Raw genomic sequence first — 288,358 nt, forward strand, 5'->3', positions numbered from 1 at the left:
GAACCTCTGTGAAATCCTAATCCCCAGAGCAGGGTGAAGCACAGGCCCAGCTTGCCTGACCTCTCTGGTTGCCATGGATACAGCGCACTATAAATAAAACAGAGGGGGCTTTTTTTCAAGCAGTTTGGCAGGGCTGTGTGGCCTGCTCACTGGTGGGGCTTATTTTCTCTCTGCCTCCCTCGTTCTGTCTCTCTTCACTCTCATTCTACTCCCCCTTCACTTATTCTCTCAATCATTGAGAGTCCGTCCTCTTCCCTGTGTTGTACTTCCTCCCTCTCCTCGTCTTCATTCAACACTTTCATTCACTTCTACAAACTAGGACACCTGTATTACAGTAGTGCCATACCTGCCTTTTGGGTAGATTCACTTAATTCTTCCAAACTCCGTCAGTTTAACAGCCATTAAAGGTGTAAACACTCAGTGAGGCAACTTGTTCAGCTGGTAGCAATTTACATCCATCCAGTAAACACACAAATCTCAACAGAGGCCAACTTGGTAAAAATGAAGACCTATTTTCCTGGTGGTGGCAGAGAGGCATCAGGAGATGAGGGAGGCTATGTGTGCTCGCGCCCTGAATCAGGGCTGCGCTGCAGATTTTTGTCTGGCGAGGCAAATCTCAGGAGGCTGGAAAATAATTTGGTCATGGCTGTGGGAGGTTGTTGGGAGTAGGAGGAGGAGGGTGGGTGATGTAGGGGAGAAGGTTTGAGGGGTGACTAGTTGGTGGGAGGAGGAGGGGGTAGGGTTTTGACCGTCTCGCTGTGGTGAAAACATGCTTGACACTTCATTCCTTTCCAGTTAATGTGGAGAGGACTGCAGGATATTAACCCTCTGCCTGCCTTTTGATGCTTGGTCTCCACCGTTGCTCAATACCCATTGCTCACATCACTTCCTGCTGTACGGCAGTTCTGGGCTAAAGCATTCCAGGACAGTGTATGGAAGAGATCTGTCCTGCCTGACGTGGGAGGGATGGATACAGTATACATTATTTTCCGATATCTTGTCTGCATTTGATGAGTGTAATACTCTGAGACAATATGACAGGCCTGCTGTGCAATCCTGAGAAGCTGTCACGGTGATTTGAAAATTTGACCATCACATGCCAGATACTCTTTGTCTGGGAGAATTCTGAAGAGTAAGCCACATTTCCTGGACCATCTGCCTCATATGAATTACACAAAAAAGAAGAAGACCGGCACCAACAAACATCCACAATGTTGCCTGGGAGACAGAGGTCACATGAGAGGATGAGTCACAGGAACCCAGAACTACCTAGAAACCAGCACTATTGAACGGTCCGACATCATGGTGCTCTTTACAGTTTGGCGACATGCAGAAAGATTAGTGTCGTGTCACTGCATAAATGACAGTGAGACGTGCTGTTGGCAAAAGATGAGTGTGTAGTTTGACTAAATGGAAACCGAACAGGAATCTGCTTCAGTGCCACTTACTGTTTTTTACCAGTGGTGGGAAAGTTACTTTTGAGAAGTAATGGATCACAGAAAAAGTACTCTAAATATTTTGATTTATTTAACTTATTACATTGGAATACTTATATTTTACACTTATTTGAATTCTTTTTTTTACCTTTCTCCATTTGCTATGGTGGAGTTTGTGTAGTGATGGAACATTAACACGGTCAGTTTCTAAGCTAACAGTAGCTAATGGCACACAGTCAGTAGTCGCTTTTCCATTGGACATCTGCGCAAAACTTTACCAATATTTACTAAATGTCAAAAAACACAAGTGTGTAATGTCGGTTTTTCTATTAAATCACAAATGCGATAATTTGTTTATTTATTATCGTGAGATGACATGAGAAGTCATTCCATAAAAATGGCAACGAATGTAAACATGGCGTTGATTTACGGATATATTCATTATTATTATATATTACCCCTCTATCTCGTACTACATTTAAAAAAAATGATTGGGTTTCCTGGTGTGTCCACACATACCACGAAATGTTTCTTCTTCTTCGCTTGTTGTAATGTACGTCAACATCGTTTTTTTTTTTTTTTCTTTATTCACCTGACTCTAGTTGCCAAAAAAGGTCTTTCCATTGGAGTTTTGTGTGATATACCATTTGCGCTATGCCTGAAAAACCACCTCTTGCCAGCGCAAAAACTTTTAATCGAAAAATTAGACTTTTGGTGAAATTGTCGTTTTTCCATTAGGTAAATTTTGATGCGCAAGTTATATTTGTGTAATTTGAGGGTCAATGGAAAAGCGACTAGTGTTCCTGTTTTGGACGAGAAGGGACGGAAACAGAGCAAGTACAAAGATCTACTGGGAAAAACCAACTGGGTCCCCTACAAATCAGAACATTATCATGGATATAAGGAAGTGAGAGCTAACTAATATCAACAACTGTTTTGTGGTACAAAACAGACTATCAAACACACAAATCTTATAAATAAAGTAAATATACATTTAAATGAACAGTACAGTAATGTCAGAGCTCTAATCCCATTTTATAAATAAAATATCAAGGAATTCATATATTAAAAGGCCTTCTTGTATTACCTCTTGTTATATACTACATGTAGGGCCTTAGCCTTTTGCTGAAAAGAATGTACTTATATGTAACCCCCTTATAATCAACATTTCCATTAGTATCAGGAATGTATCTATATAAACTGTAAATGATCACAGTTACACTTTTTTGTTGGAATTGCATCAGGTAGTGCTGTTACATCCCAACACTGTGCTTTCTGAGCTACACACAGCAGCAACTAGTACGTAGTGTATTTGAACCTGCATCTGACCGTGTGTCTACTGCCGGTGTGTGTTTGTGTGTTTCTGCAGACCTGGAGAGTAGGGAGTTAATGCAGGCAGGACTGTGGCAGTCCTCCTGCCCCTCAGCCAGATTAATCATGCAGGAGAGACACAGCAGGCCCCCGTTCATTCTGCCTGGGGGTGAAGCTGTGCCCGCATGCTCTCTGTATCACATGGCCCTGGCCCCCCTCTCTTCTCCTCTCGCTCGCTCTTTCTCTCTCTACTGGGGGTGCTGTGGATGGGGCTGGTGGTGGAGGAGGATGAGGAAGGGGTGGGGTGGGGGGCTTATCGGTGGTGTGGTGGAACGCCACAGACCGCAGTATAGTTTTCTTTCTTTCTTTCTGTCTTTCCTCCACACTGTTTTTGTCTCTTCCCCTTCTGTGAATGTGAAGCAAGTGAGGCAGGAAAAAAAAAGAGAGAGAGAGAAACAGGCGTCCATCTCTCCTGCAAAGAGACAACAACAGTCTCTTTTTTATCTCCAGTCGGAGGGCCCTGACGACAGCAGTGGCCAGCCTCGGTGGATGAAGAGGAGAAGTGTGTAGGGCGAAGGGGGTGGGAAGTGGGGGGGGCATACCAAGGGACTCGCCACAGATATCTCCTGGAAACTGCTCGATGATGTCTCTGCGCATCAGAGAACAGCTACAGCCATTGTTAGACTCATTGGGAGGCAGGGATTCACAGTTGCGTGCTTCAGCATTTTTGAACATGTTGCTCGAGCACCTACAGTGTGTGTACAGTACAAGCCTATATACTTCTTGATGTGTTACTTTCCAAGTCTCCAAGATGATTAGCTTAGTGTAAATCTGATTGTAAACACTATGTCTACAGGCTCTGTTGGACACAATGCACTTCACATCAGTCTAGTAGTGACACTGGTGTCTACAATTCCATGTAGCCCCACACAGATAAAACCAGATCCATGTGTATATAAACAGCAGTGAAGTGTTGCCCCACATGTTTTACCTCCTTATTCTTATCACTTTGGCCGTGAAATGACACAGAGATAAAGCCACGTTAGACTTTGCTGAAGTTTTTAGGTCTTTCAAGAGTCTTTTGACATAACCTAGTTTAAGAAATTGTTTAAAAACACAGGGGCTACTATTACTCTTTCGTCTGAGCTGTAAATGGGAGCCATAGAAAATTTTCTTTTTGCCATCTGATCTAAGCATAGCATGGATACTAAAATGTTTTCAAATGCATAACACAACTTCATTTGGGTTGGTCAAAACAATAAGCGTAATGATAAGTACGCTTGTGTTTGTGAATGAAGCCTATTGGGGTAAGAAAGAGTCTTGATGAATCACGGCCATGCTGCACTTCTCAGAAACAGCTGACACATCTGACTGTTGCAACAGCATCCTGACAACACACAATAGTCTCCCCTGTGGAGAATACAGTGACTGTCAATTCTGTAATGTATTAGTGGATTACATTACAGGTTTACTGTTTCTGTTGTAGTGCAATGAAACACCAGAATATTCCCTGCCTATGTCTCTATTTCATATGTTCGTGTGTGCGTGTTTGTGTGTTTTTAAATGTGTGTGAAATTATCATGTTTTCATTCCTCGAACATTCTATTTCCATTGACACAGGTGTCAAGGTGATTGTTTTAGAGACCACAGTCAAACTTCAGGGGAAGAACAGCTTTTATACTGTTAAATTAAAGAGAAAAAAACACAAATTGTCATTGTTACTGCAATTGAAGATACTGTATGGCAGCAGAGGATGATTCTCAATCCATTATTAATTTCTAACATTTCTGTGCATTAACATAAACAATGTTAAAGTGTTGCTTCTGTTCACTCTCAGATGTCTCATTTGTTACAGCGATGATGTTCTTTAAACTGGTTGGTCAGCTGTGTATGATTAGTCAAAGTACCACAATCTGTAATGGAAATCAGAGGTGTAGTATGAAAACACGCCACGTAATTTCCACATTGGAAGACTTTTAAATTTCATCTTGAGGCATGGGGAGTATTTTTAGTGGAAATTAGGCAAGAAATTTATGAGCGCTGTTATAAGAAGCACAGGGGTGGATGCACAACCCTGCTGAAACTAAAATTAAAATTTTACTCTGGCCCTGGTTAGCATGCAGGTCTGTTTACTGAGACTGCCCATTAAAAATTACTATACTCTCAATGAACTAGTGAACTAACTGCTAACTGTGCCACATGTTAGTGTTGCTTTTTTATATCCTCACAATCTAAGCGTTATATTTTATGCATGTGCATTCATGATTGCAGCAATTAAATGAGTAATGATATTCATGTTAACTGAAAAATATTTGTTTTAATGGCCAGGTTATAGTGGTGACTATTAAAGGATTTTAGTTAAGGGTACATACAAACAAACCCCAAAAGAAAATTTAACAAAAAAGTCACAAATGGTATTTCAGACACCATGAGGTGGTTTAATTTTATTGTTTCTTTGATTGCACCACACAAGCTTGTCATCAAATACAAAAGTGCCATTGATGAGGCATTGCAATAGTGTTAAATATCCCATTACAAAACATCTTTCTCCCTATAGAAAATGTAAAAAAAACAAAAACAAACTCAACCACACATCAGCAAAACAGCACTGAGAAAATGAAGAAGAGTAACACAGATCTTAGCTGGATTATTTGGCAGCGACTGTCTAACTTGCCAGGATTTGATCCACTGGGAGTGACAGATGAGGCATTTGGCACTGTCATTGGTCCACAACAGGTCGCAGTGAGGCCGCTGCCAGGTGGCAGAGCGAAGCATACATTGCATTGTGACAAATAAACAACCCTACACTATTCCCAGGGAAGAGACAGCAGGATGAACCCGACTGTACCTTATTTCACCCTGTTCTGCCTGTCCATGTCCGTTCATTTGTTCAAAATGAGAGAAATAAGAATAAAAAAATTGAATCACAATAGTGTTTTCAGATGAGCTAATGCAAACTATCTCAGAGGGGCAAAAAACTATTGTACTGGTAGGTAAACAATATTGGTCTTACAGGCTTATTGGGTGTAAAACATTATATTTGACTATATTTTTCTACACTGTGCAAAGTGGAAAGCATCAACAAATGAATACATGTGATAGTCAACAATTCCCTGGCAAAGTGTAAGTTATACAAAAAGAAAATTCAGTTGAATCAGTTGCTTTGGAATTTCGTTCCCACTAAGCCTGTTTACAGTACTAAAGAATCCACAAATAAAAGAAAACCACTACATTCAAGCATCATTTGAACATTTTGAGAGTGAAAACAACAGCGTGAGTGTTACCATTTCTGAAAAGCCACCTGTGGGAAACTCAATCCCATCATCCCACATCAGCCCAGGCTCTACATCAGGTGTGTAATAATGTCCAGTGAGGCTTCGAGTGAATCATGGGGACTGGTGATGCTGAGTGTGCATCTTTGCATCTTTGTGCACGGATTACCTAACGGAAGGTGTGGTTGTAAGACGCAAGTGGCTAGGCTTGGTGGGGATAGGAGGCTTGATACCTCGGGACGGGGTCTGTGCGGGGGAGTTTTCGACACTGAAGGTTTTCATCAGCTGTGCCACCCTGCCACGCCCTGCGCAGGGTGTCATGTTCCCTGATGATCCAGCATCCTCTAAGGTGGCCTTCTGATACACTTTAGATGACCCGATATCTGAAAAAAGACAATGTGAGATTTACTTTAGAGCTCTGAAAACCACATGACATGCAATTGTTTGTCTAAAACTATAAAATTAAAATAAGGTGTCCTGAATATGTATTATTCATGTGAATAAAGGTGGAACTATACAAAAATTCAGGTGAAAGTGTGTGTATGTGTTTTAAATGTAAATATCATACAGAATAATTTAAGTATTTATACAGTCATATGCCATCACTGTAGCATAAGCATAAATGGAACCAGGTTGTTGTTACTTTGCAGTACAAGGCTGAAGTTGTGCAAGTATTATTACACAGAGAGAAGGTAAAGCAAATACAAAAAGGAGTGACTTATACACTACATTTATTGAGACATAATAAAACCCTTTCCTATTGAATCATTTCCTTTTTCTTTAGTCTTGTTTAAAAGGATCATCATGTGTGGACAGTGCATTTGTAAGATCTGTCAATATTATTCTTTACATTTGATTATCAGATGATTTTCCTGCACCCATCACAGGGTGCCTTGTTTACAGTAAAACTGCATCTGCTGGTGTCTCTACAACATGGAAAACAACACCTTTTGCCTGGGGACATAAAATGAAAATTTCTGAAAACTGAGGCATTGGTTTATTTAAATATTATTTTATGGTGAAACATCTTTAAAGAAAACACACAATTAGCTTTACAAATATTAGGCATGTTGGCTGTTTTTGAGAAAACACGAGTCCAGTCTTCTTACCAACACCATCTGATTATTTTCTCTTTACAAATTCAGTGCCTATTTCTTCTTTTCTCACTCTTTTCCACCTTTTCTTTTTCTTTTCATTCGTCTCCCTTTATCCCACTCTGGCTGAGCAGAGGTCATCCTCAGTGGAAGTGTAGTGGGGACACAGCTGGGTGTAGTTGGTGTGCGTGTGTCCGTGTGTGTCCGTGTGTGTGTGCTTGCGGAGGTACTGTGTTTGGAAGAGGGTGTAATTGAGGGAGGAATGGAGGGAACAGGAGTAACGGAGGGGAGGGAGGGCCACAGGGACGGCAATGGAGAGCAGACAGACGCTGCTCAGACACCAGAAGGCTTGAGGAGCCACATATTTTTAGCGTCATCCCCGGGGGACAGAGATATGTGAGAGCGCCCGCGTGCACGGCTGCAGATGCACACAGGCTTGCACACACAAAAGTGAAAACATGTGCGAGCGTACACACACTTTCTAACAGTTGAATTTCAAGAGACCCGCGCACGTTCTCACGTTACATTCAGGTCTGTGCGTGCACTCACTCACACACAAACAGACAAACATACACCCTTGTGGAGCCCTCCTGCTCATGGATTCAGTCACGCATGCAGCCATCTCTGCACACACACACACACATACACACCTACACACACACACACACACACACACACACACACACACACACACACATACAGAGAGGTGGGGTGCAGCCAAAACCACACAGGCACTCCTGGGGCCAGGAAACCTTTAACGCTCTTGATGTCTTGCAGGCCTGAAAGGGAGAAACCTAAAGTAGCCTTTAAGGTTGTCTCATTGTTTATTGTTGTTTACTCTCCTTTCTCTCCTCAGCGTCACTCTCTCGCTCACCCCCTCCCTGTGGCTTTAACACCTCACTCCACCTTCCTCTTCATCTTCCTCTCCCCCTGTCTTGCCTGCCTTCCTCTGCCCCCTGACCCGCAGTTCCTGTGTTAATGTCCTCTCGCCGCGCTGCGTGGGCTTGCCTCTGATTGTCTCGTTGTGTTGTGTGGTCACCACGGAAACCTTGGATAGGCTCCAGCAATTGAGGCTGACACACATTCAGGCACGCACCAAGTGCACACGCAGGCACACACACACACTCAGATACGTACAAACATGAACGCAGGCACATACACACTCGTGGTCAGAGAGTTTTTTGAGCTTAGAGCCTTGGTGCAGGTCTGAGTGGAATGCTTAATAGAGAGAAGGAGAGATAGAAAGAGAAGGAGGGAGAGCAATGGTGTTATTGTCCAACAAAGACACAAATGGACAAGAATCGTTCTACAGCTATAACAGACATGTTACATTATAGTATGAAACTCCCCATACCCTCCAACAGGTAACATAACCAACCTGTCCTAACACATTGTGAAAATGCTCAAACCCAGGCTTTCAGACTTACTGTCTGAAACTCAACAGCTGCACCTTTAGCTCCGTCAGCAGCAGCTTTAAAAGTCATTAAAGCTACCTGTGAAAACACCTATTTAAATGAAAAAGAATATGCATTAAATCACTCTACAAAGATTGATGAATCTCCCATTTGAGCTTTCGTGACGCCTCTCTTCACATCTCAGTTCAGCTCGTAAATGTAGAGGGAGGACAAAGAGGAGGGGGTGGGAAGCGGTGTCACTGACCAGGCTAGCACAAAAATTAAAGACCAATCTATCTCTTTAAAGACCTCCTCGTCTCTGGTAGAAAGAGAGGAGGGGGCGCGGGTGAGGAGGTGGGGGGCAGAAGTGGGGCAGAGGGCAGAATTCCCGAGCAGCACGGCTGTGGACTGAAGGGCAGGGAGGAGAGGAGGTGTGTGTGACTGTGTGTGTGTGGAACCAGAGGGGGGGGGGGCCCTCCTGCGAGGGGGGCTGGGGCCCCTGTCACTTATCAGCTCTGGCTGAGCGTCGCCCTGGGCTAGAGTCGGGAAACAGCGCTGGAATGTGTGTCCTTCCCTCTGAAGGTGAAGAGAGAGGAGAGGAAAGCCGACCGACAGACAGAGAGAGGTTTATAAACATGAACACACACACACACACACATCCATTGAACACACCGCCAGCTGCTGGAGATTGATACGTTTTCCTTCTTACACTCATATGGTCAAATCTAACACTTGCTACCATGTTCTCATACAACCTCCTAAATGTCTTCTGTTTATCACCAGATCCTCTTTAAACTGAATCTACAGATCTTTTCCATATTATCTGATCCACTGTCTTTAGGATTTCACTTTAATTTTTATGCAGATGACACTGATGTTTACCACAAGATCAGAGCAAGGACATACGTTATTGATTCCATCCACTGACCATCAAGCATCAACTTTAAACCAACTTTTACTCAAATATTTCTTCCCCAAGCACCTAAAACTTGTTTTTTCCTATTATAAGCAGACACTGATTGTTTCTGTGATCATATCAGCTCAGGAAAAAACTTTCAGTACAAGAAAGGAAAAGAAGGAAAGAGGGAATAAGGGAGACTCTTGAGTATACAGTTTTTGCACTGAGCAAACAATAACCACTTTCATTGCAATGATTGTAATTTGGATGATAGGTTTAAATGTGCTGAATTTCCTTTAGGTCTTTTGTTTTTTTTTTTTTGTAAGAATCCAAAAAAAAAAAAAAAAAAAAAAAAATCAATCAATCAATCAATCAATCAATCAATTTCCGCATTTAAAAACAAGCTGCCACAAAAAAATTCCGACAGCCAATATATGACAGACTGCTTTATCCTCCTTAGTACAGATACTATTAAATATTTCATTTTTTTCCTGACCTGAACTTTTTAGGTCACTGTCATGCTCACTATCGTACCTCCATCTTAACCATAACTTTTACTTTGACCACACTGTGATAACGTCTTTATGAACTTATGCATAGGCTAAAGCAGGTCCAACCTATCATCACTAACTGTAAAAATGTGCTCTTTATCTTTTGTCGCTGCATTGAGCATTTACTCCATTTTCTTAAAGTGTTGCGTGGGCCACAGTCCCTGCTCACAGGATGCAGGAATCCTTGTCATTACCCACATTCAAAAGAAAACAGCTGAGGCATGAGCCTTATCCCAGTCAGCCTCCTCCTCCCATTGGAACAAGCTTCCTGCCATTGTCAAGAACAGACACTCTGTCAGTATTTTTTGTCCAGAGTCAAGACACATTTATTCAGCACTGCGTTCAACCCACTGTAACTCCCACCACACCAGCTGTTCCTTTCCCTTTCCTTTCCTTTCTTTTCCTTTCCTTTCCATTCCTGTTGCCATCTTTTGTCTGGTATTCGCTGCCCTGCCAATGGCTGATGATTTTCTATCCAGCTAGAAATGTGTGTGCACACCTACAGCCACACATACTGTACATTAGCACATCTTCTTGGAACCATGTCTTTGTTACTGTATCTCCTTTGAAAAAAAATAAAAAAATTCAGCTCAGATGTCAGTCATATCTGTTTCATGGTACAGACTCTATGCTGCTCAGACTACACCTCATATAAAGTAACTTAAAACAATGTTTTACTTGTTACAGTTAAAGTTGAACTTGACTGTAACTGCATATTTCGTACATGACTAACTTCAGTAATTATCTGTGACCGTGTTATCACAAATATTTCCAAAATGTGCAGACAAACTCTAATAAGCTTAGTCAATAAGGTCACTGTTTCTGCATTTCTTTTTATTTTGAGCCAGATTTCATCAAATTCTAATAAAAAATGTATGTTCTCTGCATTGAAATTCCTGAAATTTCCTGGAAAATGTATGATGATTTTTCCATATTTTTTGTTTCCTCTTCATACTTAAATTTAAAATTATGCAAGAATGAGGGGTAGTTACAACAAGACTCTTCTACATGTTTTCAACATGTGGATCAACCTGTTTCCTAACATAGATGTAGGATGAGTATTTTTCCAGCAGAGGGACCTTATGGATATGAGGTTTTTCCCTTGTACTGGTCATTTTCAACAGTTTCATTGTTTTCCACTTGATGGTGCTAACAACACCCACTACACAACCCATTTTTTCTGCAGATCTGGGTCACTTTGTGGTCAATTAGTATGAGGTGAAGTCAAGCAAATGCAGGAGAACAGACAGCCCAGGTTATCATATAAGCAACTCCAACACTGTTCATTCAGGAGATAAGTCCAGGTGACAGTAATATTAATGCTGTGAAACACACATAAAAAGCCTGCACTACCTGCCCATTCAACGTCTGTATGGTCACAGGCAGAGAGATGTGAGTAGCACAGACCAGAAGCAGCCACATGGAGAAAATCAAAAAAGACAAATATAACATCCCACTAGCTTGGAAAACGAACTGAAATGTGAAAAACAGTTTAAATAAAAATGCTTGTAAGGGGTACAGTTAATTGGCTAGGCAAACCAACACGCTCCTGTCATGCCGTTTTGAGTTCATGCCAGGCAGGAAAAATACAAAGGTACATGAAAGTAGATGCATCATCTGAAAACACCGTGTTTCTCTCTCAGTGTACAATGAATCAAAAATAGGATATTTAATTTTTTGATGTAGATACATTAGTAAGCAGTGGTAAAATATCAAATACTTCGAAAAATAGCGAATGTCCTTTAAAACTTAACATACTGAGTACATGTTAAATAAATGAAATTGCAATAAAAATATAAATGTGTATTAACAGTGCTCACCTATTACCTAGTACATATTGCAAAATTAGGAACTAAAATATAAGTGTCTTAATGTAATTACCAGTCTCAGATGGACTTTAACCAACCAAACTGTACTCAAACCTTAAAGTGACAGGTTCTATTCAATATCACGTTAACACACGCCTTTGAAAAGTAAGCAGGTGAGCAAAGCCGATGTGGTATAGAGACACAAATTCCAGTCATACAAGCATTTTTCCCCTCAAGGCTGGCCTCATTTTACTTTGCCAGTCCATAAAGATTCCAGCGGGCTGAGGCACTGTTTGGCGAGCACATTAGGTTGGAGGAAATAAATCCTCCTCTTTCGCTGCGGTGCTGAAAAACCTATCTAGTATGAACTTTGTTCAGACTGGATTTGGTCAACTCTTGTCAGCCATTGAAACTGTGGTGTGTTGCTTAGTGGCCTGTGGTTAATGTCAAGGAAGCTGTTTGAATTATTGCACGTTCAACATCCACCAGACAGTTGTGATGAACTTACTATCCTATTAGGGATAAATATCAATGCAGAATTTTTTTGTGTGTAAATAATTGATTTTAGATTTTATATTCATTGTTTAGTGTTTATTCTTTATCTCTTTACTTTAGTATTTTTTTGTAATTTGCCTTGAATCTGCACTTTATTCTTCCCTGTACTATCCTCTGGTTATTACTCATTCATAACCACTCATTCATATCCACTTTTCTCAAGCATGATCTTAAAAAAAAAAAAAAAAAAAAAAAAAAAGATTGAGATCTTAGATTTTAGATGAGATTTTTTTTCTATTGTTTGCTATGAGTGCCCTTCATTTTGCTCTGTAGTGTCCTGCTGTTGCAAAATATCAATTTCCCCATTATGGGACAATAAACACAAGAGCTTATCTTATCTGTCATATCTTTTAATAATAATTTTGATTTTAATGGTGTTTTTTTGTTTTGTTTTGTTGTTATTTACCTTCCCTTTTGCGGATAGGCCAATTGCAGTCAAGGTCGATATCATTGCTTGGCCCATATTATGGTGCGTCCTTAATTAAAATAAAGCATCATGACCAGGGTTGAAACAGTAGAAGAGTTCAGCAGTGCCATTATCAGCTCAGGAAATATCAGTTTCATGGCAATGACACAATAATTAGTATTATGAATTGCAATAACCCACACAAAATAATGAAAACAGAAGGGGCTTTGGTTAAACAAATCTTTGTTAAAACTTAAACCATTTTTAATGAAAATCAGTGTGAATAGTCTCATTGTGCGTCACCTGTTTGAGCAAAACAAATGAGAAGGTGTGTGATGCAAGTTGTCAAGTCTGAAAGGAAGTCGAGGACCTAAGGAGAATACGCAGGTGAGATTCTCAATCTGCTTGTATTATTGTTGTAGCAGAGCATGATAATCATCAAGTGCCATATCACACAACACTTTGAAATGGTTTCCCACTGACTAGTAACAAGACTTTAACCCTATAACGCCAAACGTATCATTTTTGATACATGAGTTTTGAAGCCCTCTACATGATCAGTGGGATATTTTTCTTCTTGAGAAACCTGGTGTATACAATTAGATACATGCAATACACAGGTAATCCACCAGGGGGGAGGAATTTGTTCACCAGAGGCATTTCCAGTGACATTACAAGATTGTCATTAATGAGGAAGGAGGCAGAACTTTGGCAATTTTGAACAGAAATTACCAATTTGTTAGACATGGTTGTGTTATATTATGTTTTTGTTTGTTCAAAAATAATAATATTTCAGCATTGAGACCCAATGTATCAAATATGATACAAAATTGAAACTCATACATGGAAATTGATATTTGAAAGAAAAATTTGGGGGCTGTTCAGAAGGACCAATAAAGGCTCCAGTTTCAAAGAACTGGAATTTTCTGTCAATATGGTTCAGGATTTACAGGGTTAAGTTCCTACTTTAAAGGCTACAGATAAACTGCTTTTCTGATTAATGCTCACCCCTGATATAAATACTTGTGTGTGTCTCTTCGAAAATTTCAAAAACTGGCAGCTTGTAAAAACTTAGGACCATATTTAATCCACATTTAAGCAGCTACAGTGCATTTTTTTATCTGTGCAGGACAAGTACTAGCATTTTTTGTGACATATGAGTTAAACTGAGCTGCAGCTAATGTGTGAATAGAGTTAAAAACAAAGGCTCACAGACATTAGACCCTCACCCTCAGATACTGGACCCTTACCCATGACTCTGTGTTCACTCACCTTTGCCATGTTGTGATTCCTGGGACTTCTCAGGTTCCTGTGAGTTCAGGACAGCTTTGGCGGGAACCACTTTTCCAGAGTCTGTTTTGACAGTGCTGCTGGGGGAAGGGGACGGCGCTGTGGTGGCCAGCCTCAAATTCGCAACACCGGGTCTCGTGTTGACAGAGCCTGGTGCCGCATTTGCAGAAGCTGGTCTCACGTTGACAGGGCTAGCTCTCATGGGAGGCCTGGAGCAGATGGAGGACTGGGGAACTGACTTCTCCTCAGTCGCATTGGCTGACTTCAACTCGGGCTGCAGAGGGAAGAGTGACAAAAGGGGACAGAAGAGTGCGATCAGTGTTGACAGCTAATTCACATACAGTGGAATTACTGTCATGTTTGATTAAATCATTGGATAAATGATTCACCAAATCACAGTTCTCCAATGAATACCCTACACCCAGGATGAAACACATAGAACTATGACCACTGATTAAGAGTTTAAGAAAGTGTGGAGAGAAAATTATAAGGTGACTAGAAAATCAAGCCGCCTCGCTAATCTCCTTTCCTGATCTTACGCCTTTTTAATCAACAATCTTGCTCTCTCCTTCTCCCTCTGGCTGACTCCTTCCCTCTCTAAATCAACTGGAGAAAACCTGCGGCAGCGCGACTGCTACATCTGCTGCACCAAACCTGCCCATTCCTGTTTCCAGGAACAAATCATTCTATCTGCAGACCACACATTCAACAAAATAATGAATGTAAAAGGAGGCTTAGGCGGGGAAATCTTGGCTGTCAGAGCGGCCAAACCTCCTCAGGTGTGTGGATGTCTATTGCCACAGTAGCAAGGGTTGGCCAGAGATGTGTTGGGCCTGTAATATGGAGAGTCTGGTAAAGGTATGAGGAGTAGGAGAGAGACATTTTCTTCTGTGGCTAAGAGGAGGAGAAAGCAGAGAACAGAGGAGAGCTCACGCGCCCAAACCTCAGGAGACTGTCCCACAATCCCATCCATCTGCGACTGACGCATTCTCTATCTCTGGCGTTTTAATTCCCTGATCAAGTTCATCAACCATCTGTTCTAGGGCAGTCCAGAAATCCTGCCTTGCCTCTGTGATTCAGCTGTTCTCACAGTACATGTCACCTGCGCACACACACACATTTGCGTGCTCATAAACACAGCAAGACGTTAGAGGGAAGCGAGGCAGATAGAGAGCGTACACTCCCCAGACAACTCAAGGCTGGAGCGATGATGGAGCCAGTGGGAGGACAGTTCAGTTCAGCTGTTCCCCGGAGAGAACTATGAGGGGTGCGGCAGCTCAAACGAGCTGGAGCACAGAGACGGGAGAATGCTGGGAGAAAGATGATCTGCAGAGAGGCTGGGAGTGAGGGGACAGCTGGCCTAACCACCATTTCCTGTTACTCACAGAGGGTGGGACTGCCATGAAAGGACACGTAGGCACGCTAACCACATTTTAAATGAGCAAAACCCAGGATCACAGCATCATTACAACCCATCTTTACTGTGATCTGTGAGGAAATATTAAAATCTAGACACTGAAGTCAGTTCAGAAAACCCTTAAAATAAATTTCAAATAAATTTTGAAACACATTTAGAAAATAAACATTTTAACAAATAAAATTAGGCTATAACATCTATAGAGAAAATATCTGTACACTTCAGTTGATAAATACCTTCTCTACTGCTGGAGGTGATGAGTGCTCACTCACTGACACCTGTGGGTTTAACAAAGACATTACACAAGTATTATAGGTAGGCCATGATGCAACCCAAGAGCACTGTGGCTCAATTATAGCATGCAGTTTCTCCAACTCACCGGCAGAGGGTGTAAAGTGCTCGCTTCCCCACATTTTGCCTGTGAGGGGATACAATGACTTATTAAATGATATAAAGGTGACACATTCCCCACTTTAACTTTTTGTCAGTTTAGTTTTGGCCACTAGAGGGAAAAAAGCAAGAGATGAAATCCCAGTCAAGATAAAAGAGAATAACTGTATCTTACAAAGTCTGCACTCATCTCAAAATTTTTTTCAAAAATATAAATTTAAGGAATATTTCTGAAGTAGATTTGTTAATGTGAGTGCTAGTAAATAACTTATCAGTAGCTGTGTTTTTTTTTTTTTTTTTTTTTTTTTATTTATGTGTGTGTTTCCACTTAGTGAGCAGCGTGCAGCTCCAACTCAGAGAATCATCGTGGTCAGGCCAGATGAGACCTCAACTCGCTCTGGCTCAGTGTGTGCAGGGTTGTCATGACAACGCAGCAAATCTCTTTTAAAGATAGCGTGAAAAAGGAGGCATCCCCCCACCTCCAAAATCAACAGCTCGCACACCACCAACTGCACACACAAACACATACACCCAAACTATCATCACCCTGAAAATTATTCTCACTTATGTGTTCTTATTTTGACACAAAATAGTCTCAGAATTAATGAGGCTATATTTTAATTGGATAGATTTATACTGGCAGTGCATAAAAACCTGTGAAAGCTTGTTCAACTGTGCTACAGCAATGAAAATCAAAATGAAGCATGGGAAGCATTAGGTTTTAACTAGAAGTGCAACAGTGACAGACAGTAGATCAGTTAAAAGAAAGACTGAAGGAAACATGTGTAACGGTGATGTAAGACATGTCAGATTTGTGGATGCAGTTCAAAACCACAAAACAAACATTCAAAATTTGTTTTGTCTCCTGTCATAAATCATTTAACATCACAATGACAAACAACACTGTTTGATTTTCAGACAAACAGCTACACACCTTTATATTTAGTTGGATACCAGATGATATAGGATTTAGGTTCTCTCGCTCAGTCTTGACAGCTTCTGTGGTTTTTCTGTTCTTCAAGATAGTTTGATGACTGTAAAACAACAACAAACCATGTCATTTCACTTTCACTTTCAAGTATACTTACACTACATCGTTTTCTCTATTGTTATTATGAATTTAACAGACAAACTGGTGGAAAATGACTATATTTACATTTTTTCAAGTACTGTACTTTACTTGAGTAGGTCATATTACATGACGGGGACAAACATTGTATCTTTTACTGCACTACATTTATTTGATAGTATTAGTAATTTGTCAAATACAGATTTTAAGCAATAGATAACATGACAAACCTTTAAATAATATTGTTAATGAATAATTGGTTTCCAACCTCTTTGGTTTCTGACAGCTTACAAAAAGTAAAGAGTAATTTGACTCATATTTCAAGTTTTTGTAAGTTACTAACAGCTCCACCAAAAATATTTTGATCCCTCTTACATATTTCCAAGTCATTCAATATGTCACTAAATATGAAAGATTAGAGGAAAAGTCACAAACTGAAGACACATTTTTATATTCGAAGTTTGTTAATCCCTCTTTCCTTTACTCATTAGTCTTCAATGAAGCCGCAGATTTATCTGATGTTTTTGTCTCTAAAACTGGATATAAAGTAGCTCAAACTAGCTCCAGCAGCTAAAACAGTAACATGTTGAGACAAAACTAATGCTGCATTGTAAATAATCTTATGTCATATTTCTACCATAATATTTATGTTATATTACCTATATTTTGCTGTTATTTCTCATGCATTTCAATTTTCAATTTAAATAGGATTTATTACCATGATGCCCTTCCACTCTGCTACATGTCGTTTGCTGTAACTGACTTTTTTTCCTACTGTTTATTACTTTGCATTGTTTTGGAGATTCGATGTCTTCTTTTCTCCAAGTCCTGAGCAGATGAATTTGGAGGTCAGTTCATCCACCTCTCCGATCACAAGGACCGCCACATCTCCATCCCGACCAAGCAACCAGCTCACACTCTTACTGTTGGCTGTAAGAAACACAAATGAACACACTATGAATGACATTATCCTTCCATAAAGAAGGCTCAAATGATAAGAAATTAAACCACAAAACTATTATAATTTCGCAGAAAAACATCACACTATAGGAGGATAGAATTTTTAGACACTGGCTGCTGTTTTATTATTGCAACATATTCCAAAACAGTTGCATAAAATGTAAATTAAAAGAGAATGCAATGATTTGCAGGTTTAATAAACCAATATTTTATTCATAATAGAATACTAAAAACATATCAAATATTTAAAACTGAACCATTTTGTCAGAAAAATTTGAACATTTTTATGGCAGCAACACAGCTCTAAACATTTGGTACAGGGACAACATCTCAATTATTTTGGAAACGGGTGTTGAAATTTTGCAATAAAAAAATGACAGCATCCTGAAGTCTGAGTAATAATTTTTTGCGCAAGATTATTGGGAAATATCTAGTATATTGTCCACAGTTTCAAAACGGTGTTCTCACTCTGGCCGGAAATAAAACTGTCAACTCAATCAGCAGTGGATGAGTTGAAGCCGTTCTCTCGGTTTATAGACAGATAGAAACAACAGCTGGAGACACACAAGAAGCGTGTCACAGATGTATGAGACAGGGCTTTCTAATGTGTGATGTAAACAGAGTTGACATGGGAAAAACCCTGTCATGCTGGTCTAGCCCCTCACACACACACACACACACACACACACACACACACACACACACGTATAAATATACTTGTAAGGTACATGAACTGACTGAACTGGCTCAGATATTTAACTATGTTATTATTATTATTATTATTATTATTATTATTATTATTATTATTAATCTAATTCAATCCCATCCAAATTCTAACCATAAAATACTTATTTATCCTGTCTGTATAAGAACGCTGAGGCCTTACAAAAGCACATGGGCAGACACACATACTTGCACATGTTTTTGCCTTGTGACTATGTTTGACAGAGTTATTTTATAGAGATAAACCTGCTAACAAGGACTCAGAGGGCTATGGCTTGTTTGGCTGAAAGCAGGATAACATACTTTCATAGTGAACTGGTTTTGCCAGCCTGCCCTGCAGATTGGATTCCAGCGGGGCATACCAGGATGACTACGAAAACACAGCAGTAAGAACACTGGTAAACAAGCCATCACTCGCAACTGACAACCACAACCGCAACACCATTGTCAGGGCATGTGAGCTGGATCCTGTTAGCTGGCACTGGGACATTCATACTGTATGTTGGCATGTGTCCTCACCTAAATCTGAGTTGGAATAATCTCCTGCATTTCTTTGTCAAAAACAATAACGATAATGTTTGTAAAGTGAAGATATCTGTAATATCAGGAGAAGACACCAAGGTTACATTAGTCTCCTCTCTGAGTCAGTCTACAACAAAAACATGCAGACAAATTTATAAAACTAACTTGAGGTCAGCTTAACCACCACAAATGTCTCATGATCAGCAACCGCTTAACCCTTGTATGGTGTTTGGGTCTGTGGGACCCGTTTACATTTTTTATAAAAAGAAAAATGATGAGTTTTTTTTTTTTTTAATGAATTTTTTCCTCATATCTTGATTATATTACATTTTATTCAAAAAACAAACAAAAAAAATTCATAAATGTGATCTAGCAAAGGCAAATATTAAACATATATACTTTTATGTTGCTTGTAATTGGAATGAAGTAAACATCTGTTGAGTATTTTAACATAAAATTGTTTGATTATGTTGAATTAAAAACTCACAAATTCAGCAGGTCCACCAGACCCATGAACACTGGCTGAATAACAAAAATCTGAACATCACACAAGGGTTAAAGCAAGGACAGTGTTTACTTCATGCATGAAAGCAAACTCTGCACTGAGTTCTCCTGCAGGGCCATGCAGATAAAATCATTCTCACTCTTTGTTTTTCACACACATACATTTCCTGCACGTTTCCTGTTTCGCCCCCTGTTAATTGTTTAAAAGTTTGGGTCCCGACTCACTTCCTATTTTACACAGTAACACTAACCATCCACAATTTCCTCCGCTCTGGACAAGCAGCCTATGTAGGGAAGAGTTGTGACCATGTGACCTGGGTTTGCGGTCTCCATCCAGCCCCCTAAAGACAGCTGCCGTGGTCATTAAGAGATAGAAAGAGCACTGTTCTCTCACTCTGCACCACAGTTAATAGTAAGTGCTTTGTTATTAGCTAAGAAAAGACGGATCACATTGCTCTGTCAGTCAGACTTAATGCACCAACTGCAGTGTAGCCTACTGCTGGCTTAAATTAATTGGCTTTGAATCATACTCAAGATGGCATTGAAGCAATATTCTGCCGTCCTCTTTACAAACCTGTGGCTTTGTCTGCAAAAATACATCATTTTCTCCGTGTCAGAGCTATTACGCCGCTTATTTCTCAGACTGGGATTGCTACCACTACAGAAAAATGTAGAAAGGCAAGATTCTGTAGCATGTGTCAAACCAGTTTCACAAGCAACTCGAAGTCTCTTGAGTTTCTGGTTGTTTTGTTTTCTTTGATTGCTGGATGTATACTGTCGACTCCAGCTGTCGCCTTTGAGCAGAAGCCAGTTCCTGATGAACCCATTTACCATTTACTTTCTCAGTACTTCTTGCAGAAACATTCTTTCCCTTGTCATCTCTCTGTCATACTGTTTTTATCTGCCATCAAACATTCCTGACATGAGTGGCATCTTTGACCCAGTGAATTTTCTTCCTGCTCGTTTCTATGTCTCAGGCTCATGGTGTGTGACTGGGAACAAAATGATCCAAGAGCCTAAAAGCAAAGTATGTATGTTACAATACACTTATTGCAACATAAAAACTCCTTCATGCCTCAACATGAAAGCTCTCCTTAACTGTTGTGTCTTTTATAACACAGTTAAGTCAGTGTGAATGTTCTAAAAGATGATAATATTGACACCTACATTACTTTGCTTGTGTAAATATTAGCATTATCTCTGAGCGTGATGTTAAAATGAATTCCTCACCATCATCAGTCAGAGATAATTGTTTGAAATATAAGCAAAATTTTATGTTTTCTCCACTTGTTTCTGTCTCCGCTTCATGTCAACATCATCCATTCCCAAGGATCAGTCTTATTAGAGTTAAATCATTGCAGAACAGCTGGCGTTTGTTAACTCAAGTTTGCATTTTAAGGAAACTCTAAACTTGCGAAATGGTCTTCAGGTAAACGCTGCGGCTGTGATAGCAAACAGCTGTTGAGATGACAGGGGGAAAGCAAAGAGGAGAAGCAACATCCAGCAGCAAAGGATGCCTGTCACAACCAATGCACACATGCTTTTTGAAGTTTTGTCACTCTCTATCAGCCAGTCCACACTGAAATATGCAAACTTTGTCACTGAAAGGACAGAGAATGGTAACAGTAACACATGGCCAGATGGTTTTCTGTCAAAAACTGTTTGAAAATGTGGCCGTCAATATACTTAAAAGATATGAAGCTGTCACACCAGATAAGCAGCAAGAAGAAAGGTGAGGCGGTCATGATGGGTTGGTGTGTTTTACCTTTTTTTGGCTTTGTTCGCTTCAGCTCAGCATCTCCTCCCTCTCTCTCTAGTTTCTCTTCTCGCTCTTGCCAGCGTCGCACCTGCTCCTGGCGCATTTTCAAGAACAAGGTCTTTTTCTGGTCTTCATTCAGAGCATTCAGTACATCAGGGTCAATGTACATGTCCTTGAGGATTTGCTGCAGCATGTTGGCAGCTGAATGGTGGGAAAAGTGGGCACCACAGGGCTGAGCAGGCGGAGGGAGGAGGCGCTAACCTTCAGCTAGCAGCTTTTTGTGGTTGTTGGTTTATAGTCTCATGTCAGCAGAAGAAGTATACAACTTTTGTGTTCTAAAACTACTCTTATTCATCCACACAGAATCTTCTTCAAAGATCAAAGTGCTTGCTCATCCTTAGATACACACTCTTGTACATACTGTACAATCATGTGCTCCCTCTCTCTCTCTCTCTCTCTCACACACACACACAAACACACACACAGACACACACACAAACACACACATTCACACAAGTTTCCTTTGAGTGCTGTGCTGACAGTCTCTCCACCCTCCTCAGACGTCAGTTTCCTTTGACTTTGGAGGAAATCATTGGGACAATCTAGAAAAAAACAACAGAGAACAAACATTTGAGAGACTGACTGAAGTCATGTCCTAAACATCTTAAAAAAGAAACATTCTCTATTTTCCCAGATCCCACCTTTTTTCTAACGCACAGCAACTTTCTTTCTTCAAACCATTCCTTTACAAAGTTAGTTCCAGTCGGTTGTCTCGTCCCTCCCTTCATGAATACGGAAGAGCCCAAACCCTGTTTCTAGACTGTCAGAAAGACTCCAGCCCTGAATGGGAGGAGATTCCAGAGGAATGGGACTGTTTCTATCATCAGTGGCTCTCCTCCCTCCTCCTCCCTCCTCAGCACACATCCCTTCCCAAAAACCCGTGTTCCTTTCTCCCCACCAAAACTCCCATGAGATAGCGGCTCCATTTTAACATTGTCATTTACTGGTTGTAGGAGAAAATAAAACAGGGTCAGAGTCCAGGACAGTATGAGCCAGTTTCTCCAACAAGGGGATTGAAATGGACTCCTCTAATCACAGAGGGGAGTTAAACAATGGCTACCACAGCACTTGGAGGGAAAGAAAGCTTGTCTCACACTGGATGAATACAGTGGTGTCCACTAAACACGTTGCAGGGTGCAAAGACAGGAAACACAGGAAAGAGGGAGGGGTGGGGGTGAAGAGAGGAGCTAATTCTATATAAAATAAAAGGGAGATAAGGGTACAATTTGTTGAAGTACTCACAGTGGGATGTAGACAGCCGCTCCACAGCAGTGTATGCTAACTAAGCTGGAGAGTCGGAGCGCCTGTGGGTCCTCCTTGTCTTTGTGTGTGTGTGTGTGTGTGTGTGTGTGTGACTAGGCTGATGACATCACAGCATTCCATAATCCCTCTCCCTTTCTCTGTCTCTGTCTCTCTCTCTCGCTCTCTCTCTCTCTCCACACACACCAATGTAAGAAAAGGGGAAGAAAGCAGCTCTGGAAACTGACCTCATGCATTTAAAAAGTAAAAAAAAAAAAAAAAAAAAAAAAAAAAGAACGAAAAAAACATCTCTGAAAATGTATCTGGAAACACAAAAGCTACTAAAACTCTAAAACTGCGAGTTTATTATTTATTAACACATTGCATATTTAGTCATGTATTTTTATGTTATAGTACTTCTTATGAATATAATGTAGTGAGGACATCATGTATTCTGTATTGCATTTACTGTAATGTTGTAGCATTGTACAAAGTTACAATCTTTTTATAGGCATGTTTCTTAAGGTGGTAAAAGGAATGTTGTAGAACTATAGCAGATTATGGTCTTGTGCTTCACTAACTCATCCTAATTTAATCAACATCTATGTTTGTTTATTGTTTGCTAGTCCATGACATATTTTAATTGTGTATTTTATGCTATAGTGGCTCACTGAAAAAAAAAAAAAGTCTAATTAAATCACTATCTGTTAAACTAATGTGAATTATTGACTTTTTTTTTTTTTTGCATTTTTGTACTTATATTGTGTGCATTCATACTGTTAAGCACCTATTCTGGTTTTGAAAGATGCTGAATAAACTTTATTATTATTAATATTGGTATTAGAATTAATTCAGGTTGACAGGTATTGAGGACATCATTCTGCATTGCATCAACTGTATGAGGAATGTTAAAGCATTATAGTAGATTATAGGCTTGTGCTTCATTAACTAATCTTTACTAAATATACACGTGTTTGTTTGTTTGTTTGTTAATCCATAGCATATTTCACTTGTGTTTTTATGTTGTAGCAGCTCATTGAAAAACACACCTGCACAGACTACAATATACATAAAAATCACGTCTAATTAAATGTTTTTATTCTCTTTAATCAGTTTGTTTTATCTGATCAATCAATGCGAATTGTTGACACATTTTTGCATTTTTATTGTGTGTTTTTATACTAGTAAGTACATACTCTGGTTTGGAAAGCTGGTAAATAAACTGTATTATTATTTTTATCATTAATCTTGGTGAATAGGTGACTTTCAAAATATAATTGAATATAATGTGGTGATTAGTCATCATGCATTCTGTGTTGCATCTACTGTCACGTTATAGCATTGTACAAGGTTACAATCTTTTTCGAGGCACGAATTCCATGCGTCCAAGCCCGAAATCTACACCAATTTTTAAATTTTATTTATGTTAATCATTTACTTGACTGTACACATAAGACTGTGGTGACTGTGAAGAGGAGCAAAGACACTGACATCATCCCACCATGGCCTTTTGGTTGAGTTGCACCGATAAAAAATTGTGATTTTCCCTCACTGTTCTGCTACGCTTTCACAAATTTACATCAAAAAGTTTTATTGAGTGATAAACAGTGCATGAATGAGCTAAATAAAACCCAATACCAAGTCTGTGAAAATCAGTTTAGTTGCAAGGACTGCTGTCAGGCTTTCAGTTTGTTCTGAAAAGTCAAAACAATAACAACTCTAATAGTGAAAATCCAAAAATGCAAAGAAATGTTCAACATGACAGATCCTATGAATGTAGGATCTCAGGAATCTCAGTAAAACAGACCATGTGCTGGATTTTTAGGTAAAGAGCATCCTCTAGTGGATTCTAGAGGACCAGAAAACCTTGCTATGCCTTACGTCACCACTAAGTCCTCACTTGGCCGCTTCAGAGTATACAACAAAACTGCACGGCTGAAATAAAAATGGGAGCAACATTACAGCAAATAAAAGCATTCCTGAACATCTGCTGCCACCTCATGGCTCTATAACGCTCAGCAGCTGAAAACCACGACACACTGGTTCAGACAAAAATGGAAAAACAGGCAGAGTATGGGACATGTTAGGGCTCTGAGATAATAAAGTACTGATGGGACAATTACGGCCATGGTGTAGCAGCATAAAAGTATAGAACTGATCTGGTAGTGCTCACATAAGAGCACATGATCAGTTGTTTAACTCCATCTTTACAGCTGTCTTCAAGCTTGCAGTTACTATCTTTGGGTCACTTAGTACCATAACGAGCCATCATGCTAGAAAACAATATAATTTATTCATATATATTTTAGTCATAAAAAAAACACATTATATGCAGACATAAACTCATCTGTGCATACACATGTGTGAAACAAGGAGTAAAGTCAGTGTCTGGGTTAGCATCTGGACTGAAGTCGCCTACATCAAGCACATGTTTATCTGCTTTTTTCCACCCATCATCTATCCAAGCAGGATGGCTAAGACATCTTCACAACTTACACAAAAGCCCAAACATTCCAATTCCCTCAGCTTTCTCCTTGAGCATGTACAGACCCTGACCTTTGACCTCCCCAGAGACTGTGTGAATGAGATGGAAGATATTGACGTCATCCTACTCTGGTCCCCATCTTTTTTTGTTTTTTTAACTACAGATTGTTTGGATCAGCGGTCAAACAGAAGACACAAGGCTGTTAACAGTATAAGTCTTAAGTTTAAAGTAAGAAGTATTATGGCTTGATGGCTTTTTATTTGGCAGCTGGCAGAAACAATACTGCTGATGATCTTACAGTTGACATTTCATTGCCAGTGTTGGATATATACGTCAATTAGTCCAATTATTCCATACCATTATCATGAAACTATGTCAAATAAATATTATAACCTATGAGTTACTGAGAAACTGCTATCCCCTCTTAGCATTGCAAAAACTGTAATTCAACCAGAAAGTTAATCGTAAAAATATTTACCATTACAGTAAAAAAGTACATTTCATTTTCAAGGAAGCATTTCGAATTACCATCATTGCAAGTGTAAAATCAAACAGAACAGACAACATGACATCAAAACTTAATATACTTTATCAGTCAATTATTGACATTTTGGGAAGTTTTCTTTTTCCAACAAGAAATCAAACATAAAAAAACACATACATTATACTGTAGATTTTCCCTCATGGGTAAATTAAATTTATTTTTAAAATTTGTAAATGTACATAAATTATATTTAATGCATCAAAACCAAATGAGCAAATCAAATACCCTCTTTGAAAAAGAGGCAACAAAAGAGAGAATGACATTCTTTGTTGAGATCATTTTAAACAAGTATTGGTCAGGCATTTTATTAACCTGGGAAAGCAAAGTGCTACACACAACAACCACTGAAGACAGTTCACCATACACCTTAATGAGGATTGGACTGAAGCACCTTTTCTTAGCTTAAAGCTAAAATGAAGATTTCATGGTTTGTCAGCAGAGTTTCTATTTCATAAAAACTCCACTATGGTTCTTTTTTGTCTTCTTTCAACAACTCTTAAGCCGAGCTTTCCTTACAAAGAGACATACTTGCAGTGACATTGTTCTATTTCAAGTTAAAGTTATTAATGTGAACTGCTTGACCCAACAGGCTGCTAAGACCTTGGTTTACTATATACTTATTTTTCTCCAAAAATGGAGCTTTAAGTGCAAATAAAGGCATACAACTCCTTCATGAGAAATAAACATGGAATTCAGCCACATGCTTTCAAATAGTAATCATATATTTAATTGATATACATATATTGCCACCATTGGCACATACGATATTGCACACAGTGATGAAATGTTGCACAGAAAAAATAGATATATTTTTTGTGGGCGAAAACATTCCAAAATTACAAATAATGTGGAATAACGCTGAAAAGGTAAAACTACGTAAAACATAAACAAAACAAGACATGCTTGCTACTCCCCATTAATTGAGCGACTTACAACTTACACATAACTACCCAAGCCAAAGAACGGGCATTTTAAGGGGGGCTCGCCAACAATCATTTATACCATTTCAAGCCATGACCGATGTTCCCAGTCAGCCCCTGCTCTCCCTGCTAATGCACTTGGCTAGTGAAGAGCCAACTCTTCTGCATCATCTTGCATCTAGGTGACCACCCCCTTCCATGTTTACATGTAGGCCGATACCTGGATGGCTGTGGAATGGGGATGGCAATGAGGTTAGGGAAGGAAGGAAGGAAGGTAGGAAGGTAAGAAGGAAGGAAGCAGAAAAAAGTTAAGAATTCTGCTCTTGTTTTTTCTTAAGAGTTTGTAACAAACCCTTTTAGCACCACGAGTTGTGCGCTAGCACACAAGGGGGCTGAGACACAAAAGTGGAAAAAAGAAAGAGAAAGCAATAATGAAAAAAAGCCAAACTGCAATCCAAAGCACCAGGCCAGCGTGTAAGCATGCGGAGTGTGTAAGGCACCAGGTTGTTTATATGCTGAAGAGGATGCTCCCAAACAGGTGTCATTTAGGCTAATACCAGAGGCTCCAAAAATAGGTGGTCAAGGACAGTCTAGTTTGCTGGTTTCCAGTCAATCTAAACATGGGAGCAATTATTTAATTCAATGCTGAGGTAAATCTGACATTATCTGATTGTTGCCAGTTTCTCTGGAGTTAACTGACAGAGTTTATAAAACTGCTATCACACATCTATGAGATGCGACTGAACTGGATCAGAACCAGTTGTTTTCCGTGTGGCAGCCCAAATATTTACAATTAGACCAAAACTGAATCTCATCACCCCCTGCTTGATATCTGGGCTTACAAATCTAAGATAGAGCTATGAGTATATATCCAAAGCAGACCCTCTAAACTTCACACCATTTGATCTTCAAATAAAACACATGGGCACATCCACAGACACACATCTGGAGTTTTACCACCAAGCCACCTGAACCCTCTCCTCCTCGACTTCTCCAAGTGTGCTCCTGGGCAGCCCTCCCCACACTGCCATGGCATTATGCTTGAAATTTAGCAAAGATGCTTCCTCTACAATCACTGACTTCCACTATAACTACACCAAGCCTTTGGATGGAGCTCACTCACTACTCAAACTTGAGATTCATACAATATCGGCAGATAAAGATACATATAGAAGGGTCCTTGAGCCAATATTTTGGGAGACCAACGAAATCTATCTTAGTGCAGATTAACATGCAGCAACAGCACTCCTTGGCACCATTTAGACTTTTATGACTCAACAAGTTTACAAAATTATTCTGTTTAAGAAGTACTAACCACCAATGCTCTGCCTCTTTTTCTAGACCATAAAGCCCATCAACACAGTATGTGTAGGGTGTTTGTCTTGTTAAGTTATCTGCAATTCAGGCCATTTGCTACATGTTGTCACTGCATTTCTCTATCAAATACACATTGAGTACCTTTAAAATGAACACATTGCATTAACAACGAGACACAAAGGTAGTCTATAATATATCCATCTGCATGGCAACAATTTCAACTGAAACAAAAATTACAATATTAATATTTCTTTGAATGCCTCTGGAAAATGTCATCACGTCAAGATCCATTCAAGAGTTCAATATATTTGATTTTTATGCAGTGCATATTGCACAACAAATAGAGCACTTATTTCATTTTATGAAAATGCCTATATGTTCCTTTTTATACTGCATGACATCTAACCAGTTTCCAAAGCAGGCCTAGCCCTCATATGATTCATGTGTAAACACATCTCTACTCACAGGTAAAGGTAAATAGAATGGCAAGTACATGTGACAACCTTTTACAAAGTTTTGAGAATTTTGGTTTAAAAATTAAAATATCTGATTTGTGCTGAAGTCATTAGCTCACATGAAAAGGAAACTTTTTTTTCCTCAGAACTCGGCAATAATTCCATTTGAACATTGCAAACACTTTTTTTTTTTTTTTTTTTTACAATAGCTTTAACTGGTACAAAAGTTTTCTGTTAATAAGGGAAATAAACACTCAGTTCAATGTTGTTTGTCAAGTAGGAAACAATGTTCAAATATAATGTTATTACTTTGTTTAGCAGCCTGTTACTGTATTAATGGTGGATAAGTGGGATAACATCCAGCGATGAGTGACAACATGTCATAACTGTCAGGTTGTGGAGGTTTCTTATATTGTGGGTGATGCTCCCTTGGAGTTAAACCGTTACAGTTAAATCTTTAGATTTCTTTCGTTATACAGTAGAGTTTTTAATTATATTTCTCTTGTTATTTTCATTACTCTTGAATGTTTATGCTGTCTATATCAATCCTCGTCCCCATCGTCCGCCTGCATCTCCTCTTGTTGCTGCAGCTCACATGCCCTTTTCTCCCGCTGTTTCTCCTGGATCTTCTTCATCTCCTCGGCATATTTACTGAAAGTATTCCCAAATTTGGACCACACTTTGAAGGGCACCGTAATTGAGTTGCGGTACGTTGGCTTCACCTCGCTTACCCTCATGAACACTCCATACTTATTGGACCCGACGTCGAAGAAAAACCGTTTGTTGTCCACAGTCAATGATGACCCTTCGGGCAACTCCGCAGGTTCGTCCTCTACACCGTAATCGTCAATAAGTTTAGCCAAAGCGTCACGAAACTCAATAAGTCCCTGGGCAGGCAAGGCAATCGTCTGGCCTTGCGTAGATCCCAAACCGGGCCCCCGGTTAACGGTCTGTCGGATCCTCAGAAACCGTCCCCTCTGGTTCTCTTTCAGATCCATGTAGTATTTCCGATTTTCTCGGACCAGGAACTCGCTTTTGAGTGCTCGCCGGGGCTCGTCTTGTACCATCCCCGGGTTGCTAGGACCCAGTTGGGCATAATGTTCGATGAAGTCCCCCAAGTAGTCTCGGAACTCGACCGCCACGGACATGGACAGAGTAAGGCGGCTCTTGTTTCCACCGGCCCCGACTTCTGCTATCTTTAAGAAGCGGCCTTTCGCGTTCTGCTTAACGTCCAAATAGAAGCGTTTGTTTTGGATGTCAACCCGCTTCGACGCCAGTTCTTGAGTCTCGTGCTGGAGCCCGGAAGCGGAGCCCGCCCCTCCTGTCGCTAGGTGCATGGAACCGAAGCCTGGGCCCGTGGCTGCTCCTCCCTGCTCACTTCCACTGTCTCTGTCCGCCATGATGCTGCCTGCCTGCCTTCTCCCTCTGTCTGCTGCAAAGCCACGGCCAGCCTCAGCCAACGCGGGAGCTCTCGCGAGAACTGCACAGAGGCATAAGAAGCAAAGGGGAGCGTTAATGCAGAGCGAGAATGGCGTGTTTTCCTCCATACGGCACCATCAAGAGTTATGCCCTGTCATTTCTAAGGAAACGAAACTAACCCTTGCAAGGATAGAAAACGAATCTTTATTTTTTACGTGATTACATTTTGTTTTGTCGCCTCAGGTTCTTAAAGTGAAGGTGGTTTGCAGCCTGGGAAGACCCCTCCTTACCCTCTCCTGTAAAGTAAGAAAATCATGTCCTTTTCAAAAGAATTTCAATTATCTGTGTGAACATAAACATACCTATATTAAACAGTATATTTTTTATTTGTATACATTGTCATTAACTTTTCGCATACTTCTAATTTTGACCCAAAACTGACATGAGAATAGAAGTAGAGGGCCAAAGTTGTTTTGCAGCAAAACCAAGATAAATCATATAAACTATCATGGAATTATGCCCCAAACCTTAGTCAGAATCCAGCAGTTAACCACTTTTCGTTAAAATAAATATTTTAACACAATTTTACTGCTTTGAAAAGGTGATTAGAAACAAATAAAACTATTAAAAAACTAGTTTGGCCTAACCCATACAATTATTAAGCAAGTTAGCCCTGCAGCCTCCAAATGGCACACGATCCATATAAACCTACAGAACATCCGAATTTTTATTTATTTATTTTTTTTTTTTTTAAGTAACTTAAGTTATGAAGTCACATACAAAACGTAGTTGACGCTTTTTATAATTAAGAATTATTTTTTTCAATGCTTTTACATACCTTCGCGTGCAAATTTGCATTGCGTTTTACAGTTGTATTTAAAATAAAGGAATAAAACACATATCCGAGGTCAGTTTACTGAGTTGGAAATATTCAAGTAGGCAATGACATTCTTAAAAATATGTCGGGAAAGAGGCAGTTATTTCACCTGAGTGTTTAAGGAGCAGTATTAATATATGTTGGGTGAAGAGAACGCATCGATGTTATGTTACAGGATAAGTTCATTGAACATCTTCTCACTCCTGGACCATTTGACTGGTGAAAGCAGGGCTTCTTCACTTAGGTCTGAGTCAGATTGCATAAATAAATAGTGATAAATGAGCCCGATGAAATTATTAGACCAGAACTTCGGGGTCAGTCATTATGCTTAGTACGATTAAAAAAAATAATAATAATAAATTAAAAACAAAAATAAAATACATAGGTGCATTAACGCTGTAACACGCAGAACGCAATTGGAAGACAAGCAGGGAGTAAAAGTGTGTTTGTTCTTCATATTTGACATAGTGCACGTGTCATTTGAAGTCAGACTGAATCACTGATTTTATTTTATCAAACAAATAAAGACAAATTACACAGAGGACAACAAACAGGATATATGTATTCCTCACGTGGTCAGATACACGTGTTGAGACTGATTTGACATTATGTGACATGTCTGCATCTCTGTGGATCTAGTGACTATTTTTACCGTGTTTGAACGCTCCTCAGCCGGGTGTCCAGTCTCAGGCCCAGTCTCACAGGCTTTTCCCACAGTATTATTTGTCAAGCGTCGACCAGGAGCTGGTGGAGGCCTGATGGTACAGCCTCGTTTCACCTTTTGACGGGTAAGTTGTTCAGTGTCGTTTCCAAAGGCCTGGACTTATCTGCTTCTCTTTCACCAACACAATAAGTAATCAGTCAGTCTGATGAAGCCACTTCCACAGCTGACAGTTTACCCATGATGCTCTTGTTTGACGTGGGTTATACAAGGCCTGTTTGCGGAAGTTCAATGTAGGGATGTCCATGTTTCAACATGTTAAATTATGATGGTTCAACAATTTAACTGTGGTTCATTTGGTGATTTGGTGTTCATTTTTGATGTTACTGGATGCCGCTGCTGTCACTTATATTTAATTATTCTATATTATGTAATTTTGTATTTATTATATATTATTGGTTCCCTCATGTGACATTCATTTAGTTTATATATATATATATATATATATATATATATATATATATATATATATATATATATATATATATATATGTATTTGGAGAGAGAGAGAGAATAATAAAAATAAAATTGATTAATTTTCTAATGACATAAATAATTGAAAGAGGTATGATATAAATAATTCAATTGATTTATTTGGATGTAAGTAAAAAAATGTCCATAAAAAGCAGATGTTAGTTGACTTTTTTTCACCAGGCCTTTATGCATCACATCAGATATTTATTAAAATAATATACATATATGTAGGCCCTATATTATTATTATTATTTTATTATTATTATTTTCAAACGGTAAACGGTAAATGTAACGTGTTTTGCCTTTTTTGAGACATCTGCGACGTTTAAGGCCATACCTCAGCTGAATTAAATTTTTAATCTTTTCCTTACAAAGTAAATCAATTTATGTTGAAATGGAGAATATTTGTGAATTTAAAGGAGCACTCAGTGACGTTTTGTCCTGAATTCTTTATTTCCAATAAAAAATAAAAATAAAAAAAAGTTTAGTTCAGCAGCTTCTACTTGTTTTGATGAAACGCTCACACACAACTCTATGCGTAGATCTGAAAAAAATAATAAACCTTGAAGATAATTTACTGTAAAATTAATTTCAGGTTGTGATTGTGTTTTTTTTTTTAACATGTAGGTAATTTTATTTGACTGTTTAGAAAAAGAAAATGAAACAAATGAAAATGTAGGAGGATCAAACAGACAATCTTGTCAAAAATAAGGAGCATTAGGTTAAAATATTCTTGAACCTAAACTTATATCTTATAGCCTATATCAGTCTTGTGTTTGTAGATGGAGGCCTACAGGTAAGTCTAAAGGAGGTAACTCTCTCTCTCTCTCTCTCTCTCTCCCTCCCTATATATATATATATATATATATATATATATATATATATATATATATATATATATATATATATATATATATATATATATATATATACTGTTATGACATGGGGATTAAGAATGGCAAGTTGGCAAGTAAGGGTAAAGCATAAAATAGTGATTTACATTTTATTAAAAGTAAGAAAAAAAAGTTAACGTTTTCAATATTATTTCACACCACTGTAGTAAAACTCTCGTTTAATTTTTGTGTCGTTGCGTTCACTGACTGAATGTTTGAGCCCTTAATTACCCTACAACCTGCACTGTAAACTTTACTCAGAGTCGGAATTAATTTCGGTATGTTGGTGGAAGAGAGCATGACTGCCTCACAGCCTGGCAAATGTTCTCTTTTTTAATTTATTTAACTTTGGTTCCTAACAAAATCATTACATAAACGCACATTGCAATGTCAGGGTTGAACAGGCTCCTGAGATGCACTTTACAAAACGAACGTTTTGAGAAAACTAGAAGTAGGTCAAAATTATGACTGGTCATAATAAGACAAACAAACTTTTTGTGCGGAGGAAAAACTAAATAAGAACGAATGGTTAAGTTTGAAAAAAAAAAAGAAAGAAAGAAAAAAAAGAAAATGAGTTCTTATATGACTTGAGTGTATTAATTTTATTAAAAGTATAATAATAGACCTGCTGAACATAATTCCTCCAACATTTCTTTTTCTCAACTCATAATGCTGAATATTGTGCGCAATATTTTACCTTAAACCGTTTCAGTGTCAGTCTGGACTAAATTTATTTGTACAGTCTACTCTAAAATCACGCCTTTTTTGTGCATATTTTCTTGACCTAATGTCACTAAGTTTCAAGTCATCTTTCAAAACCCCATCATGATATAGCCTTGTTAGTATATAGGCCTGCAGTATATATCTGAATATCAGCTCCAAACGCGTTTCTACTCGAATAAAAATGCTAAATATATATCACTTATTTTCAAATAATTTACTATACTGAAATAAAATTAGGCCTTGCTGTTTTTAGTATCGGAAAACAACATGAGATATGTATATATATACTGCAAAGCATGGTTCACACGGTGCTTAGGCTATGTATTTGTTTCAGCTGATCATAACAAAAACGAAATATGCTATTAGAATATACATCTGGTTTCTAATCACAAACCTCTGCGTGGGATGCAATAGAATTCTGCCCAAATTACTTACCTAAAAAAAGGGTGTAGCCCACCCTACCTCTGTAGGCCGTTAATCAGTTGATCCACGGACGGATGAAATATTACAATTTTAGTTTGTCCATCAATCAGCGCTTTGTTTGTGTATTTTTTGAAAGTGAATATGAAGGAGTGAGACCTCATGGATTCCGGTGCCGAGGCCACGTCCAACGCAGGAATCAGGTGGGTATGTCGCAGTTTGTAAAAAAGCAGCCGCTCACCTTCCAAAGTTTTGCCCTACATCCCAACACAGGAATGCTGTGGCGCCTCTCCAAACGCAGCAGTATTATTTTAGATCCGACCGGTAGGGCTTATGTGTTGTGCTTCTGCAAACTCTGCGAAGCAATGTTTCGCTCGGCTGCTTATTGAGACATTTAAATGCTGCAGGACAGTAACAAGCAGACTGATATGTAAATAGAACGTCATTCCTCTCACCAGGCGACATCCCAGAACCTACCTTCCCCTGCTCCGTCCGCAGGCGCAGTGCCTTACAGCCTCGACGGCGGACCGCAGAAGACGAGACACGGCAAAAGACACATGAGAATACGCTCGAGGGCCTTTGTGACAGCGCGGCAGATTGCCTCTGGTTGCTTCACAAGATGGACAAGGAGCAGCGAGTCGTGGCACGGAGAGAGAGACACACGCACAAGTTCAACGGCGCACGCTTCACCTCTGATGTCAACACGCACTGAGGAAACTCAGTGCACTTGCGCCTCCCTTTGGTGAAGTTGGGAAATTACAACTTTGGCTTCTTGTAACAGGTAGGGCAAAATTTTGGGCAACTGTAATGGAAGTCAGTGGTTAAAACAGTAAGGGAACATTGCTACAGTCTCGTGCGTCATAGGAGACAGAATGTGGGGCCTTGTCTCATTTTGATCAGTTGAAGTTGTTAAAGTGAGAACCTCTTATTCATGCACACACTTTGTATTCATTTAGGGTTGATATAATGTGTTTGCAGAAAGAGCACTCAGATAACTCATGTGATGGAAAGTACTAGTTTTTTACCTCCTTCTTGTTATTATATTTCAGTACATTTAACTTCAGCCCCTTAGGACTAATTATAACATTTCAGCACCACGGAGAGCAGCCGGCCCGTTTTGGATCAAGTCTCCACAGAGGTTACGCACGAGTATAAACAAGGCTGGGGTTATTTGTAGAAAGAAGATATCCCTCTATGTGTCAACTTAAAGAGTGCGTTTGTAGAGATTAATGTTACCTTTTGGGGCTTTTTCCTAACGTTGCTACATATGCATTACTTAGGTGAGTTGCAGTGAAACCATTTCAGTCTATTTTCTGCATATTTTGCTGGTTAGAAATGTTTTAACATATTTTGACGTCATTATTTTCTACATTAAACCACTGCTGTTAGTTACACAGCACAATTCCAGCACCTATGTGTCAACTTGTCCAGAATACATTGTGGTCAGCAGATGTCGCTCTTTGTAAATGCTCTCAGCATTACCTGCATCCGCATTCTATTTGACATTAAGACTAAACCCAACCACTGTCAATAAAATCATAACTTACTGCCACTGATCATAATAATCTTCCATTACACTATATTTGTAACGAATGGTTTCCACATGCATGTGTTGTCATAAGCAAAACTCACATGAAGACAAAACATTATTAAAATACAAGAGTCAGTATAATAACAACCAGAGGATTCACTCCATCTCAACTTCAGCTAAATATATTTGAGTTATCTTGAATCCTAATATTGCAGCTGTTTTAGCTGTATGGATTTAATGCGGTGCCTCAACATCAGTTTTTTTTAGAGGCAGAGGAGCGAATGTGACCTGAATGCAGGGCATGACTTAATGGGATGAGGACGCAAAACTCATTTCAAAAACAGTTCTCTTGAAGAATCTGAAACGCTTTCGCAGCCCTTAGTCATCGCAGCCATATGATTTCTCCAGGCGCACTGGACTGTATGCGGCTGCATTTTCAGTGTGAACATTTTTTTATTTTTTTTTTTTTCTTTTTTCTTTTTTTTTTCTTCTTTGGAGTAATGCCTTGGCTACAGTAAGATGCGATTTTGAGGAGGGAGAGTCATGGATTTTTAGGGTTTCGTTTATTTCGTTTTAACGTGAGATCGCCGCTGATAAAACACCATGGAGTGAGTGACATACAGTAATTGGGTTTAGGAGTGAGGAGATCGACCCTTTGGTCTATCGGTTGCCTGTATCTCAGTGCTCCTATCCTGCGTTTTTGTTGACGGAGCCCCTTGGCAATCGGCATTATTTTCTCTCCGTCTGTGGCTAGTGGGGGAGGCGGAGAGAGAGCCGCGGTGGAAGGCGGCGTATTAGCGTTATAGCTGCCGACCAGATATATTGTTTTGTTTTTTGGAATGAAACGTGGCTTATGTTTGCGACCGGACTACCAAACTTGTGGTTCACTGCAGCATTTTGCGTCTTTCCCTCCGCTGCAGATGATACAGAAAACCATCATAGCGGTACCCCACCACTGCAATTTTTGGGCAAAGATAAGAGTGGCGTCGTCTTGCAGTTAAGGCTACTATGGCAGCATAGGGGGCATCTTCTGGAGGGGAGAATCCGCCAATTCCTTGCTCAGCCTATCTACGATGCCTTATTATTAGCGGAACGCAGTGACTGGAATCGAAACCCAACGTTATCCCGCGGTTTCCCCGTTTCAAAGCTGCTGTTTACCCATTGAAAATTACTCGAAAAGCAGCGGATCCCGATGGCATGGACACTTATGCAAGGTCTGCCGCGCTGCCGTGCTACTGGAGCCTACTTGCTGTCTCTTCTTTTAACCCAGCTCCATCGCCATCGCCCCGCAGCCGAGAGAGCCCTGCCGCAACGCGACCAGCGACCACCGAGCCAAAGCAGGCGGCATGAGGCTTGATTCAGTGCATTTATCCATGCTGGTCATCGGGGTCTCATTCGCCTGCTACTCCCCGAGTTTGAATTCCCTGCAGGACCAGGCTTACAAATCCGCCGTGGTGATCGAGGGCAAGGTGCAGTCTACGCCTGTGAACGTCTCCGCGGAGCCGTACCGTGTGAATGTCAAAGTGCTGGATGTTTGGCCCCTCAACAGCGGGGGTCTGGAGCGAGAACAGCTCGTCACCGTGGGGGAATTTGGATCTGAGGCTCCGTGCACCAAAGTAAAGAAAAATCACAAGTACATTTTTTTCATGGACCCCACTGACGAACCCTTGGTTTTCAAGGCATCATACGCGCCCCTGGACACCAATGGAAAGAACTTAAAAAAGGATGTAGGGAAGATCTTGTGTGAGGACTGCGGTAAGTTAATGTTTTGTGGATTACCGGTGAAGTCCAACCCGGAAGAATGAACGGTGTGTTAATAGCCCCTGGCATACGGGCTTTGGGTTATATGCACTCGGGTGAATTATGCTTCTTATGGCCACAGCATGGTTTGGAGTCAGTGGGTACCAGATAGGTGCCTAAGGGGCGTCTATGCAGCAATTTTCGACAACTCTCGCAGGCTCTCATAGCCCACATGATCAATCAAACTCTCTTTCTCTCTCCTCTTCCCTTTCCCGTGAACTGCATCAGACATGCGCCTCGCACTGTTGCTTGGGAGGAATTGCAGTTTGTGTGTATCGAACTATCTGCATCCTGCAAACCCGCATTAGAGTTTAAACGTCTCAGGCTTTGCGTCCAGTGCCTGCTAGACTGTACATGCACATTTGTACTGTTGTAAATACCTGCTTTTATATGTAGGAACATCAAGCGTATGCGCTTCACGGACGCGGTACAGTTTCAGCACCAGGGACAGCGGCCTGTTTCACCGGTATCACGTGTGGAAAATCACGCTGCCCTAAGCAAATTGGTTCCTCGGCTATATTTAGGCTTATGGCCTGCTTAAATGCTTTAATACGTTTAATAAGTTCCGTACACGCACATGCATGTACAGTGCAGCCAAAGGGCTCTCAGCGAAGGCTAACAGTATGTGCTGGGCTCCTAACCTGGAACCTTATGGTGCTGAAAATATCATATTGAAAAGTTCACCACCCGCTTTGGGATTTTATCTTTTCTAATCTCTTTGACAGTAGATGTCGCCCGAAGGGAGTCATACTAAAATGACTTAATGCACATTTTATTAAGCATTATGCATTTCTTTACTTCCATGTTTATATCAGTGGGCCATGAAATTGCTCACTCACCCCTCTCACACTAATCGCTTATTGTCAGCTTTAGCATTTTCTTTAGGCTACTGAACCTATACTCATCAAGTACAATGCAGCATATTGTTGCACTGATGTTGGTGCAGTGGCCTGCACATAAGTAGGCTAACTCCATTCATGTGCATGTGTGCATGGATGCACAGACACACATACATGTTTTTTACAGTAGTGCACATTGAGGTCTTTAGGACAGGCTGCTTTTACAGTAGTGCACATTGGGGTCTCTAAGGCATTTTACCAATTTAGTGACATACACTTCACTGAAACTGTATGTCACTGAATTGTCAAAATTCATTCTCTAACAACTGAAATGCCAGTGTGTTTGTTGCTCCTCACCAGGGTAACGTTATTCCTTTGTACTTTAATTATCAAGTGGTGTCAGTGTCTGTAACTGGATCTATACTTCACAGAGATAGTTCTTTTGTGTCTGTCCCAAGCTCGTTACTTATATGTACACCTGCAAAAACATCTCCCCTACTGTTAGATTTGTAAAATATTGAGCCTATTAGCACAGATAAATATAGCATATGATAAATACAGCAGTAATTGTCAGTATACCTCCCTTCAAATGGCACACATGCTTTTATTTCTCCTAAAATATTGTGGCCTAGAACAGGGCATGTGTCCTGGTCTGCCTCCTTCTTAAATCCTCTTAGTCTTTACTCCAGAGACACAAATGCTCTCTACTCTTCCTGATTTTGTCACAGTCACTCCGCCTCTTAAACTTATCATCCCATTGGGAGAGGTAACATAAGATGGACCGTATCACCTCTTAAATACCTCAAGCCACATTCTTTCTTTCATTTGTCAAAGCTCGTCAGTGACTTGGTCCAAGTTCTAACTGCATTACCTGAGAGTTGCCACGCCCGCTTTCTCTGTGTCTCTGTGTGTCTTTTATAGAGTTATATGAGCCCAGGAACATAACTGATGTTCTGGATCAGTGTCATTGATCTCTTCATTGGCTCTTTCCTAACCCCTTCAATCAGGTCAGTTGTGAGATAGCCTTTCATATAAACAGATAAACAGCCAGTCTCTTGACATCCTGTTTTCCCTTTGAGCTTCCTCAGTCATTCATCCGGGACATTAGATCAGCAATTATCAAAATTTAATTCACATCAAGTTCCTTAAAATTGTGCCAGTGCATATTGCAGGTCAGCATCTTGGCCTTGCTTGACCTTTGCTCTACTGCACATATGACTAGGTTTGGCTAAAAACAGGTGCCTAGACTCACTGAGCACACATGTTAAATCTAGCCTTGAGTCCCTTTTGTGCAGAGGTACCAAAGCTCCCTGGTGTGAAAACCATGGGACTGAACGCACACAGAGCTCTCAAAGCAATGCAGCTCTCCTCCTTGTCTTTATTTTGTGAGGGCTGCCTGAATTGCAGGCTACTTACAGTGCCTTTTCCCATCCTCAGGACTGAGCCTGTTGGGAGAAAAATCAAAAACAAGAAGGAATACAGTTCTGACAATGATTAGAACAACCATATGCAGATGTATAAGCTCACCATGCCAACTAAATATACTCATCACACTGGCTGACAACATGACAGCCAGTGGCATCCTGTCTGTGAGGTTGACTCAAAATAAGTGTTGCTTTATAATGAGTCATTAGTGACAACAAAACAGAAATAAATAGGACATTATATTCCCTCATATGTCAATTTTTACTTAAAGACATAACAGTGAGAATCCCACAATATTGTCCCATTTGTTTTATACATTAAAGACATTCACAAAGGCACCTGAAGTCACAGAATTATGCTTTTTTTTCATTTCTGTAAAAAACAGTTCATTTTTCCATTTCTCATTGACTTTGTGGACACACTGAGTAGATACTATTATTATGGAACAAGCCCTTTCAGTTTATTTGGACTCTGAATAGACATCTTTACATACAAATACAAATGAGTTTTAATTTTTCATGTGAGTAATGCATCATTTTACAGGAGGTAGCAGCAAGATGTTCTTGTAAGTTAGCATTTTAAGGCAGTCTTAAGGTTAATTTGCTGAAATGCTGTATTATCGTCTCTGTGGTACATTTTTTTTCTCAATTGAGGATATGAACGAGAGACAACTGAGATGACGGTTGAGATAATGACATCTACCTTAATAATAGAGGACATGTTTTAATTAGGAATAGAGCGTGACATTGCTATACTTCACACGGTAATTTAAGGGGTTTCACATCTGCCTTGAGCTCTTATTCTTTTGTCAGACAATAGGGTTTTTGTCCCACATGGCACAGCAGCTATTATGGTTGTGCAGCTCATTTGGCTTTTTGACTGTAGACCCCATGGAGGAGACGTACATTTTGTGTGCAGTGCACTGTATCAGGAGGAGAAAACGCAGACAAAACCATAGGAACAAAGAGGTCATCTGAGTTCAGGGGAAGCACATTACAATGGGGTCATACTTAACTCATTCAATATACAAAAATATCAGGGCACATTGAGATATTATCCTGATAAAAATGTTCATGTCAATTGCCGTCAGTGATTATCACGGTGAGTCAAATGGATATTTCTTTTAAGTTTAACGGCTGATTTTACTTCTCGAGTGAGAGTTGAAGAGGCCACATCATTGCTTGTGGTTTAAAATGATCATTCATAGTTAGAACATGACAAATATTTCAGAAATCTAGAGATAGAACATTTATAATAATTATAATAACAAACAAAACAGCGCTGAGGAAAAAAAAAAAAGAAAAGAAACTCAAGCATTTTCTAAATGTTGGTGACATTGTGGCAAAAAATAACCATAAAGACAAAATAAAACCATTGCTTGCAGTGATATTTATCTCAATATAAATTATATTGTGATATTTGTAGCCCAGCCCCCTGTCACTGACATACCTGAACTCAGTGTGTCCCAATACATTTGCCCATGTAGATAGATAAATAGATATAATAAAAATACACTAAGAGTGAAAAATAAATCAGTAATAAATAGTAAAGGAATAAGAATATATATACAAGAATACACAGTTGTAAGCTAAAAAGCACAATATGTGCAAAAATCAAGATGTATAAAACTATGACAATTTAAAGAAGATATATAAGTGCAGTAACAGTAAAATTGCACTTCCATTACATTGCCCATAGTGGAATAAGACATTCAAGTTGTTATGGGTAATCTTGTCATGTATGCAATTCATTAGAAAAGTAACCTCATTTTAGGGCATAATTTCAAACATTGTCTAAATATGTCCAGTTTAACTAGTAACAAGCTAAAAAAAAATGTTTTGAATAATACCCCAGCAGAGGAACATATTCTTTTCCTGATTTTGAAGATTGGAGAGGACGTTGCACACAATTTATCAAACCATCTCATGTTTTCACTGTTTCACAACTTGCTTAAATTCTGGCATTGTTTAGTTTCTTTAAGCAGCTGCACTTTATTCTTGCATTAAGAGTTAAGCAAAAAAAAAAAAAAAAAAACTTTTGTAAGGAATTTGTCCCTTCTTTTCAATATGGCTGTTTTTGCAGTGTAGGAGTATTTATTTACTACCCACAAAACCAATTTGTTTTGTATGAAGTAAAATAACATAACAATATTGTCAGTGCACACTCTGTCACTTACCTGTCACTGTGAGGTCCCATTGCATGCTGGTCGCAGCTGCTGCATTGAGGTGGTAGACAGGCAGAAGTTTGCTCCGGGCTATGTATCTCACTGTGAATTTAGAGAGCTCCTTAGAAGAGCTAGACATAGAACATGAATGACAGCTGCTGGTGGCGGCTGTGTTCTGCTCTTACCCCGCATGTTTGTCAAACAACAGTAACAATTAGCAGGCATCTACAGGTTAGTAAACTGTAGGGCAGTTCAGCGGTTGTTGAATGTGACATAGGTGCTTGTGATTATATACAGGATGTTTTTTTATTCAGATAGAAATGACTGAAGTGTCTCAGAAACAACAGACCCACCAAGGGTGAGGATTAGTTTTGACTGAGATTTGACTGATTGTTTTCCATGGTCACTGGGTCATTCGTTGAATTTCTCTGCCCTGTTGAATCTCCGCTCTGCTACGCTACTCTGACAACATGGCTTGATGTATATTTATAAGACATATGGCAAGGAAAAGAGGGCATGACCATTTTCAGTAATTGGCTGCTCATTTTCTTGTCCTATTAGGCACTTTCTCACAATCACTCAGACTTGAACTCCACATCTGAAAAGACAGAATCGCAGAAGCTTTTGTTATGATGGAAGAGGAATCTTTGGTCTGTGTCTTGTCTCGTTACAAAACCAAAAATTGTCTCAGGGCATGTGTGGCAGTAGTGTTATGTAGTTTTCTTGCAGACTTTATGACTGTGTATTTTAGTATCCCTCAAAATAACATCAGGGCATCAGGGAGATTTCTAAAGGTACTATTTGTTTGCTGCTGAACAGTTTGTACTAAATAGTGGTTACATGTCTATTTAAGGAGAGAGACCTTTTAATTTACTCTAGCATTAATGCACAGGTTAGATAAAAAATAAAAACCTTGCTCTTTGCTTGAAGTGTGAGTAAAGACTGATCAGAGCTTCAAAAATGCACTGTATCCCACGTGGTATTATTATTCTGACAATCCATTAATGCAAGGCAAGTTTATTTTTTATAGAGAATGAATATAGAAATACTGAAACTATAATAAAAGTACATTAAAAAGAGAATTGGAACGTTAAAGCATTATTAAGATGACATAAATTAAGTATAGTGATTCTAATAAATACTAACCAGCCGGCACCATGCCAAGGAACATGGTACACATAAATAAAATGCAGCCATCTTTAAGGATATTTGTTACATTAAATGTGGTGACAAACATTTAGTGTTTGATTCACAGTTTGCACTTGCAGACCTTTGTCAGATCTGTCCAGAACCTCATATCCTCCTATATAAGTTCACGGGGGTCATCTGAGGTAACACTGCTGCTCACAAATGCTCAGAGTATAGCTTATTTTTGCTATGTATTGCATCAGAGTTCACATTAAGGTAAAGGAATTACAAGAACAGGAACCACCGGATATAGTTTTGAGGATTACACGCACTCAAATTTATAAGACTCCCAACCTTACAATATAAAAAAAAAGATGCTTGTTTTGAAAGCGTAATAACATTGGATTATACTGTACATAGTTTTATCACAACGAATGATCCCCTGCTGGTGAACGATGACGCTGCCTTTGAACGAGCAGCAGCTCTGATGCAGGACGAAGCTCTGGACATGACAAAAGCTGTTAGCGCTCCTTAATTCTGCATAATGTTTCCTACCATAGAACTTAAGTACCACCAGTTTAGTTCTACACGAGTTGTTTAACCACTCAACTGTGTTTGATATTTCCACAGTTTTCAGTGCCTGTTTAACATGCCCCTTTGGATTTCACAACGCACCAAAGCAATGCTTTGGATGATTATAAATTTTCCATGCTATATACAGAATTATGTCTGGGCTCATGGAGAATAATAGGCTTACTCTGGGTTCAGCTGGATAAGAACCACGAGAACAAGTCTGCCTTGCTGTACAGTTAAGGTTTGAATTTTATCTCAAATTAATCAAATGCTCCATATAACTGCAAACCTGCCAGTGAGTCACCTTTCAAAGATCAGGATGGGATTTATTTGGTGGTTAAAGGGGTGTGGTCAGGGAAATGACATCCAATCCAGATAAACTGCATCTTGAGAGCACAGGGGGTAAAAGAGAAGTTTTTTTTTTTGTGTCTGTTTTTTAGATTACAGTTAAAATTCTTAAGAGGAAATCTGCACATTGGTGGCAAGATGGTCCTGACTGCTTAGTGCTTGAGAGAGTGGTGGGGGTGTTGTCACCTATCCCAGGTACCAGTGGGTACACGGGGCTGACATATACAGACCAACAACCATTCACTCTCAGATTCACACTCACAGATGATTTAGACAAGGGGTGTCCAATACTGGTCCCGAGGGCCGGTATCCTGCATGTTTTAGATGTATCCCTCTTCCAGCACACCTGATTCAAATGATAGGCTTATCATCAAGCTCTGCAGAAGCCTGATAATGACAGTCAGATGCACTGGAAGAGGGAAACATCTAAAACAACCAGGATACAAGCCCTCGAGGACCAGGATTGGACACTCCTTATTTAGGCTAATTACACCCATCATTTCTTTGGATTGTGGGAGGAAGTCAGAGTACCTGGAGAGAACCCACAAAATCCACACGAAAGGCCTCAGCCGGTTGGATCGAACCCAGAACCATCTTCCTGTTTGGTGACAGCACTACCACTTCACCACCACACCACCATCACATCAGTGGCAAAATATCTATGTTATACTGAAAGCACTGTACCTCCTCACAGCAGGAGTATTTTACTAATAACAGTAGTGAAGCCTTTTAAAATGACTATAACATGCATTTAATATATATTTACTTCCAATAACTCATACTTCATTTGTCAGTAGTGCCTTATTTCCACAATAGGACTTTTTTCTGTGTAGAACCAGTACAACATTGCAGCTGCAAACAGCTGGCTGAAATCAGCTTTCAGAGGAGCGGTACTTAGGTTGGCTGCTGCTTGTGAGAATGCAGATTAGTTTTTCACTTTCTACTAAATGTCACAAGCAGTAATCTCCATTAATCTATGCTCAGAATTCCTAAACTAAGATGACAGCTGCTTTTCCATCAGAAAACTTATTTAGAATATTACCATTTCCAGTGTGACATGGTAATATAATTTTAGATATGAAATGTACAAGTCAGGTGTGATTAGAATTTAGCAGATTCTGAGTTTAATGATGTGTGCGATCTTACATCTGATGTTAAAGCAGAAAACAGGATAATATGAGGAATATGGCATAGTCAGTGACATAAACTGGTGACCTTGATGTGTTTAAAAAAGCCCCGATAAGGACATAAACTTTTTATGCTGCCTTCTTACTATTAATGTGTTTGGCTGAGCTGTTTATTATTTGAGGCCTATGAACACAACCCTTACCCTCACAGATGTCACAATTTTCACAATTTCCTAAAGAAATTAATAAAAAGAGATAGATAATTTGAGGTGTAAACTGGATTTATAGTTTAATAAACTTGAGTCTCTCAAGCATTTTTATAAGAAAAACAATCACAACTTCACATTTCAAACAGAAGAGATGAAATAACTTTTGTCATATTTACTGGAAGACTTCTTATCATGTCCATAGTCTGTTTCCTATCATCACACCATTTGTTTACACAGTTACAACCATAGCAGACTTATAATGAAGTCCAGCTGAACATGACCGCAGTGTCACATAAACATTAGTGTTAGGGCGTTTTATCTGTACTCACATTCTGTCCCTGCCTGCCTGTCTGTGCTTTTCTAAGAGTCAAGTCTCTGATTTTTTTTCAGCCCACTGAAGAATGTTGCCTTCACCACAATGAGGCAGTATATGATCAGGATCAGGACCGAAAAGTTGAAAGGGATGAGTCCGTTGGGAATGTCACAGCAGTTGTTGGACTCCCTGCCCCTGAGGCTGGAGCTGTGTCAAAAACACTCAAAAGCCCACAGTCCCTGCACAGTCCTGGAGGTTATGTACAGGATAACAACTTGTGAAAGTCACTGCCGTATGGATTTTACCTTTGTTTACAAAGGGAGACAGTCTTTCTGGTGGTAACCTTATGCAGTCAGCTTTAAGCGGATGTGTTATGTTTGACCGAACCAACCTTAATGATTGCCTTGGGGAGAAGCATTCATGTACACTATTGGACCAGGGTCAAAAAGATGCCCACTAGTGATTTTCAGCAGACAGCTGTGTGGAGGAAAACATTCAATGCAGCCACAATGAGGGGATTTTCTCCTAAATACAATGGACAAGCCACATTAAATATAATAGCTGTAGATAGCAACATAGATCTCACACATATGATGTACTGCATGCACTGGAGCTTTGAGCCAAGTAAAGCAAAAGCTAATAATAAAATCAACTTAGACTATTAAAGAGAACGTAACTATATCCTAGATTACTTCAACTTGAGACATAAAACACGTACTAAATTTTTACATGTTCATATTGTGCGGCTGTTTTCCTCCTGCTTCGTGAGGGCAGTTTAAGTTTACCCTGCCTTTTGAATCATTCAGTAATTTGCAGCTATCTTGGGCTGCAATACTGGTCCTTCACAGGCTGTAGCCAGTGCATGTAATTAAATATTTAAAGGATCTTTTTTTTTTTTTTTCTGTGCAAAGCATGAATGGTTGTCAACAAAATTACAAGTAACCCACAAATAATACCAGCTCTCTTAAAGTAAGACACAGGCCATCTGTGTGTGAATGAAGATCTGCAGGAAAAACATGTCACCTCACTGGAAAATAGTAGTAAAATTGTAGATTAGTAGTAATAGTAATAGAAAAATAGTAGATTCTAGAAAATTCACCCACTCTGATTTTTTATTAATTTACACAACAACCTACAAAAGTGTATAGCTCTAAGATATTTGTCATTAATGTGGTCTAGATATAGTGTATTTACAGTATGGGGCTAACCAAATTAGTAATTAATGGGTGGAAAAAAAGGTCAATAATTAGTTTCAAGGCTATTAGCTCCATTTCATATGTAATTGACTTTTTTTAGATGTATTGACAACTCCACTATTAACCCTGTTTAGTCCACTAATCCAGATTGGGATCACTGCAAGTAAATGGCATAACTATTAACAACCCAGGTAAGCTCATTCTTCAGAGATCTGAAACCTAATTAAGCTGCTTGGCTTTCTGAAGTATTTAACTTAGTACCGTGGCATGTAAAAACCTTATTTCATCAATTTCTAGAGCTTGTTATCTCAAGATACTCTACCGACACAGGGTTAGCATCATATTTGATGGATACTTTTTATGAACAGTATAATTGCCTGTAACACAGGCTTGTTGTCAGTGAGTGTCAAGATCACACAAATTACTGTTGGGATCAACATTGTCTTGTCATGTTGTAGAAGCATCCTATGATTGCTCAGTCCAAGGAGGGAGGGTGAAGCTGGCGGGCACAAATTTTGACGTTGTTTTGCTTGTAGATCTGTCTAGCTTTGGGCATAATGCCACAGAAGACACATTCCATAATATTCCACAAACTGGTTTATAGATGACAACGAGGATTTTCAATTGCAGGGTACCAAAGGTTTGTATAAACAGCTTAAGGCCTTCAATGTCAACTCCAGCTTTAGGTTATTTATAGTGCAACCTCACCCATAGAATAAAAAAAATATATGAACATTGTGAATCACATTATTATTGGTATCAGTATGCCCTTATGGTAACATGAGCAAAAGGTTCACCATTTTTCCTAGAAAAAAATGTAAAGGTATCATATGTGTGCATTAAGTTTGTACAGCGATATGGATGACAGCATCTGTCAAAACAACAAAAATGATAGTCCGATTCACTAAATCACCTTTCTTGGAAACTTCACTATGCTGTCAGAAAGCACACAAAAATTTTACTGGAATGTACTTGTGTGGATTCCTGTAAATATTAAATGACAACAAATGGAGCCAAAATGCAGAATTAGTGCGGCTTGTTCCTGATACTATTGTTAGCCATAAGAAAGGTTGTGCTGAGAAGCATTGTACAATGCTCAGTTGATACTTTTGTAAAATAGTCTACAAGTGAAATGGTATGTGTATATTTTTTTAATGCAGTCGGAGATGCATAGAATACGCAGGTGAAGAATCAATTTATCAGCGCAGGTTCTGTGTGAAACCTGCTCATTAGCCATTTACTTAAAGCTCTGGATGCTTTCTCATTGCAGCGTCTCCTCACTAAGGTGTCAGGTACATTCACGGGAAACAGCATGACACTGAAGGACAGTGCAGGAGATAACCTTTCACTGCAGACTCACTTGCTGGCATTCATTTACTTTAGGCTCCAGGCTACTGCTTCGCTCTCATTATGCTCCAGTTTTTAGTTGTGTTCTTGCATTAGTCAGTATGGAGATTTGATATTGTACCTTTCCCAAAACATGATGATTTAAATGATATTTGGTTTGATTTAATTAATGTTTAATTTTTGGAGTAAGGGGGTAAAAATGCAATGATACTGATGACTGTTAGCATAACTGATATATTGCAATAACTTTTTTTTTTTTGAAAGTGTAACAATAAATATGACATGACCATCTACCACAATATGCATGAACCTTTTGGCACTATAACAACATTCTATTGTTTCCAACTTTGGTATCGACAGACACGAGCCATAACTCTTAGTGCTGTCAGAGGTCTTTGTTATTTAAATGTAAATATATGTTGCTGTGAATTTGCCGAGATGACTGATGCCCCAGGTTTTCTTTAAATACCGGAGCTGAACATTAACAGAGTAGTGCGCTGCTTATATTTGGGCACAAAACCACTTTATTTCGTATGTTCTTAAAGCAATACCTTTATAGTTTTCTAAACATACTATTCAGCTCCATTCTCATCTGTTTTGTTTGCTTGCATCTGGTTGTCTATGTTTTTGGTTTTTTTTAATGTATTTTCTCTAAATTTCTTCCCAGGGCTGGGTGGATGCTTCAGTGCATGGGTGTGTTGTTCTTTGGGTAATTGTCTGAATTTTTGTGTGCTTTTACTATAATTCTGTGTTGGCAAGCATATGCATGTTAGCTGCGTCAGTTTGCAACTTTTAGATGCTTGTCTACATTTGTGCAATGATTTGAACATGATTAGTGCCATCCTAGCTTTAAAAAATGCATACGTAGAAGTGTAATAAAACTGTAAGTTCGAAATGTCCATAGAAAGCTGGCAGTGTCCATGACAGGAACTTCAACGAAATGATAGGGAACAAAAGGACCATGGGAAGGGCAACTGTGTTTGTGTGCAGCAGAAGTGTTGAAAAGAGGGGCTGCCGGCACTCCTGCTGGGCGCCTCCCGGTGTGTTTTACGGGACGTGTCCGGCCATGTTCACCCCACACACACAGTACATATCCTGAGAGAAGGTTTGTTTCCTCAGGTATGTTGTAGGTGTGGATTGATGTGTGTCTTAACATGAAAAGACTTTAAACAGAATGGAATGGCTTGTTGGTAGTGTTTGGAAGTGGACCAAGAGAAAATCATGTTTCCCTTAAGAGTAAAGGGGTCTCCTACTTTGAGTTAGAAAAAACACGCATTCATAGCTGAGAAGAGATGAATTGCCCAATTCTGTGGTCCATGATTGAGTATTACCGGCCTGAATGTAACACAGGAGGAGCTGATAAAAGATTATGACACTGCTGACTCACAGAAGAGTAAACAACTTGAAGAACACATTCCTGAATATTTGCAGTATGTACAGTAGATTAATCACCCTCCTATAAGATTACTGGATGCTTGGTACTTGGATACTATACCCACCAGTGACCTGTTCGTGCTGTCTGTAGTTTACAAAACTGTGACGTCAATTCCTAAATCCATTGTGAATGATGTTTGAAAGACAGGAAAAGGCGCTAAATACCTTCGAGGAGTTCATTCATATTCTCAGCGTCCACGTAAACCTCCCCGCTAACATGCCTCAATACTTATACTGACTGGTATTTCTCCAAATGAAAATATTAGGCTCAACATACTAACTCACTTAGACAATCACTGAGTAATAAGTCCTGATAATTAAAGATAAAAGGAAGTGTGTCTGTCTGCGATTGCTCTGGTGTGTATGTGAGTGGGGGTGTGTGTTTTGGAAGTGGCCTGTTACTCTATCCTTTACCCTTGCTTTCTTCTGTCTTTCCACCAGTGCTCCTGCTCATTATTGTGTTGCTCTAATCTGGAGGGGACAGGACTGGGTGCAGAAGTGTATTTATCTTCCTGCACAAATAGGACCTCTTTCCGTCTGGTCCCTGCTCAGCTTGTTGTTGAAAGATAGTGAGCAGCATAGAGCAAGCTTCAGTGTGTGCGTGTGTGTGCGTGCACGGGTGAACTGAGATGTGTCCCAGCTGGCCCACAGACCAGCACACTAACCATCACCTCACTGCAGCAAATGCAGACAAAAGAGGAATATATCTCCCTTGTGATATTGATACCCCTTAACTCCGGGGGTGTTTTACCCTAAATGAGAAACCAACATTCCTCACAGAGGTCTGTTGTACTTGTAAAAGCCAGTAAGATCAGTGTTACAGAAAGTCCCTGTAGTGTGAGCCCTGTAGCCCAGTTTCCGCTTTTTCTCCATCACATCTGTTGGGATGTGTACTTTTGCAATGCATTGTCTAGGCATGTTTCTTTTCATTCCCTGTTGTCTCCATGACATTAGGCTTGTAGCAGGCAGTTATATACTGCAAATGGCCACAAGCCAGGAAACCACTGTAGGCAAGCCAGCATTACAAAACAACACAAAACGAACCATGAAACTAATTCGGGGATTGCTTCTCTTTCTATTCTGTCAAAACCCGTAACTACCACCATGTCTTTCAGTTAAGACTTTGGTAAAAAACCACTTACTACTGGTTTTGTTCTGTGGTCAGTGACCGGGATTGACCTGGGATTGCTCCCCCGTCCATCCACACAAATATGATTTAGTGTCGTACTATTACTACATGGTATTTGGGCAACAATAATACTCTGTGGCTACAACTCAACTATTAGATTTTAGGCTAAAGCTTTGGTACTGCTCCTCCATGGCTAAGCTGCTCATTACTGGCGGTGGGTTGCCTATTAGACCCATTACAGGTTTAGCTAGCTTTGACCCCTTTCTTAGTCAGTCACTGGTGCATTTTCCGAGGATTTAAAGGCTGGTAGTGGTGGAGAGGGTTTTGTGGGCCTGTGCAGTCATCTTGTCAGTCAGAGATGACCCCACCACAGTCCTGGCTTCCTGTCACCCACGTCTAGTGTGCCAAAGCACAGTGTGAGTCCATCCTGGCACCGTCAAAAGGGGCCACACTCTTGCCCACTTATCAAGCTCACTCAATTTGAGGCCGCCTTGATCTTGGCTTACACCCACCAAGGCATGATCTAAGCTTACACATGCGTAGTGGCGTGTTTTCCAGGAAAAGCCTACATTTGTGAAAACAAACAAAGAGATAAGACAGACTTTTGATAAGCCTGAGCTCAGCCCTGAGACGGCCAAAGCAAGAAATGCAAATGATTGACCAAGAAGCTGGTTTCACCTGTGTGAAACTCCTCCACACTGTCCTCATTGTGACATGTTTGTGCTGCTCTAAAAGCACATTCTGGAGATAAAGGACAAGTGCAGAGCACAGAAGGAATTTGATTTGATGTGAAGAATGCAAAGCAGAGAGCGGATGCATGTATGTTTTTGAAGGGGGGTGGTTGCTGATAAGACCACAGTCTTCCCGTTTTTTCCCGCATGTAAACTTATTTTTATCCAGTTTTATAACTTAAGATCTGTGAAAACAAAGAGTTAGATTCACACTGTACGGTGGTTACTGTTGTTTTATTTCAATCCAACATCGAAAGGTTTCTTTATATCTGTATTCACAGGGCTTACCTGGGTAGAGGAATAATCTTGTATCTCTGGTGAGATAGTGTTAAAATATGGCGTCATCGTGTCCAAGTGTGCAAGTACAGACAACAAAAATGCCAACGGTTTTAGCTATTTGTGATAATGCTTCTTTGTGAGGGTGAAAAGGGAATTTTTTTCCTATTTGTCATCCATTTAAGTCATATTAAGGTTTAGTCAGTTGTTTTCAGATTAATAAATGTGCGTAATGGGAAAAACAGACAACACTAATGTTATGCTATGATTCAGATGTGATGTCTTAAAAGTCTGTTTTGTAAATGACGTGTGCCTTTATATGGGGGGGTTGGTTTGTATTAAGTGTGGAAAACAGGTCCATTTTGAGCACATCAATGACCCATGTGCTTCATCTATTTACATGTGGATGCACCTGTGTGTTTGTATGCGTATGCGTATGTGCGTGTTTGAGGGGTTATGTTTGTATTTGAGTGTGACAGTGTATACTTTGTCGGCCTGAGGACACTTAGATTGAGTGTGTGTTGTTCTCTCTGGTGAGAGCACACATATGTGTTTGCGTGAAGACCTGGTTCTATGTGGGTGTGTGTTTGATAAACTGTGAGAGCATGTGGGAGACTGTTTGTCTATTCATCTGGGTGAGAGCAGGAGAGAAAGAGCAGAATGAGGAGGTGGAAGAGATCTGCTTCCATCCTCTATCTTCAAGTCAATCTGCTCACAGTCACACAAACCTCTTTATCTCTCCCTTAGACAGAACAGAGGGAGACAGGCAGAGAGACAGACAGACAGAGAGCCAGAGACCCATGGAAAAATAAATACGTTTAAAAAGAGGAAGGAATACAGAGAGAGATTCAATCAGGCAGCCTTAAGAAGATAGAGCGGATTTTTGTGTTTAAGAGGATCATCAAAGTCATGCTCAGACAGCATCTGTCATTAAAAATATTTGTGCTATTTCAGTATCACAGCAATAAGCTATTATTGTCCATTTGAGAGGCTCTTTGTTGAAAGTGAAGAGAGATATAACAAAGTATGTATTATGTCAACTTTGACACAAGTTTTTATCACTGCAAGCACAAATTTGTTTTACAGTCTTCAGCCACAGTTGAAATTGAGTGCCAGTTGACATCCTCTACACTTGTGCACACACATAAACTTGTCTTTCTCACACACGTAACCAAATGTTTGACTGATGCCAAGGCGAGGTATCAGTGTTCAGTCATGAAACAGGAAATAGTGCACAATTGTATCATTGAGCGGGTGTGCCTGTCTGCCTGAGGAACAAGTATAAAGAGTAAAAAAGATAAATCAACTTCACTTTAATTGTAGGTCTGACACAAATGTATAGCTGTCCTTTATAGTGTTGTTCTGGCAGACGTCCAGATAAGGAAGACACAGAGATCATTACATTGCTGTCTGTGAGTGAGACTGCTGTAGCGCTGGCCTGTTATTGCAGTATCATGCCCCATTGGCTGATGAGTTGCTATGCTCATCTCTTGTTCCTCTCAGCCCCAATCAAACCTGTCACAATGTGAGTCAGCACGGCCATAAGTGGGGAACATGCCTCTTACCATTAGATCAATCAGTTATGAGACACATCAGTCAGATTGTATCCAGTGTAGAGCTACGTCTGAGGCAGCGAGAGGCACTGCTGGTGTGATGTGCGCATGAAAGCCGCATAGTGACAGATGGAGGCTGGAATAGAGCTCGAGAACTGAACAAACTGAGAGGCTAAAGAGCTGAAATCTCATTTTCTCAGTGGCCTTGAGAGTGGAGCATGCTCAGTGCTGATGTTTGTCATCTTCCCTCTCTGAGATGCTACTGCAGTGCTTCCCAGCAGGCTTGGCACAGGCTTACTCATGGACATCTCTCTTATGGAGCGATACAGTAGCCAGGCTGCAGCTGCTGCGTGGATACCTCTCTCTCTGTGTGTGTCTTTGTTTCGCTGTCTGTTTCTCAGTTTTACTCTTCATTCCTCTCCTCTCCTACCTATCGTTTTTTTTTTACCGCCTCTCTCCTTCCTTCTCCCATTGTATTTCATACACATTATCTCCCGCTTTCCTACTTGATGCCTTTCTTGTCTCTCTCTCCTTGTCTCTCATCCTCACTCCGCCCTTCCACATCTCTCTCTCACATACTCTAGTTGCTACCCTTAAGACTGTGGTTGCCATAGTGACAGCTATGTGCTGCGGAAACGTCAAAGAGCTGAATCCACCCAGGATCACTTCCTTGTTTAACACTTAAATCCTTCCTTGCCTGTCTTGTCTTTGACTTTTAGGAGCTGTGTATAAATACCAAGTAGCCATGTGTGATTTCCAGTCACCCCTGTATTTGCTGTGTAGTAAATGAGCCAGTGAATGTAATTTCTGGTCTCTTTCAGTGATCCTGAGCCCAGCTGTTGCTGAGCAGAGTTATTAGTAACACTCTGATTTGGAGTCTCAGTTGACCTTGGCACAGCTGACCTTGAGAAAATAGCCCCTTCCTCAGGCCTCCAGATGTCACTGGCATTGATTTGTGTCGTGTCTCTGCTTAAGGGGGCTTCACCAGCCTGCCCAGTGACATGAGACATACTAACATTTCCTTTTGTCTTTCATACAGACAATACATGCACACACTGTAATCGCCTTCTGCTACTGCATACATTTAATGGCAGATTGGCAGCCACATTTTGTTTTTGCTCAAACCTGTGTTTTATGCAATTTTGCTTTCCTGGACTTGCAGCATACCCTACAGAAGGATGAACAGGTTGTTATTTTTGAAGTCAGACAGCCTCTATGGTGTTTCTATAACACACCTCAGTACATGGTCAGCTGAGGAAGCAGATGCATTGTTGGTGAATAAGGTGAATATCAGCAGGTGGGGCTGTTTTCTGTCATCTCATGAGGAGGACATTATTTTCTCTCCTAAATCTCTCTCTTTTTTTGCACTTTTCACCTTTTGTCCTCGCCTCTTCTGCCTCCTTTCTTCTCCTCTCTCCTATTCTTTCCACTTATCCTCTTTCATTCCTGTTTCTCTTAGAGTTTTGTCCCCCGTCTCTTTCCCCCTGCCCTTGCCTCACCTCCCAGTGTAAAAACAACAGACATACGTTAAAAGCAGGCACTAGACTTTGAGACCCCCCCCCCCCATGCACTTTTCTGGCAAAAAGGCAGATAGATCTAAACAACATAACCTAATGGCTGTTTAAAGCCATTATGTCTAAAAAGATAAACTCTCATGCCTGTAAAAGGGCAGGAGTGCTGTTGAGCAGTATCAATGTGATGATGTGCAGGTATGCTGTTGTGAGGAGGGAGCTGCTCAGCTCCATCATACAGGGAAGCTGTCTTCCCTATTCTGGGGGCAGCAAGGAGGGATTAGGAGGCTGGCGGAGATGGGGCCTGTGTAGCATTTATGAGGAGGGTATACAAAGGATCCATGTCAGAACTTTTAGGGTTTGGCTCCTTTTTTTTGTAGTTGCTGTTCAAGTCATGCTCCTCCTACACTGGCCCACCGTGCCCCTCCACCTCCATACTATGATCCAAGGACAGCCCACGGCTGTTGAAAAACAGCAGATGCTTTCGAGTAGACTGGAAAAAAACAGAAAGAGGTTTAGATGCACATATCCGTGACCATATTTGTATCTTGGTGTGAAAAATGGAGCTCATTTCAAAGTCCTGTTTTAGTTTTAAAACATCTATTCACAGACTCAATGTGGTTTAAAATTCATAATTTCATTCACACCAAAGTAAAGTGAAATTCCCATTTTCACACATTCTATTAAACTTTCGAAATATTTCATAGTTCAGCTACCGTTCAGCAAGTTCACAAAAACTTTGAAACATAGGGCCACATCTTGCAGTCCACATCATCTTCAAGGTTAATGTTCTCCCACTGCTCTGAGTCCGACTGTACACCTATGTCAAGTACACCCTCATAACTCATGTGAGCTAATGATAGTTTTTGTTAACTTGCACCTTGCATCTATTTAAAGATGATACTAGGATCACAAAAAAAGAGGCTGAGAAAAGTCGTGAGTTGTACAAAGACAATCAAGTCATCCTGAAACTCACATTTCTTTTGTCATGACGTAACAACTAGTGACTTTTCTGACACATCCATAAACCACATGCCCACCCACCAACACACACACGGGCTGGGGAACAAGTCTCATCTTGTTGCATAGTGGAGGAGGAAGTGAGTGTTGAGATTGGGGGGAGATAGGGCCGCAGGGGCAGCTCTCTGACACACTGTAGCCCCTGCCAGTCCTCAGTTATCTCTGCTGACAGATTAGCTCATCGAGAACAACCACTGGGAAGAGAGGAGAGCAGAAGAGGGAGACGAGAGAGCAATTATAGTGTTTGAAGTAGAGATAGCAACACACTGGACCTGATTGGCGTTTCAAACCTTGGCCTTTGTTTGACCTCTTTGGTTTTCTTGCTTACAGAGGAGGCTTATTTTATTGAGCATGCTGACCTGTTAAGACATGACCCTTCTGCTGCCCCTTCCAATCCCTGCTGCCGCCGCCTCCTCCCAGGCAGCGTCAAGTATTCTCTGAGGGCTGGATTCAGACAAACCCCGGGAGGGCCTGGCAGATGAGTCATCAATTTTTTTTTTTTTTTTTTTTCAACAAACGAGTTTCATTGAGAGTCACCCCGCTGTTGTTTCAACATATTTTTTCTTTCTTGCCACTTAGCAGGACAGTGTAGAGTCAGTGGGTATCAAATGAGAAAACCAAAGTGGCTTCAAATAATGCTGCGTTCCTAACGTACTCACATTTCATCAAATGTCAAATGAATAAAAACAAGTTTGTAGGATTTTTGTTGTTGTTTTACAGGGTTAAAGCTTCAGCAGGCACCTGGGCAAAAAAAAAAACATAATTCCTGGACCGTTTTGTAAAACGGGGGCTACGGCACCTACGGGGGCTACGGCACCTACGAGGGCCATTCAATAAGTTCATGGCCTCACCCAGAACAGAACAACACAGACTGATAATTTATATTTTATTTTTCAACATAATCTCCATTTACAGCAATGCACTTGGTCCATCGATGTTCAAGCATCACTATCCCATCACGAAAGAATGTAACATCCTGTATTATAACAACCAGTATTTCTGGGTGAGGCCATGAACTTATTGAACAGCCCTCGTACTCTCGGCCCAGTTTTCAGGCTTTAGAAAATGTAGTCTGTGATGTCATGAGTACTTTCAAAAGAATGTGAATATTATGCAGCAAAAAAAGAAACCTTTTATTTATTTATTTTGGCATCAGCTATCATCATCATTGGCATTTGGTAGCAACAGTAATGATAGACCTAAATCTGCTTATTTGAGGCCACACTTTTTTTTTTTTAATTAAACACACAAATGATAAAGATAATGAAGTGAAAGACAGAACTAAACCATCAGAATAATTAGGAGTTTGTGTTCAATTAATGTCATATGAATAAAATAGTTTACCATTTTAGTTTGCGTCTTTTTATCTGGACACTGTACTGTTAACTGTTCCAATTATCAACTCATGCAACTGTCAGTAACCTGCATTGCTGCTGGTTGAGAATAGTTTTGATAGGTCTTATTCATGGGCAAGCATTTTACACTTCTTTGTTGTTTATTCATTACAGCCTCAGTGTGTAAAAGTCTTAACAGCTGTAATGACCAATCACTGTCAGACATGTCACTGCTGTGAAATTTATCTTTATGTTCAGACTAACATTAAGACAGGGAGATGGAAGATGTGTATTATCAAACATCAATACAATTTTATTTAAATTTTCTATTTTTTTAAATACTGATTTCTTCCTAGAGGAGCTTTAAAGATTCATTGTGTAAAACTAGGAGGGGCTAACTTCAGAGATATGTATTAATTATTGTTTAGTCACTTGAAAATCAGAATTGTTGTCTTGTTGTTACCTTAAAATGGTTGTTTATATCTACAAATGGAGCAGGTCACCTCCATAAAGTCCTTCATCTTATGCCGCCATGTTTTCACAGCAGCTCAGAACAGACTTCTGATTTTTTTTATTTTTTTTTTCACTTTTTCATTCACCATTATGGTGCATTACTGTCACCTATTGTGTTTCATTGTGGAACAGAGTCAATATCCTTCTAACCATTAAGCCCAGAATGGGTAAATCAGATTTGATAAGGAGCTGTTGTGTTTTTTGTGATATCATAAAGGGGGGTGATGACAGGGTTTTTGAGTCAGGTGTGATCTGCACAAATGATGCCACTATATATTACTCACTCAACCTGTTCACAGGTTTTAAGTATTTTTTCACATAAATTAAGACAAAAGATAATATTTTCTAGCACTATAGTCACCTATGTTTCTACTGCTATTGCTCTTGCTGTTGAACTGAACCAAAAGCTAAATCCCACCAGCCTCAGTCATGACGTCATTAGAACTGATCTTGGTTCAGATTTATTCTGCCCTACCCTACTCTGTCCTGTCTAACTTTATTTTCTTCTAGTTTCCTCTTTGCTTTCAGTCTTTCCAAATGCACCAAAAATTATAAAAGTAAGTGAGCTGGCCCTCTTCTTGAGAGTGAAAAAAAAAAAAAAAAAAAAAGAAAATAAACAGATTTGACTTAATAGCAGACGGCCCGGATCTAATGTCATGTGCATATGCAGAGTTTCCTACAGATAAAATCTAAATGCATACAGTATTGCTGCGCTGACATTAGTGACACCTGGCTAACAGTGACAGGGAAAGAAGGAGATGCAACTACAAACATGTTGGGACATGCGTACCATGCGCAGGAGGGTCTGACAGACAAGAGGGGTGAGGAAGGGGAGCAGCGAGAAAAGCCAGAGATGATTTGTATGTAATTTTTAGGGAGCTAACTGTCAAAGATACAGATCTGACAGTCAGCGCCTCACACACCGCTTTCTTACACATATCTGCAGAATCTGTGCTCAGCAAATCGGAACCAGATGTGAAGTGTTTTGAGACCCCGACATCAACCTGGCAAAGGGCAGGTCTCCGCCTGCATTATCTGGGTGGGGTCAGCAGTGCAGAGGGGACAGCTTAACTGGTCTCACTCCACTTTTGTATGGGTCATTACAAGGCAGAAGATGCTCCAGGGTAGTGGAAGCAGACCTGGTCAAATGCGTGGCGATGGAGCTTAAATTGGCCATTGTCAGATTTTTGTGTGGATTTTTTTGTAGCTGGTCTTTCTCAGTCCTCAGTTGTGGCTGCAGGGCCTGGAAGAGCCACTGCTTATCTGATAGATCCAGTAAGGGAACAGTTGATTGCCTTAAAGCAATGGGAAAAGCCTCCCTCCCTCCTTCTCTCTTCTCTGTCTCTGTATTCTCTCACTTTTCCCCTTTTAGTTTCCTGAACAGAGCCTCTCTACCTTTCTCTCCTTATTTTTACTCCTAGCTCCCTCTCCCTCCCTCCCTCCCTCCCTCTCTCTCTCTCTCTCTCTCTGCCCTGCTGTGAGTAGGTGGTTCCTTGCTGTACTTGATTGGTGTGAGTGAGTCTATATAGGAGGAGAGACGCTCTAACAGGCTCAGAGTCTGGTTGGGCCCACTTGCCACACGTTCCCAATAGGACTACCTATTTTTTTTTAATTGCGTCTTTTCCTGAGAGGATTTACTTTGTTCTGACAGCATGACGGAGAGCAAGAGGAAAGATAGGAAAGGGAGAAAGAAGGGGGGAAAGAAAGGACAGAAGGAGAAAGAGGGTGATCCCACTAAAGGTAAAAGTAAATTAAGGTGGTTTCTGTGCAGACATTTGTGTAAATACTGTCAATATATTTATAAGTGTGTGTGTGTGAGACAAACCAAGATGAACTTGGACAGAAACAGTGAGATAAAGTTTGTATTAGAGTGTTACGGAAGTGTGGGACTAAGTATCCCCTTGGCTTGTCAAAGCTTGCTGCCAGGTTGTCACATGGATTGGTCTCCTGATGTGGACAGCATGTAGAGGCACATCTGGTTTTGACAATACATCGGAGTTGTAAGGAAGTCAATTATTATGACTTGTGTACAACACTTCAGACTGTGGACCTAACTGAGCCTCAGTTCTGTTGTAGTAGGTGCTGTAGGAAAACTAATGAGTGGCTGTTTTAAAGGTTATGTTTGTGCTTCTCATGACTGTGTTTTCATAAATGCTCTGCCACATATCATAGTTTAAAATGTAACTGCTTTCTTAAGACTTTGTCCATAAAAATAGTTGACAGTGTGATGTTTGTACAGAGGGATACAATATTTTATTACTCACTTTTGTCAGGGTTAATAATTTAATAGTTGCTACAGTGCTTTTATTGCTTATCTTAATTCAGAGTCTGTGGTGAGTCATCCAACATGAAAAGTCTGTCTGTGTTTTTGCTGGAAGCTACTTCGACTTTGGGATAGCATGGCAGCTTGTCTTACGGAGTCACAAACGTAGCAATGTGCTTGCTCAGTGTTGGTTCCTACAAGTTGCAGCATGTCACTGTAGTTTGACCTCAGGTCATGGGGAAGCCCAGCCCCCACTTCAGTGACACTTTAAGGACAATACCAGGATTATCACTGTGTGGGTACACAGTATGTCATTGTTGTCTTTCATCAGATACAGTATCGTAGCATCTTTTAATCTTGGTAGCCATTTTGTACCTGCTACTGTCACTCCTGTCAGCGTCCAAACTCTTTTCAGATTAAGTCTGCTACTGTAGTTGTTTGACCATTTCTTTTTTTTTTTTTTTTTTGGTTTTATGAGGAATGAAAACTTTAATACATAAATAATTACTAGTCCTCATTCCAATTTGATGGTAATCTATAAACATGTAATATAAACAGCTCCCCAAAGGACACTGGACACAGAGTGCTTGCTGAACATTTTTTGGCATTACTGTAAATCAGTGAGCACAGCTGCCGTACATACTGAGAGGAACTCTGTGTGTAATGTGCATGTTCTGGTTTATTTCCTTTACTTGTCAAAAGGTGACACAAATGAAAATAAACTGAAATAAATGTCTTTATTATCTTACCAAGATCTGTTTGACTTTGTAACTGACCGTGCGTTTGCTATTATAGTTCTGTGACACATGTGCCAATCAACATGTCCTGTGACTTTGAAATGCTTAGAATAGATCATAATCTGATTCTGAATGATTGTTTTATTTGTGAAAATGAAATTCATCATTGATCTTTCACAAAATGGGGAAATGGGTAACCTGTGTGAACCTCTGGCTTGCCCATGCTAAAATGGAACTCATAAAGTAGGTCAAAATGAAAACGTGTTCATGGGTGATGCTTGTTGTGTCTACACTAATGGCACCTCACACACCTCTTCAGGTGTGCTGTGAGCAAAGTGGGTCATTCAAGATAAAAGACAGGAACCATCAAGGCTTTTAGTGATGGATCTCCTGCTAACTGCTTAAGTCAGTCTGGTTTGGTCATAAATGCTACCAACAGCTACATATCCACTACACACATTTGTAGAGGTTGTAATGTATCAGTAATTCACATTCAGAAGTCTCTACCGTCATAAATGCAACAACGGATTGCCTATGTGCAAACTAAACACACGTTTACTTCAAAAACATACAGTCAGAATATGATTGTTTCCGGCTTGGTTGTGCGTGCTTACTTTGTAATATAATCACTAGACCTTTTAGCTGGTTCACTATCTTTCTAGATATGAGACATGGGTCACAGAACTATGTAACAACTGAAACAGTAGCTGTATAAAAGAGTGTGTGATATTGTGTTCACTATTGTGGTCGGTAATGGTGAAATTTGGATAAACAGGTTTCCCTGAGTGTTAAATTTTGACACATGAATGTCAAAGTAAAATGAACAAGGCTTACCACAATGGGCACACGTATGAAATGAGAAATTATTTGGTTGGGGGGGGGGGGTTGGATTGGGTGCCACACACCCACTGTAAGATAGTTTCCTTAAGAGGAAACACTGAAAAGGCAAAAGAAAAGAAACTTTATCCATAGTGACCAAAATGTCCCAGCATCAGTCTATGATGTACTGAGGATTCCAGGCGGTCTGAGGCTGAAGCTTTCAGAGACATGACTCAGACGGTCCCTCACTGCTAATTTTTGATTGCAGCTGGTCAAGTTGTACAGGGACTCATTTGTCATACTTCTCTGTTTTAAAAGAGTTTTGGCCACTTTATGCGAATGACTGTCAAAGTAAATTGGCCAGTGTTTTTAATGGCTTGAATCATTCAGTCTTATTCTGGAAAAATGCATTTTGTCTTATGTTCAGCTGTGTATTTGTATTGATGTCGCAGTATTTAATGAACTCTTTGTGTGCGTATGGGTACTTGGAGCCTATTTGTGGTCTTAGGTGTGTCAACATATAATTGTATGTAATCTAGCCCATGAGCGTTTTACCAGGGAAGACAGACAGTATATCAGTCAACCATCACTGTCAACACAGAAACTAGACAGTATGTAGTATTGTGTTGTGCTCTCATCTTCCCTGAGAACATAGCTTTCCCCATTTATTTAAGGAGATTACTTCACAGCAGGTATTTCTCAGCGATAATTGCCCTTTCACTGGCTATGACGTCTTTTGAATATGGACCAGAAAGGATTTCAAAATGTTGATTTAGGGCATAGTGTTGCTGCAGTGTTATATGATGATTTCCTTTCAGGTTTCTTTTTCGAAAGCTTTGTGCATTGTGGCTGAAAGTTGACACTCTTTAAAGAATGTTGCATGACTTTTCTAATGAAACTGGCCCTGGGTTAGAAAGACAGCGAACTTTTGCAAACTCTAATAAAAGCATTTGTGCCAAAATGCTCCTTACTGGAAAGAAAAGGCACCCAGGGGACGGAAAACTGTATGACTTTTGCTCATTGTTCATAATAAAGAAAATAGAGGGAAAGCAAAATGCTAGAGGCACTTTATCAAATCTGTCATCAATGCAACACAACATGGATGCATGTCTTGCTTTTAACAAGTAGTTAGACTTCCCTGCACAGCCTGCCTGACCTAAATAAACATTCTCTCAGTGGTGTTGACATTATAATTCATAAAATTTTACCATCTAGCTTACTTGTGTCAAGACAAAACACAACAAGTTCATTTCTGTATGAGTGGAGGTGCGTGCATAGTGAGGGTGGTAATAATTAGTTACGGAAGTAAATAGTTGGCTCCTTCATTTGGTGCCAGATGCTCTTCATCGTGTTCAAACATCTACCACACCTTTGTAATTGAAATATCTTTTCTCAAATTATTCGTCAAAAAAATGTTTTATAGAGACCAACAGTCAAAGGAGGTGATGGTACATGTATAGACAAATCTTCCTTATCCTCTATCGTACTCCATCAGTTATGGTTTTAAAACAGCACAAATCAAAACCAAACAGAAGACATCTGAAGATACAAAGAGATGAATACATATGTGCAGATAATGAACCACTGTGTGTTTAAGAGTGGAGTTAAGCGGATGGCATGCACATCCATTTGTTGTGCTGTTATAATATAACTATTCTTGCTATTTGCAGTGGAAGTGCCCACCTTGCTTTTTTCGTTTGACTTCACTTTTATAGCAGAAAATAAATGGACATTTTTCCCATTTACAAACTTAAAATACATTCATTTTGTTGCTAATTTGCCTGATTTTGCAAACCACTTATGTTTTCCTTTTTATACTGTATTTTCAGTTTACAAATGTATTACAGTATCAGTCAAACATTAGACATGGGTTCAAGATCCATCACTGTGCCCATCTGTATTACACACCAGTCTGTACAAACACAAGATAGGATTCACTGTACATTGGTTTGGGAAACATGTGGGTTCTCTTTGGCTTGATAAGTGCTCCAGTTTTATCACTAGGGTTTGTTAAATATCATCTTGCCACCATGTTGGCCAAGTGTACCTGCAGTGTGTACGTGTGTGTTAGAGAACTGTGAGTGTTCTCTATCAGTCTTAAACAAGAAAGCTGATGAGAGCCAAAGGGGCCAACCATGCTAAATAGCAAACCAAAAGAAAGAGGAGGCTGTATATACACACCGGGGTGTTGATTGTCAGGACAATCAGCGGTAGCAGCAGCCTTTTCCCATTAAAAGGAGTCCCTTTATTCTTGATTGAACATAAATGTTATCTGTTTTATCTAACCTGTCAACTGGAATTCCTGTAATGATGATTTTTATGATCATACAGATGATGAATGTCAAGGAAACTGTCATTCTTGTCTTTTATTTGCATGCAGCTTTTTATGGCACAGTGTCAACAGTAACAGCAGTATTCATAAAAACTTCCTTGAACATTACTAAGCGGTAAAACACACAGGGACATTGGTAACAAACCTGTCTTTTTTCCAAATGAATATAGTGAAAAATTACTACATTCTGGTTATATAACAACAATGTGTAACTATTGCAGGAATAACATTTTGGCTAGACGCGATTGTGAGGTGGTCTTGTTTGTGTGTATTTTACTTTTAGACAAGTAGTATTGATTTTTCTGAACATACTGAAGCGGACTTCATTAGAGAAGTTGTGAGAAAATGAGTCACTTCTCAGTCTGCGATTCAGTTTAGTTTTCCATGTTGTTGGACCACCTACATTGTGCGATCTAAGTATACAAGCAGGATGTGAGTGAACATGTTCACAAGTGTGTAATTGATCACTTATTTTATACAAGTATCCTTTTCACACACAGTGTACATTCGAATTTGACACTAATACACAATTTTCAACTATTAGTTTGAGCTGATTTTTCCTAATGCAGGATATTTTGTAGATTTGTGCAATAAACTGCTGCCTGCATCCAGGGACGCTGGCCCAGCTGGAGAATGTAGAGGCTTATGTAAAAAGACTGAAACCCCCCAAATTTCCATATGTATTTTAATGCAGGCAACACAATCTTTCATAGGAATGCTTGTTCATTGAGAAAAAATATAGAATGGCTGGCCTCTCTCGGTTCTTGTTTTTGGCTCTTACTGTTATGACTGCTTCATGAGTGGGGGGGCTACAACGAGTTAGTTCTTTATGGAGAGAAATGCTTCACGTTCCACCTTCACTTCAGTGTCCTTTAAAGTTTTGACAACAAATTTCAACAGTTCTTTTTTGGCAAACATACATTTTTAACTGTTGAAACAATGACAGAGATCTGGTATTCCTATAATTCAGCAAAGAAATTTACACACCCCTCCAAGAGTTAGATAACACTTGTGATTTTATGTTGACATTCTAATTTTATGCCTACTGCATTTGAGTATTAGTTGGAAATTCTGGAGTCAAAAGTGCATGGACATTAATAAAAAAAAAAAACAGGAATTTTTACATTAAATTTACTCCATAATGAACCATTAGCGTGACTAATAGGTAATTTTCTTCTTTTGGATATAATTAATGAGGCTGATTCTTCAATATATTTAGAGCTTATATATTATTATTATATTATATTAGTAGCATGTTTGACATAGTTAACGTGAGAGAAATAAGGGGTTTTGAGTCATATATAAACAAGGTACCAAATGATAATTATTTAGTGAAAGTATGTTGGTTGTGGGAGGCTGTTGAAATGATCTCTTTGAACAGATGTTGTGGTACAGTGACTGGTGTGCAGTGTCTGAAGACCATTCCCACATGCAAAACCCATTTCTCTCGCTGTCTCACCATGTAATTTGTCTTCTGACAACGTGCAGTGAAGTGACATAACACCAGAGTAATCAGGGATACTTTGTCTAGGAGGGAAACACAAAGGCATGCCTCAGATTCCTTTTCTAAGCTGCTGGAAGTAAAACAGAAAGGTTAACTCAATAATATGAGCAATGCATTGTTAATTCATCAAACGGCTTTGTTTTTGAACTCCTTTCTGGGTTGAGTTTTCCAACTGTTACCGAAAGCTTGAGCTGTTGACACGCCAGATAGGCTTCTATTCTCAAATTTGGTTTTTATAGTCCATATCTGCAGCTGCCCCTTCGCTTCAAAAAGAGTGAATCAGGCTGTTGTTGAGGCAGGGGTTTATCACTGCTGTCTGACACGTTTTCCGCTGCTGTAATGGAAAATAAGACAACCATTTGTCTCCAAGAAATGATTTTATCTCCAGCGATAGTAGCCTCTTTAGTTTTTACTTTCTGCCTAAAAATATTCATCATAATTAGTAAATTTGACATGTTTGCATAGTATTGTAAATTGTCCTTATCTTATGTTGATAATGTGCCGACCACACTGTTCGGCTTTGTTTTCAACGTCTACATTTACGCGTTTTTTGAACATCTTCCATTTATTTTGTGTCACAGATAAGAGTTAAAGAAGATAGACAGTCTATAACTGAATATGTAGAGCTTAATCTCTGTATGATATTGTTGCACATCTGGATCTCCAAGCGTGTGATGCACTCCTGTGTCTTCATTATAACTGTATCCTGAAGGTAGAGCAGACCCTCTTACACATCTGGCTTAGTGGGCTAATGAGAAGTGCAGTCCTGTGTTTCTGTAACTTTTCCAGGCAAGGACAAAGAATATTTAATTTGCTTGGCAAGGACAGACCTGTGTCCAGGCAAAGTACTAAACATTTTTCTTTATGGTGCAACTTCATTCCTGCTGTTCTCCGAGTATGACCGACAAGGTTTTCCTCAGGCAGTGTGCTGGGGTGAGTCTGGCAGAGCTGAGTGTGTATGGAAATCAAATGCAGTAGTTCAATTATACAGATTTTGGACCAGGGACATTGAGTATATGAGTGGTGTATGAACTCAAGTTCACTTTGTCTGTCTAAACTCTGATTAAATCGTGGCACCCAGATATTAATTCAGTTCTCATGCAAGTTTTAAAAAGTTCTGCGCTCTCCCGTAAGTTTTGGAACTCATTAGAGACAGCAAGAGACAGAACCAATTTTCTAATTAGAACATTTTAATTCGATATTATTTGGATCAGTACATTTTTTCAGATGTTGCCATATAAATGTCAGCTTCCTATCAAACATCTGCATATTTCTTAATGTTTGTGAAAGTACTTTGTTATAAAAACATTTGTCATGTGCAGCAAATTAGCTCAATGTGCATTACTTTCCCTCGTGTCTGGTAAACTTCCAGTAGCAAGCATAATGTGAAAATCAGGCAGATCAGTAAACCTTAGGGCATTGTCAGTCAGTTTTGACATCATTCCATCATCCCATACATTAGAGAGCTATACCCTTATTAAATTATAGGAAATGTTTTAGAAAAAGCACCACATCTCGTGTTCTTGATATAGGTTCCACCTGCAGGCAATCGATAAACCTGCACCACTTACAGACTTGATTTAAAATGGAGATATACAGTATATATTCAGCCTGTATAATGTTATGGCTTTCAGCAAAACCACATTTATGCCTTACTGCATAAATATGGTCCAAAACCCTTTTGGGATAGTAAAATCTTGAACCAACTGCTCGAGCAGTTGCAGCACGAGGATCCATCTTGAGAATAAGCTCATTAAGGTTACTAAGTACCGAGGTACAAAGGCACATCTGCGTTCCTTCAGATTCTTTGTCTTTATTTTCCAAATGCCATAAATGTCATCGCTCACATTTTCCAACAGGAAGCCGTTCACAGATAAAAGTCTTCTGTCTAACCAGCGACAGAGTAACTTTAGTAACAAATAGCTTCTGTTGAACTAAAAATACTTGCGTTTCCATTGATCTGTGTTGTTTGTGAACTATTTTAAATTTGACATTTCACTATCTGTGCTTCCACTGGAAATCAGAACAAAGTGTATTTCAGATAGCTTCCTTAAATATATGTGGTTTGCAGTATCTTGGAAAAATCCCGTCTGTTTATAATGGAAATAGTCCTTGTTCTCCAAAACCAAAGTTCAGTGGAACTAAATTGGGAAAAATCCTGTCATTTGAGACCCAGTTTAATGCAAAAAAGTTATTTGTTACTTAAATAGTCAGAAATACTGAAATTATATCATTCAGTCATATAAATCACTAATATCACAATACAAATTAAATCAGTTATATATTAAAATAACATGTATGAGTTTTTTTTCTCCCAATATAAATTGACAATTTATCTACAACATGACGCATTTAAACTTTTGAGTGGCACATAAAGTAAGTAAACACATAATATTTTTCCTATAGCACTGGTTGAAAAATCCATTTCAACCTTGGCACCAAACAGATTCATGGCTGGGACTGAGAGATGTGACCTCTGGCTCCTTTCAGGAGAATTAGTGCCAAGTGTCCAGGGTTGGCAGAACAGAGTTTTGGTGTCAAGGTGCAGAGGATACACTGTCAGAGACACAGGACAGAGCAGACTAACCTTCTCTGTCACACAGTACTGGGTTGTTCGACAGAGACGTCTCTTTTGTGTCCCGAACTTCAAAGCTCACAAGGCTTCACACAAGGCTGCTGTTTACCTGTGAATACTTGTATATGAGGCTGAGTCAGTGAAGTGAGGCAGCATCAGTAATATCCATCCAACTGATAAGCCACGCAGCTCTTATTACAGCATTTGTTGCTTAATTTACAGATTTTATTATAAATAGTCATACTATTTTAGATGCAAACCTGACAGTAGCCCAAATCTGTCATGGCTGTGCAACAAAATTCACGAAGAAATAAGAAAAATGCAGCATCACTTAGGTTTCTTTTTTTTTTTTTTGCCTGTGCAGAAATGTCGTCTTTACCAGGTCACTGAAGTAGGACAGTCTCTCAAAAAAGAGGACGATGGGGGATAAATCTGGTGCACCTCTATTTCACTGTTTAATTGAAGTCATTTCTTATGTATACTTCATTTTGCTTGTCATGGTTTGTTTGTCTTCACTCGGCAGCTATCACTTTGACGCACAGCAAACAACTTTAATTTGTGGGACTACTTACACATGAAATCGTAAATGTTACACAAGAGCGAGAGTGTGTTTGTGTGTAACCGAGCGAGAGAGGGGGCATCTTGGCTAGCCCCCTGTTTGACCCTTGTTCACCCCATCTCTCTCGCTCCTCCCTGGATGAGTCTTCTCCTAAACATGTGTGCAGCTGTCAGCTGGCAAGCATTTATGTGAGTGTGTGTTGCGTGTGCATGGATGTGTGTGTTTATACACATATCATTCTCTATAAACTCATAGGGTTTTTTATTGAATAGGAAAGTCTGTAGAATCCATGCTACTATTCTTTTTATAACATATAAGCCATAATGACACATTTAGCAAACACTCGATTATCTCTATGGTCCAGACTTTACATGTGGTGAAATATTAGCTGTGTTGTTCACATTGCAGCAGATATGTTATCATAGTGTCATTATGTTATGTCTTTTCTTATTATTCACCTTCTACTGAACTCATGTGTTACATGCATACACACATTTGTGCTGCAGTAGATTTTCCAGATCAGCTGGTGGATGTTTGCTAAATACCGCTTCAGGTGTTTTTGTAGCGTTGAAGCCAGAGTCATATTCAGCCTGTTTATTAGTCTGATGCAAAGCTGATAATGTCTCTGGTGACAACATCTGGTGGTCACATGAGAGAGTTGTTGGCTCAGTCCATAGAGATGATGATTGGCTTTCTTTCTTTGTCTCTGTTTCTCCCAAAACACATGTGATTATGCATGAACTGTGCAAAGCAAACTATAATCAAGTTTGTGTCTCTACTTGTTAATAACGTCAGGTGTTTCTGCTTCTGTCTTTTAGCTGCTGCTCCCAAATTAAAACGGATGAAGAATCCATTAATAGTGGGCGAGGGGAGCAAGCTCACAGTAAAGTGTGAGGCCACGGGGAACCCTCTCCCTACCTACAGATGGTTCAAAGATGGCAACGAGCTGAAGAAAAACAAAAATATCAGAATAAGGAACAGCCAGTAAGTACAAATCAGCCATGGTGTGTAAACCTGTACATGTGCAGAGGTTTTGCTGCTCAGAATCACAGTAATGTGGCCTGAGCTTCCTGCTGTTATGACTGCTGGGCTAACAGCAGTGGCTAACGCTAACAAATGTCACAGTGTGACGCCTCCTGCTTCTTCCTTCTTTCCTCTACATGGTCTGTATCCTCTAGCCCCACCTCCAAAACCTATACTGTAAATCAGCTTCCATGACATGATAATATCTTGGAAAAATATATTCTCTCCATCTTTGGAAATGCAGATATGAGTTGCCTTGTTTGAGTTCATTTATTAATTCATTGTGTTAATTGTACATTGTATATAATTATTACCGTATATTAGTATAACTATTGTTTTAGTGGTACATTTCTATAATATCTCAGTTAGCATTTGTTATGATTATTAGTTAGCTCATTCAAGAGATCTATGCCTTATGCTTCTACATAGACAGAAAAAAGAAGAGAAGAAACTGATCCAAACATTAAAACAATAGAATGGATATTCTGTGGGTCAGTGCAAACAGACTGACCCTTTAGGTTGATTACTTCCTGAAAATTTAAAGTATTCATCTGTCCTTCCTAAAATTATATACTAATTTTCCTAAATTCTTCTCAACTGGTTGCCTTTTCAATTTACAGATGACAGTTTCACCAGTAACACATAGCATTCACAGCAGTTTAATCACAAAATGTAAATGTGTACGTGTGTTACACTCCTGTTGTTCAGAGTAACAAGTTAGCTCATGTTGTTTCACATGTGAATGTGTCAGTGCCGACTTTCGTCTTGACGTTGATCCATTTAATGTCTGCCAATGCAACCTCAGATTGCATCTTGACACAATCTTGTGACGTCTCCCATGAAAACAAAAACAGTCACACACTGTCCTCACTGAAAACTCCTGGAGGCGGGTTTTTTATGCTTTGTTGTGTCTAATTGGCTCAATACAAATAGCCACAGTTATGAATGAAACACTGTGGTCTGATTTTGACAGGCTTACCATTACTTAATCCTTTATCGTTCACTTGGTGCAGTTGTAGATTGCGGAAGGTAGCTTCTTTAGCCATGTTAGTACTTATACAATAAGTCCATTCAAGCACCAATAGGCTACACACCTTTGTGTATTTATTGCTTGACTGTGCGATGTTACCCATCACCAATATGTTACTGCTCCCCTGTAAACAAGTCTTTGAAAAAAGAAAACTGTATAACACCCAACAATATGTACACACCCATAGTCCACCTACACAGGCGTTTATGCTGTCTGATTAGACGTGCCCTGCATGAGTGCATTTAAATGAGGTTTAACTGGCCTGCTTACGCTGTTGTTCCATTCTATGTTTTTAGGGCTAGACATCTCACTGTTTAGTGAGTCCATTGGTCCATTGACTTTTATGATATTACATAATCCAAAGTGTTGTTCCATCAACCTTCAGAACGAGTCTGATCAACCAGAAATTAAAAACACTTGAGTGGGTGTGCAGAGATCTTAAAAACAAAACAAAACTGGAGACATGTTGGGTAATTCAACATTTTATGTTGTAGTAACTTCTTTCCACCACAGGTGTCGCTGTTGTGTTGAGTTTGCTTTACATTTGCGTTATTAGGACATAATGCCAAACAGTAACAACGCACTCAGAGGATAATATAGTTGTAAAATGCACATGAAACTGTACATGCACTGTTAGTTTTTCAGGGTTATACTAGGCCTGCAGGTGGGATTCTGTATCCCATTGAAAGCAGTTGTTGCCATGCTGCTGTCTGCCCTGTTGTCTGCCTCTTTGTCCCCCATGTTCCCACTTGTTGCGTTTCCATGCTATTTCCTCCCTGTCCTGATTCCCCTGACTCAGCTGTGCAAGTGTTGTCTCCCACAGGAAAAACTCCAGAGTCCAGATCAGCAGAGCAAAACTGGAGGATTCTGGGAATTACACATGTGTGGTGGAGAACCCGCTGGGAAAGGACAACTCCACTGGCACTGTTAACGTCCAAAGCAGTGAGTACTCCGAGTTCTAAGAAACAAGTGAGGTGGCACAGATGTACTGGCATTGTTGTTGTTGTTATGACTGTTCTTCTGCCAATTGAGAGATCCAAAGGAGCCATCGCAAACAGGCATGTAACATTGGTAACACGCATGGAGAACAACTGTCCACACATATGCTTTGGCCATTTATCAGTGGAACAGTACAATGCACTTGGAGGTGAATGGAATTTAAATGCAATGTATAGTGTGATCTCTCACTTTTTTTCTTTCACTACATCCTGCTGGCAATGTGAAATCCCCCAAAAGTGCACCAACACTAGTGCATAACAAAAGCAACAGACTATAGCGCATTGAACACACACAAAACAGAAGTGGAAAGTTGAGAGAAAAAAAAAGTCTAAATGTTCAGAGACTGTGATAGAATTTAACAGGCTTGTTCGGTAGTAGTGTATGTGCATCGCTGAGTTTTGCAAAGTACTGTAGCAGATGAAAGAGTTTTGATAACAGCTGCTTCCATTTGGTGGGGTGGTGAGTTTGTGTTTGTTCCAAGCGGTGCGGGTAGGGATTGTGCGGCTGCTGTGGGTAGCTTGTTGTCTTGTAAGTGGATAGAGCCCTTATAAAAAAAAATATAAGGACCTAACTGAACCGATACAATTCGTGCCTTTTTTTTTTCAAGGTGAACTTGATGTTATCTGGTGTTGGACTGTCAAAGAACTATACAGCAGGTTGTCTGGCACGCATGAGTCAGAAACTGCTTGATGTTCTTGAGGAACTGCAACTTCCTGCTGGCACATTGAGTTCACCTGCCTGCTCTGTCTGAAGCCTTCTGTATAATGTCTCAGCTGACTTTGATACTGTGCAGATACTGTGATGTTGAAGGGAAAGAGGCAGTGTGGGGAGTTTTCTTTTTTTAATTAAACATCACATATGCAACATCACATGATTTTACTTTGTGCAATTGCAAATGAGAACACTGACCTTATTTAGAAACGTCCCTGACAAAGTGATTTTCTCATCACTATACTATATGCACTTTTGGAGAGTCACTGAATTAAGGAGTCTTTGAAGGTTCCTTACACAGCATGATGAGATACTTTACTTCCCGTGGCTGACCTTGACTATGGGGTGATTTTTGTGGACATCCCACACTGTTATGCAAGGTGTAGCTGACGAAGGAGAGGGAAGAACTGGAGTTTAGCCATCACTCAATGTCCTTGCATTCACATTCAAGCATTAATTTCACTCCCCTTCTCTCTTTACATTTGTTAAGACTACCTTTTAGTACTGTTGTTTACAGTTTGCAGACTTAAGCTGAGCAGCATTATTACAGAAAGGGCTCTTTGTGTTTGGAAAACAGAGATCCTCAGTGGTTCCAACATGCGGGTTTGATATCCTGCAAACAATTGTGCAAAAAGAAGTCATCCATCTTGCATTTAAATGGGGCAGCATATTGCCTCCTTTTATTTTATGACAGTTGAAAAGCTCCATTTGAGTTTTATAGCCATATCTTGTGACTTAAAACCATGTGCTTGTGTTGACACTTGGCCTTACTCCAGCACCGTGATATATTTCTTTTCACCCCTGAGCATGCAATATTTAAAGGATCTGTGACCCCGGGATTCCAAGCTCTGTACATACAGTGCTCGCATTTATGAAAAATTAATTTGATAAATAGTTATCACTGAGAAACAGTCATGTTAATAGCAATTATAGGAAATAGGTCAGTGTGTGCTTTATATTCTGCAAAGGTCAGGGAATCCCTGGTGGTTGCACCTGTTTGTCTGATGTTTAATGAAGGCTTATGAACGTGTGACTGGTGGAACATGAAACTCTATATGATGATCTTAGCAGGCTAAAATACTGGTTTAATACAGCAATATCAAAGAAAATCTAATATTACAAAGCAGTGAACAAGTTGGCTGAAAGTACAGTAGCTGAAATGGATAAAACATGGCTGAACGATGATATGATACACCAGAGTGTTTGGACTTAAAATATGATATGACTACATCTGGTATAATACACTGTACAGCGATACAGCTAGCATTTAAGCAGATTTGTGCCTGGTGGTTGCCCCTTGCAGTGCCTTGACTCACACTCATCTGTCCATTTAGGTGTGTGTATATATGCTGTATATGTTCTTTGTTCGTCTGTGTGTCTGTCAGCGCTGACATTTCCTGAAATCACTCCTGGATATTCACACAATAGCATCTCTGTAAGTCCTATCAAGTAGCATGATCACTAGATGTCTGTCTCTGTGTGTTTTTGTTTGTGTATGTGCGAATGTGTTCACTGTTCAATAAAAAAAAAAAAAAAAAAACAAAAAAAAAAAACCTCCCATTGTGTTACAACAGCACGCCTAGTTCCGTCATGCTTCAGGGGAATAGGCAAGACGGGGCGAATCAAGGGTGGTATGTCCATAGGCTGGGGGAGGGCTTCACTCAAACTACATACGTCAATACAAGGAAATGGCACCGAGCAGTGTGTATTGCTGTGATAATCATAGACTGATGAAATGCTAAAATGTTGGGTCATCAAGACACATCACATTTGCAGGGAGTCTTTGTGGCAGTAATGGACTTTTTCTTACTTTTTCTGTCAGCGGAGGTTGCATTTAAAAACAAGTGTTTAAAACAAATATGAAATCTCCTTCATTTTTATGCAGAGAACATATCATTCATTTAGAGCATAGCGAGAGCAAAAGAAGAGAGCATGGATAAATGGGAGAGAAAATACTAAATGAGGGAAAGCATGACAGAAAGCAGACAAAGACATTAGGGTACAGAGCGAGAAGGGGAAATATCTAGAAGAAAAAGAGACAAGCAGTGAGGGAGAGAGTGAGAAAAGTATGAAGTGGAGGAAGACGAGAGCCTGCTGTGTTGCAGAGGAGACTTTCACACCCATTTTAGATGCAGCTAGTGCTTACGACGAGCTTTGTCTACGGCACCGTACTACTGTATCCGATGCCTATCAACAGTCAGGTGCTGGACGGTCTTTTTCTGTCTTATGTCAGTGTCAGTTTATCAGGTATGTGTACATGATAGCACAATGGAGACATGAGGAAGCAGAGGTCTATAATAAAATCCACTGCCCTCATGGCGTGTGATAAACAGAAAGCTAATGATTGGTAATAGAGTCAAACAGCAGCTCTGCACAGGAGCATCTTTCTAACCTGTACAGTGTAGCACATGGCTGTGCCTGCTTGCTGTCTATTCTGGTGGAATCAGGCTTTGGGAAACCATCACTCAGCTCCACCACATGGCGAATACAGGCCACCACAGCCAAGCTCAGCAGCTCCTTTTCTGCACCAGTCATTGATTTCACTGATAATTGTGCTTGTGTCAGATCTGGGCAAGCTGGCTATAGATTTATTTTACTATAATAAATTGCATTTTATTTGTGACTGGTGGGAGCAGAGGAGGCTGTGGTTTTTCTGCACTGCTTTTCATCGTAAATAATGCAAACGCTGCATTAGTTTCAAATTTGCATTTGCTCTGTTGTGTTGCACTGTGTTGCGAGGATACAGTGATACTCTTTTCCCGCAAATGATATTTTAGGCAGACCAAAATCAACAAAGCATTTTATCTACGAGTTTGAACATAGGTTCAGATGATATGCATAGTATCAATTAGACATAGCATGCCAGAGAAACCTGACACATGGCCTTGAGGTGTGATTAGATATTGTTGGAGATGTCTAAACACTCCTTAAATGAAAAGAACACACTGTTTTTGTGAAGAATGTGCCTCATAAGGGAGTATGCACAAAGGACGTAAATTGTAATAAAAACTAAAATGGATAAAAGTTTATTGATACTATATGTAACAGCTGCTAATTGTGCAGTCCAGTTGTGTAGCAAGGCAAGTGACATGTTTGCAGTTCACAATGTGCAGCACAGTGTGCAAATTTCCTTTAGTAGAAAAAAAAACAAACAAAAAACAGCCTGCGTGTTCAGGGCAAAATCTAAAGTCAAAGGGAATTGCTCATGCATTTTAAAACACACAGTACACGGTGGCTTCATGCCAACCATGCAGGTTGCCAATAACATTGAATGATTGGATTTGTGGGGGGATTTTACTCATGTCACTTTGTTTGACCAGTTGAAAAGAAATGCACACTGTCAGCTGATTAAGTGCCAGTTACTGTATAATTATTCAGCACAGATGGTTGGATATTCTGCTGAGTTGAATGTTTAAGTTGCTTGTTATCACTGTTTCTTGCCTCAAGACTTATTTAATACTCTCTTCTGCTCAGATTTTGGCTGCTTTGGGGGATTGAAGTTTTGAAACATGGGATCAATTTTACATTCTTCTCTTAATTCGCTAGGCCGTCTTCCATGTTTTATTGTTTGCTTTTTGCCAATCCTGGCATCATGACAGAATGCACAACAGTACACAACATGTGTGTGAGGGAGTGTGTCCTGGTGGTCTGGAATATCATATGTCCTTGTAACAGTTTCTGTAACAATTGCCGCCTTTTCCAGAGCGGTGTTTTCAGCCCCATGCCCAACCCCCAGTGTGGAGGACCAGGGACCATTTGTTGTCCATGCAGTCTGACCTCTACCCTGTAATCAGTCTGGCATGGTAAGACCTGCTGGCCTTCTGCAGAATGGTGTAGTATATCATCGACTGTTTTCTATAAGACCAGTGTGATGGAGCAACACTAGTCAAAGTTTGCTTGGCTCCACGTGGCTTCAGATTAAGGCCTCCCATTATCCTACAGGCTGCTGTGTTGTGATAAGCGCTTGTGAGGCAGCCATGTGTCTACAGGCTGCAGGTCACATCCTTGGGGGGTGCTGTGCACAGCTCCACTGAGAGAGTGTGTGAGCGTCCAGGAATGTGTTGATGGAAATCACAGCTGAACATATGATTGCTCCAACCTCAGCAGTCATGCTGGGGCCCACCAGCAACAATTTCGCGCATGCACGCACGCAGGCCCACACATACACACACGCACATACCTTTACATGTTTTCACTCACCATCCCGAAGCCAAACACAGTCACCCTTGTCAGAGAACTAATGCTTAACCAACTAAAAATGACCTAATAACTCTTAAAAGCCAGTGTAAAAAAAACAACATCTTAGCACCCTAGGCTAACCTTAGCACGCTCAGTTTGTTGAGATAAAGGCTTTACAAGGTGTCCCTTAGGCATACTAGTCATTGTTGAAGCCCCGTTCCATCATAACCCATATGTGCTCAACCAGACTTCAAACCGCTGCAGACACTGAACTCAATATCATATGGACTGATTTTCTACCCAGTACTGCACAATATTTAGCTAACTATTAAACTACAGAAAACAAACTTTAAAGCATAAAAGGATGCAACTGATTAGCCTAGATTTATCTATCTATCTATCTATCTATCTATCTATCTATCTATCTATCTATCTATCTATCTATCTATCTATCTATCTATCTATCTATCTATCTATCTATCTATCTATCTATCTATCTATCTATCTATCTATATATATACATATATATATATATATATATATATATATATATATATATATATATATATATATATACACTGTATATATTTATGATCCTTTGTTAATAGAACCATAAGAGCCATAAGAAGATAAACCACTGTTTAAGGGAAGGAAGTGATAAAGTATTTGTAAGTTTACACATTTGTACTTTATCTAGACATGAATGATAAATATGTCTGAATTTGCTTTTCCTTTTCCTTTTGGGTGAATGTAATACTTGTTTAAATCTTTTAAATCCAAATATTATCTGGTTTCATCTTTTCATATATAATAAGAATAGTTGGCTTTTGTTTAGTTTATTCATAAATCAGATGAATCAAGTAACATTTGGTTGTTATTGTTCTCTTTCTGGGAAGAGAAATGATTCATTGAAAAAAGTCTGAATGGATTAATGAGTAATAAAAAGTAATGAATACTTTAAATATAAGAAGTGACATCAAACTCTTGCACAGATTGTTCCATGGGCTCCAAATGACACATTATTTCAAGTTAAGTTCCATTACTAAGGCAGATGTTTCATAGTTCACTGATTCTCAGCTCATATCCTATCCTGATTTTAGTAGTTATTTGTGAGTCTTTTATGCCTATAACTGACATATGTGTGGTTAGTGTTATTTCTTGTCCTATCCTCCGGTGTATTCTTCAAATGTATGGGCACCAAGTTAGACTCATCCTTTGTTCTTTGTCCAGTAAGATTTTCAGTCCAAAATTGTAAAAGAAATAATCATATTGGTGAGTGTAGATACTTTTTTACTTTTAATAATTGAACACTGTTAACTGTTGTAAAATATTCTCAAGTGTAACACAAACAAATATATGACGCAAAGAAGTCCCACTCTTTTCTTCCAGTAAGTCATATCTGTCTTACGCCAGTGGATCAGTTAGTACGCCTCTGAACTAGATAAACAACAACTTCCTCCAGTCCATCTATTTCTATCTTCAGCCTGAGTAGTAAAAACAAAACATAGTCACTGCCACTATGCAAGCGACAAGATAAACTCATCCCGAATGACGCCAAAGGATGTTAGCCGTGGCCGTGGCTGGATGTGAGGTATCTGTTAAGCCGGTCAATTTCATTGATTGGTGTGGGTAAGCTCCAGCAGCCATGTCTGAGAGCAGCAGGCCCTCACATCTGCCGAGAGTTCTGTATTTACGGGCCACAGGAGAACAGCTTGTCAGGTTTCGTGGATCAAACTGCTGTGCTATTAGTCATGCCCACTTTTTCAAAATTATCCTCAGTCCTGGGGTCTGGACAGGCATTCCTCTGAGATGGCCGTCTGATTGCACCAGAATTTCAGGTCTTGTCAGTTTGTGGGTTTTCACCACAAAATCAGGATCCAGTTATGCTCTTTGGATGTTGTAATGTAATAGACTCACAAAGCACATAACAATTTGCTGATAGCAAGGACACAGGGGTTTTGCTGCTGAGTGTGTGCCATGTTAGATTAAGTGTGATGCAAGAAATTGATCCTGATCTTGGCCTCTTGGAAATAAAGCCGGAAAGTATCTTGACATGTTGCAGTTACCTTCATGACCACAAATTCCTAAGGTATACAAGGTATTTGTAACAGCCTCCAGGCAGATTTCAGAAACATATTATCCTGGAGATATAAAGTTCAGCGACATATATCCAGATTATTTTTTATGACTGCTTTACATGGCAGAAAACACCTTATTTGTGTTTATGTATGGAAAAAGTCATCATGCCACACTAAGAGAGCATGTTTAATGTCATCAGTCCTTTTTTAACTTGACTTAAATGCATTTTTAATGAGGCTGTTTTTAATTCTGCCTGACATTACAGTTGAGCACATGACAGGTGGAGGGTGTAACAGTTTAGATCTTGTTTTGAAGTTCACCCACAGTTTTATTTAGTTGTCGAAGTAGTTACAAAGCCGTCACTTCACCCACACTACATTTGTTTTTGTTTCGCGTAAGGGTCTTTCTGCATTAGTGGGCAGCATCCGACACAGTGGGAAGATCCAGAGTAAATGGAAGAGTTTATGTCATGAGCGGATGAACGCCCACAATGTTGTAAGCCTAAATCGTGCGCTCACGTAGCATCACTGAGCCACCAGGACCTGACATGATGTTTCAAACCAGTTCAAGGTATACATACAAAACAGGACTGAGAATAGGATGAGTCCTGCACTTTGACTATCATCCAACGGAATAATACATCAAAGGGAAGTAATGATTTAAGAAGAATATCAAGCAGTTTCATCGGATACTTTATTGAAGCTCGTATTTGTACCATATGACACCAGTAGTTGGTTGGTGCGTGCTTGTTGCACCCTGCATATTTTCGGAATTTTAAGTCTGGGCATGTGCAATTTAATTGAGCATGTAATAATTTTATTTTCCCTCCCTGTATATGTTTATATGAGTAAAAAAACCTCCACAACCACTGTAAAGTGCCTTCATATTTTGCTGATGTATTCTGAGGTTACTGAGCAGCCTCTCAACTCCAAAAGCCTCAACTCAACCTGCCAGAAGACAAGTAATTTAGGTGGTTGACACATAAAACATAAATCACGTTCCTAATATGTCAGTAATTCATTGCTTTTGACAAGAGCTATGCATGGTAGGAGTTATTGCCTGTGCCAGATTTGTGCTAATGTATTAGAGAAGAGGCAGCTGCCGAGTAGCACCGTCCTAATACTTCATAAAAAAAAATGAGAGAAAAACTGAAATAAAAATTGCGAATTTTGGATGATACAGTCTAGGAATGTTTCTTAAGGCATCATTATGATTTGTTTGCCTTCGTGATTCACCTAAATCCTGCCAATCCAATGTGATAAGTGGACACTCATAAAAATCTCTGCAAAAACAACTAAGTTATTGAAATCAAAACACATCTTACATCTTAGGATATCCAATAATCTCACTGTGTTATGGGGGACGGTTAAGCCCTCACTGTGAATGAGTGAGGATATTGCTATGTGTGAGGAAGGAAGCAGCTGTTACACTTGAAAAGCTGAGTGATGTGAGCAGGAGGTGACATGAGGTTTTGCTGTGTGCAGGGCTTTGTTAACTCTTCCAAGGCCTGGGACAAAACTTATTTGAGACTTCATTTAATAGCATAATAAAAGATTCTCTTTCAGCCCCCTCCCCCAGCTGTCTTGGTGGTCTTTCCCTGATGATGACCCCAACTTTGGGTGACTGTGCGGGTCTTCACTTGCCAAATAAGTCTGCCATTGTACATAATTCGCCAAAAGGAGAATTATTACTTTAAAATTGTGTCATAAAAGCTTGTTTGTAATGACTCAGTAATCACGGCTCCTTTGAGGTCGAGCACACCGAATATTAGTCTGTGAGTAAACTGTGGTTCACTTACATCAAACAAAACCTCAGCTCCTCCTGTTACTTTGCATTTTTGGGAATAAGACACAAGGCAGACCTTACACTTTTCAAAGATGTCTTTGAGGACAAGAGGAACGTATACTTACCATTCCACCCCTTAAAGCACAAGCCACAGCTGTCTCTTATCCTAAACCTCCCATTACTCCATCATGGTGCTTCCTTTTGTTGTTGATTTTGCAGCTGTATTCATCACATCACGTCTGTTGGGGTGACTAAGTTGTTTCCTGAGAATCCCTTCAGAGTAACGGGTATGGGGTTACCATCAGCGGCGTAAGAGCCATTTCCATCTTCGTGTGTAGGTGTGAAGTGTATGTGAAATAGGCCTTCCTTTAAACACTGATACACTCAGGGTGAACTCATTTCTTAGTTTACAGAGGCCTCCATTGCCTGTTTTCAGGACCTACAGCGAGTGTGGGTGGGTGGGTGGTGTGTGAGTGTGTGTGTATTTGTCAGAAGGAGGCCTGCATCACACACATACAAGCAGACTGTGTGCTTTCTGGCTTTCAGAGGGAAAACTTTTAGTCCTTGCAGCTGGCCACTGGCTGTGTGCACAAGACCCAAATATGGAGTTGTGGTATATGTCTTCTGTATCTGGTACAAGGTTACAAAGTCTGCCCTTCCTCAGAAATGAAGGCCAGCTGCGAAAGATGAAGGACGATGAAGACATGTGGATAACTCACATTTTGTCCTTTTACAGTGATGAGATTGTCTATGTTACTATTGTTGTTGTAACATAACATTTGGATATTTACATAAAATAGTGCTGAAGTATTTTTGTCACATCTGTAGCAGTGTTGTATTGACTAGACTACCAATGGAAGGTTGCTGGTCTCTCTATTGTCCTTCACATACTACTGTTGCCTCCTTTGGTTATCTAATGTTTGTGTTTTAATGTCCTTCAGCATTGTGTGTTTTGATTTTAAGAGAAAGGCATGTTATTCACAGTATATGTAGTATTTCTACTTTCAGATATTGAAAAATTACCTAAAAATATCATTAGAGTCTTTAGAAGAAAGAGCTCTTAAGGTTTGCCAAACATGTCAGTGTATTGGATTGTAGAGAAATGAATTGGATCCATTCATATCAGAGGTCCAGCAGATTAATGTGACCACTAGAGGGAGTAGTGAGCCACTCTGCTGGTCTCCAATGGTGAGGACAACACCACGGGCCCTTTGACCAAAGCCTCAGAAAGTGATGAGATGGGATGAGAACCACTAAGAAACTAATTTTAGAGTCAGAGAAAGTAACAATGTGATAAAAGTTGGAAGCATTGTTGCTGTTTGCACAACTGGATACAGCTCTAAGTGAAAAAAATGAAAAGAAAGCACTGTTTTTTTCCACATGGGTGAGTTTGATTACGAGGCTTACGAAGGTATAAAGTTATTATATGATGTTCTTATATTGGCCAATTTCACTGTTACAAGATACCATCTCATGCATCCAGTAAACAATTTTTTTTTTCTGAAGTAAGCGTGCAGAAAGTGAAAGCAACTGGCATCCTCAGGCTAAAAAACAAGATAGCAACAGCAGTGGTAACAGCACAGAGCTTAAGCTGCCTCTGAGTTGGGACCTGCCCTGTCTGGGACTGTGCTCCACAAAACACCATGTGTCACTTTATTGCCAACTGCACACGCCATGGTGCCAACCAGCGGCCATACCAGCACCCGTTTCTGCACCCGCACCATACCCTGCCCTGCCTAAGTGCACTTTGCTTCTTCGCTGTGCATGAGCAGCTGTTGTGCAATCACACACTGGGCTGCTCTTTGATTTTTCTTCAGTCCTGAGACAATTGAGGCAGGCAAGACCAGGCATATCAGCTATGTGACTGAAAAATGGTAATAGGAGACAAGAATATAAAAGAAGACACACTGGTTGTGGCAGTGGCAGTCTTACTGAAGAGTGGGTGGTAGATTAATGTTCTTGGCAGGCTCCATTTTGTTCATTTCTAAACATTCCTGTTTCATATTGATGTTGTTTGAATTGTGGATTATTTTCCATTGAAGAAAACCTTAAGTGCCCTGTTTTGTTTTGGGTTTTTTTTGTACCAGGCTGTTCATGTTTTCTTGTAAAGTCATCCTTTTTGTGCATCTCACCTCCAGTAAATAGTAATTTAATTCTTCTGGCATTTGACATGAAATCCTGAAATCTTGCTTATCCCAATGAGTACAATTACAAAATGCTCGAAGACATAGATGTTGGATATTACCATTGATTGGGTGTGCCTACTGTACGTGTGGAAGTAGAAGTAGGTGCGTGCTTGTTTTTTGTTGGCTTTGGCAACCTGATATATTTTCCAACTTAAGATCCTGTCGACAACCTCCTTTTCTCAACCCTCCTCTTCCATGAATAACTCCTGTATCCATCTCTTTCTTTTCATTTACTTGTGTTTTTCCTGTGTTTCTTTTATTGCTGCAACATGTGCCTGGGCTTGAGCTCCTCTCAGTGGTTTTATATCAAAAAAGGAATGCATGTATTGTCATGTATGACTAGAAAATTTCAAGTGGAATAAATATAAATCTTTCTGAACTATAATAGCAGATATTTACATATACGGATCCACCTGGCAGGCTGTGTGTGGCAAGTATGGTTTAGATATTTACTTTACTGCTACAATTTGTCTTCAGCTTTAGTAATCTATAGAAGTATAATGCGACCATTCAGAGCCTGTACAATATTAAAAGATTAAAGCCACAAAAAGAGTATTTTCTTCTTTGTGATGCATGTAACATCTCTACCCTCAGTGCACATCCTCTTTTACCACATCAGACCCAGCTGTCAGCAACTTCATATTATTGAACCAAAACCGCATTTCCCAATTTGTTCTTTTGTACTTCCCTCTTATCTGTTTATCTTACTTATTCATGCCTTCCAGAATGGATGGATTTGGAGAACTGCTGAAGGAAAATGGTAGCTGTGCATAATGCAGTCCGCACACGTAAAGGAAGAATGCATGTAATATGAATTGGCCTGTGGTATAGAGATAAAGGATCTCGGTCCCAGCTGTAACAGGAGACATGTCAGACATTCCCTGCCAAGAGTCAGGAGGTGAGGGAAGGGAAGGAGGGGGCACTCTGAGCTTTTTTCCTTGTACATAAAACCGACTTGTGGAAAAGCATGCCTGGGTGGCAGGGCTATTACAGGTACTACCCTCTTTATGTGGCTGCTGAAGGCTCTGTACTTAACACATATATCACTTTCCCCACTGATTTTTATTGCCTGAGTTTAATTTTTCTCAATGTTTGAAGTGTGAGGAGTGACATGATCTGATAAATGAGTTAAAGCCCCTGTTTGGCGGTGCAGTATGGTGCCACCTGTTGACACACCACTGCCCAACAATGTGTTTACTGGCTTTACGACTTCACCGCTCGCTTTTATCTGCCTTGCTTCACTGCAGAAAAACTGTCAGAGGTGGACATGGTCTGCATGCTGTTCTCCCTCACTGACAAACTCCCAAATAGGGTACATAATTTATACTTTTATCCTGATAACATTGCTTTTTAAGAGTGAAAACACAAAGCTATAACAAAGTCCAGATGGAACAGATCCACTGCTGGTTGAAAAACTGCTCTGGCTTTTTCTCCCAGTGCAGAATCAGATTTTGTCGTGTGTTTTGAGATGGCTTTCTGTTCAATTGCAGTGAAACAGATTAAGCCAAGCTGCAGTAAATTATAAACATTTGTCATAAATTAGTGGGACATATGTAGAACTCTGCACCATAGACAGCCCAACTGAAAATGTATTTCATTACAAAATTCCACGTTTTGAGCTGGATTGTGAGGTGCAGGGCAGGGCTGCAATTCAGTGTGAGCGCTTTTCTGTTTGCTGCATATGCACGGGGTGCCTCAAGAGGAAAAAACTGTGCAATAGGGACCTCTCTTTTCATTTTTACGATTTTCCTAGAATCCTTTGGAGAGCGTGGAAAGACAGGCATGTTTATGAAGGTTTCCAGATGGTCTTGCTTGCACCCCCAGCTTTTCTTTTCAGTTCTTGGGCCATGAAGGATTAATCAAAGTCAGTGGCAAGGGCTGATGGCTAAACACTGTGGCTCTCACTAAGTCAGAGGAAACCTCCCTTTAACTTAAACTCCGATTCAGCCCCTGGGCTTGCCGAGGAAAGTTGAAACCAGAGGTTAAAAAGCCAAGCAAACTTAACCAAACCATAGTTGAATATATGTTGATAAAGGCACCCTGCCCTTATAACTCTGTTTAGCCGAGCCGATGATCTCCTTGGGTTAAAGGAATTTGTCGACACCATCCAGCAAAGCAAAAGGTAACCTTGACAAATACACCTTATCTCCAGTCTCTAGAGTGAGGAGGGGGATTTTGACTGTAGATGGACAGCACCATATGGAACATTTAAAAATGCACCAGAACAGATGAATAGAAGTTGAGTCATTTATACCTACAATGCATATTTATGGATTTCTATTTAGACCATGTTGTTCTCATTGAAATCCTAGACAAGTGGAAAATGTCCAGAGTGATGTGATCAAGCTAACCTGTGCTGTCAACCATTTTTAGCCTCTTTCCTCTTGGGAAACGATGCGGATTAAAATGCCATCTCTTGAAAGACGATGACAGCCAATAAAGGAACACAAAGGGGAAGTTAAAACAAAATGGTTAGTTTCTAAATAAGCCTCAGCTATTTTTGTTCAGAGTTATGCCCACTGTTGTAATTATCACATCAGAGAAAACAGTCCTTCAGTTGACAGGACTAACTGGAGCAGGTGAAACAAAGTGTCTTGATTAGCGAATACTAATAACACATTTAGGAGAGTTTGCGATGTTCTTCAAAAACAAACCTTGCAGAATATTTGTTTTACATTTTATTTTACTCTAAGTGTGAAAAGAGTGTAACACAGAACAACAGCTGTACAATGATGAACACACCCATGATTCACTGCACATGTTATTATACCCACACAGACTTTACTTTGGTCAGCAGCTATTTACAAATCCACATTTAAAAAAAAAAAATCAGTAACACATAAACACATCACACATGTCTCTGTTCAGTTAGTCTCCCTTATACTGTATGTAATCTGTCATCGGGGTATAATCAAACCAAACGCAGTCAGCTGCACAAACTCCACACTCTATAACCTAAACACAGTCATTAAAAATGAATTTAGTTACATATGGCACATATAAAGGATGCATTTTTATCCGTATGCACATATAGTCCCCCAAGAGTGATGCATTATATATTATCACATGCATACATCCTATGGAGATTTAGGTTTATAGCACCAGTGTGCACATAAAAAAATAAAAAATATGAGTTGAAACAGCAGGCCAATAGTATGTGTTTATGTAGAGCAAAAAATCTGATTAAGGTTAAATTAAATCTTGCTGTATGTTTTCAATTTCGGTGTCATGAAATGATGCAATATGTCTGTGTAGGTTCTCATTTGCCCAGGTCATTATTCTTCCTCGTAGTTCTTCTCAGTTCAACTGGACTGGTCAAAAAAGCGCTAAACCAGTTCAGTTTAACCGAGAAGAACTACCAAGAAAAATGATGCAGTAGTTTCCTATTTAAGGAAACATGTAAAATGACGTAGAATATACTGTCAAAATATTGTTAGCAATTAACACTTTAGTAAGACATGTGTATAAACATATTTTCGACACTAATTTATTAGTTGTAATTATCTGCAAACACTCAACCACAATATGAATAGAATTCTTCATCTGCATCATACGCTCCTAAATGAGATGCTCTTCTGTTATTTGTATGTGTATCCCCAGCCATGTCAATAAATTTTTGGGCCTTGTCATTAGTTGTAATCTCCAGTAAACATGTAGTGCAGCCTGAGTAAACACTGCTTTGGCTGAACCAGATCACCTCAGACATGGCTCTGATTCCCTCAGTGGGATGGGGTCTGTGTGGACCTCTCCTTGTATGGGTTTTCAAGTAGATGAGAAAACTCTCTACCTTCAAGTCTGCGTCGGTTTTGTTTCCAGGAATTTTTTTTTTTTTTTTTTGCATAGTAAAATGGAACAGTGTGAGTCAACATAACGTAAAGGCTTTAGGGAAGAGACGGGAGGATACAAAACCTGTAGATCTTAAGTTATTTGCACAATAATTTAGTTTTTATGACAGTTCTTTGGGATTGTCTGTCTAAATGGATTTGAATATCTACCATCAGTGAGTTTCTGACTATTTCACTTTTGTACCACATATTGTGCATTTTAACCCATGAAGACCCAAAAGCATCTCCCAACACCTGTTGATCCACTAATCCTATCAATACATGTAAATAATTGAGGTAAAATACAGTTTATTGATTGACACTGATTCACCAGTAAAACCCATGGAGTTTGACAAATAATAAGCTACTGATATTTTTGCTGAAAATGTAATTTTTTTTCTTCAGTTTTCTTTGTTTCTAATATAATTACCCTCAACTTTAATCTGAGTTTTTATAAACATCTACATAATCTGTAAATCAAATATAGGAAAATACCTGATTTTCACTGATAAAACACAACAAGCAGAGGATTATACTACAATAAATGGTGATAAATCACTTAATAAATGTTAAATATAGAGAAAAATTAATTTGGGATTTGCCACAGAAAAGTAGCACTGGATCTTTACGGGTTAAGTTTAATAGTTTGTTCAAAATTAATCTTAAAATTCTGTGGGCATTCAGTTTGGGTGTGACACTCTGGCATCAGGTTCAGTTTGGAAGCAGAAACTGAATTTTGTGTGTCAAATGAGACTGCAGGCCACCCTCCTAAACCTAACCCCAGATATTTTATTGCTGCTCAGCAGGGTTTTACATACTTTTGTCAAGTTTTACAAGTTTATTATAAAACTTAAAGTGGATGCACATGTTTGATTTATAACTGTTTGGTGCATCCGTTTAGTTGCAGTTCCCTCAATGAAGCTTCCAGGTGTTTGACTCTATGTAACCATGCTTTTAACATTTATGCTCAACATATTCTTTTGAATCACTCTGTCTGATGATTCATCCTGGCACTGTCAGGTTTTGAAGGTGTGTCCAAAACCGTTTTCTTATGTATCTTCCTTGTGTCATCAACTGAATTCTGGCCCTTAATATTATGATTTATCAGAATGTGCTCTGTATTCCAAAGAACATGTATAGTCATTGGAAAAGAAGTAAAACTGGTTTAAACAAGGTATGGTGTAAAACCAGAACATTTCTTTATGCTGGTGTCTCCTTTGAAGGTGCAATTGTAGGACACAGAGGGAAAAGGGGGGAATAGCAACAAAAAAAAAGGAAAAAGTGGGACATTTGCTGAGCAGTGTCATAGACTAGACTTCGGTTGGTGACCACGGGCCAATAAATGTGTTCGCATTGATGGTTTTTGTTACTATTGGGAAGTGTGCCATCATTAAGCGAAAGCAGCAGCTCACTCACTGGATTTCTGTAATTTATGGAAACATCTTTCCAAAATGTTCTGTTTGTAAGGTTTCAACATATCCTTTTCGACACTTCATAGTTTACAATAATATGCTGTATTAGGGCCAAACATCCAAACAGACATAGAAAGCCTTGTAAGCTTAAGAAGTACACTTGGACGTTTGGCATGTAGCAGATCAAGGTTTTGCCTCAACACCCTTCAGGGACTGGATCTTCTATGAAACATAAACCATAATGTGAGTTCTTTTACACTTGAGACTTATTCCATTTATCTGCAGAGAGTAAAATACCCATGCTGTAGGAATGTGTTTTTGTCCCTTGTAGATGCTTTTGATCACAGGCATGCGATGTTTGTTGTTTAGGCAGATGAACCTTATCTGCTGATGGGGGAGGTGTGGGCCTCTCCACCTGCGAGTACTCAAGCAGTACAAGAACACAAAACACGTTTAGGACGCTCGTGCTACATCTCTTTCAGTCTGGAGCACTCGAGCTCTTCCAAGACCGCAAGACTTCAATTGGTGCGCACATCAATATGTCATCATCCAAACAAAGGCTCAAGTCATTTTTTGACTGATGGAGATGAAGTTAATGTTTCCAGTTAGCCCGGGGGTACAAGTGATGCAAGCCATTCCAAGCACTTCCCGTGACTCAACCCTGATTAAAATCTTGCAGTTGTACTTTTCTGCAAACTGTATATATGTAATTTCAATGTCTGAATCGTAAATATGTTTCACATCAACGTTTGTAAATGCGTTCGTGTCATATCAGTGTTTTAATCATTCATGACGCTTTTCCATTCCTGAGAAATGTTGTTCATATGTAACTGTTTAACGATATTTATGGTAAGATTTATGCACTGACAGTAATAGGGAAAGTCCACAAAGATTCACTCACAATGCATTGAATAAAACTTCACCAAACCACAGTATTTTTCCTAACCCTAACCAAAGCTTTTTTTTTTGCCTTTAATATAAAACCCTACAGGTATCCTACTTCTGAACCTGAATCCTAGATGTACATATGAGTCATATTTTTTTGATGAGAAATTTAGAGGTTTGCAAAAAGATACATAAGCAGCATCTTTGTCCAGAAAATAGTTTGCAAAAACAAAAAGTAAAACACCAAATTCCCACTGGATATATTTTAAGAAAAATATTCTAATGCTGATATAATGCTTATGTGCTGATACACATAAGCACTGGTGTCCCAGTGAATATTTAATGACTGCAAGAATCTTAATATGGAGATCAAGGCCCACAGAGCCACAGTATAAAAAGAAATATGTGGCCTTAAATATGGACAAAAGTAGGACATGTCCATTTATAAAATATTAGGAGATTTAAAAGCAAAGGCATCAGGTCACATAGTCCTCTGATTTCAGTGTTTAATGCCAACAGAGCAGGGTATTATTATGATGTTGTGGGATAGTGTGTGCTTTGTAAAAAAATGTCATGACACAAAACTTTGAACATGAGGAAATCTACAGTGAAACAGATTCGGCATGACCGGTAGCCAAAGGATCTTTAACAGCGCAACATGTCTAGGGTTCAAGTATCAACCTTGATCCTTCCTGCGTGAAGTTTACATGTTCTCTGCCTCCCTGTGTGGGTTTTCTCCGGGTCGTCTGTTTTTTACACACAGTCCACCCACATGTAAGCCAGGTGGGCTGGAGACATGTGTGACCATGATTGTCTCTGTGTTACCTCGCTCCACAGAAAACTAATGATCTGTCCAGGACATTTCCCTCCCTTCCACCAGTGCATTCTGGGATAAACTACTGCCCCAGAGACTGTAATTTTTGTTTTGCATGTATTATAGTTTAAGACTTCACAAGGTTTCTATTTTGAGCATTGAACGTCTTTACAAGGATTTAGGGAATCTGTGTCTGATCTTTTTACCAGGCGTTTTACACACCGACACTCCAGTGAAAGGTCAGGTGTGACAAAGAGGTACTTCTGATGAACTGGAAAACCTAGGAATTTTATGTGGAAAAGTTCTGAAGTAATGTTGTTTGGGTGCTTTGTTAGACTAGAGATATTTGAGCATATTTGGCAGGACAATAACATGACAATTTAAGAACTTTCAAGGGTGACAGACATAGGCAGTCATAAATTTCAGATCATATCAGCATGTCTTGCAGACAAAAAGACTACAAAAAAAGTCATAAATCTACATGAGACTGAGAGTCTTATAAATTATGATCAGCACATTAGATCCCCTAATGCCAACATGGAAACAGAATGACATGCGTGCAGTAAATTTGAGAACAGAAAACACCACAGACAACATTAGGAAACACTGCACACTGGAACATTTCATTGAGGCTGTGACAGTGCAAAACCGACTCGGTGGGAAAAAGATTGAGAATAAGATAAAATGACACTGATGAATGGTACAAAAACAACACAGCATGTACCTTCAGTTGGAAACGGGACATGAACACTGGTCTTCCGTGTTGACACTGACATATGATCCCAAAACATCCTTGTAAAGGTTATCCCTATTTAACATAACCTAACCGACACTATTTTTTTACATGGAGGTGTACATTGGTTGGTTTGGCTAACACTATACATTTGTTATTTTACTTTGAAATATTGAGTTTAGGATTTGCATAGTGCTGACTCTTCCGATCATATCAGCAAGTGAATCTTAAACTGATGTCATCTGTTTGCCTTGTACAAATTAACATGCGAGTTAACGTCTGTGGTTGTAGCTTAACCAGAAATGTGCTTCTGAGCGACACAAAGCACACTTCTTTGACACGCGAGGCGAGTTGAGCGGATGTCTTCGGGAGTTGTGAAATCTTTTCCCTCGTGGCAAACAGCCTACTATATGTCAGAACCGGTGGGCTAGCTGAGTAAAATCTTGTCACAACACTGCGTGGCATGAATATTAGACAGTTTTTATCAGCAGATGTATCGTGATTGTGAAGGCCTTCGAGTCGGAATCTCTTGTATTCCTACCAACAAGCTGTCACGTTCTGTTAAGGTGCTAATAAGCATCTGACACCAGGTACAACATCTGACATGCAAAGCAAACTCCGCCCTTGTCAAGCCCAGTCCTGCCGCTGTGCACCTCTCTCAGTGCACCCCTTAATTCAGCAGGCCCTGTTTTCCACCTGATAAGCAGACTTCATCCCAAGCATATTATATCTATTCAGTCTGGGGGATTAAGTGCAGATACATGACATTTTAGGCCATTCCAAGGACCTGAGTCAACGCATAAACAACTCCTACGCTGTGTGAGGGAAATATTTATCTTTGCTCATAGAACTTCTTGAGATAGTGTCAACACTGCTTAGAAACACAATTACATTTGTGGATGGAAAACTAAGAGTCCTCGTGGAAATACAAGTGTATAATGCGAGTAAAGTTAAGAATACTTGTAGAGATGCAAGACCATTAGACAGATAAAAACACAAGTGTCAGATAATCGGTTTCATGATGATGTATTAGGATTCCTCTTTATTTTGTGTCTCTAAGTTGTGGTTGATTTATCCTTTAGGCTGCTAGAAGAGAGAGCAGTAGGCACGTGACACAAAAACAAAATACATGAAGGGAAGTTCAGATAATAATAGTCTTTTTTATTGTTTTTTTTTTTTTTTTCCAGTAACCACAACGCTATCTCCAGGCTCAGGCCACGCCAGACGATGCAACGACACAGAGAAGACCTACTGTGTGAATGGCGGCGACTGTTACTTCATACATGGTATAAATCAGCTCTCCTGCAAGTGAGTATTCTCATCTGGTTTTGGGATGTCATTTGGAAACTGATTTTGGTTAAAATTTGTTGTTAGCCTTGCATGTTCTATCTTTTGTTTATTAAAAAAGAAAGTTTCTTTAAAGCAGAATAAGTGAAAATGTATTTCCAGATATTTTATCTCTAGCAATTTTCTTCAGGATCTTAACCGTACATTTTCATCCTGCTGTTTATTTCCATAACAGTGTTCCAGTTCTTCTTCTCTTCAGCAGCAGCAGCAACACATCACAGGAAAATGCTGCCAGTCTGCTTAACAACCCACCTGTTGTGCTCATTTTTGTGTATTTTAACAGTAATAATGGAGTGAGGCGGCGGTGTACTCATCCTTTTAAGCCATGTTTAGTGTACAGGAGGGCTGCACATTAAAAGCCTTTTCAAAATGTCATGAGTCACTGGTTTAGTAGTGAGCAAATATTTATGCCTGTTAGAGGCCCCCAATGAGGTAAATAGCATCATTGCTTACATTTAAGGTCCTTGGCAAAGGGGATTAGGACCCATGTCTAAAGTATCCAGATGAAACCATGTTTCTCAGCTTCTCAGGAAGGAAACAGGTTGACATTATCGCGGTAACAATTTTTTTCCATTGACATTTGAATTGTAACCTATAAAATCGGGGCATGTTGTTGTTTCACACAACATGTTAAAGAAAGTTCCATTTAAAAGCACTGATGGCAAGAAACTATTCACCCAAGTGCTGCATTTCAGTGTCATGTTGAGATATTTTCATTTTATGCAACTTTATACTTCTATTCCAGAACATTTTTGAGGGAAATAATATATTTCTTGCATTATTACCTGACAGCTTTAGCTCCGAGTGTCTTTTAACATGAATGTTTGGTCAATGGATAATATAAGCAACTCTTACAATACAACACATTGTTAAACTTTAAACCTGTGGCTTCAAACCTTAAGCAACATGCAGTTCCAGGCTCACATGTCAGATGTCTGACTTATTAACAGCTCCACCAAATAATGATTTAATGATTTTTTTTCCCCCTCAAAACTTCTCACATGGATCCGGTTCAATACATGAAATCATCTATTAGGTAACCAAAAAAATCAAAGATTACAGAAAAAGTACAAAAAAAAAAAAAAAAAATGGAAACAGACTTGTGCATCAGAACTTTTTTTTCTTCTTTATTCTCTCATTAATCATCTCATGACCCCTCACATTTGACTGATGTCTTAATAAAAAGCTGGATAATGTCAAAAACAACACCCAGATTTTTCACAGATGCTTCACTATTAATAAACTATTAATGCTTAACATAACAGTCAGTAGGATCAAAGTTCTTTTACTTAAATACTTGAACTATTTTACCATATTGATGCTTTTTATTCTAGTAAAAGGGTCCAAGTACTTCTTCCAACACAAACGCTAACAAATCGTATTCATTGTGAGCCACAGACCATTAAAGCCTGTAATCTATAACTCAAAATATGCAGATTATCTTTTGCCATGGCTGTCAAATATTGTGTTGCGTGTTCTGTTCGACCATATGTCAACATAGCACAAGTCGTTTGGATGGTTTGATACAGAGCTGAAATATTGGCGTGGCTTTCTGTGCCCAGTTGGCCCAAGGAAGAATGCTCGACAAGCAGCGAGGACATGGCTGCAACAGCCGTTCAATACGCTGTGTACAAATTGGAGGCAGCAATAACTCAATTGCTGCAGCTAATTCACTCACGGCTGGGGCATGGGTCCAGAAAAGTTGGATAATGCAGTGAAGGCCTGCAGGGATTTGTTGCCCCACAGCCATCTCATTCAATATAGGCCAGGCTTCAGTGGGTATTACTCACAGGCTAAACAAGTCCTGCAGACAGCTAGCCCTACTTTTATGCCTAGCTGCTGCGCTTTGTTCACTTTGAGGTATAAACTTTGTTTTGGGGGAAGGCAATGTTAACAAATTAACCTAAACATGTTTTTCTGGGGATTTATTACACATAGGCTGATTCGAAAAAGATGGATTCAGCTTAAACTGCAGTTATCTGTATTTTGTCTCATCTCTGCTGTCACTGTGTAGGATAATAATGTGTTTTCCAACTACTTTTTCCAATGACGTTACATTTGATTTTGTAGTTGTTGAATTTGACCAATCTCTAAGTGTGCATAAAAGGTTTTTTTTGTAGTTTTTATTGCATTTCCACTGTGCATTATATCGCTTGTAAAATTTACACACAACTCTGTTTATGTAACGGAGGTAGTGTTCTTATAAAAAAAATAAAAGATGTAAATTTGGTGGACTTAAGCAAATTTTTATCTATAATCTCAAATTAAACTGCTGCTTTTCCTTAAACATAGGTTTTTTTGTTAATGCTACATGTCTATTATTGTTAGATTGATGAAACTACCTCCTCAACCGAAGATAAAAGATAATACAATTTGCAGCTGTGTCAAACTCAACTTCTGCAAGCTCATCTGATTTTTAAATTATGGAGTGACAGTATATTTTCTTTCATCTTTCAGCCGGGTTTCCTTGGTCTAGGTGGTGCTATTCCCCAGTTAACTAGCATCACTCAGGATGAGTAATTTAACGCTGAATGTTATGGTGCTCCTGGGAGACATTGTGTGTAACCAGTAAATCATGAGCAATGACCTTTGTTGGAGTGGTGGTCTAGTTGTGACTGTGAGAGGAATGTTGGTTCCCCCCTAAAACACCAACAGCTCATCCTAATGGGCTTATAATAGGGAAATATGGTTTAGCCCAACAGACCTGATGGTGATGGCGGTCTGTCTTTGCTTGTGAAAATGTAAAGAAATGTTGATTTTACTCTGACTGATGTTTCAAAGCCCAAGTTATGAGTTGTACAGTCACGGCTCTAGTGGAAAAAGCCACAAAAAAAAAAGCCATAGTCAAATGATTCTTTTACATAAAGTCTAAAACAGAAGTCATGCTGTATTTCTGCTTCATTTGACTTCCACTCTGTACCTCTCTGTTCTTCAATATCTGTCATAACTGTCAAATTTGCAGGTTGTGAACACAGCTTTAAAGCTCCGAGGACAAGAAGCAACATTCAGTCATTTTCAGCTTTGCCTTACAAGCTTCTTTCACTTATTGAATTTAATTAATTTATGTATTTATATTGATTTTAATGTAGGCATTAGTCACTTTCACACATAAGCATCTATTTTTCTCCCAAACCTCCAGGCACTAATGTCTCCGTAACCTTTCTGCACCATATTTTCTGCTTTTATAAACCTGCTTATTGGCATACTTGATATTTAGTAATAAGTAGGAGTAATATTTAGTAAATACATTTGCTTGTAGTATTCTGTGTTTACAGGTAAACAGTTGTCCGCAGTCTTTACAAATGGAAAACTTTCAGCCAACATGTCCGCACTGCTGAGTTAATGAACACATCAATCAGTTTGGTCGCTTTTTAGAAATGAACATGCCAAGTTATCTGTGTTTAACTCTTTTTTTTTTTTTTAACAGTTGCTTTCTGTGACCTTTAACAATGCGCGTGAAAGCGGTTCAGATCCATAATATTTACAGTGCACCTCACTTCCTGTGTTTTCCTTCTCATAACACTTGTCTACTTCTTCCCAGATGTCCGGATGGATACTTCGGCCCACGATGCTTACAGACTGAGCCGCTGCGGTTGTACATGCCCAATCCTTTCAAAAGTATGTTCACTTGATATGAGCAGCTGAGAACAGAGACACAGTTGTCAGTGGATTACCTCTGTGGACTCCTGCTGACCCCCCACCCCCCCACCCTACTCCCCAGTTCTCTTCCTCTTTCTCCTTCTCGTTCTCTTTCTCAGGTCAACACACAATGAGCTGTGCACTACGCCATGCACATGGTGGTGTCATCCATGGGAACACTCTGCTTCTGCTGTCTGTAGATGTGCTGTTGTTCTAACTCTGTGTTTCTCTGCCTCTCTCTCCCTCCCTCTCTCCCTTTCCCTCCCCTCCCTTCACACAAACTCTCCTTTTCACTCTCTCTGTCCTTCTCTTTCTTTCTGTCTCGCTCACCCACCACCCTTTCTCCTCCCTCTCCTCTTTTGGCTTTTGTTTCTTTCCATCAGGTGTCCAAATGACTTTACTGGTGATCGCTGTCAAACCTACGTTATGGCCAGTTTCTACCGTATGTCAATTTCCTCTTCCTGTCACTCTGTCAGACTGTCCTGTGTTGTGCATGCATGCTGGTGTAGAGAGATCGCATTCATTTCCTGTTGTAGCCCAATAGTTGTGTCTGTGCTGTCCCTGATGACTCATTCACACAAGTTGGCATAGCTGACTAGAGAGTTAAACATGTTGGATCTGCATGTGTTATTGTTCGCCCTTTAATTTGCAGAGTTTTGCATGCGCACTGTCTAAGTAGGAGCTAATAGTTTCATTGCAACAATTTAGATGCTTTGTGAGAGTAGATTTGCACAAAGACAAATGCATGTTCCACCTCGGTTTAGTGGCACAGAACCTACTGAAATGTCTCTAATACTAATGAAGCTTATTCGTGCAATCAGCTACAAACACAAGTACATATAAAGCTGCAAGAGCTGATCCATGGATGTAAAGTCAGGTCTGATCCATTAACGTGAATACAGTACAGTACAATAGACTAGAATAGAATAGAGTAGAATACAATACAATACAATGCAATACAGTAGATTAGAATAGAATAGAGTAGAATACAATACAATACAATACAATACAATAGACTACAATAGAATAGAGTAGAATACAATACAATACAATACAATAGACTACAATAGAATAGAGTAGAATACAATACAATAGCGTAGAATACAATACAATACAATACAATAGACTAGAAGAGAATAGAGTAGAATACAGTAGAACACACTACAATACAATACATCTTTATTGTCACTGTCACAGGAACAATGAGAATCAGTTTAGCAGCTCTGTTCTGTTTAGCAGCAAAAAAATACTGTATCCAAATATTACACAAAATATCACACACGCTGAAAAATGTAGGCATATGCAAAAAGCTACAGGATAAAATATTAAATATACATATGCTACTAAGGTACTACTAAAACTACTGAAATGTACAAAGGCTAACTCTAGCTACAAATGAGAAAAATGTACAACAAATACAGATATATACAGCCAATATGTGATATGTACAAAGTAAGATCAGGAACTACAACTGGCATGACTGGCTGTCAAAGTGGAAATAATGCATACATTTAGCATTTCTTCATAAATGTATTCAATTTCTAACTATGACTCCTTAATAGGGGTTGACAAGTCTTAAATCTAACAATGTAGCATCAAAATGTAGGCAACAAACTTAACTGAAATACTTTTAAGCAGATAAGACAACTTTTCAGCACTGTCTTAAAATGAAAAGTTGTAGGAAACTTCCAGCAGCATTCCTTAAAAAAATACCTGAAAAACGTACTAACAATAACCAAAGTATCTCCCGATGGTTCAAAAGTAAAACTAAATTAACTGAAATTTGTGTCTCAATTAGTTCTTCCAGATTGTGGTACAGAAAGTAAAGATGTGCATGACAGCAGTGAGTACACAGAGAAGAGGCGCATCACAGACTAAATAAAACCTCATTTAATTTATCTCAATATCAGATTAAAACATAATGATACCAATAACTGTAAAATATGGGATCCAATAACCAGTCATCCCGACCTCTTACTGCATCCATCTTCCAATATGATAACTACTCTGTTGTCACACAATGTACTTGTTGATTTATTTGGTTTGATCCTAATGATACCTGGGTGGTTCCCAAATGTCCAATCATTTCCAGTAAATACAACTCTGGAAAAAGTTAACAGACCGCTCCAGATTTCCAGACCAGAACCCTCTGAAAACCTCTGGAACACGATCAAGTGGAAGATGGATGGTCACAAGCCATCAAACAAACCGGGGCGGCCTGTATCGTTGCACCAGGAGAGGAATAAAACACACAAAAGTAAAGTGAAAGACTGGTGGAGATCACGCCAAGATACATGAAATCAGGGTTATTCCATAAAATATTGATTTATTTTGCTACGTTAAAACATTAGTAGTGTAGTATTTTACAGTGAGTATATGCTAGTTTTCTTTGTACTATTCCAGACAAGAAAATACAGCACTTTTTGTTATTATGACCAGCTGTCATTTTCAGCAAATAAATGCCCTAGATGAGATTTATTTGCCAAAAAATATAATGTTGCCAGTAGTTTCTAGAAAAAACAAAAAACCCTGACTTCCCTTCATGTTTTTTTTTTCCAGAGATGTGTTTTAAATGCTCTAAATCTCTGATTTTGAACACAGGAGAATACAGAAAGAATACCAACTAAGCACGTTTTACAGATGTGTTCAGCTGCTGAGTGGATTCTTTCACTTTAAAATAAGTTAATACTGTCCTTTATTGTTAAATTGAAACATGCTGAGTCCACGTCAGGATAGTAAAAGTTGTTTAAAGATAAAAAAAAATTATACCAAAATGCTGTCTCCAGGGTAGAGATGCTGCTCTCAGATGCCCTCATAGGGTTCATGTACCACACTACATCTTTTCCAGCCTGGGGAGAAAGAAGTCAGCCCTGCACCACACACTCTAAAAAGCAACATCAGCAAACACATCAGTCGAAAGCTGAATTATACTCAGATTAGATGAAAGTTTTGTGGAAAGTTTTCATTTTTAAGCGTATTACTCAGTATGGAATCAGCACTGTTTTATGTGATCAGCTTTTATCAAATCCTTCTTCGGTGCCATTTTGCGGTTTACCTGTAAATCTGTTAAAATATTAAGAAAGTATGTGTGCTAGCTTTCTTTAACGACATGTACATTTGTTTCAGCATTTTCTCATTCAAAAACCTTTGATTTTATCAAACCCTCACTTCGTGCTATGACGTAACATCTTAAAATTACTGTACAATCATCTTAGTGTAAAATTAAACCTAAGACTTATAATTCATGTCAGATAATGGCAAGGAATCTTCTGCAGATTTACTGCGTATTTGTCAGCATCGTGTCTTTGCAAGCCCATGTGGTTTCAATATGAAATAACACCGCAGTAAGAAAATCACTAACTGCATCTGCTTTAGGAGTCGCCTGATGCTGCCTACATCTCTGCAGCCAGACTTCTGGAACGTACACATACTGTTTGTTGTATGTTGGCTCAGAGTATAATGTGAAAAAATCCGGTCTTAACTACAAGTAATTTCATCTCACATTAAGTCGCAATGCACTAGGCAGAAATTACTTGTTTTCTTGGCAGAGCAGACAGTGGTGTGTGGGAGCTCTTTTTCCTCCACTTACAGCTCTTTCTGCATTGTGTTCAGTGCAGCTGTGCAACGGCATCAAGGACGATGTTTATTTCCTCTTCGTATTTAGACACATGAAGAGACCTGATTATGTGTTATACCCTTAAGAGAATGATCTGGATTTATTTGAGAGCATTAAAATCAAAAATACATTTGCTTTTACAGCTCATATTTAAAGAAATTGAAACAAACATTGATATCTGATAACACATCTTTGTTAAATATGATGTCCCCAAGTATTATCCACTAAGAAATGCTGTTGGAGAAGATTATCATTTCTGCTTACTGGTAAAAATATGATGAGAACAGTGTCCCATTCAGATCAAATGACACAAAGTATTAAAACAAAAAGAAAAACTGAAAAATGTACATAATTTAAACCGCACATAATGACAAAAGCAACAATATTATAAAACTTAATGCAGATACATAGATACAGACCAACTAATAAATAGTAATAGTAAATAATATGGTGAAGATGTAGTGATGGAGCATAAAAATGTAACTTCATATCAGTGGCATTTAGGTGGAAAATCGCTTTTATCTCAATAAAGAGAAAATGCGCTGGATTTTCTTCTGAGCAAGACACATGTGCTCACACTTATTCCATATACCAAAGACCCGCCTCCTTCAGGCCACCTCCCATCCCCAGGAGATACCAAAAGAAAGGAGGATGGCTCCTGCTCCTCAGCCATAAGAGCTTGGCTTAACAAGAGTATGTTGTCATAAGAACAGCTGGGACTCGCTTCAACCCTACTAAAGCAAGTGAGCGGCCAGAGATATGGACTCAGCTGGTTGGTGCAACCTCCTCATGGCCTCACTTTGCTGTATAATATAGAATCCAACTCTAATTCTTCTTAGTCAGTGTGATTATTGCGATATTGTGCAGATACACTCCTTCTAACTTGCCTGTTCATGTGATGGGTGTGTTCGGGAACAGAGAGTGTAGCATTTTTAGAGAGCACAAAACTGAAAACACAGGTAGTCTCAGCTGATGACACATACTTTCCCCAAGTAGTTAATGACGGGGACTGCGCACCTCTTTTTTTTTGTTTGGTTATCTAATCAAACTGTTTTCACTGGAAACGTGATGTCTCCATTCAGGAGTATAGATGTACAAAAAAAATTGTGTTGAGAAAATACATTAGAGTAGATAAAAATATCACATCCAAATGCACGCCAATAGTTTGGATTATTAAGAATCAAAAATCCAGTTTTAGTTTTCCTAATTCTAGTTGTATTATCTTGTTGTTTTGTCGTCTGCTTTGAGGTGTGATGTTGCATGCTCTAAGTGTGTTCAAATGTCTCGTCTTTACTGACCACATTGTTTTAAAAACTGCCAACGTACAGTATTTTAAGTGTTTGTATTGTGGTATTGCTTTTATTTGTTTGCTCCACTATATGTTAGAAGGTGCCTCTGTCTTAATTTGGTCTTTTGTTTCTTTTTTTTCCAACTGTCAACCCTCTGCAATGGCAGAGCATCTTGGGATTGAATTTATGGGTATGAAACAATCCATTTTGATTCTCAGTTGTAACGTAGCTACTAAATAGATGTCCTTCATTTTGACATGCTCCCGCTCGTCTATGGTGTGAACTGTGAATCACATCGTTCCTTGATTAACCAGTCTCTGGATCAATCATACCATAACTAATTAGACTGAAAACCTTGTAGTCAATGCAACTGATCAAACATCATTAACCTGGATGTCATCACTGGACCGTCTCGTACATGTGCATCGGAAAAGTAGAACCATTAACTGAGATTTTGTTTCACTCACCATCATATTTTTCTCCTCTGACTGATTTTTCGCTCTTCATTCCTTCTGTAACAAGCATGATATATCATGTTTGTAGCTACCAAACCTTTCCTCAATCTTCATCTCACCTCATACCTCATAGCCTCATATCTTTCGAGTTTGTCCTTTTGATATGCCATCTCGCTCTGTTTCTTTGTGTGATCATGTCCATGTTTTTTGCATCATGTCTTTAGTACATCTGTTATGAAACTTTAAAGCATAAAATATCATTTCTGTTACTGATCTGAATTATCCTTCAAGGAGTAGATGCTGTGATGTGAGCATGCGATACTATTTTAAGAACATACGATGTTTTATTTCCTCCGTCTTCTGCTCCTTCCCTCCTCATCCTTTAATTAGCTCTTGTTTTCCTCTACCTTTTCCAGAAAAGTACCTTTAGTGGTTGAGGTGTGAGGTAACAGCTCGTAATTATTATACAAGTGCATCTACTATATGTGCCACGAGATCATTTTGTTAGCATTTAACACATATAATTTTCTCTATTGAGCTTCATTAGAAATAGATAACAAGCAACAGTGGTGAAATATTACCCTGTTCACTGCTAGAAATAAAAATAAACTGACTACAGTAATTTATTTATGGTGTCTTAAAGTAGACACATAGTGGTATGATCATGTAAAACAACTGGTGCTGGTGATTGAACATAAGACACATACCCTTTTAATATTACTTTTTCATCCAGTCCACCTAATCTTCCTCAACCTCACACCAGTTCTTTTCTGGAAAAGTGAAATAGATATTGATAATTATATTTATAGTTCATTTTTTAAAACCATTATTTTAAGATTGTGAGGTAATTGTGCTAAATGTCTGAGTAGTTGAAGACTTCTAAAGATAAGTAATAATGAACATTGAAAGAGAAATTTGAGATAAGCATTGAAAGTTTTCCGAAGAGTGAAATCTCAAACTATAATAGCATCATAAAAAAAACTGAAAATAATAATATTAGTGATTCAGAAAGTGAAGTTTTTTATTACTCAGAATTTAGCCGCAAAAAAAAAAAAGCTGTAATACAGAAGTAAGAAAGACCATGTACCTTCAAAAAAACTGACTTTTTTTCTCTTATTTCTCTCACTGTGTGTGCGGATGTGTTTGTGTATTTGTCGGTGTGATGTTAACAGAGGCAGAGGAACTCTACCAGAAAAGAGTCCTGACAATCACGGGTATTTGTGTGGCTCTGTTGGTGGTGGGCATCGTGTGTGTGGTTGCCTACTGTAAAACCAAGTAAGTCAAATTACCAATAACACTGGCATGTATTTTATCCTCCAGCTACTAATATCAATAGTAATCCTGTCAAATATTCACATATAATTACAAAATATTTAGTGTTGTCTTTTTAATGTCAATATGTGAAGTAGTTAATTCAATAAAAATGACAGACTTATTATGCACATGGCAGCCATTGTCCTTTGAAGTCACACTCGGAACGGAGGAATCAAATATCACTTAGAAAACATTATTATCACACTGTATTACCACTCATCTGTTTGAAACATCCAAGTAAAATGCAAATTGCAGGTTAGAAAGCTTGCAACATGTTTTTATTTATCCATTTCAGTAACATTGTGTGATATTATGTTTAATGTAGCACATATTTCTGTGTAAGGTTCATACAAATGGACATAGAAGCAGTTCATCTGGTGTATTTTAAAATTTGTTTACACCTTTCCTACCATAACTCAGGATTCCACAATGCTGTTGACTAAGAAGCAACTCAGTACTAACATTAGCCTTTGTCTAACAGTTTCAAATATGGTGTTTTAATTTAAAATTTAATGGTTAAACACACTTTATTATGCCTTTGGGGAAATTTCATCTCTGCATTTCACCCATCCTAATATACAGTCCCTTGCATTAGCGTTAGCAATTAGCATTAGCAATTAGCACATTAAGAGCAGTGAGCTACTCAAGGCACTCAGGGATCAACTGTAGATTTCATAAGTATCCCAAAAGGACAATTAACATGTGTGTACCCTGTTTTTGATCTATTACAATCCAATGGAAGTGAGAGTGATTTATCAAATGCCCCATGTTTCTATGACTTCAGTGCAGTACTTTACATCAGAGGAAAACAACTGCAGTGTGAATATTGCAAACAATATCAGAAATTGCAACGAAAACAAAAAAAATTAGATATTGTCCAAAAGTCTTGCACCACTTTTATGCTTGTTGATTCTGTTTACTTGAAATGAGTACATATTTGCTTCTCAGTGTTTTTTGTCAGATGCAACAATAAAATAGAAGAAATATATGTACAGTACTTAAAAATACAAAAAAAATATCTGAACTAAATGGCTTCTACAGCCTAAAAAAAAGTACATAGTGTAAAAAGAAGTAGCCCAAACAAAAAGAAACATCATGTGTTGAATGAAATCTGGTGTAAAACAGCAGAGAATTAACCCTTTATAGGGTACTCATTGAAATAGTCTGAAATTCAAAATTTCAACCGTAGTGTGTAATTAGACATCATCATCTACCTCCTCTTACCTTAAAACATCTGAGCAGCATTCACTAAGAAGTAAACACATGCAATAAAACAACTGTTATAAGGTTATAAACTGACAAAAATCACTCATATTCACTATTTACAGATTCAAAATGTCCACAACACCTCTCTGAATCACTGTATAGTGTTTCTAAAAACCAACATGCTTCTGGACCTCACTGACGCACAGGATTGGCCCCATATTTAATGTTTGAGGAAATTACCCAAGTGACCCAATAGTCACTTGCCCGATAAAGGGATAAGACATTAAATTTTTTAGTGTTAAAGATATATCAAATGTAATGGGAAGTCCCACTGAATACTAGACATCATGAAGCTTGTTTTAACTTCTGTAGCCTATATATTTCCTGCATATCCGCAGTTTGTTTTTTTTTGTTATTATTATTACTGAATACAGAGACTAAGCAAGCAGCAAGAAACCAAATGTTGGTGCACGACTTCTGCACAATACTGTAGTGGAATCTTTGCTTGACTTTGTAGGAAAGGACCAAAAGGGAATAACTTTGATGTCTTTAACAGGAAACAAAGAAAGAAGATGCACAATCATCTGCGACAGAATATGTGTCCAGAACACCCCAATCGTAACCTAGCTAACGGACCCAATCACCCAGGACCAGGCCCAGAGGAAATCCCTATGGTAGATGTGAGTGTTTGAAAGAATTTTTACTGCCCCTAAAGTTTATGAACAGAGGGATATGCCAAATGCTTTTATGTGTATGTAGTTTTTTCCCTTTTTAACCATCTGCCAAATCCATTTTTTGGACACACAGTACATATCAAAGAATGTCCCTGCAACTGAACGAGTCATACGACCTGCAACAGAGGGATCATTCCCGGCCAGCCATGCCTCTTCCAGATCTCACAACTCTTCCACACGAGCCCATTCATCAACTCACAGGTAACATGCACCAATGAGGTATATGCTTTTGTACCTTCTCACGTACAGTACCATATGAACAGACTTGTCATTTGTAGTAGCGGTGAGTCTTATTATGAAGAAGACAGAGGTATTTAAATGAATGGTAGAAAACCAACCCTCTGCACATCCAAGGCTGTGATTGATTTGCAAACCTTCAGTCAGACCCCCTTCAAGGCATGAACATTTGGCAAGTGAACGCACCAGTGCTACAGGTTGAAAAGACATCATTTGATTAGCCTGAAGCATCATGGGAGCTGTAGTCCCGGATTTAATGTTCCACATATTAAAGACTGTCTTCGGAATCACATACTGGATACTACATCCTATATTCTGTAGCAGCATGCAGTAGATAATGCTGAATGCAAACATTAATACCGTGTCCTACATAGTCACATGACCACATAAGCTTTTTACAGTGAATACAGTTACCAGATTGTTCCTTAACTGTTAGTATTGATCTCTGTAATCGCATGTATTAGCTTCTTTAAATGTTTCATACAGCAAGAACATGCCTTTTTTTTCACTGCAAATGATCATTTGAATGACAACATGCAAATTATACCATAGCAGTTTTATGTTCTTACGCATGTACTCACTTGTTTCCCCTACAGCATACTGCCTACATTTCCTGGTCTGTACACCCATATTTAACCTCCTGAGACCCAGGAACGTACAAGTTTTGGCTTCTTTACGTTAAGTAATTGTCTTGACTGAAAACACCCTATCCAACAGTTTTTTTTTAGTTAGTTTTTTTTTTTTTTTTTAACATAAGGGTATTTCCTGGGTCTCAAGAGGTTAAGACAGTGGTTCCCTAACCTTTTTTGGCTCGTGACCCCATTTTAATGTCACAAATTTCTGGCGACCTCAAACAGTCATAACAGAGACATGTTTTTTGCTCAAAATAATTTGTCTTTGATCATGTAATAGTTTGCTATACTATGTTGCCAATAAATGTTAATTTTAGATGACATTTAGGCTTTATAATGTATATTATTATGGACGGAGGCTGTAAAGTCTGGTGTAGGTGTTTTATTTTCCTTGGTCAGGATATGTACAGTCAGTCCAGCTTGGATTTACAAGGCTGACAATTAATACTGAACAAACAATAACTCAAACTATGAATTATGAAAGAGCTGCAGCATCTGAAACTGACCACAATGAACATTTGACAGATAAACAGTACCACAGTCCTTCAGTTTCAGCTTCGCAGTTTGTCATATCTTTTATGTACTGGGATTGTCTCCCTAAACTCACCATATATTTTTAATTAGTAAGTTGTTTTTTGTATTTTCATCAATTACTAGAAATTTCAAACAACCCCATTTGAATTCCAGGCAAACCTACGTGGGGTCCCGACCCCAAGGTTGAAAAACACTGGGTTAAGAGGTTAATGTATGTAAATAGTGAACTCCAACAGAGCAGGTGGTGGTAATGCACCAAGTGCACTAACTGCGACCAGCCATTAGATAAAAGAAGAGTAGAATGACCATAATCTATTGTAGGATGCAGTATTTCATGAGGGTAGCTTTAGTGGCATACTGAGGAATTTGTCCAGTGCCATATGCATCAGAATATCTTTGCAAAACTGAAGATTTGTCTAGATAGCAGATTTGAAGAAGTGCATAAGACCTCAAAACTGTACAAATCAATAGTGCATTGATGCTACTTGAGTCATTTCAACCTGTTGCAGTGCTACATTCCCTTGCTACATGTTCATATCTTGAAAAGTTTCTCTGATCAAAAGCTTACAAATTGTATGATGCACGATTTGTGAGGGTCATTATTCAGTTTGGTTACTTTTTCTGATGATTTGGGAAAAGACAGTAGAATAAGGAATCACACTAGGTCATGTTGGGGTGTGTGCATGTGTTCACACTTTTTCATTTGTCAGACATGAGGAACGGACATGGAGCCTGGAACATTCGGACAGTATCCTCTCTGACTCGCCGGGAATGATGTCATCATCCGTGGGGACCAGTAAATGCAGCAGTCCTGCATGCATGGAGGCACGGGCCCGGCGCGCTGCACACTGTGGTTACACTGACCCCCACCGGTCGGGCCTTCAATACGGGGACTCCTTTGACTCACTGGGAGACTCTCCGCACAGCGACAGGTGGGAACCAGGCTCATGTGGCTGATATGGGACTGGGTTTGTCATGAACATTTTGAGAAGTTTGCTTTCTCTGCTGGTTCTCTCTCAGCCTCGAGAGGCCAGTCAGGGCACTCAGAGAGACTCAGTGGAAAATGACACACAGCAGGCATGATGATGAGGTGCGCTAAGGTAGGCACGAGAAACAGTGCTTATTTCAATGGGAACTCTGTGCAACCAGCTACTGTAGCATCATAGACCTGGCCAATACTTAATTTTGATTGGCTAGCGTGTTCCCTTTAATTACACTGCAAGAAAAGTAGCATAATTTGGACATTTGTTTGCCATCTTGTTTTGTGTCATCTATACTAACTTTGTCTTTACATGACAAAACCTTAGTACAAAGGTAAGATGAAAGAAGTGGCTGTTCTGTCCCTGTCAAATGTAGTGAAAATGCACCTTTTAACAAGGCTGTCTATATTTACCCGGCACATATTTCTGTACTTTAGGCACAAAGATATCAATCTTATGTGACTCAGGGCAAAATGGCAAACAAGCATATTTCACAAAGTGTTGGACAGTTCCTTTAATGAGTTATAAGGCAGCAACTCAATCACATTGAATTTACCCCAAGTCATATGCTTTCATCACATCTCCCATAAGTTATTTATCAGTAGTACTTTGGGGTGTCATTCATGATCTGAACTCTAAGTTGTTTTTTATTTGTGTCATTTTATAGTTTACTTTAGTTTGTTTCCCCTGATATTGCAGTGGGACTTCAGCCGAACACTAAAATAATGAATTGGACACAACCTACATAAATTATGTAGACTCCCAATGTTGATGTACAGTAAATCCATACTGTATATGAAAGTTAATTTTTTTGAAAAAGTGTTTTTCCGTTGGATCAGAGTGCATAATGACCTCAGATCATCTGGAGCAAAGGTGGTACAGCAGGGACATGCCAACTGGCAGCAGACCTCTGGCAGAACAAAGTTCCATTAGCTGCACAGTTTTTAAGTACACCATGTCCAGACCTGCAAAAGTCACATTCAGGACTACATTCAGATGTTTGAATACTGCCTTCAACCTGCAAAAAATTTATATGAAAATCAATGCATTTCCAGCTTACCAATATGTATAATATTCAGACGTAAACTTAAAATAATTTGTTTAAATCATTATTAATGTACTGGAGACAATAATATGACTATGGCTTGAGGATTTTTATTTAAAAAATAAATAAAAGTAGAGAGGTTTGGGTCTTTATTAGACTTATGCACAGTGTGACTAAGTAAAGCATATTATTTTTTCCAGCTTAAACATGAAATTGTCCCAGGAACTTGACATTTATTAGAACAAGATAGTACATGAAACTAATTACTAATGACATGTGTATACTGATAAAAACACAGAAGATAGATAGGTTTTACTCTTTATGTGGTAGAGGTTTTCAATAATGGGAAACAGTACCAGCACTAACACACACTGAGTGCTTTGAAACAGTCATAAGCATGACGACTGTAATAGGTCCTTGGCCACCAACCATTTGTTATGCACATTCAGATTGCATAACCAGCATCCCGTCAGAGTCACGCGAGGTAACATGCACCTCTTCCATCATGGCAACAGCTACTACATCAGCTGAATCAGCATTGTTATGGGAGTATCTCAAGCTTGTGTCTCACATAGCCAATTGAATTTTTACTCAAGGGAATGAAAAGGAACTCTGAAAATGCTGATGTGCAGTGATTCACCATCAGTTACGTAGATTTTATCAGTGTGCATTTCATTCCAAGACAATGGTCACAGCCTGTGTTGAAAGATTCACTATGTCACAGTTTCTGCAGAAAAGCAGAAAATTCATAACATTATATGACAACAACACATAAGATGCAAAGAAGACATGAAAGTAAATCACAAATAGGAATGTAGTTGGAGGAAGATATTGTGTTTTTTGGGTTGTTCAAAGTAGGACATGGGGTTGGCTGGGCGATGTTGTTGGGTAGGTTGGTTCAGAGCCTAGAGGAGCCGAGGAATACTGATGGGCAGCCAAAACCACTGCCTCTGTTCGAGGACCTCAGGCAGGGTCTTGGCTCAAAGAACACGAGAAGCTCAGTTTCAATACAGGCGATCATCCAAGACCTTGTAGCACTGTGATCAATAATAACCCCATGTGTGTGTGTTTTTTTTTTTTGTGTGAAATAGTACACATTTATAAACTGTGAACTTAATACTCAATTGTGTCAAGTATTTAATGAATGTGCAATTGCTCTGACATGTCTGTTTCTGTAAATTACACTTTAAAGAGCATGTCTTGACTGGGCTGAACAGTTAGATGTGGGCCCAAAAACAACATTTTTGAGTCAGAGTTTTACAATTCTAATGGTTTGTGTAATGTGAGAGAAGTGCATCCAAGGAGTTTTTGTTCTGCAGACAGAAGGAAAATCTGTCATCAGAAGCATCAGAGTGCAAAATATATTCATCACAAAGTTAGCAAATATGTTACATGTTGCTCTGGAGAAGACTGGTTTAACAAAATGTTATTACCTTGGTGGAAAAAAAGCTTCAGTAGAAAGAACAACAATTCAGTTTTGTTTTTTTCAATATGTACTGGAAGTGTCGAAGAAAATGGGCACAAGCATCATCTACTCTTCTAACTGCTTCTCTCTAAGAAGGGGCAGAAGTTCAGATCATGTGAATATCAATATTATACATTCGTATGGATTTCTGCTGAAAATACTAAAGTACTTAATCATGTTCAGAGAGGAAATGCCTACAGCCTTTTTCACTCCTGTTTGCCTTTCCCCACTTAATCATTTCCTCTCCTCTGTTTTTATCATAGATACGTGTCAGCCCTGACGACACCAGCCCGCCTCTCACCGGTGGATTTCCATTACTCATTGCCCCCGCAGGTGCCTACCTTCCAGATCACATCCCCCAATGCCAGCCATGCCATGTCTCTCCCTCCTGCTGTCCACAACCCTTACCCTCTGGAGGATGATCAGCCTCTGCTGCGCCGCTACCAGGTGCCCCTACATGATGCCCAGTGCCAGGAGCCCTACCGGCAGCAGCGTCGTACCTATCTAAACGACAGCAGGGGAAGCCTGCCCTCCAGCCCCTACCGGCTGGCTGAGGATGAAGACTATGAGACCACCCAGGAGTATCTCTCCTCAAGGGAGCAACCAAAGAGAAGTGGGTCCAGTGGATCTGGCAGCCGACGCTGGCGGAGATCCAGACTGAATGGCCACGTGGCCCCACGTGGATATGAGGCATCTCGGGACTATGGGTCTCGAAGCTGCCTAACAGATAGTGAGTCAGAGGAGGACGGTGAGAGCACACCCTTCCTCAGTATGCAGAACATGAACGCCGAGCCTTCCACCATCTACAGGCCGGTGGACAGTCGGACTTCTCACTCATCGGGGCGGCACAGTGGGCATGGAAACATGCATACAAGACTTACACACTCACGCTCCAAACCGGACAATACACCCCATTAAAGAGTGAAAATGAACCAACAAAAATCAATATAGTATAGACCTGCATCTATAAGAAATATTTTTATTTTATATAACTGACAGATATTCTAAACAAATGAAATATTTATTTTCATTTTAGCAAAAGTTGTCTACTAGTTAACAGCAAAGACTTTTTTATAGGGAAAACTCTATTTATATGTACATTTTGATTTACAGCATAAAAAGATGTGCCAGTTTTTTCACAACGTAAAAAATAGAGTAATATTGTGGTGCCTTTTGCTGTATGCCGATGCCAGAGGGCCAGTGGAGGTTTTTGTAGCCTTTCTTATATGGACGCCTCATTTTTTATACTCGTTTGTTTTGTTTTTTTCTTCTCTGGTTTCCTGTTTTATTTTCTTTCCAAGTTGCATTCTTTGAGGAGTCTAGCCCCACTGGAACAGAGCCCCTTCCATATCACGCAATATAAACCACTTCGACATAAAGTGTATGTTTACATTAATATGAATCGCCTGTAGGGTTTATGATTTGGGATCTAATAGAACGCCTGATAAATACAGTGTAGATCCTTTTTGCCCTTTGACTAATGTCTACAGAGAGAGAGTGAGACACTGTGCTGTTTGTGTGTGAGTGTGTGCGCGTGTAAATGCCTGTGTGGGTGTGTGTGTGCGCATGTCAGTTCGCTTGCATGTATTTGTGATTGTTAGATGAATTTCATTGTTTGTTGTGGTAACATCAAACGTGTGGGTCTACTGGTGTCTCAGCAGAGCTGACAGAAGACGGTGTCGGAAATTCACAGAACAGTCCTTTTATCAGAACAGTGACCCCCAGTAGACAGGTGGACAGGTGACGCTGCTGTAGGGTTGGATGTTTTGTAGGTCATTGCTTGATGTGTTTACAGCTATTCTGCCCCTTTCCCAGCTTGCCCAACTTAACTCCCTTTCTTCTCAGCAGGTTTGCCTCACGTTAGCCTCTTTGCCTGTCTGTTACGAGGCCAACATGCACCGAGCCGCTTGGCACGGGTTGACCCCTGCCATCGGAGGTGGTGGCAAAACAAAAAGATTGCATCTTTTTTCTGTCTTCTCACTCGTGAATCCCAAGCCTCATCATCCTTCTGTGTCCATTCTGTTTATTGTGGCTTGAGTTAAAGGCCACACAGTGTCTCAGGATTTCCACATGCCCCCTCCTCCTCCACCTTAAACCCTGTTCACCCTCTTCCTCAACTTAAGGTCTACCTAAGACTAAGGCTCTCCTGTATTGAGAGTCTAGATGTAAACATACAGTCTACCAGTTCCCTGAACACTCCCATACAGAGAGAAGGAAAGCCAAGTGGAAGCAGCTCAGTGGAGAACAGTACAGATCATATTAGACAATATAAGTGAAATAGCTGTGAAACTTTGGAGGATCATACAATGCAAAAATATGCAAACTTTCTATTTTGCTGTTTGATTACATCATTTTCTAAGAGGTGACTGTAGTGTGTTGTGTGTGAAAAACTATGTGATGCCTATAGTGTAGAATGAAATAACATGATATAAATGCATATTTACATGAGTTATTTTTAAAAGCCATTATCCAGCCATCTATCAAGTGATCAGCCTTTCTTGTTCACATACTCATGTTCATTGAATGACTGTGTCCATGACTTATTTTATCACCTGATTTTTAGATCACTTAACATGCACACTTTCAATAATGTCAAATAGCATCTGAATAGTGTTTCCTCCAATAGTACGGTGTACTGCTTTGTCTTGTTGACGGGTCTAGTCATTACACATTTAGTCTACAAACAATGATGATTATACAACGTGAATAAAATCATTGAAGCCCTCTGTCCTCCACTGAAGGAAAAGTAACAAACTTTTAAAAGATCATGTAAGCACCCATTAAAAGCGATTCAGTGACAGAGGACGGTTGATGAGATTTCGTCGCTGTTGGTGTGTTTCTGCTCCTTGTTACAAACTCCAATGCTGAATTATCCGATTATTATTGAGTTACAAGGAAAACCCTAAAAACATTGATCTGCAATTGTAGCTGCTATGTGGTAAATACACAGTGGCATTGTTATAGAGAATGGTCTTTGGTCACATGTCACTTGCAGATATTTCATTCAGTTTCTCACATCTGGGTCTAATTTTGTATGTCTGAAAAATGCAAAAGAAGACAGTGCTCCTCTAGTTTAAATGTGGTACTTCCTTCACTTTGCCAGTCCTCTCACCCAGTTGAGATGCTACAAGGCACGTCCTGCCAGTCTCTTCTGTTTAATTTTATGACTCCCACCCCACCTGACCCCACCCTCGCTTGAAATGTTTGAACACCTCTCCTCTGCATGTCCTTGTGGTCAAGGTTAGATGGGTGCATGGTAAAAAAGCAGCAGACAATTCTTTTCCAGTCAGTGAAAGTGTATTTCATTTAACATTCAGCAATAAAAAAGAACCTTTTCCCCATGTCATTCCTGAAATATCCTAGAAAAAAAGAAAAAAATGCGATTGTCATAGATTGTAAAATAAAATGAAAAATGAATCCACCTGTTCATATGAGAAAATAAATCTTTATTCATATCATTTTACGATGTAGTTCTTTCTGTAGAAGTCTTTGCTCTGCATTTTTATTCATGTTTTACTTTGGCTTAAGGTTTTATTCATCTGGAAAAACAGCACGCAGTACAAGTACACATACTGAAACTGAAAGTTCACAGAAGATGATATAAAGATATGTTGATCACATAAGGGTTTATATATTATATTTAAAGTGCTACTTTATAATAAATAGCAGTTGATCATTTTACTATTTAAAAGACATCATTTTACTCATAGACATGGATTTATTTCATTATTGACAAAAAAAATCTTGTTGGTACAGCATTATTTTCACTGCTTGATGAAAATAAAACTATATTTGGGTTATTGTGATGCCAAATTTATGATATTTTTTGATTTGCTATTTTTACAGGGATTTACTCCTGATTTAAACTAATACACCAGGAGAATTAGACAAATGCAAAACAGTGTAACAAAGGCTGCACTAGATTAGAGAAACAGCTCAACAATGCATCACACTTTGTCATTGAACTTCAGGAATTTTATGACTCAAAGGCCAAAAATACCAACCCACATGTGCTCAGTATTTGTGTGTGCACACATGTACTGTACATAGTATTTATATTTCATTATTGCAGCAAAATCACCACTAGATGGTGCCATAGAAGAAAAAAAAAATCATAACATCAGCTTAAGAGGATTCCAGTTGGTAGAGTGAAGGAATGAATGATTTATGTATTTTTTAAAAGGGATAGTTTGTATTAATGAACATTTACATGTAAATACGAGAGATTATAATCATACGGCTAATTTCCGTCTCGAGTCCCATTGGCAGGTAAATAAAAAAAAAAAAAACATACCTGAACTGAGACATACAAAAAGATAAACAAGTAACAACCCATAGTGCACACAAAAAGACAAAAACAGGGAGACCAAGGCAAGCCACCAAGTGAAAACTGATAAAGATTTGAATGTGATTATATGTATTATTAATATCCCATTGTCACCATTACACATGAGTATATTGCATATTTCCCATCATTGCTGTTACACATGATTATATTATAAATATCCCATTGTTGTTATTACATATGATCATATCCCAAATTTCCCATCGTTGCTATTACATATGATTATATTAGAAATATCCCATTGTCGCCATTACATATGATTATATTGCAAATTTCCTATCATTGCTATTACACATATCCCTCCATCTACACTGTTACACTGCACATACCGCTCTGTCACTTTTACACGTTATTGTATTGCACATTTCCTACTGCAACTATTGCACATGATAATATTGTGCATTACTCTTCATCTCTATTGCATATGTCCCTGTCTTCATCACACATAATTACACTATACATGTCAATTTAACACTATTGCACATATATGGGATATGTGCACATAACCCTTTAACACTATTACAAATAGCTGTATTGCACAAATCCCATGTTTACCCATTAAAATAAATTTCATAGAGTCCAAAAGAACTCTGTGTATGTCTGACATTAATGGGTCAAATCACAGCTACATGAACCTACATGTTACTGAAGTCAGATCAGATGACTTTATCATTATAATATAATGATGTACATGCATGTTTTATAGAGGAACAAATGAAACTAAAGTACCATCACAACAATAATGGACAATAAACACTAAAAACAATCTGTGTAGTGCTTAAAAAAGTCATTAAACACAAATAAATAGTTTTGGAAATAATCATTGTTCCATCGTGACAAAGTAATGAAAAAAACCTTTATCGTAAGTGGGACATATATAACCATCATGGTTTTCTTGAGTGAAAATATCCAACAAATTCAACAGAAATAAACTGCATTGAAGTTAATGACAAAAAAAAAAAAAAACACAATTTCCTCAATTAGAAGCATGTAATTTAATTCATCGTCAGGGCAGTAGTGACATAGAGGTCAGACAGATTATGTCTCAGAAGTTCTTCTATGTCTTATTATTTCTTTGTCATACTGATGTCTGGAAAATCCATTTGCACATTTACAACATTTTTTGGTTTTCAGAGCACTTTTATGCAGGGATGTATAGGTGTTAATTCAGTTTTCTTGGTTGGTGCATTATTTTCCTTAATTGCATGTAGAAAAAAGAAACATGCTTACATCTCAGAAATAAAATGCTCTTCTCTCCTGATGTATTTACTAAAGTATATGTTAAAAAAATTAGAAACACTGCGCTCAACACAGATGAGAGCAAAGAGAAAATGGTCACAGATTCACAGAATTCATGTATTACATTCAACTTTTTAGTTTTTATGTCTAAACCACAAGTTAATATTTTTCGAGTTACAAAGCATCAACACAGCCCTGCTGACATGAGCAGGCACATGTTTTTCCAGACACAAAGGTTTAATATTTAAAAATTCTGTTTCAGAAAAAAAAACATGAGTCTGGGACAAAGTGTTAAAAATGTGAAACTGGCGAAGAAACATATTTGTGTGACTTTCATTATATAATACAAATATTTCTATACTTGACTTTTTATATGTTGATTCATTTGAATAGCTTTGGTTTTTGAGACTTTAGATATACAATCCTGATCAAAATTTTAAGACCAGTTGAAAAATTGCAAGAATTCACATTTTGCACTGTTGGATCTTAAGAAGGTTCTAAGTAGAGTTTCAAAGCAGAAAAAGAAGAAATGGGAGAGAGACAAAAAAAAAAAAAAAATTGTGTAAGCTCAGCACCGGTAGAAATTTTTTTGGGTCTACCACTTGACTTTTTTGTTCTGTAACTCTCAGGATCTTGTAAGGAATTCAGAATGACTGTCTTACTGCATCCAACCTCGGTGGCGATGACACGTAGTGAGAGGCCTTGCTTGTGCAGCTCAACAATCCGATCATGTTCAAAGAGAGAAAGCTTTTTTGCCTTTGCCATTAGGAGGTCATGACAGTGTGAATACCTGACAGAAAATGATGTTGAATCCACATTTTTGCTCAGATTTTGGCTTTTAAAGGTTGTGATTTTAAACTTTTGATCAGCTAATGAACAGCTTATTTCAGTTTAACTGTTGTTTTGAATAAATTGCTTACTCAAACTTTTTTTTTTTTTTTTTTTGTCTCACTCCCATTTCTTCTTTTTGCATTTTGAAACTCTTCTTAGAACCTTCTTAAGATCCAACAGTGCAAAATGTAACTTTCATGCAATTTTTCAACTGGTTTTAAAATTTGGATCAGGTGTGTATTACCAATCTGACACTGAACAACAGATGGAGTATTTATTGATCCATTGATGCTGTTGTATCAGTTTTTTTCCACTAGATGGCAGTATTTTACTCCAAAGTTGAAACCCCTCCCTTCTTGTCCTGCTTGGACAGACGTTTTATGTACTTTATTTCATTCAGATCACTTATCTGACAGTGACCTGGCACATTACAGCTATATATCTAAAAAAAAAAAAAAGAAGCTGAATCTGTTTAAAGAAACACAGAATAGACACGAAGGAATGGGTGTTGATTTTAATGAATAAAACAAAGCATTTGTGTTTCAAATGCAAGGTTGTGTACAACGTTAAAAGAACTTACAAAAACATCAGTGAGAGCATTTTAACTGCAGAGGGTTTATAGATACAAATGATTCTTTATTTATAATACAAAACACAGCTGTTCATATAGACATCCTCAAAGCTATACTACATAACAATAGGTCTGATTGTCTGCAGCTATTCATTTCACTGTATTGACCTGTCCAAAAATAACATTACATCTCCATTTATCCAGTATTCAAAAGACACAATACACGCTTCATGCAAATCAGATAAATACACAGGTCGGAGAAAAAGCAGTACCCACTCAATTTTCATTAACATGTCACTACAATACATTTCCCTCAGGCCGTCTGCTTTAGGAGATTCGGCTGAACGTCTTGCAAGATCACTGCTTCCTTTTGTGACTTTTTGGACTTCCTCCCAGATCCCCTGTTTTTAAAATAGAAAATGCAGCCTCATTAAAAAAAGAAAAAAAAAATCTCTCATACTGTGTGTATTTTAATGATGATCTATCTTTTTTTTCTCACTGTATAAATCTACAGTTTCCCTGTTTACTGTGAAATTGGTGTTTTGCTTTAGGGATAAGTGTAGACATAAGAAAAACAACTCTGTGGCAGTAATACTTGGTGCTTCCAGTCTCACCTGTTATCAACATCTTCTATAGTGTCAGGAAGAGGTGAGCCAAGTGTTTCTGGAAGAAATATGGCAGCTACTCCACTGAGGATTGGAGCTCCTCCATAGATTAAACCTGGCAGCCAAGGTAAATAATCCCCGGAGAGGAGCACCATGGGAGCCACCATGGCGCCGACACGAGCCATCATAGACACCCAACCCATGCCATTCTGACTGATGGACAGAAAATACATGTTAAACCCCCAAACGGCAACACCCACACTCATACAGAGTCAGCCAGAATAATGTATACACACATCAGCAAAAGAAAAACTTGCATAAATACTTAATTTATATAAGTACTTCTATACCTATAGATACCTCTTTCGAAGTTTGATCAAATTACGATAACACTGTGTACTGTTGTACGATGTTTTCCCAACAGATGGCATTACCCTCATGAATGTAGAATGAACAAGTTGCATCTACAACATGGCGGCGGTACTGTTGTCGATTGAGGAATGTAAAATAATCTTAAAGTGGTATTTCAGATTTGAGAATGTTGTTGAAGTCCAAAGACAATGGAAGCGTGAGTTTGGTTCAGAACCTCCCACATGTCTGACAATTTCACGGATTCGTGATAAGTTCAAAACACATGGTACTGATACGTTACTCAAGCAGTAGTTCACCGTACACATAAATGTCTAGAAGCCAAAGGCCACCACTCTGAGCACCTCTTGTAATTGTAGAGGCCAAAGGTAACTTGTATTAATCTTGTGATGTCTGAATAAATTTGGTATTGAAATATTTATGCAAGTTTTTCTTTTCCTGACGTGTGTAGACATCATTTTGGCTGACTCTGTATATGTATGTTGAACTGTAGTTTCATAGATGAATCTGTGAGAAATGTGCAGAAAAGGATACAGTTTGTCTAAATATTTTAAGGTGGATGATGCTTAAACTTGTGTAGTTTGTTTGTTGTGACATCCCAGAGCCTACAGGGCCCAGGCCTTCCAGTGTGTGGTACGCTAAATAAAAATCAGTGGTAGTGGGAGTGTGTTCTGTCACTAACAGAGGGCAGCATTTAATGGCCACAGGTGGAAAAAATAAAGGAAAAGTAAGGCAGTGTGTTTTTGTGTGGTGTAACTCGCCAAGTGACTAAACTACACAGTCTGACAGGCCATAATAACCTGAAAAATTGCTGCTGACTGCCTGCTGCTGATTGTGGGGTCAAGAGCCCCTGAAGAAATCCTCCAGTGTCTTGTTAAATTCATGTTTTGTTATTTCAGCATGTTTTGGTAGCATAGGCTTCTTGTTATGAAACAGGAATATGTAAGGAAGAGGTCGCTAAGTTTACAAGATTTTTCACTGCTCAGCCCTCATGTGTTGTAGGTAGAACGTGACTGTTTTACACAGTTAATCTTTATGTGCCCTTTGACCTCCCCACCTGACCCTGTCTGCAGATTGTACTGACCACACACCACTTAGCCTGTCCTGGCTTATTTTTGTCTGTGCTTTAGTTGTAATTTATTATTTTCCACATGCCTTCTCTTAAGGGCCTTAAGGGTACCATTTTGAGTGGTTATTTTATTAATAATACTAAAAAAAAAAATGGAATTCACTATTATAAAAAGCTTTAAAATGAGTCCAACCTGTGTCTTGTATAATTATCACTTACCGAATAATGGTTGGAAACAGTTCTCCACTGTACAGGTAGCAACAGTTGAAGGAGGCAGCAAGGCAGCCTTTACCGATCACAGCGAGACAGGTGCGTAATGTCTGTTTATCTGCACAGGAAACAAACATCCATCATATTTCAGATTTGTTATTTCTATAATTTTCAGATGTCTGTAGGCTTGACTATATTATGTAGCCTCTGTATTTTAACATACCATATGGCACAAGCAGGTTCATCAGAATGGTGACTCCAGCTATAATAAGAGCTCCACATTGTGATACCCTCCGTCCACAAAAGCTCATTGTCACAGTTATCACAATTTTTGCAGGAATATCGACAGCACCAAAGATCACTTGAATCAGGTAGATGTCCACTCCGAATTTTGTAAATCCATAGCGAGACCATAGTAGGCAAAACTGGTAGATAACCTAAATGTGTGTTTAAAAAAGGATGCATTTGAGTTCAATTGCATTTTTTAATAAAAGATGCTTAAAAATCTCAATAAGCTTTTCTTCTACATTGATGATATACCAGACAGCGCTGAGGCAGATTGTCATATTTCTCATTATGCGTGTTCGGAAAAGATCCAGGGCAGAGTAACTTCCCTCTGAACAAGACATCTCCTTCTTCATAGATTCCTGCAGCATCTACACATAGACAGAGACTTTTCCTTCAGTGTGGTTTCATTTTATACACAAGTACACACGGCAATAACATAAATACAGAGCAATCTCTTACTTTGATGTCGATTTTATCTCCCTCTTCATGGCGTCCATTAAATTTAGCAACACTTTTAAGATTCTTGATGGCTTGCTCAGAGTTATTACTCAGGACTAACCATCTTGATGATTCATGAAACCACCTGCATGATGCATTTATACAGTTTATCAAATGTTATAAATGTCCCTGGCTGTAAAAATAAATCAGAAATTGTAACTGCAACTCTAATTTTTCAGTTTTATAGTCAAAATTCTCACCAGGCATAGAGGAAGAAGACATAGAATGGCAAAGAAACAGCCAGAGTTAACCACCTCCAGTCCCTTATGAAGTAGGCTATGACTGCCAGGTTCAGCTGTCCCACTGTGTAGCAGTAACCTGTGATTGTGCCGACCACAGTCCGGACACGAGTGGGGATCCACTCCACAACTGAGAAACACACAGAACATAGAAAACATTAGAATAGAATGCCTTTATTGTCATTATTCATATATACAATAAAATTAAAATTAAACTAGAAACATTAGAGGTAAAGTGTATGATCTCCAACTGAACAAGCTTCAAATACAGGGTTTTTATAATTACATGTTTAAGCCAGTTACTGTCTAATTAAACATCTCACTGAGGGAGAAGGTGTTGAGTCCAATGCCAGACAAAGCCATTCCACAACCGAACCGAAACAGGCAGAAAACCGAGAAGGAGGATGCAAAAGCAGCACATGTTCCTGAAACTGCCATCAGCAGGTGTGAAATGAGCAGGAGGCAGCGGCGGCCATACCTGCAGAAGCACATTCACATCAAATGAGGTCAATAAGGTCAAAACATACAACATTTGTCTTTGTGGTGGTTTGTTTGTTTCATGTACAGAATAAGAATGTTGTTGTTTTTTTATATATATGTTATTTTAAATATGATCTCTTACATTTATGATATTAGACTAATATGTGAGGATAATATTATAATATCACTTGTCTGAGAGACATCCGAAGAGAAGAGCTCCCACAAGTACACCTCCCATATACACAGTTTGCCCCATTTGCTTCAAAGAGCGCTGATCACACACCAAATTCCACTGACAAAAAAAATAACACAATTAAACTCACAAAACAACACAAGAAATAAACTCAGTAGTGTAGGTTAAAGTGAAAAAGCTTACATCTGATAAGATTGTGGAGGTCCTCTCAGTCATATTATAGGACCATCCATCTACGCATCCCTGCAGATCTACGTCAATGTCCTCAGTATCTCCATGTTCTCCCACATCCGAGATGCCATTTTTAGCCAGAAGGTGCCACTGTGGAACAGCATAACGTTGACATCTCTGCGGCTTTCCTCTCTCGTCTAGTGGCACTGTGATCAGCAGCTTTTCCTCGGGGCTCAGCTGAGTTTGAGATAGGTTTGTGTGTGCGCTGCAGTAGTGAGGAGGCACTGCAGCCACAAAGTTCTGCAGCAGGTTGTGGCTGGCCATCATGAGGACAGGTATGCAAAGGAGGGTGACATGCAGGATCTGAAAGCGTCCTGTGCTACCGACCTGCTCCAGGAGGTCACCAAAAGCCATCACTTTTATCCAACCACAACTGAAGGTGACTCAATGTAAATAAATCCTGATGTCTGTAGGCTCTTGAATGTGCAAAAGGTATGTAGCTCTAGTAAATAAACATTTCAAAAGTACCTGTAAAATATTGAAATGAGGAAAGCAGAAATTAAAAAATCATTGCATTTTTTTGTTTATAATGTATTCACATTCACTCAGTAGACTTACCTGATGAAATTGTCTTCTCTAATTACACATACAGATCTAAAAACAACATTGAGAATGTTGGATCACAACTTGTAGAAAAAAATAACGCATAATATAATACATTTAAATGAAATCCAAGAAAATTAATTCAGAGAGGATCCTTAAAAAATCCAAAAATTGAAAATTAAGTTAAAGTAGTCTTGCCAAGCAGTGTGTTGAAGTGAATAATCGGCTCTTGAATTCCAACAGCTTTTCTGAACTTTGGACAATTAGAAGTGCAACATAACCTCTTGAGGTATTAGCAGCTAATTCACTGAACACAGAGGTAGAATGCTGAGTCTGTGCTGTGAAACAGTGTTTCAGTGGAAATGAGCAGCAGGATGAAGAATGGGCACATAACTCCCACTTTGCTCTGAGGCGCACTCACTGCCCTTTATTGGTTACCTAATATGAATGACAGAGTGATAAAGTGTCGAAGACAGTGTGTGTGTCTGTGTGTGTACACCTGTGCGTATGTACATGTATGTGAGGTCAACCGACAATAAAAAAAAAAAAAAAAGGATTAACATATTTCAGAATTCCAAGTAAAATTATGTAACTAGAGTTATGTGTTAAAAATGAAATTAAAAATAATTGAACAGATAAATGTTGCAAATAAGATTAAAAATTATTTCAGGGCATATATTGTATGACTTAGAGAGGGAGACATCTGGCTGCAGATGTTTTATTTGACGCACTTTGTCTACATTTCATGAGCACTTTTTGCAAAGTTGACTTTGGAAGGTTTGACTGTGTATGTGCTTTTTATGTATTCGTTTTATGTATGGAAGTCTGTGTCTAACTATTTAATGTACTGCTGCCCGTCTTGGCCAGGACACTCTTGAAAAAGAGATTTTTAATCTCAGTGAGGTTTTCCTGGTTAAATAAAGGTAAAATAAAAATAAAAATAAAAATATTGTACATACATAATAAAAACAAAGAATGACCATGTGTTATAAACACATGATGTAAATTGCAACATAGGTTGAGAAATACTCAACTATTGATTTGCATACTATGACCTTTTGTCATCTTCTGTCAGCTTGTTATAAAGTTGACAGTCAATGAGTGACTATATTCTTCCGACAAGTCTGTAAGTCACGTTTCCCTGATGGAGAGTCAGAAAAATCCAATAACTGCAGCATTTGTCAATTACATTTCTTCATTTTTATTTGCCGTTCATGATAACGCTTTCCAAAATAATGTTTAATCTGAGTTCAGTACATGCAGCTAAAGACATTTTTCCTGGCTTGTGTCCTGATGATTAGTTTTGAGGAATGTGTGCACTTGTGTAAGGATCAGCATGAGATGTCAGGCTGAATGAAGCTGCAGGTGCACCAAAGCAAAACAATAAACTTCCAGTTTTTTCAGCTGTGAGGCTCAAATCTGGAGGCTGTCTTGTTGTTCTGAGTACGTTGTGTTTAAAAGAAAGCAAAACACAAGGAAACTTTGTAAAATTCTAATACAAATACATACATTTTAATTATGATATGATTCCTGCAGATTGCTGAGGGTTGTGGATATTTTGGCAAACAATCAGAGGTTGTAAATGAGGATTTCAAAGATAAAAAAAGAAAATGAAATGGGTCAGAGGTGGCAGCCAGTTACACATTGTGAGAAAGGTGATAATTTTAAGTGTGGCATCCATGGTTTGCAGATATAACACTGTTAGATAACGTAGTGAGGCATTAGTCAGGATCATGCTCTGAAGCCTCAGATGGGTCCACTGTGGACTTCCATGTCTGCTTTTCCATATAACTGGATCCAAGTGCAATGTGCTCAGTGTTATTCTGGCTGGAGCTCACAACAGTGACCTCACCCACGGTCAAAGAAAAAGATGTGGGGTGGAGATCATGTCATACAGATAGCGGTAGTATCAAAGCATTATGATTTAATGGCTATATCATACATAGGAAAAATCAGAGATAGAGAGGTTATAAGGAAAATGTTCTGTAAATGATTAGACTGCATTCTACTAAACAGAAATGTTACATAACAGCAGCCTGAAAATCAGATTTTAACCCTCTTAAATGACTTAGTGTTACTGACGCAAGAGAACCTACAACTGAAAACACACTGATGCACGATTGGCTTTCTTTTATAGGAGGTATTAATTGGTATTACATTATTATTATTATTATTATTATGTTATCAATATCATTTGGAGTCATTGTAGTAGTAATATTAGAGGGACGCTTTTCCTTATGCAATACATAAAAGATTTAAACTTTGTTATAACCTTTTAAGTTCTAAAATCTGTACTTTCAAAATAATCTGCAGTATTTTAATTATTCTTTAATAATAACAATAATAATAATAATAATAATAATAATAATAATAATAATAATAATAATAATAATAATAACAGAAGAAGGAGAAGAAGAATCATCATCATCCTCACAATCCTCACTCTCACCGTTATCAAAATAATCTAAAGTATTAAAGATTAATTATGATGATAACCGTGGCAATGATGATGACTATGATATGCATTATGTTTATACTATACATATGTGACTATTTCCCACTCATTCAACCTGATAAATCAATTGTTCACATTATGATATTTATGTTCATCTTTAACTTGTAAACTGATTTATTGTACCAATTTTCAACATGTAAGCCACATATGAGGAATAGGACTTAAGCCAATGAAAGACATTCATTTATATATGTTCTTAAATGTCTGACACTGTTAATTCTGTTTCGACACAGCTTACTTAGTTTCTACAGTTACTGCAGCTGTTTTATGTTTGACATAGGTTTGAACTTTAAACATATTACAGTCAGTAACAAGTAACAGAGGAATAAGAAGTTATCTTATGATTTATTACACCACTAAAACTTTCAGTTAAACTGTACAATCACGTTGATAGAAGTCTTGGAACCCGTGTTCTGTAAATAGTTAGAAACAAACAAAATGGCAACATATAATGATCTTTGGTCATAGTGCAAAGTCAAGAAAAATATAAACTAAGAAAATGTAGGTCAAATACCCAGAATTGATTTTAACATTTTTTTCAAAACGTGAGGGTTCTTCATTCATTTACTATTTTTATTACTTTAGTCCAGAAACAGTTTCACACCCTGAACACAGTTAACAAAAACAAAGGGCCAAGCAAAATGGTAGAAAACAAATGATGTAATCCTGAGTATTTTAAGTATTTATCTTCTATTTTTTGCTGAAGTCCAGCATTATATTCCACAAGTTTTACTGTCAAGAACAGTGCTGGACAGCCACACTCAGCAGTAAGTGTAGTAATGTTTTCAGGCTTTGTCAGTCAGGATTTAAGGGTGTATGCAAATTAGCACAATGTAGCATAAAAATGTAAAAAAAAAAAAAAAAAAAAAAAGAAAAGTCTGGCATTTGATTTTGAACAGCCTAGTGATACATCCACCTACCACTAGATCCTGCTGTAGACAGGGTAGTAAACATGTTTTAATATCATTTAATTTCATTTAATATATCTGACAGCATTAACAATCAAACATTACAACTAAGCAATAACAATATACATGGAATTATTATGTATTACATGCTATAAAGTCCAGTCATTTTTCCCTTTTTTTTAATCATGCTCTTGTGGTTTATGGTGTTGTTGTGATTGACTGCTTTGGAACAAAGCTGCTGGGTGGATCTCATAGTGCAGTTCCAGACTAGTGTTTTATCAGGAACAAACCATGGTATCAGTACAGTATTTACCAGCAATTAAAGTGATGCCCTATTGACACAGTGACAGAGTGTTGCCAGCCTGGAAACTGGAGGGAAATATTAACTTATCAGACTGTCTTTGTTTTTGTTTGTGTTGGCCTTAAGGTACCTTTCAGACCTCAAAATGCCCCCCCCCCCCCCCCCCCCCCCCCCCCCCCCAAAATAAACCTTCATGTTCAATATGTTCAGTAGACTATAAGCTGTTAAAAAATGTGTTGGTGAAGCTCCAACATATTTAATATTTTTTTTGCAAGCAGACAAAGTACAAGAAAAACACATGTAAAAATACAATATAATTGTATAGCAGTTCTAAAATGTGTATTTTCACAAAGATATTTGGTCTCGTTCTTACGCACAGTACAAATATTTGCATTATATTGGGGGGGGCAATGATTTGTTGAGCAGTTTGAACCACTCTTTGTAGTCCTTTGTCTCAGCTGGAGAACCAGATAAGGCTGTTGTATGTGAGAACACTCCTGATGTTACTGCGATAGGAGTTGATGAGCACCGTCTTTGAGAGTCTGTGTTGTTTGAGTGTTCTCTGGTAGAAGAGGCCTTTCTGGGCCTTTTTGATGATGAGGGAGTTGTTGAGGTTCCAGGTGAGATTGTCCGTGATGTGAATTCCTAAGAATCTGAAGCTGGCCACTCTCTCCACCTTCTCCCCATCAATCTGTAGGTCTGTGTGTGACTCTTTTGCTCTTCTGAAGTGCAGTATTAGTTCTTTTATTTTTGATGAATTGAGGTTGAGGTTGTTGAGTTTGCACCAGGTGGTTAGTGTCTGGATCTCTTCCCAGTTTGCAGCTTCATCGCTGTTTGTTATTAGTCCCACTATGGTCATGTCATCAGTGAATTTGACTACTGGGGTGGGGCTGAGGGGGGAGGTGCAGTCACTGGTGTATAGGGAGAAGAGAAGAGAAGAGAAGAGAAGAGAAGAGAAGAGAAGAGAAGAGAAGAGAAGAGAAGAGAAGAGAAGAGAAGAGAAGAGAAGAGAAGAGAAGAGGGCTGAGGACGCAGCCTTGGGGAAGTCAGGTGTTGTGGGTGATGATGGAGGAAGTCTGGTTACAGAGTTGGACATGCTGGGCTCTGGAGGACAGGACGTTAAGGATCCACAGGTAGATGGCTGGTTGGATGTCTCCAGTTTACTGATTAGTTTGTGTGGGTTGATGGAATTAAATGCAGAACGTCAACAAACCACATCCTCACATAGGTTTTGGGACTTTCCAGGTGTGTGAGGCCCGTGTGCAGGGCTAGAGCTGCAGCATCATCAGTGGACCGGTTTGCTCTGACGGTGAATTGAAGTTGGTCGCGGGCAGTGGTGTAGTCCAGAGTATGTGGCAGTATACGGCGTACACATACTTATTTTTCAGTCAGCATTGCATATACCCACTTCTAAATCCCCCCTGATGTGCACCATTCAGTAGTATCTGCAGCCAAAGTGCTCATTTTTTCCCCTCAGATGGTGAAGTTATGACCCGCCCTACTCCAACTCTAATTGGCCAGTACTCACTGCCTTCATTGATTAGATTGGTTAACTTTAGACATGAGGAATGATGAGCCAGTCAGAGGCAGAGTAGGACATCACACGTATGCTGCATTTTTTTGGTTTAGAACATGACCAACTAGGCAGAAATGCTCCAAGGTATGGCTATATTTCACACGAAAAGATGACACCACAGCCACTTGTAACACTTGCAAAGCTTCCATTTCTTCAAAGGGGGAAAATACCTCCAATATGCCAAAACATTTGTCCACGCAGTATGCAATTAATTTGTAGGAATGTCACATGTTTGATACGCTACTTAGCGACGCTTGTGAATAGGTCATTGCTAGCTTGGCATTGTGGATGTAAACAGCTGCAGTGATGGCAGTTGTGAATTCTGTAAGAAGGTAGAAGGGTCTACATTTTCACATTAGAAACTCCAAGTCGAGGGAACAGTGACTCTCAATGGTAGTGCTGTCTGTAGACCAGGTGTTGTTCACATAAGGCCCTTTTCCACTGCAGGAACTTTTGCAGAAACTTTTAGCATTACCCAGAACTTTGAAAAACCCCAGTGTGTTTCCACCTAAATTACCCTGGTAAAAATTTTTCCCTTGCCCCCAGACTTTCCCCGAAGAAGTTCATGGTAGTGAGGTAGTACTTTTCAGATTACCAGGAATTCTTGAGGGGCAGGGATGTGTGCCGGAGAAGGCTGATTGGTAGACTACACTTGCAGCATTCCACATTTTGTTCACCTGCCATTAAGCCACTGTGCACCAAAAAATTTGTTATGTTTATTTTATTTCCACGAAGTTCATCTTTTGATAATTCGGAAAATGGACCTAAAGAGAAGCTATGACAAGTGGATGGACAATAAGGTTCAGGCTCTTTTAAGCGTATTTACAGAGGAAGAAATTCAGAAGGACTTTGAATCGATGACACAAATCGATTGAGTTCATGTAAAATTAGCTGAGCTAAATGCAAGACGTGCTGCAGCAACTAAGGGCTCTTTGACTTTGTTGCTTGAAGCCACCAAGAAACAGCAATAGACCAGTGCACCAAAGGTAAATCACAGAAGTAATCCCTATTTAGTTCATTACTGTAGCAATAGTCTGCAGCACACCAATTGTTTAGTCAGCCAAAAGTTGAGTTAATCTAATTCTAATGCTAACTGGTCAACAGTCTGATGCTCAACCAAAATCACAGACAGAGAACAGAACAGACAGCTGAAATGGACCAGATGGACTCTCTGTCTTTTTCTGATGCTGATGCAAGTGTGAGCTTGTTTGTGCCCTCGGCCTCAAGCAGCCCTCGTCCATCATCTCCTGCCCTTTACAAGTGCCCAGGTAAGACATTTCACATGTCACATCATACTGGTAGGAATCTTTCATCATGTGTTCTGTTATTAATTTTTGCATTTTTATTACTTTTCATGTAGGAAAGCGAAAGAGGGAGCGGGACCGTGGATTCTTGGATGCGGGTCGGCAAATGGAGAATGCTAACCAAGAGCTCATGAGGTCTAGCTTGGAGCAACGTAACCGCTTCTTCTGTCAAATTGTGGCAAATCAAGTGGAGGAAATGAAGCTCCGTGGGTAGGAGTTCATCCTTCTCTGAGAAGATGTGCACAACGCAAGACAGCTAGAGAGGGAGTTCCAGACTGGCTTTCTGGCTGTCCTGAACAAGTTTGTCCAGACACTTAGCCAGAAGCCCTAACCTAAGTATGTGGCACAGCTACCAGCCTAGCCCAGACTCCTGCTTGCTTGCCTCTCTTTTGTTTATGTTGGTGGTGACACCAGTTAACCCTCTCTGTGCTGGATAAAGTCTCTGTGTGCCCACCAGCGAATAATCTCTGTCGTGAAGGACTCAGTCCCAATTGGCACACATCCAGCGCAGTATTTTTTTAATCTGGAGTAGCGCGGATTTGGTGTTAACTACTTTGTTGTTGCTGATTGGTGTGGAGCTCCGGGTCGCTGCATGTATTTGTGTCGTGGTAACACAGTGACACCTTGGTGAATCTCATTGTCATGTAGTTAAGGACACACCATTCTAAAACATGTTTCATTTCTGTTTTTGTGATTGTTTGCTGCCTGTCCACATGATAGGGGATGGTCAGATGAACCAGGAGCATCAGTTACTGTGACCTCCTGTCAAAGAAGGGCCAGTCCAAAACAGTCCCTTTTGAAGAAGACACAAAGTGGCTGACTATCCCCATTCACCCCCTTTGTCCCATTAGTCCTATTAAGTATAGCTGCTTAGCCTTGCACAATTACATTAGCCATAACTGAGCAAACATACTGTTATATGGACATTTTGAATTAAATAGGATTCATCCAAAGGCCAGCTGATACTGATACCACAGAAATCAACCACAATAATACAAAACAGAATTTTATGTCAGCGCAAATTTGACCAGGAACCAAAGGTCCCTAATTGCTCAGTTGCATACAGGAATCCTTCCCTTGGCCTTAGAAACTGGGAGATTCACCCAAACCCCAGAAGAAAACAGACTTTGTGGACTATGTGATTCAGGGGAATTGGAAAATGAATCACATTTTCTTTTGTATTGTCCTCTATATGATGAACTGAGAGCCTCTTTGTTTGATGATATGTGTATCCGAAATCCTGATATGTTCTGGAGCACTGATGATGACAAGATGAAACAGTTATTTAGTTCAAATGTATGTAAATTAGCATTATTTGTTGGTAAACCCTGGAAAAAGCGGCAGATGTGTTTGTTTAAATAGGTCAGTATTTTGTTTTGTTCATATCTATTGTGCCTATTGTCTGGTGTTTGATTTTTGGTGTTTATTTTTGGTGTCTTATAAGCCCATGTAAGGGCTGGGCATGTTTTTTTTTCTTTTTTTTTATGCAAGACACAATAATAAAAACATTCATTCATTCATTCATTCATTCATTCATTCATTCATAATAAAGTTCAGAATACGCTCTAAACACGTATTCCCTGTCATGTCCTACCATGTCCACCCTGTCACTGAGCATGCTTAACTTGCCTGGACATTGATTTCTAGAACATCAAGGAACAGGAACATGTCACAGTGTTATTTGGAACTGACATAAAACTCAAGTGCAAAATCAACATCGCTTCTGGTTTATTTTGCGTCAGTTGTATCATCAGTCATATGTAATACCAGCCCAAAACATGAGACCTAACGGGTGTATTTTCACTAATGTCACTTTCCAACAAAATCATGTCTTTTCTCTGTGTTGTTGGCATCATTGTTTGACACTAATCAACTACTCATGGCTTATCATCTTGTTTTCATCTCTCTGTGTAAATGAAGCTCAGGCCTTTTTGTATTTGAGGGAAATTTAATATAGAATGCATGCAGGGTTAAAAGTTAATACAACATCTATGAGAAGGAGATTTGTGTCTCTATACATCACTGTTTATGGGTGATGTATTCTTATATTCAAACCCAATTCTTCTGATCTGATTTCCATCTGAGTGGCTGCCCTGAAGGTCATTGTCCTCACAAAATGTAAGAAGGGCTAATCCCAGCTGCGGTCAGTGACTTCCACAAGAACTATAAGTGGATAAGAACTTTAGTCACTTTAATGTAATCCACAAAACTATCTGTTACACATTAAAAAATGTTTATCAGAAAGGCACATGTTTATGTTATTCTTCTTTCTTCTAGTTCACAGGTAATTGGGTGCCTCTATGAAACTGGTCCCTAAAAACACGACAGAGGGGATACAAATTCAAACCAGTTGTAGACTAATGTTATGAAGCAAGTTTGGAAGCACTTTGGGTCTATTTTAAAAATGAATATTTACTGAGGTAAAAGAGAAACTATTTTTCAGATAACACACATTTGTATGTTATTTTTATATTATTTTTATACAAAAATCTGTAACACGGTAAAAAGGACACAAAAATTACGCACTATTTTTCATTTTTTTAAAATATCCCTTTATTCTCTCACAGGTACACTGTGGGAATCAGACTAATTATGCAAAGCAGAGTGTTTGACAAAAATGACCACTGCTGCAAAATCACTCATGATTTATATGTGTTTAAATGGGCAGGTTCCGCATGTAACGCCAGTGGACACGATGGGTTACACACCGGGAATGAGACTGCCGATTCATGAAAAACCCGAATGTCTGGATTAGAAAAACCACTAGGATCGACAAATTTAACACAGTGTCTTTATTTATAGCGGTATATAAGACCATTTCAAGCCATGTTTTTCAGATCAAATGCACTGACAGCTTTTCATGTCCCAATTTTGGTCCTATTTTTGGCCCCAATATTTTATTAAAAATTCATTAATTTTGGGATGGCTCAGAGCAAGAATATAATTTTTTTGCATTTATCTGAGGTCATCATTAGGTACATCCTGGCGGGAAATATGTCTAAATTTCTCTTTTATTATTGGGTCTAAAAAAGTTGGCAAAGTGCCAGGTACCAAAATGAACCCAGTGTCATAGAAGCACCCAATTATATCTTAGATTTTTAATCAAATGAATTTTCACAAGTTAAAAAAAAAACACTCAAGCTATGACATATTTTATGGCTTTTATTCAGAATGGGTCTGAGTGGAAATGCAAGAATATGTTTTTACATAAAAAAAAAATATAACCAATAAATTCACAAAGCCCAAACATGTAATCCTGTCCAAACTAGCAATTTCTGCTGTCGTGATAAATACTACAGTGGTTTTACTGAACAATGCTGTTATAATTTGGAGAAGCTGTGAAGAATGATAGGTTTACTTTAAGAGTTTTGATAAGACACAGTCCAGTAATGAATGCAGCATTCAGTGCTAATCGAGAGTCAGGATTATGGGGGCTTTTAACAGAAACATGATCTACCGTGTAGACTTTACGGCCGTTTGTGGTGTAATACTAGCAAGGAAAGATGGGGTGCAAGTTTCCATGTGGCCAGTTCAAGGCTTGTCATCAGGAGCAGGGAGCTTCTCAAGTGTGGGCTCCATGCCCCAGATCTCACGGGCGTACTGGGCGATGGTGCGGTCACTGGAGAATTTACCGCATCCTGCAATGTTGTAGATCACCTTCTTGGTCCATTCCTTGGGGTTCTGGTGTAAGGATGACAATATTGGACAAGAAGTTAATAAGATAGCTGATCACTGACTTAGATTCTTCTAGTATGCACGAATGAACACAATGCAGTGAAAATCTCATTTACAAATTTCACTAAATAAGTTTAGAGTAGTTTAGTCTTATAAAAATCACCTCTTTTTAAAAAATTAAACAATGGAAATAATGCTAATGTATCCCATCAATAACTCTAAGTTGTATTTTCAGTGAAGAGAACAAAACAACAGAAACACATTGCAGCCATAGCATTTATATAAGGTACAAAATATCTGTACACTGCTGTCTTTATGTAGTATTTGCACTTTAAAATATTAAAAAATGACTTAAAATTATCATTGTGTTTAGAGTAAAAAAATTCTAATGTCATGCCAAAAATGCAAATGAAGTGTATTGCAAAGATATACACTGAAGTTCAGTGTTCACAATGAAGGTATGTGACCACTCAGCTGATGAAAACTAACACCAAAACCAAACTGAGCACGAGAATTGGTAAGAAACACTTTGCAGGTGAAATAAATATGCTGATAAAAAAGAAACTATTACTATTTTACTACTATTATAACTACTATATTACTACATTACTACTATGCTATATAATATTACTACTGATACTTTTGCCGAACAGTGAAAAAATTTTGAGCCTGAAATTGCAACATGTCTTCTCCACTGCCAAGTCTGATTATGAAGTTTATGACAGCGTTACTATACTATGAGAGCTTTGACCTTGTTTGGATGATTCCAAACAAATTTTTAGTGCAGTTATTGACAACACAAACTGTACAGAAAATGGAGGTGATTTGTGGTTTAACTGTGGATGTTTTGTGTCTAAAAACGGAGCAAAGCTAACAGAGCTATAATGTAAACTATCAGCTGCTATATGCTATAATAAAATGCCCTAAAACATGTGTGAACAATTCAGACTTTAATTAGTGAGATTTGAGTGATACAGTCTGTGGAGACGAAGCATTAATTCATCGATGCCTCCTAGAGCTGTTGACAATTTAGAATATTATTACTGCATGGAACTCCTTTATACTGCATGTTCACAGCATAAAATGGTGATAACTACTCATCATGCTTCACATCACATGTGCTTTTCAGAGTTGGCATACAGGTAAAAATACATCTTATAAAATTGCTGCCTGAATTACAGCGGCAGGATTTGTGAGTGCTGGAAAATTATAGGTCGATAAACAGAGCATGACTATCTTCTACACAAAAAAGGGTAGCATATAGAATATAAGAACCATCTTTTTTTTTTTTTATAAACATACCTTGTACAGAGCGTTGACTTTCTCCTGGCATTTCATGTAGTCTTCATAGTCAGCAAACACCTTAAACCTATGAGGACACAATGCAAATAACACATAATACACAAAAAGTCCAGTGCATGTATACCATATGGTATGTAGTGTACTGGTGTGAATGGAAATGCCAGTGAGTTTACCTTTTTTTTTTCTTGCATAGATATTCAAGTTCATACTCGTACAGCACTTATTTGTATGTGTGCATGCGTGTCTGTGCCTCAGGCTGCTTAATGTTAGATGTGTCTTTACCTGTCATGATGCATCAGCATGTTGACAATTTCCTTAAACAGGTCAGGCTGCTTTGGGCTAAAGAAGCCTCCAGCAATCTGGTCAATAGCCTGTTTCAGCTCTGGCAGGCGGTTGTAATATTCCTCGGCGCAGTATCTAAGCAAGACACATTCAGAAAAACACAAGCGCTACTGTGTTGCCATAGTAACAATCCATTCATAATGGCCTAGTCAAAGCCCACACAGAAGTATCAGCGAGTCCTCTTTTGCCACACCTATTTGTGCAGAAAATGTCATTTTGTAGGTTGTCCTTGACTGTGAGTGTGCAAATAGCAGAGTGTTATCTAAGAAAGCAATGACCACTAAAACACTTATTAGAGACTGCAGAGTTCCTTGTGTAGCTGGATGTACATTGTGTATGCCTGTTTGCCAGAATTTTTATTTATTTATTTTTTTTCAAATATTACTCCAAATGGACCTACAAAAGTACAAATAAACAGGCAAGGAGAACAAAAAAATCAATAACTTGATGGCAATAGAGGCAAAGTCATAAAAGTGCAAGGATCATTACAGTCCATCTACAGGGAACTGTGAATGTCTATACGGAAGTTTGAGCCATGAATTATTTTGTATGGAGGGAACAGAGCAGCAGGCTGGAACAGGATGATTTGGAAACAGATGCATCTTTAGGGGTTTTGGTGAAGTCCTATGTACTGTTTTTGAATTATATAGAATCATCATTAAAGTTAGGAAAGTTATGATAGGAAAGTCAGCATACAGCATTTGCCTTGAGTTTGTTTAGAAAACAAAATCACAAAAACTTACATCAGAATAACCTGGTTTCGTTAGATCCTATCACTCAATATTTGAAACCGCATTTAACCTCCTGAGACCTGGGAAAGTACAAGTTTTGGCTTCTTTTAATTAAATAATTGCCACATTGGAAACATCATGATGCAGTTTTTTATTTTTTATTGAATGTCCTTTACAGTTGACAGTTTTTTTTGTTTGTTTTGTTTTTTTGTTTTTTTGTATAAAGTTGTGAAACTCTTGTCCACAAACGTGGACAGAAAACCCATAACTGGGTCTTCGGAGGTTAAAAAGAAATTATCCATGTGTTTATACAGATTTCAGTTCAAGATGATGTGCATGTAGATGGCAGGTCGTGTTTCTCTCAATGTTAAAGATCCCTTTTGCAAGATTTAGGAACATATGCAATGTACATACTGCAGAAATATCTACAGAGTAACGTTATTTCCCATTTTTATTAGACTTTAGTTTCCACATAGATTTGACTAAGTTAAAGAATACGAAGAAAATTATGAAAATTGATGAAGATGTTTCAGGCACAAGTTCTTTAACTCTAACTGATGCAGTGAGTAGCTTATCATTTCTTTTACAACCATCAGTTCTATAGAGAGTATAAAGATTGGACTTTGTTCAATGGAAAAAGGTCATGTGGTCTAATGAGTCCAGATTGACGCTGTTGCAGGGCGATGGGCATATCAGAATGAGAGAAGAAGCAGATGACATGATTACCCATCATGCCTAGCGCCTACAGTGCAAACCTGTGGGGACAGTGTTATGATCTGGGGTTGATTCTGTCGGTCAGGTCTAGGTTCAGTAACATTATGAATCGAATCAAAACTAAAGGCTGAATATTGTGAAGGTGGTAAAGACATATTGAGTCTTAACCTTCGATGTCAAGCATGTCTTTTGTTTCTCTGGTAAAAATTGAGCAGGTCAAATCTTCAAAATCCACACGGGACAAGGAAAGTCATAGTCCAGGTCAAGCAAGTGGTGAGTCAAATCATACAAACTTCTGATCATCTATCTTACATGGTTTTCTTCATTCCTCCTCTGTCTCTTAATTCAGTTAGAGCCTGTTTTCAATGACTGACACTCATCGCATGAGAAGTCATTCAATCATAAACAGACATGACCTCCTGCCCTCCTGTTCCTGTTCTGGAGCTGGTTGACATATCATTGTCATTAGCCCCACATCACAAGATAAATACTGTCCAAGTCATGACATCTTTTGTTAGTTTTAGTTTTCATGTTTCAAGTCCTGAATATTGTGACGCAAGTCTGACTCAAGTCAAATCATGTATCTTACGTCATCTGGTTAATATCTCATGTATTACAAACATTATCTCTACAAAGGGCTGGTTACAATCTATAATTTATTCACTAGATGGCACTAAATTACACACTGAACCTTTAAGACCAAACCTACATCCATTAATTCTATGATAATGAATCTGACATGGGGGTGATATAGTCTGATTTCATCCCAACAAAACAAAATCTGGTGTAATTATTAAAATCTGTAACTTAAATCTGAAGCTAAAGTTGAGCTAAAACATGTATGGGGAGTTGGAAGATGAAGATACTCCTTACCCTTTCCTGTCAAGTTCATCAACATCATCCACCCTCATGCCAAAGATGAAAAGGTTGTCTTCGCCGGCCTCCTCTGCCATCTCCACATTGGCTCCATCCATGGTGCCAATAGTCAGAGCACCGTTGAGCATGAACTTCATGTTGCCGGTGCCAGAGGCCTCTGTGCCAGCTGTGGAAATCTGCTCTGACAGGTCAGCTGCAGGGATGGCTGAACAGAGACAGAAGCAGAGGGTTAATGATTCTAACCAGCTTTTTTTGATATAATACACAGCTGTAATGCACAACTGATATTGCTAATGAAAAAAGTCCTGACAGGCGACATCTGCGGTGAAGAAAACGACCTGGATGACAAACACTGTAACAGATAGAAACCAAACAATACAAGCCAGCCTACAGGGTCTGGGCTCAAGGGTGACTTTTGTGAATTACCTTTTTCTGCAAGAGTAACTCTGTAGTTCTCCAAAAAGATGACTTTGAGACGATCTCCAACAACAGGGTCATTGTTGACCACCTCTCCAATAGCTGTAATCAGACGGATAATCATCTTGGCAGTGTGGTATCCAGGAGCAGCCTGCAAGAAGGGACAAGCAAATAACTATGTACTATCTGATGTTAGAAGACGTTATTGTGTGCAGTCTAGGAGGTAAGTAAACAAACCTTTCCTCCAATCATAATGGTTCTTGGAGTCCACTGCTTGTTTGGCTCCTTCTTGATGCCTATAGAAAACATCAAGTGGTTAAAGGACCAGTGATATGTGTTGTGTTACAATGTGAACCAGAGGATTTAAAACGTACGGTTATAATAGGTGATGATGTGCAGACAGTTGAGCAGCTGGCGCTTGTATTCGTGGATCCTCTTGACTTGAATGTCGAACATAGAGTTGGGGTTGATCTTTACCTTGTAGTGCTCTTCCAAGTGCACAGCAAACTTCAACTTATTCTCCTGCATTTTCAAAATATTTTCATCATTATGTCAAATTTAACCCATAAAGACCCCAAACAGCTACTGGTGACAAAAATCATCTGTTGATCTAAACTGTTTAATACCTGTTGATCCACTAAACCTATCAATGCATGTAAATAATTGGTGTAAAATAGAGTTTGTCATCTTTTCATGGTCATCAGATATGACCCATTTGGATGTTCAGACAGTCTGTAGTTACTATGGAAACCCTGTCATCTTCTACAACATTGATTCACCAGTAAAACCCATGGAGTTGGATCAATCACAGTGGATGGAGACACTTGTTTTTAGCTCAGTCATGGATGTCTTAGCTGAAAAAGTCACTTTTTCTTCAGTTTTCTCTGTTTCTGATTTAATAACCCTCCATTTTAATCTGTGCTTTTTTGAACATCTACATGATCAGTAAATTCAATATAAAAAAATGCATGATTTACACTGAAAAAAAACACAAAATACGGAGGATGATATTACAATCAATGGTGATAAATCTCTTAAGAAAGGTTAAATAGAGAGAAAAATTCATTTGGAAATGGCCACAAAAGTAGCACTAGGTCTTCATGAGTTAAGGTATTTATAAGTTGTATGACTGTCGACCCCTCTCAAGAGTTTTAACAAAACAACATTACACATGTCAGTAAAAGCAAATGATGAGGTTTTCGTTCACATACCAACTACATTAGTGAACGCACTGCAGATTAAACGGTCACAGAGAAACAAACTAATTGGCTTTTTGCATGTGGAGCCTCTTAGAAGTAATGTTGTGTATTACTAGTCATAATCTGTGTATGTTTCAGGTGCAGGGTGCTTGGTGTAGAGTATTATAAGCTGCTAGTGTGTAGCTTAGATTTGCATACCAAGCTGTGACAAGGACGGGGGAATTAACTTTTCACAACGTGTCGTGTTGAAACTGTCACACTTTCACATCATGTCAGTGTTAGTATCAGACAGACGCTTAAACTGCAGCGTTTAGTCTAAATCCTGATCATTTGCAATGCTTCACCTGCTTCACTTTGGCAATATCGCGGATGAAGGCGTCATCATTCACAAAGTTGCGAAGAGACTGCAGCTGATCGAGGTCACGAATGTAGTCCTCGCCAATCCTCTAAACAAACAGAAACCAAAAAAGGCTGATCAGTGAAAGTTGTTCTGTCTTATTATTTTTGCTTAATGTGGTAGTAGTAGTAGTAGTAGCAGTTTATTTGGTCATTAATTATTCTAAACAACAAACAAAAACAACATATCCATTGTTCCATATACAATGCGACCGAAAGGGTCTAGGCTGAAGTTAAGACTTATTTTGCCTAACCCTATTTACAATTAACACAATGTTTCCATATGAAAAGAAACAAACAAACAAAAATTCAATGTAATCATTGCTAAATATACAACAGAAGAGAATTTATATTTAATTTAGGTAAATCATGTCCTTATGTCAACTACCAATATTGATCCTAGTCTTTTAAACAAATATTTTCTTTAGTCAATCCTGAGCTCTATATTTTTGAATAACAGTTAATTTGTACATCTTTTTAAAAGTTTTAATTGCTTTAGACTGTTTGAATCGATCTTCCAGACCATCCCAAAGATTAACGCCTATAACGGAAATACATCTACTACTATGTATGTGTGAAATGTTGTAAACGCAGCTGACCTCAGCGATGACCTCAGCCAGACCAGGGTTGCACATCACCAGCCAGCGGCGAGGAGTGATGCCGTTGGTCTTGTTTTGGAACTTGTGTGGCTCCATTTCATAGAAGTCCTTGAAACTGTAGGCAGATTGAAGCATCACATATAGATAACATAATACAGCAGCACAAGAAAAGATATAGGAGAAGAAAATAGAAGTGGAAAAAAAAGAGATGCAATATGATTCACTGTGCAGTTTTAGGTAGATGCCTTTACTCCAGGGACATACATGGTAGCTTTAAGGATGTCAGAGTGGATCTGGGCCACACCGTTCACGGCATGGGAACCCACAATGCACAAATGGGCCATGTTGATCCTCTTCTGTCCACCTTCCTCAATTAGTGACATACGAGACAGGCGACCAATATCACCAGGATACTTCGCAGCAACTCTCTGCCAAGTTCAAGACAACACAAATTGGACTTGTGTGTTTTTTTGTTGTGGTCAAATTGTATTTTAATGGCAATGTGTTATATTACATTAACATACCTACTTGAAAATAATAACAAATTAGCAGTTGTCAGAGTATTTCCAAACGCAGAACTGCCCTATCTATATTGTGCTGATTTGGCAGCCTGACAGCTGATAAAACATGCTTTAAGTCATAAACACTCAACTTCCTCCAGCAGAGACGTGGGAGTTAGTATAACTTAAATCTGACAGGTATTGCAATTAAAAACCAATAAACGTCATTTGGGCTTTAACTTTCACAAAACTTACAGCACTTATGTTCTAGTTCCAACCTGTATAGTTATTTTCTGCATTTAATGAGTTCTTCTGTTGTTCCTTTTCATAGCAACTTTACAAAAGAATCAGTTTACAACGAAAACTAGAAGAGCATCAACAAATGTATGATGTGGAACATCTGGAGTCTGTTCTTTTCTTTTCTTTCTGTATTATTTAGAGTTTGCCACAAACACACCTTTAATTAGAAATATTAAATATCTTGGCATCACATGCATATATTTTCCTTACCTGTGTTGCAGGAAGAAAAAGTACATGGGGTATAGTACAGATCTTAGTTTTTTGGTCTTAATAAGCTGTGTTATTGGTGTTTTAATGGCAGTAGATAAAGGATTATTATACAACTACCATGATTATTTTAAATTTACACCCTTTTATGATTGTAATTTTATCTGTTCTTATTTGTATTTTTTTTGTCTCTTTTGAAGCACTTGTGACTTCTCTTGTCCGTGAAAGGTGCTAGAGACATAAACTTTGCTTGCTTTCTTGCTGTGCTGCTGCAGCTTTGTATTATGAGGACACATTTCATGCAGCACATTATGGATATTTTAACAAGTTGCAATGTGGATTGCTAACCTCCAGATGGCGGCGGTTGATCTCATACACAATTTCCAGGTGACGAGGGAGCAGATGAGCAAACAGGTCAACAGGCCAACGCTCCAGAGCTTCAGGGAGGACGGTGTGGTTGGTGTAGGCGCAGGTACGAACACAGATGTCCCAGGCCTCAGCATCAGTAAAAAGACATGAATAAGTGATATTATAACACACAAAATAATTTAGTGTCAGAAGAAATGGTCTCAAAAAACACTGTGAATAATTACTGGCAATATATCATAATATACTATTTGAAAGCCATGAAAAATAGTTTGTTTTATTTGTTGCTCACCATTTCCCAGCCTAGTTTCTCCTCATCAACCAGAACCCTCATCAGCTCAGGAATAGCCATGGCTGGGTGAGTGTCATTCAGCTGGATGGCAACCTGAGTAAGCAATACACCTCATTAAATGTCTATTCAGAATTATATGCTCTTCTTTGTTGTTACTGTTCTTTTGAACTTCTCTCACCAGATATAATAAAACCCACATATATAGAGTTCAACACACAGGCAGAACCAGTGCAACAGAGGCACAGAGGGAACATCAGGGGGAAATCATTTCATTTTTGACAGAATCTATTTTGTTGAGTTTTAGCTTCACCTTGTCAGGCAGTTTGGTGAAGTCTGTGCGAGCAATCTCCCTGGAGCCAAACTTAGAGACCTTGAAACGACGGATGATGTCTTGCAGGGTGGCAGAAACCACAAAGTACTCCTGCTTCAGACGGAGCTCCTTCCCCTCAAAGAACTGAGGATAAAGACACATATTTGTCTGTTTCTGTTCTTAAACCAGACATGAATATAGTTCTTAGTCATTAATAAAGTAATTCAATGTATTTGACTGGATAGAAGAAAAGTGGGGTAAAAGTACAGCTATGCTACATCTACAGGTATGTCTATAAGCTTTCAATCCAATTATCCCATTCCTTCCATATTAAACAGAACATAGCTTTAATATGTAAATGTAGTCTTAATCTAGTACATTTCATATGTGCATATAATTGAACATTTTCTTTAACCACATTAGAAATTCATCACATAAAAATATGCAAATCAGAACAGAGAAATATTCAGCGTGTGAACGGGAATATCTTTTTAAAATTTTAAAATAGTGGGTTTTTTTTCTTGCCCTGAAAATCAGGCAACTCATAATGACAAAATGTGCAAAAATAAAGAAAGGAGAAAATTTTCAGATGATCAGTTTGTGTTAAATCTGTGTGACCGGAAAATGCTGCCTTCAGATGGTTTTGTGGTTTTTACTGTGGATATGCCTTTGCAACAATTAAGAAATTAGATCAACCACTGATCATACTGGCTTGTTAATATACAGCAGTAAAATAGCTAAAAGAATCCATAAGAGAATGGGACCGATAATATGGACTACACTGAATATCAGAGCCACTGTAGTTTCTGCTCTCACTTGCACGGACATAAATTACCAGAACTGACTTTGAGTTAAAGCTCAGGGCTAGATGGTTATCAACCAAATCCTCCTTCTTGAGCCTTCAGGGAGCCAGCACATGGTGGTCAGATAAAAAAGACAGCTTCAGAGTAAGCCAGAAGAGCTGACAGTAGCTCTCGCAGAAGACAAAGGACAGCACTGTAGCTGACTTCCAAATTATGGAAATCCATTTATTAGCCAAGCTACAATACCTGCCTTAACGATACTGTATTATCTTCCACCCACTCTATAGGGCATAGGAACCACATAATAATATAAGAGCCATCCAGGAGTCGTAGAGTCTGTATGATTTTTCTTTTAATATCATCTTCACTTTTAAATATCCTGCTGTTTTCTCAAAGCTAGGTGCACAACTGAATGCCTACCCATCATTATAAGTGCGGCTCTAATTAAAATCTACCCATGATTTCTTACATTGTCGTTGGGATACAGCACACGGGAGATGTTCTCAGCCAGATTTCTGTCCAAAACAGCCTGAATGTAGCCGCCCACATTGACTGTAAAGGGAAGAACAAAAGCAGCTCTTTTTATCTTTGCTCATTCTCAATGGTCCTTGCATTATTCTTACAAGTTTAGAGGCTCAGTGTGTAAGATGTAGTGACATAGGTCTGTAAAAAATGCTTGAAAAATGCAACAACAAAATAAAAATTCCCAACAAATGCTGTGAAAAAATGCTCTACTGAGCTAGTGTTTGGTTTGTTTGGTTGAAAGAATAACAACTGTAGTCGACATAATAGTGAAATGCAGGTGGTGTCACACCCATTGTAATTCAGAGGACACATACAGCCCAAAATGTACTCAACTGGGCCTGACCAGTAAAATAATAACTGAAAAAAGTCAAATTACATCATGAAAATGTTCACATCTACAAAGTACCTTTTAAAAAATATGAATAACATGAACAGTAATGAACAACCTGAAATTTCTCCTGAAAAATATATGAAATTTTACCAATATCATATCTCACCTTATCATTTATACATGTGCATTACAACTTACAGATCACACACATCTACAAATACACACAACATTTAGTAACAGTCAGAATATTGTTAATATTGCACTTACTTCTTTTAAGACATTTCAGGATGTTCATATTTGTTCAGATTATTCCTTCTTTTTGTCAAAGGATAGTTTGTAAATGTAAAAATCTTTATGTAATTTTACATTTTATATTACAACAATTTTTACAATTTTACATTAGAGAAAAATTTAGACTTATCATTATTTATTATGATAGTATTTTACTTGTCTAACACTTGGGATCAAATTTCTGTTTCTGGCCCCTGAATTAAAATGATTTTGACACCCTTGATCGTTAAAATCACCAGTGTATTTTACATTTACATTTCACATATTCATCCCATGGGCTGGATTGGACCCTTTGGCGGGCCTGTTTTGGCCCACGTTGTGTTGTAAACATGGTGCTCTAAGGTAACAAAAACACAGCAAGTCTTATTTTCAGGTAATTAAACTTAATTATGAGTATTATATTGTGTTTCTGCTATTAGATTTTTAACCTTTATTTAACCAGGTAGGTCGAATGAGAACCGGTTCTTACACACTGGATAGTTAAATGCTTTTTGTGAGACACGTACAGTCTTTAAGGTTAAACTCGCAGGGTGCCTTTGCGGACCACAGCCTCATGGTGTTGACAACATTGTTCCTGTATCCAGGAACAGGGGTGTCATATGGAAGAGCCAGCACCACCTGCCAAAATGATCAAAGGAGGAGACATTTGACACACATAATAATATCAGTTAACTGAGAATATCTACATCTATGAACATGAATTCAAATATGAATGGAGTTTAGAAATGAAGCAGTGTATAATCTCACCTGTGTGTCAACCCATTTGACGCCATCAGGGTGATGCTCGGTTCTGCCGTAGAAGTGCACAGGACGCATATATTCAGGACGTGCTTTCTCCCAAGGGTTGCCATAGCGCAGCCAATCATCAGCCTCCTCAACCTGGATAATGACACGCATTATTCAGACTCATTAAGTGACTGGGTTCTGAGCCAGACATAGAAAATGACCGACCAGGATAATCAGTGAGAAAGGCAACACCAGTATGAGATAAAAAGTACACATACGTAGACGGCTAAAAACTAAAAAAAAACAAACCTGCCAGCCATTGACGATTTTCTGGTTGAAGATGCCAAATTCATAGCGAATACCGTAACCATAGGCAGCCAGACCCAGTGAAGCCATGGAGTCCAGGAAACAAGCTGAGGACAGTGAAGGAGTAATCTGACTCAAATGTTCAAATGTTATAATAGTCGACAGGAGTGAGATTGTGTTCAAGTACAGCAAGAACTATTGGAAAAAAGCTCCTTACCAGCAAGTCTGCCCAGGCCACCATTACCCAAACCAGCATCTTCCTCCATGTCCTCCAGTTCCTCCATGTCCAGACCCAACTACAGACCACAACATGGACCAGTTAAACCAGTCATTCATTGTATACATTTTTAAAAGCATGGATGCACATACACACACACATATGTTTATATTCGTACACATACACATACACGTATACATATGCAAATACATATACATATACATAAACATATACATATGCATACACATACACATACACATGTACATATACATATACATATACATACATATACGAGGGGCTTAGCGTCTTGATCTCACCTGGTACATAGCCTCATCACAGGCGTTCTCCAATGCAAGGTTCACCATGGTGTTCTGAAGGGTGCGGCCCATGTAGAACTCAAGGGAGATGTAGTACACACGCTGTATGATAAGGTACATAAGATACATTGGTGCTTCAAGGTAATGTTATTACACTTGTTTTTCTATCAAATGTTTTAAAGTGGGGAATAAATCTGTAAAGTGATAAATGTATACTAATATTAACACTGTACAGTAACATTTCTGATTTCACAGAGAAAACAATGTTTCCAGCACTGAAATATGTTCTTTTTATTGAAAAATGGCTTCTTACTGCTGTGGTTAGCTCTACATATACTTAAAAGATATAACTCCAATAAAAGCACAAGTATTTTTAACAAGACAAAGAGGTGCTCACTTTGAGGTCCTTATTTTCAGACTAAATGGTGTGATTTATCCACTAACTCCATGTATTCTATTTATATGTTCTTTCTATATTCTTATTGATTTAAGTGTTGAGTTCTTCCCCGGAAGAAAGAATGTCTGTAGGGCAAACTGTTGATTATTAACTGGGGTGATATTAAATCATGGTTATGAAAACTGACTTTTTATAGTCTTGGTCTCGACTCAGTCTCGACCCTTCAAAGACTTGGTCTTGACTCGGTCTCCACATAGGCGGTCTCGTTCCCATCACTACTTCTTCCTACAATAATATAATACAACTGCCGCATTGGCCCATGGGGATCCAAGGGTTCTAGATGTGGTATTTTCTATGCTGTTGTGTATTCATGCATGCTGTACCGCATTTGTCCAGCAGTTACCGCCAAAGCGTTTGGATATAGCACTGTGATTGTAAGGCTATTGTATTCCAAAATTACTAATATATCCTAAAATATTGGTCCTATCAACTTGGCATTTTTGTTGGTCTGTTCCTTGACCAAAAATACATCAGTATGCCAAACTGCAGCAGTCAGCTCTTTCCAGATTTTGCGTGACTCCTAAGACACACACACATACATGCATGCATGCACACAGAGGCCACTTAGCTTTTATAATATAGATAACATGTAACATATCAATATAGAAATATATTGTGTTTATTTAATGATCTAATACCATTATACACTGATGTCATGGCTGAGGGGACAGTATGGGCTTACAGCAGCTCTTTACTGCAGCATGATGGGTACAAATGTGGCTGTGAAACCAAAAACCACTGAAATTACACGCCAAATGTCAAGGAATACTTGAAGCTTGGCAATTTATCTTCATGGTCAGGGGTTCGCCACCTGAGCTTGTGTTTAGCCTTTGCCATTTAGTTGTTATAGGTTTGGTTTTTTTTGACATGGTAAAGGGACACAAGCTGTGGAGGAAAGGCAAAAGAGAGGAGAGAAGAGAGGCGACCGCGGGGACAAATTGCTTTGGGTGTTACATAACACCAACATTTTGGCTCAGGCAAAAATAGCTCCTGTAGAGGTCGCTGTAAAGGTCAGCATGAGCCTGATACCAAGTCATTGTGAGTACAAGTCTGGAGCAACAAAAGTGGTTCAGAAAAATGTGTAAAATATTAATTAATGAGTGACAGAGTCATATCACTGTGCAGCTTTACAGGATCTAATGAATTATTTATAACTGTATGCTCCAAATCTGATCCGACTTCAATCGTTGTATCATCTCATTTCACTGATTAGCTTCTTTTTTCAGATATTCATATTAACACAGTGATAAATAACAATTTTGAAGAAATTGAAGCTTAATAAGATCTTAAGTAAAGAGCAAAACCCTGGACTGAGCTTAAATGTCTTCCCTGACCCAGGTTTCCGTGTAGACCTTTAAAGGATGCACCTTTGACCTTTTAGTCTAGAGCGAAAAAAAACAAGGTGACACAATCATGAGGTTGGAATTAGAGGTTTAGCCCTGTAGCCTTTGCATAAACAGCTCCTGGAAACTAACTTAATGTACAAAATAAATGTGTCCTCACTGAGATTAATACGTTATAGCTTTGGCACAGCCCAAAAAAAAAGAACAATAACAATACAGAATAAGTTAAAGTTAGCAAGCAAATTTCCTCCAATGTTTAGAAAAGAAAAATGATCCCCTTTATTCAGCAGGTTATTAATGATCTTATAAGGGAGGTTTTTGTGCCACTAAGTGAATGCATGTCTGGGCAAAGTTTAATTTCGCTTTCCAACCTGCAGTTTCCTTTTGTTCTTTCAAGGCTCCTTTAACTTTTATTCACTGTTTATTGAAACACTTTACATACATTGAGTTATTTTCCAGAGGTCCTGCTCTAGCAACAAGCTCTATAAGGGCTGCTTTATATAAGAACCTATTTGCCCTTCGAGGTATGTGCTCATATGACACAAGTAAAGGCTATGTGCTTTATGGTGTGGTCAGGATGGGCGCAGAAGGTCATGGAGAGGTTTTATGTTTCAACACACTATAAGAATGTCAGCATACCAAGCAGAGCGCTAAGAAGTCCTTCTGAAGTTCAAATGCCATGACGGGGCATGATAATGGCATCAGGACATATGTAAATGGCTAGAATGTTAAAGTATGTTAAATATGTGTAAACAGTTGATGTATTCTCTAAAAATATCCAGGTTATAGAATAGAAAGAGAATGAAAGCTGCCATACAAAGGGAGGAGATCCTTATACACACTGAAGATGAGACAAATAGTCTGAGATTAAACATGCTTTCCAGTATTAACAGTATTATGACATACATTATAATCTTTAACTATCCTAGTTCACTGTATGTTTCCTGTGACTTCAACTTACTTTGGGATCTTTCTCATAGTAGTGCTGCTGGGTTCTGATCCACCTGCCAACCAAGTGGTCCCGAACGGTGTTTGCAAGAGCGAAGTAGTAATCCCTTTTTGTTGCCACATTTCTGTCCTTGACCAGCGTAAAGTGGAGATGTCTGTTGAAGTTCTGCTTCAGGTCTGAAACATTTTCAACACCGGCAAGGCCTCGCACTGAAATCTGTTTTTTCTTATCATGGTCAGACAATGGTTTAGACATGGTGGCACAAGTTTTGGCAGCTCAGGGCTCTGGCTGAATGTAGAAGGAAAGACAGCAGACGCTCACCACCAGGGCCAGACACACAGCAAGACAGGCACCCAACCCACAGGATCACCCCCAGCATTTTAAAGGCACAGCTATAAATATTAAGCAGAGGGTGGAGCAGAGGGTACATTTTGGGCAAAGGGAGGGGCATTGAAATTATTTTCATTTACTCACTGTAACGTCATCTCTCTGTTTCACACTTTAAACCCTATCAGACAAAAACAAAAAACAGCTCAATTAGGCTCCATTTCTGACTTTTCCCTTTTCTCATCTGATTTACACTCATCAAAACCTACAAATGACTTGTAACTGATTGATCACTATTTCTTTTATCACTATTGAAGCTGATCAAAGCAGTGAGAACAAAATGAACCTCCATCTCTTTTGTGAAATCTTGCTTGTCTTCATCAGCCCGAACACGACAATTATGATGTTGACATCCTGCATTGATTTGAGCAATCCAAAATTAATCATTATTTTAGAAATGACAATGACATGGTATAAAAATTGAATAACGTTCCCAGATATGCTGCATAGCTCTTTTCTGTGTGAAGCCTACTTTCTGATGTCATGGGGGGAAAATATGATGCCGATGATAATATCTGGCAGCTACAGTGGCTAACTTGTTTTTCTCTTAATAGCTGGCAGGAGTTCTCTGGCCAGCAGATGGTAATGTACATCAAATGATATTAAAAAAAATGCATTTTGTTACTCAAAAGACAACACACTGCAAACTCAGCTAATTATCCTATTTTTGGAGGCAATATATTTATAAGTTGCTGCGTTACATGACAGCTTTAGGGAAGTGTTTTGTTAAAAACTCAGGATCAGGTTCCACTTGTACCCTTGTCTGCTCTTAAACACAAACAGCAGCACTGCAGCGTTTAACATTTCCATGCTACCGTATCACATCACAAGTCATGTAAGTGGAAGTACAGTAAGCAGTTATAAACCAGCAACTCAGAGTCTGTGTGAAGATCACATCTGTGCAGGAGCCTGGGGCAATGACAGACACCAAATCAGCTGTAGAACAGCTACTAAACCCACTCTATTTTCAGTTATCACTCCAGCGAGCCAAACTATCATGAAGTCTTGACCTTCTATAAATAGTAACTGTGACCCAGTCCCAAAGGCCATGATATTTGAAAGGCTATCTTGTTAATGTCAGCAAGAGCTCGCAGACAACACTAGTATATTACTATGAGCTATGGCATAAGTCAGACGGCAGTGTTTGCAGAGCTTTTCATTGTGGGATACAATTCTTATTATCCTATTAAAGAGAAGCCTCTGACTTCGGACTTAAATTGGTTAAAAGCTGGGTAAAAGAGTGACTGTTAGTGTCATGAAGCGCTATTTCTTCAATGAATGTTGGCAGGAAAACTATTGGGGATAAAATTAACCTGTCTTTCTAATCATTTACTATTCTTTTGCATGATTGGAGAAGATACAAAAGAGGGAAAAAAAGACAAAAGAGGCTGCTGTCAAACGCCACAACAATTGGACAGCAGCTAAATAGAAATCACATTGCAGGAGCTAGTTGAAGTGGCTGGCGGTGCTTCATGGCCGTTTCTGCTTCATTTGAAGAATTTTTAGAACTTACACAGTGTATAAATGCTGTCTACACCATTTTGTCTTATGCAGCCTTTAATGTCCCTGCATGCAAAATGACCCGCAGAAGAGAGGAACCATCACACAACAGATGACAGAGATTGAAGCTGGCGTGCCCCTGATTTGTCCATTATGATGAGCAAATTATGTTCTTACATGTCTACTGGCTGTTCTGTCAAATGGTACATCAAGCATTTCAAGACCACACTGAATACACACCCTGATGGAAACTGTGAAAAAAACAACATTATTCTCAATGTGATGGTGAATTTTTCAACAGTGAGCGAAATTGTTGCGACAGCCCAGACACCAAATAACAGTCTCCATGTTCCAGCAAAACATGGACATTTTCTCCATTATTGTATATATTTTTATATTCTGTGTGTGAATTGTCCTTTCTATAAGACTCTTGGGGAAACAGTAATTTACAGTGACTCTATCTTGTAATCAAAAGGACGCGTGAAAGATTAATTAATGGAAATTTTAATTTTATTCCCTGGAGTAGATTAAGTCAATTAACTCTGATGTTAATGAAAGCTCTGATTGGCCAGGAGTTAAATGGTTCCAGTGCCTTCTGTTCTGCCTGACAGTAAAAGGCAGACCTGGAGATTATGGCTTGTGTTCAAGTGACAATTCATAGTTTCTTGCATTTTTCTGGAATTTTGAATATAAGCTTTTTACTCAGACTGTTTCCAACTAAAAGGTTCTTGAAAATAAAAAAAGCCACATCAAAACAAAAACATAAATAGATTCTGTACGTTTTGTGTGATGTTCTCTGAATCTTTAATTATCATTTTCTTTGGATATATTTAGTATTCTAGACTGTGGGGACATTTTATAGATGCACACTGCCTCCTCTTCACTTCCCTTTATGTCCAATAAATATCACCATGCATGTAATGATTTGGTTTCCTGGCCTATTTTGTCAGAGAAAAATACTTTTTTTTACTCAGAATGAAATCATTAATGTGTAATGATTTTTGTTGTTACACTGTACTTTGCTCATACATTATTAGGTCTCTCTCAAGAAGCAAGTTTAATCTTCTGGTTAAATAAATGCTTGATCAATAATAAAGAAGAATATTCAATCTCTCACTTTTTTTTTTTTTTTTCCTTTTGTTATTCTTCATTCTTCTCTTTCACAGTAAGACCACTGCACTGAACAGTGAGAGCTGCTATGATTCATGCCTCGTTCTTGGAACTGACATAAGAAATCCTCCCTTTGTCTAAATCTCTGATGAATCTCAGAGTTTTCACAAAGAATAATGTGCCACATTTGCAGGTGTTATCTGTGTCTGGCACCTCTGCATCCTCAACAAAATACTTCAGGATATATTATTTTTTTATAAACATCAGGTTTTTTTGTTTGTTTTTTGTGTTTTGCTTGGTTCTTCCTCTGTATCTCTCATAGTTTCATGACTTTCTTGCATTTGGTCAGTGGGTGAGTTCAGGTATTTGAGGAAAGAATGAAAAATTTATTTCACAGTATCAGAATTTGGGAATCATGAGAGATAGAAAGATAAACAGGAAATGTCAAGGTCTTGGCTAGAACAACCACACTCAGCATTTATGAATGTAATTATTTTACACAGAATGGAAGCAAAACAAACTGGTACTGTAAATACAGTTGGAAAAGACTGTGTAAATAATGCCCTTTGAATAATGTGAGATTTGGACAATAAGAGTAAGTAGAGAACAACAAATACTGTAGAAATGTTTCTCGTTTTGTCTCTTGATGCTCTCCTACTTGTTGTCACCATTAGTCAAAATCTTGAAAGAAAAGGCCGCTGCTGCTGAGATATACAATACAACATGTACACTGGCAGTAATTACAGGCTCAAGTTGATGGCTGTTCTTTTCTATTCTTGTCTCACTCACGCATTGACTCCAAGACATTCACATTGTTACACTCAGTCTACTGGTGGGAAAGCGGTTTGTTTTCCACTGTCTGTAAAGACTTGTTTACAGCTCAACAAAAGTTTTGGTCTTAAGGTGATGCATCTACACTACTTTCTGCCCATTAAGCTGCAGCAAGCAGTTGTTAGTTGGCCCCAGTGTTTCCTCAGTGTATTAAGTTTTTTTTTAAAGTCAGTTGTGTATAATCTTTTGGTTCAGTGTGTGTGCGTGTGCGTGTGTGTTTGTGTGTAATGAAATTTTTATCTCTGATGGTGGAGAAAAGCACTTAATTGAATCCAAGCTTAACATTTATGTTGTCTAGAGTTAAATGGCATTGTGTTAGCTGAATACCAATCAGCTGATTTGCATTGGGGTTCTTTCTAGCACTGAATCATAGCATAGGAGGTTCAAAGGCATGTTGTTAAGTTCCAGTGTTTCGCCCTGGTCAAATACTACATTTTGTCTTTCTGTGAACCTCTTAACTTGAGGGTAGCACAGGAGGAATACTGTCACCTGGTGGTACATGAGGAAATGTCACATTAACAATGAAGTCTGCAGGAACAAAAGAGGAATAACACTGTTCAGGTATCAACACGTCAGGAAAAGGCAATGAAATAAGAAATGCAAGCAACAAAATATAACATTACCTGTTGATTGATGAAGTTTTGCAGGAATATATTTTATCTCTTTATGTCTGAAAATGTTTATTCCACATTCTGGATTATCTTTATTTCCTTTTAAATGCAGAAATGGTTTCTTTTAAGGCTCTTCACAGACATGATTTACGCATGCTGGTGTTTTCACTGTCTTTTCCTGATGTGGGTGTGCATAGACTGGACTTGATTGACATCTCCTTCACTTGTGAGATGCAATGTCAAAACAACAACTCGCATCTTTTCCATATGTTGACATTCCACAGTTGCAAACATGTCTCTGCCATCTTCAACCAGAGCTTAGGTCTGATGGATCAGAATAAACATCAGTGTAGCTGTGCAGGGACTTAACATGAGTGAAGACATAACAAACCATGAAGCTGCAGAAAAGAAACTGTAGATTCCTGTTCAATATGTACAGTAAATATGACTATGTTTGTATAATGTATGTGATATGAATATGTTACTGTACTGCACAGCACTATTCTACTGTTCATGGTTATTAAATTTATTCTACAGAATTTAAAATATTTTTTTTCTGATCATCTTTATTTGTCTATGATAATAATCCACAGCGCTACTCATTTTTTTAATATATACATTTTCATCTGGGATAGTCTTATTCCAAAATAGCATAAATTCATTTGTGTCCTCTAGCCATGCTTCAGATGTTTCCAGAACCTGATTAGAGTCCACCTGTGGTGAATTCAGTTGATTGGACATGATTTGGAAAGGCGCACACCTGTCTATATAAGGTCTGATGGCTGACGGTGCATGTCAGAGCACAAACCAAGTCATCAAGTCTGAGGAGTTGTCTGTAGACCTTTGAGACAGGATTGTATCTGGGGAAGGATACAGGAAAAATGTCTGCAGCATCGAATGTCCTGATGAGCACAGTGGCCTCCATCATCTGAAAATGGAAGGAGTTTGGAACCACTGGGGCTCTTTCTAGAGCTGACGCCTGGTCAGTCTGAGGGATCGCAGTAGAAGGGCCTTAGTCAGGGAGGAGACCAAGAACCTGATGGTGACTTTGGCAGAGCTCCAACAGGAGAACCTTCCAGAAGGACAACCATGTCTGCAGCACTCCACCAATCAGGCCTGTATGGTAGTGTCCAGACTGAAGCCCCTCCTCAGTAAAAAGACACATGAAGACCACCTACAGTTTGACAAAAGACACCTGAAGGACTCTCAGACCATGAAAAATGGAATTCTCTGGCTTCATGAAACAAAGATTAAACTCTTTGGCCTGAATGCCAAGAGTCACGTCTGAAGAAAACCACACACGGTCCCATCACCGTCCCATCTTTCCTACAGTGAAACATGGTGGAGGCAGTATTAGGCTGTGGGGATGTTTTTAACAGCAGGAAGTGGGAGATGAATCAGGGATGAGGGAAAGATGAATGCAGCAACGTACAGAGACATCGTCAAAGATAACCTGCTCTGGACCTCAGACCGGGGTGAAAACTCATCTTTGAACACTAAACACAGCCGAGAAAACAAAGCAGAGGCTTCAGGACGACTCTAAGAATGTCCTTGAGCCCAGCCAGAACCTAGACCTGAACCCTTTGAACATCTGAGGAGTCAGAAAATGACTGCACCAACACTCTCCATCCAACCTGATGGAGCTGGAGAGGTTCTGCAAAGAAGAACTGGAGAACCTGCCTAAAAATAGGTGAACCAAGCTTGTAGCATCATACTGTCAAAGGTGTGTCAACAAAGTATTGAGTGAATACTTAAGTATGTGTTACATTTGTGTTTTTTTAGTATTATTTTTAATACATGTCAAACACACTTTTCACTTTGTCATTATGAGGTATTGTGTGTAGAATTGTGAGGTAAAAATTAAAAATAATTTAATATATTTTTGAAGAAGGCTGTAACACAAGAAAATGTTTTTTTTTTTTTTTTTTTTATGTGTTTCACTGTCAGAACTTTCCGGCTGCGGTACTATTTGTGCAATAATAATCAACCTTTATAACCTTAGATGCACCAATTTAGGTTTTCATCTGCACAAAAAACCCTCAGCACAATGAAAAAACATAATTCATATCAATAAACCCACAGTTTATCATTATTCTGCTGTTTTGCTGCTCAGTCATTTTCCCAAGCACTCTCAATATTTTTCTGTTTTTTGGTTGCAGCATGTAGCTATTTTGGCTGAAAATTATTTGCCCACTTCATGTTGCATACCTGGCATCAACAAAGGAGTTAGTGACATTCTCATTTTGTGACTGGAAACTAGAAATGGGAAAAATTTGGTGGTGACCAAAACGGGTCAAAAATGAAATTGCTATCAAACTTGCACAAAAATCTGTCCAAAAGAAGTTGATGTATTATGAACATATTGTGCAAAAGATTATTTTTTTTCCTCATCAGAAAATGTTTTTCTGATTGTACATTTTTTAATACTACTAACCCAACTGAACCAAGCACATAGCCTGAATTGCACAGTACAGTGTATTGCAAAAACTGCAAAACCTGAAAAATGTTGCTTGCTTGTGGGTGACTGTTCTTCAGTTTTCTGCTGTAGCCCAGAAAGTGGATTCAATAACATGCATGCTTTACTTTAGTCCTGGGGGCTTTCTCATAATACGGATCTTGCTCAATATTTTATTGCAATTGTGGATATGTATCTTGCAGCAGAGCAGATGAGCACCTCTATTTCCTCACACAGGCCACAGAGCTTCTCTCTGGCTTAGACCAGAACAAAAATCAATAATTGTCTTAGATAGGTCACTAAAACACACACACAGAGGCACACACAGCTGTTCAGTAAGGTGATTTTTAGTGCATAAAGACCTGAAGATGTTCACAGAAAACCTTGTATCAGTCAGAGTTTGAGTGTATCCCAAAGTGGAATGCTACACACCATATCTCAGACTGCAAATGGCTTCAGAGCGACACAGTGACAGATGGCTAGAAACGACTCAGACTGCCTCACTTTAAATGAAAAGAAGTTTCTTGCAGAGAAGTTTTGCTGTCCACACCTTTTGCGCTATTATTAACAACTTCCCTAGCAACTTAGCAAAGATGGGCGGAGATTGTCAGTGTCCATGCAAAATCATGTGTTTCTGAGATTACATTAACAAATCCTTTTGCTCAGTGTCTAACGCGTTCGCACCAAAAACAATCATGAAGCTTAAATCTTTTTGGAAGTATGAGTGCTGAAATATGAAGCACTAACAATTTTGCAGTTTATCTTTCGTAAAACAATTAGCAACATAGCTGTGAGAAAAAGAACATTTGAAATTCAAACTATATTCAAAGCATTTAATATTGTGTTAAACCTGTCATTCTTTTTGCTGATAAAAACCAACAGCACTAAATCACTGTACATTTATTGAAAAACAAAAGGATGAATTGAGAAACTCAAGGTAAGATAAGATGGCGAGACACAGAATCCATAAGCACTCGACCGCTACACAGAGTAGAATTAACTCAGACATTTAACCTGAAAAATGTGTACGAACTTTGCTCTTCAGAAGCGAGTTGGATGAAATCAGCCCAGCGATGAGCACAGTACTTGGATTTCAGTACAACATCTCTGCTATGTGACTGGCAGACAGATGCATTCTGGGGACGTTTCTTCAGAAATCAGTAGCTGGGCTTGTCTTTTGTTTGGCTGCTGTTTTCCTAATTTATAATAATGAAGCATGCACTTATCAATGTAATTCAGGCATTTCACTCATAATGAAATCATTTATAGTTGTACAGTTGTCCACCCACAACCACAGCAGTCTGTTTAATCACACTGGACTGAGTATTAAAGTATAAAAACTGTGTTAATATTAATTTTTAGCAGTGATGTTGTGAAATGTAGCTGTAGTCAAGTATTCAACCCCATTTACTTGCTCGGGCTGAATTGTTTCACAAGCAAAAACATTTCAGAGCATTCATTATTCATACATCATCCTCAGATTCAAGATTGCTTTGATTTTATCTCAGGGAAGGAAGGCTTAGGCCTCTACCAGCTCACCTTAACAGGCTTTTAGAAATTTGTATGTGTGAGTCGGCTGTCACAGATAAGTCAAATACATTTTACACTGACTTCGTACTATATGCTACACAAAAATCCATTTATGGGTCAGATCTTACATGATTTCTTCACAGATAACGTAAAGGTTTTGAAAAGGAAATATGTTTGTGAATTATTTAAGGCACTGACATCACATGATGTCAGCGCTGTCAGGTCAACAATCGGTTAAATGTTGTCATAGTCCAAACTTAGCATGGAAAAACAGAGGTCATTTACAGGCCGTAGTCAAAAAGAACAGCCATTAACAAGAAAAAAGCAAGTTAATGATTTAACATATTTCAAGAGACAGTTTTTGCCAGGGAAAAAACATGTTTTTCATGCATCGGGTAAAGAATATGGGCTCCGCGCTACGTTTAAACCTCTTCTTGCCTCGTGCACAATAGGATGAATAGAAAAAACAGCACAATTCAAAGCAAAGGAGGCCTTTTTGATAGAATCATTTTAATATCAAATGATGTCAAACTATAAACAATTAGAGATTAGGGTTTTTGTGTAAAATTAAAAAAAAAAAAATCTTAAATACTCACCAAAATTCATTCTTTGCCAGTTTTAAGCACAACAACCACTTCTCTGCTTTTTCACCAAGGTTACTTGCACATTGAGGATAGTTTCTACATTCATTCAGAAAGGCCACTACAACAAGGATTTTTTTTCTTTTCTTTTTTCTTTTTTTTTTTTTCATAATATATGGGGTTTTCTTCTAAACCAGAGAAAAGACGTCTACAAATTACTTCTAATTCCCCCAGGTCATGAAGATTTCCCTTGAAAAAGTATGGATTACACATAAGGCTAATAATAATGATAATAATGATAATAATAAAAATAATATTTTTCAGCACATTTATTTATTTAAAAGTGGCTTTTAAAACACTCAAGGACACCATACAGAGAATCAGATTAGATCAATATGTATGTAATCAAACCGATCAATAGTGCATGTGTCATGTTTAAAAGGAAAGCAGAAGAAAACCAATGCCCACTGCAACCAACATTTCCCAATTGTACATTATGAGTCAAACAGTACTCACCTTGTGCAGTTTTTAATTTGCTGTACAACAAACTATTAGACAATTTTGCAGTGGCAGAGTGAGTGACTAAGGAATTAGGAATGCTTGAAAAGTGTGGAGAATATATAGTCATATTTTGTTTTTTATTCCTCTAGATTGTAAAAAAAAAAAAAAAAAAAAAAAAAGTGTCTCCTTTGCTTAATTGAAAAAGTCTCAAATCGACTAATAGGACTCGGTCAGGACTGAAACTATAATTATAAGTCATTACTAGAGGGATCAGCGTCATTTGCTCAAGGACACTTCGGCAGTATAGGATGAGAGAGGGGGATGCTGTTGATGATGACACCTTGAACCCATTACTATCTCAGGTCAGCGTACAGAGCTATGAATAAACGCCACACCTATGTGCACTGAGGTGTAGTGTTGCAGGTTTCTCCTATACATGGATGTGAAATAAGGTACATGCACTGGCTTTTTACTTGTGCCGGTTTCAGTTTTGTGGTTAAACGCCGCTTAATCCTCCATGGCAACGGGGATGATAGTTTGATGGGGAGCAGGATTGGTCAACAGCAGCTGACCGCGCCCTCAACCCATATAAGCTACCTACCAAACTATTACCATCAAGTGTCGAGGGAATGACGGCTCTGCTGCTGCTGCTGCTGCTGCTGCTGCTGCTGATGCTGCTCTCGGTGCGGCGGAGGAGAGAAAGCATCTTTGTCTGACTGTACGGAGAAGGTCTGGGCTTCCCTGCCTGCCTGCCTACATCGACACAGCAACATCTAAAGATAAGAAGACTATCATTCTGAAGACAAAGGTCGTAGATTCATCTGCCGCATCCATCTCTGCTCATTTTAGGATTTTTTTTTTTTTTAATGTATTTTTTTTTGCCTGGCTGGAATATTGTGAATCCTCGCCGTATCCATGTGTCGGATCGCTGGATGATGCACAGGTAAATGACACCGCACACATCCTCCACACACACAGACGACCTCATGGACGGTGGGAAAAAAGCTTTAAAGCCTCTGCAGTAGAAAGGTACAAGATAAGCTGTGTTGTGTTTGTGTGTTGCCTGTGCGTGTGTTTTTTCAATGTCAGTGGTCCAGAAATGTTTTGGATTCAATTGTTGGGTTGTGCACACCAATTATTGACACTTCTACGGAGGTGTCTCATGGAAAAATCACTTCACGTTGCAGGAAAATACCAGATGTGAAGGCAAGCTTCTTTGTTTTCTGTGTTTACTGTCAGTTGAGGTGGGTGGAGGAGAGGTATGGTTTCCAAATTCAACACGGTTGCGGATGAGGTTGCTTAATTGCGTGCCGGAAGACATGCCCTGTGGTTGGGCTACAGAACATACAGTGGTGGCTTTTCCCTTGAATAAATACTGCAGCCCGAGCAAAAACATGCAAACGAGCTCCGTAGTCTATTGTTTGGTTTTCCCAGATGTCACACACCGGGGTTGTGTTTGTTTTTTCTGTAAATAAAAGTGAACTTGAGGTGGTTTAAGGTGTTTGAGCCATGCAGCACGTATGGGCCCTTGTCTGAGAAATGCTCGAGGTATCCTATTTATTATTGAGAGGGATTTCATGTTCTGTGCCAAAGGACTGGCCAGTTTAAAGATAAACGGAAGGAGAAAGAGAGAGGGAGAGAGAAACAGCAGTTGGTCTTAAAAGCCAAGCAGCTGCCACATCATCAGCAATAAATGCAGCTTCACTGCCGGCCCTTTGTGTCTCTGATGCTGCTCAAGAAATGAGGAAAAGTTGGAGGATGATAAGAAAAGGTCTTTTACCTGTGTGCTAAGAATGTGTCTGTGTATCTGCAGCCAGACATCCACACCCCCATAGGAAGCTGATGCCTCCATACAGCAGAGTACAGCACCAGTTCATGAGGGTTGAGGAGGTGGTGTGGTTCGTATTGAATGTGCTCCAATGCAAGATCTGAAACTGACTAATATCAGGCAGTCCTTCACACTAATTTACAGCAGTGCATAGAGCATCTGGATAAACACAGAATGACTGTTTGCTTAATCATTGGCTATTGTTCATTGATTGAATACAAAAGTGGGTGTATTATTGATTGCTGAATTTTATTCTCATAATTCATTTACATGAATTGCTCATTTATTTGACTGTTGTTGGCAGCGTCATAGCTTCAAATGTAGAAATGTGACTCAAGGCCCACAACTCCTCATATTCATTCCTATAGCTCTATTTTTCAGTTTAACAATGAGGCAGTGCCAGAGGTTCAGAGCTACACCCCTGCACATCTCATATGCACTGCTGCCCTTGCTGCACCTCCTGTCTACCCATTTGCTTTGCAAATTTTACCTCAACTGTAACTCGGCCTATTTTGTTACCTAGTACTCAGCGTAGGGAAGTTGAAATCTGTGTGCTCACAGAGGAGGCGAGAGCATTACAAGCTCTGATTTCCTGTTCACCTGAATTAGGTGACCGCAGCAACTTGGCTGCCGTTGCATTTTTCAGCACCTCATTTGTGGACAGCACACAGTGTTGCATCTCACATCCATTCCACGCTCTCATTACCACATGCTGTTTGCCTGTACTTTTAAATCCCTGCTGACAGAATCATTTAAATGCCATTGCATTCTTTAGTAATCTGCATGGGTTCCTAAATGAGAGCTACGTTGACACCAATCAAGACATTGCAGCCTTGCTCTGAACATGAACACTGAATTAATGCATTACTAAACATGACTTTTTGAGGATATATTGGAAAACAGCAGCAGGGTGTGTCACAGCCTTGGATTTATGTTTCCATTTTTCTCTCTTTGTTATACTGCATTTTATTTTCCCTTGGTCATGCTTCATTTGTATTTTCATCTCATGGCAATTCGCATATTTATTTTTATCCTTATCAGCTCTGTTTTGACACATGATATGCTATTGCCAAGATTTTACTCACCACTTTGTATTTTTGGTGCCTTCGGTGCCATCTTCACCACACTCGTGTTGCTGTGAACGGACTCAGAAGACATCTGTCTCTATAGCTGCTTCCAGTGAGATTTATGGGTCTGGATAGTGATAGTTATGTAAAACAGAAAATGTGTCACTGCTGCCACAAAGAGAACTGAAATAATACGACTAATGATTGAACATAGTTTTATGAATAATACTGGAGATAATTTTGTTGCTCTTTCTATAATGTAGCTGCATGGTGCAGCATGCTGCTTAATGTTTGAAGTTCTACAGTGTATTATCTCGTAAAGCTGCACTTTGCATATACAAAGTATGCAAAGAGAGATGGATGAATGGATGACATGAAGGAGGAGACTGCTCGAAATAACAACAGGGCAGGGTTGACATGGTGTGTGTGTGTGTGTGTCACAGCTCCAATAGCTTCAGCATGCGTACAGGGGAAGTGGAAGGTTACAGATATTGTGTGGCATGGCGAATCGTGTCGCTTCCTCTCGATCATACCCCATCAAGGTCATATCCACAGACTGAAAGTGGTGGCCCTGGCCTTTTCCACTCCTGGCTCTGGCAGAGGAATGGGGCCCGCGGACCACTGCTGCTTCTAATCAGGGCTGACGCGTGACTCAGTTGCATGCCAGCTGCACAGCCGAACAGGGATTATGTCCCTGGATGGTGAAGACAAAAAAAAAGGTCATTGTTGAGATCTTTGTCTCTCTGCACCTTTGGGGAGTTTAGGTTATTTAATTATTTGTGAGTTATCTCTAATGCACTTTACTTAAATAACTGAAATGAGACAGTTAAATCACTAGAATCAGGGACACAATAGCTTACAGTACATGGCTGGAAATCGCTGGAAGCCCCATAGTCAGGGTTGTGACACCGGCAGTGCACTCTTGGTTAACTCACAATGTGGGTCATTGTGCCACTTGTTTAAAAAAAAAAAAAGTAGCTGGAAGGTTAGTAATTCAGAAGTAGAACCTTATTCAAGTCCAAATATGGACTTTTTTTTTTTTTTTTAACTGCTTGTACAGCAGCGGCTGATTTCAAATGCTTGATTGATATTGTTATTTATTGGTGAAATAATAGTCAGTGAAATTGCCAGTTATTTTCCCAACAGGTGGTAGAGTAGGTGGAAGGGAAATGAAGGTGGTCTGTAATTTTCTGGAAGCAGAAAGCTCCCCAGGATTCAACTGAGTCTGATACATTGGAGCCTGTCAAACTGGCAAACATTTAGAAAAAAAAAATGTTTTTGAAAAAGCTCAGCTGTGTACGCGTACATGGCAGTAAAATTAGCTTGACGTATTGCAGCCATTATGAAGAAATCCTTTCTTTTTCACTAATATCACATATTTTTCTCCATTTATTTTGCAGTGAGATCACAATTTTTTTCGACACTGCATTATCAAGAAAAACAGCATTTTAATGCCCCATACTTCCATATTACTAGGGTTTGGTTCAGCCAGTCATTCTCTTTCTCTACAACCAGGCTGAAGGTGAAATGGAAGCCAAACTTGTGATAACATGAGTTATTAAGTCTTCTAGTACGATAAGAGCCACACAGAGAACAGGCCATTCAGGGTCTTTCCCCTAGCAATAATGGTACATTTGCTGTGTCTCGACTGACAGTGTTTTATATATATATGTAAGGGAAACAAATATTTCTCTCTGTGTGAACCAGATGCATTTTTTTTTTTTTTTTTTTTACTGACAGGCCCCTCATGTTGTCATTGTGGTCTCTGGTATAGTTTTCAGAAAGGGTTTATTGCAGGACACCAATACCAAGGAAAATTGAACAATGAACTAGTGTTTGCATTCATAATTGTACAGTTCCTCTCTTATTCAGTGAAAACAGCATCCAGAGTAATGAGTTCTTAGAGTGCAGATAGAAGCCCCTCAAGGTGATGTTTATAATAAGCATTCCTTATTAAATATATGATACATGACCAAGCAGTTTGAAACAGCAGGCTTGTCTTCCTGTTCCATTCAGGTGTCTCCTGCTCATTCAGAAGTGTTGCATTACATTGCAAATGTAAGTATTTCAGCTCATCCATTGCTGTTACAGCGTGACAGCATGAGAAAAGTAAGCTGAAACTGCACTGTTAACGAAAATGTGCCCAGGCAGCATAATCAGTGCCCTTAGAGATATAAAACACAATATCACCCTGTCAGGATATACATTATGCAGTTACAGTGCTCAGAAGACGGTAACACAGTGAGGCCTAAATCTGCTACACAGCACTGATAGCAAAAATGGAGAGGAGGAAAAGAATAACGACTATAATGACTGTTTTTGTTAATTTTTCACATTAGGTCTGCATTTCCTCTTAATGTAAAGACAGATGGATAATTTCTTTCTTTATATCCTCTGGGACTCTGGTAATTGTGATATAGTGATACCTTTAGTGTGTTTTCCTGGTCCAGCAAACTAAAATATTAAATTAAATGTTAAGCAGCCTAGATTTGGAAGCTTATTAGGTTGTAAGTGAACCAGTCGTTCCTAAAATATCAGTACTTATGTATTATCATCACATATTAAATTTTACATTTTATATTTGGCTTTTCCACCCTTGAATAAAACATATATCTCATAAGAAAAATACATCATCATCAAAAATGCACAGTACTATTTGAGACACCAGCGTACTTATGACTTTTTAAGTAAAAATAGTCAAACGTGGTAGAGTTGACATACTGTTATTGCATAATCATTTCTTTGCAATTATTCTGAGCTAACTGGAGTTACTTGGAATGTATGTGAAAATGTGAGGATTCTCTGCATTCGTTTAATCTGCAAAAACAGACTATTTTCCATCATTTGAGATCTGACCGGTGCTCTTTTAATGACCTCATCTGACTGCACTGCCTCCGTCTCATTTAATGTCTATATATGCCTGTTAATTTTTTTCAATTTCTTTACAGTTTTCAGTCGTAGACTGTAAGTTATTCATATAAAATGTGCCTTGTGCTATTTTTGTTTACCAAGTCTGAAAGACAAACAGAAAAGCAATTCTTATTCATGTGCTCTATTGTTAAATATTAATAAATATCTCTGGTTGTGATGTAGGGCCATGAATACACTATTGTTAGTCGTATACTATGATAAGAAAACGACATTCACTATTTATGTTAATCATCATCTAAAATCCCCTTAGTATTAGAGGCAGGATCACTTGATGCTCTTACCTACAGTTTGTCCATGTTGGATTTAAATAAATGTTTCTTGGAGCAAATCTTTGACTAAAACATCAGTGACATGAGCAAGGTCAAGGATTCATCTCGACTGTCGCCCTGATAAGACACTTTATCTACATCACCTGACACAACATACCGCACTGAGCAGCTGTAACTTTCAAGCCAAAAGAAAAATCCTAGCTACAGTTTGGCCGGTTGAAACGCCGTGATTGAACTTGCATCAGATGTGTTGCCAGAGACTTCTGACAGGGCTGCTGGGGTCTTACACTATCTAAGTTGCAGATCGCTCAATGAATCTTTCTCTTTCATTCTCGGCATTATCCTCACCAGCGACGGCATTCATCTTTCCAAGGTAATATCCGCAGAAGGAAGGTAGCTTTTCCGTATGAAAACAGAGCAGAAAACCTGGCCAGCCTTTGTAAAATACATTGTTGTAATAAGAGTTGAGGTTAAAAGGGCATAGTCCTGTGAGCGCTCCCTTCGCCTTTCCTTAACCTGTCACATTAAGGCGAATGGCAGATTTACGTGGACGCAATTGATCAGTGAGTGGCGTATCGGGCTGGGTGTGAATGAAGAGATTTTTAGCAGCTGCCTGCCTGTCCATCCATCACACCGCTGTTCTTGAACCAGTCCTGTCACACTTAGATGGCCAGCTGACTGCAGCATGGGGGGATGGTGTGGCGGTAAACACTGGGACACTCATTTATTTCAATTCACTCGGTGTCTGTGGCCTCTCTCATGGGGAACAGATTCATGCTAATTTGTTATAGTATGCATCGGAAATCTCATCTAATGCTGCATCGCAAAATCAATCTCATCCTTGCCCCGGGGCTGCTTCTTCTAAAAAAGCGTTTGTCTTGCATGTCCTACCTGTGTGAGGAGGCTCCATACCGTGTCAGTGTCAGCATTCATTGGGCTTTTGTGGAGTTCTCTGATCCTGGCCAAGAAGCTGTTCCCCGAGATTAACCCAGGATTTTCTGTTGCATAGCGGCTGAAGAGGATGTGTGTGTGTGCGTATGAATTTGTGTGCGTCTGTGTACGTGTGTGAAAAGGAAAGGAATCAGAGAGTAGGATGCTTGCTTGCTCCCACTCACTGCTTTGTCTGGTGGCATCCTCCTCAGGATGAGATGTGACAGCACTGGATGATCTAATCATGGATGTCATAGCATAGCTGCTTATTAACTGAGATTTCAAGGGCAAACATTTCCATCATTAGCAGTACACTGTATTAATGGGAGAGCCTCATGAGCAAGTGCAGTGCTGAGTGATGGCTCCTGGTAATGTGGCTGAAGCTCAGGAGGGTCTGGTCCTCTCATTTCATTTTTAAAAGCAACATCTTTATCGGGATCTAATTTATAGAACATGCACTGATAGTGTTTTACTCGAAGAGGAAAGCTGGGCTGCGATATAAGAACTGTCATATATTGTAAAAATCAGTTGGTTCCCTTTCATGATGGTTATGTTTTATAGTATTTGCATCTCTCGACAAGGCATTGTGAAAAATTGCAGATTTCAGAAGTTTCACAGTAACAGAAGGGCCTCATTGATCTTTGATAGCTGTAAATGTTCTCTCTGCCAGTGAGTTATGCCTTCATTTCTTTTGCAATTGTCTATGTTTTGACAGTTGATTTAATAACAAAAAGCATCTTAATGATTTTATGTTATTTTTACAATGCGCGTCTGTCTGCACTATGTAGTTGGCTATATTTCTAACTCTTCCAGAGCTTTCTTAGATCTTTCAATGCGACAGAGTTAACTTGCAGTGTTTCACATCTGCATTTCCTCTGAATCAGTACTTACTTATGAATAGGTAAAATTGGACCAAAGTGCATCCTGTCACCATGTTGGTCAGACGTGTCTGGAAAGTAAATACACAAAGAAGGTCGTGTGTTCAGTACTTGAGCGTATTTATGTGAGAAACCTGCTCATAGGTCTCCCAGAATACAGTGCAGCCCAGACTGTAAGAGCAGGTGAGCTCATTTGTGTGGGTTCACCTCCCAGTTTGCCTGGATCGAGTTCAGGTCGCATTCTCACCACAAACAAATTGCTGCAGTTTGTTTAGGATTGTAACAAGACCACCTCTTCTAAATGGTCTTGGTGGGGTTGTTTTGGTCAGTGATCACTGTGTTCACACCTGGAAAATGAATCGCACCAAAGAGGAAAATCAATGATGGTTCAGTCAAATGGAGTAAAGGCTGCAGGTGTGAAAACCTCTTCAGTTAAATACTGTTGTATTTTCTGTCTAATGAATTGAGCAAGATGGATGTGCACACTCAAATCTACTACTTCATGTGGAAATTAGGCAGCAGCTAATGTTTATTTTCATGGTCTGTTGATGTGTTAAGCATTTTTGTGATTAATCAATGAGCCGTTGTGTCTATAAAACAACAGAAAATGGTGAAAAATGTCAATAAGTGTTTCCCTCTGCTGTTGGTGGGCACCCAAACAAGACATTCAGTTTAGCCTTTTCCTTAACCCATAAAGACCCAAACATCCACTGGGGACCAAATCATTTACTGACATTAAAAGTTAAATAAATGTTGATTCACTAATTCTATCAATACATGTAAATAATTGGTGTAAAATACAGTTTGTCATCTTTTCATGGTCATCAGATGTGATGCATTTGGATGTTCAGATGCTCTGTAGTTACCATGGTAATAGGGATGTAACAATATGAAAATTTCATATCACGGTTATTGTGACCAAAATTATTACGGTTGTCATTATTATCGCAGTATTGTTGAAACTGTGCTCAAAATGTTCAAAAAGTACTAATACACACACTGAAATAATTTAACTAATTTGTATTTTGAAAAAACAAACAAACAAAAAAAACCAACAACAAAACCAAGGAAAATAATAGGCACAATGTACCTTCTGTTGCACAAACATTCAAATATTAACCCTTAGGCATCTGAGCCTATTTTGGCCATTTTTCAGTTCTTGTGATTTTGCCTTTATATACTATATAAACAAATGTTTACTATACCCATGTTTGGCATCTTTTTTTTTTTTCAGCACATCTTCATTTATATCGACTGTCTATTATTTTTTCACTTTAACCTACTATAAAAACTTAAAAGGACAGAAAACACAAAAAAATATATAAAATCCGATTTGAAAAATATATATAATTTATTGCATAAATAACACAAAGATGCTTAACGAACTTTTTCAAAGACTTTCAAAGTGAATATTGGTTCCAAATATTAGGTATATAAAATTAAAATTGTAATAGATTAAAACTATACTCAAATATTTGACGTAAAAGTAGATCTTTGCATAGGTGTTTTCTCCAGGAAAGTACAGTAATCAAACATGGTTATCATGATAATTACAATTTAAACGGTAATACAAACCATTGGTAATTTTACCACGGTTTATCGTTATACTGGTAATTGTTACATCCCTACATGGAAACGCCGTCGTCTTCTACAACATTGATTCACCAGTAAAACCCATGGAGTTGGATCAATGACAGCGGATGGAGACACTTAGTTTTATGTTCAGTTAATGATAGATTTTATTGAAATAGTCACTTTTCCCTTCATTTTCTCTGTTTTTGATATAATAACATTCAACTTTAATCTGCTCTTTTATGAGCCTCAATCAGAAAAATACTATGTTTTCACTTGAAAATGCAAAATACTGAGCATAATATTAGAATAAATAGTGATAAATCACTTTAGAAAAGTTAAGAATAGAGGAAAAAAATTATTTGGGAATTGCCACAAAAGTAGCACCGGGTCTTTTTGGGTTAAAAGACTCAAATAAATTGATTAGCAAAAATAATTGCTGATTATTTAATTGCTGACAACCAAGAATTATCAGCTGGCTTTACACAAAAATGCATTATCATTAGGTCCATTACAAAGCATTTAACACGTCTTAGACAGGAAATGTTTGTCTGATACCACACTACAGGCTCTCGTATAAAAGGGAAAAAAAAAAGAGGGTTTAAGTGATCCTTCAAGTCATTATCTATTAGTATTTTAACTGATTTTAACCACTCATTGACCATTGTTGACAAGCAGAACACATGTTCATGTATTAGAGACTCACCCTTACACTTATCTGTTCACACTAGCTAATTAACCGATGAACCCCCAGCACTCCACAGGTACATGTTCTATAAAATGACCATTACAGATTAACAGCGTCATTTGCAAGTCCATCGATTTTCAGTGTCATTTATTATATGTTAGCATATGGCCAACAACCCGATCAATATTACAATACAAGTACTTAGCATCTAAAAATATTGGCACATCGAGAGTATACACTGCCTCAGAATATTTGATGAAAGTAGATGGCTAAAACATTTTCCTTCTCATTCCCAGTTGTATATACCTGTGTTAGATTGACAGCAGCTGACCGTATGGTGCTCCATGCCATTGTCTACTAGTCCACACACATCACTCATGTTATTATACGCTGGAGCTGAGTAGAGTGGGTGGAAGCCAGAGGGTGTCAGTCTTTTTAAAATATATCTCAGACAAATAGCAGCTATATTCAGTGTGTCCTAGCATGTTCTGTTTTTTTTTTTTTTTTTTTTCCTCCAATAGATTGAGTGAATATATGTAATGTTGACAGCTATACCCAGGCTAAACTCTGCCTAATGATGTTTGGGTGCCTTTGTGCCTCAGCCTGAGCCCCTGATGGCCACAACACGACCTCCACCCCAGAGAGCGATAAGGTTTGGTGTTGTGATCCGGCTGGATTGGACTGAGAAGGTGATTACAGGCAGTTCATTATGCAGCAGGCAGACGTACAAGCTGGATGATGCCTGTTCTGTTGTCATTTAAATCACTTTTTTTTTTTCTGTTTTTTTTTTTTTTTTTTTTTGCAGTGGAAGCCAAAGCAAATGGCACTTCAGAAACACACATTTGAAATGGTTTTACAGTTGTAGCTATGTAGGAAGCAGATGTGCATGCATTTTTATGTTTTCCTATGACTACAGTTCATTAATACATTTACTTAATGAGGACGTTGGTGCTCTGTAACATGTTTGTGCTTGTAGCCGAGGTTATGTTGTTTGCTACCTAATTACCTGGTTTGCTGGTTTGTGAAAATGTCAGCTGTTCTACTGCCCTGTGCCACAGTGAAAATGGAAACTCCTGTACTGTATGGCCTACATACTGTTCCAGCAAGCACATAGACACGGTAAATTGGTTCTGCCTGGGCGTAGTTCAAACTAAAACACTATATCTACCTATTGTAGCAGTGAGCACTCTACCAGCAAAACAAACTGGTGGTTTGAGTGGGAAAATAATGCAAACACTCACACCACCAGCACGACCGTTGCCACAATAAAAGACCTCAATGCTGTGTATAATTGGCTGCTGGAATTTTTATTGCTCTCAGTTTACAATTATAATCCATATTTTCATAATCAAGCTTTCATGGCACAGATAAAAACAATTTCTGAAGAGAGTACAGGTACAAACATTTTGAGCACCACAGTGATTGGAAGGGTTAGGTGTCTGTCTGGAAATTATGCAACATGAAAACCAACAGGACAACACGATGTAGCGATATAAGTTAGCGGTCAAGATGTGGATCAAGTGGATGATGATAAGGATAATGACGGCTGTGATGTGGATGATGAAGACTATGTGCCTGATGGCAGAGCTGATGATGCTGCTGATGCAGATGTTGATGAGGACACTGATTACATCACATAAGCTTCCAGCTGAAGTTAAAAGCACCACACCAATGCAAAACATCTGTGGGAAAATATGCAGAGAAGGCAGGATTTATAGAACAAATGTTTACAGTGGGGTATTGTTTACTTGTGTGATTTCAGCACCTGATTTCCTGTTATACTGACTTTTTTTTTTTCTTTTCAAGGGGATCTTGTCATGTATCATGCAAACATGTGTAAAACTAATCCCTGTTTTCAGCGATTATCCATTCTAATCACAACATGCAAATAAAACACACACATTGGTTATTGACTTTAGATGGCTTTTTAGCGCATTAACCATATTTTTATGCTTGTTATTGGAGGCAACCATACAGCAATCTGCTTATGATAAACAGCTAAATTCACAATTATATCTCATATTAATCAGGAAAAGAATAGAATATGACCAAAAATGAGCCTGGTGCAAGACCACATCCAGGCTGAAACATGTTCAGATGGTCCATAATCTATGTATTTCCAACAAAGAACAAGTAAAATAAGTGTATTTCTTTTACTGCTGCTTGTTTATGAAGCCTTTAAAGCTGGTGATGTGCATTTGCTCGGTAGGCTCTTTGAACACTGATCCGAGCAGAGTGGGCTTTGAGGAGGGGGTCGGGGCTGTTTCTCTGTATACAGTAACTAGCCTATATGAGATACATAGTTTTTTTTTTTTTTTTTTGAAATGCAAATCATATAAAGCTATTCTACAGTGCTAGAATGGAAATATAGGCATGGAAATGTGCACAATAAATCCACTTCAGGAAAAAAGCTACAAAACTTTTTTTCATTTCACAGTATCAACAAACATTAGAAATGTTGAGTGTAATATAAGCAGAAGCAGTTATAAGAGATTCCAGTTCAGTAAATTACTAGTTTAACAAAGATTTAATTTTAATGTTGATCAAGAAATACATGATTAAAGGAGCCTGACTAAATATGTTTTTATTGCTACTTTAATGAGTTTCAATATTTATTAAATATCTTGTTTCTTAACCCATTTTTTGCTATTTAACTTAAATACAACTTGATGACAGTTACTTAAATTATTTACTTTACAATGGCCTGCACAGAAAAATAATTCATATGGACACACTTAAAAGATACCTTCACACTAACACCTTGCCTGTGTGAGAGTACACATTGTCAGTATAAAAATAAATAAATGTCATTTTCACGTAATTTAAGTTTCAAGCCTCACACCGCTGTAGATGAGTGCATGTCCACCATGAAAGATTGAGTGATTCCAATGAAGATGCCTCCAAAAAAAGAATCAAGGCTGAGGGAAAAGAGATGGAATAAAATGTAAGATTCATAAAGCTGTGAGAAGAGCGAGTGAGAGAGAGTTGTTTGCGACACGGCATACATCTGGATTATGAGACAGTAGTGCACTGTGGAAATGCAGAGCTTACTAGTGGCAGAGCGTCAGGCAGATGCCCACGGGACACATCAAATAACGTCAATGTGTTTTTAGTTTATTAGGTTGACTTATGCAAAATGCTGATGATTATTTCTGACATGGCAGGTGCAATGAGTGTTTGTGTTTACTGAGGGATTCACACCTTTGACCAAATCTAACAAAAGACAAGGTGACATAACGGAGAGGATGAGTGTCAGTTGAAGCACCCGCTGCAAGAGGGAAAAAGCTGTATCATCATAATTTATGGCGCCTAATTAAAAGCTGACATCCTTTACACCAGTGGTACATGAGTAAAAGGTAAATTAGTTGCCCTAAAGGGTGTGACCATCAAAAATAGATTGTATGTATTTAATTCAGAAGGCTATTTTAAGCCCCGTCTCACCTTCAAGGACTGAGGTAGTCAAGATAACCCATAATGCCTTCTAAATGTGTGCACAGCCATTTTTGTCGCAGTATTTGTGCAAATTTGACCTGTTAATTAGTCTGTTCCACCTAAAATCTCCAATGTGCCACCCATACGGATGTCAGCTGCCTAATTATGACTGATCTCAAATGTCACCATAAACTCCACCTCTTCTATTTTCTTTCTCCAGTCAGTAACCTTTTTCCTCACATCTGTGTACTTTCATGAGGAAAATGGATTCCGCCTTAGGATAAGCATGAATTTTTTACTTGGGTTAGAATATTTTCAGCCAATGTGTGAATGTGTCCTCACCTTAGTGGATACCATTTATACAGAATTGACTTCAAATCAGTCATTATGTTCTGTTTTGACACTTTGCATTAACTCTATTAGAAATGGCAAAGGTGGTAAAGACAGAGGTAAATGTAGGCCTAGCTACATAAGTACTTAACAGAGCTACAGTGTGAATATATTCAATGCAAAAATATATTTAGCATTGCATATGTTAATGGGTAAATACTGTTACATAATGCCCTGATGTTCTTTTTTTTTTTTGTCTTACAATGCATTTAGCTTCAGTATTATTGTCATGATCTGGTTCCTCGGCTGTAAACATTTCTAAAATGTTTACGATTCTTGTTGTGGTTCAAGAAAAACTGACAAATAATCATAGAAGCATGTTCACAAAGCCAGACTTTGAAAAAGATGTGCATGTCTCCACTGAACTCCAGGAATGTCAGAAGAAAGGACGAAAACAGGAGTCAACAAACAATATCTTTGTCAAATTACAAGTTGGTGCAGAACACCAGTAACCTCAGCTGACAGTTGTTAAAAAAACAACAACATTGCAACACAACAAATTACTTTCACCTGACCTTTAAGAGAGATAGATCCATTATTGCACACAAAATCAAATTCAAGTCAAACAGGATAATTCATTTGCACAGTTGAGATTCTTAAAACATTTTGAAACCTGTATAAAATCACTTATGCAAAACAGGGTTCATATATTTTATGCCATTATTACTTAATTTACAAGATTTAGAAAGAAGTAGTTCACATGGAAAAAAAAATCATTTCGTCAAGCACAGAGTTACCAACATCTGAGTAGAAGTGGATGCATTAAAACAGACTTACAAAAAACACACAAGGACTATATTATGCTATGTATGCAGGTTTTTTTTTTTTTTTTTTTTTTTACATTTGTGGGGGTTGTCTCTGTTTAGTTAAATGGTTATGGGGTCTATACAGGTAGACTGCATAATGCAATGATTGATTCTTTTAATGTGTGAGCAGTACATAAAAACTCAAATGGAATGGGGTGTGTTTTGGGCAGAAGCCTTGCCAGTTATAATGGGGTGTTTTGCCGCCATAGAAAATACATTTTTGATGATAGAGAAACAAATAAGCTGTCCTAAATGGCTCTCACAAATTCCTTTCCCTTTTCTCTGCTTGTCTCCTCTAGGCATGTGCAGAGTGTCAGTAAGTGATTTGAGGATAGCAGGAGCACTAAGTCTGTTTTTGTTGAATTCAGACGTTCCAACCTGAGGTTTAGTGGCTGCAGTTTCACATACACATTAAATACACAGTCTGCATATTGTCATTTCTAATGAGTTTCCAAATATGAATTCTTGGATTCCATATATCTCCACCTACACGTTAGCGCTTTATAAGCAACAGTATATAATCAGCATGCAGACATCACAGACTGAGAAGATGTAGACACACCACATGAACATTTCAGAGAAGGGTTGTCATTTTTACTATCTGCAGTTGTTCTGGTTCAAACATTTTGAAATTCCGTGTAAATGTCTCTTACCTGCTGTTAATAGCTGCATTTTTAGATAATGTGTGTGCTCAGTGCTTCACCGCTTCGTGATTTCTTCTTCTGCAGTCTCATTTGCAGTCTAAACCTGTTAGATTTTCATACAAGGAAAATAGCAGGTTCACCTGAAGCATCTGCAGAGTAAATAACTAGTCTGTAATGGATGTGGTGTCTTCCACCCTCAGAGGCCACGTGTCCTGGCTCTTTTTTTTTTTTTGGAGAAATCTTCTGTATCATCAGCCAGCCTAGTGTATGTGTTATGACTTATTCAGCCTTGAAAAATAGACTTCAAAAGAAGAGGACTCATCATAGGACACCACTTGTAATATAGTACCAGTCGAAGCAGTCACTTCTGTTTAATGGGTGCTGTGTGGAAGGCAACATTAATTAAAAAGAAAAGACTCTTGTATCTAAGGCTCGGTGATCTGGCCAAAAGATTGTATGAGGTAGAAACAAGAGGCATGACACACAGTTTTTCCTACCTGAGTTTCTTCAGGATTTAAGTTTTTTTCCTGATTTTTATTTTGAGTATGTGCAAGAAAAAAACCTCAGAATAACATAATTAATGTACAGTATTTACAAGTGAGAGTAGATACATTGTCACCTTCCTAAAATAATAAATAATGTTTTCAGATTTTTCAGGAAACACAAAAAACTGTCATTATATTTACTGCATAGACACAACTTATTTATATCTACTCCAGTGTTTTTCAACCTTGGGGTCGGGACCCCATGTGGGGTCGCCTGAAATTCAAATGGGGTCACCTGAAATTTCTAGTAATTGATTAAAAAATAAATACTTACAAATAAAAATATATGGTGAGTTGACAGAGACAATCCCAATACATAAAACATGACAAACTCTGAAGCTGAAACTAAAGCACTGTGGTACTGTTGATTTTTCAAATGTTCATTGTTGTCGGTTTAAGATGCTGCAGCTCTTTCATAATTCATAGTTTGAGTTCTTGTTTGTTCAGTATTAATTGTCAGCCTTGTAAATCCAAGCTGGACTGACTGTACCTATCCTGACCAAGAAAAATAAAATTCTGACTTTGTGCAGTAATCTACACCTGGCTTTTCTGCCTCCGTCCATAATAATATACATTATATAGACTAATTGTCTTCTAAAATTAACGTTTATTTGCAACATAGTATAGCAAACTATTACATGATCAAAAACCAATTAATTTTAGCAAAAAAAATGTGAGGTTAAAATGGGGTCATGTGTCAAAAAAGGTTGGGAACCACTGATCTACTCCTATTCCATAGTTACATTTTGCTCAGTATAAATCTGTTCAGCTGCTTCTTATCATCACTTCAATCAACTATAACAATATTAAGTTCTTAATATTCTCTTAGAATCATAATCCCTGAGAATCCCTTGTGAAAATTGTCTCCTATGAGAAAACCAAGTTTTTACACTTTACCTTAAATCTGTAATTTTCCATAGGCTTCTACTGTAGAGAGCTTAGACTGTGGTGGGATGGCTTTTTGTTCTTGTTTTTATTTGACTAAATCTGTGTTTTTGCATGTAATTGGAGCCAAGAAACCCAAAACAAATCAGCTCATCAATGAAGTAAACGTTAGTCGACATTTTCCTAACTTTGCATACATCTGTGAAAGCTGCAGTTTTTCCTATTAATTACTGAGAATGTGGCATGAACCAAAAATGTTTTACACACTTACAAGTTTTGCACCATTGCTTCCACAAAACATCTGCATAAATCAGACTGACTACACACCAGAGATCTGCAGCCGGACCAGCGGCTCAGGGAGGTACCGTTAATTCCTTACTGTTTGAAGTTGTCATTTTGTCAGTCTTTTTTTTTTTTTTTTTTTTCTTGAGCAGCAGCAAAAAACAGCACATTACACAAAGTGTGGAAGCTACACTTGAGTAAATGAACACTTTCAATGCAGACAGCTGCTGGGAAAAAAAAAAAAAAAAAAACAGAAATGAACTACTCTAAGCTCTTTAGCCTCGTAACATTAATTCTACAAAAATGCAACAGTCTTTAAAAATACAGTAATTACACTAGTACGTTTATAATGAAAGTTAACTTAGCAGCTGAGTGGGAATGATTCAGTCCCTCTGAAAGGGTGATAATATGGCAAATTAAGATATATTTTGCATACTACATATTATATACGTATAATAGAAGATCCTACTATGAGAGAGAGAGAGAGAGAGAGAGAGAGAGAGAATTTCTACTATAAACATAGTGTGAGTTGTACCAAAGCTACAGTCATCTTTGAAGGGGACAAGTAAGCACCAAGACCCATATAAACAGATGTCAGACTCTTTTTTTAAGAGACTTGGAGCACTTTGACAGAATATGGAATATTTCCCAATTTGACAAAATAAAATAAAACTGCCATCACCACTACTACTATGCAATACAATACTACTACTACTAATAAAAGTAATAATGCAAAAGCTGACATCACTACAAAAAAGTATGAAAAAATACCGCAGTTCTCTCTTCTTGGACCAAATTAGAAGCATAACTCCACATTTTCTTGCTGAGACACAGAACAGAGCGATAGAATCCTGCCTGGGTCACATCTGACAGAATCTGATCAACGATTAGCAATTATAGCTGTCAATCACTTATCAAACCTACCTACCCGCCTCAACAAGCATGTGATTAGACTGCAACCGTTTAGGCCGTAAGTTGAACCATGAAAATGTGCTTAGAAATTGAATCTTGCTCCGACCCTCTACAACTACATAACGTTGACTTCATAAAAAAGATCTATTCACACCAACTTGGCAACTAAAAGTTCTCATCTGATATTTCTACAGTTTTTTTTTGTGATCGTTGTTTTAATTCGGTACTAGCTCATAGGGCTGCATGATATTGGAAAAACTGACATTGTGACTTTTTTTTTTTAACCCTGCGATATGGAAAAACTACTCAGCAGTATATAATAGCTGTGTGGTGCCGACATAAATGGTCAAACTAATTAGTTGCGTAACCTCTTGTTGTGGCAACAGGTGGAAGGCACTGATATGTTTCAATATTATCCTTCTTGTAGCCGAAATAATTCCAGATTACTGGCATTGCTTTTCTTTTCACCACCAAGTCTTCATTTACAGTGATTTTCTCTTGTTCGTTGCTCATTTTTCAATATTGTTAGCAGCGACTCACTCCAAACTGATTAAGAATGATTGTGATTGGTGGATCGCTGTGTGCTGTGTGTGTCAGGTACCCTCGAAATTAGATGAGAACACATTGAGTTTATTTGCCTCCTACATTGCAGGACTTGCGATGTGAGTGTTGCGCACACGTACATTGCGATGTCCATGCTCAAACAATGTGTTGTGCAGCTCTACTAGCTCAGTCTAGGCGTAACAAGATTTTTTTCCCTAGAGTTATGAAGCAGCCATCATGTGATCATGTCAGACCAATGTAATAAACAAATGCTAAACATGGCTGCCTCCTGGGTTCAGCAGACTGGAACGACGATAAGGGAAAATACTCAAATAATTCCTCGAAAGATGAGTGGAAGAGATCATAAACAATTCCGTATGTGTCTTAGGGCTATAAGGTTATGATCTCTTCCACTCACAAAAAAACTGCAGGAATATCAGATGAGAACTTTTAGTTTCAAACATAACATAAATGTATCTTTTTTAGAAAGTCAACATTGCATAGTTGTAGAGGGTTGGAGCGAGATGAAACAAAACCAGGTTTACCTAACAGTCTAGTTGACAGAGTAGAGTTTTTACACTCTGAAAATACAGGCTAGGAATAGGTGCTGGGGTCTGACGTCTTCTCAGACCACACGAATTACAATGTGTTGAAAGGTAAATAATGGATTTTTTGCTCAGTGACGCTAGAATTTAAAATCAAGTGCTGCTGCTTAAACCTATTACTTACATACAGTATTATTCTATTCTATTCTATTCTATATCCTGGTTTTATTTCATAGCTACCATACAGTGAAGGAACATTCTGACTTGTCCCTTCTAAGATGGCGATGCTATACAGTAGTTACGTCTCATAACGGCACATTTCCTATCTCTCCTGTACATTTATGTTGCAGCATATAAGCTATATACTTCTAAATAGAGCTGCTTACTAGTAATGTATTATATAATATTTTTGGTGAATTTAAGACCGCTTCCACTATCCAAATTAGTGTTTGGAAGACGCTATAACAAAAAGTGTAATTTTGCAGCCTTCCACAACAATTCACCCTCTGAAAATCCTAAATGATAAAGAAAACCAGGGTTTGGACATCTCTTAAGAAATAAGTTAAAGAAAAGTCTTCTTCTTAAAGCTGGTACGGCTTCACTGAGGAGTCACTGACAGAACAGAGACAGAATTTATTCGATCCCAAACCCCAGCAACAACAGCTCACTGAGGCTGCATTTATAGGCTCCTAGTAAACAGTGTAAGAAGCTTCAGCTGGGCCAGACTGAGGGAGCAGCTTGTTAGAGTGATCCCACACAGCTGAGCAGCCTTCTGTGGCTCCATCCTGGGTGCTGTAGGGTGGAGGGCGGGTGCTGTCCTTGTAACTGTGCTTTAGGTCCCCTGGCAATATCAGGGTCTGAGTGACACCCCCCCCCCCAACCCACTGCTGCTGCTCGCCTGCTTATATTTGCATGCATATCCTATTTATATACTCTACTTTCAATGCAGCAGAAATCATGCGTAATTTTCTTTTTCAAATGGCCAGAAACACACTTTAGATGAATATTTTTGTAACTACTGCAAACCATGAGCTACACTGAGATTTGATTTAGTAATTTAATTAGTCTTTTCAAAAATAGTGTATTTATAAGATTAATTCATACAATATAGCGTGATGGGGAAATAAGTTTTTTTTTTTTTTTTAATTATTACTTTAGTGAGCAGTTGGAGATTATTAGTGTTTTCATTGTACTTTATTGCAATTTCTGCAAAGTCTGAACTATGCAAATATTTAATAAAGTTGACAGTTTTTCTTTTGGAGGCAAAAATGCTGACAGTCTTTGAACTAAAGGTGTGGTGGAGCATTGAAAATCTCCTGGTCACTCTCTTTGTCTGCTATGCATCGGTACCTTCCAGTGTGCTGAGTTAGACGGTCCCTCGTGAGAAGTACAGCTGAGAAAGAAATCCGTCGTAATTGCAGTTTTAAACCAACTCAACAAAACACAGCGAAATATGATAGAAAAAAAAAAAAAAAGCCACATACACATACATGAAGAAATCAGCATGTCTTAACACTATAATCACTGAAATATACAACTACACACACATCTAAAACAAAAATTTTTTTTGTCTTTCATCAGTTCAAACACTAATGAAACTACGTACAAAAAATGTTAGAGCTGCAAAAATGAGATTGAATTAAGTCAAATGGAATAAAGTAACATTATTGAGCTCAGAGAAAAATGTTCTGAGGCAGCGGCCCTTACGTGTGATGTCTTTCATGCAAAGTTTCTACCAAAGGAAAGTAGGTCACAGCAGTCTTTGTTCCATATCACGCAATGTTAGATTTAACTCCAAAATTAGTTAATTAAAAGTCTGTAATATTATTGCCCTTATTGTCTCCATCTGTAATTCTTACAAATCTTCTGTTTTAGATGAAATGCTTTGCAGTAGTTGGATGGACGGCTTCATTCATCTGTGATGTTTTCACTCAAAAGATCGCTGTATCTTAATTTAAATCATACAAAAGGACTGTGAAGTTGACAGGCATCAAACAGGCAGCTTTTAATGGGCTGTGGCTGTATTTCCTCATGATTAATAAATTATACTTGGCTCTACAGGAAACTATTTGCTTTTAATGTAGACATTTACTCATGCTTGGATGCACTGTCACACAAATACAGATAATCTGTGAGGAATTTATGCTGAGGTTTGTTCTTGATGCCGTCTATTTGTCTGTCAGCCGTCTAGCATCCACAATTTAGGACACATAATCCTGATTTTTGTCTTTTTTTTGATGATAGCATGCAGATCATTAGATTTTAGTTGTTCTCAGTCAAAATCTGGTAAAGGTTCATACTATCTTACACATATAATTATTATAGGTAATTCATTTATCACACAAGGGTAGTTGTTTGTTTACCTGCTTTAATAGTTTCAGCTACTTTCTGTAGCCTTCATCAGAAGCGTCACATGATGTTGCTGTGGCGTGTCTGCTGTCTGGCCAATCCTCCTGAGCACCGTATAAGACACGTCATAGCGACATCATGTGACGCTTCTGATGAAGGCTACAGGAAGTAGCTGAAACTAGTAAAGCAGGTAAACAAACAACTACCCCTGTCTGATAAATGAATTACCTACAAAAATTCTCTGTCAAAAGTCTAAGTCTGGAAAATCATCAAAATGTAAAAGTTCCTATTTTTTCTAGTTTTAGCTGAAGTATCTTTGGACAGTTGTGCTTCAGAATGCAAAATACAGTCTTAAACCCTATTCACACAAATGTCTGTATTCACATGGAATAACCAAAGCCTGATTTTACTCAGACATTTGTAATTTTACTAACATTAATCTTGCTTCAGTAGCAGGTAACTATTGGGAACCATCTGCCTTCTCAGATGTTGCTCTTCTTAACCCATAAAGACCCAGTGCTACTTTTGTGTCAGTTCCCAAATGATTTTTTTCTCTATATTTAACATTTCTTAAGTGATTTATTACCATCGACCGTAATATTATCTTCCTTATTTTGCATTTTTTCAGTGTAAATCAGGTATTTTCCTGTATTTAATTGACTGATCATGTAGATGTTCATTAAAGCTCAGAGTAAAGTTGAATGTTATTATATCAAAAGTGATGTTTTCTGCTAAGATATCAATAACTGAACATAAAAACAAGTGTGTCCATCCACTGCCGTTGATCCAACTCTATGGATTTTACTGATGAATCAATGTTACAGAAGATGATGGTGTTTCCACGGTAACTACGGAACCTCTTAACATCCAAATGGGTCATATCTGATGACCATGAAAAGGTGACAAACTGCATTTTACACCAGTTATTTACATGAATTGATAGGATTAGTGGATCAGAAGTTATTAAATATGTTATATTTTGGTCGCTGGTGGAGGTTTAGGTCTTTATGGGTTAAAGATTTAAGTTTGTTCTTTCAGTGAACACCCTTGCTATATTGTGACATGAGCCTCCTGAATTTCCATTGACAATACTTTTAAAACTTGCCTTCACTACTGTAGCCTCCTCAACCAGGAAATGGGCTGAAAAAATGACACAAATTCCACCAAATTACAGAGAAGTCAGTTTTAATATATAATATATACAGGACCTCTGAGTTTGCTGAAATTTCTGATGGATTTTTATACTTGACAAATTCTAGATATGGCTGATTCTCACAGGATTAAGATCACAGACGAACCACTGTATTCATTACAGATTAACAGAAGTCCACAGGTAATTCTAGTCACGTGAAAATAGGGATTCAGGCGACTTTTACTGTAATTATACTTTCATCAAGAAGACATTTAAGTGCTTTCTAGTTAACCTATAAAGAATCAATGTACTTTCTGAGAAATAAAGTGTAACATTTCTGGAATAAGAGAAAAAGAATAATCCTTGACCCATCTTAGTAGAAGGATTCAGGTCTCAGTAGTAGCACATGTACTTCCTTGGAAATACTCGAGCCATGTCTCACAGCATCAGAGAGCCTTTTTTTCTGTAACATCAGCAGTCTGTGGCAATCCCATGTATTCATATCTACAGTAAATGCCCATCCCAAATGGCAAAAAAATACTACAATATATGTGCCTTGCCTAAGCAGACAGCATCTCAGATTCTGCACTGTTTAGCTTCGGCATCACTTTGAATATGAGGCTCAAGTGTGATGAAAAGTTATTACCTGCAGCGTGAGTTTTACTCAGTGCAGAGGTCCATGACAGGCCCATACTTCTAGTAGATTGGGCGTGCATATTGAGCGGAGTTTTCCTTACATTGGCTCCTACAGGCTTTTGGAATTGCTTTCATAGTCTTGCAGGCTCCATTTAGAGAATGGGGGGCAGCCAACCTCCACTGGTCCTCGAACAGTAAAATTGACTGTTTATATAAGCATGTGGTACATTGGGTAGAAGCGCTCAAATCTGATCAGCTTGGGTAAACTGTAAGAAGAATGATATAGGGAGGCTTACAGTCCACCGAAGCAGGCATCCAAAACTAAGGTATGAGGCCTGTGTTTTGTAAAGACTGAAGAAGTGCCTATAAATATATCACCTGAATAAGCACAAGAGCTGAAAATGAGGGGATAAATATGAACCAAACCAGTGGTTGTGTTTACATGTGCACCAGTATCCTACTTATTAGGCATATCTGAGTTTTATTCGTATTCTGGATATGGTGTTTATGTGGAACAGAGTAGTTATTCAGGTCCCTGTTATTGATTACTGTTTACACCAGAAACCGGCAATTTAATCTGACATTTTGTGAATGTTACCCTATCCTTAAATTAATTACCAAGTATGTTGTCCAAAACTTTGCACAGTTCAAAAGTTGCAGGATCTCTGGCTCTGACATTTGGTTATATGTTAATATTTCTTTAGTGTTTTTTACTAAAATCATACAGACATAATTATATTGTAATGTATTTTTGGCATATTGTGATGCACATTGTATTGTTTTGACTGCAATTTGTATTCACATATAAAGAATATTTCAAAGGCATTTTTCAAAGTAATGTTTGAACCACATAATAGTCTATCATGAATAATTTACAGAAAAATAGTGTGTGAAAGAAAGATAATTGAATATTTCCACAATTAGGCTAAAGATTAAGAGCACTTGTTAAGCAGAATGCTTAAATGTGAGCAACAAGAGCAGCTGTAACTGTTCTGACAAAGAATTAGAAAGTTAAATGAAAACGCAGCAGAAAATGGTGATAAAAATTTGATCAAATAATCAGAGAAAACAGGAACAAAATAATGAGCTGTCTGACATGCTCGGCTCTCTTGGAACAAACAGTGTGCAGTGAAGAGCTCCAACACATTGCAGTCTAAAACACAACAGGACACATGACTGGTACATTTAGGTTTTAACAAAATATTGTACACAACTGTGCAAACTTAAAGCAATACTGCAGCCGGTCCTCTCACTCAGATTTTTTTTACTTTGACAGTTTATTTTTCTGAGCTCATCACGTGAAATCTGTGTTGTTTCTACAGTAAAGATGTCCCAATGGTCATGGTGTGACTTCACAGTGGAAGCAAAACACGTTACACTAAAACCTCCAGATTAACACAACACTTTTAGTGCAAAAAAATTCACATCAACAGACTTGAATAAATCTGCGAGCCTTGCCGCATTAATGCTACAAACTGATGCAATGCAGGATGCCGTTTTTCCTTTAAAACACTGGACCTCATTTTAAATTGATGTATCTGGGAGCAACGGAATGAAACAATCACTGGTTAAATACATGATGTGAGGTTTTTTCTTGATAATGGCAATGTAGCTATTTATTACATTCTGTGTAAAACAAACAATGATACGATATCACCTGTTCTATTCCCACTGTGACCTGCCGTGCATCGCTGGATGTGTTGGGAAATGCGTTTTTTTTTTTTTTTGTCTGTTTACTTCAGACTTGAATAAAGAAGCATTTTGATGCATTTCCCTGCCTATAAACCAGCCAATATACTTTCATCACTGAAAGGTAATGCTCATCAAAAGCCGTGTCTTCTTTGCTCCAAAAGGGTAATGCTAGTGGTCTGGGGTTGAAGATTTTTTTTTTTTTTTTTTTCCCGAAGTGGCTACTGACATAGTACTGTGGCACAAAATATTGGTTTGTCTATTACCACAGAGCCAATCAGTGCCCTTGTTATATCATGTCTAGACTGGTAACTTGTTACAGCCCGAAAAGTACCAAGGCAATCAGATAGCAAATAGGTCGGACATTGAGACAGCAGAGATTTGGTGCCATGGTGCCGGCAGGTAAAATCTGACGATGATATAAATCAGCCACTGGAACAACATTCAGGGTGCAGAATTCAGACCATATCACTCAATACACTGAACTGACACAGAACTGAGAAGTCACATGGCACACTGCTGCGTCTAACATATAGCTCCACCCCCTTCTCCAGCCTCAATCTCCCTGACTACACAGAGCAAAGAGCACCATAAAACAGCATATAAAGTATTTAGAACAATAATTCCTGTTCTATACTATATATTATCATTAATTTGTAGTTTCTTCCATCAATTACCACAGTACTGTGATTACAAAATGCACAAAAGAATCCACAGAAGTATATACCATATATCACCACAGTACTGTGGCAACTATAGGCTAATGAGTTCATGTAACAGTATCCATGATTGGCTCTAGTACAAATGCTAACATTTGATTGGCTCTGTGGTAATAGACAAACTGATATTTCATGCCACAGTACTGTGGCAGTAGCCATTGCCTGTTTTTTTTTTTTTTTTTTTTTTTTAATACCCCAGCTAGCATGTTCAGGTTTCTCAAAATGGGGATCAGAGCTTCTCCAGGTTCCTGAAGGGAGGATATGATCCTTACATGCACAAACCCAAAAGTCAGTTAATAGCATATATACCAATAGGAAAGAAACAATCCTCAAGTAATGTGAATAAATGCTTTAAAACTACAATATGGTCACCTTCCTAAAATAACACAAGTGACTTTTGTGCCTAAATCAATTTTTTTTTTTTGTTTGCTGAAAAAATGACTTTTAGGAAGGTGATGATATGTAATATTTCTATATTAAAACTTAACCAAGCCTACAAGAAATATTTTATCTTATGTAAGCAATGTTCAGAATATTTTCAGAAACCCATACGGTAGTCCATTTGTCTGTCATTGGCATCATATCCTGTTTATGTGAACATTTAACATTACTTGCAGCTACTTTATTAGAATGAAATGACATAACTATGTGTCACTGAACATACTGTGAATACAACTTTACGGACAGTAGCTCGTCTGTAAACATGAATCATGTCAGACATATTTTAATGATGAAAACAACTAGCAGTAGCTCATGACACTGATGCTGTAGTACTGTTTTGATTGAAACTACATACTGTGGGCTGAGATCACCACATTTTGCTGAAACATTGTTGAATATCACTTTGATACTGTTGTTCAATGTCAGTCATGGATTCAAGCAGGAACCGCACTGTCCCATTTCCTGCAGTGTTTAGTCTCAGCGTCTGGGGGAAAAACTCTGCAATATCGGCACACAAACAATCTGTAACTGTTACAACTCCAGCCCCACCGCCTTTCCCCTTTGCCCTCCCCAGGAGAGCATGTTGACTTTTACTGTAGCAGCAGCGTTTTCCCACTTCTGCTGAATCTCCAAAGCAATGTATTTGCTGGTCTTGAACAGATACATAGATGCTGAAGATATTTCATCTGAGAGAAAATACTCAATTTTTCAGGGGTCACTCCCTGCAGTCCCATATATCCAGCTTTAAGTGCCGCATTTCCTTTAAGCCTCTGATTAAAAAAAATAAAAAATAATAAATGTGAAGGTGCATTGGCTTTGGCATCCCACTTTCCTACTTCAGCTCTTTAATCTTCCTCACCAATTACTGTTGTGAGCAAAAGTATTGAATACTGATTTATGTGACTCACTGTAATGTTTACAAATTGTCTGTTATCATATTTAAATGTACAGTAATTAAATTATGCTAATTAAAACACTAAGCAATGTTATTCCCCCTTCAGTTACAGAAAGGTTTTAATTTTGACTAACAACTCAGTGTTGTGTATTTCATTATATTTTTACTTTTTAATGGTTTTGCAATTGCATTCGTCCATCTGTCTGCACATGTAGCTCATAAACTACAGCACTATAGATCTCTAATATAATTATGGAGATACTTGGAGGGTACGTTTGTGACATTTTTGTGAATTTTTGGAAATGAAGGCAGTTAAAAATCAGATATATGCAACTATGGAATTATCCAGTGTGGTTGATATGGTCTAAGGGGGGGCAGGTCTTCAATTATATTACTTATCAGTTGTTGTGTTAAAGATTAGATAGTCCTGAACGATACAGGTTATATTCGTGCTTTGTGAATATGTCAGTGTGCTTTATGTTGTCCCATAAATATATATGTTTATGGGGAACAGTTCAAACATAAAAGGTAAATGGGGCCAGTTTTATTACGTTCAGCAACGTTAGCTCATACCGACAGGAAGTGGACTTGGCTTTAGATGTTTGTAGTGATGGATTCTTAATGAAAATATATATAAATAATGATGTTACTACTAGGGGTGTAACGGTGCACTTGTTTGTCGTGAACCATTTTGGTTCGGGGCCTTCGATACAATATGGAGGCGTCTTCATGTAGCGTATGTGAAGAATACAAACACTCACCCTAAGTTTTCACATGAACCTTGAAGCGGAACTCACACAGTATGAGCAGGGTGGCCGTAAGCAGAACCCATGTGCAGGGTTTCCCCTATATACAATCTGCAGTGGCGCCAATGCTGAATTCTCAGCGCCACTGCAAAAACACAAAACAACAAAAAAAACACTATTCTGAGGCTAGGGCTCCGATAAGGAGGGGTAAGCATGACAACAGAGTGTATAACAGAGGCACAGAAGCTGGGTTGGATGTTCGAAGCATGTTAAGTTTCACTTTCGGTTTTCAGTAGTTACGGTAGAAGCCCCCGCCCCATTCTACAGTCTACAGCGGGGGCTACTTGACATACAGAGCACACCCCTGTATAACCCCCCCCCCCCCCAATTCACTGTTCTCCTTCACTGTACCGAAAACATATTGAAAATGCATTGAATCGAAGACCCCTCTACCTAAAACGTACCAAACCGAATTTTTTCTGTACTGTTACACCCCTAGTCACTACTGGATACTATATAAATGCACTTTAAGCTCACAGCTCAAAGATAAATGAATTGTTAGCAGAACCTTATTGTCATCTGTGTACAGCATATTCTAGCATTCAGCGCATCACTTACTACCTGGCCCTGACAAATTGCAATTCATCCTGTGAGGAGCGTGTCAGTTGTTATGACCTTCCAGGATACAGCTATTCCCATGATAAACCTGTCTATCAGAAGGGTTTTCTCCCAGCCTGGAGCTTTCTGATACTTTGGGGAGAAACTTTGATTTATCTTCTGTGATGTACTCTTTCTTGTGACATCTAACTTTAGCGAACAAACCCAACTGTGGCAGCCCCTCATCAGCAGGGGACCCAAAGAGCCTGTAATTCCCTGAAGACTCAAACATATATTATATTCCTCTCTGTAGCAGAGATGAAATTGGGCCAAACATGCATGAAATACAGCTGCTTCTGGGTTAGAAATACAATTCAGTGAGGCAGGATTTAGTTTTTAAAAAGTGTGTATTTTTTGTATAAGAAAATAGAAGAATTTGTGGTTTATTGCAAACCCTGGAGCTTTAATATGACAAATGGTTTACTGTGGATGGACCTGACTGGATCGATACCTAGTATGTAAGCTGGATGTCTGTATCCCTTTCTCCCTGTGGAAACAAAGCAAGAATTTTCACAGTAGTTGGTTGTGTTGTGCATTTCAAATCACCTATGATGATCGTATGATGTATAGTGCGCTGTATCAGCTACTATTATAATGGTGTCCCACATTTTTTTTAACACACTGGATAGTAATTGCTGATGATGTTTTTGGTCACTCAGCTGTACTGCTCTTTTATGTGTTTTTAATAGGTGTTGGGCAGCGGTGGATGTATTTGGCACTGTATCAGGCTGTGGTTACACACACACAATAGTTGAATTTAATAGTTGGTTTTATTTTCATTGGGGGAATCGTTCATCTATAAAAAGGTGGAAAAACGCCAGCATTTTCCTTTGAATAAAAATATTGTCTCATAGAAAATGAGATGTTTTACCTGTGAGTGAGGTTGCCCAAATGTAATTTCACAATATGACTGGACATTAGTGTTTTGCAGCCTTTCTATATGGTGTGAATGAGCCATGGTAGGATTACATTTCAGCCAAATACATCTACATCACTTTCTTCTGTGGGACTGGAACCACAACATATCAATTTTTTGTTTTGTTTGTCATTTCCAACTCAGACCTTTTCCTTCTCATCACTCCCAGCCTCTGGCCTGCGTGTGTTGTTTTGCTGTGGCGTCTTAGCTTGAGCCCCAGGAGTGCAGAGGGCTTAAGGGGCTCAACATCACTGAATGTAGAGAGGCCACGGATTGCACCAAAACATCTGTGGGGGTGCTCATAAAACAGACTTTTTCTCACCAGCTTCTTGGGAGTCACAGGTTTCCACAAATTAATGAGACCCACTGTTTTCTTTTCTTCCTGAGACGAAAAAGAAACAGTGGAGAAGACATGAAGCGAGTCACTATGATTGAGATTCATTGTTTTTCACTTGTTTCTTGACAAAGACAAGGCAAAGTGGTGATCATACAGTAGACACAATTAGTGAAAAAAACATATCAGAAGCCTTTTTGGCAGTTCTGCTATCCTTCTTCACAGCCTAAATGATTCCATTTAGATTATTATCATAATACTCTCCACTTGTCATCTTTTTTTTTCTGTAACAAAAAAGAAAGACTAACAAACCTTATTAAAATTACAGAAAACAGGGTTCCTATACAGTATGAAAAGTATAGAATTAGAGTTTAACTATGGGATAAGAAAGATGAGTATGGAAGATATTTACACTTTCTTTTGTCAGTGAAGCATGTGTGAGATCGAGCTTCATGTCATCAAAAGGAAGTCCAGAAATATGACGTGAACTGGAGGCGCACTCCTACACGGAGACGCCTCTACACCTGGAACGCCGTCCAACTTCCTGTGTAGGAGTGTGGACCAAACAGCCACAATGGCAAGTTTTCCCATGGCCGGTTTGACAATCCCAGATATAAAACCTGTACCCAAATGGAAAAAAGAAACCTGGATGGAAACTGTGTGTGAAATCATTTAGCTTTTTCGACTTGCTGGAGGCACAAATGTAATTGTAACTGTTGAGTCTGGAAGTGTCTGAATCAGAAAATATGTAGGTACCCTGAATTAATATATTGCATGCAAAGGTGAGTGTGTAAAAATATAGAGGAACTGAAGGGAGATATATTATAGAATCAAGTAATTTATCACTTTAAACATTTGTTTAACAAATGCAGATGAATCTTGGCTTGATGTTGAAGCTCTAAACTACTGTAACCACAACAGAAAAGTAATCAAAACCTGGCTGAACATATATCATCTGTGTTTTCCTCCCCGTTCCTTTAATGATTCATCACATCTTTGCAGTTAATTTGCCTTGCTATTAGTAACAACATTCATAATCTTTTGTACAGTAGATTGGTAGTAGCCTTTCCAGCTATTCATTACACCCTTTTCTTTTATGTCGTAGGATGTTGGGAGGCTAAGAAGAATGGAGGCTGTACCTAGGCTGTGTGCCTAGCTAACCCATGGAGAACTAACAGGAACAGCACTGGATGGAGGCCAAGACATTGGATGGCGAAGACGAGGAAGCACACAGTATTGTGGATCAGTTGTGGTGTTTATTCTCTTTCTCAGCCGACTCAAAGTAGTTGCAAAATATTCTGCAATGTGCCTCATTAGTTCACTCTGGCATGCGTATGCTGTGGAGCGATGGCAAGAAGAATCAGGGTAGAGAGTCAAAGCTAAAGAAACTCATACATGTGGAATTTGACGTCGTATTCCTGCCAATTTTAGGGTGATAACAAAAAGTGTAAACATCAGATAACATTTCTTCACACAGCTGTGCCAGGAAAACATATATTAGAAATCACAGAGAAGGGAGAAGAGCTATAGACAGTTTGCATCATGGGTAGATGTAAAAGCAAAGCCTCCTGGTTGCTGTTGTTAGCTGGGTTGTTGTTAACGGGAATGGCTTTGAAATACGATGGGGGTCCTGGACAGTGGACTCGTTATGCCCAATGGGACGCAAAGGCGACAGGTGAGCTCAGCTTTATTCTGAAAACCAACATCAGCAAAGCCCTGGTGCTCTATCTGGATGATGGAGGGAACTGTGACTTCCTGGAGCTTCTAATTGCAGACGGGAGGCTTCAGCTGCGCTTCACCATCCATTGTGCTGAACCAGCATCCCTGCACACAGAGACCCGTATTAATGACCAGCGTTGGCACAGAGTCCTCCTCTCCCGTAATTACAGAGAGACCAGGCTGGTGGTGGATAATGAAGAGAAAGTGGCCGAGGTCAAGTCCAAGAGGAAAGAGATGGTGGTGGCCAGTGACCTCTACGTGGGGGGGATCTCACCAGATGTGCGCCTCTCTGCCCTGACGTCCAGCACAGTTAAATATGAGCCACCGTTCCAGGGCCTTATAGCCAACTTGAAACTGGGAGAGGCATTACCACTGCTGCTGGATGGCCAAGGTGTTCTCAGTGATTTGGAGTACATATGTGACATACACTCACCCTGCAACAACAAAGGCCAGTGCTCTGTGAGCCAAGGAGAGGTCCTGTGTGACTGTATCAATACCAACTACAGGGGAAGGTACTGCCACGAAGGTAAGACATGTTTTGAGCAATTTGCATGTTGTAAAGTTCTGATGTTCTCACTTGACTTGTTTCATTGTTTAAGTAGGGAACAGACTGATGGACCTTTATAGTGAAATTCAGTGATTTGCATATTCTTTAAAGCACATATGGCCCTCAGCCCAAAACCATGGGTCCATAAGCCCATGGGATGAATTGGAATGCAAAAATTACACTGACACACTAACAGTCAAAGGTGTCAAAATTGTTTTAGTTCAGGGGCCACATGCAGACCAATTTGATCTCCAGTGGGTCAGACCAGTAAAATACTGTCAAAGTAACCTATATATCATGATAAATCCAAAATTTTACTTTTGTTTTGTGTAAAAAAAAGTAAAATTTAATGAAAATATTTACATTTACAAACTATCTTTTCACAAAAAATGTGAATAACCTGAACAAATATGAACAACCTGAAATGTCTTAAGAGAAGTGGAATATTAACAATATGATGCCTTTTACTAGATGTTTTATGTCTTTGTAGCTCCACTGTGACCTGTAAGTTGTAATGCACATGTGTAAATGATAAACTAAGGTGTAATATTGTTAAAAATTTTACTTATTTTTCATGACACTTCAGGTTGCTCATATTATTCACATTTTTAGGGAAACTTTGTGGATCTAAACATTATCATAACGGAATTTACTTTTTTACTTTTTTCACTGTTAATATCTTACTCTTCTAGCCCATTTAAGATCATATTGGGCTGTGTGTGGCCCCTGAGCTAAAATGACTTTGACACCCCCGCTTTAAAGGTTCAGTATAAGATTTGTCTATGCTTGTGTCCTCAAGTGAAGTCTGTGTTGCCTTGGGAGCTGGTCATTTGTTGACATTAGCTGATTCTATTTCTAAGATAAAAATAGCTAGTATCGCACTTCACAACAGAAGAGCACAGAAGAGGAAATGGACTTGGGAACAAGCATAAAGATGTTTTTCCACATAGAAATTACTGTATTGTGGTTGTTATCATACATGTAATCACAAGACGGTCCTTAATAGCTTGGAGTTGGCTCAAGAAATAATAGTCTTCCAGCACAACACAGGCTTAATGCAAGTACACCACCATGCATGAATCTTTTCATATTGAACCTGTAATAGTTTTTTTTTTTGTTTACTGTTTTTTTTTTTTTTGGCAGATTTAAGATGAGGTTTAAAGGAATGGCATTTGTGATATGTGCTTATTTCCTTGCTAGTTTGAGTGAAAGACTTTTATGTCTGTACTGGAAATATGAAGCTATAATAGAACCAAAGACATGGAAACATTGGGGAAGTTTCTAACTTGTCTAAAAGTAACAGTTCACACCTGGCATTACCATGCATCTTGTATGATTTGAACACAAGTGGACAGCTCTCAGTATGTCATTTCACCCTTGGCATTAACATGCATCACTACATGCATCTCAGATTATCATCTATTTATGCAAATAAGCATGTATATTATGTCTGTTTGCTGAGACCAAATGTGCTATTGTTTTTTAAAATGGTGAGAGGCAGCGAATCATATCATGCGCCTAACCAGCCGTAAATGAAAGCAAGAAGAAGATATCAAAATAATACACAATGAGTCTATTGCGCAGTCAGTGTGGTCCAGGCAAACCAACTCAGCCAAGATGTTTGACACACTGGTAATAAATCTCTGTGGATTTTTTGTGAAACGCTTATGCAGAGGATGTTAGTTGTTCATTGTTGTGCAGAAAATGTTTGGGCACACATTTCTAAAAGAATGTAGGGTCATTTGCAGGCCAGACTACCTCTGAATATGTCCTTAATGGGCTTTGAGTGCACTGATTCACACCTATAACCTATCATTTTAACTGTCTGTTTAGTGGCATCTTAATGCTGCTGTGAACAGGGTGAACATCCTCCTAACAGCATCTATAAAACCCACTTATTTTATTAACACATAATGCCTCACCTTTCTAAATACAAAATGTTAAAAGGATCATTTACAGTATTACAGGGGGTTCAGCAATCAGGGACGAGTGAAGTCCTGGTGTCTTGGCTGGTTTTGCAGCAGTCTGTCTTTGGCGCTCTTAAACTTGCATTACCTTATAAAAGCTAAATCTACCTTACAAATATCTGATACTAAGCATATTAGGTACATGTCTATGCTGCACGGAAAAATCAATAAAGCACACTTAAAACTAATCCAGGTCAAAACATACTGTGGCAGTGCTTAAAGGCAGAAACTCAGGAGTGACAGGCAGAACAGCTCTTTCAGATGCCTCGTCTCATCTTTACAAGTGAAAGAGGATAAAGGATGAACGTCTTTTCCTTTGAATGTTCTTGTTTGTAACAGAGGCATTTCAGGCTAAATATTTGTTATGCTGCTTAATATACACAAACAGCAACAGAGCACATTTTAATAGCCCTGTTTGTTGTGCTAATATGCAAACAGAATATCATAAAACATAAAGCAATATGAAAAACTGTCACTATTAGACAGTCAGAGCCACAGTTGGTCATTAATGTAGTTTTTTTTTTTTTTTATCTTGGAGGCTCTGCAGTCATCTCCCACATCAGGAGTCAAACAGTCGGTAAGAAGGGACGTTATGGCTCCTGAGACAAATGGAGATACTTGGCAAGTGATTCTACAAACAGTAAACTCACAACCTGCAATCTATAAATTATGCTGGAGTATTGCAGCTTGGTACATTATATTAACCACCAAATTATTTATTTATGTTGATTGGTATGGGAACAAATATGAAGCATAAACCGATGCCACAGACCAAAGCATTTATAGTCTAAGCTAATTTGCAGTTATCGTCACTAGATGGGCCTTTAAAATACACATACATTAAAACACAAGAAGCAGGAGATCATCCATGTTCATAACCAAAGTCATTATTGTCGACTGCAGTATAAATAATGCCCTGTTGCAATATTTGTCACACTTACATACAGTCCACCATGTAGATAAATGTGGCTTTTTATTACATAGCATTTAATGCTCGATTCTGATTGGTCAATGACATCATTCGTCATTCTATGGTCAGTTTTTTTGCATAATAGACCAGTGTTATAAATAACAGACTGTTGCAATGAAAAGATCTGTGATCATCTGGAGTCTAGAGATCATTTTACAACAGTGAAACCCATTTTAAATCAATATTTTTTTTCATTAAATGATTAATTTCTCTAGGAAGCTGCCATGTAATAAACAGGATAATGTCCAGTAAACCAATCACTGTTGCAAAATAGATCTCTTTCGGGTGATTGCACATCACCCTGTCAAGTTTTTTTTTTTTTTTTGCAGTGATAAACTAGCTGTTATACATTATCCCTTGCTTCAGTCATATTTTTATATTTACTTATTTATATTTGTGTGTGTGGTTACCAATTAAACATGTCAAACTTGCATTGGACCGTGACTGCATCTGTGGCTGTACATCACAGATGGACTGAACACAAAATGCTGTAACTTTGTCAACCACAGAAATAACTGGCCTGGTATATTTATGTTAATGTAGCCAACAAAGCAACAGATCTTACAACAGCCCACTGTCTGCATAGGCTCTGGGTAAAACTTATGTGGATCAATGATTTTTCTTCCTCAAGGATTGATCATGTACATTAACTAGTTGGCCTTGAGCTACAGTCTATAAGAAATACTTGATATAAGTATTCCTTTGCTGTAAGCAGAAACAATATGGCGACATACTTATTGACTGGCTGATGTTTAACATCCTGTATTCAATATGTTTGTTTTTCTATGTCTTCCCACAGGTGTGCAGAAAGAAGTAGAAGGTAAGACAATGCATTATATAATGAGCATAATTTATTTTGATGCTGCTCCTGTTTGCAAAGGCTACTACCACAGCCTCACTATCTTAGAGTGTGGTCGGGTATTAGCAGGTTGTTATTGTCAGTTTGGACTGCAGTTCTGACATCCAACAAATTAAGCTGAAAGGAGATATACTATCTCTGGTCACCAGGTCACAAAGGAAAAAGCACTTAATGTGCTGAATGCTCTTTGTATATATAATCAGAGTGCTCAAGGTGATGAGAGAGGTCTGCAGAGAATGTGGGTGTTGCACAATATGGAAAGTATTCATATACTGCATCACAAACGCTACGTCTGTACAGAGCTTCTGTATTTTTCAGGGTTCTTCAGTACCATACTTTCAAAATCAATGCTACTGTTTACTGCTATGATTTCCAAAGCCTCAGATGCCATTGTGTCCAAAAATCAATGTTTAGATTGAGCCTAAATTTGGATTGTCTGGGATAAAATACCTGATAACTGAGGCTTTCACATTCATCTAATTGTCACATAATTAGCCGTCTCTACCCAGTAATCTTTGTTTAATTATTGCATTTAAAGTTACAGTGTTACGATTAATCTTCTTTTAGTAAGAAATAAACTGTTTGTTCCATTATTGGCAACATTTAAGTGGCCATAATTCCACAGGAATGGCTGCTAATGAGGTGTACATACTGAATGTAGAAATGAAGATTTGAAAATGAGGGGAGAGATTTGTGTAGTCGGCATCTGAGTAATACATCCATCTCCTCAGGAAGGACTGCTGGTTCTGGTGAAAGGGCAGCCAACAGGCTCAGGAGACCAGCATGAGATGCACTGAACTACTACACATTATAAATCACTGTAACTGTCTCAAAAAAATAAAAAATAAAATACCGACCTATGCACACCTGCTCTTTGGAATACTGCCTCTGATATTTCAGTATACCTACAAAGTACATGCACTAGTACCATGTTCATGCATAGTCTGGGCAAAAAAAATGAATAAATGTGAGGTTTTCACACCTCAGAAATATGTGTTACTAACCAACCAGCCAAATTTCAATGATTAAAAATGGTAAAGGATATAAAATTAAGCTTCCATCTCTTGAAAAAAGCAGAATTACTCTCCTGCTCTGAAACACTGGGGAGGAGATGAAACCATCCCAATCACAGGAGAGGTGCAGCCTTTCTCTCAAATGTCAAATACCACTAGAGTTTGAAAAATGGATTCTTTAAAATGGGAAAAAAGGATGCAATATCTAAATACCTACATTAAAAAAGATTAACTGTCAAGAGGAATAATACTAAACTGCTATGTGCAGAAATATTCCAGTGTAGTATCTATTGTGTCTTGTACCCAGAAGAGGAAAATGGACACTGTCTCTATGGTCCTTTATTGGACTTGTACAGCGATACATGTTTGAGTCACCAGAGCCAGAATTCAATTCAGTGTCATATAACAGACGTGTTAATAATACATAACACAGACCAAAACATATTTTGTCCCTTTACAACATAGTTTATTTGTGTATTGTCACTGATAAAACTAGCTGCCATTCTGTATTCATTAAAATTTTTTGACTTGATATACTTAGTAGGTGTAGTAACATGCAATTAAGAATTTTTTTTTTTTTTTTTTTTTTTTTACATTATGGTGTTAGTGGATGGCAAACATCATACTAAGCTATTGTATACAAGGTATAGCCAAAAGATTTACACTGAATAAACATGATGCTGTTCTTTATGTTACTGTTATCAATATGAAAAAACCTCTTTTTTGTGATAACACTGGTCTGCAGTGTTCTGGAAATGATCCACTTCGGAGATTAAATGTGTTAAATCTTACATACTTCTGATAAGATGAATTGGAAAACAAATGACATAAATGCTGTTTTGTTAATGTTTTCAAGATACTTTATGTTATTACTTATGTATGTGGGTTTATGCATAATTACATAACATCTATAAATCTTACACTAGAGGAAATCAGAAAAGCGAATGTATTCTAAAGTGTAGACAGTATTTGAAGTAAAAATGGTCGCTCAGAGACGAATGTTCCTTTTGAGTAAGTCCTAGTCTGATTAATTCATAGAATTTAACATTTTGACCCTATAGTGTGTCTTGAAAGCTGTAGCCAAGTAGCACCTTTCACTTAATTTTTCTTTATTAATGAACTAAATTTGATCAAATTTCTCTATTTTTGTTCTGGAAGTGTTTTTCTTGTAGATCAAGGTTAGTACAGAGGGTTAAGGGCAACTTTAGTCAGGAGTCGAATTCATCATCATAATTACCAGGAGATGTCATGTGAGAAAATGTATGAATTAAACTGTGAAAACCCACACTAACTAGAACTACTAATACTGAGTGATCACATTATCAAGCATTTGGCATTAGTTGGCACTACTGATCACGCATTGTACAGAAAATGTACAAATCTGGTAATTAACATTAACATACATCTGCAAACACTGGATTGGGGGTCAGTCTAAGTGGCTCAGTGAAAACAATCCTGAATACAAACATGATGAAATACAATGTCAAAATTCAGTATAATGGGTAAGAGTCATTTCTATGTTTTCAGCTATTATTTGAAAATTCTGTGCAATCGGATCTTATCTAACCAAGTTGTGTACAATACATTGACAGAGTAGTATCACTTTAGAATACATATTTAATGAGACTGGTATATTAGGAAAGGGTCGAAATAATTTTGGTAAATGTCTGATGCTGGTTTTGAATCAGAACATGGAGAAAACTGTGACCGTACAGTTATGCAGTTGTATGCGTCACTTTTAGTTCATCTTAGTTCTACAGTATGTCCATAACCACGCATTAATCATTCTTAATAACAGCAGAGATGGCATAGCTGTGCTCACAGCAAAGAGGCAGGCATTATTAAATGACATGCTGCAAAGAGAGCACATCAGAATGTTTATTGGATTAAAGCTTGACATGGAGACAATCCCCAGCAGAATGCATGAAAACAACAATGACAACGGCAAAATCGCACTCACCAGATGCCTTTTTTCCTGTCCTTCATATAACTTCCTGTGCTATTCAGCCGCAAGTCTGTTTGTCCTTAACATTGATGGAAATTCTTAGTTCTATGCATTAGCTAAATCATTTCCTTCCCCCAGAGATGGCAAAGATGGTAACCCATATGCTATATTTGGTCTTGGCTGTGGGTTTTAAGTGGTACGGGATTTATCTTTATTTGAATGCGGAATCGCTTTAAGGCAGTGGGAACCTTTGGCACAGCAGGTGAGGTATCCAAGTTGTTCATGTATGCAGCTCGTGAGCTCCCGTTGATCTGTGTGGACAAAGGCCATGGTGGGGCATGCTCTAATGCCAAAAGAGTGCAGTATCCTCTGATGTTTTGTGAGAAAAAAAACAGGTCTGTGAAAGAGAGATAAGGATAGCCACCGCACAAGGCAGATACAGTACAGAGAGAAATCTCTCAAACGTATAGCAAAACTTACACAAGTACACACATACCGACTGTGGACACATTGTCAGTTTTGTTTTTTCATCAGATTTTTGTTTCATGTGTCAGCGCAGAGTAATGACAAACTTAAGAAGTACATGGTTGACAAAGCATGTGTAAAAAGCTTTAAAAAAGGACACAGCTGTTCCTAGTGGGTTTGCATCTTTCAGCAGCAGTGACCTTGGTCTAATCCCTCATTACAACAGGCTTCATAATATTGTACTTTTCATGGAAAAACAAATTTGGCAAATCCTAATCCTCATGCAATGGGTCTTTCTTCTTAGGTACTCGGTAATTAATGTCACAATAATGACAGAAAGGTCCTTCAACATCTGTATTTGTTTGCTTCTTCAATCTATTTGTAATTAAACTTAGCAGTGTTTGTCGTGTTACAACTATGTGAAAAAGTGCAGATTAAGAAATAATCAAGATATACTTTACATGTGTTTAGAAGGATCAATGAAAATGTTTTTATTAACAAAACATTTTAATCTCATTTCATCATCGGGGATGAAATGAATAGTAAAAAAAAAACCTGGATTATTAGAAAAGAAAAGCTCATTTAAAAACTTAAGTGATGAAGGTGGTAAAAGCAAAGGGGCACTACAAAGTCAATGATGAGGAGGGTGTTTTGTGTTTGATTCAGTAATACTTTACAAAGGTGTTGAAATTAAAGGAATGTGTATTCAACAATCTCAATGTATTAAACACTCATTTATAGGTTATTGATACTAAGAGTCCCTTATGGAGCATCATGATTATATTTAATCGTAACCACATGGCAATTCAGACTATTTTTTTCTCAAAATATTTAAGGCAGCTCTGACTACACAAGCATTTGACAAAGCATCTGTTTTATTTATCAGTTAAAGCTGGAAGCCATCAAAAGAACCAGAAAGCTTTTTTTTTTCTTTTTTTTTCTTTTTTTTTTTTACATTGGTTGCTTTTTTACATAAAAATAGAACAATAGTAGATGTGATAGAGAGGGCTGTTTATTTTCACACAGGCTTTCCCTTCTAACGGGACACTACAGGTTTAGCCAATTATCTCTGCATTTCCACACAGAGCTTAGCCAAGTAGGATAAGCATATTTATTGGGTGGCTGCCCCTATACAAAGGTTGCACTAACACCACTCTTCATCCACTGCTGTCGGACCCCTTCAATGTCCACTACGTGGTCAGAGATAGCTTTCATGGCTGAGGCGCTTGGTGAGTGCTGCCTAGTCTGACCTGTTTTGGTGATGGAGGTCCGTTTTCTTCACCCTACTGCTTGACAAAAATCAGTGTGTGGGGCTGCAGCCTCTTTGAGTCAAAGCTCTTATCTTCATTTTTACAGACTTAACTGAGTGAAAAGTAAGACTCCCTACATGATGAAGCCCCTGCAGCTCTGTGCCTGCTTCTGCTAATTACAGTAGTCGGGTACCTCCACCTCCCCACATGGAAAAGAGACTGGAATACAGCAGAAGAGAGAAGCTTTAGAATATTTCAGGTTTATCTTCATACAATAATCGCGTGGTATATGTACTGTATATAGAGTTGTTGCTTTAATCAGTGCTATTTCAAGTGGAAATATGACCTCTTCATAAAATATGCATTATGTGCAATGGTCTGTTCAGAGTTTGCACTTTAAAAGCAAATATACAACTTAAGCAATACGAGCTGCTTCCAAAAAAAAAAAAAAAAAAAAAGTTATGGTGTCTTTAGCACAAATTCTTTTTTTGTAAAGGCAGCGATTCCCTGTTAAGATAAAGGGAATCACATTACATCTAGGTTTGTTGCTGTTGTAGTACTAGCACTAAGCCCAAACATGATAACCAGAAAAAAAAAGATGCTCCGCTCGAACAAATTTCCGACACATTATAGTGACTTTAATGTAGCTCTTCATGTTGATGGGGTTGCATTAAGCATGCTCAGGAAAAAAACAGCATGACTCATTCTGTAACTGTGAGGAGTTGTCAACTTATATAAAACGTAGGAGAATTTAGTGAACATAGACCTAAAAATATGACCTTTTCCTCCAAAAGGTCTACATTTGAAGTGAAGATATATATCTATAATGATGAATTTCATTTTTATTTAGTGTTAAACTCTTCATGTAGCATAAAGCTAAGCACCTTCTTTGACCTTTTACGCCTACATACATGATAACAGCCTCTGCACTGATTTCTGACTTGCAGAGGAGATGGAGTTAGCTGACGTCAACAAACACCAGGCTCCCAGCGCAATACAAAGTCCATCCCAGACTTCATCTTTGAACCCCAGCACATGCAAATGTTACATCTTGAACCTTTAAAAACCCCAATTCACAGTTGTCCTTATCTCCCAAGCCAACACACTGTGATGGAGTTTTGGATGGACCATCTTGTGATGTGGATTTGAATGTGAGCCATGATGTGACCTTTTGGGAGCTGGGATGCTGTGCACAGATTGCAGCTGAGGTCTTACCCAGATATTCCTCTTTGCCTCTCAGTCTGTGGTTGCTTGCTAACTGGCACTGCTGGGTGTGTCAGTGTTAATGATGAATGAACCTGCTGAGTGATGCACTGTTTTTTTACAGCAGGGGGAGAAGATAGCGACGCCTGAAGGAGATGAAGCTTGAGCTGTAGTCTGGTCAGATCGTAGCACCGCAGTTGACAGGAAAAAGGCAAAAAAAAAAAGCAAAAAACAACTTTTGGTGTGATGAGGGAAAGGAGAGACGGTATTGTTTATGCCTTGTGCATAAGTTGGCTTGTCATGTGACCACAATGGGGTTGCTCACAGCAGCTCTGTGTCTGTGAAGTGGACAGAGCTGTGGGTAAATTCTGTCTGAGCAGAGACTTTTCAGTGACATGCTGTGTCTAAAGCCTATGTTTTGGCAGACAGGGATCATCCCAGGGGTAATCTACAAGCAGAGCTGTAACATCTACTGTCTTGTTTAGAGGAATGTGTGGATTCGTGCTGCAGCCACCTGCCCTCTCATAAATAAAGCTATACCTAATGAGTGACCTGCCACAGGACAGGCTGTGAGTGACTAATTTGTTTTTATGAGAGTCTCAGAGTGCTGATGTACCGAGGAGGGCTGTTTTTGTTGGCTGACACTGTGTGGCTCATGTGCTCAGCAGAAGTGTTACTTTGTGTCAGCCCCATCTCCTTTTTGGAAAGAGGAGCGGGTGCGTTGTGCCATGTAATTTCTGGCTAACCTATTAAGATATTTATGTGTGTTTCCTCCTGTCTGAACTTAGTGCATTACACTGGAGGGAGGATGGGACTGGAAGTAGACTGGTCTCAGTATATCTGTAACTACTATATGAGTCATTGTAAGACTTCTAGATCAGTATACCATAAATTAGATACATGGTAGTTGTATGGAATCATGTTTGTGCTAAAACTCACAGTAAGGTGTAGCTGCTGTCTGTCTAGACGTGTAACATCATTAAATCTTTTATGTGTAGGCCTTTGCAGCTAGCATGTGTGTCCAGCACACACCACTGCATTGGTCCCACTCCCCCTCCCTCTACTTGTCAGAGTAGATGTGGCATCTTTGTCTTGGGTGACCTGCTTTGGGACGGTTTACAGTCATAGAGGCTTCAGCTCAGTGCAGCACTGAGTCACAGCGAACTTGTGAATTTTTTTTAAGGAAAGGTTAGGTCTCTCTCTCTCACTCTCTCTTTCTCTTTCTCTCTCTCTCTCTTGTTGTGCTCTACTTCAGAGGTCGGAGCAGGCAGACACAGCAGTACTAGTGTTAGCCAGGTTGGTCACTCTTAGCTGCACCGTTTGGTTAGAATGTATTATGCTGTAATAGCAATGTGCCCACAGACAAAAAGCTGGACTGTACAGTGTCTATGAAATGTGATAAAAATAACACAGAAGGTGTAATTAACAGTATATTTCCACTACTATTTTGAATCAAATCTAACATCAGAAGGCATTACAGTTGAAAATTCTGACCTGGAAATTGGAAAGTTCAAATGGAAGGCCTCATTAGTGCACATGATGGTTGTTGTCATGTTATAATGTGTACATTATAGGAGGGTGTACAGTCATCAGGTGCCACCCCCCTGAACCTGTTGACCTCCATTAGATGGATGAGCCCTCTATGAAATGGTGTGGTAAGAAGTGGTGTTTCTGCTGCCCTTTTAGAAATGCTATATACTATATATGCATAAGCTTGAATAGGTTCATCTTCAATGGCTGAGTACTTATATGCAAATGCAAGTGCATGGAAAAGTGGAGATAATGAGTGGCTAAGCCTATCGCCATGTTAGAGATTATAGTGATCTTCCAACTAGCATTACCATGTCTAACGTCCAACTTTTCGGAAGAGTCTGCAACATAGAGCAGATTGTAAGCATATCTGGTACATCTCAAACGCTGTCTACATCAAGTAAACATACAGTATGTGTTCCATTTGGAAAAAAGCATCTGTGTGAGCAACTACCTGTAAGAGTTGCACCGATCAAGATGTTTTTTTTCTTACCTTGCCTTCCCTTTCCTCCCTTGAGATGTTTGTGTGTTTTTAGTTTGACTCCCCCTTTATATTTTAGTTTGAACTTTGACATCCGTACCTACCCCAGGATGTCTGTCACAAACTGCAGTCCAACATTGTGACAATGCTTTTGTTTTCCCAAACCTCTTTATGAACTTCCTGTTTTCGTATCCTTTTTTCTGTTCTTTCCCTCAAGGTCTGGCGCACCTGATGTTAAATCGCCAAGGTATGGGGTCTGTTGGTTTGCTTTTCCTTCCCAGCCACCTGACCACAACATTTCCCTTCCCTGAAATCATTTTAGTTAACTGTGCTGCACTAATATTTCCTCTCCTCTTTTTTCATATACTTGCCTATTCTTTTTGCTTCCTGTCATGTTATGCTCACTACTCACTCAATTTTTGTCCGTCAAACCCTTGTCCTGACCACTGACTGCTCTACTGGAACATCACCTTTGACCTCTGCAGTTTTTCGCCAAGGTAATGAATCTATGCTCATAGCATCTCTTCAGCTTGGTTTCATGGTGTTTTCAAAGGGAACAATAAGGTATTTCATGCCGAAGATTTTTCTCAGGTTTGGAAACAATTTATTTTAATTTATCAAAAAAAAGAAAAGAAAAGGTACTGACAAACATGATCCTTGTTTGGTTTCTGATCACTGATCAAGTTTCAAATGCTTCTCACATGGTTTCTGCATTGCAGCAATAATTTCAGTGATGAGGTGTTGAATATTCATAAATTTAGAAAATGATTTTTTTATTGTGTCTTTTTTTCCATAAATGAAGAATAAAAAAACCTTAATGGTCTGTTCACGTTCAGCCAAAATTAATTATAAGTCATCACATCAGTGTTTTTCCTCTGACATAGAAACACATCTGTTAGAGTGATGCTTCTTTACTAGGGTATAAAACCGTTCATATGAGATGCAACGAATCAGGTACATTACAGGAACAGGACTAAATAGTTTGCTTGGCACTGACCTACACTAGACCTGCAGTATTTATGCTTTGTGTTGTCTTCCATGTGATTATTTCACTCTTTAATGTCAGCAATTAGTGTAGTGAGATACAGAGAGAAGTCATCATCCTGTCTCCATGGTGATCAGTATTCTCTCTAAACATAGAGACGTGGCTTTTATGACCCATTCTGATAATAATACAATGCTCTAGTCCTCATTTTTTTCATCAGCAAAGATGATTTTATGGAGGAAACGTAATGTCTAAGTCGTATCATGACAAAGTAAATATCATTTATATTTTGTTATTTGTGCCTGTTTAAATGAGTTGATAGTGGATACATTCATTCTGCATTAGCTGATTCTGTCTTGATATTTTACAGCCTCATCAGACACGATAGGTTTTGTATGTTATGGCTAGAAGACATTATAGTAAATATTCTGTACTAGCAGATGTAAACTACGAAGTATAATTAAACAATACTTAATCTCCTGTTTGAATACTCTTGTTCTTTTTCTATACAACATAAATCAGTGAGAGTGTGATGGTACAATGGATGCTCATGTACATTTTCTGGTTTTCTCATTTACATGAAGGTTAATCACAGCAGATGAAATACCTCACAGTTTTTCCTCCCCATGAATGGTGCAGCTTGATGCATAATGTGGATATGACATAGTTTAGGGTTTTATTTCTCTGGCTACTCACTTTTTTGTGTTGTGAAGAAGTGGTTAGACCAAAAAAGACTCCTGTTTTAATTAAAAGGCAATGACAAAACAAATTGATTTGCCTCTCCTGTAAAATGATGAAGAATTCTGCTATGTCAAATATTCAGCATACAGTAACTGTGTCCTAAAGGCTTACCACAATTTGATTTGTCAAGAAATGAAGTCTGAATATAATTGCTCCATTTCATGCATCAGTAAATAAGAAGTAGAAGTTGGTAATTGATTGTGGAATAAAGATTCAGAGAAATAACTCTTCACATAATACTCAGTGCGTGGTACAGCTACAATTACTAACAAAGTACGGTACATCTGGTTTGATATGATATACATGGCACATAACAGTTTTATTCAGCACTTTTACTATCTGACAAGTGTTACTTATTAACTTTTCTCATTATTCCAGCTTTAGCCTGAGGGGTTTCTGATTTTATCTGTGTATATTTGGACGCAAATAATTTCTTATCAAATAAATGGACCACAGTTTTCTCTTCTCAGGAAGAAAAAAAGAGAAAACTGAAGAGTCCAGTTTATATATTAATGAGCAGCTTTTTGCAGAGTTTAGGACATCCAGGAGTGGCTTATGTGTTTATGTGCTTCTGCATTTGTAAAGACACACAGATATACTTTTAATGGTGAGGTTTTTTTTAGGTGCAGGTGTGGTGATTGCTCTCCCTACCTCCAGACCAACGGTCAGCCTCCTCCCCGCCATCTGCGTTCTCACACAGCCTGACTTAAGTTAAAAAGCATCCAGCCGACAACTTAGTCTCTCACCCCTGAGCATGAGTTGAAGTCAGCAAGCGCCATCTGTGCCCCGGGCTTATGGAACACTTTGAAATTAATCAGCTGTAAAGCTTAATATTAATGAGCAATCCACATGTTGGCATTTTTCATGTCGTCCAACCACTGCAGCGTAGAGTAATTGTAATGGAGACGATAAGAGGAGGCTTAATAGGTGTTAGTAACAGGTGGTTCTTTTTTAGTAAAACCCTCTTTGTGTGCTGTGTTTGATGAGCATCATACTGGGACACTTAGCAGCTATAATGTGCAGTATGTCTCTGGGCCATACCTTCACAGAATGCAGCTTTAAATGAGGATGGAGAGGCAGTGACAGCTGTTGTTTAACTGTCTAGAAGTTGGTATGCATTCTTATAGCAAACAATGGGCTGACAGCTGCATTTTCAAGGTGAGCAGGACAACAGAGAAATGGCCTTTGTGTCTTACTGGACACCCAGACAGTTTGATTGATCCTCTGTAGACCTTCATGAAGGTTTTAGGGTCATCTCTTGACATCTTCCAAAGCTGGAAGTGACAGAAAAACACTGGCGGTGATTGCTCAGGATGTGCTTAGGATGTAAATCTTGTCTACTTAACTGATGCTAAGTAAATCTCTCAGATTTAGTATAAAATAAAGTATTTCTGCTTTCAGAGGTAATCAGAAGGACACCACAGTAGTTATGTTTTGCTAAATTAGGCTCGTAGCACCTCCAGAATGCATTTGTAGTCTCAATGATTTTTTTTTCTTAGCTCTTTAAACTGTACTTTCTCTGTATTGACTTTGAGTCTACACTTAGACGTACATTTACAAGATCAGTCAAAAGCTCGACTTTACGTTTAGACTCCACAATAGCTTAACAAGTCATTCTCTGCTCAGTAGTTGAATAACAGCATTGCTCAAACAATAAAGACTAATGGGACCACTGATCCTGCTGGCTTAAATTGGCCAGTAGAGTTCAGAAGCCGACATTTACTCTACAAACAAACATAGGCTTCAGGGACAGCTTATTCTTTTAGCGTGAAACTGCTTGCTCAGTAGCACAGTCTGCATCTCACAAACAAGCAAAGGAAGACTCTAGTGGTTAGAAACTGCCCACTCATGAGTTCATGACTTGTGTTATACAATAACAGTCATTATTTTTGTGGTTCGGTGCAAAACAGTCATTATTTAAAGTCAAATGTTAAAATCCTGGCAATATGGATTTTTCTTTTTTTTTTTTTTTTTTTTAGTATTATAATATTAAGAGTGGGTGTCAGAATGTGTTTCTATCTGTATCTAGAATCTATCTATCTATATCTGTCGTAGATATATCAGTCATGAAAAGTTGGATCCTTCTCAAGTTGACACGTTTATGTTGATGTGTTTAAATGTCACTTTTTATTTATGTGCACTGTCCTATACATGGAAAAAACAGTCAACTATTTTTTCCATTAGAATGTAAGATCTATGGGTTCTATCAATACATGGTCTGTTCGACAGGGCTGTGGTGACAGTGTTGTATTTGTTGAATGAAAGTGTTTTTTTGTTTTTTTTTCTTTGCTTTAGTCTATTCATACCTTCTAATCTCACATACAATTATAACTAAATATAGATGTTAATATATAAATATCTAAGATGTTTTTCTACCCATTTTAGGGCAGGAGGAGTCTGTGGCCACCTTTAAAGGCAATGAGTTCTTCAGCTACAATCTGTCTCAGACGCCCATCCAGAGCAGTTTGGATGAGATCACGCTGTCCTTCCGTACCCTCCAGAGGAACGGCCTTCTGCTTCACACGGGGAAGTCAAGCGACTATGTCAACCTCTCCCTGAGGAACGGAGCTCTGTGGCTGGTCATCAACCTGGGCTCTGGTGCATTCGAGGCCCTGGTGGAGCCCGCCAGCGGCAAGTTCAATGATAATGTCTGGCATGATGTTCGAGTGACGCGCAACCTCCGCCAGGTGTGTAGAAATTCAACTTTTTGCAGTTTTAGCAAAATGGGATGAAAAGGTCATAAAGGCAGACTCTGCTGTTTTTACACATGAAAGTCTCTCATCATGAAGAGTACTCAGCCTGTAAAAACAGTCGAATAATGTCCTCTGCGGATCTCGAAGGAACATCTCAACATATGAAAAATTAATGCTTATGATGACAGTGGGGTTGTGGTAAAAATGATGTCAGCTAATGAAAGATGCTATTGAATTATAGAAAACAAGTCATACAAGATTTTTAGAGGTTGACGTGTTCTTTTAAACTGATTTTAGAAATGCTGGTATTTTTTAAAATCTGTTGAAGCCTTTAAGTTCCTGATTCCTCCATGTCCTTTTATAGATAGATAACAGTGCATATCATGATATAGTACATTTTCAGCATATTCAATGAACTATTGGTGCCAGACACAACAAACCCCGCCCCTCGCACATATTTCGCCCATTATAAGTAAATGGGAAGATTTTAAAAATTCATTAAAAAATGTTACTGTGTCCTACTGTTCCCGAAATGTTATGAGATCTATTCTGGGTCACTGGCAATGTATAAAGTCAATCTGGTATGAATTCAACCAATAGTTTTGCTGCTACAGACATGTGAAATGTTGCCCATTATAAGTAAATAGGGGGAAAAAGATTTAAAAATTCAAACAAAATTTTAACTTTGACCTACTTTTCCCAAAATGTAATGACCTCTACTCTGGGTAACTGGCAATCTATAAACCAAATTTGGTTTGAATTCAACAAATAGGTTTGCTGCTAGAGTGTTAACAAACAAACAAATAAACAAACAAACAAATCAAACCAAAAACAATACCCCTTGCCTTCCCTTCGGGGGGCAGGGTAATAAATCCAAAGCAAAATTACTGTATTTTCAAGAACATGCAAATTACAAATGGTACTTACACAGTTTTGATTACTTTTATTTAGAAATGATACAACTTTTCAATTTTTAATAATACAATATGTAAGATGTATGAGAGTTTGATTTTTAACCATGTAATTCAAAGGTAGCACTTCCTGAAATAGCAGCTGAGAATTAGCTAAAAGTGTGACTGGAGAGAGAAAAAGAAGAAAAACAAAGCTGTGAAACGGAGAAATAGATAATTGCAATTCTTTCACAGCAGTTATGTTCTAAAGCACAAATATATCTGTCCACCCTTTATTCTCTGCAAGAACATTTCACATGCTTTCTCATGGACAGAGAAGTGTCCTTTTTATAGAGTTCTATAGGCAGTGCTTTTATTGGTTAGGAATACATAGCAACTGTCTTAACGTACATGCCCAGAAATGTCCCATAACAGCAAAATAAGAGGGGAAACACAGGCAGAAAAAATAATCTGCAGATAAATACATCATCACACAACTCTAGTAGATCATAAGTAATGATTAAGAAGCATTATCAGATGAATCTTCTATATTTTACCTGAATAAAATACAACAGAAAACATTTTTTCTTTCATTGTTGCAAACAAACAAAATATACTCAGGTGTCCAATTACATTTGAGCCTCTGGAAATGGAGGGTTAAAAATGGTTGTAATTCCTGAATGATTAATGCTATATTTTTTGTTCTAGTCCACTCTTCAGTTTCAACCTGATTGCTTCATTTCACATCCACTGTGGTCGTGAACAAAGACAAAATTATGCAATTTGTGCCATTTTACAAATACATATGGATGTGACTAAGTATAGACATAGAATGTAAGTATGATGAAAAATAAGTCAAACAATAATAGCCTACTTGGAAATGTAATCATTAAGTACTTTCAGATATAAACTATATCAGCAGTGTTCACAATATAAATATATTATGACAAAGAAACAAAACATTGGCTGCATGTGTGCTGTGCAGAGTGACAGAGTGAAACGTATCCTCCTAATGCTGAAAAGAATACTGCAGCCAGAAGTGTCATTTGTAATGCAATAAATAAATAATTCTCTATAATACTAATAACATCAGAATATATGGTTTGGTTTACACAATATGTGATCATATCCTGACAGAGAAACATGTGATTTTTGTGTTACGCTGACCTTTCCCATACATGTAAAGTCAAGGTATTAATGTGTTGTACAGAGCTGTAAACACTATGTTGTCTTCAAATGAAGGTTGAATTTGTCTGCTCTGTCACGACTACCTGATTCCTATTTTCCCTTTTCTCATAGATATTACGAGCTCATATAAGGTCGTTGCCCTTTTTCTCGTGAAATAGATTGGTTTTGTGGAAATTACTGAGTCCATTTATAATCAGCAACTTGCGTTTTCCAACACCCACAGGATTAATATGATCCTGTAAAGGTCTTATTACCTTATTGAGAGAAAGACTCTTCTCATACAGTGATGCTCATAGAGGTTGCACATTATTCATGTATCCTGCAGTAGTGATGTATTCCCCACAGCCTGCTCTGTCTCTAACTTTACAGAGCTCTAATAGGGACACAGATTTATAGATTTTGAGGAGTTTTACTCAAACTGTTACCAAAAACTGTAATATTTATTGTGGCAGTGGATAGCGATTCAACATTGCAGCAGTATCTGAAAGGTTGGGCTATTAAGACTGAGACTTGCATAATGAGTAAGGCCATTCCAAATGTCTGACAGTGTGGGCGCTGTATCTACTGTACTCCAGCCAAGTATAACTCAGCCCTGAGGTTTCACACTCATTAACATCTACTGGACAAAGCACAGTCATGAAAAAGGTTTCACTGTGCTCAATCTCCAAACTCATTTATGGACGTTCAGAGGTATGTCTGTTGCTTTAGCCCACGTAATTACTCATGAAGATCTATGAGCATCTGTGGAGCTACTTTCTTTACTTCTCTTCTTTTCTTCTTTTGTAACATTTCTCCAACTGCTTTTGTTATTTCCTCTTTCACTTCTGTCTAACACATCTGTAACACAGCTGGAAAGGTGTAAAATATTTCACAACACAGATTTAATTAACTTGTTTTGGCATGATGGAATATTTGATTTAGAAGATCTTCAGGAGACAAGTCAGGGTGGTGATTTTAAAATATTAATGTGTAAACTATAAAAAGGAGAAGTCTTTTCAACTAACATGGGAATAAAATAAATAGGCCTCTGACTGCTGATCTAACATTTCTGCAAAAGCTTTACTTTATTTGCTTCAGACAACACATCTGGGACATCAGTGAGAAGCTGTACAATATGTTGTAACATATATTTTATCAGTGCTCACAAAATATTTTGGTATGAAATAGAAAATCTGCAAGAGGCAAGTTCTGCCTGTTATTCTAACAAGATTCCTGTGTATGTTTTCCATCACAATATCAAAATTTTTTAGGAGAGCATAACTTTTTTTTTTTTTTTTTTTTTTTTTTTACGATTAAATAAAATGATCATTGGTGAATTTCCCTGTAAATATGTTTCTCTGTAAAATGAGCTTTGGCTTCTGCAGTTTGCATTTAAATATTTCATTTTTTGCTAACTGAGACCCATTTTGTGTCACACTCTCTTATCATTGGCAATATATTCTGAACCTGTCACATTAACCTGGATATAAACTTGCATCCTCCTCCACATCTATTTCCTTACCTCAGCTTCCACAAGAGTGGCAATCTAACGCTTGCAACGTCACTTATGCTTTCAACCATGCATTTGATCCCTGTGTAAATTGCTTTCCCCTCAGATAAGTTACCTCGCTGACATGTAGATAGGAGGAACTGTAACTCCCAAGAGAGTGCTGGTGGAAACATTTTATTAGATCCAGTGGTGCTTTTCAGTATAGAATTTCTCCTCCTATCTCCATCTCCATCTATGTTTTTTTCTGTCCAGGGCAAACTGATTGGTGCTCATTCACTCTCCTTCTCTGACCCCTATTAATGATGCATACACATATTTATGGGATTGTAGAACACTTACACATGTGCGTGCATGCACGAACACACACAAAATATACTAATGTGCAGGCACGATCTATTGTTGTTACTAAGCAGTGTTCTCAGTTTCCACACAAATTCCTCACTTCCTGTCTTAAATGGATGTTAAAGTAAAAGTTTTAATATGTAAGTAAGTAAAGTTTATTTATAAAGCACTTTTCACAGATAAAAATCGTAAAGTGCTGTACATGAAATGGGTGCAATAAAACAACATAAGAGCATAAGAGCAACATAATATGTAAAATGTCTGCATTAAAAGTCAACTAGACCTGTGTTATAAATTTTTAGTTGTGGGCATTTATATTGCATCAAATACTGAGAAATCTCTAAATTTACTCGTTTCATTTGGTCATTTGTCAGAGGCATCATATCCCACTGATGTGTGTTTTCATATCACTGAGGTTTTATACTGTATGTGTTTAATACCTGAGACATGCGATGCCACCACAGTGTACAGTCTGTGAACCCTTTGGACTGAGAACGAAGGAGCAGATGGGGAAAATCTGGTCTGCACATAAAGTGGGCGTAGTTCACATGTTCATGGGTGTGGATTTTGGTAGAATGGATTATTTCCTGTGTTCTGCTGCATTTTATCAACCAATTTCTACCATCGGGTAATAGAGGAAATGTCTATTTATGTGGAGGAAAATACAGTCATGTACTAGGTAATGTAATATACACTTCTTTCAGATGAAGTGAAGACCTACACCTTTAAGCTGTGACTGATGGGACCTCATTTCATATAGCGGTTAACAAGAACTTTGTGATCTGTTTTCATAACATGTTATTTTGCACATATGATTTCTGTCAATTTAAAAGGATGATTGTCCAATTAGTATGAAGCGCTATGAGAATATGGAAATACAAAGTCAACACCTGAAAATGGAGCTGAGATCACTGCAACTGTCTTCCTCCACATTCTTTTCAGAACTGCCGAAGATGTCTTTGCAGCTTGAACATGGCCAGACTTGTAGTGATTTTTGCCTCTTAACACTATTTTATCTCACTCTTAAAGAGCAATCTATAATGTTCTGAGGCGACAGCTGTTTTGGTGTCAATTATGTGTATCGTGTGACAAGAGATGCAATCCACTGAGCCCTTTCACATCAAAATAGATGCTGTTTTACTATTTTTACAGCAAATTACAACTTGTAAAATGATATGTTAAAATAGATAAACATCATATGTGTAAATGATGACACAGGATCAACAAATGATTGCCTGCACCCCTCTATTCTTATAAATTCAGTGCAAATACAGGGTGGGGAAGCAAAATTTACAATGAACATTTAGTTGTTTTTTCTCAGCAGACACTACGTCAATTGTTTTGAAACCAAACATATATTGATGTCATAATCATACCTAACACTATTATCCATACCTTTTCGGAAACTTTTGCCTATACGAGTAATCAGGAAAGCAAACGTCAAAGAGTGTGTGATTTGCTGAATGCACTCGTCACACCAAAGGAGATTTCAAAAATAGTTGGAGTGTCCATAAAGACTGTTTATAATGTAAAGAAGAGAATGACTATGAGCAAAACTATTACGAGAAAGTCTGGAAGATACTATTAAAGAAGAATGGGAGAAGTTGTCACCCGAATATTTGAGGAACACTTGCGCAAGTTTCAGGAAGCGTGTGAAGGCAGTTATTAAGAAAGAAGGAGGACACATAGAATAAAAACATTTTCTATAAGTAAATTTTCTTGTGGCAAATAAATTCTCATGACTTTCAATAAACTAATTGGTCATACACTGTCTTTCAATCCCTTTCAATCAAAATATTGTAAATTTTGCTTCCCCACCCTGTAAGTGCCATATAAACCCCTTATTGCTGACTATCACAAATTTGCATCACACTATGATCTTTACGGAATCAGTAAAGAGAGCATATGTATTTGGCTAATGCCAGTTCGGGCATATTCGATACATACTAAGTCAGGATACTGAAAATAATTTTCTGGCATCAATAAAACCATCTCCATCTCCCAAGATGGGAAAATCTATTTTATTTCTCACTGACCATTATGCCTGTTGTTGCAAATTTGCATCATACCCAAAAATTGTTTTTATTTCATTTATTACAGTCAAATTAACTGAGCTCCACGTATTTAAGCATCTGTTCGAAAGGAAAAACACAAATAATTTACATATAAATATACATAAATTCAGGGTTAAAATAGATCTAACCTGCAGCTGTTTACACCTGTTGAAATTTCAGTTGTAGCTGTAGCTTACTAACTTTCCTTAATAACCTAAAAAGTGTCACATTGCCTCAAAAAGCCTCTTGCTCACCTTGACACATTTTATATTTTACTTACATCCATTTATATACACAGAACTTTATTAAACTCACTGTCAATAAATCACAGCTGCTGCAGCTCATACTGAAAACTTATCTGCTTTTCTTAACCATTTAGCAAGGTTTTATGGGCAGGAAAATACTTTAGTAACAAACAAGCAAACAACCCTTCAAACGGTGAAATAGAAAAACACTGATACTTGTTGTGACTCACAACTCACTTGGTTTTGGCAGTTTTTGACACTAATTGCCTTAATGTCAGCTTCTTCCTCCTTTTCCTTCGACTGCTCCAGGATTTCAACCTGCCTGTTCGTCCACAGTTCCAGAGGACGGAGCTTGAATATCATCCCGTTGTGTGCTCAGAAAGAAAAGTATCTGTTGAGATGCATGATCTGTATGAGGTGTACTGTATGAGATGCAGGCATCAGGTGTAATAACACAGTAGCATTTGAAAGCAGAAGGAGCCGAGGAGGAAAAGCAAACATCATTCATCAATCAATTTCCAGATATAAAAGCAATTTGTTTTTTGAAGATCCTTAATGTACGTTTCAGCCCTGCCCATGTCCAATGTCTAAGCCAAAGATAACTGAATGTTTTACCACAAGACAGACAGAAATCGATGTCTGCCAGTACCTGAGAATAGTGTGGCAAGACCTCATTTTGTAGACAGACACTTGAGCACACTGATAGGTCAGTCTTTTGTCTCTTATCCTCCTGCTTTAAACACAGAGATTTTATAGAATCAACCCATCCTGAAGACCTGTTTAAAAGAGTCTATTTTTTGATAAGGCCAACATTTTCATTTTTTCCAAGCCCTTTTGTATGCTAATTTCGGCCTTGCAGGGTTGTAATGATAACTTTTTCTTCATTAAAGCTGTACTGAATAGTAGTCATACTCAAATCCAGATTTTTTTTTTTTATGGTTGTCAGGATAAAATGTTGCTATTGTAACATTCTGCAATTTGTCACAAAGGATCTACCATTAAGAGACATTTGCAAAGCAGGATTTTTTTCCCGTCAGACACTAGAGATCACGCCCCACATCCTATAGGTGTTAAGACTATAGAAGTAGTTCAATTAGAGTTGGGAAAGATTATGGTTTGGTTTAAATAATGACTAATACTTATTTTTAATCTCATCCTGGCAGACTTTTTCTGCATTAAACTACCTCTGGTACCTTTCCTTAGCTTTGATTTACATTTACATTAACATTATATAAATCTTCAAGACTATAACAATACAAAACACACAGAGACATGTCAATACAGAAGGTATTTTAATCATATTTTAGAATGTAAGCAGTGATGATTTGCAGAAAAGTACATGTGCATGTATTCAGACAAAACAACAGCAATTAGGCTTAGGAGAAATCCATTTGCCAGTCATTCACATGGATGCCCAGAAAAAATACTCCAGTGTTGCTCCAATTTAAGTCTTTACATGTAAGAGAGGGAATTACACTCTGACTCTTTGAACATGTGTTTTCTCTGCTTTGTGGGAGCTTTCAGTGTTTCATTTTTGACCATAAATGTCAATTTTATCACAGGGACCGTGACTTTCAAAAGAACTGTTAGGTTTTCATAATCGTTTTTCTATTCAAATTTTGTTCTTAAACAAAGAAATTAAAATTGTTTTTCACTCATTATCTCAGAATTGGAGCTTCTACATACAAAGAATTCATGTCAACTGTAGCCTTATTGTCATGGCAACAAGCATATCATTGTTTCTTCTATAGCCCCATTCAGTCATTCATTTCTTTTGTCTCTGTGTACTGATGAGACTGATATGAAAATAATCTTGTTTTGTCGCTGCCAGTATACAAGAAATGCAGCTTGCCATCTTGATATCTTTAATCACAAATTAATTGAGCGTAATGCATTCATATCACTTTGGTGCAAAAATATCAGTGGAAGAAATATTTATGGTGTATTGACTCCACTCCAATGCTGCTAATATATCAGAAACACGGATCAACTGAGATTAGTGAACCCTTCATAGCTGTTTATGTAATTGCCTTCAAGATCCAACATTAAGGCAAGCTCAACTAGAATCAAGAAATGAAGCATGAAATAATTAGGCCAGTTCTTTCTGTTTGACTTAAAATCTCTCCATGTCTTGTCTTCTCTTTTCCTCATACCCCCCCCCCACCCTCCTCCCGAATTCTTCCTTTAGGTCACAATCTTGGTGGACGGGATTCTCACAACCACAGGCTACACTCAGGAGGACTACACCATGCTGGGCTCTGATGATCTCTTCTACATTGGGGGCAGTCTAAACACAGCTGACCTGCCAGGCTCTCCCGTCAGCAACAACTTCATGGGCTGTCTGAAAGATGTGAGCGCAGTCTGACCTCGGCCTCAGCAGAGGACTGGAAATACTATCCTACCCTCCTTAGATAGCTCTCCTTATTCCTATAGGCTGAGCTTGTTCTGCGTATATAAAATAACCACTCACATTTATATTGATTCTCCTGTTGTAGGATGTTTGAAGGAGAAACATTTAGCCGTGCAGCTGCTCTGTGCGGAGCATGTGCGTTTATAGATTCCTGCAGGAATCCCTTGGAGAACCAACCGGTAGCACTAATAAGCAACAGAGACATCTTCCCATGCTTCATCCTTAAACATATTCGGAATTTTCATCGCTGTTCCCTCATTTTTTTGAACATTTTAGCTCTAGCCTGTAGCTGTCACATTGATTATCTTGAACACGCAACTTAAAATTATGTCCTTGTCATTACAGTTAAGTATAGACTAAGCAGTGAATTAATGGTTAATGTCCAATTTCAGCCCAGTCTCACAAATTTTTAATGAGGGGAGCACTGTCATAAAAAGAAAATGATGTGCCATGTGCATTAGAAGAAATGCTGTAGAAAGAAGGAGGCGTGAATAAATCATGCAGTATTTTTAAATAAAGTGCAGTAGCAAGTACCAGCACGGACACCACAGTGGCAGGTGGGTGTATGCAGTACATGCTCACTCGCTTCCTAAAGCAAACATGTTTTCTCAAACCTTTAGAAAGTTGCTACTGTATGTTTCTCCTTCTTTGCTGAATGAGCTATGACTTTTTTTTGGGAAATTTCCTCAAAAGCAGGAGGTCATTGAATGCCAGTTTAAAAAAAAAAAAAAAAAAATCAAAGGTTTAGAAGTTTGCATCCTGACTCTTGTAGGATTTTACATTTAGGTAGTAAAAGCAGTTTGGCTATGGTCAAGGAAAGATTGAAAAATAATTTTTATGGCACCATAGGGGACTTCTGATATTTTTCCATAAACATAACCAAGCAATATCAGTGCGTAAATGTAATTAACATGATTATAAAATCCAGGTGATGCTGTAAATGGAGTTGGTGTAGAGAAGTGTTTGAACAGGGAATGAACACTGATATATACAGAAAGGATCATAATGAATGTATTTGTGTCTCAGAATATATACATATTTTGCTTCAGAATTAGGTCTGGGTAAACACAGCCAAAAATGTTATTGTGATAAAAGTTCACATCAAATGACAGTTGTAAGTACTGCACTAAATGTAAAATCGCACAACCAGCTGTGATGTTCAACAGAATATCAGATTTAATGTTTCTGCAAAATCACAGATATATTCAGTGACACTTCTCACATTATTTTGTCGCATTACTTTTTCAGACATTAATCAGACAGTTTTCAGACCTGAATAAATTCCATTAATACCAGGAACCTCCTTTCCTGAACATTACAATAGATGTTAAAGACAATTGAAGCATATACAATGGTTTGATTGTGGAGAACTCTGTGTGTCCACGTATGTCTCTTGAAACACAATCTGAAGGAATTAGCTTTCTTCATTATAGACCAATTGCTTTGCTGAAATGCAGAAAAACACTTGATCTGATGCAAAATAAAGGTAAATTGTACTCAGGTGCAAAAACTAATGGGCATGGTTGCACCACCCTATCATTAGTGCAAGGTATTTTATGAATAAGTGCAAAATACAGAGCAGATTGCAGGCGCTTTTCCCTATACAGTTAATGGGCACAATCTAGCCATTTGTATTCTGCTTGACACTGTAAATAAAACAAATCCAAAAGGCAAAAAGATTTATGTTGCGATATTAGTAATAATCACAATATAAAATTATATAGAGATGATCTCATAAGAAAAGTATCAGAGTAATATGATACAAATTATATCACAATGATTGTTACTGACATTTTATTACCCATGCATATTTAGAATAGACATCATATTTTTGGGGTAGAATACATTTGTACAGTTTAGAAACACTAACATTATACATATTTGTGGTTTGCAGAAATCAGTGTCAGCATTTCTTTCCAGCATCTGGGTTGTGTTTTCTCCTGTGAGACAAGATATAGGATAGCCGTTGCATAAACATATATATGCTTTCATTAGACTGTTTACCTCCAATGAATCCACTAGTGTGGGATTCAGCAGGGTATTTCACGCACCAAGGGTAAAACAGAAACCAGCAGACACAGACAGGCTGTAGGATACTCAAAATGCATAAGGCAAATGGAGGAGAAATAACCTGACTAAGCTGGTAATGTTGCAGCAGGTAGAAACAAAGCACAAACAGCAGCAGCTGCATTATGTGTGAGAGCAGACGCTAGTCAGATTTTAAAGCTGGTTGTGTTGTGGTGTTTAAGCTTGATTATGTGAATATTGTTGGAGACAATGTGTTCAAGTTCAGTGCTCTGTCAGAACTAATGAAAGGTTTCATTGCTATGAGAGCAAGTGTTCATACTCAGACTCATAACTGGGAACCCAACAGAAGCTCTTTTGATTATATACGTCAACAACAAAGCATCCATTTTATGTGCTTGAAGACATCATCAGATAGATGCAGCTGCATTCGTATGGACAATTAGTTGTCTGTTTTGGAGGAAAATTCAGAAGTTTAATAAGCGATCAGGAATATTGGACATTATGTAGCTTTATTACACTAATTTTTCAAATGCTCGATTCTTATTGACCAGAGACAGCGTTCTGTGGTTACAGAGACTTATTTCTGAATAACATTGCTATGAATACCAGATCATTTCTATGTTGTTCACCGTTCCAACCGAACAATTTAGTGTCACGGGTTAAGTTGTTTGAGAAACCGTCCTAACCTAATTGGTCATATCTAAAAATCATCAGAGGAACCCAGGGGCACCGCTACCAATTATTAGCCCCATGAAAGCGTAATCGTTGTGGGCCCTACAGAAATTGACTTTGTTTGGGGGGGGGTGGGGGGTGGGTGTGGTCCATAAACAACGTCACTTACGATACCGTGAAAACTGAACATAACATGCATTCAACGTTCGCCTCCCGACCGCTACACCTCTCTTATCTTAAGATCTTATCGGATCTTACATGAAATGTTCACAACTTCTATATCCATTGGGCCCCCCTCCACTGCTCTATGGGCCCCCCACAAATAATGGTCCCTATGAATTTGTCATGTTTACCCCCCCCTTATTGGCACCCCAGGAGGAACCCATTTTAGCAATTGCTTTAGCTATTTCTGCAACTTATAACCAGTCATTTTTCAGCGACATACTGTTTATTTGATAAATCAAAACTTTTTATCCACGTGTAAATGATTAAATGCTGTCAGACTTAACAGGCTCTCTTACTAGTCAAACAAACTAAATATAGGATAACCGTTCAAACTAGATTCAGTCCCATAAGTGCAATTATCAGAACAATATTCAGAACGATCCAAAACTTCCTGTTGAAAGTTTTTACAAATTTGTGAAATGCTAATTTATTTTGCAACCCAAATCTCCAGTCTGAGACCGTCTTTTGGCAATGGCTGAACTAACCAGATCTTTTTCTGGAAGCAGTCCTGTCATTGTTAAATCATTGCTTTTTGCCAAAATTTGTGTTTCATTAGTAAATAGAAGAAACATGATTCACAGGGTTTAGTTTGCACACATGACAACTAATTGTACATTATCCCTTACATACTTTAAATCCAGCAATTCTATTTGGTTTACTCATAAAAATAAGATCCAAAAGCAGATTAAAATAGTGCTTTAAATATTAAAAATGCAGTTATTTGAAATTTAAAATATTAAACTGATTGAAAGAAGATACAGTGGTCAACATCGCATAACAGAATTCATTTAAGACTTAAATGAGAATAAGAAGAGAGTGGAAGGAGTTTATAAGCAAATGAAAAAAAGGAATCTTCAATCTGAATTTAAAAATGTTTACTAATGAGTAAATCTAACCCCCACTGTAGGTTGTTCCAGTTGTTGATAGTATAGCTGAATGCTGCTTCTCCATCTTTAGTTTGGCCTCTGGCCTCAACTGTCTGACCATAGATCTAAGAGTCCTGCTCAGTTTATATTCCTTAAGAATATCACTGATGTGTTCTGGGCCTAAGCCTTCCAGTGACTTTTGAACTAATACCAACACTTTAAAATCTATTCTGTAGCCCGCTGGAAACCAGTATAAAGATTTTACAAATGTTGAGATGTGCTCTGTTCTCTTTTTGGGAATTCCAGTAGAAGTCGGTTACAGTAGTTGGAGGATGAGCTTCTCTTGGGCTTCTTGGGGCAGACAACAGTTGTTGTGGTTCACAGTTTTATGCTGATAGAAGGTTGTTTTGGCGATTTTGATATGACGTGTGTAGATTAGATTTGAGTCTATTGGCATGCCAAGTTTACAAAAGTCTAAAACTGGTTTTAGGCAGCTGAGTTTGGTTCCTATTTGGATCTCATATTCAAGCTCATTGGCTTGAAATGTTAACCCATAAAGACCCAAACAGCTGCTGGCAACTAACACCATCTACGGATCTAAACTGTTTAATACCTGTTGATCCACCAATCCTATCAATACATGTAAATAATTGGTGTAAAATGTAGTTTGTCATCTTTTCATGGTCATCAGATATAACCCATTTTTTATGTTTAGAAGCTCGGTAGTTACCGTGGAAACACAATCATCCTCTACAACTTGCCAACAAAATTGACTCACTTGCAAAACCCATGGAGTTTGATAAATGACAGTGAATGGAGACAAATGTTTTTACATTCAGAAATTAATATCTTTGCTGAAAAAGTCACTTTTTCTTCAGTTGTCTCTGTTTCTGATATAATAACCCTCATCTTTAATCTGACCTTTAATGAACATCAGTGAATTAAATATGGGAAAATAGCTGATATTCAGTGAAAAATCACAAATGCTTCGAGTAATATTACAAGAAATGGTGATAAATCACTTATGAAATATTAAATATAGACAAAAAGAAAACTATTTTGAAACTGACACATAAATCAAACTGGGTCTTTATGGGTTAAACTCAGATTTAGAATTAGAGCCTGCTCATTAAAGTATTTGCAATATTTACTAAATATACAACATCGTTTGAAAGTACACAGCGTATACTGGTTCCACATATGTACTGTGCAGAGTAAATGCACTGAAAGGCAAATGAGATGTTATTTATGGACAGGTTATTGTCCCAGCATAGCTGCCAATGCCGCAACCTCCGCTCTGTGGGCGATGTGGCTGGTGGTGGTGTTAAGACTTACTACTGCTGTGCATGGTCACAGATGTACTTTAGGCATGCAGCTAGAATGACAGGATGGAGAGTCATGAAGACTGGATGACAAAGCGGAAAAGTCTGAGAAAAGAGGGTGAGTCGTGGATGAAGCAGAGCTGATCAAATGGGATCACCCTGCCAGGAAATCCTGGAGCTAGGTTCAAAGACAGGTCACTGTGAGCCAGAGCTCAGGGCCTGACGATGAAGTGGAGGAACACAGAACAAGCAGTGTTGTGGAAGAATTCAGACACACATACAGGTGCAAGGAGTGAGTTTAATATTTATTGTATAAGCAGAGGATCCATTTAGGGGATATGTGTCTTGAATCTGTCTCACTTTATTGAATGTGGGGAGTCTGGACCATGACTAATCTCTCATGATAATAGATGCGAGTGCTGCTGGGTAGAGGCCATCGGGTTCATCAGGTACGAGAAAAATAACCCACTTTCAGGAGAATGTCACGACTACAACAACTAACAGGAAGAGATGAATTTGTCTTTGAAGTCAGTGGCTTATTGGTCTGTTGTTTGTGAGCCCACAGGATATCCTGCACCAGATCATTAGGTTGCACTGCTTTAATGCTTCGAAGATTGTGCCCACTTTGGTTATGAAGAATGTTTTCACAGTAGAGCAGGTCTACACTCTCAGACTGGTGTCTTGTAATTCTTCCCTCTGAGTTTAAATTAGTGTTTGAGCTTTGTCCGTCAAGTCAAGAGTTTGATTTCTGTATTATGGGGTGATCTGTTATGAAGACAAGTAACTGAATATAATGGGAATTTTTTATGACCGTATAATTGTACATTTCAGCAAACCACAGACATGTATAATCTCAGTGTAATATGTCATTGAAGGATCTGCTACTTTTTTGCATTTCCTATATGAGGTGGATGTGGTTGGTAGCAGATATACAAAAATGTAATACATTTCCAGAGAGAAGAATTTGCACCTGGACTGCTGCCGAGGTTTTTAGGTCTAAGCAATGAAAGTTTCAATTTTACAAAATATAAGCTTTTTACTTTACTTGACTAGTTTGTGGATGGATGTGGGGCTGTGATGTCCTTACAAGGGTATTCGAGTAAAAATGGTGCATGTTTCAAATAGAGTATTCTATAGTTATATTAAGAAAATTGCTCAAAACAAATCTGCTCTAGGATGAAATCGTCACACAACTCCCATATTTTTCTCAAGAGTAAATTCTTTGTTGACAAGTCCTGCTATTTTTCCTAAGTGCAGGTATTAATTAAAGCTAATCATAAAAACCATCAATCATTATCATTAATCATCATTATTATATCGTAGATGAGCACATAAAATTGCTATTCAGGAATTGATGTTACATCTGCTGTTTTGTCAGAATATGTTGGTGGAGAGGTGTTCACTGTTTAACATGCAGTCTTGATAAACTGTGAGTAAATTATCACTTCATATTTGTTTAACAGTCTGACATTAGAAACAGTGATGTTGGCAGGTTCATATTCTGCTTTACATTAACTCTGAAAGCCTGAAAACTGCTGTCTTTCTTTAGAAAACAGTTGGAAACTTGACAAAACTTGCTTTGCGTGTCTCAGTCATTAATTGAGAATGTGAACAAGCGTCAAGTAAATTGTCTCATGTGATCCAGGATTGGGCTCATACAACAACCATCAGTGGTTCATAACTGGTCTGGCATTGGAAGTCACATTTCATGGTCAGTAGGTCTTGATTCACTCTCATAGACTTAAAACTAAAGCCTATTATTATTAAAAACAACACATTAAGCTATACTTTTTCAAACAATATGCACATGTGACTAAGACAATAAGAGTGAACATAAAAACTGGACAGCTGTGCTTGAACACAAAACATGTAAGAGATGACAATATACAATACACATTTAACTTTCTAGTTCTTTGGTGTCTTGTATTATTGTCCATGTTTATAAATCCATATGTAATATACTCAAGATCATATTTATGCTTCATCTTGCCTATGAACATCTTTCAGTCAAATGTGTGCTTTACCATGAAAACTACCATCTGCTGCAGATTTGAACACATCTGTCAAAATAAATGTCAACCCCAGATTTCATGTAAAGCAACAAAAAGAAAAACGTTTAATCCTTTCCCATAGATATAAGAAACTAAAATCTTTCATAGTGAAAAGAAAATGTCCAGGTGAACAGAGAAACATGCAAAGGAAGGGATTTGTCCTGGTCTGAGTAAATGCCACCAGGTATTTATAAAAACAAATGAAAATATGTTATTTAACAAAGAACAATAGTCACATAAACTTCAGTTTTTTATATTAATATAATGACTGTTCAAATGTTTGTCTGGATTGGATTTCTCCAAAAACATGCACCTTACCCCATAAAGACCCAGTGCTATTTTTGTGGCAGTTCCCAAATGATCCTACAGTGAATCTTTTTTAAGTGATTTATCACCATTTATTGTAATTTTATCTTCTTTATTTTGCATTTTTTCAGTGAAAATCAGTTATTTTTTTACATTTAATGTACTGATCATGCATATGTTCATAAAAGCTCAGATGAAAGTTGAAGGTTATTATATCAGAAATAGAAAAAACTGAAGAAAAAGTGACTTTTTTTTTTTTTTATTATCAAATATTTCATTAACTGAACATAAAACAACTGTGTCCATCCACTGTCATTAATCCACCTCCATGGGTTTTAGTGGTGAATCAATGTTATAGAAGACGACAGTGTTTCCATGGTAACTACAGATCCTCTGAACATCCAAATGGGTCATATCTGATGACAAACTGTATTTTACAATGATTATTTATACGTATTAATAGGTTTAGTGTTTCAGGACTTATTAAACATTTAACATCAGTAGATCCTGGATGTTTGGATCTTTATGGGTTCATATGTTAACTGGTCAGTCTAAATCACCCATAGGTGTGAATGGGGACAGTGAATGGTTGTCTGTATGCCAGTCGTGTAATGATCTGGTGAGACATCGAGGGGACCCCACCCTTGTTGGCAGTTGGGACCGGCTCCAACACCCCATAAACCTCCAGAGAAAATTGGTGAATGATTAAATGAATGTCCTCTTATTATATATAGAGAAAAATGCTAAGAGGGGTTACAATGTATAATACTGATATATAAACACCAAGTACTGAGTTGATAGGCAACTTGTATTTGGTTCCCTAACAATGAGATTTTACATTATAACACGATTTGCGGAAATGCACAAAGACAGCATTTTATTCTGGCAGCCGTGGTTCTTATATAATAGCTCAGCAGAGGCTCACAGTAGGCCCTTTTGTAGCCAGCCATGTTTTTTTTTTTGTTTTTTTTTGTAAAATGTGGAGTTCCTAGTTGTAAACAAAGCTGCCATTAACCTGTCGCTACGCCCATTACTGCTTTGTGTGAGTGACTGTCTTGATTGACGGTCTTCCTATTTAAAAATTGCCTGTTACACTCATTTCTCCATGGTCATTTTCACCATCTGATTTCACTGCTTAATTAGTCACACTGAGGCAGTGTGAAGTGTGATATTGGCTCAAATTGCCTCTCAGCTCTGCTCTTAGTCCTCTGTGCAGTGTGGTGTGTCACCTCAGGCGCCGACGGGCCGCAGTGTGATGTGGCAGATAACAGTGAGCTCTGGGTGACTTACAAGTGATACAAAATGAGACAAGGATTGTGCTGGCCTGCTGTGCATATTAATGAGCCAAAAAAAGAAAGCAGAAAATAATTCAGCAACACCACAAAAAAGCAAAACTGGCAGTGTAGACTTTCAAACAGACTGCTGCATATCTCTTACATTAATTTAATATAAAAAGGGCTTTCGTATTTCAGTATTTCACCTGTGATTGATCTAAACTATCAAATTAATTGCTAGACATTATTTAAAAGCAAAGAGACATCTTTTGTAGAGTATATTCAGTACCTCCAAGGTGTAAAATCAGATTTTTACTGCTGTTTCGATGCTGCGAATGAAAAATGAACTTAATGCCCTCTTACTTTTAGTAAATTTACACCCTAAAACGATATACTTTGTGCAGTGCTTCTAAATGATCAGGTCCACCCACCCTCTCTGCTTGGACTTGATCTCACACAGTTCTCTTTGTATAACCACACATAATGTTTGTCATTGTGTGGGTGCTATGGCTGTGATTCTTCCGTTGGAGTTTTAGATTATTCTATTCCGTGTTCTCAAGTGAGTCAGCAAAAAATCTAAAATGTAAATGTTTGGATTTGCATCTTAATCCAAAACACAAATGCGTTTCCTTATTTTACCAGCATTTCAACTGCTGCTGCCTTGTTTTTGTCATAACGCCATGCCAGTTTTGTCGGTGCTGGGGAAATTGAATAGGGAAAAGCAGAAAATAGATCAAATGTAAAGGAAATTGTCTGTGTGATGAAGAGTAATGTTTATGAGGAATGCTAGCTCACACTGCAAAAAAAAAAAAGGAATCCCAGGAAAGTGAAAGAGGCTTTATTTGAGGGAAATAAACTTATCAAGCTTGTTTTTCATCAGAAGATTAAGGCCATTTCAAGAAACTATAGCCAACATGCTGAGATTCCTTCTAATATTGAGCTAGATGTAACCAGTAACAAGCTGAAACAATGGTTTGCATAAAACACCATCAGAACGCAGCTGTTTTCCTTTTTAACAGTGAGATCACTTGCAACACTTCCCCCTTTAATAATATTAAGTATATCTTAAGTAATTAAGTGTGGAGTAGACGTTTGTTCTAGTTTTCCAAAATCAATCCAAGCAATTATAACACATTATATTAAAGAATATTTGGCTTCCTTTTTGTGCGGTGGCAGTACACGTGTGAGATCAAGTACAGCAACTGTTCAGTTCAACATCATCCTCTCTCTGCATGGATGCACAGCATGAGACAGAAACAATCTGAGGGACAAAACGTGGTTATTTTTTCATCAGTTGCTTCTACATTCACATAATTAAAGACATCAGCTTGTTTGGCCCAACTCTTTAAATGAAATTACAATAAAATCATCTGGGCATTTCTAATCTCAGCCCAGGGATGATTCGGCATTTTCCTGCTGCTGTGTTTATTGATGAGTAATATTCAACCTTTGCACTGAAATTATTGCTGTCCCCAGCTGTGATCTCACTGCGACATCTCTCTCGTTTATTAGGTGGTCTACAAGAATAATGAGTTTAGACTGGAACTGTCACGGCTGGCTGAGCAGCAAGACCCTAAGATCAGTATCCATGGTGACCTGATATTCAGCTGTGAGAGTGTGGAAGCCCTGGAGCCGGTCACCTTCGACACGCCGTCTGCCTACTTGACTTTGCCCAGGTGGAACACAAAGAAGACAGGCGCAATATCTTTTGACTTCCGCACCACTGAGCCCAGCGGCCTGCTGCTGTTCAGTCATGGCAGCCTGCAGGGTACGCAGCCCAACAGGAAGCCCCGAGCTGATTTCTTCGCCATAGAGCTGCTGGATGGCTTCCTCTACCTGGTTATGGACATGGGCTCTGGCAGCATTAAGATGAAAGCGAGTAACAAGAGGCTTGATGATGGCGAATGGTGCCATGTGGACTTCCAGAGGAAAGGACGAAACGGTGAGAGGAATGTGTGTGTATGTGAAGCCACAGGAAGTCCTCTGCCTGTGTCTGTTACTGTGTTTTGCTGTTTTTAGCTATGGAGTAAAAAGGCTTCCAAGCTGTGAAATTGCCATATGCCACCACTGTTAGTTGTCACACTGGCATGCCCCTGCTTTTTAGTCATTGCAGTACACTATTCATACATATTAGGCTATAATTACATTGATATTTTTAACTATAATCTATGTATGACATTTTTGAACTTTGTTAATGGATTTCACAAGCGACCTATTATGCATTCACCCACCTCAAATTGGGAAATGTCTGCCTTATTAGCAGAATCCAAATACACATACAGCATACAAATGATTTCTTTTTCTTGCTTCACATTTTTAGAATTTTAATTTTTTTTTTTTTACAGCGTCAGTAGGCAGTATTTTCTTGCAAAATGTCTATAATAACCTTTTAGCATATTACTGCAAGTGGTTTGAGAGGAAGTTAGACTTAAGGAACACCTCTTGGCTCGGCTTCAGAAAATCGAACCTGTAACCAAAGATTTGGTCCATTCATTCATGTCTTTTCAGAGAGGAGATTGACAGTGGTAATGAACAACTACTTCTCAGATACTGTTCCTTTAAGGCACAAAGTTTAGAATTAGACTTAAAAAAAAACAGCCACTCTATATCTCAGAGTAGCATAAGTGTTCCTTTATTTCTTTTAAATATAGGTTATCAAATCCTCTGTGGCGTCGGCCATTATTGTGTGAAAGAAATTTTGCAGCCTGAAGAAGTACGTGACTCAACTGTTGCCGTGTTCATTTTATGGAAAAAAAGTGGCTATAGGAGAAAAGTAAAAGGGTGAAACTGGAACTTAACTGAAAACACAAACCACATAGACTGACAGTATCATAAATGCCATTAAATTTACATTTCATTTACATTTATGCATTTGGCAGATGCTTTTTTCCAAAGCGACTTACAGGGGAAAACCACTCAAATCGATGAATCAATCAAATTTTGTCTATATAGCACCAGATCACGACAAAAGTTATCTCATAACACTTTACATATAGAGTTGGTCAAAACCAGACTCTAAGCCAATTTACAGAAACCCATCAGAATCCTCCAGGAGCAAACACTTGTGATTGGTGACAGTGGCGAGGAAAAACTTCCCTTTAACAGGCAGAAACCTCGAGCAGACCAGACTCCTGGAAGATGGCTGTCTGCCTTGACCAGTTGGGGTGTAAATAGTTTGAGCTACTTAATAAATGCTAACACAATCTCTGTCTGATAGCCGTAGTGTCAACATTGTGAAATGTAAACACATACAGGGTGGGGAAGCAAAATTTACAATGAACATTTAGTTGTTTTTTCTCAGCAGGCACTACGTCAATTGTTTTGAAACCAAACATATATTGATGTCATAATCATACCTAACACTATTATCCATACCTTTTCAGAAACTTTTGCCCATATGAGTAATCAGGAAAGCAAACGTCAAAGAGTGTGTGATTTGCTGAATGCACTCGTCACACCAAAGGAGATTTCAAAAATAGTTGGAGTGTCCATAAAGACTGTTTATAATGGAAAGAAGAGAATGACTATGAGCAAAGCTATTACGAGAAAGTCTGGAAGATACTATTAAAGAAGAATGGGAGAAGTTGTCACCCGAATATTTGAGGAACACTTGCGCAAGTTTCAGGAAGTGTGTGAAGGCAGTTATTGAGAAAGAAGGAGGACACATAGAATAAAAACATTTTCTATTATGTACATTTTCTTGTGGCAAATAAATTCTCATGACTTTCAATAAACTAATTGGTCATACACTGTCTTTAAATCCCTGCCTCAAAATATTGTAAATTTTGCTTCCCCACCCTGTATATTGTGGCTATGCTAGCTAATTAGCAAGCTACCTGACAGACCATATATTCAATACATATGAATGCTAACATGGGCTAATGCAACTAGTTTATAAGTTATACCAGTTATTGTAATTATACACTGGTAAACTTCATGACAGAATCCAATGACAGCCTTGCTAGTTTAACTCCTTAAATAAAGCTATGGCAGAGCCGCCTGGCAGGGAAAGAAGTTGAATTTTTTCAATAAACAAGAGCTCTAAATGTCCATCTCAGCAGCCAAGCTAACGCTAGCTATCAATCAAAGCCCACACGGTGCAGCAGACACTAATGGCACTTAGCTGTCAATCACAGCAGCCACTCCCTTAATTATGCAGAAGTTTTGGCTTTGGATAACCTAAAGTTATATAAAACTTCACCCCTTTGCAATTGTTAGGGAAGGGCAAATGAACTATAGAGACCAAAACCTGTCTTTGTAATACTTGTAAAATCATGTTTATTTGAGCTGTAAAGTTTGTGATTTTAACATGCAGGACCGTAGGGATGACTGACTTTTGGAGCCAGCTCCCAGTGGTCATTCAATTTACTGCAGAGTTTGACACTAATTTATTTACTTCACTTTTCAGTCACAGAGGATGCAATTAATGTAAAGTCACTGCTTCTTCAGTTACATAATTAAAATACATCTGCTTATTTGGCAAAACTCCTCCTTGTAATCAGTATGAAATCATGGATTATGTGAAAACAGCTATCATGACAAATCACTGTCAAAACTCCATCAGACCTGTCAAACTGTGCAGAGTCTGTGGCAGCATCTGAAATTCCATATTAACATGCTAATTGGTTGGCTAACATTGAGCAAGATTTTTTTTTTTTTTTTTTACTTCTTTGTATATTCTAAACCATAGTATGAAACTAATAGTATGTGACTTGCATGGTGTTTCATGGTAAATATTACTGTATTCAAGGTTGTGGACACTTGGTAAAAAGTGTAAAGCATAAATATCCCTGTGACAGAAGGTTAACAGCCCAGTAGTAAGTAGTATTACACATGTTCCAGTACAGTTTGCCAGTAGAGGTGTGATTAGCTGGTTACCAAGGTTACATACCCCTACCTGGTAAGGATATTTTTAGGGAGTAATATGTATTCACACCCTGATCAGTGAAAACAGAAAGATATATTCTACTGTGAATATGCTGAACGCTAGTATTTGTTTTGTGTTTGTTGTACATTGCATAGGAATCCAGACAGACTATGACCATTTCTCAATACCAAGAATGTGAGAACGGAAGAACAGACAAGAATGCGTATTGAGAAAGGGCCTGTGTGTTTCCTCACAGAAGAAACATGACAGCACACCTATTTGCGATATTTTGATTTCATGTTTCTCTAACATCCCGAAATAGCGTTGCATCGTGTTTATCTTATTTTCAGTTTACACTTAGGACACAGAGGAGAAAGCTGCGTAAGAATCAGTTTATTTCAGGGTCTTTGCGCATGTTTGAAAAGTGTGAAAGTGTCTTTAAATGTAGCTTTTTATATACAAGGTGTAAAAATGTCCAGAACTGCTGAGGGCAAGACATTAAATTTCATCTGAGACAGGATGAATGAGTCCTGTTCCACTTTTTATGTTTTATTTGACTGAAAGTTTATATCCCATGTCAATGTCCATTTCTGTTTGGCTGTACATAGTTCAGATGATTTGTCTAGTGCGAAGCCTTCAGGCCTCCCTATCGCCCTTCAGACAGCATTCAGCTCTTTTTCACATCAAAGCAAGGATTGCGGGCTTTACATAGAAGTTGACACCACTTGTAGACAGTAAATGTTTTCTGTACATGGGAATTAATTTTTCCTTTCAGAGGTAAGAGTCATTGCATACTTATAGAATTGCTTGATACTAGTGTTTTCAGTGCTACCTTTTCTTTTCCTGAGTGCTACCCACTGCAGCTTTACTTCTTTATTTTCCAGGGGAAGTTTTGTTTATTTTCCTGTCATGAAATTGACTTCTTAAGACTGGCAGTACAATTTCTTTATCCACACTTCTTAAGTCAAGCAGGGACTAGTGCTTACTTCCTCAATCTCACAGTTTGTTCTCTCCTCTCACTTAGCACATCCCACACACACCTGTCTTCCTTTTTTTTTTTTGTCTTGATAACACTATGGTTACACATTGACTCACTGTCAATTCCTGCCCCGTAGGATTTATCTCTGTGAACAGCCAGAGCGTCCCCTTCTCTGCCAATGAAGGCAGCGAGATCCTTGATCTAGACAGGGACATGTATCTCGGAGGTCTACCCGAAGACCGCCAGGCCGTCATGCTCCCTCCTGAAGTGTGGTCGGCCTCTCTGGGCCTGGGCTATGTCGGCTGCGTGAGGGACCTTTTTATTGACGGACAGAGCCGTAACCTGTGGAGACTGGCGGAGGTTCAGAGCGCTGCAGGTGTGAGCAGCTTCTGCACCAGAGAAACCCATGTCAGGTGTACCAGAGACACCTGTGCCAACGGTGGGCATTGCAGAGAAGGTTGGAACCGGCACATTTGCGACTGCAATGGTACTGGCTACCTTGGTCCCAGCTGTGAGACTGGTAAGAGTTACAGAAGAATAATACAGTAGGGGTGGAGAATAGGTGAATTTTAAAGTGCTCTTGGAAAGCTTTTATCACATACACACACCAGTATTTTATTTATTAACTTAGCTGTGTAGTGGCTGGAAAGTGTTGGTACAGACAGGAAAAAGTAAATGCATAGGAAATGTAGAGATGTCTAAAAGTGCAGGCTTCCCACCAGTAACTGTATTTATAGTAAAATACTGCAGTAAATATAATGAAAATGAGTGTACTTTCAACACTTAATAACATTAATTCAATTTGCAAGGGATACACAGATCTTACCTTATCATTTCCAGTTCAGATTATACAGAGTACGTTCTGATAGCAGTTTTGTTTTTTTTTTTTTCTAAATGTAGAAGATACAGTAATGAGATCATTTTTTGACATGTAAAGCAAAATCAGGCCTGACATTGTTTAAAAAACAATGCTTTCAAACTTCATAAAACAAAATATAAGCTATTAAAATAAGTTTTAAGATTATTAGTCATGCATCAACTGCTTTTTGGGTCTGAATTGGATCAATATGGAATACCAATATCAGACTGGTGTGTCTCTACAATTAGCTACAATAAAAACATTAAAAGGTTTTGACAAATAAAATGAAATTTGATTAGTGACTGTAAACACATGCTTGTATGCTTTCATGAAGTTTATGGCGGAGTCTATATTATGCTGAGAGGTGGTTGTTTGTTGTAGTAACAGACTTCATTTAAAGTCAACGGTTTGTAATGTTGTATATTGTAGATGAGCAGAGGAACCCAGAGTGAGCTTAAGGATTTTCTCTGACAGTCTGTTATCGTAGATGTAGGAAAATGAGACAGTTGTTATCTTAGTGAATGTCAACAAAAGATTGTCTCAGTAGAAAACAAGCTCCAACAATAGCTTCACTGAACTGCACAAATTTTACATATTGTACCTTTAAAATAACTGAAATACGAAAAACAGTTGTATAGAATCCATTTGTACATATTATAAACTCTCTAGAGCAGGGGTTGGCAACCCAGGGCTCCTGAGCCAGATGTGGCTCTTCAACCTCTCTCCAGTGGATCTCTGTGGGTTGGATCAGAAACACACGAAGGAACATATGGAAATTATTATTCATTTACAATCATTTATTCAAATTATTAGTGAACATGTGAACATTTTACTGTCGTTGTCGTGGGCCTAAAGCCATTCTTACATTGTCCATCTGTGAAATGTGCAGCCTAGACACAAAATAAAACCTTTTTTTTTTTAACATTTCATCAATCAAAATCTATCATAGGATACATTATGACCTGGCACCTTTTTTGCTCGATTTCTTAGCACAAATTGACATGCATTTGTTTGTGGTTAGTCTATTGTAACATAAGCCTACAAATGCTAGTGGATTTTTTACCACATAACACAATAAATGAGTTTTGTGTAATGGAAGTAGCCCCTTCAACAAAAAGAATAAAAATCTCAACAGCTTTCTTTACTGTAGTGTTAAAATTTCATTGAAGTTTGATTGCATGTAAGTTAAAGCACCACATTATGATAAATAGGCTCCTGCAGTGTAGACGCCTAGTGGTAAAGCCCAGAGAGGGGTTAAGGTTTTTTTCACTGCTCAAGACAGATTTTTTTTCTTTCAAGTACAAAAGGTTCTTCAGATTGTAATTGTTGCTGACTTGTGTCCTAGAGTCACATCAGTAATTGATAACATTTGGATATAGTACAAATAGTACAAATAAAACTGATCTGATTTGACAGACAGATGATTAAAATGTAAAACAACAGACAGTTATGTAAAGCCGTTACAAATAGAGGTTGTGACATTACAGACAAAATGTCTAAAATGACTAAAAGTTACTGGCACATTATATTTAGAACATGCTTTATTCTATTGCAGGAACCAGGTGCACAGAAATGAAAAGCAGTGTTTAAATAGAACATGATGCAGGATCTGGTCAGTAGAGCAGGTCCATCTGGGTAATGAAGCTGATTCCCAGTTCGCTTGAGCTCAAAACAACAATCCATGCTGACAGTACAGCTTAGTTGAGAATGCAATGACAGTGGGACATGGTTTTCATTTGAGCCATTCATAAGGTAGACTACAGTATTTCTTTACACTATCATCACTCATTTATGAATTATCAGTATCCTTAGGTTTCCATTACTATAGATCTTCCATTAGCGCTACTTTGTCAGGCTGAATCACGCTGCATTTACCATGCAGATGGTTTTCTCACAGAGAGGCCAAATTACACAGATCTATTGGCAGCTAATAGTATGAGGGATATATGAAAATCCCCCTTCTATTGCACTATGATGGGAATAAATCCTTCAGAAATTTGATTGCAGCTCCAATCTCACCACTCTCATCTTATCCTCCAGGCTTTTTCTGCCATCTGGTGCGACTGATGGAAACTGCAATCTAAAATTATATCATGCAGCACCTGAGATGAGATTACCAGAAATGGTTTTCATTTCATAAATCCCACTTTTTGTTTCTAATTCAGTCTTGTGATTTCCTCTGGGGAATCTAACATGTCCTCTTGCTGAAATCCTCAGAGGCCACAATGGTGAGCTATGATGGTAGCATGTATCTGAAGGTGGTGCTGCCAAGGACGCTGCACACAGAAGCTGAGGATGTGTCCCTGCGCTTCATGTCCCAGAGGGCCTTTGGGCTGCTGATGGCTACCACCTCCCAGCAGTCAGCGGACACACTGCGTCTGGAGCTGGATGGCGGCAGAGTGAAACTCACTGTGAACCTGGGTAATGGTGCTGCAGCAAATTAAAAAGCAGATAATAGCATCTGACCTTTTAGCACTTGTCACTTAGCCAAAGACCTCATGTTATTGGTTTTGTGTCAGACCCTCCCATATCCATCTCCATACACAGGAAGCACAGTTGCTTAAAAAGCACTTTCATTACTTTACAGCTAGTTTAATATGTTTTCAGTGGTTGCAAAGTGTGACTGGAAAGTAATATAGCAGACTGTAAAATATGCCATTAATCTGTAGGAAGTAAGTTTTCTAAAAATCTCTTTTTCATTTTTTGCCAGCTCTTGTCTGTTTATATTTTCAGGGCCAGACTTAAAACAAGCCTAGACTAAGTTCCACAGTAACATAGTCTGCCCTCTATTCACCCTCATTTCTTTATGTAAAATATTTTATTCACTGAAAACTCTTATACTCTTAAACTTCAATATATGCATGAGTTAAAGGATTCATTAATCATATCACTTCAGTTTTATAAAGAGATCATTTTGAGTTTATTTCAGGATGAAAGTGCCCCATTCTGGAATGGCTTGGATGTCATCTAGGATTTAATAGAAAAATTACTCATATTTCTCCTTCCTTATCACCAAAAAATGCAGACGGCTCAACATAAGCTGTTATTTTTTCAATTTTACCCTGAAAAATAATTAACTTTTAACAGTTTAAAGTGTTTCACACAGCTGCAAGAATAACCAAGTGCTTTCTTTCTATCTATCTATCTATCTATCTATCTATCTATCTATCTATCTATCTATCTATCTATCTATCTATCTATCTATCTATCTATCTATCTATCTATCTATCTATCTATCTATCTATCTATCTATCTATCTATCTATCTATCTATCTATCTCAGGGAGCTATGGTCAAACTCTAGGGCATAAATTCCTTTTTAAGCAACTGTACATGTGTGTATGCATATGTAGCATTTATCTCTCTTCTCTCTCTCTCTCTCTCTTTCTCTCTCTCTCTCTTTTTCTTGCTCTCTCTCCTAGTTCATCCAGTGGTCAGGTCCCACCTGACCACTCCGGCTCTTTCAGCCCTTCAATGGCTTATCTGCAGTTCAAGGAGAAGGCAGTCAGAGACCAGATACATCAGAGATATTAGCATTTAACCTATTTAAACTCACATTAGAGATGTGCCGTCGTAGTTCGGTCTACTCACACTTCCTGACCTGTCCAGTTTAGAGATGCTTCACTGAACAGAAGGCGCCAGTGATGGTGACACAGACCCACACACTCACACACATCCACACCTGCAGCAGAACCTGGTCTCTGGCTGTCTGTATCCACTGCTCTGTGATGGTTGACAGCTTAAGAGCACTCTGCAGCCACATGACTTATACTAATGTATTCATGCACTCTTGGATAAATCGCTTCCATTAATTCAGCACATACAGATTATTAGAGGGACTCCAGGAATCCATTTTGAACCCAAAACTCTGAATATTGCAGATGGCTTTCGAAGATATTAGCTCTTCCATACATAGGAAAATATTACAAATCTGCCACATTTCTGCTGTTGTCATTATTTTCTTGGTATAAGGTTCACTGTGGCTGCAAGTGCAAATCGCCCTTTCCCTCTGGATTCAACTTGGATAATATATTATCATGAGGCCTGGAGAGCAAGAGGGACACTGACTCATTATCGTTAACAGCAGTTAAACTTTGAAAGTGAACACAGATCAAAGTTTGCGTGTTAGAGTAAAGGTGCATCAATATGTAAACCAAATTGAAAGCAACAGCAGAAGAACATATCTTTAGTTAATCCAAGTAGCACTAGAACTGGTCTCAGGACCAGCGAAATGTATCATTTATATTTGCTAAATGCAAATATAAATTTGCTAAATGCAAATATAAATGCTGCACCACTAATATTTGAGTATTGTCTCAAACTTATGTAGTTCAAGCCCCCAAAAAAAGGAATTTGGTGTCTCCACAAACCCAAACATCCATGTGTCATTGTAAAAGTATATCACAGCGATAATCATATTTACTAAGTGTCACTACATCTTAAAATATGGATATACAATTTTATTGCGCTTTAGATTAAATAATCACATTCTACTTTCCTTTCCATTACTCACACCTTATTCAACAACATAAGCAGAGAGTGTAATCATATTTTCATATGCAGATACAACAGAGAGGTCTACACATAGTATCTGAGCCAGATAGACCAGCAAAAATGAATGTTTTACACCTATTTTAGAGTACAAAATTCATTAACATGTAATTAGCTGATAATCAGATAATATATTAAATCTGATTAGTCATGACCTACTGTCAGTAAATTGTGTAACAGTATAATTTGTGGAGCGTATGCTATCAAGTATCATATATACACAAACTTAATGTATACAGACTTTGCAGAAGCTCTAACAAAAGGATCATAAATATTGTATTGGAAGTGTGTTTAGTATATAAAAAAATTACACCTTAAAACAAGAAAATAAACAAAAACAAATTAGGAGTTGTACTGTATTCGAGTTGGACAAAATAATACTGTTGTCTTATGATCTTCACAAAGGAAACTGCACAGATGACGAAAAATAAAACTTGATCAAACAACTTAGCTGTGGTTTTAGACAGAAGACAGCCACAATAAAAATCATCTGTTTTCTGTTCGGTTTGTGGCGTCAATAGCTGGATTGAAGATCTGTTCTAAATTGTCAGAATCAAACAAGGTCAGAACTCTGGCAATTTAGTCTGAACCATTGATTCACAAACATTGAACCTACCGAAGAAAATAAACTAACATAGTTACCTCGGCCAAGGAGGTTATGTTTTTGCTGGCGTTGGTTTGTCTGTCATGTTTTCCTGTCTGTGTGCAAGATAACTCAAAAAGTTATGGATGGATTTGGATGAAAATTTCAGGAAATGTTGACACTGACACAAGGAACAAATGATTAAATTTTGGTGGTGATCGGGGTGGAAGGGTTGGAGGGGGGGCACTGATCTGCCTTGGCGGAGGTCTGTGCTCTTCAAGTGCTTTTCTAGGTACTAAATATTTTCATAAACTTTCAGAACTAAATTCACTAGTGGTGAAAAAAACACTGCCATTTCAGCCTCAAAATGAATTATTTTACTTTACTTCTCCATTTTATTTCCTTTTGTTGTTTTCTTTGACTCAAAAAGTGTTTTCTTACCAGTTCTCATCCCATTTCATAATGTTAGTACTCATTAGAACCATTGTGGTGACTCACTACTCTCTCTAGTGGTCACATAAATTAAACTGTTGTGAATAGGTTAAATTCAATACATTGTCATTTTTGGTATTTCTTCTTAAATCTTTATTCTAAACACTGTAATGGTAATTTTAGGCCATTTTAAAGTAGAAATGCTACATATAACTCCTTTATTAAGCATGGCCATGTTCAAATTGTCCTGATTTCTCTACCTGAGACACCAAAGTCTTTCACAATTTCCATTTTGGGAGTTTGCTATCTGCTTCAGATACTTTCCTTCACAGCTCTGAGTGTTTATTACCTCAGAGCATGTGACGGTAAAAGCATCGGTTGTGGTATCTGTAACAATCTAATTAATTTGCTAGAGCTGAGTCTATGGAGCTGTATCAGAGCAGATACAAAAGCTAAAAATAACCCTGCTGCACCTCTACTTTAATGGTCGATAAAACTCTATTGATCCCGACTTTGATCTGTTCTGCTGTGCGGTACCTCCAGCAGTGCCAGACATATGCTGAGGTTTTCCTTTCAATCTGATGCCTTTCTCATGTTATGCTCACTAAGGGGAGGAAAGTGGCGGTTTAGACTCTTGAGGCTGTCCCCGGATGGTGGGCTCTCAAATGCACTGAACTGTCTGCAGAATGTAGCTTGAAGGATGTGAAATATTCTCCTCTTTTGTGCTGTTCGTTTTTCTTTTAATCTCACCATCTCACTCTCTCTCTCACCAGATTGTATCAGGATAGACTGTAATCTCAGTAAGTGTCTCCTATGATTATTTACTGTACCACCATTTACAGAACATGCATTGTAGTATAACCGTATGCCTCTTGATCTGTTCCCTCATGAAACAGACATAATTTGTTGATTTCCCCTCCTTGTCTCCTTGTTTGCTGTTGATCCTGCTCTTGAGAATCATTACAAAGATAGCAACAAGAATGAGACTCCACAGTGAAGTAGCTGTACGGTTGAATATAATGAGATATTTTTGCTTTGCGCTCACGGTATCTACATTTTAATAAGTATTCAAATAGTAGATAATGGTACTGCAGTCGAGTGTAACTAAACCTGACATAAAGTCATCTGTTGTTATGCTGCCATTGAGCCATCATTCATTCGACTGTGACTAATTTACTCACATTGCTAATAATTGCTTACAGCTAATGTACAATCAACAATTATTTGGAGTAGGAGAGGCAGAGATTGGTTTTCCAGTTTTATTAGTGCAGAGAATAAATTGATTTTGGTACCAGGATATTGGACTCCAGCAGCTGAGCTAATATTAACTTAAAGGTTGACCTTACATCTGATCAATAGATGAGTATGAGACAAGACTGTTAGCCTTGAAAAGGATTTTTTGCTTGTTTGTTTTGTCGATATTAAAATGTGTTAGAAAGGGTGTGATTTTAGCAGCAAATCCTTCCAGCTGTGTTCAAATACCCTCACCATAAAGAATGAGTCTGGTGATATTTTATTTCAATCAACAGATAAGGTTATCATAAATGAATTATTCACACTATGAGACTAGGAGTCAAATAAAATATCCAGCAGATGAATCTAGTAACTATCTTCCCCATTTGAGCTGCAGTTAAAAAACAAATTAATTAAACACGTAATTTATTTAGGAATGAGTTATCTTGTTTCGTGAGACCCCCTGCAGATGAAATATGAACAATAAATTTAGTCTTTTTGTTATTTGATGATCACTAATAAATAAAACAATAAAAATAGGAGGAAGTAAAAATTGATTTTTAACAGACTGCTGTAAAAAAATACTTTAGCGCTGAAACCTGAAGTACTGTATATCTGTATATCTGTTGCTAATATCGGATGCAGTTTGTCCTTACTAAACCAAAGAAAAATCATTAAACCAAATCAATGACCATCTTCATTAATACTATTATTTATTGTGTCCTGTAAATACTCATTAGCATGCTAATTCATTAATAAAATAGTTAATATATGTCATTTTCACATTGCAGAACTCAGTAAAGAAATTATGTCCAATATTCCCTATTTAGGATTACATGTATTCATGGCCTACTTTTAAAGATTTACATTCCCAGTAGGAATTATTGGTCCTGTGCCACAGACAGGCCCAACAAGTCATAAAATATTGAAAAAATAGATGTGGAGATTATTGTTCTGGGTATTTTCATGGGAATATTGAATATTGCCAGCTCTATCTGTTAAAATGATCAAATTATGTCATTTTGGAGTATGTTAACAAGTTCCTTCAGTGTAATAAGTATGAGTTTCCCCATCTATGATTCATCATCCAGCACTTGATACCCTTAAAATTTCTTCCTTGCATTTTAATGAATAAATAAACTGTATAAATATGTAAAATGTCTAAAGTCTTACAACATGAAAAATGACTAAGAGCAAAAGCTCACATTACACTGAAGACAAGAGCATCCATCAAACGCAGTTTCATGAAACAGCACTCGAATGACTGCACATAATTCCATTGATTAAAAGGCAGATGAAAGCCAAAGGCAAATTTTCCTCTGTATTAACAGAATTGATTTTCTGGTATCACATACACTCGTGAAATAGAGAGGCACTTTTAAGTTATAACACAGTGATGCCGGCATTCATGATGTAAATTGTTGCGCTTACCTGATAGTGAGAGTCAGGCAATTTAAGTTTGGTTCCCACTACAGCAGTGTGAGAAACAGATAAAAGCTATTGCCAGTGGAGAGGTGAATGACTCTGATATAGATCATCCAATACAGAGGAGGCTTCAGGATGCTCATAATAGTTATCTCTATAATCAGCGCAGTCCAGGCTGAAAGCATGGTTCCAACCCTCATGTATGAATAATTATTGGATTCTCTAAAATAAAACATTCACTGTTACTGATTTAGAGAGATGTCTGAATATAGATCTATATTTCTATGGTAACTATAAATGATGCAAACTTATTGCAACAATTTATACACTCTCTAACACATTTTGACATTATGCATTAAAGTAGAATCAATAACTCACAGTCTGTGCTGTAATTTTGTCCCATGTTAATCTATTGATCTGAGGTATAAACGCAATTTGTTTATAGGATCAAGGCTGCTTTTCCTGTTAAGACAGATTTATTACATGTGTATGGCCAGAGTAAGAGTCCATTATATTAAATGGATGACATTATACATTTCCCCAGTCAAGGTAAGTAGTGTGTGTCTGGATGTGTGTGTGTGTGCGGATTGTTAGAGGAAAATGAGCGAGTAAGCTATACATCTGCAGAAGAGCAAATGGCACCAAAAATATTCAGTAAAATAATGATACAAATGCTAAAGAAAAAACAATAGACATAATGCTTTAATTGCTTTCTCCTCAGTTGACAACTTATCATCTGTACCAGCAGATGGCATTGTATCATCATGCACCGCTCACAGAACCCCATACAGTGCATGCACCACCCCTGTACAAAATTAATCATCTCCCTGATCAAATACGTGCACCTATGCTATACCAGTGACCTTTGAAAGGTTTTTATGTGGCTGAGAGGATGATAGATGATGTGTTACTGGATTTAATAATAAAATATTTAAGAGTTCAGAGCAAAAAATGGAACCAAATTTTAAATTACAGACTTACTTGTCTAAATGGTGTAAAAAAAAAAACAACTATGTTTTTGTCTATGATCTATGAAATTTACAATACGCTTCATAAATTTGTCATGAATAATTAATATCCAAAGACTCTTTAAGGAGAAAGAAAAGTGTCGTATTTTGTCTGGCTCATTTCTGAAGGAAACAGAGACAGAGCATCTGGAAGTAGTCTGTGATGGAATTCACAGTGGGAGGGTAATAGTTATAAGAATAAATGTTACAGCAGTGATTGAGGGGAATAATGGATCACTGCACAGTTTTAATGTGGAATTTGTTCAACAAATGTACACATTTACCCTAACATGCTGTACTTAATACAGCCTATGCACAAAGCCAGTGTTCAGACATAAAGCTCACCTGGACATGAACACTTGGCTTTTGAAGTTACCCTTGTTGAAAAATATTAATCAAATCCAATTTAGACTGAAGATCAAACTGGACAAAATAGATTCTTCATATGTGCTGTGTGTAGTTGAGCCTCTCATAGCTGTGAAGGTACTTTAAAAGGAGCCAACATTTCAAAGGGTTTACAGTGGGATGTTTGTGTGAATACATATTATACCGCACCATTTTCTACCTCTGCACTGACATACACTAGACAGATCATTGTACTCACCTGAAACATTTTCTTATGTTAGTTTTGCTACGAGCCCATATTATTTTTTTCTCATTTTTATTGCCAAAAATAAAATAAATAAAAATGAAATGTTTCAGTGTTTGTGCACAGGTAATATACAGGTGAATTCAAGAAGACACAGGAAGAACATGTATTTGTTCTCTGTGCACTCGTGAAGTTTCACTTCTGCTATTTTTCCATTAGGGTGTTTGAGCTCAGACATTGACATTAGATAACAGGAAAGCTCCCCTCTGAGAAGCACTGATAAGATGAATAGTCCTACTACCCAGCATACCACTATCTCCTCTTTCATTATAGCAAATCTTGTCAGTTCCTCTGTTGCTATTTGGAGATTTACAAGGTAAACACTTCTGTTTTTGTGTCGGACATTATTCTAGCAAGTGGTTTGTTTTTCATTATCTTAGTAAATTCCTCAAATATAGAGAGAGGAGGATCTGAAGTGATTGATCTGTCTGGTGTGGGGAGTCGATATTCAGCAGGTGGATGGGTATCATGCGGTGTGCAGTAAAGATACTTGATATGCAGCTCTGGCCAAAATTCTCCTGTCGCAGTTTTATTTCCCTGAGGATGAAACAGTGAAGTGTTCGGAAACCAGTTGATGTTTTCCATTTATTGCCCTCTGTACGTCCCCTGTAATTCTCCTGCACCCTGAGCTCAATTAGACAGACAAACCCCTAAAGGCGCAGTCAGCTTAGGCATGGCCAATTAGTTTCCCAAGCGATGTCAGAACTCCTTTGAACTGCCGTGTCGGCCTGTTGCATAGGCACTGATTCGGGATGACGGTGCTGCAGTGGCAGCTCTGCACTGTGACCTATTTTGAAACCAGTGAAAAAGCCAGAGGATAGTGCAGAAATCCTGAAACTTAAAACTGCATGTTTGAGAGCAGCCACAGGATAATTTTTCCTCTGTAGATATATGCTTCTACGTGTGCAAACTGAAAGTGTGTGTAATATTGCAATAAACACACCACAAAAGGATGCTTATAATCAAATTCAGCAATCTCAAGAACAAGAGCAAAGCACAGTAAGGTTTAATCTCTTTTAAATTGCTCTTAAACTGTGAATTTATTGGCTGCAGGCAGATGCTGAATTCTGTGTGTGCGCAAGTGTGAGAGATACTGAAGGTGAATGAATATATGTACCCTGATGAGAGAGTGCTTCTGTTCTTGAGAGCCTCATTTGGAAAGTGTATATTGTGAGCTGATGAGGTATGATTTTCACTTGATGTATTTCTCCTTTTAGGTAAGGGACCAGAGGTACTCTTGGTAGGTGAGAAGCTGAATGACAATGAGTGGCACACAGTGAAGGTGGTGCGGCGTGGGAAGAATTTGCAGCTATCTGTGGATAATGTCACCGTGGAAGGTAGGAAGGGATTATAAAGAGAGAATAGTAACAAATGCACAGATATTACAAGGAATTTGATGTTCAACTTTTTGTACTACATTTTTGTTGGGTTCAGGCCACATGACTGGTGCCCACACCCGTCTGGAGTTTAACAACATAGAGACTGGTATCATGACGGAAAGGCGATTCATCTCTGTGATGCCATCCAACTTCATCGGCCATCTGCAAGCCCTGTCCTTCAATGGCGTGCTCTATCTGGACCAGTGCAAGAACGGGGACATTTCATACTGCGAGCTGAATGCTCGATTTGGCATGAGGCATATTGTGGCCAATCCTGTAACTTTTCTCACCCAAGCTAGTTACTTGGCCTTCTCCACTTTACAGGCCTATGCCTCCATGCACCTTTTCTTCCAGTTTAAAACCACTAGCCCTGATGGTCTGATACTTTACAACTCTGGCGATGGCAGTGATTTTATCGTTGTAGAGTTAGTTAAAGGGTAAGTGTGAAAGTGTAAAGCCTGAGCTCTAGTTAAATCTGCATAGACCTTTTTGTTCGTACAGTTCTACACAATTATCTATTTATAGACTTGGCTTCACTAAAGATAGAAGTTTATTTGGAGACATACTATTTATGTGTAGTTCATTTATAAATCCCTATTTTCTTTCTCGCAGTGGTATTTGTTGCTACAAAACAGTAAGCATTTAGATAGGACTATTAATATTCTTTTCTTCAAAATTACCCAATTGGGATTCATATGTTGAATTCATCTGCCTGCAGCTCTGTAGACAGACTTAAAGATGAATCGCAATCATTTGTTCATCATAAATAATTTTGTTAAGGGAATGAAATAGAGAGATATAACAAGAGTGTAAAAGAACAGCTGCCACAGTGCCAGCGTCATTCTCAAACCAAGAAGTAGATTTGGCAAATATGTTCCAAATGCATTATTCATTGTAAATAATTTTTTATTACAGACCCAATAGCAGGCAAAACTTGTCGAAATGGAGCAAGCAAAGCAACTATTTTACCTTTCTACTGTCAAACCTTGCACAGACTTTCTTCCAGTAAGCAATTAGTCAGCAGGAGGCCTTGTTCAACACTGGAGCCTGCAGGAGGAGCTTGCATACACAACGTAGACAAAAAGTAGCTTCCAACACTTCTGTCACAGTTTTCAGCTCAGGCTTTTCACAGTGTTATGTGTGAAGTATCACTGCTTTGTCATGGATCCTGCCTAGCTTTGATTCAGACAAATTCAGTTTTTGACAGACGGTTGCTGGCTGATCGAATAGATATCCCCATCAACATTCAGCTACATGATTGTCACTGCATTATTATGTGTAAATATTATTCACTGTACAAGAGAAGCCAGCACACAGTGTAGGATTGGAAGCAAATGAGAACCACATCACAACACAACACACTATCACAGACATTAATAGGCACCACTGGATAGACACTATGCAGGACATCAAAACAGCATATGTTATTTGTTATCTTACGCTATGCATAGTTGCAAAGCTATGCATAGTTGCATTATTACAATATTTAGGAAGTAGCTCAAGGAACCATAAAGTAAATCTGCTCATCAATGAAGCCAACATAGAAAATTTTAGGGCTTACTTAGAAGAATGTGTCCAAGTATTAAAGCCTAAATAAAAAGGATTAAAAATATATATTTATTGATTTAAAATAAGACATTTTGTGTATATCTGGGGAAAGAAAAGCTCCTGAATGCATTATATATTTTTTGTGCAGGTATATTCACTATGTTTTTGACTTGGGAAATGGTCCATCACTAATGAAGGGAAACTCTGACAAGCCACTCAATGACAACCAGTGGCACAATGTGGTGATCTCCCGTGACAGCAACAATGTGCACATCCTGAAAATAGATTCCCGCACCGTCACCCAGCACGCCAATGGGGCCCGCAACCTGGATTTGAAAGGTAAAGGCTATGGCCAAAATGCAAGTAAATATTAATATTGTATTATCGAGCCTGAATAATGCATCACATGTATATAGCCACGATGACTGTGTGGAAGATGCAGGTCACATTCTGTCACTGTTCACACAGCTGTAATATTATATGAGGGAAGAAATCCAATCCAAATGTTATTAGCATTCACAGAGGTCTTTCACTCAGAATTGTTCAGTTCTCTACACTAGCATGAGCATAGCATGTGACAGCATTTCATATTTCAACATCCGCATGAGCCAGTGGTGTAGTGGTCCCTGGAGATGCGGGTATACTCTCAATTTTTGCCTTTTTTTTAATGCAGTCCAGAAAAAATGTCCTGTTTTAGAAACGGTGACATGTAAAACTACTCTATTTAGTTTACCCAGAAATCTATCAGTAGTGTTTGCTCACTATTATGAAATTATCATGACTTGATCAGGAGCAGTTTGTAGGTATTACTGGTCTTACTGTTAAATGTTAAATGTATTCAACATGAGGCAAACATAGGATAACGTTAGCCTTTCATAACGTTAGCCTTTCATAATGTTAGCCTACTCACACAGTCTGATTGTTGACAAAATGTGCAGTCATATGGCCAGTAGTTTAAAACAGTGACTCATTTGGAAACCACCTTAAAACTTACTTAATAATTATGTATTCCATGAAAGTAGGTTCTCTCAATATGTGCCACTCATTTGAAATGCATTTATTCTGCCGTTCTCATTTGCATTTCTAATTATCTCACATCTTTCAAGGAAATGTGCAGTGACCTGTCAATCAACTGGGGTGGCACTGCCACCTGTGCCACCTGAGGTGTCTGACCTGCCCTACTCTACCTCTGATTGGCCCATCAAGTCCTCCTGCCTAAAGTTAACCAATCTAATCAGCGAAGGCAGCGAGTACTATCCAATTAGAGACAGAGCAGGGCGGGTCATGGCTTCACCATCCTATGAGAAAAAATGAGCAATCTGGCTCAGATACTACTAAATGGTACGCATCGGGGGGGATTTAGAAGTGGGTATACACAATGCTGACTGAAAAATAAGTAGGTATACGCCATATACTGCTGTATACCCTGGACTACACCTCTGACATGAGCTTACTCCAAGGTACAGTTATGGGATTTAATGATGAAATCTAACTCTTTAGTAAAACAGTCATTTTATTGGTGTGGATATGTTTATATTCCAGTATCACTGCAACAAGATAAAGATCAGCTGTGAAGGTTTAAGCATCTGTCATAAAACCCAGCATGTTTAGCATGCACCAACAACCAGGGTTGGGAAGTTGGCAATAATTAATAGCTCTGAAAATGGTGGACCAGCTGTTAGGAATCGTCTGTTGATGAAATATTTGCCAGCCACTAGTCAGTTCATTGCTACTACGAAATGTGTTCAGGTTGATTTATATGACAACAGAGGGCTAATACACTTTAGCTTATGACTCATATTCCCTGCTGATATTTGTCTATGCTCTCAAATAAGGTTAAATCTGTAAATTCATTCCGTACATTGTTGTTGTAATTTGACTATGTTACAGCAGAATGGCATGTGGTGATTAAAATGAATGAAATGTGGTTTCTATTACGTCCTGTGTTTCAGGTGAGCTGTACATTGGTGGTGTTGGAAAGAGCATGTACAGCAGTCTGCCCAGATTAATAGCATCGCGTGAAGGGTACAAGGGTTGCCTGGCATCTGTGGACCTGAATGGGAGACTTCCTGACCTGCTGGCAGATGCCCTCCACAAGGTGGGAGAGGTGGAGCGAGGCTGTGGAGGTGAGACTCGGGCAGCTAAAATTATGACACACCTCATGCACCTCACATTATCACACCACATGCTTTAGGATGTATTCACAGACGGCTGAAATTAGTGGACGGTCCAACTGTCAACTCACCCACTGGTTTCTGAACTGATTTTTTGAATCCGGTAGTTTACAATTTGGCCATCGCCATGTTGGGTTTTTGACCATATTTGGACAAAAGCGGTGGAACTATGGGAGTGCTAGCTTACTGACTCAATAAATGGTAAACGTCATTAAATATCACATACCGCAGTATTTTTATAGTCATGTTAGTGGAACCTATTGACTAGAACTACAATCAAGCTGTCTGTCAGGTAAAAAGTGTTTTATTAAATAAACCAGAAGCCAGTAAGTTGAACTCGGCGGGCAAACGAGTTACCATATAAACCCGTCAATCAAAGCCCAACATGGCAGAAATCAAAACCTACTTTTCAACTTCAGATTGTTACAAGTTACAAAATGTAAATATGGACTACCATTTCACTTCTTAGACAGTGAAAAAAAAAAAAAAAAACAACACAAAAACACAACCACCACCACCACAACCTAGCTGGCCTTAAAAGAAATTTCAGCCCATTGTGAATAATTTTCACTTAACGGTGATTGACAGTTGTAATAACCAATCAAACAGATGAAACGGTTGCATATACTTTGATGTTGTACAACCATATAACTGTTTCCACAGAAAATATTGTCCTGGTTTTAACAAAATAGTTTTATAAGTCTAAAGTTTTGCCTCAGGGTGAAACTAAAGGTCAGGGAGTCTCCAAAATCAAAAGTGTTACCTCTGAAAAGGTTTCTCAGCTTGAAACATAACAGCAGATTACACCACAATATGGTTAGGAGATTCAGTAATTACAAAATTATTGTAATTACAAAATTACAATAGATTAATAAATACATAAGGGTAAGAAAAAGTAATAATGATAACGATCCACATGGAAAAAGCTAAACATAAACACCCTAAAATTATATTTTTCTTTCATACATTTATATATGATACTAATATAATAATTTATAATATGGATTATAAAGTCGCATGCATTGATTTAAGAGAGAGCACATGGTAAATCTGTCAACACCCGACAGGTCCGAGTACCACCTGCACAGAGGACTCCTGCTACCACCAGGGAGTGTGTCTGCAGCTGTGGGAGGGTTTCTCTTGTGACTGCACCATGACCACCTATGGCGGACCTTTCTGCAATGACCGTGAGTACAGCTCTCTAATGTCCCTGTGGATAATGTCAGATGGTGGATCTCAGGGGGTGGTGATGCACCAGTGAAATTCATTTTTTTTAGTTGTTTATGTTTAAATTTAGCTATTTTACCAATTACTTTAATATATATTTAAACTAAACAATATCTCTCCTTCCCATCTAAATAATTTTCTGTACTGCATTGTGTCGTGTTTAAGGGTTTCACCTGGCTCATATTGATAATGACCTTAGTGATTATTGTACATTAACAAAACATTAGCACGGTATCCATTTTTAATCCCATTCGGTGTTTACCTTCTTAACAAATTAATATATTATGAAAAATGTATAATATTTGGATTAATGCTGCTATGCACTTCTCTCTGCCACTGCAGAGGCCCATCCTGGTCTAAACAATATTTGCTTTGATAATTATCTTGTAATGGCAAAATTACTTATATCCATATATATTCATATATATTTCATATATCATATAGGCTTCTAACTCTATTTCAGATATATTCATGTTACTGTGTATTATAGAGCAGTTTTGACCTCTTTTGTGTTGTGTCCAGAGTAGAAGGCCAAACCAACATTTCTTACAGGGGTCTTATCTCTAAGTTCCTGACACTAACCAAAACACTTTCCACACATCATAATTTTCTCATGGGAGACAGAAGACTACAGGGTGATTTGTATTTTTGGGTTCAGACCGTCTCAGTCTTTTGTCTGAGGGGTATCTCTTTCTATGGAGCTCCAAATAAAGGGATTTCTTTGACACTGAACGTTTGAACTTATCCTTCTTTATTGGAGACGAATTAGTAGAGTAATATTTTTCCGTAACAATCTGATAGACAGTATTCCAAATAAAGCTAGAATATACACAATAAGATGTAGTTAGATGCTCATACAGTTTTTCGAGGCTAAAATAATTTGACCTGACAGATATCATTTTGGATTATTCTAAACTGTGCCCTTTCAGAGCCGCTCACAGTGGGTGTCATAGCAGTCTGGTGCTTTACCTGGTGGTGGACAACACTGTACAGCCAGAAGCTGAACTGCTCAAGAAACACCAGTAGACTGTTCTCAACAATGTGCTGTTTTAATCTGTTCAAGGTTGTTTTTTATGCAACGTATAGTTTATTTCAGGGTAATGTCCGTATAAACAAGGAATTTTCCAGCACATTTTCATGCCTCATGCAAACTGACTAAAATCAATTGCTGTTTAGAAAATGTAACATAATCTACAGACTCAGGGTATGCTTTGAACATTTGTTGGCAAGTACAGTATATTACTAATGCAAGACATAATCAATTGGCCTATAGTTAACGGCAATGGCTGTATTTTTCAGTAACATTAGCTTTGCTTGGCCAATCTAATTCCATACACTGACATTAACAGTGTAGTGTGAATGTGTGTACATAGTGCAGTCATTTCATTTATTGCTAATGTGATTAACTGATTGCACAATAATTGCACTTGATATATTGATAGCAGCACATTTCAAAACGCTGGAGTGTGAATGCTGGTTTCATTATAAAGAGCCTCTTTGTCCAAAATAATAACCCTCGACTTTCACCAGAAGCTTTTCATACTTATAATAGCAAGAGATTAACATTAAGCTTATTGGTCCAGCGGTCATGGCAAATTAAGCTTCATTTGCTGCAGAGTCATTTAAAATAACTGCAAGAATTGTGCTTTTTCTGGTAATCATTATTGGTGTTACGCAGCATTGTTTTAAGAGAAAAAAGGACATCACTCTATAAAATCTTTAAGGCAGCTGCGTAAAGATAATTTTATGATAGCTCTTTGGTTAAGAGTCATGCTTGCAGAAAAAAAAAAAAAAACTATACAGTCCTTTTTTATATACTCGGTATTATGAAAAGAAGATATAGAATGACACCAACCATCCAATTAAAACTGAAAACACTCTGTGAAGAGAAGTAAACTGATCTATCCTAAGGGTTCTGGGTGAAATAGGCAGTAATTAAACTATTCACTTAAGTAGATTTTCAGTAGATGGCCGTTAATACGAATTACCTACTACAGCATGCTGTGAAAAAGCTGCTTTCCTTATTCATTTGTTTTAAGAGCTAATCATTAATCTGAAATTAGTGCTGAGAACTTAAATACACAGCCAAATGTGCTTGCTGCTGTTATGTATTGATCTTACGTGAAAATCAATACTTTGTCCTCTGTAGTCTTTATCTATTACATCCCTTACTGTCCCAAGACTGTGGGCCTGGATGAAATGTACATTATGTTGTTCAAGCTGTTTCTTGCTTTCTGCATAATCAATAGGACAACACACTGGACAAACCTGGGGAGCTAGAGTTCAGTGCGTTCATTGTGTGTTATCGCCAATTAGATAGCATTGTTTACAGCAACCCGGCAATGACATTGTAATAGTAGGATAACGGTCTGATAATACAGAGGTAAATCTTAATTAATACCGTGCAATTACCCAAATACTAGCTAGGTAACAGCCTGGTTAATAGTCTGTATATGCGAGTAATTTTACACCAAGAATAAGAAAGCAAAACCAAAAACCTCTAATGCAGTGGTTCCCAACCTTTTAAGGCTCGTGACCCCATTTTAACATCACAAATTTCTGGCGACCCCAGACATTCAAAACTGAGACATTTGTTTTTGCTAAAATTAATTTGTTTTTGATCAAGTAATAATTTGCTATACTATGTTGTAAATAAAAGTTAATTTTAGACAACATTTAAGCTCTATAATATATATTATTATGGACGGAGGCAGAAAAGCCAGGGGTAGATTACTGCACAAAGTCAGAATGTTATTTTCCTTGGTCAGGATATGTACAGTCAGTCCATCTTGGATTTACAAGGCTGACAATTAATACTGAATAAACAAGAACTCAGACAATGAATTATGAAAGAGCTGCAGCATCTGAAACTGACCACAATGAACATTTGAAAGATAAACAGTACCACAGTGCTTCAGTTTCAGCTTCACAGTTTGTCATGTCTTTTATGGATTAATTAGTATTGTTTCTCTCAACTCACCAGATATTTTTTATCAGTAAGGTTTTTTTTGTTTGTTTTTTTTATCAATTACTACAAATGTCAGGCGACCCCATTTGAATTCCAGGCAACCCCACATGGGGTCCCGACCCCAAGATTGAAAAACACTGCTCTAAAGACAGGAACAAGGTCAAAGTATTATATTGTTGTTGTTTTTTTTTTTTTTTTATTACTGGACTAATTCTATGTTAAAAGCCTTAAACTCTGATGTAATCAAAGCTTCTTCTTTCTATTTATGTAGAATTGTTTGTAGTATTGTTTGTGTAGTAGCACGTGGTAGCATATTTCTACTTAAAAATATTAGAAACTGACATCAAATTATTGTTAGTGTTTAGAATAAAGAGTTCTAAAGTTATTCCAACGATTACATTGGATTAGATTGTAGCGATACAAACTAAATCTATTCCTTACCCACAGAACAGCAGATTTTGTGAAAACTAGAGTGGTGAGTCACTCAGCCGGTCTCCCATGGTGAGGAAAACGAACGCCGCAGGGCCTTTGACCAAAGCATCAGAAAGTGATGAGATGGGATGAGAACTGCTAAGAAACAACTTTTAGAGTCAAAGAAAGTGACATAGTGCGAGAAGTCAGATGCACTGTTGTTGTTTTCACCACTGGACACAGCTCTAAATGAAAATAATGGAGTTTGATGCTGAAATTGTAGTGTTTCTTCTACATAGGTGAGTTTGATTTTGAAGATATAAAGTTATTACCCCGCCCCCTGATGGGGAGGCAAGGAGTATTGTTTTTGGTTGTGTTAGTTTGTTTGTTTGTATGCTTGTAAACACTCTAGCAGCAAAACTGTTGGTTGAATTCATACCAAATTTGGTTTATATATTGGCAGTGATCCAGAATAGATGTCATTACATTTTGAGAAAAGTAGGTCAAAGTTTAAATTTTCAGTGAAGTTTTTAATCTTTTTTTTTTTTTCCCCATTTTCTAATAATAGGTGAAATTTCAAATGTCTGTAGCAGCAAAAGTATTTGGTGAATTCATGCCAAATTAGGTTTATAGATTGCCAGTAACCCAGAATGGATCTCATTACATTTTGAGAACAGTAGGTCAAAGTTCAAAAATTTTTGATGAATTTTTAAAATCTTCCCAGTTGCTTATAATGGGTGAAATATGTGCGAGGGGCAGGGTTTGTTGTGCCTGGCACCACTTGTTATGTGATGTTATTATGTTCACTAGTTTTGCTGTTTGTTTGACTAAATTGTGACAGTTCTGACCTTATTTGAAGGATTCCAAACAGATCTTTAATGCAGATATCAACAACACAAACAGTACAGAAAACAGAGGTCATTTGTAGTTTCATTGTGGCTGTTTTCTGTCTAAAACAGAGTGAAGGTAACAGAGCTAGAATGTAAAACACAGTAAACTATGTAAAAATTTTAAGCCAGTTCTGATGGGCTGTGAGTCTTGTATTTGAAGAGGAACACTTGATAATAGAATGGTAAAAATGTGTGTAAACAATGAGCTTTATACATTATTCAGTGAGTGATGCAGTCTGTGAGTACATAGCATTAGTTCATTGGGGGTTCTGGTATTCCTGTGTGTGTTCTGATGCATGACTTCCCTCTGGAATATCAATACTTCATTTAACCCCTTTAATCCGAACATCAAAATGAACATAAGAGGTGTTTCTTTGTCGTGACTACTCCGCAACAGACTGCAGAAAATAGAATAGTCCTTTGCAAAAAATATAAAGAAAAGAAAAATAGCAGTACCAGGCTAGTTATTTCCTTAGTAATTGCATGGTATTACTTAATTACCTTTTTATTGTCAAATTACTGCCGAGCTGTAATGTGCGCCCACATTCTGTTATCTCAAACACTAAATTTCATACTAAAACAGTGTTATAGCAAATCTTTGTACTGATGTTAAGAGGATTTAACCTTGTAATTCTAACCACATCGATTAAATATGTCCCAGTTCTTAGAGATTACATGTTCCTCTGCAGTCCTCAGGCCACAATACAAGTATCCTCCTTACAAATAATAGGCATTGTTTTGGAGGAAAACATAAGGCTCTGGATTTTAGCATTTCATTGGGGCACATCACAGCATCTATGCCAGAATTTCAAATGTGTTTTCTGAAATGGCTGCCTAAGGCTAAACCTTGAGAGAAAGTGTTGCAGACATGAATGTGTTACAGTAATATTTTGTTGCCAGAGACAGAGGCAAGATCTGGCTGCACAGCAGATACTACTGCATGCAGTCGTGCCGATTTCCAATAATTAAAACACAATGCTTCTGTCATAAATACTAATTTTCAGACAGCAGCTGAGAAAATATTTTGGTTTTATTCCAGTCAAAATTCTCTTTCAGCTCCTATTTCTTCTACAATTGTATTCTTACCAGGGGTGCTCATAGACTGCAGGTTTCCCTAATTGGCTAGTCATTAGTTCCACTAATCGGTGTGATATTATATTAATTATTTACTGCAAGTATAGAGTTTTAGGAGTCTGGAAGAATTACTTCAAATCCACAGTTAAGGAAAAAACTGTTCCAAGTAACACTGAAAATGCTGTCCTGCCTTGAGGAGGTATACACAACCATAATATGCATTTAACATATAAATCAGTTTTACAAGCACACACACAAAGACACAAAGAGAGCTGCTTGTTACTAACACCTGCAAAAGGGGTGGTGGTACCGAGTGTTTCTGAATGTTTCGAAACAGCCAGCAAGGAGACTCTGAACTTGTATATTTATTTCAACTGCGTATATCACCTGCAGTACAGTATAGAGTGAACAGCACAAATTAAATATACAATAACTGAGATAATTATCTACCTGTTTAATGTTAGAGTCAGGGTGAAGAAGTCAGTGTTTGCATGAGCATTGGATTTCCTGCCTGAAAATGGAGGCATAAGTGAACTATTAACCCATCAAGACCCAGTGTTACTTTTGTGGCATTTCTCGAATGAATTTTACTCTAGATTTCACCTTTCTTAAATGATTTATCACAATTTATTCTAAATGCTCTGTATTTTGCATTTTTTTTCAGTTAAAACAATGTATTTTCCTATTTTTAATTCACTGATCATGTAGATGTCCATAAAAGCTCATGTTAAAGTTGAGGGTTATTATGTCAGAAACAGAGAAAACAGATGACAAAGTGACTTTTTCAGCAAAAATATCATTAACTGAACATAAAAGCATACATACATACAACATAAAAGCATACATACATACAAGCAAACATAAAAGGTCTAAGTGGGTCATATGTGATAACCATGAAAAGACGACAAACTGCATTTTACTCCAGTTATTTAATATATTTATAGCTCTAGGGCACAGGTGTCAAACATGCGGCCTTGGGACCAAATCTGGCCCGCCAAAGAGTTCAATCCGTCCCCTGGGATGAATTTGTGAAATGCAAAAACTACATTGAAGATATTAATAATCAAGGATGTTAAATTTTTTTTTTAGGTCAGTTCAATCTAACGTAGATCACACAGTAAAATACTACCATAACAACCTATAAATAATGAAAACTGTAATTTTTTTCTCTTTGTTTTAGTGTAAAAAAAAGTTACATTACACAAGAATATTTACATTTACAGACTAGTCTTTTAGAAAAAAATGTGAATAACCTAGAATCTCTTAAGAGAAGTATGTGGAATTTTAATAATATTCTCCCTGTTATTAAATGTTTTGTGTATTTGTAGATCCACTGTGATCTGTAAGTTGTGATTCCCATGTATAAATGATAAACTAATTTATAATATTGTTAACATTGCACTTATTTTTCATAAGAATTTACAGGTTGTTCATATTTGTTCAAGTACAGTTCATAGATTTAAACATTTCCATTACAGAATTTTACTTTTTTCACTCAAAAGTTATTATCCTGTTATTCATATTATTTTACTGGTTCGGCCCACTTTATGTCATATTAGGCTGTATGTGGCCCCTGAACTAAAATGAGTTTGACACCCCTGCTGTAGGGATTCAGAAGTTATTAAACATTTTAGATCAGTAGATTATTTTGTTCCTCAGTTGCTGTTTGGATCTTTATGGGTTAATATGTGTGTATTTAAGAGATTTTTGCCCAATGATACTAAAAAGGAGGAAAAAAAGGCACCAGGCATTTTGTGAACATCTGAGGAAATGATAACGTAGCTGTGACCAACCAATTAAAACTGTATTGACTAAGACTCTTCTTAACGGTAGATTTTATGGATTGCTCGCAGGAAAGCTTTAGGATAAATGTGAAGATTTTCAGGAATTTTGCACAGGAATTAAATATAAGCATTAGGCTACATTTTTGAGAAAAACACAATTTCGTGTTACCGTTTTGGTTTTCATCATGCTGCGGTGAGAAAGGACTCTCAATCATGAAGGTGGTAAATGGCACGGCTGGGTGATATCAAAGGTCAAACCAATACATCAGTCCACCTCTAAGGAAATAACAAACCTCATGCTTCACATTGAGCCTTCACAAATGAAAAATGTGACAAAAATGTAATAACAAATATTTAAACAGCATATTTTGTAACCATCAGTTATTAGTTCCTGGTAACAAAGGCTGTTTCATCAGCTATGCCACAATCTGCTGTTTGTTTATCACATCAACATTAAAGCCAAACAAATAATCGTCTCCTCCTTCCTTTTGTCTTTTTCCACGTCTGTGCTCCACTTCATGAGGACTGAATGTGCTCTGCGCTCTGATTAGACTTTTTTGACTAATTTCCAAAGCAATAAACTGATGAGAAACAGTGAAAAGTTGGTGAAACAAATGCCACCCCTTAGTTGGTTTGTTCCTCTTGTAATTGATATTCTCATGTAGAAAGCAATTTACTAAGACTGTTACAAACATCTGCACTAATTACCTATAGGTCAGTGTTTCATCACTGAAATCGCCGAGGTAGGTAATGATGTTCTGAGCTCAATTTTGAGTGCTTCCTTCTGTAAACATATGGAGAGTGTAATTATTGGTTAACCTCAGCTGTTACACAAGATTGTTTTGGCATATTCATTAACTACCAGTGTGTGTGTGTCTGTGTGATGGTGGGTGCTATGGAGATGTTTTTATGAGCATTTTCAGGTTGTGCAAATTTGGAGAAAACAATCTCAAAACATTGTGAATTTTATGCTTGGAAGAGGTGCCAAAGTTTGTGGATGAATAAAGAGTGAATGCGAATGACAGCAAACAAATTCAGGGAACAAATGATAATTAAATGTAATTAACTCCATCTGCATGTGTAGACTGATGAGGAGACTGTAACGCGAGAAGTAATGAAACGTCAACATACATTAGCAGCTACAGAAACAAATGTCACACAATGGTTTTGACAAACCACAGCAAATTATATACAAATCTGTGTGTGTGAGAAGTGTCTGTGTCCACCAGTGGTTCAGAGGACAAAGCTAAAAATGTACAGTTTTTTTTTTTTTTTTTTTTAACAAATTTGCTGATGTCTTATCCTCATGTTACTGTGTTAACATTACATCTAATCAGTTTTACACCCACTTTAAACTTTCCCAATATTATGATATATTGAGTTTTTTAAAACCCATTAAGGTAATGACAAATCAAAACATTGCAGAAATGAGTGTGATTACCGATAATTGTTTCAGTTTTATTAAAATATGCAACCATTAATAATGCATACATGCTGCTTATCTTGACAAACCAACTTTTATATTTACGTAACAGATGGAAAACAATGCATAAATTTCCATTTACTTTGCTAGTTTTCTTTTAATATTTGTGTTGTATTTGGAAGGAAACCTCATTAGTGCGTTAGTGTTAATGAGTTTCAAATTACTTGTGAGCAGTTTGTGAGAAAAGAACAATTCACATTCACAACATAGTCTGATAACTGTTATCATAGTAGATCACTTGTCAGTAGATTAATTTTAATACTGCTATTATGTCTAGAAAACAGCCCAATCCAGACTTTATTTAAATTTGCAACTGACATTATGAGATGTGGCGTGAAAAAGAGGGCATCACAACAGGCTGGTTTTCTGTTAAATCGACGTAATTATTGGTGCACCCTTTTCTCGCGTCATGTGTAACCACCCCCTCCTGGACAACATGTGCACCCCACACATTTGACAAACACATGGAATTGCACCTGACAAGGCTTTACGTAACCACAGACAGCATCTATCTGCGGAGGGGAGCCCACCTTCACCCATAATCTGTAAGTCAATGTTTCCTTTGAATTGTTTAATTCCTGTGGAAGTCAGGCAGACTGTAAATTGTGCTTGTAGCCTGTGGGCATGCAGGCAGGGTACAGTAACATTGCTCTAGACAGCAGCTGTCTCCTCTTCCTATTTCATATGTCAGTTACCAAGCACTGTATCCAGCTTTCATTTTATGTGTGTCAAAACTACAATGGTTTTGCATTTCCTCAAAAGAGCTGGATGAAGTTTACATTATGCAGGAGAAGTTAAAAATATCAAGGGATTTTAACTCAATGTCATATCCTTTATGTAGACCAGCAATTACACTACATACTGTTCAAGCTAACGTCGTTCCTATTTTCTTTTGTGCATCCCTGCATCTTCACGACAAGATGATATTAAAGTGATGTGTGAAGAGTTATGTCTAAAACCACCATGTAGTGCACGGTGTAAAAAAATTCCAGCGTACTCCATTATGATGTATTGGACTGTACTTTTGGTAAAAAATGAAGCAGAAGTGCTCAATCATGGTCCATTTTTCCTTTGACCTTCATTTCAGGTGGAGTCGATCACAGTTATGAGTCCCAAAAGCTACAAGGATAATCCAGGATAGGGGTTCAGACTTAATCTCTCGCCCCGGGACTGAGGCTCAAGAAAACATATTGCTTTTTTATAAGACGTTGACCGAGCAGACATAGGCTTATTAGACATTTATAGGTCTTGATCATATAAATTAAATGGTCTGGTCCGGTTCTTAGGGAAACTGGGAACAGCAGATGTGTCATTAAAAAGCTTGTGGGACATATGGGTAACGGTGCCTCTTTGCCTTTGTGAGGTGAAAACACATTTTAAAGGTGGATGTATTAAACAGACTGTAATTTTAAACACCATTTCCTCTTTAGCACAGTACTTACCAGTCTGTAATAATAACATATGGTTTATTTCTTTGTAGTCATATAATTAATGCCAACTGGTTGCAGACTGTAAACACATTTGAGGGGAAAACATGCACTTTGACAATTGCCATTAAGAAGAGCATATAGTAGAGAGATCGTTGGAGTCACGGCTACTTACCTCCCACAGCCATATTCAGTTCACTGTCACAGCCGCTCAGACGACAAATTCTCGACAGCTTGTGTAAATTTACTCATTAATTATAACTTTGAAAACCTGGAAGATGGTTTCCAGAAAGTGGGACAGCCCTTCATGCATGTAGGAGTTCTTCATAGAAATGTTTGACCTTCCACTGATTCACTACATTTACCTTCAGGAGACAAGTCTTTCCACTCTTCCACACTGCACAAATAGCAAAAATATCCACTTATGTGGTGTTATACTGTCGCAAACTGCAGTTTACATCTATATCTTCTCTGTATTAGCCTCCTCAGTCATTTATTAATCTTCTAAATCCATGTTGTGTGTTTTTTTTTTCCAGTATTCATCCTTTATGTTAAGTTATTCACAGATACCTCTTTTAAGAAGCTGCTAAATCTGATAGTTATTGCTTAACCCCTAAAGATCTACTATTATACTATTATATATCTACTGTAACTATTTTTGTCGCAACTTCTTAATGAATTTTCCTCTACATTTAACCTTTCCTGCATAATATATGACCATTTATTGTAGTATTATCCTCTGCATTTAGCATTTTTTCATGAAAATCAGGTCTTTTTCTGTTTTAAATTTACCAATTGTATAGATGTTCATTAAATGTCAGAATAAGTCCAAGGGTTCAAAAATTCATGGGAAGGAATGCTTCTCGGACCAAAAAAGAGTTTGTTTGAGGTGCTCTTTGGAAAAAGGGATTCATAAAGTAGATATCAAACTGGAAGAAAAATCCAAGGCATTCTCTTTAAACATTAAAATGCCTTTATTAACATGGCACAGTCATATCTAGACCTAAAAAACACTTCTACGCATTTCGGCTTCAAGCCTTCATCAGGAAGTCAAACAGCTGAAGTCAAACTGTTTGACTAGTTTGGTATCTAAGTCCAAGGGTTATTTTATCAAGACAGAGAAAACTGAAGCTAAATTCACTTTTTCAGCATGTCTACAACCACTGCTGTTTGTCAAACTACATGTGTTTTATTGATTAATTGCATAAGATGACAGCATTTTCATATTCAGTGTGGAGCCTCTGAGTGACTAAATGGGTAATATCTGATGCTGTTGAAAAGTTGAGAAACTACATTTTAAATAAATTATTTATATGTATTAATGGGGTTAGTGGTTCAAAGGTTATTACATGTCTTAGATCAGTAGATGCTTTTAGTCACTGGCTTTTAGGCTTGTAAGTGAAAACAATTCCACCAAATGTCATCAAAATCAGTCGTTTTTGCATAATTTTGCTGAAGAAACACAATCTCCCTGGCAGAGATATTTATACTTTACTCTGTTTATGTGTTTTAATTGAATGTCCTTTGAGACAAATTATAGAACACAGTGGAGGCTGCATGTACTGATCACATCTGTCAGATTCAGACTGATCATTACGTACAGTTGATTACTGTAATAATAATAATAATAATAATAATAATAATAATAATAATAATAATAATAATGGATTGGATTTATATAGTGCTTTTCTAGACACCCAAAGCGCTTTACATTATTTACCCATTATTCATTCGGTCTCACATTCACACTCTGGTGGTGGTAAACTACATTTGTAGCCACAGCTGCCCTGGGGCAGACTGACAGAACTATGACTATGACTATGACCAAACCTTTAATTTGCAGACATTTGGAGTCTGTTTTTTTGTGATAAGACGTTTTATGCACCACGTGTTGTCGGTAATTATATATAAATTCAGAGATAGATAGATATTTCAGTGCCTATTACACTACACACAAATGTTGTTATAACTATGACAAATTCCTGATACAGTCTCTGTGTCTCGGGATTAGAAGTGGCACAGGTTTTTCCACAATCAGCTGCTCATTGTTCTGGTTCAAAGGATTTGACATGAACACAGTATTAGTCTGATTGTTGCCTCCAGCCTCCCTGTGCTGTTTCTTGAATATGAAAAGCTGATGGAAATTATAAAATTGTCTCCCCCCAGACTCATTTCCTTTTCATCACACGTTATTCCACCTAACAAGGGGAGGTCTAAGTCATAGGTGTGCATTTTAGTTAGTTTTCCATTAGAGGAACTATATGCAGCATTTGCACTTTTAATATTATTAACTTAAAAATACCACTGGAGTGTTCAGAGTAAAGAGTTCTGAGATTATGCCAAAGATGTTAATGTATTATATTGCAGAGATGTGGACTGAATTAATTCACACCCTCTCAGTGATCTGATGTGTCACTGCGATTGTATGTGACCACTAGAGGGAGTAGTGAGTCACTCTGCCAGTCTCCCATGAGGATGAAACCTAAAACCAAGGCCGAGGTGATGATTAGAGCCAATTAGACACAACTTTGAGAGTCAATGAAAGTGACAAAGTGATAAAATAGAAGCTGTTGTTTTCACCACTGGACACAGCTCTGAAGACAAAGAATGAAGTCTGATGCTTAAAATGCAGTGTTTTCCTCTGCACTCTTTGGTTTAATTATGACAGTTATGAAGATCCATCCGTTTTCTAACCACTTATTACTGGTGAGAGTCATGGGGTTGTCACAATCTATTCCGGCTACCTATGGGCAAAGGCAGAGAGATTATCAGTGCATAAACTGACAGTCATAACTACAGTGATAGCTGTTACTTCATTTTGATAATGTAAAATTGACAACAAAAACTGTGTGGAAAATGGAGATGATTACAAACAGAGCTATAATGTAAACTATCAGCACATGACAGTGAAAAGATACAATTAATTTGGCTGTCAGTTTTTGTTGGAAGGGGAAAATTTGATGAAACATGTAATCATATGTGTAAACAATGAGCATCAGATGTCATCCAGTGAGTGATACAGACTGTTGAGATGTAGCATTCATTTGTTGGTTTTCATAGTCGTGACTGTCTTCTGGTACACGTCTTCCTCATGCTGTTGATAGTTTGGAATATCAATACTACATATAGCCCCTATAAGAGGAAATCATCTCACAGCACACAGAGCACCATCCTCAGGTAAGCAAAGACCCACAGCAGACTAGTAAATTATTTAAACTGCATTTCAATAGGAATGATTCTGTTATAGACTTCTTTTCTATTTGTACAAGCAATTTCCTCAGTACTGTATATGCCCTGAGCCATATATGGCATGGGATGCACAGCAGCATATCATCCTGTCTGAATGGACTTCACTTACTAACAGGCCTCAGAACAGCGTGATAATACGGTCTCCTTTCATGCACAGCACTATAAGTGAGATCTTAGGATTTTTCATCAGTTAGCCACAGCAATCGTCTTAGCCACCTGGCTTTGTCAGCTTTGTTCAATACAGAGCCTGTGAAACCCAGAAATGATCATCTCTGCCAACTCTCTGCTCTGTGTGAGTCATATGGACACCTTCCCTGAGCCCATGGCTGCTGCCATAGCTCCCCATAGCTACATTATGGAAGCTGAAGAAAAGCTTAAGTGCTGTGTAATTGTCTGAATGACCTTATAAAGGTTAACCAGTGACTGTAAGGAAGCATTTCTTAAGGCATGTAATTTTTTGACTAAAAATAATTGTATTATATTTAATTTATATTTAAAAAAATACAGAAAATACAAGGCTGTCCTTTATTTAAATATGTCGCAGCAGGGTATGACTGACTGTTCACAACTTTTTTAGCCTTTTAGGCATGAGTGGAACATGTTTGACATTTACACAGATGTAAAGTGAAGTTGAGCACCTAAGGGAGTAATACTCCTGCTGACATATTTTTGCTTCAGTGTCCTTCCAGTTTCTCACATCTGTGTAAAAGGCATCTGTGTGGTCTTATTGGTTGTGTTTTAGTGTTTCTGACCTTTCTCTGAAGGCCCAGTTTATGTCCCTTAAATGACAATGCTGATACTAAAACAATAACTGGACTCAGTCATTAACCTCTTGCTTCCAGTTCTTATTCTCCAGTAAATTACCAGCAGACAGGGTCATTAATAGGTTTGAGCATTTTTGAGTCTGGTCAATGACATTTGATAAGGTACCATGAGACTAAGAATGACACTGACAAACTGATTCATACTGTTTATTGAGATGAGGATGTATTACTGCAGCTGACTGTGTTGAAAAACATAATTGTGGACTATCAATAGTGCACGTCCATATTTGGGTAGACAATGAAAAAGAGATTTCAGCTCGTCTGACCCAATTATTTTGATAAATGGCATAGTAGAGCAACAATTGAAGAAGGGATTACTATAATAGATGGTTTCTATCAATACACTAAACTGAAACCATCAATTTCACAGGTATTTAATAGAGCATAAATGGTGATGGTCTGATTTAAACAGGCTGAGAGGACAACAAAAAAGATGTCTTCACTTTCAGAATTTCTCTCTGTCAAATGTCAAAGAAAACCCTGTTTAAAAACAAAGAAAGAAAAGCATCAAGCACAATTTTCATTCAGTGCTGAGCTGAATGACAAAAAAATGTATCAAGTGAAATGTCACACAAGAATAGTCTTACTTTTCACCTCCTTGTAATTTCCTAAAATGGTATCCTAGGAAGTGCAAATTGAGCACTTTGATTAGTATAATTAATTAATGTTAATACTTAAAATTACACAAGCGTCACAGGGAATTGAGAAACGATTATAACAAGCATCACAGGGAATTGAGAAACGATTATAACATAAAAATAAACAATCCATCTTTGTGCAATTGCACTGTGGCTATCAGAAAATAGAAACCCTAGTTTCTTACATAATGGCTGAAGTAGTCTGGAGGCTGACTGGTTTGTGTGCATATAAGAGCAACACCCCATTTGATTTTGGCCACGTGCCATCCAATTTAGTAGCTTTCCCTTTCCTTTCTGTATCTTTACTGCCACCATTAACTAACGGCAAAATGCCACAATACATCAAACACCTTGTCAACATTTCAGCTACCATTGTAAATCACTGTACAAGGTATATTCATTTATTGCAAGAGTAGTTTTCCCCATTCCTAATATGTATTATTGACTGCATTAACGCTACAATGTAGAAATCAAATTAAAAGGAGTTGTTTGGCTTGGATTTCCTAATTATCTCAAACAAAGCTTGCTGTCCCAGAGATGACACCTTTAAATTGTGCCTTTTTGTTTCTCTTTGATTTGGATGCCATATCCTGACGCATGAAATTTCAGGTTGTTTTCTAATTATCTAAAAATCCCTTATGTTTGGCAGGATTTATGAAGTCTTCCAGCTGACTCAGTATAATTTCAGACTCTCTACACATTAGACTTTAGACACGTTAGACTTCTCCCTGCACAGGTTTTAAGGGTTTTCAGCAAGTTGAGAAAAACAACCCACCAATTACTACTTTTAACTTCATTAATATATTGGACATCAAAGCAGATAAAATGCACGTTATGCCCATTGAAAATCAGCCTGAGACTACCACAGAGATACAATTATAGCCTTTTGCATTAGCACATATCCACAGGAATGTAGCAAATAATTAAGTCACTGGTGTGAGTGACTGTCTTCCTCATGCAGTGTTATTTTGTCAGTTTGTTGGTAATGTTCTTTAAATACTAAACAGAGACTCCTGCCCTGTCTACGCTAATACAGATACTTTTCTATTTGGGTATTTTCCTCCCCGTCTTGTTTTTTTAATCACTCCCCATGACCATTGTTTTACAAAATATCTGTCCACACTACAACACGACAATTACTACAAACAGGTAAAAAGACTCGGATGTAGATAATACTGGATGGAGAAAGCAAATGCTCCATGCGGGTGACTTTGAGCAGCAATGACATAGTTAAATTACCTTGTGTTGTGTTATTAAGGGTTGGGTTGTGTTGTCGAAATGTATTCTTTATATTATATAGCATTAGCCATTACGCTGTTACACTGGTACTAGTCTGTCTCCCAAATGTGTCTGTGCTGACTCCGTGTACTGCCTGTTATCCACACACTGACATCATCTGTATTTGATGTTTCAGGTGCAGATTAATTACACAAAACAAACATGTGCAATTTGGGGTGGGATGCCACTGTTTTCTATTATCTTCTTTACTCCCATCCACACATATACACCACTGGAAATCTGGAAAATGGCATTTATGGGTGAGCAAGAGCCCTGTTTTGCATATCCACATTAGTGTGGATGTGACATTAATGATATATGTTGCAGTAGTGATGTAACACATGGTATAGAAGGAAAGTTCTCCAGCTATATAACAACAAAAGAATGATCTCCATGACTTTAATGTTAAAGACCTGTCATTTTCACTAGTCTCATTGGGTTGTTGCCCCCAACAAAAAACTTTACCAACAGACCCTATAAAGTACTGGAAATGAAAAACATTTAAAATAAAATATCTAAGCTGTGAGAACAGAACTGTGAGAACAGACTCAAGTGTAAATAATATATATAAATACATAAAATCATAAATGGACCTTTCTGCCAGCTCGATAAAACCACATCAAAGCATCCTGATGATTCTGGTTTCCCTGGTCTTAATTAATACACAGTTTTTCTAAATGCTACCAAGTACTAATATTTCAGCAAGGACCAAAACCACAGCTAGCCAAAAGAAAGAAAAATGAAATTAATTCAGAGCAGCATGTTGTGATATCTCACAGGATCCTGACAAAAGCTGTCAATATATTCAAAGTGAGAATGAAGTTGGAGGGGAACTCCCAGTCTGAGTCAAACGATGTGACAAACAGCCCAGGCTTACAGCCCAATGTCTGGCTCTCTGACGATACGACTGGAAGCTGAATTGAGCCAGGGCGCTTTTGCTAAATGGATAGAGTTTGGAGAGTGGTTTGCTGTCACCACACATAGGTCACTTTAGTGTATTCGCCTCAGTTCAGTGTACCAGGGTTAAGGCTCAGTTCATAAATAAGTGGTTTGGCCGAGCCAGTGGAGCTGTCCAGGGGTACTGAAAGGGGAATTTAATCCTGACACGATGAATTAGCATTTAACCTTTTGCTTAGTTGTGCATGATTACTTCTTTTGTATGTCCACATGAGGAAAGGATGAGGCAAGTGTAAAAACATTTTACTACTAGATGAAATGAAGTTTTGGAAAATAGATGAAAATACTTTTGCAAATTGTGAAATTGTTTTGTTAAAATTCATAACGACTTCTGCCAAGGAAATATGTTGTTTATCTGTCAGCAGGATTATGCAAAAAAAAAAAAAAAAACTAACACACATACACACACACAAAACATCTGCTTTTTTACATTATGAGACAATACTGTAGAAATGTCTTAGGCCAACACTTTGTAGATTTGATTGTTTGATTTAAGGCTGTCCACACATATGCATTTTGCAGTCTCCTTATAAATATATAACTGAAATATACAGGAAAATAGGTAAACCACATTAAGAATTAAAACTTCCAAAAGCACCCAGATTTCAACATGTTTTAAAATTTGGGTAGACAATAAGACAGTTACTTCTGTAATCTGTAGGTGTTATACACCAGGTTTCATTCAGTAAACCTTAAATGTTTTTTAGTGTTGGGCTACATTTTGTGCAAAACAGGCTTTTGCCTGTGGAAGACATTTAGTTCACTTTTTTCTCTTTTGTGTGTGTGTACATTTTAATATTTGCACATATTTTATTATTATATCTTAATATAGACACTGCTCACAGCTTATGTGGCATCATTATAAAACCTAAGAACTGTAGGTAGTTGATTGAATCACACAACTGTGGGGCAGAAATACACACTTTATCAAATTCAGTTTTTGTTACCTGATATTCTGTAACTGTTACTTTAACAATAAATGGGATGTGTAGGCCAAAAGTGGTTCATGATGTATTTCCACAAATAAAAAAAACTGTCAAATACATTCCCTTCACAGTTTTTTCACTAATCACGTCATGTTTAAAATCACATAGTATTTGTCGCAGTAACACTTGCATCACATTGCAACAATGTCTTATATGTAGGAGTCAGGAGACTCCTTCATATTAATCCCACAAGTACTTTATTTTCTTGTGAATTTTAGGCATTTGACATTTTGTGAGTCCATGTAGTTCATCTTTCTTTATTGTCAGGATAAATATTAATGTAGTGTTATTTTTATTATGCTAATAGCTTAAGGTGCCTTGTGTCAATATGCATTCATAGCTGCACATCATCAGAAACCGAGAATTGCTCATTATTGAAAGCCACTAGACATATCTTGCTTGACCTCTTGCCACCTGGGTAAAGTGTCATGGATGACGATAATTTAATGCACACTAATATCTCATTAGGATGCAAGCGGACATGGTCTGTGCTAAGCTATGTTTAACAGATTGAAAAATACAAGCCACACTGCCAGTTTCACTCAGATATGCGACAGGTTATTTCATGATTAGTCATGGTCTCTTATGACTCACCCTGCAAACACTCACTGCTAGAGAGGGAGTTCAATCTTCTGCCAATGTCACACTGACTAACAGTGTTAGGAAAAATATCCAAACCTCTGTAATGCACACTTCACTGGCTCTGTCCGCACTGGAGTTCAAACCACAGTTACATTGTCTGAGATTGGAAGTACAGGATGAAATCTGGCAACTCTGCAGCTATTTTTGGCATTCTTGTTTACCATGTGAGTTATACTTTACTATGTTCTTTCATGGTCATGCAGACCCTTTCTAACATGTTTGTCTTGTATGTAGGAGATTATTCTTTGAAGTGTGTATGCTTGATTATGAATTGTGTTACTCGTTCCATTGACCATACAGGATTGGGTAGTTGTATATGACATCAAACTCACCTTTCTATCTCAACTACAACCAAAAATAGTTGTGTGTTAGAGTTAAATATAAATAAAGACGGAACGTAATGATCAGCAAGTCTCCCGAAGTCATAATTTATTCACAATAGAACGTTTAAAAGGCAAAAGATGACTTTGAAATTTTTTTTTGTCATCTAAGTAAAATGACCTTTTTCTCATCTTAAACATTTTCTCTGTTTAAACATTTGACATGTTTTTGGTTTTCACACAATGTGTTGTGTGGTTTGGTGTCAATGGTTTGCAGTAGTCAATTTACTGTCAATTGCACCATTATTTTAAGCAGAAAAAACCCCCCACAAAAAACACTTCTTAACCTATTTTGCCTATGGCATCACTGTGACAGCTCTGCACAGAGAAGGTTGTACCAAGAACAGAGAGCAGGAAGGTTTTTCTTCAGTTGTGTTAATTTATTTGGAACAACAGAGGAAGACGTTATCAGAGTTGATGAATTGCAAAACAGTCCACATTTTCACCTGCCTTGTTCCTGGTCCTGAGATCATTAGTGGAAAGAGCACATTGACATATAACATAACAGAGTGTCCAGGAGGCTGAAACAGAGATTTCAAAAACACTGGCAACAAAAAAACCTATGTGAAATAAATGAATTCTTCAGCTTAATGACATTCAGAGCCATGGTTCTGTACCTTATACTGGCATCATACAATGTTTCCTCCACTTTACTGACCTTGCTTAAATAAACAACCTGCCAACTGCCTAGAATAAATATAAATGTGTTTGAACAAAAACACAGTGTTGGGGATCATGGATATCAGAGGGCCATGCTATGGTAGCTACAAACATCCTGCTGCATCTGCTTTGTGTCATGAGTCTTGCCATGTACTTTCGTTGCCTCTTTGCCCCCCCTCATTTAACTCCATATACACAGTGGTATTCAGGTGCCTCTTTGGGAATATGCAGAATATTGTGATTTTAAAATACTTAAGGCTGCTGAAATTGTTGCTACTTGTTATCCACCAACACCTTTAATCCTGCTGCAGAAAACTTGTTCTTCTCCCACTGACTCGACTTGGTCATTACTGCTGTTTCCTGTTAGCAGAGTTCCTGCACCCTCATCAATGCTGAACCTGGCACTACACTGATTTCCGCTGCTTTTGGTAGATTATATTAAAATGAAGCTCTTAGATCTGTAAATAAATGTGCCAATTGCTAGTACCTAGAGGACTGGACAAATCCATCAAAGCTTTTTCTGGATTGAAATCATGCTAGTTTGTACTGCTTCGTAAAGCTGGCTTTAAGTTGCAGCTGTAACACAGACATCTAAACATTGCACAGATCTGTTTTGTCTTGTATGTCCAATTCCATATCAGTTCACCTTTCACTAAGCCTCTCTAAGCCAAAAAAACAACTACTCCCCAATTCTACATTAGCAACCGTAACTAGGCACAGCGGCTCTGGCAAACTTTGAGGACTAGGGACAATGCAGAAACCTGCAAATCCAATACTCAAAGGTTAGATCAAGGTGCTGTGTTTTACCCTTTTATCAAAGCCAAAGGCACACCAGGGGAGATGTCAAATATGGATTAAACAGGTTGAAAGACCTCATTCACAGCTGAATCCATCTAAGATAAAACAACACTCCTATATTGGTTCCAACTATGTAACTAATGCTAGCTAGCTCAACTTGCTAGACATCTGAAAGGATAATAATTAACTGTATATTTTTGTTTCTACCTGCTTCCTGTGTAAGGGTGGTCTCTGCTCACGCCCATGTCTATCCTTTGACATCACCACTGTGAATATAGGCTTTTCACTTTTATTTCTGTTGTGGCAAACTTGTGCAAGTCTTTGGGCATTGCAGTTGTGCTTTCATTAGATCCAGTATATGGATAAAACCCAAGATATGGGAATAAATTGAACAAACAAATAGAAGGTGAGGATAATGTAAGCCTAAGGTTTAGCTAGCGCCAAGCCAAAAACAAAGAATGCAATCTACAAGGAAAATAACACAATATCAGATATACTGCCTGACCCTGGTGTGCAAGAACATTGTTTTTTTCCATGCATTTGTCCTGCACATGAACTGTCAAGATGAGTTATATAAGCCTGTGCTTCAGTATTATGTTCCTCTCAATAGTCTGTGAACAACTGATGTGTGAATATACCGCCCAAATGTATATTGTAGGCCTTTCTGTCTACTTATTTCTGAAATTCCAGAACTATTTTTCCATAAGATTTTACCAGTTTCCTTTGGAACATGTGATATCATTGAAAATGTATGGTATTTTCCCTGATATGCTGAATGTCAAAGCTTACCAGAGGTAATATTTTTCCATGCTACCTCTTGGAAAAATGCTACCTCTTGGAAAAATAAAAAGACCATACAGCTTTGAACAGTTTCAAGACATTTTGCTGCTAAAGGTTCACGTGTAGTATATTCAAATAAGGGCAAGGAACTATTCTGGAAAAAGTAATACTACTTAATTTAGACCTGATATCTTTAGAAAACATCGGTCAGGCTCTGGATAGGTACTTCTGACTAAAAAAGAATTGAATGTGACATAAAATAAGTCCTTTCACAGCTTACTGCACTTTCTAAAATATTTTCTCAGATCTTTTCTCTTTGTTTTGACTATAAACAAATCCTGACCAATGCTTGCCTCCTTTTGTCAGTTTCACCACTGGTTGGTTTAAGCATCTGTTGCCATGGAAACAAAGACCTTAGTTAGTGTGGGAAGGGTGGCTAACAGCGTTAAAATAAGCCAGACTTGATTTTTCTGAAACAGTCAAAAAATTGCATTAGACTGTCTGAGAGCAGTACTTGACTATCAGGAGTCTGAAACGCCTTTATGAAAGCAGTCCCAGATTCTCATAATCAGATAAATACAGAAATATTTAACCCTGACAGTTATTGAATCAGAATAATAGACCGAATGAATCACTATCTATGCAGAGCTAAATCAAATACACATAATTGTTAAGGTAAATCACTTTTCTCTCTAGTCTAATTTGGTATTATATAAGGTTTATTCAATAAAACTAAATAACTAAAATACTTCACTTGGGAAATTTCATTTCTGCCTGGCAGATGTTTTATTGCAATGGAACTGACACATATTAAGGGCAAGTACTCATAAAAGACTTCTCATTTTGTGCCTGTGATTGAAGTGTCATCTTTGCACATTGTATTAAATCCCTACATTGTTAAATGTAACATGTTTTATTCTGTTGCCGAAATTGATTCATTGACAACATTCTCAACAGCTCCATCGCACAGAAAAGACTTGTTTTCTGGTAGAGCTGTTCCAATTAAGGGAAGTGCCAGTTTGTACCTGCTAAACATAGAACACTACTGCTGTCTTCCTCATCCTCAGCAAAAGCAACGGGATACAACACCTGTAGTAGTACTACACTGTACTGCACTTATCAAACTATCAATGGGGGTTTATTAAACAATGTAATCTAACACAGTATGGATGTCAAAAACAGAGTGTTGATCGTGTTAATTGTTAATAGTGAATAATCACTTTAAAAGTTTCACAGACAGGAGTGCATTTCAGACATTTAAAAACAGGAAGCATCAAATTTCAATCCTCAAAATTAATTTTGTAATTATTTTAAAAATATGCCAGCAACAGCAAGTTCAGGCTCAGCAATTTAGATGAGCAGCTCAGAGATGCCCTAGAAAAGATGAGCTTTTGAATGAAAGCAATTTTCAGTTTTTCTTATATTTGAAATGATATGAATTAATTATGAAGAATTTGATGACTGCTTTATGACACTGTTACTGTATGTCCTGGTCTGTGTGCTGTACTTTGCAGTGTTTTTAATATAGTTCAGTCATTTTTTTTTTATCCATTTCTCCTCTGTTTACATTCAGTAAATCCCTGTTGTTTATGTGCCTGCCTCTTTGTATATGCTATAGAGGACTGGATAGAAAAAATCAAATAATGAACAAATAGCTGAATATTAGAAAAAGCAGGAGCATAAATATCATAAAAAGACATTGTTCCATCCATTTCACTCTGTCTCAGTGTGTCAGAGGTATACAGAGGGGAGGCCTTTATTGCAGTATCATAAGCAAACAATAAAACTGAGAGATACCCTTAAAGGAGCAGCCTGAAAGGCTGTTTATCAACCGGGAATAGCGTTGGTGTGATGACCGATTCAAACAGCCATAGGCAGTTTCAAACTCCATAATAACAAAGATAAGAGTTGGTCAGAGGGATTCATCTGCAGCCAGAACAGTGTCACATCCACAGAGCATCCATTTGCATCACAGAGGAGATTTCCTTTTCATAATAACAAGCAATTTGTAAAAGAGGATATTTTTGAAATAATAAGCATACTAGAGCTATTTGTTGAAATAATGAATGTTTAAAATTGCTTTGGCACTAACCAAATAAGTAACAGCAATTGTAATATGACTGCAGGTGAAGTAACCAAGAGTACATATAATTACAGCTATGAATGGTGTAAGAGTGCGGTCAGAGGCTCGCCAAGAGGCTCGGTGCTTCTGCATAAAATGAGCACTGTGGGTGTGTAGAGATGGAAGATAAAGTATAAACTGTCACACATTGGCAGTTAGTGTCTCTGTTCATTTTCCGGCTTCCAGGATGATGCTCCCCAAAGTGTGTTTAAAGCCCTGTCCACTGACAGGGCCTACATTATGCAAGTCCTGATTAGCAAGTGGACAGTCCCCACCCTGCTGCCATTGCCCCTCTATGGCCCACTCTGCATGGGAGCACGGTGGGTTTCACTTGACATCCTGACCACGCAGCAGCTGAGTCTCACATGAATGCCAGTCTATGCGGGCTCCCGCAGGGGGGTTGGGGCTTCCCAGTCCCTGCTGCAGGGGCTGTGTGAGAGGAGAAAGGTTACATTCAGTTTACATCATAAAAGCAAGACGCACACAGAGAGGCCTTCAGATTCAGACTCTGCTGCTTTCTGGCTTCATTTCTGCCTCTCTGTCACTCCCCTTAACACTCACAGACACAGTGACACACTCACTTATACATCATTCACTGGCTGCTCTTCTCACAGCGTCAAAGCTCTCACTCTGTTTGGTGTGTGATAAAATTATAACGCAGTGTAATAAAGGATTTAGCAAGAAAGAGTGCACCCAATGCAGTGGAGTCACTGAGGTCATCTGCACTATAGGCCAATGTATCTGCACTTCAGGTTACACTTCAGTCACAACATCAAGTCACTTGGGACTTGACATAACATCAACAACTACTGTCAGCATACATTTTTGTGTATTGTCAGAAATGGACATAAACATATCTCACCACTTCTCATGAATTAGAATTCCTTGCTCCTAAAATATATCCAAAAAAATGCAAAAGACAGTCATGAAAATATAGTATATTATACCATTAACATACAAGTAATTTGTAGAGGTCAACCGATATGGGTTTTTCTAAGGCCCATGCTGATGTTTTAAAATTTGGTCAGCTTTTGGTCAATGTCTACAGCCGATTTTTGAGGCCAATATTTCATCATCATCATTATAACCTTTATTTAAACTCAGAGGATGCAGCCTCGTTTATAATATAGTAGAGACAGAACAAGACATTTGAAACATCCAGTGGACAAATCAGAAATACCATAAAGTAAAAGTGACAAAGACGAATTAAAAACAAAGACATCTACTTAAAAACAGGAGCAGCTGGAGGTAAAATAAGAAGTGATTAAGGATTTACATGGTCCTAATGATAAAAGTGTGGTAAGTTTCAGATGGTTTTGGTTGATCTGGATTTGGTTGATTTAAGGCAGATTTTTTTTTCTTAAAGCACATTGACCGTAAAATACCATTGAAACAGTCAGTTAAGATTTTTATGCAGCAGTATAAATGAAATTATTAATACACGTACACATAGTACTCTTTCAACATTTATTGAACTTCAAGTGCTGCCCACACAGGTGCCTGATCAAATATCGTATAACATTTTTACTACTTCTTGAAATGACAAAAGAAAACATGAATATTTTTATTGCGTTGTTGAAGACTAAAGTAAGACTAAAGTTCATACACATACAATATTTCATTTGATAATGATAATTATATAGTGCTTTACAAAGACATTAATAAATACAAAATGGTAAAACATAAAAAATAATGTAAATAAAAGGATATAAAATTTGAATAAATAAGAAGGTAAAGCTTAGTTTTGATTACAGGACCAATTTATGCCACATAATGCGCATGCAGTGGTGTCACAACGTTCATTGATACTGGAGTCTATCCTGGATACCAATGGGTGAAGATGGGTTACACCCTGGACAAGCTGCCAAAACATACAAACTCCACCAGTCTGTGCTGAATTAAACTTAGGACCTTCTAGCTGTGAGGCGACAGTGCTAACCACTGTTCCACTGTGCTGCCCACAAACACAAGACAACACCTGTGTTTTTTTTTTTTAACCTTAAATAATCTTAGAAAACACTGACATTGCATTCAGTGACCTGCCAGGTGCACAACACACCTAACAGACAAGTCTTCAGTGTTTTTGAAGCATAATGGATTTTTGTGATAGTAGCATCAAGTCACAGGCCCATTTTTCTGTCCAATCATTAATGACTTCAATCTGCCCCATCCTAATTAGCATTACTTCATAACTGAGTACTGCAGTCATTCATTCACTCTGCTTTGCATTCTCTACATTGCTCCACTCATCTGTCTAAACATATATTTTTTTTTTTTTCTGTGCAGAGTTGGTTCCCTCTCATTTCCCCAATCATCAAAAACACATGTCCTAGGTCAACCTTCTGCTTGTGCCCTTGACCCAGGTACTGGTTTAGATCTGGAGGTGGTCCCCAGGCACCTTCAGTGACAGTCCATTGCTCTTTGCATGGATACTTCAAGGGGTTAAATGCTTAGGTTGAACTAGGTATATTTGTTCAGTGCTGTGAATTCCAGGTTCTGATGGCAGGTTTGTCATTTCAGGAGCTGAAATGCTGGTGTGTGAGTATCATTCAAGCGCAGTTACCGGCAAAGTCAAATGTAGGTCATTCTGCAATAGATGGTTAAATTTGACAGACGTGTCCTGCCTCAAATGAGAAAACTTGCAGAAACTTGCCGATGAAATTTGAATAAATCAATCACTCGGTCAAAATTATTTAGTCTCAAATTGATTTGTTATCTTAAGTTTAGGAGGTGTGCGTGCATTTATGTAATTAAATTTAGCTCAGGTCTGTCATATAAAAACTTACACTGTCTTGCTGCAATTTCTGGCAGAGTCATATTATAAATTGCACTGACCTAAAACCTGTACCAAACAATGTGGCTTTCTGCAAATTCATCTTTACCTTTCTCCTCTCAGTCGTCTGACATAAACAAACACCTATATGCATAAATGTGCAAGGTTTTTTCTATTGTGGCTGTTGCTAAGATGTGTCAGCTGGAATTATCACAGTGCATACTGACTCACATGGCATTTGACAAAAAAAGCATCACATGCAGTCCATACAAGGATACAGTCCTAGGCGTACCATGAACAGCAGCCTATTTATCACTCTTGATATACTTCAACATAAGATGGATTTCAGTTCTTGAGGTCACAACTGTCATCTCTTCCCTCCAGCCAGAGCAACTGGCTGCTGTCTTCAGCTGCCTCTGCGGCCTGAAAAAAAAAAAAGACTGTGAACTAATCCTTCACTTTACCATCCCACTTGTGTAACCCATTAAAAGTCACATTGCACTGAAAATTTGCATTCTTACAATTAATGTATGGGAAATGGATGTAACACTGTGTTGAGGTGTTCTCTCTCAGTTTTCAGTGTAGCAGTAAATAAAAGGCATTTTAGCACAAAGTAGATTTGTGAAATATAGGTGTGTTATCAAAGTGAGATTTATTAATGAGCCATTCTGTGATGAATTCTGTCATATTTGCTGATTGAGAAATACACTATTCTCCATTTCACTTTAAAATTTTATCATGATGGTTTTACAGTGATATTTCATGAGTATTTGATACATACATTAGTCCAAAGTGAGCATGGCACAAAATATATATGATTAAATGCATTCAGAACTATTGATACTTCTATTTTCCTCAGATATACATTGTATTTTGTGCTACACAGCAAATATCCATGGAAACCGTCACATCTCGTTGTCATCATTATGTTCCGATTGTAATTCTGAGCATGTAGTGCACCTCGGTGTTACCCTTGACCCTTGGACTCTATTTCAATCAAGAAATAGTACAACCTGTATAGTTATAACTTGCCTGGATATATCCAAGTGCAACAGCTATTTATATTCAGAAGGGTGTAGCTGCATGAGGTGAAGAAGGCTGCACCTTTTGTACCTTACACAACTTGAAAACAAAACAACACAAATCAAACGTGCTTCTGTTGTGGTGCTTCTGCTATTAGAAGCTACAGGATTATTACAGATATCTGAGTACAGATTCCTAAAAGATTAGTAAACTAAAGGAAAATGCTTGGACAGTTTTCAAAAGTATTCACTGAACAAACACTTGAACCGCATTAAATTGTTCAACAAACACTGCTACCTGCTGGAGAGTATAATAAAATATGAGTATAAAAATGCTTCCAGTCATATACTATGGTCGTATCAGTCACCAAATCTCAACACCGATGGGAGAAAACACCAAAAGAGGAAAAAAACCTTTGGAAGCATGATGTTCCTTCTACCTTGGTAACAACAAGACACCCCATGTTGCTTTTGCTTAATGTGTCACTTGTCTGTATTTAGCATCTTGTTAATGAAATGACCAAAGTGGCAACAGAGTAACGTGTGAATACATGGCTTCCAGATTTCTATTTTGAGTGAGACATGCAATATTCTGTTTCTACTGAAATACCAACCAATGTTCACTGCTTCTCCTCCTAAATACACAAAGCAGATTTCATGTTCAGGAATGGACAAGACAGTGTGAAAATAGGCTTCTTAGTTTAATTAATTACATGTTTACCAGGTAACATCAGAACATTTTGAATACACTCTGATGCTGTTAGTGTATGCACAATGCTCTGATGTTACCTGGTAATTATGTAAATTAGCACTACTATTATTTTGACCGATAAGCCATATTTTCGTCATCATTATCATAAAGAAAGAGAAAATCATCATCTCTGAAAGAGAGAATATGAAAAGTAATTTTAACATTTAGATGTATTAGAGATTGTCTATTATCATTTCGTGCTGTAAATACTTTCGTAGATGTTATGATATTTTCACATTCAATTTATTGTGTGATTGCATCCACTCCAATCAAGCCTCTGATGATGACGAACAGTTTAGCAATTAAAATATTGGACAGAAAGTCAGTGAGACCACAGAAATGAAACAAGTGGTGCCAGGCACAACAAACTCCGCCCCTCACATGTATTGTAGCTTATTTTGGCATCAATCCAGCTGATGTCATCATGTCTATACATGTGCTGATGTCAGCATATCAATTGCCTCTATATATGTGGGAAATTTTGAAGTAAATTCAAACAAAATTGATGTTTTTCTAGACATTTGAAACATCGCCCATTATAAGTAAACGGGAGAAGATTTTAAAAATTCATAAAAAAATTGAACTTTGACCTATTTTTCCCAAAATGTAACCACATCTATTCTGGGTCACTGGCAATCTATAAACCCAATTTGGTATGAATTTACCCAATAGTTTTGCTGCTACAGACATGTGAAATTTTGCCCATTATAAGCGAATGGGGGAAAAAAAGATTTTAAAAATTCATTCAAAATTTATTCCAAAAATGTAATCAGATCTATTCTGGGTAACTGGCAGTCTATAAACCCAATTTGATATGAATTCAACAAACAAACAAACAAACAAACAAATAAACCGAACCAGAAACAATATCCCTTGCTTCCCCTTTGGGGGGCAGGGTAATAAGTTAAGTTTTGAGCAGGACATTAAATTTGCTAATGACTAATTCATCTAGAAAACTCTGCATATACAGACTCCCCATGTGCTCAGTCACGTCATGGATCCTCTTAAGACCTATTTGCATGGAAGTAGTGTTATCTATGAACCCCTGGTAATTTGTAATTAATGCAGAGGTCGTCTGTGGTGTGAATCATCCATGTTTGTAATTTGTAAAGTTAAAATTACATTGTAAATGACCTACCTTGTTTTAATAAACACAGAAGTTCTATGATAATATTAGTCCTGTATGAATCGACATCACTGTAATTTAGTGGGACATACAACCCTTTTTGTTGTATCCACACATTTATTCAGGCTATTTCCAGGTCAAGGCTAGTAGAGTCTGCACTGGTGATGATAAATCAAAGATTTAATAGTGTTTTAGGTGTAAATCCAGGAGGTCGATTTCATGCTATAATAAGGATGTTCACTGAAAGAGCAAACTTCAATCTTTCAGAAGAGGTGAGGAGATAGATGTCAAGCATGACGGCTACAGTAGAAACACTTTTCTGTCTTTTAACAGTTATCAGTTATCCGTGTTGAACCTGCCCTTGACATCAGAACCGTGGAATAATGTCATTAAATTCGAGTGAAACACAGATATGGCTTATCTATTTTGAATGCACCTCATGAAACACAGATCTGAGGGTTAATTTTCCGAATCATCAGAGGTCCACAGGTTATATTAGTCCCATGGGAATAGGGCTTTAGTGAATCTTAGGCTCCATAACATGAGGATCATTCAACGGGAACTATAAGGTGTCTTTACTTAAATCCTCATTTGGATAAGTGCTTTCACTGTTCATGGAATCAATATGCAGATCTCTTTGCCTTTCGAATTCAAACTGGCAACAAAGCAGGAACAGTTATATTGTCATGAATAACTAACTTAGTTTTATTGGAATTAAACTTGTATTGTATATTATTGTGATAACACATATATTTTGTACAATTGTTGTATTTTCTACTTTAAAAACCCAGCTGGATACTGGAAATGCAAATTAGCCTAGGCTATAAATGCTTTGGTCTATGGCAAGAATTCATTAATACTACATACCTGTCCCTATACAAATAAACATTCAATAAATAAATGCATCAATGTCTCAGCTGACTTTTGCTTTATTTTTCACAAGTCATATCATCATCACATTATTGAAAATTGTAACTTTGTAGATTTTCCTAATAACACTGTGTTTTCCCCACAGAACATCGTAATACATTGCGCTGTACGGGAATTCCATGGTTGTGTTCAGTAGAAAGTTGTTCTGAAATAATCTCATCAGTGTGATTGACAGTCTGTTTGTAGCCGGTAGGATGCCGTCGTACTTTCTCATCTAGAACCTTCGACCTCATTCAGTGTATCTGCATATGTACAAACTAAATCTTTCTGGTGGTGTATGAGCTGGACTAAATCTTGCAGCAGGTCTCAGAGGCCCGGCTTTGACAGTTGATGCACACCTTACACATGCGCTGGTGAACTCTGTCTTCCTGTATCTCTCTCATTCATACACATCCATAAACAAACTCCCACTTTTCACTCTATTTCACTGGTGTTTTCTCGCTCTCTCTTCCCCCTTCTCTTTGTCGCTTTCTCTCAATTCCCGCCTCACACTCTGGTCATTGTACAACAAAGCCCCATTCTCTGCATGCTCAGCAGAAGAAAACCTTTACTTTTTTTCTTTGTATCCAATTCAATTTGATAGATTGTTCCCTCACTTTCTTCTATGTTCAATGAATAATAAAAAGATCTGCCAGGCTCACACTCTCTTCTAAATTAAGACACTGTCCCCTATACATTGTTCCTCAGATACATATGTAATGCAGATAATGATATATTCATGACCTATATATGAATTCATTATTCATTTGATTTGATTTTATATATTTATCTTGCAATTTAAAGCAGTGTAAGTAAAACCTTACTACTGCACAGGGACTTTTAAGACAGTGATGCAGTATTTGGTCCTTTGAGTTTCTATTCAATACAAATGATAACGTAAAGGCCAGTGATTTCAACAAGCCATGTATCACAGTAGCTTTCTTTACTCACAAACAAGACACGACTCAATGCTGTTCATGTATTTAACAGCAGAAAAAAAAAGAAAGGTGACCTCAGCCCACATCCTGTTGAGAGTCATTTAAAGATTTACCAGCGCTGTCTTTGCATATGATACAAGAGGGAACTATGTTTATACAATTTTAATATGCCTATGTTTCACGTCGTAATTAGAGTGTATAGCCATGTAAAATGCAATGATACTTCAAACCTAACTAAGTATTAAACCTATGATCTGGATAGACAAGTGTGCTGTAAAAAGCACAAAAAAATCCAGATTGAAAGCATCCAAAGTGTGCCTATTCAACACAACTTTTCCAAATTACAACAGCTTTCAATTTCTTGTAGTTAGTGCTTGATGTGGGCCATTGTGACTTTTTGTCATAAGCTGCCAGTTTGTCCTCAATTCATAATAAACTGCATAACCCAAGGGGTATTGAATGATGCTCACCTGTTCCTGTTCTGGCCTGTCAACTTTTCTCTGTTGGCACCGAGTCTAAATAATGTTATGTCAAACACAAAGGAACACAAACAGAGCCAATTATTAGCAATCAACTGAAATTATAGTATCTAAGATTAAATAAATGTATCTTGCAAAAACCATCAATATCTCTTAGTATCTTGCTGATACGAGTACACTTGGGAAAATGTGAATCAGCACTTTTTTTTTTCCACTTCAAGCACTGTGCATGTTATTTCCCAATGGCTTAAAGCTGTAGAAGGTGGAAATTAGGGGGAAAACACCAGAATTTAAAACTGCACATCTTCAAACCTCTGCAGCTCTCATCTGTTGGTCCAAGTCACATAAGTAAATATAAAGATAGATGACCTGATGTGATTTAACGCCACTGTGGAAAAGTAAAGCTGCAATGAGGCACAGCGTAGAGCAATAGAGTTGTGTAGATAGACAGAAAGTTAAGAACCAAGTAACCAGTAATTAAAGCTGTGAAGCATATATTTTACCCCATGCCTTACTAAAACACCCGTGATTAGCCATTTACCCACTGATCTGTCATGTTTATGTCTATGGTCTCTGTGTACAGTTCTGTAGAGCTGGTGCAAAAGTCTTGTTTCCTCTTAGACCACTTTGAATAACCATACGCTGAATGGTAATTATGGAACTTTTTGCCCCATGATAGGAAAAAAATCACACATTGGAAATTTAATCAGGAGTTGTATAAGTAAACAGCCTCCAATGCAATATAAAGTCATAATTTTTTCAACAATATAATCCATCCTGTATATCCTTTGGTGCTTTCTTTAATGTCCCCATATTGAACTGAATAAAGAGAAGAGATAAGGCTTCATCTCTGCCCAGCATTTCTGCTGACTTTGTCTTTAATGTTGCCATAATGATACAGAAACATTAAATTATAACAATAACTCTGGCCAGCTTTCCTGTTGGTGCTTTTTCAAGCTCACACCTCAGCCAAGTGAAAACTGAATCGTTCTTTGTAGTGATGGGATGCTGTTTACATTCCTCTGTGGACTTTTGCCCTGAAGGTCATGCATTAGACACTTTAACAGCTCTTCTTGCTGCTTGATGTATCCTGTCTTTCAGGTCAATCCAAAGCTCAGCATTTAGATGTTACCACTGTAGTCATTTGTTGTTCAGATGCAGCTCTTCTTTTCCTTTTCTTGAGGTCTTTCTCAGGCTGTAAGCGTCACTGCATCTCTTCTATTCCAGGTGACATGCTGAGGCAAGTAAGCTCAGCTAAACAAGCAAATGGAGTCTATTTTTGCCAGCACAATGTGCAGCCAACAATACGCAACCTACCGTTAAATGCGACTGCCAAGACACCCAAGTCACTATAAAAAGTGCAAAATCATGTTTAATTAACCATTAGAAATACATCTGAGTGCCTCCAGAGGTGTTCTTAAACAGGCTGAACCCTAAACCTTCTTGATGTTAATACTAAACAAAGTGATCTCCTTTAGCATTCATATTCCTTGTTTTTCAAAATTCTGCAACACAGAATTAGTGCAATTATCATAGGTTTATTGTGGATGAAGAACACTGGAATCAGTGAGGCGCACATCATGTTTTCAACCTGCTGATGCTGAATCTATCTGACCATTTATTTTTTAAAGAATTCACGCAAGAACCTCTCCTGGCATTTGTACCATTCCTACATATACATACTTATGTAAAAGTGGAAATGATGTGCATTTCAATGCTGCCATATTTTACATTTTCCCTCTTTTTCTCGCTCTGTCTGAGCGAGGCTTATTTTAGGTGTTGTCGCTTTGAGCCTAATGAAATCAACCAAACATCACAACTGCAGGCCATGCCTTTCAGAGGATGCTCGCATTATGAGTAATTAATCTGAAAGTGCTATGATTAATCCTGCTACTTTACCCCCTGGGGCAAGACTGGATGTCTGTGAAAAATCTTCTCTCACAAATCCTCCTGAGAACAAACAGTGCACATTTAGGTTCCGTAAGTCTTTAAAACGCCTTGCACATCTTCTCACATCATGTCATTTGCAAGTTGGCTTATGTTTGTGATTCTTCTACAAATAAATGTGAAAATTATCTACTCGTAGTTTATATATTATGTCAGTTCGCTGAGAACTGGCAAATGGCTCTATATGTGAAATAGAAAAGGTTTGAAATGGCCTGTAGGAAGATATGAAAATGCAAATCAGAGTTTTATTGGACTGCAACTGCAGAAATAGGATATAAGTATATATAAATGCCAGTCATTCTGTTATTAAAGTAGAAAAGAATCAAGTGGAATTCCATGAAAATGACTCAGGAATATATTATCACACATGAAGGATATATACCTATTTGAGACATTTGAATGGATTTTTTAAGTTTGTATTAATAGAAGCGTGCGATGCCCACCTTATTAAATAACCAAGGACAACACAAGGTTACAATCACTGCTGCTGAACTCATCCTCCCGGTTCCTGTTGTCCAGATAGCATGGCTTTCATCATGTTGAGCAACCCTCGAGCACATAAATTGATTAATGCAAGCCTTTCATTCTAGACAGCTCTTGCCAAGATATGATCACTGCCGCGGAAGATGCTCATATGCTGGAGAGCCTGACAGTCTGAGTTTCTGGCTATAAATCATCCACTCAAACTTCTTTTACCCAGTCTTCACAGTTACTGGAAAGGGAAATAACATTTTCATTTGGACACAATTGCCAAAAAATTAATATAATTGGTCTTAGCTGCCCTTAGATGCCGGCTGTGTGTAAGTTAGACCGGCTGAAGCCTTGACAGCAGAAATGACTTTTCTGCCGGCGTCATCTGAGGATTATTCTCTATGCTTGTCATTTTGTTTCCACACCACATAGTCATTACTGTTAATGTGTCCACATGTATAGGCAGGCAGTGCTTTGCATTCTCACTATTGTCTGTATGATTAAGCTGGCAAGCAATTCCAAGATTTACTGAGAACCTACAGAAGAGGACAGACATAAAGGAATTAAAGCTCTCTCTCTCTCTTGTGCTGTGAGTCAGATTGGATGAAATTTGGGGGGAAAAAATCCACACTTAAATAGGCTTCGGTTTATTTATGTGTGTTCATGTTACCAGCAGATGAATGTCTACATGCTGTTAGGGCACTTGCCATTCCAGAGTGTTATGTACCCACCCCTCCTCTGTTCTTTTTGTTCAATCAGCCTCGCTCCCCCACACACCCCACCCCCTACCCTGCTTGAGTAATGGCCTGCGTCGACTTCTTGTCACTGTGAGAGGTGGTGCTGCATGGCTTGCCTCTGTCCTCCTGTTTCCATGCGTGTCCTTTCAAGCGACTAGGCAATCCCAGCTGATATCTCTATCGACCGTGATTTAGCTGATATAGCCGCAGTCTCTCTTCCTCTCTCCCTTTACCGCTCCCCTGCAATTTCTCTCCCTCTCTCTCTTGTTTCTCCTACTATCTTCAATTCCTCCCATAACTCCCCACTTTGTCTTTCCTTTTCTAATAACGTGTTATCCTCTCAAGTGTCAATATATTCCAATTCATCCTACCATCACATTTCCCCACCCGAAAATCCCTTGCAGTTCTGAAACTGTCAGAATACCTCTGAACTCGGATCAGTCATTGCTACGAATAAGTTCTGCATGGTTAAGCAGCATGAGAGCAGAGAGCTACTGAGCTCTTTAATAGAGGAGTGACTTGTATACAGATATAAGGTGAACACGCCAGGCAAAGGGATTAGAGGAGATTGATTTGGAGTGTAAAAACAGAGAAGGTTTCACAATGCAATGCTGGGAAAAAGGACTGAATTTTGATGAAAGCTCATGGTTTCTTTAAAGTGGAGCACATACCATGAAGGTTTTTCACTTGATCCTGGTGAGCAGTATTCATCATTTTGACAGCTATTCATCTTCCTCTCATGTATGTCTAGTGTAGCTCTTATGTTAAGAAGACGTCCATACCAATACCCCTGTGTTCATTCTGTAAGAGCTCTGACAGCTCACCTAAATCAGGCTCCTCCTCTGCAGTATGAGTCCTACGTGTTACTGCCAGGACCTGCAAGCCAGTGCGCTGTGAATCTGTAGCATGTATTTATTCACACAACCCATTTTCTTGCTTCACTATTTCCCTGTGTGTTTGCGCTGTGGCTGCCTGTTTTCTCTTTCGCTGTCTCTTCCTGTCTCTCCCTCCCTCCCTCCTGCTATCGCTCACCCACCCTTTCCTCCCCCCTCCTCACTCATTTGCTCACAGACTCTCTTTTCTCAGACGCACACACACACACACACACACACACAAATACACACACACACACAGAGGCACATGCTGTGCCTCGCTGGATCAGAGCCTCTGACTACAGTATGCCTTCAGAAGAGCTCCTTTATTCTGCGTTCATTAGACCAACACTTCAAGCCAAGGTGATTTTTGCAGGGCTCCAAGGCTGTCCTGGAATTTTACCCATCCGGGATTCATTATAATACGACGGTGCTTTTAATTAGCATAATTTTCGCTGCAGCAGTCCGAGGCAACATCTCAGCCTCTGCCATCCGAACAATCGCATCCGAGGAGAATCACCTGCCCTCCTCCAGAGACAAACACACGCAGCTGTCACGTTAACTGTCCTCACTGAGAGGCAGTACAGCAGAGCCGGACAAGGTAACAGGAGAGGATAAAGGAAAAAGGAGCAGCAGTGAGGGGAATGCAGCAGTAGTCTTTACTGCATGAGACTGAGCAGGTGGAGCGTGAGCGAAGGATCATACATCCTACTGAAATAGACACACTTGTGCTACCGTTGCATTCTGCTAGATCTCGGCTTCACCAGAGGTTACCGTTTACTGGATTTGCTGCGTCTGTGAGAGTGAAAGAGAAGCTGCTGAGAAATTATTTATTTATTTCCTTGGATTTTCTCCTTTACCGCGCTGCTGCAGATACTGCTCCCTCTCTCCCTCTCTCTCCCCCTCCCTATCTCTGTTCTCTCATTTTCTCTGGCTAAAGGGGAACAAAAGCGTTGGTTTCTGCATCACCATTCATCGCTTAATCTACACTTGAGCTTATTTTTATCTTCTTGTTCTTTTTTGCTTAATGAAATGATCCAGTTTCCCACGGATGTGTGTTACGTCTTCTGCTGCTGTGGAGGGGCACTCTTCTTAGTGGGCAGGCTCAGCTGCCCTCGAGCTCTACCTGTGGGCGATGGAGACTCTTATCAGAATTCTTGTCACACGAAGCTCTGTCCTGCCACTTTTCTGTCCTAAATATCATGGTTGAGCAACATGCCTGTTTGATATTTCTACTGGATTCATCTCCATTCTTTGTTTGGATGCATATATTTTTTGGTTTTTTGGATAAACTCTGCTCAGTTTCTCAAGATTCATTTTACTGATGTTTTGATACCAGGGTCTATTGGTGTCTTTTCTGTAAAACAGATTTTTTTTTTTATCATGTCAAAATGTTGACCATCAATATATAGGGTGTTTGCTATGTCCAGTTTTAAATTAATTGGAATTTGACTGGCTCCATAAAATCTTTTTTTTGGATATTTTTTTCTCTCGCTCTCAAATTCAGAGGATATTTTTTAATTATCTGCCAGCTTCTGAATCAAACTAAGGGATCAGGAGGGATATGGGCCCAGATTGCCACTGAGATGCCCTGTGGTCTTCAAGTGGAACCTCAACAGACCAAAGCCGGGCTAAGTTGCCTGTCCAGGGCCCATGTGGATCTAATATACATGGGTAGACTCCTTATAGCCACCCCTGTGCTTGGACAGCGAAGCAGCTGGTCAGGCTTTAGCCTAGGCATGGGCTTAAGTTATTGTTCGAGACTAGCCTTCTGGTTCGCCTTGCTTACTGTACTCCCAATTCAGACTGGAACAGCACGTGTGTCCTCTAGTCTCAGTACCACACATCATGTCCACCATTTCCACAATAAGCATGGCACTGTACCTATTGCCATCAACAGGATGCCTTTCCTCACCAGGGGAGGACATGGTAAGGCATTCTCCTTTCAGATTTTCAGTGTGTTGATTTTTTTTTTCTGCTAATACATCCATAACTGCTGATTTCACTCAGTTTTGTGGAAATGAGTTGAAATGGGTTCATCCATGTTTGTAATTTTTTTTGTACTAACTATAGCTGTGCTGCAGCTTCATGCATCATTAAACTCCTTTATCTGCCCATCAGTATCAATAGTGGCTGCCCTTTCCCCATGTTGATTTCTACGATGCTACAGCCTCAGCATCAACTGTGTCTGTTATGTTGACAACACACATCGATGGTGTGATGAATTGTCACAGCAAACCTTTTTATTCCTCTCTGTGCGATTCACTGTCTACTAAACAGTGTGATGCATTTGTTTTGCGTAAAAGGTTGCTCTAGTGGGTTGGTCTTCCATGGCTGCTCTGACACAAAACAGTCATCATGGGATTTATAGCGACATTTTTTACAATTTGATATTAAATCTGTTTGAGTGTTCGATGCTGCTGGAGTTCATAAGACACATATAACGTGCATTCAAGTGATTGTTGACCTCTCCTCTGTAATCTACATCCGACTGAGTATGTTACTTAAATTGGCTCCTTCAAAAGCACTGAGACCAGAGTCCTTTCTCCCTTTTACATTACACTTGGATTTTCAGTCCTAAGATTCACTTTTATGTTCTATAAAAAAAGAGACCAGATAGATTTGTAGTGTCTTTTTCATCACAGTACATTTCTAAAGGGGCAAAAAATGTGATGAATTACATCTGTGCTATTACAGCCATATCATTCTGGACCAGGCTTTTACAGGCATAGCACAGCCTGCGATCAAACAGTACTCATAAAAAAACACTTCAAAGAACTCAGTGATAAATTTTCAATTACCTTTATTGTAGATATCGTACTGTGGTGTAGGTAGACCTCGACTATATGCTTCAGAGCAAGGAATTATGTAGCTATTCACAAGTCGTGTCACAGTAATGCACAGTGTAGAAGTGATATCCAAAGGAGTTAGTGTTAGTATTAATTGGTGTGTAGGTCATTTAAGTTGGAGAGCTTGAGTGGGTTATGTGGCATTTTTTCTAAAAGCTTGAGTATGGCCATTTAAAAAACATGCCACAAGTGTCATAGTGATGAAACATAAGCTGTAATTTTTTGGACACTTGCTTTATTCTAACAGATTTGCATGTGTGTGTCAAGGCTAGTCAAAGACTTCTGGGGGCTCCAGGGCTACGGCTATTTTTAGGCCACTTATCCTGCTGCAATGCCACACACTCATCATCCTAAACACAGGTTATTACATGTATTATTACAGATAACAGGTATAGGTCAAGTTCCTGGCTTATTTGGTGGTAAATAATTAAAACTAAATGACTACAAGGCTTCATCATAAAATAGCATGATGTACCAGATTGTCTATTAGTTATAAAACCATTTGATGTAAATACCCAGATGAGTTAAAAAAGATATAGGCTAATAAAAATGCATGCAAGAATTGGTGAGCTGTATATGAAAATTAATATGTCCTCCTTAATTTCTACAAAAGGTTTAATGTTACACCCAGAATTTTGTCAAATTTTTTGCTTTTGCATCATATAAACAGCCAAAAAGAACAGAAGTCTAAAAGGCCTTGTTTCTTGGAGAGAGGTCTTGTCTTATTTCTTCCAATTTAAAAAAACAAAAAAAAAAAAAACACTTCTGTCATGGAAGGTTCAATAACAATCTTAAACAAAAATCTGCTCTCTATTCCAGTTGATAAACTAAAACAACTTCTCAGTTCAAGAATATTAAGATGTCTTAAATAAATGTGTTTTAGTTGTTTGCGATAAGCAGTTTACTTCATTTTTGATATTTTTTTAAATGCTTTTCTTAGTTTAATCTTTCTCTGGCTAGACTTTTATTCTTTTTTTTATACATTTTAGCCAAACAAAATTGGCTTGGCAGATTTTTTTAATTTTTTTTGGTACATTTTTTTTTTCGCTTAATACAAGTTTGATCATACCTTTTTATAATATTTGGTATCTTCTTTTTTTGGCAGTGCATATGAATTATGACAGCCTTAGCTTCATATGCAGCTAATGATCACAGTTGTCTTATAGAAATCTTGACAGACTATCCAATTAGGAGGTCTGTTTTCCTCAGAACATGTACTAAAGCTTCCAGTTCCCTTTATATTTTTAAATTTTGAGACATTCGCTGTTTCTCGAAAGCAATTTAATAGCATAATAGAAATATAGCTGCAGCTGCAAAATACATCAGTTTAATGACTTCAAAGTTATTACCAGAGGAATTTTAGTTTCCAATGCAGATTTTATCTGCCTTGTTTAATTTAGATAAAGCCTGAAATGACCAGATAGCTAATTGCTAAATGTATTGCTTATTATTATTTCCGACTAAGGTTGCATGTTATAAAAACTTGCATGTTTTCAGCCAGTGTTGGTTTATACAACCAAGTATCACATCTGGTCTGTCATAAATAAGAAATGATGCGTTCATGTGACAAACAAGATACTCTACGTTAGTGGATAGAGGATGCTATTACAGAAACATCATGAGCATTAGCCCACTGACTGATTGAAGGGTTTATTTCCAAGTTATGTGCTTGCAAATTTCTTCAGCCTGTAGTCGTGATAACTCAAAGGTTTCTGCTTTTGTATAGTTATTCTAAAGTAGTTATGAGTGTCCTTCATGGAAACAGTGATTTTTCAAGGGTTTTCAGGGTCTTGTTTAACAAACCCTGAATCCACTACACTGTGAGAAAGCAGGCCATACCATGACCCCCAGTGTCAAAGACCTTGTATGCTCTCAACTGGAATGCAAGATGGATTGCACTGTCGATGACCCCACATCCCGTTCCCAACACACTAGCATATTCAACACAGTGAGTGAAAATCTGCTGCAGTCCATTTTCTAAAGCTCCTGTGATATTGTAAAAACTGTCTGACTGTGGCAAGCCAAAGAGCAGCTAAAGCTTCTGGAGTGATATCTTAGCTGGAGGAAATGCTGTAGTGAGCTCCTTTCAGCGATGATATCTTCCAGCACAATTTTAGATTCAAGTTAACCAAGAAGTGTATATATAAATCCTGAGATCAATGTGTTAATGTAAAAATTTTTTTTTTTTCCGGTGCCTCCACTATAGTTAGATGTGGCATAAGTTCATTTTTTGCTGGAGGAGCTGCTGAAAGGCAAAGCAAATGGACAGGGGCATCGAAAGGTCCATCAGAGAGGGCTCCATTTTCTCCAGGTCACATATTACATTAGCCTCAAGGATGATAGGGAAGCGGGAGTCTGCACAAATGCACACAGTCTCCATACACAAACAGAAGCAATAAAAACAAACTGTTCAATTGTTCTGGAAAAAAACTTTCTTTTTAGTTTCGCAGAATAGCTGTTTTTGTTTATGTTCCCCTGCTGAATTTTTGTATTAGCTATTATGTAGAAATACATTTGGGTCAGGTCAAGCAGCGACACAGTTGCATGTTTCATGATCATTGGGCTCTAACTTTGTACATATACAACCTATATCAATGTGTGTTACATATTTCAGTAGGTATTTGTAAGCACTTAAATACAGTAAGGATGATGATGGCATAAAATACAATTTTTGACCAAAAATATTTTAAAATGTGCTCTGTAACACGGTTTCATCAAAATGTCACTGATTTTGACAAGGTTTACGCCAAAGTGCTTAACATGTGCTTCCCACACGAAATTCACTTAAATTTGCCTATGATGTGTTAAATAGCATATTAAGCTTCACTGATGTCAAAATTTAGGAAAATATATTGGAAACTTTTTGACTTTTTGACACAGATTTAAAGTAACACGGTTTCAATGGCCATAGTGACATGGCTTCAATTCTATTATGATGTAAGGACCAATGTGTCTAGAAAACAAGTCAAATATTGTTAATATTTTTCAATTTGTGCTTTTAAAATAATGTATAAATCCACTGCAATATCAAAATACAGAACATTATCTAAATAAGTAAATATTTATATAGAAGAATGCATGAAATAAGATATTATTGTAAGTAATTATATGAGATATTATCACGTTTATTAATGATTGTATTTGTTGTAAATATTTAAAGTGCATATAAATATTATAGTTTATATTGAAAATGGTTGATTATGCAAAATTGATTGTGTGTGAGGTGACTAAAAAAAAGTGTATGTGAATGGTTTGTATGGATGCTTTGTGTTATTGTAAAAATATATAGAAAAAAAGTGTGTTAACTAAGCAAAGGAAGCAGAATTAATATAATTAATTATTTGTAAAAAGGGGGCGGGAGTCTATAAGTTATACTTCATCCCTCTCTTTTTCGAGTGCTGAAAAATTTAGTTTGACCATGTTGTATGGTTCTTTGTTATCTGATGACTCTATGTGCTCGAAATAAAACTAAACTAACAAACAAGCATTTATTATACATCACAGTAATAAGCTAACAAATGAGTGCATACAGAATAGGATAAGAGAAACTTGATTTTTCTCATAGATGTGCTTGTTCACTTGACCTGACCCATTTATATTTTGGTAGAATAAAACAAACTACCAAGCCATGAAAGAATAAAACCACAAGACATAGACCAAGGTGACGAGTGCTTTGCAAAATCTGCAGCAAAGAAAAATATACAGGACAGCAAAAGCCCAAACAGAAAAGAATAAAGTATTTTCTGTAACAAATAAACAACAAACGCAGTCACAATAGAAATGCCAGGACTGCAGTCCTTGTAAAGTGACAATATCACACATTGAACCGGCTTAGATTTCTATGTATATGAACTGGTTTGTACCCCAATCCTATTGTGTTGGACGTAAAGCTTGTTTTTAAAAATGGAATGAATCAGAAAAGCATTATTATCCTTTGCAAGTCAATGGCTTATGTAATAAATACATACAGGATAGGAAAGACATAAAAGATGAGGTATTAAGGATCAGTTGTAAAAACTGTCTGAAAAGTAGTTTAAAAATCACAGGATCCTTGGAAACGGCATCTGTTTTTGCTCATATACTCACACTTGTTCAAATCTGAAGGTTACGTTGTGTTTTTTGTATGAGCTGAATACGTTACAGTGAAAGCAGCCTGGTCTTTAGTGCGGTTACAGCTATTGCAAATGTGGGGGATTGTAACAGACTGGTAATGTTCTGTACAGTGTTGAAAACCTATGCTTATGTTATTTCTGACATTATATTCAGAATTTGAATGGAATGCATCCATCATCTGAAGCTGTAACAGAGACTGGTCTGCTGCAGTTAGAGTTCTGTACTCAACAGATCTAAGCTACATTAATACTGACAATTTACTTCCCTTCTACAGAGGAAAAAAGCTTAGATTAAAATATAGCTTTCTTTTGAACAATTCAGCAGAAGTGGTCCATCAAGAAAAACACTGGTTGACAAAATGTAGGTGCAATAAAAAAAAAAAAAACCTTTGGTTCTTTTAGACCAGGAAATACTCAAAATTGCTATAACCTGCTTTCCACAAGGTGAAAACCTAATGCAAGCCTTTTTGTTTTCATTATGGGTGTATTTGCAAATAGAACGTTGCATGCTGTTGTATGTAATCTAATCCAAATTTAAAGACTGTAGTCAAATATAAACTTTCTTCAATAGCTAATTCTCATAAAACTGGTGACCCTGAATGAAATGTTTATTTCATTATACAACTGTTCATAATGAAAAGTAAGAATAATTGAGATGATCATACGACAATAGCATAAATACATTTTCTTGTGATGCATCTGAAAAGCTATAAAGATGAAGGCCATACATTCAACATGTCACACAGAGATAACCTCGGGCATTGTACTCTTGTCATAAAAGCTATTGTGTTCTATTTATTGGAAGTTTGTGACTTTAGCTATAGAAAGAAATATTAATGTTGTGTTTGACTCCTTACATTTCCTCCATGACTCAAATTGTACGGATGTTGAAAGGGAGAGAACGTTAACATTGTTATGGCAGAAAGGGGGTCGTTTGAGGCACTCTGGGTTGCAGATGTGCAATTTTAGAACTGACAGCCTGCATATATCGCTCAAACAGAGGAGCAGAAAAAGCAGATCAGCCAAAACACATTAGAATGCTGAATGCTAGAATGCTGGCTTAAAGTGCAGTTATTTAAGATTCATAAGGTTTTTACTGCTGCTTTTAATTGGTTAGATTTAACCCATAAAGACCCAGCGGTACTTTTGTGGCATTTCCCAAATGGATTTTTCTCCATATTTAACCTTTCTTAAGTGATTTATCAACATGTATTATAATATTAACCTCTGTGTTTTGCATTTTTTTAGTGACAATCAGGTATTTTTCTATTTTTAATTTACTGATCATGTGGATGCTCATTAAAACTCAGATTCAAGTTGAGGGTTATTACAACAGAAACAGAGTAAACTGAAGAAAAAAATTGTTTTTCAGTAAAATCTGTCATTAACCCAGTATCTCCATCCACTGTAATTGATCCAACTCAATGGGTTCCATGGGTCACTACTGAGCCCTGAACATCCAAATGGGTCATATCTGATGACCATGAAAAGATAACAAACGGCATTTTACACCAATTATTTACATGGATTGATAGGATTAGTGGATCAACAGATATTAAACATTTTAGATCAGTAGGTGATTTTGTTCAGTGGTGGATGTTTGGGTGTTTATGGGATAATTGATTTGATTGAGTTAAAGCTGCCCTCTCTTCTCTAAGTACATGATGCCAGTTTTTGGGTTTGAAAACAATATTTCAGCTCTAAAACTATACATCCGTTCTGTCGAGCTTTGGGCCGCACTATTCATTTTCATCATTTCACGAAGCTGTATTTAATAGACCATGGAAGGAGTCTGCTTCAGATGTCATAAGTCAGTCAACAAATTCAGGCTTTATATCTCCACATATAACTCTCCTTTCCAGCTGCACTGCTCGCACTTTCAAGATTTATATGAGTTTATATCCTTAATCGATCAGCTTTGTTTTCCAGTAAACCGCCCTACAAAGTGGTCTGTCTTTGCCTAATGCCTCCACAGCATACTGTATTTTCTACCACAATACCCACACAGAAACGTGTGTCTTCTGTCCCACTGACAGGTCATTAAGAGCTACTCATTTACCAGAAAGAAAAAGGTCTCAAATGTGCAGATACTTTCAACCAGCTGGGGTCATAATTACATGAAATATATTAAAAACGCTATCACACTATGACCTTTTTTTGCTTTTCACCCTTCTGCTTTGTGTTTATATTTCCACAGCTGATGCTTGTTGCCAACATTTGTATGATTCATGATTGCTTTTCAGCCTTGTAGTCAAAAGTCATAATTAGTCCCATTATTTCAGGAGCATATACTTCCCCCACCCTCTCACTCGGGCCATACTACTCATCTACAACAAAAAGCTCAAGGGGGTGCATTTAAACCTTTTCATATCTAAAACTGCTCTGTGTAATGCAAATGATCACCAGCGTCTCTGTGTGTTTTGCAAGTCCTATGAGCATGTTGCATCGTCTCTTGTGTATTCAGTCGGCTGAAAGCACAAATGAAAAGGACAGGATGTTTTGAGTGGGTAGTATGCATCTTGGCACAAATAAATAATCCATAATGTTACAATTATTGCACAAAGACCCATGAAAACATGACAGTCAATCCCAGTGGCTTTATAGAAATTTGGTAGCTTCATCGAGACTGGAATGTCAGATAAATCAAGAGAGCATTTATTTATAAAGTTTATTTGATAGGAATAATGCAAATTACGTAATATAACTTCTACCTGTAACCTGTTACAAACAAGCTGTAGTAACTGATGATTCACATACAGAGATTATGGCTATTGCTAGTTTCCATCTCCAGTCCCTAATCAGGCTTTTAGTAGAGAAGAAAGAAAGAAAGAAAGAAAGAAAGAAAGAAAGAAAGAAAGAAAGTAAGTTTAAGGTTGCATAAAATGACATGCTACAATCACAAATGTTATATATATATACAGGGTGTATCAAAAAAATATATAAATTTTGAAAAATTACCCCCAGTTCTGCATTTGATAATTTTTTGAATTTTCTTTTATGGACATTGGTAGGTAGGGGATTGGTGGATATTTGTCGAAATTTACAGACCCAGGTTGT

At 38.1% G+C, this 288,358-nt stretch overlaps 6 protein-coding genes and 1 long non-coding RNA gene across 22 annotated transcripts in view; 2 read left to right on the forward strand and 5 right to left on the reverse strand.

Annotated features, from left to right (window-relative positions):
• Positions 1 to 5,159: 5,159 nt before the first annotated feature.
• Positions 5,160 to 22,761, reverse strand: LOC115432877 (SH2 domain-containing protein 4A). Of its 2 annotated transcripts, none has more exons than XM_030153946.1 (8): positions 22,662 to 22,761; positions 21,366 to 21,961; positions 17,677 to 17,821; positions 16,757 to 16,856; positions 15,812 to 15,850; positions 15,669 to 15,710; positions 13,998 to 14,289; positions 5,160 to 6,402 (listed from the first exon to the last, which is right to left on the reverse strand). In XM_030153946.1, the coding sequence occupies exons 2-8, from the start codon at positions 21,550 to 21,552 to the stop codon at positions 6,185 to 6,187; spliced, it is 1,023 nt and encodes a 340-aa protein (XP_030009806.1). In that variant the 5' UTR covers positions 21,553 to 21,961; positions 22,662 to 22,761; the 3' UTR covers positions 5,160 to 6,184. The 2 variants fall into 2 exon arrangements, with proteins under 2 accessions (XP_030009806.1, XP_030009807.1); XM_030153947.1 differs by lacking the exon at positions 22,662 to 22,761 and adding an exon at positions 22,061 to 22,206.
• LOC115432878 (uncharacterized) lies at positions 7,203 to 13,219 on the reverse strand. Its single transcript, XR_003937265.1, has 2 exons — positions 7,808 to 13,219; positions 7,203 to 7,763 (listed from the first exon to the last, which is right to left on the reverse strand). It is a non-coding gene; the product is annotated as an uncharacterized LOC115432878 (long non-coding RNA).
• Positions 22,762 to 25,811: 3,050 nt separating the features above from the next.
• puraa (purine-rich element binding protein Aa) lies at positions 25,812 to 41,717 on the reverse strand. 4 transcript variants are annotated; one of them, XM_030155130.1, is made up of 2 exons: positions 29,111 to 30,462; positions 25,812 to 26,835 (listed from the first exon to the last, which is right to left on the reverse strand). In XM_030155130.1, exons 1-2 carry the CDS (start codon positions 29,924 to 29,926, stop codon positions 26,737 to 26,739), a joined length of 915 nt encoding a protein of 304 aa, XP_030010990.1. In that variant the 5' UTR covers positions 29,927 to 30,462; the 3' UTR covers positions 25,812 to 26,736. The 4 variants fall into 4 exon arrangements, with proteins under 4 accessions (XP_030010990.1, XP_030010989.1, XP_030010991.1 ...); XM_030155129.1 differs by adding an exon at positions 41,678 to 41,717 and having other exon boundaries at positions 25,814 to 29,859; XM_030155131.1 differs by adding an exon at positions 34,384 to 34,499 and having other exon boundaries at positions 25,814 to 29,859.
• nrg2a (neuregulin 2a) lies at positions 34,568 to 111,807 on the forward strand. 5 transcript variants are annotated; one of them, XM_030155128.1, is made up of 11 exons: positions 34,568 to 34,687; positions 69,015 to 69,180; positions 71,073 to 71,191; positions 91,044 to 91,164; positions 95,226 to 95,284; positions 99,914 to 99,937; positions 101,375 to 101,477; positions 103,279 to 103,402; positions 103,530 to 103,657; positions 105,570 to 105,791; positions 108,613 to 111,807. In XM_030155128.1, the coding sequence occupies exons 2-11, from the start codon at positions 69,038 to 69,040 to the stop codon at positions 109,265 to 109,267; spliced, it is 1,698 nt and encodes a 565-aa protein (XP_030010988.1). In that variant the 5' UTR covers positions 34,568 to 34,687; positions 69,015 to 69,037; the 3' UTR covers positions 109,268 to 111,807. The 5 variants fall into 5 exon arrangements, with proteins under 5 accessions (XP_030010988.1, XP_030010986.1, XP_030010985.1 ...); XM_030155124.1 differs by lacking the exon at positions 34,568 to 34,687 and adding an exon at positions 35,675 to 37,192; XM_030155127.1 differs by lacking the exon at positions 34,568 to 34,687 and adding an exon at positions 58,935 to 59,147.
• A 3,453-nt stretch (positions 111,808 to 115,260) lies between these two features.
• slc22a6l (solute carrier family 22 member 6, like) lies at positions 115,261 to 120,437 on the reverse strand. Its single transcript, XM_030155066.1, is given in 12 exon segments — positions 115,261 to 115,736; positions 115,950 to 116,153; positions 117,598 to 117,706; positions 117,812 to 117,982; positions 117,985 to 118,025; positions 118,129 to 118,244; positions 118,336 to 118,459; positions 118,575 to 118,743; positions 118,937 to 119,091; positions 119,282 to 119,385; positions 119,470 to 119,985; positions 120,076 to 120,437. Coding segments are annotated over 11 exon segments (1,683 nt in total). The 5' UTR covers positions 119,872 to 119,985; positions 120,076 to 120,437; the 3' UTR covers positions 115,261 to 115,648.
• A 9,371-nt stretch (positions 120,438 to 129,808) lies between these two features.
• Positions 129,809 to 145,500, reverse strand: pygma (phosphorylase, glycogen, muscle A). The gene is made up of 20 exons (XM_030155100.1): positions 145,168 to 145,500; positions 142,407 to 142,508; positions 142,090 to 142,168; positions 141,876 to 141,979; positions 141,588 to 141,719; positions 141,347 to 141,458; positions 140,163 to 140,245; positions 138,891 to 139,034; positions 138,581 to 138,673; positions 138,271 to 138,417; positions 137,180 to 137,343; positions 136,916 to 137,030; positions 136,265 to 136,366; positions 135,096 to 135,243; positions 134,959 to 135,017; positions 134,731 to 134,872; positions 134,302 to 134,509; positions 131,924 to 132,058; positions 131,642 to 131,708; positions 129,809 to 130,345 (listed from the first exon to the last, which is right to left on the reverse strand). Exons 1-20 carry the CDS (start codon positions 145,408 to 145,410, stop codon positions 130,196 to 130,198), a joined length of 2,529 nt encoding a protein of 842 aa, XP_030010960.1. The 5' UTR covers positions 145,411 to 145,500; the 3' UTR covers positions 129,809 to 130,195.
• Positions 145,501 to 155,157: 9,657 nt separating this feature from the next.
• The window catches only part of LOC115432839 (neurexin-2-like), a 166,881-nt gene continuing 33,680 nt past the window's right edge, over positions 155,158 to 288,358 (forward strand). For 2 of the 8 annotated variants that reach the window (XM_030153879.1, XM_030153883.1), the window contains exons 1-16: positions 155,159 to 155,604; positions 185,428 to 186,567; positions 190,325 to 190,345; positions 198,489 to 198,518; positions 198,757 to 198,768; positions 202,383 to 202,684; positions 211,087 to 211,248; positions 221,565 to 221,994; positions 226,035 to 226,418; positions 228,975 to 229,178; positions 233,096 to 233,122; positions 237,854 to 237,973; positions 238,071 to 238,452; positions 239,712 to 239,902; positions 241,516 to 241,689; positions 242,805 to 242,924. In XM_030153879.1, the coding sequence (XP_030009739.1) occupies positions 185,865 to 186,567; positions 190,325 to 190,345; positions 198,489 to 198,518; positions 198,757 to 198,768; positions 202,383 to 202,684; positions 211,087 to 211,248; positions 221,565 to 221,994; positions 226,035 to 226,418; positions 228,975 to 229,178; positions 233,096 to 233,122; positions 237,854 to 237,973; positions 238,071 to 238,452; positions 239,712 to 239,902; positions 241,516 to 241,689; positions 242,805 to 242,924 (3,262 nt within the window). In that variant the 5' untranslated portion in view covers positions 155,159 to 155,604; positions 185,428 to 185,864. Of the gene's footprint in view, positions 155,605 to 185,427; positions 186,568 to 190,324; positions 190,346 to 198,488; positions 198,519 to 198,756; positions 198,769 to 202,382; positions 202,685 to 211,086; positions 211,249 to 221,564; positions 221,995 to 226,034; positions 226,419 to 228,974; positions 229,179 to 233,095; positions 233,123 to 237,853; positions 237,974 to 238,070; positions 238,453 to 239,711; positions 239,903 to 241,515; positions 241,690 to 242,804; positions 242,925 to 288,358 lie in introns of all 8 variants that reach the window. The other 6 variants (XM_030153876.1, XM_030153881.1, XM_030153877.1 and 3 more) reach the window with 4 other exon arrangements.

Source organism: Sphaeramia orbicularis, chromosome 14 (genome assembly GCF_902148855.1).
Source record: "Sphaeramia orbicularis chromosome 14, fSphaOr1.1, whole genome shotgun sequence".
NCBI lineage: Eukaryota > Metazoa > Chordata > Actinopteri > Kurtiformes > Apogonidae > Sphaeramia > Sphaeramia orbicularis.

Excerpts from the sequence above, each read along its gene's own strand:
- puraa (XM_030155129.1), bottom strand. The coding sequence starts at position 41,702 with ATGCAATGGGACCTCACAGTGACAG. Across the intron at positions 29,860-41,677 it reads ATGGGACCTCACAGTGACAG|TTCTCGCGAGAGCTCCCGCG; the intron begins GTAAGTGACAGA and ends GCCTCTGTGCAG.
- pygma (XM_030155100.1), bottom strand. The coding sequence starts at position 145,410 with ATGTCTAAACCATTGTCTGACCATGATAAGAAAAAACAGATTTCAGTG. Across the intron at positions 138,674-138,890 it reads TCACCAAACTGCCTGACAAG|GTTGCCATCCAGCTGAATGA; the intron begins GTGAAGCTAAAA and ends TTGCTTACTCAG. Across the intron at positions 138,418-138,580 it reads AGAAACTAGGCTGGGAAATG|GCCTGGGACATCTGTGTTCG; the intron begins GTGAGCAACAAA and ends ACTGATGCTGAG.
- nrg2a (XM_030155124.1), top strand. The coding sequence starts at position 36,784 with ATGAGGCTTGATTCAGTGCATTTATCCATGCTGGTCATCGGGGTCTCA. Across the intron at positions 71,192-91,043 it reads CACTGTTAACGTCCAAAGCA|TAACCACAACGCTATCTCCA; the intron begins GTGAGTACTCCG and ends TTTTTTTTCCAG. Across the intron at positions 95,285-99,913 it reads CGTTATGGCCAGTTTCTACC|AGCATCTTGGGATTGAATTT; the intron begins GTATGTCAATTT and ends CTGCAATGGCAG.
- LOC115432877 (XM_030153946.1), bottom strand. The coding sequence starts at position 21,552 with ATGCTGCAGCAAATCCTCAAGGACATGTACATTGACCCTGATGTACTG. Across the intron at positions 15,851-16,756 it reads GTATCCAACTAAATATAAAG|GCAAAATGTGGGGAAGCGAG; the intron begins GTGTGTAGCTGT and ends ATCCCCTCACAG. Across the intron at positions 14,290-15,668 it reads CACCTCCAGCAGTAGAGAAG|CCCGAGTTGAAGTCAGCCAA; the intron begins GTATTTATCAAC and ends TTCCCTCTGCAG.